The following is a 288,358-nucleotide window of genomic DNA, read 5'->3' as shown; positions in this document are numbered from 1 at the left end:
GTCACTTCCCATCCCTAAACCAACTATTATGGAACTCTGAAAAGCGCACAATGCATTAGGCTGCTCTGATTGTCCAGGCCTGATTCACATGTGACTCCTGAAGTACCCAGGGTGAAAATGACAAGAGTAGTTCCTCAGGTGAAAGTTGGGTGGCTGTTACCAGAAGAGGAGAAATGGATACTAAGCAGGGGAACCACAACAGTTCTCAACAGGGAATAGATGTGTATAGGCAGGAATCCTTGGGCCTGGGTCTATACAAGACATCAGGGGACTGATGCATAGCTCTAGGATACAATGAGAATATGAGATACCACCCACTTCCAAGAAAATGTTGGATTGCATCAGAAACCCCCAAATATTGTCCACTTCACTGGGACTAGGTACATCATAGTTAATCAGTGTATAATCTGGGCACCCTGAAATCCACAAGAGTTACCAGCCCCTGCCTGGAGCAGGGGTCATCTGGCCCATGCCTCCTTACTCCCTGATTGTACTGTGTTCTCTCTGAGGGCAGAGACCACAACTTTCTCCCTTCTGTATCTGCAGAAATATTTTTAGAATGAATCATAACTTTTAGCAGGTGTGTGGAGCTTGATACCTTTTCAAACCTCTTTAACATCTACTATCATATTTGATTCTTTGTTCTTCTTTTTGGCTACCCAGGATCTGAACCCTCTTCCTGTGATGGGGAATTCCCCTCATTCTGAGGCAGAGCCCACTTCCCACCAGAGCGGCTGAAAGTACCACGTGCATTTGTTTCCCAGCCTCCCTGTGGCTGGGCAAGGGCCCGTGACCTAGGCTCTGACAATCAGACACACAGGCTCCAGATTGTGACCCAGGAGCTGGAGGCCCAAAGAAGCACTTGGTTATCGTGAGTGCAACAGGTCCGCGTTCTGGGGTGGTGGAGATTGTGACACCCGAGGGCATGGACAGGATGCAGCCCAGCCTGCACATCCTAGTGCATGGTAGTAGTGGTGACAGTGATGGCAGCAAGGTCCTGACTGAGTACTGCACTGTGATCTGGGGCCCTGTTAGAAGTGGTGCAGTCTATGGAGCTGCTTCTTTGTTCTGCCCAGAGATTCTCGACTCTCTCAGCTGCTCAATATCCTTATTATTTTTTGGCTTAAATCAATTTAGCTTAAGTCAAGTAAGTTGACCTGCTTAAGTTAAGAGTCAATTTCTGTTGCTTGCAGCTAAAAAGTCTGACTGTTGTAATCCTTGAGATAAGACAACTGCATAATTCCCTTTTTCCAGATGGATAAATTGAGGCTCAGAGACTGGCCCAAGCTCATGCAATGTGCCAATTTCTGTGTTGAGACCAGAACCCTGGACTAAGTGGGAGAGACATACAACTGGCAGGTGGGAGCCAGGCAAGGAAGAAATTGCTAAGTAGAGCTGCCTCACCTGGTAGTAAGCCCCCTGTTACTGGAGGTATACAAGCAGACCTGGGGAGAGTGAGGGAGAGGCCAAGCAAAGTAACCCCAGTTCCCTTCTTCCTCAAGGGTTACACATGTTTTTATCTGCCCAACTTAGATTCCTCTTTGTGAACACAAACGTATTAAGGTGAAAACACAACTCCTGGTGCTGCAGCTTCAAATCCCCACAGTCTTTTTACCAACCCACCTGTTTCTGGCCCAAGACACAACAGCTGCTGCTAGTCCTATATCCCAGAGCAAAGTCATGGCATTTACTGGCCTCTGTCACTTTAATGAAAAAGCCCCTACACCAAACCAATACAAGCACAGACATTTGCAACTAATTATGGTATTGATGATCAGTCAAATTTCATTGCAAATTGCATGTTGAAATTGATAGTGGGCAAGTCATGAATAAACTGGTTGTCTGGAAAAGTGACACGGGCACACAGGACTAGATTAATAATTCAATTTAGACTCAGCCAGACACTCTGAAGAAGAGGAAGAAGTAGACTAGCATTGCCTCAAGATTGCTTGTTTACCCGGGTACCTCCTGCCAATGTGCCTTCTAAGGGAAGCTGATCCTCCTTTAGGATCCTCCCACTTTGGGAGACCACAGGGCATTGAGCATTGCAGCCTTTAATTCTTGGTTTGCAAAATTGCAGCCTTGAGTGGTGTGGGGAGGAGAAGACTGCCCTATGTCTCATCCGATGTTAAGAAGTCCACTCAGGAGGCTTCTTGGAAAATGGATGCCTCCTGCTGCAGTGAACAGCGCTCTCGGCCTCCCATCTGTGGGTACTGGTCTGGGAGGACCCGTAACCCACCTTGAAAGCCCAGGTGGGGGACTTCCCTGGTGGCGCAGTGGTTAAGAATCTGCCTGCCAATGCAGGGGACACGGGTTTGATCCCTGGTCCGGGAAGATCCCACATGCCTTGGAGCAACTAAGCCCATGCGTCACACTATTGAAGTCCGTGTGACCTAGAGCCTGCGTGCTGCAACTACTGAGCCCACATGCCACAACTACTGAAGCGTGTGCCCTCTAGGGCCTGTATGCCACAACTACTGAGCCCACGTGCTGCAACTACTGAAGCCCACGCACCTAGAGGCCGTGCTCTACAACAAGAGAAGCCACTGCAATGAGAAGGCCGTGCACCGCAACGAAGAGTAGCCCCTGCTCGCCACCACTAGAGAAAGCCTGTGTGCAGCAACAAAGACCCAACACAGCCAAAAATAATTTAAAAGAAAAATTAAATAAAAAAGAAAGCCCAGGTGGGTTCCCCAGGTTAGGTATGGCTCCAGAGGAGTAAGCCCAGAGAAGGTAGGAAAGGAGCCAGAGGGCTCTTACAGAGCTCCGCACTTGTCCTGGTCACCACGGGGTTCCGGAGAGCTAAGGAGTCCAGAGGTGAGACAATGCATCGAGGACACAGGGTAGATGGGCAGCGTCCTCAGGACTGGGCCTTCCTGGAAAGTCACTGTGTCCCTGCACCTGGGGAGGAAGGCCGGAAGGAGACGCAGAGCAGGCAGCGTGCACTGGTGTTGAGGGGCAGGCACCGGGACACATGTATGATGCAGCCACAGTGGCCACCTTGACCCACCCAGGAGTGCTTCCCCCGAGCTGCTCAGCCACTCCAACTGCCCTGGCTCCAAAGGCCCATGCAGAGGAAAAGTCTTAACTTTCATCCTCTAATGGGGTTTAAAACTCAAACGTCTACATGGGATGTGGGCGAGCTCTGGACCAGGCAGACTTGGTAAGCTTGGGCCTGATTGGAGGGGGGCAGCCATGATTCAGCTTCAGGAGACTGCCTAGAGACAATATGAGTGGGAATTCAGAAAAAGATTTAGGCCAGCGATATAAATTTGGAAGTTGTCAACAACCGAATTATATTTAAAGCCAGGACACTGGGGGAGATGAACAACAGAGTGAGTGGAGATAAGGGGTCTAGGGATTAAGCCTTAGAGATGAAGAAGTACCAGCAAAGGGGCTGGTGAAGGAGCAACCAGAGAGGCAGGAGGGGAACCAGGAGAGGGGGGTGATAATCCGGGCGCCAAGGAGGGACAGATGAACTCCCACATTCTATGAAGAGGCAAGGAAAGTGAGGCTTGAGATACAACGACATGGAGAACCCTTGACAGAGGCAGTCTTGCCGTAGCAGTGAGGGCTGATGGGAGCGGATGGGAGAAAGGAAGGGAGGAAAGGACTGGAAGGCGGCAAGGAGAGTCAGTTCCCTCCAGGAGTTGTGCCATAAATAGGAGCAGAGAAATAGGGTGACAGTTTGAGGGGGATATAAGGCCAAGAGAAGGTTTTTCTTTAAGGTAGAAAAATTACAGTATTTTTGTGCATTGATGGGAATAATGCTGGAGAGAGGGGAATTTTGATGATGCAGGTGAGAAGGGGGAATAAATGTTGGACTGAAGTCCTTGAGTAAACAGGTAGAGATGGCATCTGGTGCACAAAAAAGGGGGCTGTCCTTAAATAGGAGCACGGAAGGTTCACCCACATTAGCGAAATGGAAGGCAGAGTTGATGAGCACAGATGCAGGTGGGTGGAGGAAGTAGTGGTGGAGCCCATGGAACTTCTCTTCTATTTTCTTAAGCTAGGAAGAGGTTGTCAGCTGAGAGTGAGGTGGAGGAGGAGATCTGAGCAATCCGCTGGGAGAGAGGGTGTAAGGAGACTTGGGGATGAAGTATGATTGCTGGGAAGCTTTTAGGTCTCACTTAGGGAGGGTTGTGGCATTAATTTAAAGTGAGGCTGTGTAACAAAAAGGAAGCAGACTCACAGATATAGAGAACAAACTAGTGGTTACCAGTGGGGGGGAGGGGCAACATAGGGGTGAGGGAGGAAGAGGTACAAACTACTGGATGTAAGATAGGCTCAAGGATGTATTGTACAACACGGGGAATATAGCCAATATTTTGCAATAACTGTAAATGGAAAGTAACCCTTTAAAATTGTATACAAATCAAAAAATAATAATTAAAAAAGGTTCTAAACCACTTTAATAAATAAATAAATAAAGCGAGGCTGCTCAGCTCAGTTGTGGGTTTTTTCTTCAGTCCTGGGCAGCCTGTGGCTGCAGGTGGAGAGTAGCTAGAGGGTTGAGTTTAACCAGGGATGTGGTTTTGCCAGGTGACTATAGGGCAGTGAGGGGCAAGGGAGAGAGTATAATACTGCATCATGAACTCTGAGCTGGGTGAGGAGGGAAGTGGGGCAATGAACACTTGATTGGTTCCCCAAAGAACTGGTGGAGGGGGGTACTAGATGGAGTGAGCTGGAGAGAGAGGCAGTGTTTACTGGAGAACGGTATGCATGAAACTGAGGTGATGAAGGGAGTGCACTGACAGGTCACAACCAGTTTAAAGTCTGGGTATGGGAGTGAGAGGCTGAGGCACTGTGGAAGCCAAGATCATGAAGAGGAGGCCAAGGGGTCTGTTTATTTACATGAATGCTGAAATAAAAACCAAGGCAGGAGTGGCCTTGGAGAGGGTGACTGTGGGCCAGGAGCTATAATCTTGAAGGAATGATGGAGAGTGACAAGGAAGTCTATAAATGACTGCAAAAAGGGGGAGAAATGGGTGGTCTTCTCTGATGACATGGCTTCCAAACATGGGTGTTTCTAAGGAGGAGGGCAAACTGTCTAGAAGTGGCACTGAGGAGCAAAATGGGCACCGCCCACTCCTAGACTCAGGGACACAAGGACCATTAGAGGGAAAACAGCCACCACTTGAGAGGCTGTAGGGAGAATGGAGTCCTTACAGGAGAGGCAGTTTTTCATTAGAGCAAGAAAGCAAAAGGGACATTTCGAAATGAAGTTGAGGATATGGGGGAGTTTACTGTTGCCAGATCATGAGTTTCAGCGAGTCCAGTGAAAGGGTTTCTGGACATGGGGTAGGCTGGGCAATGGGGTCAAAGAGGGAAATACAGAGCCACGTGGGGCTTAGCGTCCTGGGGTAAGGGATGCCCTGAGAATTCTGGGCCTCTTGTGGCGACTGATACGAACGGGGATGAAGGGACTGATGAAAGCAGCCTGAGGGGTCCGAGGCAGAGGGTGGTGGCCAGGTTGGGTTTGTCGGGAGGTGGGAGGAGACAGTAAAGGTCAGGAGCCCTCTTCACTGCTGCTGACGGTGGTCTGGAGGTCTGAGGAGAGGCAGTCTTCCCAGAGCAGCTGGAGCTCTGGGCTCCCTCTTACTCCCAGGTAGGAATATTAGTCAAAACACTCTTCATAGAACTGAGAGTAAAACCACAGACATGTCAATGAAAGAGAATTGCCCAGAAATAGACTCATATAGGGTATAATCTGTATATAATGAACTCGGCCCTTAAAACAGTAGAGATGAAAGCATATTTTCCTCCCCAGGGACAACTGGTTAACTGTTTGAGAAAAAACAAATCCAGATTTTACCTTTAGATCTTATACTAAATGAATTCAGGTAAATTAAAAAGCTAGTGTAAAAAGTGTGATATTAGTGTAAAGACAGAAACAGACCCACACCATACCCGATCAATTGATTTTCAACGGTACCCAGGCAACCCAACGGGGAACAAACGATCTTTCCACCAAATCATGCTGGAACTATTGGATAGCCATGTGCAACATAATGAATCTTGATCCTTACTCACACCATAGACCATATACAAAAGTTAGGTTGATATGGATTGTAAGCCTATATGTATGAGCCATATACAAAATTACACATACAAAGATACAAAAATGATACACAACTCAATTTTAAAATGGGCAAAAGAACTGAATTGAAGAAGACTTTACCAAAGAAGATATTTAGATAACAAACACACGAGAAGATGCTAAACATCATTTGTCATTAGGGAAATACTCATTAAAACTACATGCTATGGGCTTCCCTGGTGGCGCAGTGGTTGAGAGTCCGCCTGCCGAAGCAGGTGACACGGGTTCGTGCCCCGGTCCGGGAGGATCCCACATGCCGCGGAGCGGCTGGGCCCGTGAGCCATGGTCGCTGAGCCTGCGCGTCCGGAGCCTGTGCTCCGCAACGGGAGAGGCCACAACAGTGAGAGGCCCACATACCGCAAAAAAAAAAAAAAAAAAAGCTGTACATATTTAATGTATACAACTGGATGAGTTTGAATTGCCCATTTTTCTATTAGGTTGTCTTTTATTATTAATTCTAATGAGTTCTGGATAAAACCCTTTGTTAATCTTATCTGTTGCAGTTATCTTCTGCTATTCTGTAGCTTGCCTTTTAACTCCCTTAATGTCTTTGATGAATGGTAATTCTTCATTTTATTCACCTTTCTTTTGTAGTATTGCTTTTTGTGCTTTAAGAAAACTTTCCTTACCCAAGATTATGAAGATATTCTTCTACATTATTAATTTGAAACTTTACAGGTTTCCCTTTTATATTTAAGTCCATATGCCCCTGGAGTTGATTTTGGTGTATGGTGTGAGATAGGGGTCCAGTTTCATTCTTTTCAAAATTAATTAATTAATTAATTAATTATTTTTGGCTGCATTGGGTCTTCGTTGCTGCGCGCGGGCTTTCTCTACTTGTGGCGAGCAGTGGCTACTCTTAGTTGCGGTGCACAGGCTTCTCATTGCAGTGGCTTCTCTTGCTGTGGAGCACGGGGTCTGCACGTGCAGGCTTCAGTAGTTGTGACACGTGGGCTCAGTAGCTGTTGCTCGAGGGCTCTAGAGCGCAGGCTCAGTAGTTCTGGCGCATGGGCTTACTTGCTCCTTGGCATGTGGGATGTTCCCAGATGAGGGCTCGGACCCACGTCTCCTGCACTGGCAGGTGGACTCTTAACCCCTGTGCCACCAGGGAAGTCCCTCCAATTTCATTCTTTTTTGATATGGATATCAAATTGTTCCAGCCAACTCCATTGAGAGTCTGTCTTTTTGTCACTGCTACACGTGCCATCTCTGTCACAAATCAAGCATCTGGATATGCAGGTCTGTTTGCATAACTTCCTCTCTAGTCCATTGAATTGTCTATCCCCCAATCAATGCCATACTCTCTTAATTACTATAAATATATAGTAATCTGGTACAGCAATTCATCTAGCCTTGTTCTTCCTCTAGAATGACTTAGCTATTCTTGGTCTTTTGCATGTCCATATAAATTTAAGAATCATCTCATCACGTTCCACAAAAAAATACTGATGAGTTTTTGAGTTTTTATTAGAAATAAAATTGAATCTGTAGATCACTTTGGGAAGAACGGACAATATTTGTAATATTGAGTCTTCCAATCCATGAACACCATATCTCCACTTATTGAGATCTTTAATTTCTGTCCATAATGCTTTCATTTTTTCTGCATTGGAGATTTACTCAACTTTTATTAGGTTTATTCCTAGTGATTTGGCATTTTTAATTGATATTACAAATGCTATCCTTTTAAAATTTTCTCTTTGTTGCTGCTATTAAGCACATTGATTTTTTTTAAGTCCAGGACACTTGCTGAACTCTCTTAATAGTTCTAATTATTGGTAGATTATTTTTTATTTCTTCTGTAAACTATCCTATCATCTATAAATAATGATAGTTTTGTTTCTTCCTTTTCCAGTCTTTATTCCTTTTCTTTCTTCGCTGTGCTGGCCATAAGCTCCAGTATAATGTTGAAAAAAAGTGGTAGTAATGGATATCTTTGTTTTGTTCCAATTCTCAAAGGGAAAACTTTCAGTGTTTCACCACTAAGTATGATGCTTGCATTAGTTATTTTTCAAAAGAAGCTTTTAGAAAATTAAGGACTTTTCTTTCCAGTTCCAGTTTGGCAAAATTTTTTTTGAATTATTCATCCATTTGATTCAGTGGATGTTGAGTTTTATCAAATGCTTTTTCTGCATCTATTGAGATAACCATAAGGTTTTTCTCCTTTAATCTGTTAACGTGATAAATTAATGTTTTCAAATATTAAACAAAACTTGCATTCATAAAATTAATTATAACTTGATCATAAGATCCTATTTTTTTTCCTTTGATTTTTGCAAAACACCTCAAATTTTACTCATGGTACAAAAGTATTTAATAAGCACCACGTTGGTACAGAAAAACACACAGCCTATAGTTCATCCTTTAAAACCAGAACAGCCAAGTGAAAAGTCAGTAGAGATTCTTACTTCTACTTGAAATAAAAAATAAAAAACAAAACAAAAAAAGCTAAGGTACACATTAGGAACTGAACCACTATAGTTTTTCTTTCTAGAGATGTGACATCCATGTTTTCTGGTCAGTAATGTTCTATCAAACACTGTACTAAATCCAAGCAGACAGATTGCCAGTAAAGCTGTTTGCTATCTCCTACGGAGCTAGACCAGTGGAACACTGTCTTGGTAGGATTATTTTGACAGCAAGCAGGAAGTGCAGAGCCCCAACCCCAACAGAAAACCTAAGGAGCTGATTTACAAAGAAAGGGTTTTAAGCAAACCTGCACAAATACTAACATGCTCTAAGAAAAGGAAACCTTTTAGACCATTTCCAGCATACATTCATTGGTGCCCAGTAAAATAGGAACACCAACATAGAAAGCATTTTTGCTTTCATAACACTAATAGCCAAAAAGCACACAGCATATAATACTTTGATCTTGAAGTGGGTAATCATGGAAGTTCTAAGATTATATACACTAGGTTAGCCTGAGTATTCGTCTATAAAAATATTTTTCCAAAAACATGTAAACGGGCTTCCCTGGTGGCGCAGTGGTTAAGAATCCGCCTGCCAATGCAGGAGACACGGGTTCAAGCCCTGGTCTGGGAAGATCCCAAATGCCGCGGAGCAACTAAGCTTGTGCGCCACACCTACTAAGCCTGTGCTCTAGAACCTGCGAGCCACAACTACTGAGCCCGTGCACCACAACTACTGAGCCTGTGTGCTGCAACTACTGAAGCCTGTGCTCCACAACAAGAGAAGCCACCGCAGTGAGAAGCACGTACACCACAACGAAGAGTAGCCCCCGCTTGCTGCAACTAGAGAAAGCCCGTGCACAGCAATGAAGACCCAACGCAGCCAAAAATAAATAAATAAATAAACTTATTTTTAAAAAAACCACGTAAACGAGAGTTATAGAAACTATGGAACTACATCAGGAGCAGCAGAAAGTGATACAAGGACTGTACATGTAAGACTAGGAATTGATTTTCACATGTACCTTCTAGGTAAAGGAAGTCTCTCTAAGTTGATTCCTACAGCCAAGATGAACTGTGATAGTAGGATTTTCAAAAATCTTGAGATGGTCAGCTAGCTTGAGTTAAACCCTAGATAAATACTCCCAGTCAAAAACCCCATTGAGACTGCAGGACTGAAACTCTGACCCATATAAAAAGCTGTGAGTCCACAAAAAGTCTCATGGGACATGCAAGGCCTGCTGGGCCAAGACAGTTGATGATGGTGGGTTCTTCCAACATGGACACACCAACATGTATGCTGGGGAAGTGTCCCCCAGGTGGAATGCTGGACTTGGGCTTAATGCAGGAGCCATACTCAGAAGCTCCTGAGAGACGTGTCTACTCGGGGAGGAGTACTAGGGTTACTGAAGACAAGAATGTGTCCCAGGAAAGTCAGCTAATTTTCTCCTGATCCATCAATACTTAACATTAACGAAGAGTTGCAGAACAGAGTCAGTCTTTCCAAGATGTATTCTTCTGACATCATTAGCCAAAGCCTCTCCCAGTCTATTGGGCTGGTGATGTCTAGAAAGATCCCATTACCTGGAGGTGGGACCTAGGGCCACAGATTGTTCTGGGAAGCTGGCATAGAAGATGATTTGCACAATGAAGTCACCACTAAACCGCTGCTTAAGTCCAGTCCCCAGCCTTCTTTTTCTGCTCAATAGTCCAGAAACATTTCTTTAAAAGCCAGAAGATCCGTAAACGTGAGCAGGATGTCGAAAATATCACCCGCCACTTCATCTATGGTGCTGTAAAGTTGTAATGAAAGCCGCCATGTTAAATCCAGGAATTTGCTCCAACAGCTGTTCTTCCATATACTTTTCTACCACAGAAATAGATTCTATAAAAATAGGTGTGTAGGTGAGCTTATTCTCTTGTGTCTTCAAACTCCTGGTAGTACCTGTCCATGAAATTCCTCTGTAATAACTGGAACTCATCATCCATGATAATGGCCTCTAAATATCCAACCACAGCATCAAATTCTGCATCAGAGGCGGAAAAGATGGACAGCGCGAAGCTCTCCTCCTCTAGGGCATGCATCACCGTGGCTGCATCCACCGCGCATGAGGGAGCGGGCCGCTGGCGGGCTACCCCGCCCACGCCCGCCCATGGCCCAGGCGCAGCCTCTGCTCTGCTCTGCAGAGCCCCAACCGGCATCCAGAAGATCTCGCTGCAGCTGCCGAGGCTGTGGCTTACGGCCCAGCCCAGTAGGGCCTGCGCATGACGCCCTGACCTCAGGCTCCCCGGCTGCAGCCAGCCGGGCCTCTAAGCCCTACCAGGCCTCACTAAGCTTGACGCTCCTAAATTTTTAAAATAATACTTTTCATATGATCTTAAATTTTGTTTAATAATAGGTCAGTTAGCATTTTTTATATCTGTGTTCATAAGTGAGATTGGCCTTTAGTTTTCCTATATTGATCCTGTCAGATTTGGGGGTTAGGGTCATATTAATTCCATGAAATGAGTTGAGGAGGATAGCTTTGGTTTTCTGGGAGTAGAAACTTCTAAACTTCTAGAATAGTTTGTGTATGAATGAAATTTTATTTTCTGTGAATGTTCACTATAATTCACAGGTAAAGCTATCTGGATTTGAAGTTTTCTTTGTGGGAAGATTTTAAATTACTGATTCAATAAAATATCTAGGAATAAACCTACATAAGGAGGTAAAAGGCCTGTACTTGGAAAACTATAAGATACTGATGAAAGAAATTGAAGATGACACAAACAGATGGAAAGACAGCTGTGTTCATGGATTGGAAGAATTAATATTGTTAAAATGACCATACTACCCAAGGCAATCTATAGATTCAATGCAATCTCTATCAAAATATCAAGGGCATTTTTCACAGAACTAGAACAAATAATTTTAAAATTTGTGTGGAAATGCAAAAGACCCCGAGCAACCAAAACAATCTTGAGAAAGAAGAATAGAGATGGAGGAATCATGCTCCCTAACTTCAGACAATGCTACAAAGCTACAGTAATCAAACAGTATGGTACTGGCACAAAAACAGACACATAGATCAGTGGAGCAGAATAGAGAGCCTAGAAATAAACCCATGTACTTATGGTCAGACAATCTATGACACAGGATGCCAGAACATACAATGGAGAAAAGACAGACTCTTCAATAAGTGGTGCTGGGGAAACTGGACATCTACATGTAAAACAATGAAATTAGAACATTCTCTAATACGATATACAAAAATAAACTCAAAATGGATTAAAGACCTAAATGTTAGGCCAGAAACCATAAAACTCCTAGGAGAAAACATAGGCAGAACACTCTTTGACATAAATCATAGCAATATTTTTTTGGATCAGTCTCCTAAAGCAAAGGCAATAAAAGCAAAAATAAACCAATGGAACCTAGTTAAACTGAAAAGCTTTTGCATAGCAAAGGAAACCATCGATAAGACAAAAAGACAGCCTACTGAATGGGAGAAAATATTTGCAAATGATATGACGGATAAGGTGTTGATATCCAAAATATATAAACAGTTCATACAACTCAACATCCAAAAAACAAACAACTTGATTAAAAAATGGGCAGAAGACCTGAATAGACATTTTTCTAAACAGGATATGCAGATGGCCAACTTGCGCATGAAAAGATGCTCAACATCATTAATCATCAGAGAAATGCAAATCAAAACCACAATGAGATATCACCTCACACCTGTCAGAATGGCTATCATCAAAAAGAACACAAATAACAATGTTGGTGAGGATATGGAGAAAAGGGAACCCTCCTACACTGTTGTGGGGGTGCAAATTAGTGCAGCCACTGTGTAAAACAGTATGGAGTCTTCTCAAAAAACTAAAAATAGAACTACCATATGACTTGGCAATTCCACTCCTGGGTATATATCCATAAAAAACAAAAACACTAAATCAAAAAGATATGTGCACCTCAACGTTCATAACAGCATTATTTACAATTGTCAAGATATGGTAGCAACCTAAATGTCCATCAACAGAAGAATGGATAAAGAAGATGTGAGATGTGTATATATTTACATATACATGTATATGTACACATATACACACAGTGAAATACCACTCAGTCATAAAAAAGGAATTAAATTTTGCCATTTGTAATAACATGGATGGACTTGGAGGATATTATGCTAAGTGAAATGTCAGACAGAGAAAGACAAATACTGTATGATATCTCTGATATGTGGAATCTAAAAAAATAAAACAAGCTAGTGAATATAACAAAAAAGAAACACACAGATATAGAGAATAAACTAGTGGTTACCAGTGGGAAGAGGGAAAGGGGGGGAGGGGCAATATAGGAGTAGGGGGTTAAGAGGTACAAAGTATTATGCATAAAATAAATAAGCTACAAGGATATATTGTACAATGCAAGGAATATAGTCAATATTTTGTAGTAACTATAAATGGAATATAACCTTTAAAAATTGTGAGTTGTGTAACTTATATAATATTGTGCATCAACTATACTTCAATTTAAAAAATAAATAGATAAATACTGATTCAATCTCTTTAATATTTATGAGACTATTCAGACTTTCCATTTCTTCATGAGCCACCTTGGATAAATTATTATTTCTAGGAATTTTTCCGTTTCACTTGAACTTTTTACATTTATTGGCATTGTTGTCCTTAATACCTTCTTAGTATCTTCTTTTTTTTTTTTGGCAGTACACGGGCCTCTCACTGTTGTGGCCTCTCCCGTTGCGGAGCACAGGCTCCGGACACACAGGCTCAGCAGCCATGGCTCACGGGCCTAGTTGCTCTGCGGCATGTGGGATCTTCCCAGACTGGGGCACGAACCCGTTTCCCCTGCATGGGCAGGCGGACTCTCAACCACTGCGCCAGGGAAGCCCCTTAGTATCTTCTAAATGTGTATTGATCTCTAGTAATATCCCCTTCTTCATTCTTACTATTATTTATTTATTCTCTCTTTTTTCTTTATTTTCTTTTTTTCTTCATAATAAAGAGTATTTCAATTTCCTTATTTTTTTGAAAAATAAATTTTAATATTAAAAATTTTTATTGTATGTTTGGTTTTTATTTCATTAATTTCTTCTCTTATGTTTATTATTTCATTCTTCTACTTTGAATATAACTTCCTGAAATGCATCCTTGGCTCATATTTTCAACAATTCTTTTCAAATATGTACATTTAATGCTATAGATTTTCCTCTAAATACTACCTTAGGTATACTCAAAAATTTTTATACATAGTACTTTTGCTATTACCCAGTTGTTTTTCTTATGAATTTATAGAAGTTCTTTATATACTCTGGATACAGCCATTTACTAATTATATGTTTTGCAGATATTTTCTCTGACTCTGTATCTTGCCAGTTAATTCTTGTAATATTTTAATGAACAGGAAATTTTAATTTGAGAATAATTCAATTTATGTATTAATTTTATGATTTTTTGAGTGTGTCTAGCTTAATAAAATCTTCTCTCTCCTGAAATTATGGAGATATTCTCCTATAGTATCTTATAAAACTTTATATTTTTGCCTTTTCTGGCAAAGATTTATTTAAAATATTATAATTGCTGAAGCTGTGTAAAAAAATTGGCAGTGAGGGACTTCCCTGGTGGCGCAGTGGTTAAGAATCTGCCTGCCAATGCGGGAGACACGGGTTTGAGCCCTGGCCCGGGAAGATCCCACATGCTGCAGAGCAGCTAAGCCTGTGTGCCACAACTGCTAAGCAACCCCCGCTCGCCACAACTAGAGAAAGCCCACACACAGCAACGAAGACCCAATGCAGCCAAAAATAAATAAATAAAAATAAAATTTAAAAAAAAAAAAAAAAAAAAAATTGGCAGTGAACTTGAAGAATCTTACACATGTTGATTCCTCCCTTTTGACCCAAACACTCACTTCTAGGAATCAATCCTAAGTAAATGACAACTCATTTAGGAACTAGTAACTTAGGAAATAATAACTCACTTCTAAAAAACAATTTTAAGGATATTCATTATAGCATAATATAATAATAATTTCAGATGACTTAGATATACAGTAAAACAAAGTATATCTGTAATGAAATATTTGTAGCTGCTGAGAAATCATTATGGGATTCTGGGATTTCCACATAAACCTTAACTATTACTTTACTTCATAACAACAAAATATGTACATATTGTAATTTTAAAAATCTAATAAAATATTTTAGAATCACACTTTTAAATAGCTTTAAATCACATACACTAATGCTCACAAATGTAATTTTTTTATTGGGGTCAAATTCACATAACATGAAGATAACCATTTTAAAATGAACGATTCAGTGGCATTTAGTATATTTACAATGTTGTGCAACCACCACCTCTAAATAGTTCTAAACATTATCCTCACCCCCAAAAGAAACCCTGTACTCACTAAGCATTCCATACTCTCCATTCCACATTCCCCCCACCTCCCAAACACACACGCTCTCTAGCCCTGGCAACCACCAATCTGCATTGTTTCTATGGATTTACCTTAATATATGGATATTTCCTATAAATGGAATCATACAATATATGACGTTTTGGGTTTGGCTTTTCACTTAGCATGATGTCTTTAAGGTTCATCTATGTTGCAGAATGTATCAGTACTTCATTCCTTTTTATGGGTGAATAATATTCCACTGTAGCTCACAAATGTTACTTTATTTTATTTATTTATTTATTTTGGCTGCGCCGGGTCTCAGTTGTGGCATGGGGGATCTTTAGTTGTGGCATGCGGATTTCTTAGTCGTGGCATGCATGCAGGGTCTAGTTCCCTGACCAGGGATCGAACATAGGCCCCTACACTGGGAGCATGGAGTCTTATCTACTGGACCACCAGGGAAGTCCCACATTTATTTTTTTAATAAATTTATTTATTCATTTTTGGCTGCATTGGGTCTTTGTTGCTGCACACAGGCTTTCTCCAGTTGTGGTGAGCGGGGGCTACTCTTCATGGCAGTGCGTGGGCTTCTCATTGTGGTGGCTTCTCTTTTTGTGGAGCACGGGCTCTAGGCACACAGGCTTCAGTAGTTGTGGCACATGGGTTCAGTAGTTGTGGCTCGTGGGCTCTAGAGCTCAGGCTCAGTAGTTGTGGCACACGGGCTTAGTTGCTCCATGGCATGTGGGATCTTCCCGGACCAGGGCTGGAACCCTTGTCCCCTGGATTGGCAGACGGATTCTTAACCACTGCACCACTAGGGTAGTCCCCACAAATGTAAGTTTAACATTTAAAAAAAAACAAAAAGCAAAACAGCATACCAAACTCCATATAGAGCATGATGCCAATTTTGTATTTTAACATGTATAAGCATAGGAAAAATGGGAAGGAAATGCACTTAAATATTAACAGTGGTTATCTCTACTTAGTGGGATTATAAGTAACTTTAATTTTAGTTGTACTTTTCTGTATTTTCTTATTTTTGCAATATGAAAACCAAGTCATTTAAAAATATAAACATGAGGGAACACTTCCCAACTCGTTCTATGAGGTCAGTATTACCCTGGTATCAAAACCAGAAAACTATAGACCAATATATTTAATGAATATAGATATAAAAATCCTCAACAAATACTAGAAAACCAAATCCAATAACATATAAAAAGTTTTATAAACCATGACCAAATGTGATTATTTCAAGAGCACAGGTTGGTTTAACATCTGAAAATCAATTAATGTATATATTATAGCAATAGAATAAAGGACAAAAACCACATGATAATCTCAACAACTTCTGACAAAATTCAAGAGCTCTTTATGCTAAAAGCACTCAACAAACTAGGAATAGACAGGAACTTCCTCAGCCTGATAAAGAACATCTACAAAAAACCCTAATATCCTATTTAATGAGGAGATGTTGAATGCTTTCCCCTGAAGATCAGAAATAAGACAAGAATGTCCACTCTCATCACTTCTATTCAACACTGTAATGGAATTTCTAATCAGGGCAATTAGGCAAGAAAAAGAAATAAAAGGTCACTGGACCAGAAAGAAGTGAAACCATCTTTATGCACAGATGACACAATCTTGTATATAGAAAATCCTAAGGAATCCACTAAACATCTATTAGAACTAATAAATAAGGTCAGCAAGTTTTCAGGATATAAGATTAATAACAGGGACTTCCCTGGTGGTCCAGTGGGTAAGACTCCGTGCTCCCAACGCAGGGGTCCGGGTTCAATCCCGGTCAGGGAACTAGATCCTGCATGTATGCTGCAACTAAGAAGTCCGCAGGCCACAACTAAGACCTGGCACAGCCTAAATAAATAAATATTTAGAAAATATTATCTTAAAAAAAAGATCAATATACAAAAGCCCATTGTATTTCTCTATACTAGCAACATAATCCAAAAATGAATTAAGAAAACAACACAAAGAATAAAATACTTAGTAATAAATTTAACCAAGGAAGTGTAAGATATATACTGAAAACTGCAAAGCATTTTTTAAAGAAATTAAAGATCTAAATAAGTGGAAACACATCCCATGTCCATGGATCAGAAGACTTAATGTTGTTGAGATGGTAATCTATAGACTGAATGCAATCCCCATCAAATTCCAATGGGCGTCTTTGCAGAAACTGACAAGCTGATTCTAAAATTCATGTGGTAATGCAATGGAGCAAGAACAACCAAAACAAGCTGGGGGAACAAAAAAGGAGGACTAACACGTCCTGCTTTCAAAACTTATTACAAAGCTACAGTAATCAAGACCGTATGATACTGGCATAAGGATGAGACATATAGATCAACAGAATAGAACTGAAAATTCAGAAATAAACTCTTACATTTAAGGTCAACTGATTTTTTTTTTTTTTTTTTTTTTTTTGGCCACACCACACAGCTTGCAGGACCTTAGTTCCCCCACCAGGGATTGAACCTGGGTCCTCAGCAGCAAAAGCACAGAGTCCTAACCACAGGACCACCAGAGAATTCCCTAAGGTCAACTGATTTTTGACAAGGGTATCAAGACAGTTCAACAGGGGAAGAACAGTCTTCAACAAATAGTGCTGGCACAACTGAATACTCACATGCAGAATGAAGTTGGATCCCTACCTCACACCATATAGAAAAATTAACTCAAAACAGATCAAAGACCTAAATGTAACAGGTAAAACTCTTAAAAAGAAAACATAAGAATAAATATTTATTACTTGGATTAGGCAATGGCTTCTTAGCTATGAAATCAAAAGCACAAGCAACCAAAGAAGAAAGAGATAAACTGGACTTCATCAAAATAAAAAAAATTGTGCTGCAGAGAGCATAATCAAGAAAGTAAAAAGAACAACCCAAATAATGGTAGAAAATTTTTACAAATCATGTATCTGACAAGAGACTTGTATCTAGGATATATAAAGGACTCTTACAACTCAATAATAGAAAGACAAATACTCAGTTTAAAAAAATGGGCAAAGGATGTGAATATACATTTCTTCAAAGAACACAGAGTGCAAATGGCCAATAAGCACATGAAAAAAACATTCAACATCATTAGCCATTAGGGAAAAGCAAATCAAACCATAATGAGATCCTCTGTCACATTACTTGGGTGACTCTAATCAAAAGGACATATGGAGTGAGAGTTTGGGGTTAGTAGATGCAAACTATTATATATAGAATGGACAAATAACAAGTCCTATTGTATAGCACAAGGAACTATATTCAATATCCTGTGACACACCATGATGGAAAAGACTATAAAAAATAATGTATATATATATATGTATAACTGAATCACTTTGCTGTACTGCAGAAATTAACACAACACTGTAAATCGACTATATCTCAATTAAAAGAAAAGGACAGATAATAATAAATGTTGGCAAGGATGTGGAGAAATTGGAACCCTCACGCACCGCTGATGTGAACGTAAAACAGTGCAGCTTCTTTGGAAAAACAATATGACAGGTCCTCAAAACATTATACATAGAGTTACCATATAAACTAGCAATTCTACTCCTAGCAATATACTCAAGGAAATGAAACTATATGCCCATACAAAAACTTGTATATGAATTCCATAGCAGCATTATTCATAATATCCAAAAAGTAGAAACAACCTAAATGGCCATGAACAGATGAATGGATAAACCAGATGAAATATATCCATACAATGGAATATTATCCAGCCATAAAAAGGAATGAAATTTTAATATATGCTACAACACGGGTGAACATTGAACACATATGTAAGTGAAAGAAGCCACGTACTGTGTGAGTCCATTTAAATGAAATATCCAGAACAGGCAACTCCATAAAGACAGAGAGTAGATTAGTGGTTATCTAGGTCTAGAAGGGGGGCGTGAGGGGAAAAGTAAAATGACTCCTAATGGGCATGGTTTTCTGAGGAGGAGGGTGATGAAGTGTTCTGAAATTGATTGTGGTGATCGTTGCACAATTCTGAATCCCCTAAAAACCACTGAATTGTATACTTTAAATAGGTGAATTGTATGGTGTGTGAATTAGATCTCAAGCAAGCTGTTTATTTTTTAAAACTTCAATGGATCTGGGACTTCCCCGGTGGTGAGTGGTTAAGAATCCGCTTGCCAATGCAGGGGACACGGGTTCGATCCCCAGTCTGGGAAGATCCCACATGCTGCTGAGCAACTAAGCCTGTGTGCCGCAACTACTAAGCCTGAGTGCCACAACTACTGAAGCCTGCGCACCTAGAGCCCGTGCTCCACAACAAGAGAAGCCACCGCAATAAGAAGCCCACGCACCATGACGAAGAATAGCCCCCGCTCACCACAACTAGAGAAAGCCCTTGCACAGCCAAGAAGACCCAACGCAGCCATAAATAAATAAATAAAAATTAGAAAAAAAAACCCCACAAAACTTCAATGGATCTGACAGTCAGGAGGACTCTGGTGACACCCAGCCAAAGCCATTCCAGTGCCATGTCGGGGTGCTGGAAAGTGACAGGCTGGGGAGTAACGTGAGCGAGGAAGAAAGGAAAATACTTGCAGAAGACTCAGGAGGCTCATCTGTCGACGAGCAGGAGTGAGGCCTGATGCAGGGGAGGGCTTAGGGGTTTGCAGGCCCCCATGAGACACATTCTATTCCTAAGCCTGAGATCCAGTTCCTCAGAGAAGATGGTGATTATGACTCTGTGGGCCTCTCCAGACTCTATCCTGATGCTGGCTGGACTGGCCAGGCCAGGCCAGTCCTCTCTTCTCTATACCACTAAAACTTAGCAACCTGGAAAGGCTTACCACACACCCTGCCTCATCTTGGAGCCCTTCCCTGGAGGTGCTAGCTCCCACTGACCTCTTGCTTCTCAGCATGCTCTCACACTACACACAAGATGTCCTCACCATACTATATCTTACAGTTTACTGAAGCAGCTTCCAAGTATGGGGAGGATGCAGGAACACACACACTGCTTCCCTAGCCTGTGAGGACAAGGGGACCCAGGCATGGTTCCAGCTTATATATCCCTGACTCTTAACTCCCACCTGCTCAAGCAGGGCTTCTGCAGCCCCCTGCTTGGTGCCCCAAGGATTTCTGGGAGCTCCAGGGAATGCTCTGGAATAGTCCAGGAAGGTCCCATGCAGGGTCTGCTGTCTCTTCCCTATGCTGTTCTTCTGGTCACTCTGTCTCCCAGTGAGGATGCAGCTCTTGTTGGTGTTGGTTATGCTTTGTCAGAGGGGTCCCTGAGCAGCATAGCTTGGATGTCACTACTTCACTAAAGCAGTGAGAAAGCCCAGTTTTTAAGGACTACTTTGCTCTTGTGCTTTCTATGGAGTCAGACATTCGGCCATATGAAGCTTAGCTCAGGGTATGTCCTAGTGGAGGAACTACATGGAGTGCAGCCTCAATCAGCCTTAATGCTACAGCTTATAACCTCGAAGTCAGTATGTTCTCTACATAGGCCATGGGATTCCCTAACGATGACCAGGTATCCCTGATTCACTGATGCTAACCTGGGGACCTGATTTGAGGAACAGGATATTGCTTGTAACCCAGAATCGTGAATCTGCTAAACTCATTCATAAAGATCTCTCTTATGACCATCGCCCCTTGCCTGGGCTTCTACAGGTTGACCTCCCTTTGAGGAGATGGTCATTGAATCTGGGTTTCTAGGAAAACCATGTTTTCCTTGGTGACTACATGTGCCATCCATTCCACCTGGACCAGAGCCAGCGAGTAAGATACACTTGGGCCCTAATGTTTTCAGAAGAGCACCAAGTCCCATGGGGCTGGGCTTAAGGTGGGAGAGGGCCTTCTGCATACCCTGTCCCCCTCTTGAAGAACAAAGATGCTTATTAATTAGCATATGAAAGAAAGGCTCTGATAAAGCCTACAGTAAATGGTATTTAAGTCTTTTGAATGCAGTGCTTCCCAAACATATTTTTCCATGGGACCCTTTTTTTTGTCCACCCCACCCACTATCATCCAGGGGCACATCACCCTAACCGTAAAGTCCAGAACTTATGACTGGCATTTGGGGCCCACCCTACAGATTTCACTGGTCAACCTCTCTCCTCTCCTGCCACCAGTCCTCTCCACATCTTGCATGTTCTCCTCCAAGACATAGCCCACAGCTGTCTCCACCTGCTGGAGCCACCTGTTCCCTTAAACACCCAAAGACCCCTTTTCCCACCTCATACCCACTGCTGGCTACTGCTTCCAACCTTGAGTATCCTTGAGTACCCCTGGATGCCTGTCCTCTCTCCCTCCTCCTTTCCAGGTCATTCCTTGCTGCGTCCTGAGTTGCCCTTGTGAGGTTATGGGCATGGGATACCACACCTGACAACAAACCAAGGGGTTAGGACTGGGTCTTGAAGAGTTCTCAGAACCTGAGCCCCCTCACTCAACTTCCTACCCCACAGGGACTCTGCCTCAGGCAGCAGAAGAGCAGAGGGTGGGATCGGAGGTGAGATGGGGGTGAGGTGACAACCCAGTACCAGCTTCTCCCCTGGGCAGGGGCCAGATGCTGTCCCCATGCCTGAATCTGACACTTGGTGAATGAACGATCAATGATGGTTCTTAGAGGGCAACCCCTACCCCCATTTCGGACACATTTCCCACGTGGGAACTGGCCAGCTTCCCCAAACTCAAGACACATCCTGGCTGGAGCTGGCTATGGGCCGGGCACCTCCGGGGTTAGCGGGTCAGGGCGGGGTGTCCTGGAGAGCCGCGGATGGGCCTCACACCCAGCCTGGGCCAGGACACCCAGTCCTTGGCGGAGGCCCAAACCAGCTCTGTTTACAGAATCTGTCAGCTCTGTTTCCCCCTCCCCCTCCCACCACTTCCCCTAGAGTCCAGGGGGCTGGGAGATGGCAGGCGGGGCCTGAGGGAGCCTAGGAGGCAGCCAAATCCCAGGCCGGCCTCTCAGTACTCCTCCCCTTCTTGGCTCCTAGGGTCTATCCGCCCCGTTCTCCCGTCTTCTGGTTTCCCCTTTAAAGCATTGAGTGGGAATGCGCATTTTAAAAGAGAAATCTGTAGAAGACAATGCTTACTCCCAAGGCAAGTTTAGCTAATGGTGGAAAGAAAGGAACAGTGCCTGTAGGCACAGGAGACTTTTCTAGGCAAGGGGCTTCCTGGATACCTCCAGACAGCCTGGAAGGAGGTTCCCTCCTTCCTCAGGACCCCAAACCTATGGGACCCTAGGAGTTTTTCCAGAACTGCCGGAGGGACTTGGTGCAAATTAGCTGTAGCCGGGCGGGTAGGCCGGGGGCTTTCGAGGGGCAGACACGTCTTGAGATAAGGCCAACGGCCGGCCGGGCCGCAGTGACTCAGCTGCGGCGGCTGCAAGGAAGCTCTGCGGGCCCCGAGGAACGGGACACAGGAGGCGGGGCCCAACCCGGGACGCCCCGCCCAGCCCCAGGGCTCCGGGAAGTTCCGGCCCACCACCCCCAGCTTCCCAGAGGCGCCCGGATTTCCCACGGGTTTCCCCATCTGCTGCAAATAGTAACAAAGGCTGGCACTTTCAGAGCGCTCACTAAGTGTTAGGCACTTTGCTGGCATCGTGTCTTGTTACCTCCATCAGGGCTCTGAAGCAGGCGCCACTATTACCTCCATTAAGAGACATGGAATCTGAGGTTAAGAGATGCCCAGCGACTTGCTCAAGGTCACACAGCTACTGAATGGTAAGGGCTACAGTTTCCAAACCCCCAGACACCTCTTGCCCCTTCCCAGCTCCCATGTCTCCTATGTCTTGCCCCTCCAGGTGCTAGCAGGTCCCCTGGGGGGTGCCTCCCTAGGCAAAACCAGAAACCTGGACATCCCCTGGCCTGGGGCTAACTCAGTTCAAATATTTATCATTTTGAGGCAATTGCAGTGGTCTTGATTACGTGTCTGCTGAACTCCCAGCCTGGTTTCAGGTGGCGGCAAAGTTTCCCAGCCCTAAGTTTCCCTTTGACCTCCACTTTGAGGGGAAACTCCTAGGAACAGGGCTATCCCCGGGGAACACTGCCCTGACAGCACCCAGCTCTGTCCTCTGGAGAGACACAGTCTCCAGAAAGCCCCTGCCTTGCTCACAGATTAGCTCCCCAAACCTGGGACCTTGCCAAGTGAGAAGCTGCTGGCTAGCCCCTGCCTGTGTGGGGTCAGGGCCAGGAGTGTGCCACAGAAAGCCAAGTCTGAGCCACAGAAAGCCAAGTCTGAGCCCCAGAAAGGGTGGAGGAACAAAGAGCACCCTGGGGCTGCCCTGGAAGGTAGTGAGCTCCCCGTTATCTAGGGTGGGGGAGCACCTGTGGAAGAAATGATTCAAAAAGAGGGTGGGATGAGATGACCTTTAAAACCCCGAATTTCTGTATTCTATGAGTCAGGCAGTGTCCAAGTGAATGGCTTGTTCTGACAGCTGCTTAATTGGAAACTTTCCCAGACTCTCCCACTTCCTTCCCCTTTGACCTCTTTCTGCTGCGCTCCATGATCTTCCTTCTGGAGACTCGGAGAATATTGGAAAGAAGATGACGCCCATGCATCCCTGCCTCAGTTTGCCACTCTGTCCCAGTGGCCATTGTGTGGGCTCTGGGAGGCTCTGATTCATGGGAGAAAGGAAGGAGGAAAGGAAGGAAGAAAGGATGGAAAGAAGGATGTATTTTAAGATGAATGACTGCCTCTGGTTGAGCTGGTTTGACCTGGGCCCTAGTCCCAGCTCCAACCTCTTCTCCCAGATATGTGACCTGAACAGTGTCACTTTACCTCCCAGGTCCTCTGCAAAATGAGTGTATTTTAACATCAACTAACCTTCCTGTGAGGGTAGTTGGTAGCAACAATGAGTGACCACCGTGGGTAAAGTCTTCCCAAGCACAATTGTGTGATGGCGCTCAGCGGGCAGCCCAGCTCTACAGGCAAACGTCATTCTTCGTGATTCTGCTTGAGGAGGTCAGTCCGCAAGGACAGGCAAGTTTTGGTGGGAGAGAAGGGAGAGAGAAGGGGGCCTGAGCAGGGGCTGCAGGGGATGGGTATCCTGCAGTGGGAAGAGCTGTCCTAAAGATACTACTGTGTATCACCTCTGCGTGCCAGGCATGGTGCTAGGGGCTTCACACACATTGTCACATTTAGTTCTATCTATATGGTAGGTACTAGTATTATCTCATTTTACAGATAGCAGTATCAAGGCTTAGAGAGGTTAAGACACTTGCCAGTGGAGAAGCCAGAATTCACAGCCAGGCTGGCTGACTTTGGAGCCCTGTCCTACCCAAGTCCTGACTTGGGTCCCTTGCCCCTTCCCCACAGTTGTCTTGGAGGCTGGTACCCAGTGGCCTGTCTGATTGTGCCTAGTCCTCCAAGATCCCTCCCCTTGCCTGGCACCCTCCTCTGCCAGCTGTCCTGTCCAGTCAGAGTGGCTTTGGTCAATGATGCCAGAGACAGTCTGGCATTATGGCTGTGTTGGACCTTGTACAGAGAGACAAGCGTTGATAGGGGCTAGGATCAAAGCCCCAAATTACAGGAGATAAATAAGATGTGAGGGATGGGTCCTGGCTGGTGCTGAATCTTGCATAGCAAAGGAAGAAAGGAAGACTGGGAGGCAGACAGCCACCTCCGCCTACCCTGCACCCAGGACTAAGAAGTGACCTTGGGCACCTGAAACCAGCTCTGGTTCCATAAGGGTTGAGGAAGGTTTTAGACAGTTATTTAGGAAAGCTGTAAGACTTGAGGCTGCCCTAACTATAAGATGATATTGGAGGACCCCAAGATCTTCCCCAAACACTCCCGCACACATATACACACACTCTCCTGTCAGAGTCAAGTCTGGCCTGGGGCATCCCCTGGTCAAAGCGCTGCACTGCAGTCCTCCTGGCCATCCTGGAAAATCTCTGTCCAGTGGCACAGAGCCCCCAAAGGGGGCCCCCTTCCCCTTTAGTAGAAGAGTCCCCTCCTTGCCCTCTCACCTCCACTCCCAGTCAACTCTTCATCTTTTCTTGGAAACAAATCGCTCCCAACTTCAAAGCATCATAATTCCCCCCAAAGAGCAACCTCAAGAATGTCAAGAGGAAATTATTGAATTATCCTGGTTAGCAGAAAAATCTAATTTATAGCAAAGCATTTCTCCTGAAATTTTAATAGATTTTTTTTTTCTTCCAATGGATTTTAATGCTCATTTGTTTCCCGGGCTTGGAAATTCAGTTTGAAGCACTGACATAGCTTTTCAGTTCTTGATTTATTGCCAGCTCCCTGCTTTTGAGCCTGATAGTAAACCCAACATCCTATTTTCTCTTAAATGTGAGAGGACTGCTCTCTCTGTTCAGCCTGCTGGACCAGACATCGTATGGCACTGCCACTTCATTAAGGGTGTGAGGGGGTCTGGAGACCTGGCTGAACCTTCCCTGCCCTCCTTGACTGACTCTCAGGGGCAAGTCCCCACCTTGAGGATTTTGCTAGCATGGAACTTCAGTGCCATGTGTATGAGGATACCAGTGGTCTCTGGGGACCAGTCGGGGCAATGGAATGGCTAACCTTCCTCTCTGCCCACTCCCTGCCTCCTAGCCTATCAAGGTGCCTGGCGCAAAATAAGGACTCAGCCAACAGGTGTCAGTTGAAATAGAGGGTGGCATGGCTGAGTGTCAGAGTCCTGCTTGGGCCAATGACAGCTCAGGCTCCCATTAGCAAAGGAATGTTGTGTTGACATCTTTGCCCAGGCTGCAGTCCATTAGATTGGAATCATCTGGGCATAGCACAGGGTGCTGGCAAGTGTGCCGCCTAGAGGTCTCAATTTATGGGGGCATGGCCAGCACTGGGGAAAGGGGCTAGAAGGCCCAATGGCATCAGAAAAATGCATCCTCCCCAAAAGATGAGAAACTCACTGTGCCCCCAACCACCTTTCAAGAGTATCTGACTAGAGCAATGCTTAACCAGAACTCGCTAATAAGGAGAGCGGGCTTTTGGAATGAATGATTGGCAGAGAAGGGAGACATTTAGGAACAAAGCCAACTTCTTTTGAGCCCTTGGAATGATAATATCGATTTTACAGATGCAGAAACTGAGGCTCTCAGAGAGGGGCGGAAGCTCACGAAGCTCTGGCAAGTAGCCAGAGTGACACTGAAGCCCAGATGTTTGACTCCCTGAGGGTTCATCTAACAGCGTGGGAGGCTGTACCAGGGTTAGTAGCCTGACACTACAGGACCTAGCAAAGATCAGGATCCTTTGGGAGGGCGGGGGTTCCTCAGGCCCCTATGGAGGCTGCCCCCCATCCAGTTTTAGAGCAAGCTGACAGGCCCATGAGGACTCCATCCTAGGTCATGGTTGTTCTCTGGAGGTTACTTCTAGCAGTCCTCCTGTCCCTGACCCCATCTTTCCAAATATCCAGAGACCCTAGAGACTTCAGCCTCTTTCCTCCCGGAGATTGCTGTGGTGGCAAGTGGGAGAATCACCTGGCCAGAGAAGGGTGGTGAACAAGGGGCAAGGAGAAGAGGGTCTGCACCTTTCTACTCACTCCTCTCGGTAATGTGCCCTTCTCCATCTCTCCCTGACTGCCTGACCTCCTATCCTCAGGGAATTTGGGTTTCCTTTCCCAGGGCATTGCCAGGAACAGAGAGACAAATGGCATGGCCCCTGAAAAGCTCTGAGGGGCTCCCTAGGCATGGAGGGCACACCCTGGCCAGGGTCTGGACATGGAAGTAGGGGGAGCACTAATGCCCCCAGGAGAGCCACAGGACACAATCTCATGGGCAGAAGGGGCCTGGCATGCGGGTTACGTTGTTTACCACACAGAGTAGGATGGCAAGCAGGGATGGGCACTTCTGTCCCATGCCCAGAACCTGAGGCAGAAGGGTGGCGGGAAGGGAGGGGGCAGTCCCGACTTCGCTAGCTCACCTACTGGCTCACCCTTGAGAGACCAGGGCTCTTGGTAGTGGCTGAGAATGGAGATGAAGGTGACAGTAGGATTTAGGGCAGCCCTTGGAGCCGTCAGAGGTGGCTGCTGGGAGAGCACATTGGCTGAGTCTCCCCTGATGGCCCACCCCTCTAGCCATCAGCCCCTCTCTTGGCACCTCTCACGGGTCCCGGGCCGGCCTCACCGCACAACACTTCTGCACACGGCCAGGCCCAGCCCCTGCCTGAAGTGGACCCTGGACACTTAGTGAGGCCCCTCCTACCCCGTCCAGCCCTCTGGAGCAAATCTAGGAGCCCAGCCAGGAGTGGGTGGTTTGAGGGAGCTCACAGGATTGTGGGGAGGAAGACTGGGGGCAGGCGTTTCTGTGTGGCTTCAGGGCAGAACCAGGCCTGGGGCTGAGCATCCTGGAGACCCTGCTCCCATGGGGAAGGCGTCCTCACCACTCAAGCTGTGAAAGCACAGAACAGGAGGCATCATGGGGAAAGAGCGCCCTGCCAAAGGGCTCCTCCCCTAGAGGCCTGCCTCTCAAGGCTACACCACACAAGCTTCTGCTCAGGAGAGGGGGAGCTACCACCCGGGTGAATCCACTCTGTTCCTCCAGATTTAATGACTCCCAAAATGTCATCTCTGCTGGGACAACTCCCTGGCTCTCTCCCAGCCAGGTGGAGCCCCGGTCACCTCTTCCCTCCCCAGTGCCCGTCCCTTTACCCTTTGGCAGGCCTTAACACCAGACATGGCTGTGAGCCAGGCCCAGGAGAGCTAAGCGGTGGGTGGGTGGACAGGAGAAGGAAACCTGAGTAGGCTGGTCATCTGATCCCAGCTCCTGGGAATGGGAAGCTCATGAGAGGCCAATGCTGGGACCCTTCCCTGAGGGTGTCAGGGAGCAGGCTTCCAGGATGGGGGCCGCTGCAGCACTGATAGACACTTTCCAGAAGGGCACGATAGGGATCGGGGATGAGGAAGCCACTGATGGGACCCCAAACACATGGCAAGTCAGTCTTGGGTAGGTCTGGGGGCTTTGAGGGTCCCAACTGGTCAGCTGGGGGGCAGATCCAAGGGGGCTTCTGCCTATGGCTCCCTGGTCGCAGTTGTAGTTTGGTAAGATGAGGTGTAGGGCAGCCCAGCTCTGGAAGGAGCTGTGCCCGGTCAGGGCCTTGGCCCCAACCTTGAAAGCCCCCTGTGCCACAGCCCCTGCTGACCAGCTATTCCGATCAGACTGTGGGGCAGGGCCCTTTTCCGGCGGTTCTGAAGCTTTGGACTCTGATGAGTAATTTCTTGGAGTTTGTCTGGCATCAAGATCAGAGGTTTTGCCCTCCACCTTCTACCTCTGAAGGAATCATGAAGAAGAGCCCTTCTTGAGGGCCCTGGGGGATGCTTCTGATCTGAGAGAGGGCTCCAGAGGCAGGATGAGGGGCATGTACGGACCTGAAGTGCTTGGGGCAGGAGGCTCCTGTACCGGGTCCTCCAGCCCACGCACCTTGGCATGGGCTCCCTGGGTCTGAGGCTGACAGGCACCACAGGTTGATATGCTTCATAGCGGTCATGCAAAAGGCACGCCTGCCACCCAAGCCCTTGGCCGCTAGCCCATGCCTCAGTCCCACCACTTCTCAGCACCGAGCAGACTCACCAAGGGCAACCTGGAATGGCTGGAGCTCCAGTTGCAGCTGGAAGGTCAGGGTTAGACTCGAAGAACTTTCTGAATATAAGAGCTGTGATGTGTAACCAGCAAAGGTGAACTGACCACTCATCTCTCAGCAACCAGGTGCCAGACTTGTCCCTTCAACCTGTCCCACCACTGGTTAGAGCTCAGTAAATGGTATTACCATCCACCCATCCACCCAAGACCCCTGGGCAGCAAGCCCCTCAGCCCCATGTCCAATCTAGCCACAGGCCTTGGCATCTCTTCCTCCCAACACCTCAAGGATCTGTCCATAGCCCTCCACCTCCACTACCACCACCCAGGCCAAGCCACCACCACCTCTCCTCTGGATGCCTGCAGCAGCCTCTCACTGTCTGCCTGCTCCTACCCATGCCCCCTGCTGTCCATTCTTCACCCAACAGCCAGGGTGAGCATCTCAAAATGTAAGTCAAATGGATCTCTTTCCTATTGCAAACCCTCCAGGGCGCTATGATCCCCTTGGGTAAATGTCCTGCCCAATCTGACTCCCGCCCCATCTCCTGCTACCTTGACCACAGAACTCAGCTACAGTGGCCTCATTCTGTGTGCCCCTAGCTTGACTATGACCCTCCCATCTCTGTGGCCTCTTAACTGTCACTTACTCCTCTTTTAAGACTGGGAAGACTTTTCAATCTGCCAACCCCCTCCAAGGCTCTGAGAATCCCTGCTGAACCTGAATCTATCCCCCCAACACCTGTCACCTCTTGCCGTCATATTTCTTTATTCTTGAGTCTACCTACTTGAGAATGACAGTCACAATCTAGACAACACACACAGAACAAGACATGTGATATGACCACAAGTTAGAGAGGCAGAAATAAAGGGAGGTTGGTGGTAGAGGTGGGGAACAGACAGCCCCCTTCCTTTGCTCCCATCCCTCCCACTATCTCCTAGGGTCATGAGTAAGCTCTCAGATGAGGACACTTACAGATTCAGGTGCCTACTCCCATTCAACTTTTTCTTTTTTTATTGTGGTAAAATATACATAACATAAAATTTACCACTTTAACTATTTTTAAGTGTATAGTTTAGTGGCATTAAGTAAATCCACATTGTTGTACAGCAATCGTCACCATCCATCTCCAGGAGTTTTTCATCATCCCAAAATGAAGCTCTGTACCCATTAAACAACAATTCCCCATACCTTTCTCCCCCTAGCCCACAACCACATTCTACTTTCTGTCTCTATGAACTCCACTCTAGATACCTCATACAAGTGGAATCGTACAGTATTTGTCTTTTTGTGTCTGGTTTATTTCACCTAGCATAATGTCTTCAAAGTTCATGTATAGTGTAGTATATGTGAGAATTTCCTTCCTTTTTAAGGCTGAATAATATTCCATTTTATGTATACACCTCATTTTGTTTGGCCATTCATCCACTGATGTACATTTGAGTTATTACCACTTTTTGCCTATTGTGAATTATGCTGCTATGAACACAAGTGTATAAACATCTGTTCAAGTCCTTACTTTCAGTTCTTTTAGGTATATACCCAGAACTAAAATCACTGGATCATATGGTAATTCTTTTTAATTTTTTGAAGAACTGCCATATCATTTCCCACAGCAGCTGCATCATTTTACATTCTCACTGGCAATGCACAAGTGTTCCAATTTCTCCACATCCTTACCAACACATGTTATTTTCTGTTTTTTAATAGTAGTCATACAAATGGGTGTGAATTAGTATCTCATAGTGATTTTAATTTTGAATTTCCTAATAATTAGTGATGTTGAACACCTTTTCATGTGTTTACTGGCCATCTGCCTATCTTCTTTGGAGAAGTGTCTGTTCAAGTCCTTTGTCCAATTTTAAATTCGGTTGTTTGTTTTTTGCTGTTGAGTTGTGGGAGTTCTTTATATATTCTGGATATTAACCCCTTATATGATTTGCAAATATTGCTCCCATTCCATGGGTTTCCTTTTCACTCTATTGGTATTGTCCTTTGATGCACAAAAGTTTTTAACTTTGATGAAGTCCAATTTATCTATTTTTCCTTTTGTCGCCTGTGCTTTTGGTGTCATTTGCAAGAAATCATTGCCAAATCCAATGACATGACATGGAGATTTTCCCTTATGTTCTCTTTTAAGAGTTTTATAGTTTAGCTCTTATGTTTAGGTCTTTGATCCATTTTGAGTTAATATTTGTATATGGTGTAAAGTAAAGATCCAACTTCATTCTTTTGCATGTAGATATCCAGTTTTCCCAATACTGTTTGTTGAAAAGACTGTTCTTTCCTCGCTAAATTGTCTTGGCACCCTTGTCAAAAACCATTGGACTAGGGGCTTCCCTGGTGGCACAGTGGTTGAGAGTCCGCCTGCCGATGCAGGGGACACGGGTTCGTGCCCCGGTCCGGGAAGATCCCACATGCCGCGGAGCGGCTGGGCCCGTGAGCCGTGGCTGCTGAGCCTGTGTGTCTGGAGCCTGTGCTCCGCGACGGGAGAGGCCACAACAGTGAGAGGCCCACGTACCGCAAAAAAAAAAAAAAAAAAAAAAAAAAAAAACCATTGGACTATACATGTGAGGATTTATTTTTTGTATTTCTTGTATTATATTTATATTATATTTCATTTGTCTATATGTCTATATGTCTGTCTCTATGTCAGTGCCACACTCTTTTGATTACTATAGCTTTGAAGTAAGTTTTGAAATCAGGTGATATGAGACCTCCAAGTTTGTTCTTTTTCAAGATCGTTTTGGCTATTCAGGGTCCCTTGAGATTCCATATGAACTTTAAGACGGATTTTTCTATATCTGAAAAAAACATTGTTGGGATTTTGATAGTGATTGTATTGACTCTTGTGAGTTTGTTTAAGGAGGGCCTGGGCCAGCTAGGGTGTCCCAAGGTGACCGGGAACCAGCAGTGCAGTAAGGATGAATGGTGGTCTGAGCAGAAGGAGAAGGCACAGAGCTAGCACATTGAAGGGGGCAAGGGGCTACCCTTCTTTAAAATACTGAAAGCTTTGGCTCTTCCCAGGTCTCCATCAGAGACAGGTCTCCATGGCAGGAGTTTACCCATTTGTATAATGTGTATTGCATTCCTAAGCCACTGAAAAGGCTCCTCCAGAATCAGATGCCTCCTCCTTTTCCTCGTTTAGGTTTTTCAGCTCTTGAAGAACCTTATTGACTTATTAGGACCTGGTACTCCCTATCCTGGCTAGGGATATTAGCGCAAATTTTGATGTGGCTGAGATTCTGTCTCACTCCAGACCCTGACCAGGTCATCCTTCCAGTCCAGCCAGCTACCCCTTCCAGGAGGAGCAAGTTCCCTCAAGACTGTGGGGAATAGGAATGTGTAGTTATGGGCCCTCAGGGAGAGGATGGCTGGGCAGAATCTCTTCGTGAAGATTATAAAGATGGTGTCCTCATCCTGGTGCATCTTATAAGCAGATCTGGACCTCAGCAGGTGAGGTCCACCTGCAGCAGTGAAAGCAGTGGTGGACACAGGCAGCCTTCTTGTGCAGCCTAGACTCTTGGGAGATGATTCACTGGGCCCTAAGCCATACCTCTGGCTTTGCCTCAGAAAAACTCCTACACTCAGTCCATCACTGAAGACAGACAGAAGGATAAATGAGTAGACTTTGAGCCCCTGGGGGCACCATTCCCAGTTCTGAGCTGTGACACTCATCCACCCTGCCTGCCGGGCCATGGGAACACAGGAGAGCCTTAACCGCCCTAACTCTAGGAGGCATGGCTGGGGCTTCTGGCCACTCATCCTTCTCTGGAAGGGGCTGTCTAACTCCAACTCTGACAGAGGGCCCTGGGGTTTCTGGCACAGCCTGAATTTCTCTCTCAATGTTCATATATATGTGACTAGGGGTCAGAAAATAAGGTCCTTGAGCCAAATAGGAACCTTTATCCCAGTTGTTTTTAAAGCATCCCAAACTTCATCAGACTAACTGGAGTCATTTTAGATACAGAAGTAAAGCAGCCAGCAGGGAACATTCTTCCTATTTCAGAGATGAAACGGTAGAGGCCTAGAAGGTTACGTCAGTGCTGGGAAGGGTCTCATCCAATTGAGCTTTTGTTTTACCAAGTGAAATCTATCCACCTGTTCATTCATGCATTCATTCAGTACCTACTACTGGACAGGTCCCTTGCCAGGGCCTGGGGATACAACAGTGAGTAGGACAGAACCTCTCTCTCATGGAAGTCTGCTGGGGGAGGCAGATGGTAGCAAACAAACAAATAAACAAAAACCCCTAATGAAGGGAAAGAAGTAATGGAACATGGGTCTATGGGAATATTTAACTAAAGAATCTGACCTGGATCAGGAAGTCAGTGAGATGCCGCAGAGCAACTAAGCCCGTGCGCTACAACTACTGAGCCTGCGCTCTAGAGCCCACGAACCACAACTACTGAGCCCTTGTGCCACAACTCCTGAAGCCCACATGCCTAGAGCCCGTGCTCCAAAACAAGAGAAGTCACCACGATGAGAAGCCCACGCACCGCAACGAAGAGTGGCCCCCACTCACTGCAACTAGAGAAAGCCCGCGCAGCAACGAAGAGCCAACACAGCCCAAAATAAATAAAACAAAAACATAAATTTATTAAAAAAAAAAAAAAAGGTGTTCCCTGAGAAAGCAGAGACCTGAAGGACGAGTCAAACAGACAAAGGGGAAGGGGAAGAGTATTCCAGGCAGAGGGAACAGCATGTGCAAAGGCCTGGGGGCTGGAGGGACGGGCCCAAAGAGGAAAGGTCACCTGGGGAGCTGGAGACCATAACCAAGGGTTTGGGATTCCTACCTGTATTCTTCCACCATACCCCACAGCCCAATGCCCCCATGTTTCATGGCCTCAGATAACACCCTCAGCCCCTATTGGGCTGCTCACTGCACCCGCAGGTGCCCAGGAGAGCTCAAAGAAGGACCACAGAGTATAGAATATCAGAATTGTGCAAAGAACATATAAGGTGTATCCAACGTTGTTGAAGCCCCTTCAGGCCCTGTGGCTGGTGGAGGCCTCTGGCTTGAGTTAAGACTAGAGGCCAAAGATTGAGTGCTGAGTAGAAAAGTTTTACTGCCAAACAAAACACTGTTCCAGCAGAGAGTCTAGGTTGGGGAAGGGGGAGAAATGGGGTTGGTCATGAACTATCTCTGTTCTGTATTCAAAAGACAAAGTTTCTGAGCGTTGCTGATTGACTAGGGATGTCTGGCTTATAGGTCAGGGGAGCACTGGGTTGGCTGAGAGTGGTCGGCTGTGGACCTGGGGTGTCTGCTTCAGGATTATGGTGGCTAGCAGCCTCTGTGTGTACATGATATGCCCGAATCAAGATTTGGGTGCCCAGTCAGGTCTGCCCTGATGTCAGCAGGCTAGATGGCCAGATTGGGGCTTATCACTGGCCACTGGCCTTCAATTCTTTACGTATGAAAGTATGTGGGGACCTCCAGATCCCTACACCCTGAGTCCAGTCCAGTTAATAATTGTTTGCTGAATGTGACTGTCGATCTGTGATCTATATCCTCAACACCTAAGCCAGGGTTGCCTTCCTCTTCCTCACCCCCTCATGCTGTGTTGAATTCTATTTCCTCTCGTCTTCCACTGTGCCTGCCCTAGTCTAGGCTACCATTATTGCTCACCCAAAGGCATTCATTTCCTCCAAACTTATCACCTCCAGCTCATGGTCTATGAGTCATCTGTCTGAAATGTCACTTATCTTCTTAAAACCTTTCCTTGACTCCCTTTAGCCACTGGGACAAAGCCCTGAGGTTTGCACACCCAAGCAGTCGACCTCTCCAAGCCCACCCCCTCCACGTCCCCCTCACACACTAGGCTCAGCCACAGTGAATTTCCAGTTTCTCCAAAGTCATGCTCCCTCTCACCGTTAGGCCTTTGCCAGTGGTGTTCCTTCTGTGTGGAATGCTGTTCTCACCTTCACCTGGCCACATCCTGCTTATTTTTTAAGTGTCAGTGTATATGCCAATACCTGGGAGCCTTCCCTGACATCTCTCAATTGGGGTTAGGTGTTCCCACCTTGGTGTACCGCAGTCCCTTCTCTTCCTTAAATATTTTATTTGAATTGGAGTGTGGGGGAGAGATGTGGTACCTTGGGTTATTTAGGGAAGACATCTATCCCCTGTTGCTCAAACTGCCTAGAAACGTGGGCTGGAACCTCTGGAGAAGGAGATGCCAGCACAGCCCCGCTTCTTCCTCTAGTTCCTACTCTAAGGAGGGTGAGTAGTCCCTTGGGCAGATTATTCTCCTGAGCCATGCTGTAAGGAGACTCACTGCTTCGCCAGCAGGGCACACGGCGAGTAGAGGGCTCCAGGCTGACCAGCCAGAACATTGGACCTACAGGGGCCAGGCAAGGGCCCAGGTTGGAGAAAGGCAGGCCAGCGTTCAAACTCTGCGTCTCTCCATCTGACCGAGTGACCGTGCCGTTAAAGCTGCCTGACTTTCCGCTCAGCTCAGCCCGGGCTTATAGTGGGGGTTGTGCTAGGCCAAGAGGATTCTCAAGCAGCCTGGCTGCCTTTTGAACTTGAGTTTCTGGCTCTTGGGTGAACAGAATGAATATCTTCCTGTGAACTAGAAATGCCTCCCTGGGGCTCTATTCTTTGAAAGGAATCAAGGGGTCCCACAGACTGACCTCGAGGCCAGTGATTTTTTTCCAAAGTCAACACAAGTCACCAACTCTGCTCCTCACCACCACCACCCTGCCACCGCCATGTCAAGTGGTGATGGAAAGTTCTCAAGGGTCCCCTCTCCTGTTGTGTAAAACGGGCACCCATGTGCATGCCTGACTGTTGACTGGGGTGAGTTCTAGGGAAAGGAGAGCTGGGATGACACAGTCATTTTACTGTGTATGCTTCTATAATGTGGGGATGTTTTTACAAGCATGTATCACTCCTATAATTAAAGATACAAATCTAGTAAAAAGTTCCCTCTTGTAGGCCATAGGGTCGGAGGGCAGAGGGTGACAAGGAAGACTTGATAGGTGAGACGGCACTGGAGCTGGGCCTGGTCAGGAGGGCAGCAGTGGCAAGGGGACCTTTGGGCCCCGTAAAGGCAAGATCCAGGGCTCAAAGATGAGAGAGCTTTAGGGGAAGAGGGCAAAAAGGATGGGCACACACTGGGCTGGAGGAGGAGTTTATGGAAGACTGGTGAGAGGTGAGTTAGTACTGTAGTGGGTAGGGCCTTGGACGCCAGACCAAGGAGTTTATATTAAGGGGTTTTTGAACCAGAGAGATGTGACCTGAGCTAGGCCTTGGGGCTGGAGCTGGCATAGGTGAGAGAAAGGCCAGGCCTGCCATGAGGCTGTTTGCATATCCCAGTGAGAAGAGCAACAGTCAGGGGAAAGGGGTTCCTGGATGAATGAGCTGGGCTGGCCAGGACCTCAGCACTGATGACCCACCCTCCACCTGCACCACAAATCCTCCCAAAGCCTCGCTGGGCACTGGCGGCTCTGCCTGAGGTTCCTGGTCCACCTGTAGCCAGAGACAAGGTGACATCCCAGTGTAACTCTGGTTCAGTCTGACTTGCCCACCTTGACCCAGAAAGGAGGTGGACCTCTTGGGGCCTCCAGCTCCTTTTGCCTTCACAGGAGAACTCCAGAGCAGCTGTTTGATTTGGGGTCACCTGGTGATTCATTTGCATATCACGTTTTCCTGGGCCCTAGAGGAAAAGCAAGCCTGTACACCACCAAAAAAGTTAGTAGGATGTGTCAGCATGAGCCAGATGACGATTCTCACACTGTAGGGCCACCTGCAAGATGCAGGACGGTGCTTTGGCAATGCTGGGTGTTCCCAAGGGTTCCAGAGAGGGCCAGATACCTCAACAGACTGGGTCTGACAGCAGGGAGGGTAGGTTAGAGTGCCCCACCCAGTGCACCTCCCAGCCCTGCCTCCTGCCCCACAGAGGCTGCTGGGGACAGTCATGCCTAAGGGGCCATCCAAGGTCACTTGAGGACCTACATAGAGATGGACTGGGCCTTGGGCAGGTTCTTCAAGATCAAAGAACCCTTCTCCTCTTCATAATTATGGTTCCCCCGCCCTGTTATGACCAGCTACCAAGGACTCAAAGTTGAAAGAAAACCCAGCGAGCAGGGAGGGAGCATCTTCTCCCCTCTCTGACTCCTCTGAGTTGTTTATTGGAAAGAGATCAAGGCTACTGCACCTTGAAAGGGCCCAGAAATTTCAGAGTCTAATGAACACATCAGGCAAGGAAAATCTCTTCCTGTACTGCTGGTGGTCTCACAGCTAAGAGCTCTGGGGCTTGCTGTTCCCTTTGCCTAGATTCCCTTCCTCACCTGGCCCCATCGTGGCTGAGGAACTCCTGTTCTTTCTTGCAGGTACCACCTCTTCTGTGAAGTGAAGCTTCCCTTTGCCACTCTACCAGCACATTCCCCTCCTCCATTGTTTCTGTGTCTTGTATTTAACCTATCACTGCATATTGCACCCTCTGCTGTTTTGCTTTACTTATGGTCTGGTGTGATGTCATATGAGCCTTCCTCTGCTCTGTGTACCCAGGGGGTAGCCAAGTGTCTGCCTCATTGAGCAGGTGCTCGCTAAGCATTGCTGCAACAGAGCCACAAAGCACAGTCCTGGATTTCCCAAGCCAATTCCAGGCCACTTTGGGACGCTCTACCCTTCCTAACTACCCCCTACCAGCCCACCCTTAGCTTCCAACACCCCCCTACCCCCACCTGAGGTTGGAGCCCGATGTCAGCCACACCTGGAGGTGTCTTTCTTGAAAGGGTCCTCAAACTAGCAGTCTGTAGAGGTCCCCCAAATTCTCGGTGACCTTGGCACTCGGGCCAAGGCAGAGTGAGGAAGGCTGGAGCTGTGGTGATCCCTTACTGCTCTGGAGGTGGACCCTTGTGCACAGCAATGTGGTGATGATTGACAACCCATGTACAATAAGGGTCATGGGTTGTGACCCGGGTGAGTGAGCATGCTGCCTACCCAGGGTGTCCTGATACCCCATCTGGAGATGGCCTGGTGTGGACTCAGGACCCAGGACGTTATCCAGCTTGGGCTATGGGCAGGGCACACGAGACTAGCCAGGCAGGTAGGAGACTGTAGTCACCCTCCATGAAGCGAGCACCTCTGAATCCTCAGTCCACCTCTTCCACCCTCAAGATAAGGATCCAAGGTCTAGGCAGGCCTTGGCAATGAAGAGGAAGCCAGCTCCTGCCACAGGGGCCTTGGCAGTACCAGCTGCCCCCTTGGATGCCCCAGCTGTAGGCCTCTCGCTCCAGACTTTGCATTCCTCTAGGATGACAGTGCCCTCTGTCACCAGCCACTCAGCCAAGTCAGAGCCTTGCCCTCCTTCTGCCAGGGCAGCTTTTCTGTGGGCTTCTCAAGCCTTAGAATTCTCTGGCTGGCTGATGGCTCATCTTCTGCTTAGCTAGGCTCCAATGTCGGGCTCACTCCCAGCTTGAGTCAGCACCCAGCTGGCTGCTCAAGCCTTGGCTCTGGTCTCTAACAGGTCTCTGGGCAAATCTGCAGCTCAGCTCTAAACACTTTTGCATTTGGTCTCTTTGGTTCATTGATCAGGAATCATGCAATCTTTTAAAAACACAGCTGGTAGAGTTGCCCGTCTGGGCTTCTGCATTGGGGTCATAAGTTGGGCTACCTAGAATTTATTTAAACTTGCATGTCTGGGTGCAGAGTGAGGCTGCTCTCACAGTGTCTCCTGTGATGGCCTTCTCATTTTCTGGATCATCTTAATTCTTGGGACCACTCTTGGCTGGGTTTCTAGGACTCAGTCTGTTTTTAATGTTCATTTGTCTCCTGAGTTCTTCTAAGGACTATTTTCTCTTGACACTGAGATTCACTAATTACAGGATAAAGCACTTATCTGCACTCCTCCCGTCCCTGCAACACACACACACACACACACACACACACACACACACACACACACACACACACACACACACGTTTCCCAGACAAGATGGGTCAGAAGTCCTTAGCCAGGTCAGTAACTCAAGACAGTGATGTCCTCTGTGCTCCCCTCCCCACACCATCCTTTGAAATATACACAGGAACATTGCTGATGTGTCAGAGACTGCCAAGTGTCCCCCAGTATCTGGTCTAGCTGAGTACATGGCATCCAAAATAAATACTAGATTTCCCAGCCTCCTTTCCAGCTATGTGACTGTTTTGGTCAATAAGCTATAAGTAGGATAGTGTATGCAACTTCTTGAAAGGCATGCCTTCTTCCTTTCTTCTTTTTTCATGCCAGCCAGAAAGTACCTTCTGTGATGTGACAGCTGGAGTTAAAGCAGCCATATTAGAATATTGGGATGAAGCCACTCTCTGAAGATGGCAGATATGGTAGCCCAACTTCCAAGATGGCCTCCAGTAATTCTCAACTACTGGAAGGTCCTTGTTTCATTCTCTCCCGTATTCAACAGGACTGACCCGTGTAACCGACAGGATATTGCAGAAATGATAGTGTGATTTCTGAGACTACTTCATAAAGGACACTGCAGCTTCTGCACTTGCTCTAGGCTAGTGGAAGCCAGCTGCCATGTTGTAAGCACACTCAAGCAACCCTATGGAGGATTATAGGTGGTGAGGAACTGAGGCTTCCTGCCATCAGCCAGAACCAATGTTGCAGTGCCCTTCAAGCCATCAAGTGACCACAGCTCCATTCTGACATCCTGACTGCAACCTTATGAGAGAGCTTAAGCCAGAATCACCTAGCAAAATTACTCCTGAATTCCTGACGCACAGAAAGTGTGAGGTAAGAAAAGCTTATTGTTGTTATAAGCCACTGAGTTTTGAGGTAATTTGTTACACAACAATAAAGGGAAAAAAACAAAATAGAAGGAGCCTTGACCCTCTGAAATTGTGGAGGGCCATAGCAGCCCTTACCTTTACATCAGACTTTTTTTTTTTTTTACATCAGACTCTTTTTTAAGAGACATAAACTTCTCTTATTTTCACAACTATTATTTTGCGTTTTCTGTCATTCCTATTCCTAGTCTTATTTTGGAACTGCTCATTCAGAAACTCTTTTAAGAATTGCTAGCTGGAAGTGCCTTTGGAGGCCATCCCCGTCATTCCTGCTGCCAGGGGTGTGTTAAGGCCTAAATCTTCCCAAGATGATGGGTAGTTAATGTCTAAAAATGTCTGTAAAAGGGATTTTATAATGAGGACCACTGGCCAAGGATCAGGAGACCTTGGCTCCACTCCCTTCTGAGTGCTATCATTTATTTAACACTTTGGTGACCTTACCTGGCACAGAGGGACACTGTCTTTAATATGGGATGTCCATGAGGCTCAAACAGACGTGTAAATAAGCAATTTGGAGAGTGCCAAGCTTCTCTACCAACTGAAGAAAGCACTCTTGCTGTGGGTCTGGCTGTTTCTGTGGCTGGATGCAGTTAGCCTGCCTCAGCATTTACAGGTGCTCCTTTTCATGGACCAGCTTTCGGGTGTGCATCTCTGTGGCCTAATGAACAAATCCTCACCAATGATGAGACACCCTGCTCAGATCCATTCAGCCATGGCAGCTGACAGGGCTTAGTGATGGCTAAGTCCTGATGGTTAGTCTAGTTTTTAACTAAAGCACTTCTTCCCATTGCCCTGGTTGCAAGACAGTGGCCAGACCTCTGACACTCTCTCTCCACCCCATGTCCTGCTTCGTCACAGACCACAATTTCCAAGTGGACTAACCATCCAACATGATTCCTGACCCCCAGCATCACAGTTCCCGGACCTGCTTAATGTTCCTTACCTTTTCCCATTGGCTCTTGCCACACTGCAGGATAGCCCCTCTCTGAAATGTTAGCCTCCTGAATTCTACCAGAGGCCTTGACCTCCTGCTTTCTAGATATTTTCAGTCTGCTCTCCACTCCTGCTCTTGCACCTCAAGAAAGACTTTCTGTCCCGAGAGGCTTCAATTGATTCTCCAGTCTGGCCGCATCAGAATCATCTGAACAACCAACAATTTTCTTAAACCCGGTATTAGTTAGGATAATGCTAGATGCTATAACAAACAAATCCCCAAATGTATATTGGCTCAGACAATATAGCTGATTTCTTGTTCACAAACAACTCACGTGGGTGTTCCTGATCAGTGGTGTGTGTCCTCCAAGTGATGATTTAGGGACCGGGATCCTTCCACCTTGTGGCTCTGCCATCTCCAACATGTGGTTTCCAAGGGGGCCTTAAACTAGAAGAGGAAAAGAAGGGTGGAGAAGGCACATCTGCTTCTTAACTATTTGGGGCTGGAAAATACATGTCATCCCTGATCAACATTCCATTGGCAAGAACGTGTCACTTGACTCCTCTCAGATGTAACAGATGTGAGAGGAGGGGTATATGCTGGGAAATGTAGCCTCTGCTGGGACGCCCCTTCCTAGCCTCAACTCTGTTCTATGGCAGGGCAAGGGATACACTTTTTTTTTTTGGTGAACAGTTAGCTGTCTCTGCTACACACTCAAAAGGAAATGAACCTTCTGCCACAATTGTCTTGTAAGACTGCAGCCCAAGTACTACAGGCCGACCAACCTTCCTGCCTTCTATGTCCTGGAGAAGACCCTGAGGAGGACAGGTCAGTGCTAATGCAGATTTATGACCTCCAAAGCCACCAGGGCCCCTGTACTGCTAGGCCTAGGTCAGATTCTCTGGTATTTCCCCTAACGGGTGTTCCGAGCATCCTCTCCTTGCCCTTAGCCCCTTCCCCACCCTCATTCTCAGCAGGTGAGAATTTTAGGGCCGAAGGGCATGATGCCCCTCCGCTTCTTCCCCTGCCCTCTCCTCCCCAACCACACTCATGTAAATTTGTCTGTGCCCACATTCCCTCCAGCTTCACAGCCTGAACTGCTCCCTAGATTTCACACCTGTGTGTCCATCTGCCTCAGAATGCTTCCACCTGCATGTGCATAGGTCCTTCATACTCACCATGTCTCAAACTGAACTCACCATTGTCCAGCCCATCCCCCTCCCCCAAACCTGCTTCTCCTCCTGGGGTTTCTTTCTCCTGTGATGGCGACACCCTAACCACATGGTTGTCCTTGCTTAAAATCTGACGGTCATCATTGTCTCGTTTCTCAGGTTAAATCCTGGCGAAAACATCTCTTGAATCAGTTCCCTCCACTTGTTTTACTAAGTTCAGGTCATCACTTCCTGCTCAGATGCCTGTAGCCACCTCCTAACAGGTCTTTATGCCTCTAGTCTGTTCCCCTCCAACCACTCTTCACGGGCAGCCAGAGTGACAGTTCTACAGTACAAAACTGACCACAGCACTCAGTTTCTTGAGTGAAGTATGGACTTTCTCCTGAGGCCCCCGAGTCCCCACATGACTGGCCCCACTGCAGCCAGCCCTTACTTTCCATGGCACTCCAGCAACACTAGACTTTCCTCTGGCCATGCCCTGAGGATCCTTGATGCCACACTGGGGTCATGGGTGAGTGCTGCTAGAATATCCTTTGTGTTCCTCTCTCTGTTCTTATCACCCTCCTTGGTAAAGCTCTTTTTGTACGTCTGCTTCCCAACACTGCAAGGGCAGGAGCTAACTCTTTGTCTCATGATTTCAGTGTCTGGGACAGTGCTCATCATACAGTAGGTGCTCAGTGAATGAATGAAGATGGTGGAAAGGAACCCGTTGAAGGTATGGCAAATCTTGATTTAGATACGCTTGCCTTATGCTGAATGAACATTTCCTTCTCAAGAGAGCCAAAGTGTGTGTGTGTGTATTTATCTGTGAAATCTGATCCTTTGCCTGAGAGCCTCCCATCAATTAATCATGACTGGCCATTCTGCACAAAACCTCTTCTCCCAAAGCACTTTGCACAGAGGGGCTGAGCTCTCCCACCCTGCCAGTGCTGTGGGCTTAGTTCCTACCACATGACTGGCCTGGGCAGTAGACTCATACCCATGCCTCCCACTGGACCTCCATGGGGACCAGGGAGGAAGCCAGAAAGGAGCACGGTGCCCCATTTTTAAGATAAGAAAACCTGTTCATAGGAGATGAGGTGATTGTACAAGGATGCAGATCACTCTACTGTATCATAGAGTGTACTATGCCCCTGCTCTCTGCAGCTGACATAATGCCCCGTGGTGCCAACACAGACCCTGGGCTCTGTGGGAAACTGCCTCAGACACCACCCCAGCTCCTTAGGTCATAATACATCTTGCATGTCAGCTACTCCCTTGGGTAAGGAATTATTGGAACAGACACCACCCAAGCTGACGCCAGCATAAAGAGGACTCTCACAGAATCCAAATGCACAAAGTCATCCCAGGAACTGGAAGCTCATTAGACAAACATTTTGTCTTTTGTGCTGGACTACAGGCCCTTTCCCCCTGCATTTCTAATTTCTTCCCTCTTTCACAAAACCCTTAACCATCTTTTACAAGGCCCAACATGACCGCCAGTCCTGAGTCACCATGACTCACAACTCCAGGGCCCACAACCAAAGAAGCAGAGCATCAGGGCCTTGGGAGCACTTGGCTGGCTCAGCCTGGGTGATTGTTGGTTCTCCCAGGCTAGGCTTTCAGCCCTGGCCCATCACCTGGAACATGTACAGCATGTCAACTGGTACAAACAGGGCAGCAGGGGTTGTCGGCAGGGGAATTCCATGGAGGGATGTAGGTAGGGAGCCAATTACAAGTGTAGGGAAAACTGTGAAAGATGTTGAAATTTAGTGGTTGTCCTGAATAACTTACCCACCTAGGTTCTTTCTGCCTTTTGTGTCTTTGACTAGGTATTTCTCAGCTCTAAAGATGGAAGTGAAGCTGTAACACCTTAATAGTAATGCAAATAATTCCTGTTCACAGTTACACAGATTGTGTCTAGTGGAAGGCAACTGACTATTGCTGTGTGGATTCTGACCAATTTTGCATCCATTTCTGAAATGATTTCAGCATTCCTTATCTGACTATCATGTGTGATAGTTTTGAGTTCTCCTTTGAATTGGTTGTAACGTTTTAGTGGTTCTCTCGTTAATTAATGAGTTAAACTAAATCTCTGACACATATTCATTTTATATCTTGGGACAGACATGATTATATCCTCTTTTAAAATTTATTGTTAAATACAGACAAATCTTGTGTGATCCCATACTCCAGAAATATTATTGATGCAGAGAAAAAAATTTAGGATACACAGGAAACTGTTAGTGTTCACCTGTGGGGAAGAGGGAGGGGGAGGTACTTCCTTTTCATTTTATATCTTTTTGTACTATTTTAATTTTTAAACTATGTTAAAAGAATGTCAGTGGAGGTTGGCCAGGCAAAGGTTTAAGGGCCGTCTGTTTTCTTTTTTTATACTTTTCTCTATAAAAAAATAATAACATTAACTTTATAATTATTTGTTATGTTGTACATATGGTTGTTTGGACTTTTCTGATTGTATATTATATTTAAAAAAACTGATACATGTTAAAATGTAAAGGAAAAAGCAAACCAAATAGGAAAAACTACATCTTGGCATATTGCTCCAAGCCAGCCCTGGGCAGCCAGTGGTGGTTACGATGTGCTGCCTGTCCTCAGGGAAGAGGATAAGGTTCAGGTTCCACCCACAGGCCAGAGGGTTCCAGGCACCCTCCCTCCACACACATCTTGTGTCAGGGGCTGTGCAGGTGAGGCACCTTCCTCACTGTTCAGTAGCTGTCGCATCCCCTCCCTTCTGCCTTCCTGGCAGCCCAACTCAGGGAACACTGATGGAAGATGATTCCAGAATGGGAACATTCCTTCCCCCTTCCCTTCCTCTCCTGACAGCTGAGAGGCATCCCTCCCTCCCTGGCTTGCAGCTGAAAGGGAATAATGACTGCCAAACCACTGCTTGCACAACAATGCACTTCTGAGCAGGGTACACACAATTTTTGTCAGTTGAATCCTGTCTTCCTCCTGACTTACATGATGGTCTAGATATGCTCTGGCTTCCATGCTCCTGGGTGGTTCAACCACTAGTAATAGCTCCCAACACTTCATATTCTCTGTCTTCATTAACCAACCTATGAACTGGCAGATTTTTAAGTTCATGAGGATAGAACCTTCCTTCTAGGGAATTTCCCCAAGCTTGGGTATTTGTCTCTGCTGTTTTCTTAGCATGTGTGTGGTGAGGGAGGCAACACCCACAGGCACTGGGACCATTTCTCAGCCCCAGGAGCCTCCCCTGACCTTTGGCATGAGTGTGTGCAGTCCCTTGCATTTGGCACATCTGCACACAGGTGCCTCATTAATGAACTCTGGCCTAGGAGGACCAAGGAATAAGGAAGGCATGAGCCTCCTCTCACGTGCTGAACACCTGCAGCTAGCCTGACTAGAGCTGACCCTTCCCACACTTACCCACTAAGCACAGAGTTAGTCACCCCTGAAATCCTGGGGCTGGTGCCCCATGTACTCCAGAACACCCTCCTACGCAGCACACCACTGCCGTGAGGAAGGGGGGTCTTTACGCCTAGTGCCACTACTTTGGATGTTAGAGCCCAGACACTCCATGTCGTATGACTACATCACTGTCTCCCTTAAGTCCTTCAGTGGCTCCCCATTACCTGCAGAATCAAGTCCGAGCTCCATGGCCCGGCCTTCAAGCCCCTTGCTTCACAATCTGGCCCTAGGTATACCTCTGGCACCATCTCCCTACACCATGTACCCCACTGTCTAACTACTCATTCAGCCCAGGCACACTGGAGTCCAACTTCTGTGTAAGTCTAAAGGCTGTTTTCCAAGCCCTTGTAGCTGCCCGAAATGCCTCATTTCAGAATTGCATTATGCAGATGCAGATGTAGGCGTGCCAGTGTCTGTTCTAATGCAGGGCCTTACCCTGGTGCTCACACCATCCCTAAGGCTGCACCTGGCTGAACATTGCACAGGTCACTTTCCAGAACGGCTCTCTCCATGGGAGCAGCTGCAGATTCCTCCCACCTCCCCAAAGCTCACTGCCATGGAGCAGAGGCAGTTGTACTAGGACACATCACAGCATCTTGCTGCCAAAGTGACAGCTACAATTATGTTTTGGCTGACAGCTAGAGATGAGAGAATGTACAAACAGCCGAGGCCTCGTGGGCCTTCATGATTCAGCAGTTTGTGCTGTATGCCCAGCTGGTAGGTGAGGTGGGCCCAACCTGTCTGCCGTCCAGGCCCCCCCCTTGGTGGGCAACCTGCTGGCTACAGACCTCAAGTTAATACCTGGGGCCCTCAGGTGAAGTCCTCCACTGGGCGGTGATAGTTAATGCCCCCAAGGGCCACCCCAGGCCCAGAGGAGTGGAAGAGTAGAGTGGCCAAGCCCAGGCAAGGCCCAACCCAAAAGATAGGCACTTGCTTCCTAGGCAAGCGCAGGGGCAGGCAGCGCAAAGGGCCAAGCTGCCCAGGGGTGGACTCCATCACGCTGGGCAGCCTGATGCGGGCTGTGCTTGTGAGGGACAGACGGTCTCTCTTGAGGCTCAGGGCACCACCTCCATGAGGAGCCTCAGGGCCACAGGCTATGGTGTCGGTGTAGGGGCCAAGCCGCTGCAGCGAGAACAAGCACGCAGCAGCGGCAGCTCCCACTTACTGAGTCCTCCCGTGTGCCAGGCACTGCGCTGACCGCTTCACATACATTCCTTCTTTTCATCTTCCCCACAACCCACTGAGGTAAGTTCTGTTATTGCCGCCACTTTACCAGGGAGGAAACTGGGTCTAAGAGAAGAATGTGATGGTGGCCACATGGCTGGCAAGTGTGGAGATGGAATTTGAGCCCAGACAGTCTGGCTCCAGAGCTCAGTTATGCCTCATTATCCTGGTTCGACCCTTTCAATCCAGTCTTGGTTGACAAAGCTAAGAGACCCCCCAGCACATTCCTCACAGGGTGTGAGTTGAGTTGAGGCCTCCAAGTATACTTTGGCCTGGAAGCCAAGATATTACCAAGGAAAATAAACAACAGCTATTTCAGGTGAAAGGTACTGAGCTATGGAATTGGGGGGGGGGGGTGGAATTTAAAAACTACCAGGATTTCCTCATTGTACATATTTGTATGTTCAGCAGAACAAGCGTCATCAGGACGCTGCTGTGTGGCCAGTGTTGCCCCTGGAGACAGAGGGCAGGAGCAGGAACAGTCCTTTCTCCCTGACCTGCAGGCCTCCTGAGCCCAGGGCTTGCCTCTTACTCAGCCCTGACCTGGGCTCTGGCTGAGGCCCTGGGAGGGGTGGGCTCAGGGTCTTGGGGTTCTCTGAGGAGCATTGCTGCCCTTCTTAGGTCCCTTGTGAGGCAGAACCTGCCTGTCCTCGCATCCTGTCCAAAGGCATGAAGATTGGAGACAGTAGGCTTCCAAAGTGGGCGTCTGAAAGGCCAGCAGGGCTGGGACGCAGGAGCGTTTGTACTTCAAGTGGCTGCTGCCCATGAATCACCAGTTTCATTCTGTGCTCTCAGCTCCACAGAGGCATCATTTCCACCCAGCCTCACATGGAGCTGGCGGCCAGAGCCTCTTAGTGGGGCTATAAATAGCATATCATCAACTCACCTCTCCTGAGCTCATCACAGGCTCCTAGGTTTACTGTGTGTCTTCCTGCTGCCTGCACGTCACCATCACTCAGATTTCCCAGGTGAGGCCTGGCTGAGAGACCCAGGGCACACTCTGGGGGCTGCAGGGTTTGGGTTCTCAGAGCTGTTCAGGGTGACAGCGAGGGCAAGGGCAGACTTTTGAAGAGCTCGGCATTTAACGTGTCATAATTATAATCTCGGGTCTCTGAGATCCTCTCCAATTAAACGCAGCAGCAAGGGACTGTCATTTCTCCAGGAGTCCTAGAAATAAAAGGCAAAGGACTCATCAAGACACACCCAGAGAAAGCCACCCGGAGTGGATAGCAACAAATGAGAGGTTTCATGCCTTCCCGTGGACTTGTCTCCTAACACTGAATGAAATACTTTATGACTCTCTGGCTTCAGAAGTGAGATACACTGAATGAAATACTTTATGGCTCCTTGGCTTCAGAAGTCAGATCACATTTTTTTTAGTATTACTCAGAGCTACCATTATGGAGTGTTCCCTGCGTGCCAGGCTCTGTGCCCAGACTTGGCATACAGCATCTCATCAAGTCATCACAACAACCATATTGAGTTAACTGCTAGCGTCATTGGCTTTCTGTCAGTGAGGAGGCTGAGGCTCCCAGAGTCACAGGGACAGGGCTGCTGGATTCCAGAGCCCAATCTCTGAACCACCACACTTTCTGCCTCCTGCCGAAGAAGACTGTCTGTGTGTCCATGTCCGTGTCCACATGTAGCCATGCGTGTGTCCATGTGCGTGTGCAACTGGAGGGATCTGAACCGTAGTCTCCTTTTCCCAGCTTCACATACCAAGTGGGAGCCAGATGCTTGCAGTCATCTTCCCCCAAGTCCCAGGCCCCTTTGGCATCCTAAATGTCCCCTGTCGCTGTCTTCTCCTACATCTGATCTTCTTCTAGGTTCTTCTGCAGGAGGGGCCCAGCCTCCATTTGGCTCTCCAGGCCCAACTTGATGGTCTTTCTCATGCCTCCCTCCCCTCAGGTCCTGAAACAGGCAGAGGTCAGGTGGGACTCCCTCTCTCCCCTTTGCCCTCCCCCCACTTCCCACCCTGAAGGCAGCCTGCCTCCAATCTGTGTCCTCCTTTGCCTCCCAGAGCCACAGTCCCGTGTTTGAGGTCTGGAGCCCTTTACTGGCATGTCTCAATAGCCTTCTAGGGCTTCCCTGGTGGCGCAGTGGTTGAGAATCCTCCTGCCAATGCAGGGGACACGGGTTCGATCCCTGGTCCGGGAAGATCCCACATGCCACAGAGCAACTAAGGCCCATGCGCCACAACTACTGAGCCTGTGCTCTAGAGCCCGTGAGCCACAACTACTGAGCCCACGTGCCACAACTACAGAAGCCCACACACCTGGAGCCCGTGCTCCACAACTAGAGAAGCCACCGCAATGAGAAGCCCGCACATTGCAACGGAGAGTAGCCCCTGCTCGCTGCAACTAGAGAAAGCCCGCATGCAGCAACAAAGACCCAATACAACCAAAACTAAATAAATTAAATAAATAAAAATTAAAAAAAAATAGCCGTCTAGCTCACTGCTGCACCTGATGAATGTATTAGAACACAGATTCTTGGTCCCCTCCCCAGAAACCTGAAACAATCTAGCAGGGCGGAGGCCAGGGTCTGGATTTTTAAAAAGGTCTCCCAGTGGTCTATGAAGTCAGGATTAAGAGCCACTTTGTCTAACTGGCCACCTAGACTCCAGCCTCTCCCTGTTCCAAACCCTCCCACCTACAGCTATCAGCTTAATTTTCTTAAAGCACAGTTTATCTCAGGTCACTGTCCTGCTCAAGATTCCTTGGTGGCTCCCCACTGCCTGTAGGCCAGTGCGAAGTCCTTAGTGTGGCATTCAAGGCCCTCTCCATCCTGATCTACTCATCCTGCTCACCCCTTGCCCCACCCACAGAGCCACGTTTCCCTGTGACAGCCTCCTGGCCCTGCTCTCTCTCCTTAGCTTGTCTGGACTTTAGATGTCAATTGAAACAGCAGTGATCCTTCCCTAAGACTTTGAGCCCTTCAATAAGAGGAATGAGGAATTATTGCTAAAATGCCCTCTTAATTCAAGAGCCATGTGTGCAGCTTTAAATGAAGAGGGCTTGTGTGGCTGCAGATGAAAGGAGATCCACCAGCAGATACAACACAATAGCAGTAATGTGTAAACACAGGATAGCAGGAGAGGTGGGGCTCATGATTAATTCAAAGAAGATGGTATTTCAGCATTCTCCCTGCTTTTATTCAAGCCCAAAAGACAGAGCAGGTCTGGTAAGCACTGGGGCCTGGGACCATGTTTCAAAGTGCCTCTCATGCTTTTCTGTCCCTGTTCCTAGACAAAAGCAGAGAAACCCATTTGGATCTTGTTCAAAAGGTCAGAAGTGTTTTACTAATATGATTAAACATATTAAACATATGTGTGTGTTTGGACTTTGCTCCATTTCCCACAAAGAAACACCTAGCCCAAAACACAATAAAAAGTGTGTTGATTGACAGCAGGAGTTATTTCAGAACGTGGCCTGGAAATTGTTCCCCTCAAGTACTTCAGAGTGAAAACGGACTCTAAAGAACTTCTGGCTAAATGTGACAAAAGAGCCTCTCATGAATCTCCATCTGCTCCCTCCCAAAGCCCTACTACAAACAACCATAAAGGAGTAAAAAGAGTTACAAATCCACAAGGTTTATGCAGATAAGGGAGGACATGGCAGCAGATGAAGTATGTCAGCACATTTTTGGAAGGCAGGAAGCAGAGGAAGGAGTGGCGAGTCACATGGCATCAAGGGGGAGGCTGAAGGCCTGATGCCTACAGAGGGCTTCTGGGTGAGAAGCGGGCAGACTGCTGGGACAGGGAGGACGGAGCTGCACATGGGGCGCAGAGCGGGGAACTGGTGGAGAGCGGGGAACTGGTGGAGAGCGGGGAACTGGTGGAGAGCACAGTCCCTGTGGGCAGTGGGGTCACCACACCTTGCTTGCTCCTGCAGGAGACTTCAAGTGCCCATGGGGGTTTTGGGTCAGCTCATCAGGCACTATGGAGGGTGAGTATGGAGTACAGAACTGAAAATATGGGGAATAAATGGAAACCCTGATACTAAGAGGTAAACTTGCAGCCCCTTTTCCTCACCCTGCTTCTAGGAAGCCTGGCAACCAGGCACACCGCAGGCTGAAGACTCAAGAACTCTTCTGAAGAAACCGAGCAGACTCAAGGGGAAGGCCTACAGATACAGACATGATCCCGTTACAGACGCCCAATAGAAGAGCCAGCTCACCTTCTACGGGGCAATCCACTGGTAGACAAGCTCTACCCAAGCATGCTGACCATCCAGTCATCTCTTCAGCACATGACTCTTAAATATGATCTGAGAGCCAAGATCCCCAGACATTTAAGGAAAGCCTCAGGCATGAGAGATAGGTGTTGGGGAGGGAGAAAGAATGTATAAGTTTAGAGAGGAGGAGAAAGCTTTACAAATGCTATGAAATCTTCAGGGAAAGAAAAGAAGATTTCTCTCTCAAGGTTCATTTTCATGAAATGTCAGAACACCAGGGATAAAGAAAAGACCCCAAAAGGACTCAGAAAGGAAATACAGGTCAATTGAGAGGATCAGAAAGACACCAGACTTCTCAGCAGCAACACTGGAAGCTGGAAGATAATGGAGTCAGGACTTCAGAATTCTGAGTGAGAATTATTTATAGCTTAGAAATCCAAACCTAAACCATTAAGAGAAAGGGTAGAATAAAAGACACTTGAAGACATGGGAGATCACAAGTAATTTGCCTCTCATGCTCCCTTTCTCAGGAAGCTCTCCACCCAAATAAGAGAACAATCCAAGAATGAGGAAGACATACCTAGGAGAGGGCATAGGGATTCCCAGGATGATGGTAAAGGAGACCTGGATGCCAGGGGGGCAGTAGGCCTAGGGATGTCCCCCTCTGAGCCAGAGAATAGAGGACTCAGGACAGAGATGGGCCAGATGGATTACCTAACGGGTGTGACTAGGTGGAAAATTATGTTGAGGGGCTATTAGATGGTTGTGAGAATTAGTTGTGAGAATAAGTTTGTGAGAAAAAGTTTACCAAAAACTGAGTCAATAAAAAATCTGAGGCAATTGCTACCTACAGAAAACCCCACAACACAAAAACTGTAAAAGAAGATAAAGGCAACACAAAAAAATTTACAGAGCCATAATAATGTTAACACAGATTATTGATTTAACCAAAAGCTGTGCTACAGTGATGGGAAGCTGGAGGAAAGGGAAGGAGGATGTAGGTGGAAGAAGGTAAAAGAAACCAATCCTCATCTCCCATGATTGCAAGAAAATGGGTAATGTTTAAAATTGACAAATCAACAAAAGAACACTATAAGTATATGATTTAGAAAGATGGGAGAGGAGGTTAAAACTGGGAGAAACAGCTGAAAGAGTTTAACTGGGTACCTCTGAGCATCAAACAGGGAGCTGGGGTTGGGTGGGATAAGAGACTGCTATTTTCACCATGTCTCTTTCAGTACTATTTAACCTTTTAATTTGGGGGGTATATATGTTATTTTTATGAAAATTTAAAAATTAAGAAAAATTAATAGAAAATATTTTAAATTGACAAAAACAAAAATTTTAAAAGTGTTAGACATGCATGAATTACACCTCTGTGATGTGTTTCTGTCCTATGGATCTTCCTCACCATTCATTCATTCATTTTTCTTTCTAAGTCTTAAATATTGATTGGAAAAATGTGGCAGATTGCCAGAGAAAACACATTCTGGATATACTTACACTAAAAAATTATTTGTTTATCTGAAATTCACATTTAAGCTATAGCTTCCAGTATTTTTTTGTGTGTACTAAATCTGGCACACTAAAATGTAGTTCTCTTTTCACTAGCCCCACAGGTTAATCCTATGGCTAAAGAGATGGCAGAAGCAGAAAGTTTGTCTGCAATTAATATTCACAGTGTGGGAGAGTATATAACAGGTGACAGAACTTCCTGGTTAGATGCTGAGAAGTGATCTGCTATCTAGTCGTGGTGTGGTGCCAGCCAGTCCCTGGCCAGTCTTGGTGAGTCCAAAAGTATTAGAAAAGTGCAGTTCTTGCCCTGTGACTGGCAGCAGTGTCCACCCCAGGGCCCAATGCCTGGCTGCTTCCCTCCATCTGTTCCTCAGAGCACAGGAGATGAGCCCAGGCCTCTTGCCAGTCATCACCATCCCTTTGCTGCATTTTCTTTCTTGAGAAGGGGAGGGGAATATAAAAAATAAACTTAGCTAAATTCAGGAGTGGAACCACATCCATATCACCTCTTCTTGCTTTTTTTTAAAACCCAAACCCCCAAAATTGCTAGTTTATTTTTTTTTGGCTGGGCTGTATGGCTTGCAGGATCTCAGTTCCCTGACCAGGGATTGAATTTGGGCCCAGCAGTGAAAGTGCTGAGTCCCAGCCACTGTACCACCAGGGAATTCCCCCTTCTTGCTTTTTATTGAAAAACTATCTCTCTCTCTTTTTTTTTTTAATTGAAGTATAGTTGATGTACAATATTGTGCTGGTTTCAGGTGTACAGCAAAGTGATCAAGTTATACATATATGTGTGTGTGTGTGTGTATATATATATATATTCTTTTCCATTATAGGTTATTACAAGATATTGAATATAGTTCCTTGTGCTATATGGTAGCTCCTTGTTGTTTATCTGTTTTATATACAGCAGTGTGTATCTGTTAATCCCAAACTCCTAATTTATCCCTCCCCCTCCCCTTCCCCTTTGGTAACCATAAGTTTGTTTTCTATATCTGTGAGTCTGTTTCTGTTTTGTAAATAAGTTCATTAGTATCATTTTTTTAGATTCCACATATGAGTGATGTCTTGTGATATTTGTCTTTCTCTGTCTGACTTAGTATGATAATCTCTAGGTCCATTCATGTTGCTGTAAATGGTATTATTTCATTCTTTTTTATGGCTGAGTAATATTCCATTGTACCATATTCCATATCTTTATCCATTCATCTGTCAGTGGACACTTAGGTTGCTTCCATGTCTTGGCTATTGTAAATAGTATTGCTATGAACATTGGGGTGCATATATTTTTTCGAATTAGAGTTTTCATCTTTTCTGAATATATGCCCAGTAGTGGGATTGCTGTATCATATGGTAACTCTATTTTTAGTTTTTTAAGGAACCTCCATACTGTTCTCCATAGTGGCTGTTCCAATTTACATTCCCACCAAAGGTGTAGGAGGGTTCCCTTTTCTCCACCCTCTCCAGCATTTAATATTTGTAGACTTTTTGATGATGGCCATTCTGACTGGTGTGAGGTGATACCTCACTGTAGTTTTGATTTGCATTTCTCTTATAATTAGTGATGTTGAGCATCTTTTCATGCCTGTTGGCCATCTGGATGTCTTCTTTGGAGAAATGTCTATTGAGGTCTTCTGCCCATTTTTTGATTGGGTTGTTTGGAAGAACTATCTCCCTAAGCAAATTTCTTACACAAAAAGTGTACTGTGTGCTTACTTAAGAGTTTCACTCTCAAAGAAGGATTTTGTTCTTGAACTGTGGGAAAATCCTCTACCATCAGTGACTAACAGTAGGAATGTAATAATTTTCTCCCTTTTGTGCTGGGGAAACTGTTCTTTGGGGTTAATAGAATTAATACAAAGGTTTGTGCTGGGGAAACTGTTCTTTGGGGTTAATAGAATTAATACAAAGGATATGTGAGTCCTACTGAAAGCTAAAATTATTTCTGGAATATATAAATACATAATTTGGAAATACATATACATAAATGTATATAGAGAAAGAGAAACAGCTAAAATTTAGATATTTAAAAATGAGGGAGGGGCTTCCCTGTTGGCGCAGTGGTTGAGAGTCCGCCTGCCGATGCAGGGGACGTGGGTTCGTGCTCCGGTCCGGGAAGATCCCACATGCCGCGGAGCGGCTGGGCCCGTGAGCCATGGCCGCTGAGCCTGCGCGTCCGGAGCCTGTGCTCCGCAACGGGAGAGCCCATAGCAGTGAGAGGCCTGCGTACCAAAAAAAAAAGAGGGAGAACACAAATATAAAGCATTTTTGTTGTTTTGCTATTAATTATTCCTTATGTGAGTAGATGTCAAAGGCAGCCAGGCAGGCAACAGGTTTCAGAACTCCAATTAGGATTAAGATGATCAGCCACAGGGTCCTATTCAGCAAAACTAATAGAAAAACAAAAGAGTCTGCTTTTCTTAAACATTTTCAGGTCTTCCTAAAAACAAATAGCTGTGCCATATTTTTTTTTTTTTTTTTTTTTTTTTTGCGGTACGCGGGCCTCTCACTTTTGTGACCTCTCCCGCTGCGGAGCACAGGCTCTGGACGCGCAGGCTTAGCGGCGATGGCTCACGGGCCCAACCGCTCCGCGGCATGTGGGATCTTCCCGGTCCAGGGCACAAACTCGTGTCCCCTGCATCGGCAGGCGGACTCTCAACCACTGAGCCACCAGGGAAGCCCCCATATTTTTTTAATCGTAAAATATTTAATTATGTATCTAGTTCAATCATGAATTTATTGTAGATGTGAGATGACTGGAAGCTCGGTTCAACCCAACGAAGCATTTTTCTGACATCTCTAATTGTTTAAAGTTCTTTTATTTAAAGATTAAATCTAATTGTATAGAGCTCTCACTCTTTGGCCTTATGCCTGCCTTGGAAAGCAACGAAGAATGAGCCGTATTCTACAAAACAGCCCTTCCAAGATCTGAAGACAGTCCTAGGGCCTCTCCACTGTGTCCTTTGCCCCCATGTAACCTGGTCTCTGATTCCCCTCCTCCATCTCCTTCCCTGTGAGCACTTCAGTTCATCAGTGCTGCGCTTAAAATAAGGCACTCAGACTCAACTCCTGGTATGGCCCGAGGCGTACAAAATAGCGAAGAACTAGAACTTTCTGTGATTTGAGCGCTGAATATCCATTCAGTTAGGTTAAAGCAGCCGCTCAACTGCTGTTATAAGAATATCAATTTTAACGCTTCTGGCAAAGAGAAGACTTGCCTAATTCAACAGAAAACACTTAAGCTTAACATTTACAACAGGTTAAAACATTCATGCATTTTGATACAAAACACCATCTTATATGAATATAAATGATGGATTAACAAACTTTTGCAAAACAGAGGCTAACCTAATTTTAATCTTTACTACCTTTGCAGTAAGGAGCAGGGTAACTTCCTGCAGTAGGAAGCCTCTGGGGAATGTAATTTCCACTGCCTTGTGATGTTAATTTGAGACAATTATCATAAGCAGACTAAAAAAAGTTGTGCATATTATTTGTCCCTGTGAGAGCCCTCTGCTGTTGGCTAGTCAGGATATGGGAGAAGCCCTAGGAGAGGAATATCTAGAATTTAGATACTTCTTTAATAGCCATGGATCCCAGGGTTTCAAAACTTTTAATGTTTCCCACCTTTGGCTGGGAAAACCTGTACAAAGGCTTGAGAAGCCGGATCCAAGAGCTCTCTCCACTTGGTATTTTTAATGCACCTGCATTTTCAACTTTTCCAAAGCAGGATGGGCAAGAATAAAACCGCTTCTCCAGTCCATTTGGCTATTTTGAAATAGTTTTGTCATGTATGGAGGGGAACTAGGTATTTTTTTCCCTTTGATACCTCCAGGACCGCTATGAATTTAGGTTATTTGCTGAGAAAAAGGAAACCCTGGGGGTCCATGGTTCAGTGCTCTCATCTGACCACCCACTAGGAGGCCTTCTTGAGCCATTTCCAGGAGTGTTTTCACCTGTTGGATTGACCCCCCTTTTCAAGACCAAGATCAGAAGAGAAGAGCTGAAAGTGCTGGAAGGTAAATAATGACAAGCTGTTTTTCCAGCCTCAGGCCTCCATGCCACAGCCTCTGGGTGGGGGACTTCTACAGAGTGTCAGCCACAAAGTAGGGGCCTGCACAAAGAGAAGGAAAGTTTTGCTCAAGACCGTCTGGAAATATTAGAGTGTTCGAGCAGTGATTGCAGTAACTGTTCACTGGCTTTAAAGAAGAAGCCTGTGGCTGGTAGATATGGAAACTTAGGTATAAACTTTCTAGGGGGTACTTTGGCAAAACATAGTAAAAGCTTTAAAAGTGTGCATGCCCTTCTGAACCAGGAATTTCACTTTTAGGAGTTTCTCAGAAGGAAAAAAAAAAGACCCTGATGTCCATTGAGGTTTAGTTGAAAGGATGTTTTAGTGGCATGAAGATTTTTTATTATAATTTTAAAATAGGAAAATGTTCCATTTCAGAAGGAACATGGCAGCAGTTTAGTTCTGAATTGTCTCACACTCAACAAGGACAACAACAAACCTGCCAACTACACATGTGGTGAAACCAGGAGAAAAATGCAACCTCCAAGGTGTTGTTCAGAGCAGCCAGAGGTGAAAATGAGCAGCAAAGCTGGTGAAAAACCTTGAGTGAGGAGGGGATGTAGAGCCTCAGAGGGCAGAAATCTCCAGCAGTGATTCCCTTCTGGAAGGGAATGACCCTATTCTGAAAGGGAACTATGAGAACAAGGTCATTTTGAACAAAGCAAGATTACTGGGGACAGTGGAAAGTCTCAGAAAGCACTGGAAAAAAAGAAAACGTTTAAAAGTGGGTCCATTTTCCTAGAGACAAAGGCTGTAAAGAAATCTGGGAAACAGAGAAGCTCTCCTCAACCAAGCTCTGAAATCCAGAGAACAGGTGACTTCTCAAGGAGTCCATGTCAGAAGCCCAAGACTGTGGCAACGGAGAGGTTTCCCCCCCAACCCCCCGCCCCACCTCTCCACCCTTCCACCACTTCTCCAGGGCAACAATCACTACCACAAACAGTGGAGCCACACCTCAAGGCCAAGAATTCTATCCAGCCAAACTGATCTTCAGGTTTAAAGCCTTCAGAAAAACATTTAAAAATCTGTAAGAAGTCAGGATATCATTCTCATGAGCCCTTTCAGAGGAACCTGCTAGAACCATGGGAGAGCAGTCTCAGCACCCCTAAGCAAGCCTGAGGAAATCAGGGTAAAAGGACCTTTCTTGAGCACTGAATCTATTAAACTGTAGAAATAAAACATATATAGAGATTAGGGTGACAGATCAGAATGCAGTTGTTACATGCCTTACTTAATATTGTAGACATTTCTCATTACTAATAAAAAATTGAAGAAGAAACAGAGAAGATAGGAATAAGAATGAGTTTACTGATCACCTCAAATTACTTGATTCGAAGGATAGTATTTAAAGTTTCCAAATCAAGTAGAAGCTTAATCATATGCAACATAAACACTAAGATTGTTAATTCTATTGACTAAATGATGGAGGAAGGGTGAGGCAGAGAGGATCAAATTAAAAGATAATTTTATTGTTGCTCATAGTAGGGAATCAAGATACAGTCCCCAAAAAGAGTGGATTGAGGATATTTTATAAAGGTAACTTTTAGACCAAAAATACAAACCTTCCTAAATATCAAAACTACATTAATAAAAAGGGCAAATTCAAAAATATATAATGAAAACACTACATAAAATAATATGACAGAGTTGAAACCAAATATATCTGTCAATTCAATAAATATAAGTGGGTTTAACTCATCTATTTTAAAAATGTTTTTCAGAGTAGATTGCAAAGCCTAATCCAACTCTAGGTTATATACACAAAATGATTCAGAAAGGTTAATAATGAAAGGATGGGCAAAGAAAAGCATACCAGAAAAATACAAACATTAAAAGTCTTAATATCTAACAACACAGAATTCAGGACAAAAAGCTTTAAACAAGGTAAAGAGAAGTACTTTTAAATGCTAAAGGCTATAATTCATCATGAAAATTTAAATTATGAATATCTATGTACCAAATAACACAGCAGGAACTTTCACATAATAGAACTATAGAGATACAAGGAGATTTAGACAAAGACACACTGTGGTAGGGCCCAGCGGTAAGGCTAGGTAAGAACACAGGACTGGAGATGTATGAAACACAGCCAATACTCAATGCATAATCACTTGGTCTACTGCACACAATTAATGCACAACACAGGTTAGTCAAAGTAGTGAAAATAAAAAAGGGGTAATGAACCACTCCAAGGGGAAGTCCTCAGAAGAAGGCATCTCAGCAGTGGTCCCCAGTCCCTCAACAGGTCTCACAACAAGCCTGAGTGAGAAGTTGCCCTCTGCTCTGACAGTCTCTGGCAGTGTCAGTCTAGAACAGCTCTCAGCAACCTGGAGTTGGGTCCTCCAGCAAAGAGCCTTCAAGTCACCTACTAAAGGGTCTTATTTTAAGGAGTCCAGGGTATAATGGTTACACTACAGGGAGTCTAGTCTCTATCTGATGTACCTTCTGTCCCAGTGAAGTCTTTCCTAAGATGTTACCAAACAAATGTCTTATCTAAAGTAACACTCTTAGTTTCTAACACTAAGACACTCACAATCCTACATCAGATGTTTCAAAACAACTAATATGGAAATTCACATTGGCCACTGTGACTCCATTTTGAACTACTTAACACAGCTTAAATTCTATGAGTTTCTCACAAGATGAGTAGGAGTCATAACACAAAAGAAATCCCATCACAACACACAATAATAATAGAAGGCTTTGATTTCACCTTTCTCAACCCAAAACACATCAAGTGGTCAAAATTAAATGAGGATCTAGAAGTCCAACAAACACAATAAAAAATGTAGATGTTATTGATATGCATCAAATATTGTGCCCTGAGAATAGAGAACATACTTTTTTCTCAAGTGCTCTGGGATATTCCTGCATACACACAAGATTATAAATAGGCCACAAACCAAACCTCATTAAATTCCCACAGTAAAAAGAATATAGATAGCATCCTATAATAGCAACTCAATAAACACTGACATGTATAACATATTCAGAAAACAAACAAAAAGTGCCCTTCTATTTGGGGGTGTGTGGGAGGTCTAAAATAATTCCATGATCAAAGGGAAAATACAAATTCAAAACTGTAGAATTTCTAGAAAACAATAATAATGAACATATCATATCGAAGAATCTATGAATATAGCTAAAGTAGTACTCAAAGGAAAATTAATAGCCTCCAATGTTTATATCAACATAAATGAAAGAAAATAAGTGAATTAAACAGCTGATTCAAAAATCTAGAAAAATAATTTAAAAGTAAACCAAAGGAAAGCAAAAGGAAAGTTAAGACAAATACAGAAATTAATTAGTTAATATAACAAAAATAAAGTAGAACTTATAAATAAATAAACTTGTTCTTAGAAAAAAACTCTGTAAATTAGGTCAGTCTCAAGTGAATTTAATCATTTAAATAAGGAGAGGAAATATACAAATACCTCAAGTAAGAAATCACAGGTGGGAAATAGTCAAACAAACATTAGAAAGTAAAAAACAAAACAAAAAACCATAACAGAATACATTATACAATTTTATGCAAATAAATTTGAAAACCTATATGAAATGTACCATTTTATCAGAAAACTAAAGATAGAAAACCAAAATACACCAATCCGCATAAAATAATTTGTCAAAACAATTTCAATGAAATAAATATAGTATGCATAAATATAAGTATACAGATGTAATATATAATTTATAATAAATAATTTATTAGATAATTTGTCAAAGTAAATTGATAAAACTTGTCAAATACTTACCCTTCACCCCCCCAAAAAAACCCCCAAGAAACACCAGGCTCATTGTTGCACAGGGGAATTCTAACAAACCTAATCTTTAAAGAACAAATGATTCCAATGGATTCTAAAACGCCCCACAGCCTAAAAAAAGAAGAAAAGCTTACAAATTATTTTCATAAAGCAAATATAAGTACATTAATACCCAAATATAAAGTTTATAAGAATAAAGAAAAAAAGGCCAATCTCACTCACAAATATTAATGAAAAACCCTAAATAAAATTTTAGCAAACAGAATCCAGAGAAACACACTGAAAGAATATATACAGCGGCCAAATGGAGTTTATTCTAGAAATGGAAATAAGGTTCAATATTAGAAAATCTATCAATATAAATCATCATATTAATGGTTCTAAATAGAAAATCATGTAATTACTTTATAAATACTGAAAATGCATTTGATAAAATCAAATATATATATATATATTTTTTTTTTTTTTTTTTTTTTTTTTTTGCGGCACGCGGGCCTGTCACTGCTGTGGCCCCTCCCGGTGCGGAGCACAGGCTCTGGACGCGCAGGCTCCGCGGCACGTGGGATCCTCCCGGACCAGGGCACGAACCCGCGTCCCCTGCATCGGCAGGCGGACTCTCAACCACTGCGCCACCAGGGAAGCCCCCAAATACTTATTCTTGATTAAAAATAAGACATTCAGTAAACTGGGAATCAACGGATACTTCCTCAAAATGGAAAAATAGGTTTTTCTTTCAGCAGAAAAGCAAAACTTTACTTAACAAGGAAATACTAGAGACACTAATATTTAGGTTCTGCTATACTTACTAACCAATGCAATGTAGACATGAGAAATAAATTTGTGGTAAAATAATTGAATAGAAGTATTCTAGAGTATTTTCTAAAGTATCTTCTAGAATTCTCTCAAGGTTTCCAGGCCCACGATTAAAAGAATTGGTGAGGAATGTTCTAGAACATCATCTTAGGAGGAGGAGGAAAGAGGAGGGGTAGAAAGAGGAAGAAGAGGAAGGAGGAGAAGAAAGAAGAGGTAAGAAGAGAAGAGAAAAAAATGTTTTAAATAAAAGAAGATGTGGTAGTTTAAAATCCATTCACAGGGCTTCCCTGGTGGCATAGTGGTTAAGAATCCGCCTGCCAATGCAGGGGACATGGGTTCGAGTCCTGGTCCAGGAAGATCCCACATGCCACGGAGCAACTAAGCCCGGGCACCACATCTACTGAGCCTGTGCTCTAGAGCCCGTGAGCCACAGCTACTGAGCCTGTGTGCCACAACTACTGAAGCCCGCTTGCCTAGAACCCATGCTCTGCAGCAAGAGAAGCCACTGCAGCAAGAAGCCTGTGCACCACAACGAAGAGTAGCCCCCACTCGCCGCAACTGGAGAGAGCCCGCGTGCAGCAATGAAGAACCAATGCAGCCAAAAATAAAATAAATAAATAAATTTATAAAATCCATTCACAAGTTCTTTGACACTCTATTTAAAAGGTGGAGCCTAAAACACCTTGCCCTCAAATGTGTACTGGACTCAGTGATTTACTTCTTTTTTTTTTTTTTTAAAGATTTTTTTGATGTGGACCATTTTTAAAGTCTTTATTAAATTTATTACAATATTGCTTCTGTTTTATGTTTTGGTCTTTTGGCCATGAGGCATATGGGATCTTAGTTCTCTGACCAGGGATTGAACCCGCACCCCTCCATTGGAAGGTGAAGTCTTAACCACCAGACCACCAGGGAAGTCCCTGGAGTTAGTGATTTACTTCTAATGAACAGAATAAGTTAGAGTGATGGTATGTTACCGATGAGTCCATGTCATACAAGATAATGTGGCTCTGCCTTACTCTTTCTTCGTTCACTTACTCTGAAGGAAGACTTCTGCCATGTGAGGACACTCAAGCAGCCCTGAGGAGAGGTCCATCTAGTAAGAAACTGAGAACTGAGACAAACAACCATGTAATTGAGCCATCTTGGAGGTGGCTCCTGTGGCCCTAAACAAGCCTTCACATAACTAAAGTACTCACCAGCAAATGTACTGAAACCTCAGCAGAGACCCTGAACCAGAACCACCCAGCTAAGCCATACCTGAATTCCTAATTCACAGAAACTGTGAGGGACTTTCCTGGTGGTCCAGTGGGCAAGACTCTGCACTCCCAATATAGGGGTCCTGGGTTTGATCCCTGGTCAGGGAACTAGATTGTGCTTGCTGCAACTATAGAGTCTGCATGCCACAACTAAAGATCCTGCATGCCACAACTAAGACCTGGAGCAGCTAAATAAATAATTTTTTTTTTTTTTTAAAAGGAGAAACTGTGAGATAATAAATGGTTACTGTTTTAAGACACTAAGCTTTGGGGTAGTTTGTTATGCAGTCATACAACTAATACAGAAGGCAAAATAAAGTCATTTTAAGTTTGACAAAAAGTGAGCTTGCCACTAACAGACCTGTACTAAAGGAAATGTTAACAAATTTTTCAGGTAGAAGAAAAATGAAACAGATGGAAAGTAAGAAGTAGAGAATGAAGGAAGAACAAATAAAGTGGCAAATGTGTTTTAAATCTAATATTTCATCGGATTTTAAAATATACCATAACAATAAGACCTAAATACATGGAGATATACCATGTTTATGAATTGGAAGATTCAATATTGTTAAGATGCTAATTCTCCCCCAGTTGATCTATAGATTCAATACAATCCCAGTTAAAATCCTAGCAGCTTTTGTTTTTCTAAAAATTGAAAAACTAATGCTAAAATTTGTATTGAAAAGCAATAAATTAAAATAGCCAAAACAATTTTGTGTAAGAACACAGCTGGAGAACTCAAATGATCTGATCTTTTTTTTTTTTATAAACTTATTTATTTATTCATTTATTTTTGGCTGTGTTGGGTCTTCATTGCTGCATGTGGGCTTTCTCTAGTTGTGGTGAGCAGGGGCTATTCTTCGTTGAAGTGTACAGTCTTCTCATTGTGGTGGCTTCTCTTGTTGCGGAGCATGGGCTCTAGGTGCCCAAGCTTCAGTAGTTGTGGCATGCAGGCTCAGTAGTTGTGGCTCGCGGGCTCTAGAGCACAGGCTCAGTAGTTGTGGTGCATGGGCCTTAGTTGCTCTGTGGCATGTGGGATCTTCCTGGACCAGGGATTGAACCCATGTCCCCCTGCATTGGCAGGAGGATTCTTTAAGGGAAGTCCTTAAACGACCTGATCTTAAGACTGTATAGGGACTTCCCTGGTGGTGCAGTGGATAAGACTCTGCACTCCCAATGCAGGGTGCCCGGGTTCAACATGCATGCCGCAAATGAGAGTTCACATACCACAACTAAGGAGCCCGCGTGCCGCAACTAAGACCTGGTGCAACCAAATAAATAATAAATAAATAAATATTTTTTAAAAAAAGAAAGACTATAAAGCTACAGCATGGGCCAAATTAGCCTGCAGCCTATTTTTGTAAGGCCCATAAGCTACAATGCTTTTTATGTTTTTAAATGGCTGAAAAAAGAAGCAAGGAAAGTATACACACTAATATGTATAAAATGGATAACTAATAAGAACCTGCTGTATAAAAAAATAAATAAAATTCTACAATTCAAAAAAAAAAAAGTATACAACAGGAATTATATGTAGCCCACCCTTAACAGAAGAAGCTTGCTAACTCTTGAGCTACAGTAATCAAGACACTATGGTATTGGTACAAAGACACATAGATCAATGAAGCAGAATAGAGAGTCCATAAATAGATTCACACATATATGGTCAATTAATTCTTGACAAAGGTATCAAAGTAATTGAATGGAAAAAAGATAATCTTTTCAACAAATTGTACTGGACCAGTTAGACAACCATATGCAGAAAAAAAAAAATCTCAACCTATGCTGGGAAATAATTTTCCATGGATTTCTCACGTATCTGCACATCTTAAGAGTTAGACACTAACTGCCCTTTTGTTCCAGACTGTCTTTTCAAGGATGTTTTGTCCATGAAGCAGCCTAGGGATAGTGTCTACCTTCAGAGCAAAGGGTAAATTTGTTTACCATCCACATAAAAAAGATAATGTATTGCTCTGGGGCAAAGGTTGAGCAGGTTTGCTTACAGTCCTTTATAAAAGACTGATGTTCCCTGGGACTTCCCTGGTGGTCCAGTGGCTAAGACCCCATGCTCCCAATGCAGGGGGCCCGGGTTCGATCCTTGGTCAGGGAACTAGATCCCACATGTCGCAACTGAAGATCCTGTAAGCCACAACTAAGACCCGGCGTAGCCAAATAAATTAAAAAAAAAAAGATTGATGTTCCTTAAACTTGGGGTTCCTCGGTGGTCATACAAACCCACTGTGTGTACCTGTTTGTACCTTATCTACCTGGGCCCTTTGGCATAGCCCCTGTGGGACTTACGGGACAAGGGGAACCAATACAAACATGAAACTCATGTTTGCTGTGCTCTGAGTCACAAAGTTCTTTGTCTCTGTTTTAAGAGTCTTAAGTATTTTGCCAGCACCCATTGAAACTGTGGAAGCGTAACCTATTAGCTTGTAAGTGGGATAAAATCTTATATTCTTTGTTGCTCTTGACAACTCATACCTTGCATCATATACAAAAATTAACTTGAAATGAATCACAGACCTAAAAGTATAATCACAGACCTATAACATAAAACTATAAAACTTCCAGAAGAAAACAGAAATTTTTAGGTCACTGAGTTAGACAAAGATTTCTTAGATAGGACAAAGATTTGTCCTTAGATAGGACAAAGATTTCTTAGATAGGACAAAAAAGCATGGCTCATAAAAAAAATAATAAATTTGATTTCATCAAAATTAAAAACTTTTGCTCTTCAGAAAACACTGATAGGATTTTTAGGGCAGTAAAACTATTCCGAATGTTAGTATGATGATGGATACATGTCATTATGCATTTGTCAAAACCCACAGAATGTACAACACCAAGTGTGAACTCTAACATAAACTGCGGACTTCGATGAGAATGATGTGTCAACGTAACAGATGTGTCTCTGGTGAGAGCAGTTGGTAGTGCAGGAGGCCGTGTGTGGTGGGGGTCAGGGGAGGATGGGATATATGGAAACTCTCTGTACTTTCCATTCAATTTTGTTGTAAACCAAAAACTGCTCTAAAAAATAAAGTCTATTTTTTTTTTTTTAAAAAAAGGGCAAGGGAACATTCCTGCACTGTTGGTGGGAATGTAAATTGATACAGCCACTATGGAGAAGAGTTCCTTAAAAAACTAAAAATAGAACTACCATATGACCCAGCAACCCCACTACTGGGCATATACCCTGAGAAAACCATAATTCAAAAAGAGTCATGTAGCACAATGTTCATTGCAGCACTATTTACAATAGCCAGGACATGGAAGCAACCCAAATGTCCATCGACAGATGAATGGATAAAGAAGATGTGGCACATATATACAATATATATATACAATATATATATTTTATGGCTGAATATATATATTCAGCCATAAAAAGGAACGAAATTGAGTTATTTGTAATGAGGTGGATGGACCTAGAGTCTGTCATACAGAGTGAAGTAAGTCAGAAAGAGAAAAACAAATACCATATGCTAACACATATATATGGAATCTTAAAAAAACGGTACTGATGAACCTAGCGGCAGGGCAGGTATAAAGACGCAGATGTAGAGAACGGACTTGAGGACACAGAGGGGAAGGGGAAGCTGCGATGAAGTGAGAGAGTAGCACTGACATATATACACTACCAAATGTAAAATGGATGGCTAGTGGGAAGCAGCCACATAGCACAGGGAGATCAGCTTGATGCTTTGTGTCCACCTCGAGGGGTGGGATAGGGAGGGTGGGAGGGAGGCTCAAGAGGGAGGGGATATGGGGATATATGTATACATATAGCTGATTCACTTTGTTGTACAGCAGAAACTAACACAACATTGTGAAACAATTATACTCCAATATATTAAAAAAAAAACAGGGGCAAGGGATCTCAATAGACATATCTACAAAGAAGATATACAAATGGCCAATAAACACATGAAAGATGCTCAACATCATACAAAACAAAACCACAATGTGATACAGCCTTGTACCCACTAAGATGGCTATAAACAAAAAAAGGGAAAATAATAAGAGTTGACAAGGATGTAGAAAAATCGGAACCCTCATACATTGCTGGTGGGAATGTAGAATGGTGCAGACACTGTGGAAAACAATCTGTTAGTTCCTCAAAAAGCTAAACATAGACCTAGCAATCCACTATATACCAAGAAAATTGAAAATATATGTCCACGTAAAAACTTGTACATGAATGTTCACAGCAGCATTATTCATAATAGCCAAGATATAGAAAAAACCCAAATGTCTAGCAACTGATGAAAAGATAAACAAAATGAGGTATATTCATACAATGGAAGGTTACTCAGCCATAAAAAAGGAATGAAGTACTGACACATGCTACAACATGGATGAATCTTGAAAACATTCTGTAAGTGAAAGAGCTAGTCACAAGAAACCATTACGTTAAACGTCCAGCATAGGAAATCCATAGAGATAAAAAGTTCATTAGTTGTTGCCAGGGGCTTGAGGGAGTGGGGAGCAATTGCTAATGGGTATGGAGTTTCTTTTTGGGGTAATGAAAATGTTCTATATTCGTGTTGATGGCTGCACAAATCTGTGAATATACTAGAACCATTGAGTATTTTAAATTGGTGGATTTTATAGTATGTGAGTTATATATCAATAATGATGTTTTAAAATGAAGATGAAGTAGGAAAACTGATCCTTGTCTATATAAGTAAGTAACTTTAAGAAAACCTGAATCACAGAAATGAGTTAGAAACAATAAACTGGGCAGTAATTGGACTTGCCGCAGGGGCTGGTAAAATGTTAATATTATCTAATCATTTTAGGCTACTTTACGTTTTGAAAGTATAATGTTAACAAGATCATATTATAAAAAAAGAATACCTATTTGTGTACTTTTGAGTTGTTATAACCTGCATGCATGTCTGAATATGTTTGTGTGTAGGTACACATATTCATATGTCTCATCATTGTCAAAGATGATGCTAAATGAGCCAGTTGCTGGATGACCTCTTAGCTTTTTCACACCCTGGGGGGCGGAGTTAGCTGTGTAGCTGCAGCTGTTGGTCACAAAGCCCAGGTTCCTATTTCTGGGTCAACCTCTCCACCATACAATCAGGTGACCCACAATTTGGTTCCAAGAACGCTCATCAACATTTTTCAAAGTTTGGCCAGCTGCAGATGGACTCAATTACCTGGAGCCTAGACTCAACATCCACTGATGGGCCTGGGAGTCCACTATTTTTTTTTTTTTTTTTGCCACATAATGCAGCTTGTGGAATCTCAGTTCCCCAACCAGGGACTGAACCTGGGCCACAGCAGTGAAAGCGCCGAATCCTAACCATTAGACCACCAGGAAACTCCCTGGGAATCTGCTATTTTAACAAGGCTCTCAGGAGATATAATCTGCACTCAGTTTTGGGAGCCCCAGCTCTGGGCACCTCTTCCTGGCTGATGTAGAGTAGCTGAGTTTGTCTTTGTTCACATTCTTCCTGTTCACCAGGGTGAGAGTAGTGTGCCTCCCTATTTTTAACCACACTGGGATGTCACTGAGCCTGTTGCTGGTTCTACAGGCACAGTCCACTCATAAGACTGCCTGATATTTCCATTCTATATGGGGTTTCTGCCTGTTGGAGGCCCTGATGTCTCATCAGAAGCTGCAGAAGCAGCAGACAACACATAGGTGGCTCTGCCCCTCGGCCTCATTCACAATATAGGACCTACACTGGAATCCTGGATCCTGGATTCTAGGCTCAGCTCTGTACTTTGTCCCACATTTGATGGGGGATGATGGGGAAGCCTATTAGGTCAATAATTTCCCAAGGTTGATGGAGGCTCAAGTGGTTTCCCAGTTATTGTACTTGAACGGGATGGGAAATGCACCTCTTATGAGGAAGCTCTTCTGTTTGTCGATGGGTCTCCCTGACCCTAGGACAGACAGCATTGTTAGGCCAACTCACCTGCTCATCTCCTCTTGACACATCCAGTTTGGCTCCTCCCAACATCTTTTGGATACACCTGGTTAAAATCCTTCAGTGGCTCCCCATTCCTTTTAGGGTCCAGACCACAACTCCTTCCATGACCTACTGTTCTTGGTGATCTTTGCAGCCTCATCTCCTCCACTGTCCCCCACTTTAGGATCTGTCATACAGATCTTGCAGTTCTCTCACCAGGCCAGGCTCTCTTGCAGTGCCCTACTCTTTTTCACGTAATTAACTCTTGTTCATCTCTCTGCTCTCCAGCATCATTTCCCTGACCTCCAAGTCTGGATCAGGTCTCTTGCTTATTCATGGTCCTAGCACTCAGGGCCTTTATTAAAAGTTGTCAACTTTGAAAAGTTACCCTTGAGCAATTAAGTATTCACGACTGTAAAGTTCATTAGAGCAGCGCTCTGAATTTGCTCTCACTGCATCTCCAGCACGTAGCAAAGGGTCTGGCAGGTATTCAGTTGGATGGATTACTGGCTCCAGGAAGGCGGGCCGCAACCTGGGTGGAGTGTCGAGACCTCTGGGAATCGATAAAAGTAGATCCAGAGCAGCTACACCTATACGTCCTCAGAACTGGGGGCATCGGTCTGCGGGCCGGGTGCCCGGGGAATTCCCAGGGCAAGGACACAGTACAGTCCTGGCTGGCATCCGGCTGCCGAATTGGAGAGGGCCGCCCTTACTCCGTGCTTGGGAGGGCCTCGGTTTCCCTACTGGTTCCCCGCGGGGTGGGCCGAGAACTGCCCCTGCGGCCCCGGGGTAGACCCACTCCGGGGGCCGCCGCAGCTGCAGAAGTCTGAGGGGCCGGGCCGGGTGAGGCCGCCGCGCCCGCCGAGGGCGCTCCAGACCAGTCTTCTTGAGCAGTCGCTCGCAGCTGCGGCCCCTCTAGCTGCGGGGAGGTGGCGCAGTGCGTGTACGGAAGGCGGTGGGCGGGTCCGGCCCTCAGCGGCGGAGGGCGCCATGGTGGGTGGTGAGGCGGCTGCAGCTGTGGAGGAGCTGGTTTCTGGTGTGCGGCAGGCGACCGACTTCGCTGAGCAGTTCCGCTCCTACTCGGAGAGCGAGAAGCAATGGAAGGCCCGCATGGAATTCATCCTGCGCCACCTGCCTGATTACCGCGACCCGCCAGACGGCGGCGGCCGCCTGGACCAGCTGCTGTCCCTCTCCATGGTCTGGGCCAATCACCTCTTCCTGGGCTGCAGGTGCGGACCCCTGGCGGCTGGCTGACCCTGTCCCGATCCGCAGCCCTCCCCCAGGGCTGACCCCTGCCCAAGGCTGACCCTGCCCCCAAACTCCAACTGTACTAGAAAGGCCTAAGGCAGGTTTCCATCCTAGCCAATCCTTTGGAAAGATACTTAATCTCTCCGAGCTTTAGTTTCCTCATCTGGAAAATTAGTTGTGATGACTACAGTCTTAAAGGGTGAAAAGCACTTAGCACAGGCTGTCATCTCTCAAGAGCTCTATACATGCTAGGCGTTCGATTTGCCATTGTTATTTATATTATTATTATTACTTCAAACTGTCACCTTTGCAGAGGGCATTTTAAGCTCATTAGCTCCTTTCTTCTACATGGCAAACGTGCAGGGACAGAAACTCAGACCTCCAGTTTACATCTTCGAAGCTGAGAGAGGGAAAGAGACATACCTAGGGTCATGCAGCATCTAGCAGGATTGGTGGATTTTACCATTTATGGCAGGATGTAGTCTGCGGCCCTTGTCTTTTTCTCCCCGTGTCCTAGTCTGCTGGACCCTGTAGCAAGAAGCAGTCTTTGCCTCTCTGCCTTTCCTTTTATCAAAATAACAAATGCCTTCAAGGGACTTTTTGAAGTGGCGCTCCCTCTGCCACTCCATGAAGCAGGTGGCAAATCTTGAGGCTCCCACATCCTTTTATTTAGCATTTCCTGAAATTGTGTTAGGATAACGAGATGACTTGGCTTAGTCCTGGTTTCTGTGCTCCTTATGGCTGTCTGGTCACATGGTCCCTCCAGCCCTAAGCTGCTTGGTGGTGTTTTCAGATTTGGGGAGTTATTAGAACTGGATATGGGGAAGCAGTGCCTGCTGTATCCCTCCCTTTTCTCTGACTTCCAGGTTCCTCTAGTAAATTCTGGTTAACAGGATCCAAGATTAGGCAAATGTCAGAAAATTGGACAAATGAACAAATAGTGTTATTCCGTTAGACCAATACTCCACATGTTCAAAAAAATAAAAAAGAATTTTGGCCCTCATATCATATCCGTGAGTATATACTGCCAGAGGTACACTGCCTCTATTTTTGTAAGTCTTGTTTGTTTTGTAAATCTTAAAACACCTGCTCCATTGGCATCCCTAGTGCTGCTTCTGTATCCACATGCGCAAGAACTATTTTCTGACTTGATGCTGAACATCTATCAGTTTCCCCAGTAGTATCAAATCGTTCCTCTGAGAGTTGAGTTTATAGTCCATCTACCTGCAATTTCTTTTTAGCCCACAGTGACAATAATTCTTCCACGGTTTTTATCTTACTACTTTTTATCGTGCAGTTACAACAAAGACCTTTTAGACAAGGTGATGGAAATGGCTGATGGGATTGAAGTGGAAGACCTGCCACAATTTACTAACAGAAGTGAATTAATGAAAAAGGTAAACAGGATTTCCAAGTGCATTTGAAATGGTATAGAGCTAACGGCCCCTGCCTTTATGATGATGTATTAGAGTATATTGTTTTCTGAATGCTCTTGTTTACTACCCCAATCTAAGCCCTTTCATTTTATTTCTCTGTAATTGGTATAAGCCTTTTCATAACTAGAGAACAACTCAGTAGATAAATTATGCATTGTTGGTAGAGTAACACATAAACTCAACCTCTTCAGTTCCTTTAGGAAAATTCTGTTTTGAGCTTTTTGCTTGAATTTTAAGAAAATGTTGGTTAGAGTGCTACAGTTTCCCACTTATTAAAAAATCTTGTTGGTAACATTAACTCAACCTTACCCCAGTCGTTGAGGACCCCACCAGACCTGTTTGGACCCTCTGACTTGCTGATGGAAATGTAGATGGAGTAATATCGTCATAGCTTTTCCCTATTCTGCCAGGCTTGTTCTGATCTTAGGCTGTGGGTTTTTTACATGGTGAGCTGCTGCCTGTCAAGCCTTGAATCTGGGTCCTTTGGCTGGGGCCATGGAGAGTGTGGCAGAAGGAAGCTCAGAGGATGGGGCTGGGCGTCCCAACTGCTTTTCACAATCTCCCAAGATATGGTTTTTCTCATTTGCCCTGGTCTCCTCAGGCAACAAAATTAATTGCTTCCTCATCTCCCATAGTTTATTTCTTTAGCACTTTACCCAGACCTTTTTAAGAGCAGATTGTAAGCTTCTTGAGGGAAGAGATGGTGCTTAAGATATTAGTCCTTCTAATTCCAAAACCTAGTATAGGCATAATCCAGAGAAGATGCTCAGAAAATGCTTACAAAATTGACCAAAGCAAAAGAGTAAAGACTGCTGGCCTCTCTTATAGTTCTATTGTCAGAAACATAGGTAAGCCCTTGCTTCACCCTAGTTGGTTCTTTTTTTTTTTGGGAAGCTGGGCATATAAAAAGGTTCCCTTTAGGGCTTCCCTGGTGGCGCAGTGGTTGAGAGTCCGCCTGCCGATGCAGGGGACACGGGTTCGTGCCCCGGTCCGGGAGGATCCCACATGCCGCGGAGCGGCTGGGCCCGCGAGCCATGGCCGCTGAGCCTGCGCGTCCAGAGCCTGTGCTCCGCAATGGGAGAGACCACAACAGTGAGAGGCCCGCGTACCGTAAAAAAAAAAAATAAAAAAAAAAAAGGTTCCCTTTAGTGTGAGTGTCAGGAGCTAATCAAATCCTCAGCTGCCCAGAAAGTACTTCAGCCCCAAACAGCACACCCCGCATGATTTCAGATATTTTTCTTTAAAAAAGTATTGTTTTTTAATTGAACCTGGAATCAAAAGTTCAGGTTGTGTTCAAGGGCCTATTTTGTTTTTAAAATCTGTTAACAAGGCTGTTGTTTGTAGCCTGGGAGCCGTTGTGAATTGGGAGTTTGTGACTTTTTGGATTCTCTTATATAATATTTTTAAAAAACCTCTAGGAAGTCCTTCAGTATCCTAGCGGTGAGGTTCCTGGGGCCCAGGCATGGGGCGTCTAGATAATTTCCAGCCACCTGATTGCCCCCCATTCGTCAGGGCAGGCAGGGAATAGGATGAGCCTTTACTTCCTGACTGCTCATGGCCGATTCTTTCCTTGGCCTTTTGGTCTTAAGAGGTATTCTGCTCTCCGTAAGATCCATTTTCACATAAATTTTGTTATACTTCTCTGTCTCTTTCCAGTCATACTGGGATATTAGAGGTCAGAACACTTCACGATATTTGGGCTTCAGACTCCAGAAGAGACTAAGGAGGTTTTGTAATTAATATGCATGTCCCTAACATTATCCATAGGCTAGTGTGAAGAAGCATATGTATGTGTGTTGAGTTTCTAAACTGTTATAAACATTGTAAAGGGGTCTTGAACCTCAGAAATATAGGGAGCCCTGTCCTGGGATGTTCATTTTTGACACTTTAATTGCACAGTGTCAGTCTCCAGAGAAGAGTCCTCAGAAATGAACTTTGGCATTCCTGAAACCAGTTCTGCCATCAGACTAATTAATGATTGGCACCTGGCTACCTGGAAGAAGCCTACAGGGAGCCTGTATTTCTATAGCGCTTGTTGATTATATATGTTTGAACTTCCTTCAAATAAGACTTATGTTTTCTTAGTAACCAAGTTTTAGACTGTTGATGTCACTGAAAATGAAGCTAAGTTGATCCTGAAAAGTGAGATACTTAGAGGATGTGTAGAGTTTTGCCAGTTGGTAAGAGTCTTTTAGATAAGCCTGTCCTGAGAACAAGTCATCTGATCTCTGTGCCGTGACAGAATTGTGTTGTGTTGAAGGCTGTCCCTTCTCTTTTGAAGGCTACCCTGAGAGCCCACTGGAAAGAGAGCCCTGGGAGCTTTGCAGCAGTTTTTTTTTGTCTTCTTGCCTGAGGTTTTTGCATGTAATAGATAGAGGCTGGCAAACATTAAGCAACATTGCCAGGCCAGAAACAAAAAACAAAAACAAAAAAACTTTGATGTTGAGCCATGCACCTGAAAAGGTCAGTTATAGTTCTTTGATCCTTAGCTCTAAAATTATTTTACTTGGGTTTTGAAGCTAGCTAGCAAGTGGAAATGAATCGCCTGGCATTATTGGTATCCTGAGACTGAATAGTGAAGATAACTTAGGGACATAAGTTCTTTAAAGTAAGATTTTAAAAATACTTTATGGTTATTCTGCAGTTTTAAGGCCAGTACACCTCTGTGGTCTGTCCAACTCTCTTTTTTTTGGCAGGGGAAGGGGGATGTGGAATCTGAGAAAAGAAATGAGCATTGGTCTCTGACAGGTGGTATTTGTCAGATATTTGCAGTGTGTGTTTTTTTTTGAAAAAGGGGGATTCAGACAAATATATTGAACAGTCTCAGTTATCTAACAGCCGTCCCTAGGTACCTACTAGCAGACTTTGTGATTAACCAACCAGCTTTACCCATTAATGAGCAATAATTAACAAAGAGCAGCAGCTCACTCAGGAATGATGTTATTACTGTCAGAGTTTATATTTCCAAGGCATTGTCTTAAGGAGAAAGAGGAGTGATTGACTAAGAAGTTATCATTATTGGCTCAAAAAATCTGTCCACTTAATTCCTTCATTTTTCCTAAAAACATTTTCTTTAATAAATTTATTTTTATTTATTTTTGGCTGCGTTGAGTCTTCGTTGCCGCGCGCAGGCTTTCTCTAGTTGCGGCAAGCAGAGGCTACTCTCCATTGTGGTGCGTGGGCTTCTAATTGCGGCGGCTTGTTTTGCAGAGCACGGGCTCTAGGCGCACAGGCTTCAGTAGTTGTGGCACACGGGCTCTAGACTGCAGCCTTAGTAGTTGTGGCGCATGGGCTTAGTTGTTCTGCAGCATGTGGGATCTTCCCAGACCAGGGCTGGAAGCTGGGTCCCCTGCATTGGCAGGCGGATTCTTAACCACTGTGCCACCACGGAAGTCCCCCCTAAGAACATTTTTGTCCAAGAGGGAAAGTGGCAGTATGGAAAGTGACTAAATATGAAATGTGAAAGAAGTTGGAAACACAAGTGTGCCTGCCTTTCAGGAGGTTTTTTGTGCATTATATACGGTCTTGGCAAGCTCTAAAGTAATGGAGCAGCCACTCCATTGGTGGAAAGAGATGTGATTCTAATAAGATGGCAACTATTTGTGAGTATTTAAAAAAATTTTTTTCAGCTTATCAGATTAGTTAAATCAGGTTTTGTCTTGTATCCTAAGATAAATGCTCCATGGAGCTACCTTTCTTTTCCCTTTATCCACAGAAATAGAAGAAGCCAGAAAAGCTCTGTCTGACCCCACAGGCCAGTCTGTTGCCTGGTGCCCAGGCTGAGTGAATCACCTGCCAGCACCTTGAGTCAAAGACCATACTTGCAGCAGCCAAAGCCAGTGGCAACTCTTCTGCTATAGCCTTGGTCTATCCTATTGGAAATTTGAGAGATGGCTTAGGGGATTCTCTTTCCTTTTGGACTAAAGATGGTTTCTTTAGGTGATACTGCATTCTCCTAAAAAGAGGAAGCCCTCTTATATTTTGCTTTTGCTGAGGAATTTCGCTTCACTTCTCAAAGACTGGAGTGACAGGCTTAAGCTAGGAAATAGGTCATACCTTGAAAACTCTGCTTACTAAAAAGAGTCTCAGACTGATTCACTTGCACTGCTAAATGTTAAGGAAATCCATTCAAATAGAAGGTGACAGACAAAATAATTTCTTTGCACCCTGCTTAAAAGTTGTCTAAAGCCAAGTTTAAATTTACCAATGGTGCTAGAGAGTACCCAGAAAGAATATATCTGCTTCAGTTCACCACTTTTAGAAGACATGCAGTTTCTGTAGTTTCTAACAGTGTGAAATCCAGAAACCTATAACCTTCACATCTCCTAAATATCCTGACTCAATGTGAAATGTGTAAATTACTATCTGGATTCAACTGATTTTAATTTAGAACAATAAGTGTTTATGTGATTCTGTTTTTAGAAGCCTTCACTGCAGAGCATGCCATGGAAAAAGTTATTTTTTAAGTATTTCTGTTATCACTTTAAATTGTGAACATTTATAGATCACAAGTGACAAGACAAAAAAATTAGACTCTGGCTTCCAAATGGATAGTATGGTCAGTGTTTTGCTGAATTTTCTCTATGTAAGACTACATGGTTAGACTACATGGTTACTAACTTTTTCTTTTTTTCCTAGCATCAAAGCTAAGGCAGAAGATTCATCACATTTTCATCATTAGTTACAGGCTTGGAAAGGAGGCTGGAATGAATATGACATTGACCTCAGCAGCTCTCTTAAGACTCTTGATATTAACAACATGTAGGAAAGAGGCAATTGGAATGAAAGGGAATCTTGTCTAGATTGGCGTTTTAAAAGTTCTCATTCTTCTAGTAGCCATCATTGTAAAAGTATGCATGGATATTTATGTATTTATAAATCATGCCCTCTTTTTTATTTTCAGGTTTTGAATGTTGGTCAAAATGCCTATTTTTTTTTTAATGTTGATGTAATAATGGCAGGTAGTGAATTTTACACTTTGGATTTTTCAACAATGTACCTTTATGTGTGATTCTGCTTTATGGTCTTTTTTCCCTGCCGACTGAGGTAAACCATATCCCTTATTTCTACCTGAAGTTTACACCATCCATGTACCCTATTGCCACACACACTTCATCTTTTTTTAAAGAGTTGAGTGAAAATCAAATCATAGGCTTCAGGTATCTACCAGCTCATGGGAAGAGGCAGCCTATAAAAAAGCCTTATTTTAAAACTCATTGACACAAGATTCCACAGCTTGTTCCAGGCAGCCAGTTGATTGTAGGTTCTCTACAAAGCCTTCCAGGCCGCTGAATAAAGCCTATATTCTCCTTTTCTGCAGGGAGCCTGAGGCTTCAGTATCCTAGGCTTGAGGAATTGCCTTGTACAAAGTCCCTCAAGAAATACTTGCTTATTAGTGCAGTGCTGCTTTGCTCTGAAATTCTGGTTTTATTAATTTCCCCCTTTCAGTTGATGTATGTTTCTTACCCCCTCCCTGTTCCTCTTTCTTATTTAGTACCCACTCTTAAGTACTTATCTCCAGGCATAAATACAGAGAGGGACTTCATTTGGGGGGCAACAATGTAACAGTCACAGCAGGATTCACTTATCACTGTACGGGACAGGGTGGCAGAATACAACAGTGGACCAGCCTTAGCTTAATCTACTGGTAAACTCAGGTCACTGAAGTGCTGAAGAGGAGAGCAACTGTGGGAGCGTGGTGTCTGGGAGCAGAGAAGTAGGATGACTCTCACCCATGGCTCAAGGTTAAGGCCAAACAGCATACCACATCTCTGTGCAGCTTCTAGCTCTAATCTGTAGTGACCACTAGGATGGGCCAAGTGAAGACCTCAGGACCTCTGACAGGCCACTTTTCTCCTGTGGCCTTCCCTGGAAAATTAAGATCATAGAAATACCTACCACAAAGACCTATGGCAAGGATTAAGATGTTAGAGGGCCAAGCACGGTGCTCAGTGAGACTTGGCCTCTCTATAAGATATAAAATAAAATGTCCTATCAGGAACATATCCATTGCAAAGTCTTTATATAGTTTTTGAAGACTTCTCTAGTTAATCAAATTTTCTGGTGCCATTTTCTAGTGGGTTTTCTCTATTTCCTCAGTTTAAGCTGCCCTTTTTTTAAAACTTTTTAAAAATAAGCTTTTATTTTAGAACAATTCTAGATTTACAGGAAGTCTGCAAAGATAGTTCAGAGTTCCCATATACTCTGCACAGTTTCCCCTATTACTAGTATCTTACATTAGTATGGTACATTTGTTATCATTAATGAACCAATATTGATACACTATTAACTAATGTCCACACTTCATTGAGACTCCCTTAGTTTTCACTTAATATCCTTTTTCTGTTTCAGGATCCCATTACTCTTCCCAGGATAAGCTGCCTGTTTTTCATCTTACCTTCACAACCTCTGTGGCTATCTCACCTATAAAATTAATCAGTATTTTAGAATTTTATCCTTTGTTTTTTTGGAGTGGAAAGTGGCATAGAAATCTAAAATTTGCATTGCAGCACTCCTTGTGCAAGTAAAATGGCCCTCTCTTAGATCTGAAACTGGAGCTCACACCAGATTTAAGCTGCAAGCTACTGGTCTCTTCATATATACAGCCCTCCCCAAGATGGGGTGAGGATCAAGTGAGATCACAGGAAGGGACGTGGTAAATAAAGTATTACTGCAAGTAATGACTAGGAGAGGATCTTATCTGTTAAAAGACATAAGTCTCAAGACCTTTTGAGAAGCAAGTACTGTTGATCCTTGAACAACCCAAGGATTCAACCAACTGCAGATCCTGTACATATTTATTGAAAACAATTTACATATAAATGGACCTGTGCATTTCAGACCTGTGTTTGGGTGACCTATACTAACAGTACAGTTTAGGGTTCTCAGTTAATAGTGATGCCCTTTCATGTTATCCAGAAAGTTGCTTTTTGAAACATTCCTCAGAGTCTGTGGCCCACCTGATCAATACTCTCTACCTTTGCAAAGGAAAGGATTCCCTCTGAACTTTTCCAGGATCCACTTGGACCTGTGGCTTACCTATTCTGTGGGCACTGGGAGGAATCACATTAACTATCACTGCCCATCCTCTGTTGCTTTGCTATCTGTAGTAAGTGGTAGTGAAAATACAAATTGTTGTATCTGACGTGAGATATATATACCCTAACCATCAGGTGACTTGTGTTTTCCAGCTGTCCAGCTCTAAAGTCTCTGCCTGGGTACCCTTATGTCTGGAAGGAGACTGTCAACTTCTGGGGTCTGAGGCCTGTCATCTAGTTATCTTGTCATCTAGTCCTGGCTCTCATTCTTGACTAGTTTAGGGATACCTTTCAGTTCTGTAGGAATAAGAGTAAACATAATCCTTAAGAGGAGAGAATTTTAGAACTTAAACAGGTTGGTGGTCGTATGGAAATTGCTTCCTTCAACAAATAAATGCATGCTCTCCCTCTCCCTCTTAAGAAAGAGAACCTCGCCTGGCTTTTCATTAAAATAAATAGCCAGAGACCCTATTTAAATGAAAAGCAAGCCTGCTAATTTCTTTCCCAAAGTTTACTCTGTCCCTTCTAAGTTATAACACCCAGGGCAAGGGGTGGTAGTATTGACTGCCTTTCTCATTTTGGTTTGGAAGGTTTTTTTTCACACCGCCAGCAGTAGAGGCACAGTCCTTTGCATGTGCTCCTATCAGAGATGGAGGTGGGCCTGAAGCCTTGCTCACAGACAAGAGTACCAGCTGAGGAGGTGGGGTAACAAAGACTTCATCACCTGAACAGATTCCCTCGGAAATCAAACAGAAAGTAAAAGTTGAGACTCTTAAGCTCCTATTAGAAAGGAGCTAATTCCTACCTGTTCTAGACCTGGGCATGTGAACCAGAGCTTTTTTCCTTGATAGTGCTGTCAGACAAGGATACCTCTTTAGAACATAATCCAGGTAGTCACAGCCCAAGTCCCATCCTCCTTTCCCAGCCTAGTGAAAAAAAAAAAAGCCAGTGAACCAAAAATACCCTTGAATATGGCCCTTCAACTTACTTGCCTAGGAGAAAGAAGCTGTTAGGGGCCTGAGGCGGGTCTGTTTTTTTTTTTAAAAAACATCTTATTTTTGGCTGTGTTGGGTCTTAGTTGCGGCACGCAAGCTTCTTTCTAGTTGCAGCACGCAAGCTCAATAGTTGCAGCGTGTAGGCTTAGCTGCCCTGCAGCATGTGGGATCTTGGTTCCCTGACCAGGGATCAATCCCGCGTCTCCTGCATTGCAAGGCGGATTCTTAACCGCTAGACCACCAGGCAAGTCCCCTGAGGCAGCTCTTGGTCCACCCCTGCTTTAGTGGAGGGGCAATTAACAGTAAGGTCAACCTTGAACTGCATGGGCCTAGTGATTAAAGCCCTTGCTTTGCTGTGAATGCTAGCACCAAAATCTCATGCTGTTAGGGCTGCATTTTTCCTTCCCTTCGGCATTTTCTCTTATTAAGAATGTTTAATTATCCCCAGTAGTTGTGAACTGGTAGTAATTCCTTCCTCTTGAGTTCCTCAGTGTAGGGATCTGCACTGTGTGGATGATTCCTACTTTATTGGAGGATTCCGTAGAAAAACCAATGTCTGTATAAGTACCTGGCACTTAGTGAATTGCTTCATTTCTGCCCTACTTTCCCTTTGAGGCCACGCTGGGAAGATATGAAATGTTTCAACTAAAATTTACATAAAATAAAAATGACCACCCATAATCACCCCACCGGACCAGTCTCCATTCCCAAAGCTGCAAAAGGGTGGACCTAACATGCAGCTTGGCACCCATTAGGTGCCAACGTATCAGTAGTTATGTTGACAGAACAAATGGCAGCAGGCACTGAACAATGCAGCACAAATTAAATGCCAGGCTGTTTTGGACAGGGGGCAGAAGCAGGATGGGGAAAGGGGTCAGCACGTGGCCAGCCTTGGAATCCCTACCTCTAGGGGTCTGGGGCTTGCAAAGGCTGTGGGTATGCTCCTTTCTCCATGAACAGCATAGCTGCCTGGCAGAAAGCTTGCCCAGGAGTCTCATACTGTAAACTGACTGGATTCTTTATCACTTTGGGTGTGAATTTTGGGCCCCAGACTATTGGAAACATTTGGGCTTGGACCAACACCTACAGTCCTCACTTCCCCTTAAACCAGCTGTTCTCAACTTCTCAGGTGGTGAGAATGACTCATGCTTCCTTCTGCCTTTGTGCTTACCAAATTTATTATGACTAGGTTCTACTTTTATAACAAAAAACAAAGCCGCTAATTAAAAAGTGTCCCCAGAGGATTCAGAGCTTGGACCCTTGGAGGTCCACTGCTGTCCTGTTGGCCTCCTCCCTACGCCTGTGCATATGCTGCCAGAGGTTATCTGGAAAGCAGTTCCCAGTGTTTGGCTCCAATCTTTGGTACTTATATTGTTGCTCTTACAGCCTGATCCCTCAAACTTAGGTCTTGAGAGGGTGCCATGGTGACTGTGGTCTGTTCTCAAGCTGCTCTGTGCACAATACCCAGCCCCTGCCAAAGAACCAATGTGTAAGGGCTAACGAAAGCTAGGAAGGAAACCTTCTCCCTAACAGATGGTATCATCAACTTACCACCAGGCCTCAGTACTGCCCTCGCTGATCTTTCTGGCTTGCGAGAGATCTCTTGTACCCACCTCTGGGATTGACAGTCTTCATTCTAAAGGCAGCTTTCCAGCGGATGTTCCAGGGAGTCTCCACCTGAAACCACAGTCTTATGTGTTCATGCAGGTACAGTCCTATAGCTGAGGCCCACTACAGTACAGCAAGGTCACTAATCTAGCTTTTCTTTGGAGGCGATATTCTAGGCCTTTAGCTGAAGCTGAAGCCATGAGCTAAAGTCTCTGGATTCTTTTCTATTCTCTGCTCAGGACGGTTATATGAACAAGAAGCTTCCTGTTCCTGTTGTCTTTCTACTAGCACCAACACAAAAACATAAAACATAAAAGCTCCCAACTCAAGTTTTGTAGAATGACTTTATGCAGATCCCAGCCAAAGAGCTGCAAACCTCTCGGCATTTGACATTCTTCTGTTCAAGAGTGCTGCTAGTCCAATTTAGCTGGTGGGCTACAGTATTCTTGGCACAAGGCCTTGTTTGTAAAGGGGGAAGGGAAGAGGGCTTCAGACAGGAAGCAGCATTAAGAGTTCTGCCTTAAGTGTGCTTACATTTGCACTTTGGCAGCCCTCAAGACACCACAAAAGCCCTCCTGCATTCCAGGAAGAATGACAACTAAATGATTCAGGTTGATGGTGCCTGAGGTCAGCTCTAATATCCCCCCAAAGGACTACAGAAGCATCACACTTGTAACCAAATGAAGACCATCACCACAAAAAGACCTAACCAGCTAAAAGCTTACTTGCTTTTACTCAGCAAAGTACACTCTATATTTAGAGTCTTTCCAAATATATGATTCCAGAAGTCAATGGTAAACAAAAGCATCTTGTGGCCAAGCTTCAGCACTAAGTCAACGGCAGAGTTCCTGACAGTCCATGCAGGCTTCTAGCCCAAGTCTGAGTCCTCCATATGCCAAAGGGGAAACTTGGAGCTTTTCCTTCCAGGGCTCTTGATTTCAACCAGCAAGGAACTAATGTTGCTGAACTAAGAGAGTTTTGTATAGGGTGCACCTCGTTCATCTTTTGGGCCCATCTAAAAGAAAGCCCTAGTCCATGCAATGAACAGAAAACTTAAAAAACCTCAGGTTATTATTGACAAAGTTGTTTTAAAAACCTGTAGTGATGGTGGGGAGAAATTACTGAAAAAACAGCACACACATCTGTGTGTGTGTTTCTAATATATCTTTGTGCTCTATATCATATATTAGAACAAGATAACTAGAATTTCCCCATATCAGACAAGTTTAGTTTTTCCCCAACTAGATGGGAACTGAAGTACCATCTTTGCACAAGGCCCCTGTCCTATGGACAATTTCATTTACCTTTAATAGCTTTCCACCTATGGACTTTTCTGTTTACATACATAATCCCCACATACCAGATTCCTTTGGGACTCTGCATTGCTGAATGCACTAGAAAGGAATTGTAATTAACACCAAGACCTAAAAACTTGATCTCTCTTAAAACCTGGGAGAATTGGTTACCTTAGACATAACTCTAAATTGTTTTTGAGCCCCAGGCTTCTGTCTTTTAAAAGAGTACTAAATGGGGCTTCCCTGGTGGCGCAGTGGTTGAGAGTCTGCCTGCCGATCGATGCAGGGGACACGGGTTCGTGCCCCGGTCCGGGAAGATCCCACATGCCGCAGAGCGGCTGGGCCCGTGAGCCATGGCCGCCGAGCCTGCGCGTCCGGTGCTCCGCAACGGGAGAGGCCACAACAGTGAGAGGCCCGTGTACCGCAATCAATCAATCAATGAATCAAGAGTACTAAATGAATAAATTAAGACAGGTACCTCGTTTACTGGGCACACAACAGACTTACTAAATAAGCCACCTTCAATAGCTTTCCTCTCCACTACCTTCCACTACATGAGGAAGAATTTTTAGATCAGTTTCAGAAGTTATTCATATTCATGGAACTTTTAAATTTTGCGGTGTGTGTGTGTGTCTGTACAGACTCAAGGATATTTCTAGGAAGGGGAAAAAAACTGGTGTATAAGTCAAGAGTGCTTTCTATCAGAGATCAGTGTTCCTATATCCAGACTTTACTTGTTTACATTACAAAAAAAAAGTGGAAAATGGTGAAAACCTCTTCACTGGATAGATACGAGTCTATATAAAACTCAATCAACATCATATTTTCACAAAGTGGGATGAATATTTAAGTTCAGTAGAATTTTAAAACTAAACTCAATCCCTTAACATCTCTTAAGGGATAGTATAGTTATTGGCTAAAAGACCAGACTGCCTGGGTTCAAATCCCAGCTCTATCAGATACTGGCTGGTTGACCTTGAGAAAGTTACTTGATCGGTACCTAGTTTCCTCATCTGTAATATGGTAGTACCCACCTCATAAGATTACTCTGAGTTTGAAATGTGATCATGTTAAAGTGCTTAGAATAGTGCCTCGCACAGAGTTATGTTAGAAGTACTGCTACAGAGGAATTGCACATCACAAATGCACTTAATCTTTAACATAAATCCAAATTTGTACCAAAATAAATTAGTTCTAGCCTCTTGCTGTACCATACATTTATAAAATTTATGTAGTAAATTTTAGAGTAAACATTCTTTGCATGACATGACTTTGTAAATTGAAGTGCATCTGGTATTCAACCAAAGAAACAGGAATCTGTTCCAAGGCTGAAGAAAAAAATTGTGAAGAGTCATTGAGAGATGGAACATTCCTAAGAATTTTCTCCAATAGGAATGGGGGCTAGATATGAGTTTTATGCATGTGTTGAATTTAGGAATTAGAGCTCATTAACTCCCTGCGAAGTAAGATGTAACTTCCTTATAATTATCTATCAATACTTGAAATATTTCAGTTTTAAATAGGGAAAACAGGTTAAGGATAAAAATAGATTTTGAAGTAGTATCCAAGTAACATTTAATGAAATAAGTGGGGAGACTATCATAGCTACTGTATATTTAATCTAAGAGACAGTCACTGGAGTACATGTCTAAAGAAACTGTTTTAGAGCTGAATATAGAAGTATCACACATTTGATATGACCAAAAAGTACCGTTAAATAAAGCATCTTTTTTTGGGGGGGTGGGGGTGTAATTCCAGTGAGTTAACTCTCAATTGTATCAAAAGTTCCCTAAGATCATACTTACCCCCAAATTTCCCAAGTATTAACTTTTAAAGGGAAACATCAGCACTTATCCTTTCTAAAATTTGCTTAATAAATAGAACCTATAGATATTGCCATCCTACAGTCTTCCAGTAGAGGAATCAGTCTTTCAATAGAAAAGCTGTTAGCTTACTAAGCTAGTATGAATGTGTAAGAAACTCTTGGGGTTAATGAAATAGCTCTTTTAACTACTAGAAAGACTACACAGGTGGTTCAACAGAATTTACTTGTAATATACATTTTCCATTTTCTATACTATTTGAAGGCATAGGATAGCTTTGTTATTAGCTTTCTTCAATATTGTGTTTTGTTTATCCAGTAAATGAAAATGCAGTACAAATTTTATACAACTTAGGAGATTAAAAAAAAAAAATCTCCACAAGAGAAAGCAACTCAGCAGGCCCTGGTGTTAAAACATTTTTCCAGAATAAAAAGATAGGCAATTGCATTAAAAGGCAGTTTTCAAATATTTAAATTACACCAAGATTCCTTCCAAATATCTGCCTTGTTCAAACCAATGCAACAAGTTCTTATTTATTGTTAATAGTGGGGCATGAGTTTTTGGTAAATGTTGACAGTTTACTTTTTTCCATTATCAAAAATCTTTTAAAGTGCTATCAAGCAGCAAAATAAGTTGCATCAGCTCTCTGCTCATGGTAGAGGTGCCAATTCCTCGTGGTGGAGGTGCAAATTGTGAAATCCCAAAAGGTAGAGTTTAACAGTAAGTAGTGCATGAAGAAACAGTAACAAGTGGCCTAAATACAGAGTTGGACAGAATCAAACCAGTTATGTCTATAATTGCTCAACTGAAACTAATATAGGTACATTCAAAATAAAGTTTGAGATTATAATTGGTGTTTAGAATCAAATTTGAAGAATTTCTTGATAAAATATAAATCTGTTCTTTTGAAATTAGAAATGAAACTATCAATTGATGGAGAGCTAGAGACTTATTAACCCCTCCTACTCAGATAAGGAAATAAGTGACAAAGTCTCTTGCACTGAAGTTATGTATTTTAACAGCTTTACATGTAATATTCATATATAAAAAACTTTAAGTGCTTTTCTCCAATTTAAAAATCTAAAGAATTCAAAAATAAGGCATTCAATATTTGAAAAAAGTACAGATTTACAAAATGTGTATATTCTGTCATGAAAACTCCACACCAACATTATACACTTGGAAAAAAATACAAACAGGATATATTACAAATTTATGTAAGCAATAACTTAGTTCACACCATGCAATAAAAAGTACATTAATCAAGATACACAAGCTTTTGTAGGTTCTAAACCGAAGGTTTTTTTTTCTGCAGAATCCTTAAAACCTGTGGCACTTAAAATTTGTTAGCCTTTCTACTGAGAGGTAAATTATACACAACAATGATGAAAAAGATTAACAGACCAGTTGTCTATTATGAATCATTCCAGCTTTGTTCAACAATGGCCGAAACTCTTTTCTCGTATTCTCGTTTGTTTTCCTGATAAAGCTGTGCTGCCTGGCTATTGGCTGGACTATTTGGATTTGGTTCATCCAGCAGAGACTAGAAGGAAAGACAGAGATAAAACATATTTGTAGAGTTATTCTTTATATTAACATGGGTCCGATATGGAGCACAGAAGTTGTATAAAACAGAAATTATTCTATGAAGAAAGACAGAAATTAGTACGTCTTACATATTTTTAGATCTAAGTACTTTCAGAAATGGTTTGATAAATACAGTAAGAAGTTTCCTGCTGCTAGAAAACTTAAGCTTTCAAAACAGATAGTTCTTAATTGCCTTAAGATCTCTCATCTCAAAGAAATTGGAAAAGAACAGTATTCTTCAGCATACTGAGACATTAACCAGGAAATAAACAACTTGATTTGGTTAATACACAATATCTATAAAATAGCTTAGCAACTAACATTTTCCAAAGTTAAACTCTATTACTGAGGTAAGTTTGCAAATTTCTGACAGTAAGTTGGGTGGTGTACCTTGTTTCCTTTAATCAACAAAACATATGCACCTAGCAGCAAGGGAATGAAACAGGAAAGCCGAAAACACTTTATAAGATGACCTGAATTAAAGCAGAAGTGTGACAGAAAAAACTTTAAAAAGGTCATAAACCAAAAACGTTACTTCTGCTCCTCTCAAATCCATATAACTAAAACATCACTCACCCCCCACCCCTCCCCCAAACTGTCATTCAAGGTCAACTCAAATATTCTGCCAGAGTACTTTGGCAAATAGTTATTTACTTTCGTTTAAAATAGAATTTCTTGGATGGGGCAACATACTCAATGCTTCTCTGCACTTCTGCAGTTTCTTGAGGTCCCTATGTGTTTTTCTAAACAATCATCTTTATCTCTCCCCAAGAAGACTCTTCTTTTTGGGCACGAATAATACTTGACCCGTGAGGGAATTCCCTGGTGGTCCAGTGGTTAGGACGCTGCACCTTCACTGCAGGGGGTATGGGTTCAATCCCTGGTCAGGGAACTAAGATTCCACAAGCCTTGTGGTGTGGCAAAAAAAAAAAAAAAAACCAAAAAACCCAAACGAAACAAAACAAACACCTGACCTGTGAGAACACTTTATACTTAAATTTGATCAGAATGATTGTGTATTTGATCCAATGTGGTCACAAATGAAAAAGCAGATCGGTTGTATAAAAATCATGAGGGTTTTGTCCAAGCTCTACCACTGGTTACCTTAGTGTTGGGAAGGTTAGTTTGCTCACTTGGCCTTTAAATTGATCCTAAAAGAGCCAATTATATCCCATAGAATCTTGAAGTTAAGATGCATCCTAACACATGCTTACCTGAATTGATGTTAAGATAGAAGATACATCGTATGTTGGACTCCATCTATTCTGAAGGATATCTAAACATATGCTACCATCAGCATACACTGCAAAGACAACACTAAAATTGGTTACATATTAACTTTGTCATTTCTAACAATTAAAGAGAAATTTTTACCACAAACCGAATGCTTGGCTCAGTCAGAAATCTTGAACATTAGTCAATAACTAAAACTTTTTGTCTCACAGGAAAATCAGTCTCAAACTAAGGACTCTTTACGCGCCTTTTGATCAGGAGGCTGAGTGAGAGTTAAATTTTTTCATTACATACCATATGGCAAATCTGTTTAAATTCCACATTTCCAAATATTCCTAAATAAAATTCTTGGGGGGATAAAAAAGCTGAATTTTTGACATAGCAATTCTACTCTAAAAGTAATAATCATGGACATGCAAAGTTTTATTTACAGGATGTTCACTATAATACTCTTTATAGAAGTGACAAACTGGAAACTACCTTTGGTCCACAGTGAGGGGACTGGCTAAATAATGGTACATTATTAACGGTACATACCAATACTGCCGCCAGAAATGATATACATCTACCATATGTTAATTAATGTAGAATGACACCCTCAATATATTACATTAATAAGCTTCCAATTACTTATTTAGGATAATTCCATTTTTTATAAAGAATTATTTATAAATATTTTCATCTGAAGTATATGCAGTCACAAAAACATTTGTAAGACTAAATGCCAAAATGTAAATATCTGTAAATAGTAGGATTATGAAGGGTATTATCTTCTTTACCTTTCCTTGTACTTTATGATCTGTTTTTCCAATAAGTATGCATTCCTTTCATAATAAAAATAAAAATCAAGGGATTACCGTTTTAAAAGTCTAACATTTGAGAGGCTTTTCCCCCCTCCTGAACTGATTATGTGAGAATACAATGAACATAAATTTTTATCCAGAACTTGCCAGATTATTTATCTCTACAATAAATTTCCAGAAGCAGAATTGCTGTGTTGACAAAGGATAAATATATTTAAATGTTATAGATACTGCCAAACTGTGGAATGCAGAACAAGCCAGACCACTCTGCATCAAACAGGAATAAGTGAGGCCTTTTTGGGGAGAGGAGGCAAATTACACTTAAGTACTGTCATTCCTCAGGGCTCTATCCTCGGTCCTCTTCCTTCTTACCCATTACACACCCTCTGGGCAATTTTATTCATGGCCTCAATTATTACTATCTATGTGCTAGGTACTTCCAATTGTTAGCGTTAGACCAGATTTAACTCTCAGCTTTAAAGCAGCATAATCAACCGCTTACTGTGTATCCCATAGGAACATCAAACTTAGCAAGTCCAAAGCAAAAATCATCACCTCTGTAAAACCCATAAAACTGTAAAATGATTTTAAAGTTTTGAACTAGTAACTATTTTTGAGAAGTAATCCAAAAGTAAACTAGAAACTGAACATCCATCAACTGATGAATGAACAAAATGTAGTCTATCCATACAATGGATTATCATTCAGCAATAAAAGGAAATGAAGTACAGGTATGTGTTACAACACAGATGAACCTGAAAACTGTGTCAGCTGAAAGAAATCAATCACAAAGGACCACATATATTAAATGATTCCATTTATATGAAATGTCCGGAATAAGCAAACCTGTAGAGTGAAAATACATCAGTGGTTGCCTATGGCTGGGAGGCGGGGGGGATGGGGATGGGGAGTGACTGCTAATAGGCATGGGATTTTGGGGGGAGGGTGATAAAAATGTTCTAAAATTGATAATGGTGATGGTCGCACAACTCAGTGAAGATACTAAAAACCACTGAATTGTACAACTTAAATGGGTGAGTAGCACAGTATGTGAATCTTTTAATAAAGATGTTTAAAAAAAGGCAAACTAGGAAGTTAACTAAATAAGGTACTGATAGTGGAAAAAAGGGAAACCATGTTATTAATATGAAGGGATAAAAATCAAATACGCTGTTTCCTTATAAATTTGTTAAGGCTGAAAATCTTAAGCCTATACACATATACTCCTTGCACATTCCAGTCTTTTCTACCTTGATTTACAGAGCTCCCTTACTACAGTTTGGGTCGATTCACTAACAAGTCTAAGCTAGTAAAGCTACAGTAGAATAAATGATAATAAGTGACTTGAAAATTTCCTCAGAACAGAAACAGAAAATAAAATTAAAGCTGCCTTGCCTCTGGGTGGGGGAAGACCTTGAAAGAAAAAGCAACTTCACAGCAATAAAGCACAAAGGCTAAATCTATGATCTAATCTATTATTGGGAAGTCACCTTGATTCCAGACACACAAACACACCTCTCTCCTATGAGTAGGGAGATCCCTATCTGCCTGCAGTTTTCTCACGTAGTCTGTAGTTCTAGACTAGATGCACAATCAAGAGGACCTCTGAAAATGTTCCTCCTGAAAGTAAGTTAACTGATGGAAACCACATTTAAATGTGCAAAGGATATAAAAGGGAAAGAGAACTTAAATATTCTGGAAAATAAGTCTTTCATACAGTAATTTATAATCCAGGAATACAAATTTATTAGAAGTAAAGAGCAATAAGTCAGGAAGAGCAAATTTAATTACAAAAGTCACTTAGCAATCATTTATGGAAAATAGTAATAAACTGCTAAAAGTAAAAATAGTAACAAGGAAGGAAAACTGTATTTAAAAAAAACCCTTAAAAACATACAAACCTTTGACCTAGTAATCCTACTTCTAAAAACTTATTCATGGGTATTTGAGAAGATTTATTTTCAAGAAAAATGTGCTGTTTAAAACTGTAAACAATTAAAAATCACCAACTGGACAATGATTAAATAAATAATGATAAACTCATATAACAGAACATTTTGCAGCCATTAAGAATGATATAGGGAATTCCCTGGTGGTCCAGTGGTTAGGACTCCATGCTCTCCCTGCCGGGGGCCCAGGTTCGATCCCTCGTTGGGGAACTAAGACCCCAAAGCCGCGTGGGGCGGCCAAAGGAGGAGAAAAAAAAAGATACAAAAGAATGTTTAATAAGTGAAAATGTTCATGTTATATATAAATTACTTAACCTTACATACAACATGATCTTAATTTTGTACATTTACCTGCAAGCTAAATTTTAAGCTATAAATCCTTAGTATCTTTCACATTTTGATAAATAAATAGATATTACTTTAAAATCAGAAGTTATTAAAACAAAACTTTATCTCAAATCTAGAACCTTGATAAGATTCCAGACTACAAAAGTATGGTTAATATTGACATAGAAGCAACATCTAGAAGTGGGCCCTAATAACGAGAAGTATGGGCAAGACCTAAAAGGATGAAACAACTCTTTTTTCCTCCTATCATTTGCAAAGGCTAATAAATTGCTACTTACCATTTGGATGAAACATTTTGGATAAAAACCTAACAGTTGGCGGTTTATTTGGATATTCTTCAGAAAATTCTATTACTAGTTTAAAAGTACCTAGATAGAAACAAACCAAAATAATTACAGTAAAGACAAGCATAACTTTTCTCTCTCTTCATCAATGAACTCCCAAGCCCATGCTGGCTTTTGCATGACCATACAAAAATTAATGTCAATTTTGGTTTAGCGCATAAAACATACTAAATATACTATTTAGGTACTGATAACATACAGCATTGGCAAGCACTTGGGGGGTACAGCACTTACATGTGCTACTGGTGGGAACATTAACTGTCATATTGTTGGAAAGCAATTTTGCCCTAGCTACCAAAATTTTAAATGCACATTTGAGGAACTACAAATAATTTATTGTAACTTAGAAGGGGGTGCCAAATGATTTTGAGATGGGCTCACCACCACATGACAAAGGACTCAGATTGGAGGCATGGCCACTAATGTGAAAAGTCTGCTCTGTCCCTATCACTTAAGTATGCCAAGAATCAGTTAAGCATTAGTGTAACTGCCTACTGTTGGTTATAGACCAATACAGTACATTTTGGTCAGTCTAAATCATTATCTTATGGTCAAAAGAGACAGGCGTTTAAAAAAATTATGCATTTATAATAAAGTCTATCTGTTCAGAGTGTACAAAGAAGAGCTCTTAACTCAAATTCCAAATCTATTTAGCAGAAACAACCACTGTTAATAGTTTCGTGTTTGTCTTTCTAGCCTCCTTTTGCATTTATTCACTATCCAGAGTCCTTTTGAGGAAATCTACCTGAAGGTTGGATACGTGCTCCAACCACAACACCTTGGGCATAGTAAGTTGAGGCTTATTCCTAATGAAGTCAATAAAAGTTTAAAACCATTCCAGATGTCTCCACAAGCTTCTTTCCTTATTTCATCAATGCAGTTTAAAAAAAACAAAACAAAAACCCTTTCTCACCCTAAATTCTAAACTCATGACTCCAGTATCAGAGGCATGTGTTCAGTAAAATATTTAATATTTTATTTTCATTAGTCATATATTCAGTATGTAACCTCTACCTCTTCACATGTTTTGTTTGGAAATTTGGGATTAGGGAGGCCAAAGATACAAACAAAATCAAAGATGATATTTAATTCACATTTTGATATATTAATAGAGATTCTATGAAATGTACAGTTCATTAGCAAAGATAGCCTTATACCTAATTCTATAATTTTAGTTTTAATTAAAAAAAGGTACAACATAAACACTTCAGACAAACACAAATATGAAACAGCTTTTTTTAACCTTTTAAAATTCACATTATGGGGTCTCAGGACCCCTTTATACTCTTACTCCCAACCACGCCAAGTTTCCAAAGTGAAGTCACTGAATGTGAAGTTGGGAAGAGATACATGCAACAGCATACCATTTTATGGTATTTCCACCAAAAATTGAAAATAATTTTAAAATATGGGCTCTTTAATAACCAACTTGCAAAAATTCCCCCAAATTTTTAAACAATCTATTCTCATAATCGGTATAAGCTGCCTCCAGCACATCACAGGCTCTATCTATATTTACTATATTAGAAACTATAACTCAAGGAAAACTTAACATATTTATTAACAACTGTATACACATTAACCTAAGTAACATTTAATGAAAATAACTATATTTCCCCCAACCAAGTTAGTGAGAAGTGTAACATTGTTTAACATATTGGCAAATCTCTTAAATGATTAGCTTAATAGAAGACAGCTGCATTCTCTTAGCTGCTTCTGCGTTCAATCTGTTGCAACGTGCTGTTTTGGTTGAGGTACAGGAAGAAAATCAGGCCTCACACAAATATGCAAATGAAAAAGGAAAAGACTATTTTCATAGCCTTTTCAGATAATTGTAGATATTCTTTGATATTACACCGAAGAAATGGTACGTTTTTAAAGGTTAGCTGCAATGTAGAATCTGAAACCACATAAACTTTCTGCATCAGTTACATTAACAACTGTTGCATACTGCATATATCTTTTATCCATCCATAATTTTCTAATACATTGGCCATTTGGAAAATATTGGTTCACTGAGTTATCCAAATCTTCTAAATGTAGCCATATTTCATTACATATACACTCCATCAAAAAAAAAAATCACAACAGGTAATACCACCTACTGATCTCATGAGAGAAGTCTTAAAAGTATTGGGAAGCCGTCATTTTATCAGCAGCTACAAATACTGTCAGTCACTTTGCTTGACCTAACAGCTTATTTTGGTAACTTTTAAGAATATGTCAACCAAATACATACTCGAGTCTAAATAACCGGAGTTTGTCTGTCAGTCATTCCTTCAAGTAAAAAATGTTCCACGAGAAAAGCAGTAATTGAAGTTGCAGCTCAAACGACTGCAGAACTGCTTTCCCTCTAGACGACCATCATAGTTTGGTATGCAAGAGAAGTGTTTCATGCATACTTCCAACTTCATCACGCAGAATGTTAAAAGGATGCATACTCAACGGTCAGAATTTAGTAATATTAATAAATTCCCACTTTTTCATGAAGACATTTTAAACTGAAACTGGCATCTTTTAAAATGCAAAAAATACAATGACTCCCAGCAGTTTGGTGCCACTGTCTTGATATATGCCAAGGTGCTAAACTGCTTAGGGCCAGTTTTAACCACTATCGCTTTTGTACCATCAGAGCTAATGTTAATACAATGAAAAAGGCAAATGTCTCACTACTGGTATGAAGACAGTTTTGATCCCATGGAACCCCTGAAAGGGTCACAGGGAACTTAAGGGGTTTATGGACCACCCTTAAGAATCCTCTGGTATAAAGTAAAAAGCTGAACTCCTTGAGTACCTCCCTTCAACTCCTTAACCCCCATTTAGAGGTAACCACTGGTAACAGTATGGTATATAACCCCCTTTAACCACACACACTTGCATGCATGTATTTAGTAAAAATGTGGTATTACAACATACATTCTGCAACTTTTTTGTCTCCTCAGATATATGTCCAGATCTACCTTATTCTTTAATAGGTACGTAATATTCTAGAGTCTAGATATAATTTGCTTAACCACTTCTCCTACTGAACATTCAGGTTATCTCCTTAAAAATACTTCTGCAATCATTATTTGTACAAATATCCTTGATGGGTTAATTCTGAAGCCACTGTGATAACTAAGACAAACCTGTTTAACAATTTTTAAAAATCCATGCTATAATTAGGGAAACTAAGTATCTGGTTAAAATCAATTTGAGAAGTTCAACTATAAAAACATGTTAGAAGGAGTTTTCCATTTTCCTGGCTCTTGGTGAAAATACTGAATTTAAGACGCAAAAGGTCCTGCAGAATGGTAACTATTTACGGGTGTCAAATGCTAGCTGTTACGTGAAGCTACTGGCCGCTGTGTATGATTAAGAACAATTTCAGCTCAGCACCTGATCAATATACATAAAGTTAAAAACGCATGATTACCCTTCTGATGTTTATCTCAGGGACACTTTTAGCATGATACAAAGCCATTTAAACTATTCTCAACATAGACCCCACCATCTAATCTAGGCTTAGAGTTCTACAGCCAATACCAAAGTAACAGGGAACTAGTAATGAAGGTGATCAAGCTGATTTGAGAAGACAGTCCTTTGTAAACTATAAATTCTCAGTAGCATTATTTAGTTACAATTTGACCTGTTAACAATAGAAACTAGTTAACTAGATAGGTTGGTGTTACAATTCCCTACTTAAAAGAAGCCTCTTAATAGAAAACATTGAGAATGACTTACCATCTTCAAAGGGTGTCCCTTCTGGTCTGAAAACAAGAAGATTTCTGATTAAAAGAAGTTTTTCATTCTGCTTTTTCCTGATTTTCACAAGTGGAAAGAATAAACTCAGAGAAAGAGGGGCTCATTCTGGTAATTTGTGGAGTATTTAAGTTATTATTAATTTAGTATCACCATAGCCCTGGATTTTTATTGATGTAGACATAAAGGGTAACTTTAATTTTCAAAGTTTTCCTTTTAGGGTGGCTTTTCAAAAAACAAAACAAAAAAAACTTGTCATAATTTTAGCACAAAAAGAATTCAGTTCATAAATACCAACGCTTTTGTAAATATCTGTATTCTTAAGAGGAAAAGTCTTACTTTCAATGTAAGATGGAAATCAATACCCTTTAGTTTAAGATAATTATGACACCATGGACTTCCCTGGTGACGCAGTGGTTAAGAATCCGCCTGCCAATGCAGGGAACAAATGTTCGAGCCCTGGTCCAGGAAGATCCCAACATGCCGCGGAGCAACTAAGCCTGCCTGCCACAACTACTGAAGCCTGCGCACCTAGAGCATGTGCTCTGCAACAAGAGAAGCCTCCGCAATGAGAAGCCTGGGCACTGCAACGAGTAGCCCCCACTCGCTGCAACTAGAGAAAGCCCATGCACAGCAATGCAACCAAAAATAAATAAATAAATTTATATTAAAAAAAGAAGGGCTTCCCTGGTGGCGCAGTGGTTGGGAGTCCGCCTGCCGATGCGGAGGACGCTGGTTTGTGGCCTGGTCCGGGAGGATCCCACATGCCGTGGAGTGGCTGGGCCCGTGAGCCATGGCCGCTGGGCCTGCGCGTCCGGAGCCTGTGCTCCGCAGCAGAAGAGGCCACAGCGGTGAGAGGCCCGCGTACCACAAGAAAAAAAAAAAAAAAAGATAATTATGACACCAAAGTGTCCTGCTTTTCAAAAGAGCAATAGCTCTTGTTCAAATCGACTGGATTTATCTGATGTCACCAAGAAAGCCAGTTTCTTTTGCCCAAATCTTTTTCTTGCTACCACATTCCAATTTCATCTTTCCTAAGCAGCAACATGAAGTTTAATTACCACTTGCAAGGCACACTCAGGATCTCAAAGAAGCATGCTAACAGCCTGAATTAGAAGTGTAAACTACCCTCATTTTTCCACTAGTGTTTAACGTAGACTCTCATAACTGATTCAAGAGCAATTCAGAATTCTGTTTACAAAAAGTAATCCTTTAAAGTTTTAGTGCAAAACCCTAGGTTAAAAAGAGTGAAAGAAAATACAATCCAGTTCTAGAAAACTAAAGAAAAACCATATGGAAAATTTAAATTAAAAAGCATATATAAAATATATACTATCTGTAAAAGGTAAGAATGCATCTCAAAAGGCTCCATTCAATTATTTCACACTGAGGTGTGAAACATTTTTCATTTAAATCCTTACCATGGTGGAAGTTCTAGTATTTTTGGTTCCTAGCCTTTTTACAGTTCTAGTAGAATGCAAGCATAAGAATTTGCTTGGCACATTTTCCACAAAATAATTTATCTTTCTCCTTTAGTCTCAAATGACATTTTTATCAAGTAAAGCCCAAAGTGATCATAAAATCGTAAATTTTATGTAACTGCCGAAACTCTTCTCAGAATTCTTTTTTACCTTGCAGTTTCTGTAAGATCCCTGATCCCTCAGCTTCCTTTCCTACTTGTTATACATTCACTTTTCTTAAAAGAATCACCACACCTACCATTTGTCATTTCTTTCAACTCACCCAAATATAACTGCATTCCACTGCATGATGTTGTTTTCAGATGGTGCGCCACTGACACCCACAGGTGGGTCCTCTTGCAATCTAGAAATCCAGAGTAGAAATTTTAAGAGTTGAACATTAAGGCCACTAAGAACGCCAAACAGAACACCTATGGACTGTACACCATCTACTTTGAGAAACAAAGTAAATCAATTTCCTTGCTCTTGTGCTGGGCTGGAATAAACCATGACTTAAAAGCGCCTTGGAGTCATCCCTCTTCAAATATCACCAAAGTTAAGATATCTGTTCAAGAACTGCCTTCAACAGTAACAACAAAGTAAAAACCTCAAATGAAAAAACAATTTTACTGTTGTGAACATGCAAAGACTTTGTGAGTCCTAACCACAGTTACTTGTGCAACATGGCCACCAAATATTCCTCCCCCCAAAACCAAAACCAAAACCAAAAGAAACCCACCTCAGTGTAAACACTAAATGACTGAAAACACACGTATATCCAATTTAATTAGGAAACTAGTTTTAGGCAGTAGAGTTACTTTATCCCATTTGCTTCAATTGGCAATAGGTTTTAAAGTAATCAAAGCTTTGGTTAGGTTTTCCCCTCAGTCCCTATTTTAAAAGCTCTGCACCAACACTAATCTACCTCTCAGATCATGCAACTCAATACAAAGCTACCTTCCAACATTTGTCATAATCAAATTCTTGCAACCGAAGACCCTTGGAAAACTACCAAAGATGCCAAGTATACAACTCAGAATTAAGCAGAGAATTGCAGTAAGAAACCAGGGTAACAATGGCCACGAACTGGGAAGTTTTAATATTTGAATTTCACTCATGGGAGTTAATCTGAAATGTACTGGTTTCAAGCTGTAGAAAGTGAGTTCTGCACCAAAATGAGCATCTCCTTTTAAAGACTGTCATCTCAGTAAAAAATAAATGCTACATTTTATATATATATATATATATATATATATACAGACTGCCATGTGGTATGATACTTGATATTAGTCACCCCCCAGAATGGCTCTTTTTAGTCAACCTCAAGCAGAATAGGCCACAACGAACAGAAGCGTTACAGGATATACTGCTTGAAGCCCGCCCACCAAAGATAAAGGCTAAGTTACGAATACACTCAATGATAAACTGGACAAAGCCCCAAACAATGGCTTCCAAGTGCCTCATTTAAGAGTTTATAATGAAGTTGAGAGGTTACTTCCCGAGCCGCCGTTCTAAGTTTTTACACTAGGTATTTTGCCTCAAGCAGGGCGGGTCTCCCTAGAAAAACACTTAAAAATGCGCAGAGGAGCGTAGCGCTAAGTTTTCTCGGTCATTTTTCTCCCCGTACCTCCAAGCATTCAATCAACGGGAAACAACTGTAAAAAAGTCACTTCCTCCTCACTAACCCCAACACCTCCTAACAAAACCCTACTTTACAAAAGGAGGCCCAGGGAGTATCAGGTTAGCGCCAGTCTCCAAGGCGGCATTTCCCCAGGCTTTGGAGGCTATAGATAGGGCTTTTTATACACCAGGCCGCAGAGCTGAGTTCCAGAAAGCACTGGCAGCTGGGGTTGCCAGCCCGAGTCCCAGCCCTCTAAGCCAGTTCTCAAGGTCCTTTCAAGAGGGCGGGGAGAGAGTCGGGTTTCGGAGGATCGGTTAACCCCCGGCCCCAGAGCATCAGACCCCACCCTCACTGCAGAAAGAATGGGGAGGGAGGGAAGGTTTGGCCCCAACCCTGGCCCTCGAAGGAGACCGCAAGGCCATCGAACAAAGCTAACTGGTGCAGCTAGCGAGAGGAAAGGCTTCTGCAAGGGCCTGCTTTTAAGGCAGAGAGAGGAGGTACGGCAAGGTGCAGGGGCGGAGGAGGAGGTTTGAACGCCAGGGCGAGACACCGGGCAACTGGGACAAGTGGGCAGCAGGGAATCCTAGGACAGCCCATGGCCATCTTTTTACTTTTTGAGGGGGAAGGGGTGGCGAGAAGGTATCGAAATTTCTTACGTCGGACGAATGAACAGGTAAGGACAAGAATGCTAACAGGGGCTAGGACTGGGCTTCCATCCGTCCCGCTGGGCCCACAGCGGCCCTCTTAGGGTCATGAGAGGAAGGTTCCCGGATCCCCGCCCTGCAGCCCCGTAGCTTTGGGGAGGAGCCGTCATCCAGACGAAGATGAAGGCCCTTACCGCTTGAAATCCCGCATAAGTCTCCTCCGGGCCGGGGTCGACATGCTCCCCAGCTGCCCCGCGGTCAGTCTGAAAAAAAAGAGTCCCGCGCAGCCCCCCCACCCCCCGGCGCGGCGGTCGAATCACTGTGGGTCACTGCCTCAGCCGAGGTTGCACAAACAACCCTGCAATGACGTCTCCCTCCGCCGCCTCCAGATCCCTCCGCCCTCCGCCAGTACCATGGAGTGAGGGATGGGGAGAAGGGGACGGGACGTAGGAGAGCTCGTTATGGGAGCCCTTTAGCAAGGACGCTATCCATTTTGGCTTCCTGAACGAATCGACCAATTATTTTTCTCTGTGCTCAGGCTGGAGATTGTGATTAAGAAATACCGAAACCGAAACACCAACCAGTTTCCCCCTCTTTTACTAGTTTAGGCTCAACCGGGTGGGGAGAGAGGGACGCATCCGGGGCCAGAGATATCAGGGAAAGGAGGTAGGATGACGTAAGATCACGTGACTGCCGGCGGTGTTGTCAACAATCCACGCCTGAGGGGGAGGGGACGAAGTATCTAGAACCACGTGTCCCTATGACGCGATTAGAATGGATCACGTGAGAGCGTCGCCTGGGTCCGAGTTTCTGCCAGGTCTTTGAACCGGGTAGTTAAATTTACGGGGCTGAGGGCGGGTATACACCTTTATTAGTTTTCCGTCCAGTTTGTCCAATGAACGGCAGTTGATGAGGTGGTGTCGGAAGCAATAGTTTGTTTTGCTTCTTAAATCTTTAAAATAGAGCCAAAAATAATTTGGACTTTAAATGCCCCGTAGTTGGCTCAATGGCTTATCAAATCTGGTATGTGGGGAACACTGATGGGACCTCCGTTTTCCCCAGCTCAATGCTGAGGCCCATACTAAGTAAAATCCCCTGAAATGCTTCCTTAGGGCCACCAAAAATCCTGCATGTGCATTGCAGTGGGTTTCCAGGGTTGGGAATTCTGGGCAGAGATAAAAGAACGCATGTATAGACTATCTAATATTTGTTTACAATCCCTACAGAATTACGGAATTGTTTTTCCTTTATGGGTCTCCTCTTATTTGAGGTTTTGTGTGAGTCCGTGGATTTGTGTACAATAGGGTACCGTCGTATTTGTCAGGAAATGGGTTGATCGCAAGAGAGTGTTATCAATAGGTGGTTGGTTGTCAGAGAAACCTAATATTGTGATTCAGATCTGGGGCAGAGAGCATGCAAACGTGGGTGGGGGTTATGTATCTAGCCTGAGTAACTTATTTCAGGTTTTCTACACTAGCAAGTAAATGACCTGAAATGTCCCCCCCACCGCCCCGCCTCTAGGGGGCTCAGGGATGTTGACCATTGGGATTCTGACATTACTTCTAGTCATTGAGTTCCTTTCCTCTATTGCCGCCAATTTCTGTTCTTCAGGGCTTTGCTGGTCTGAACTCTGAGCTCTTTTAACCCATTGGGGCAATTCCTCAGCCCAAGGTGTTACAGGAAGATAGAATGAGGAATTTAGTGTTGCCCATACTTTCATGGAACCAGAAAGGGTTAACGTTCTCTACTTTGCTGGTACCTCCCTTTCTTCAATCCCTGAATTCTTTCTCTTGTTTTTATAACTGCCTTGGTAATCAAGTTAGCCAGGCCTAACTCTTGATAGACACGCATTCACAAATGTAGTTCTCTAATAAGGTGAATATTCTTATTTTTTTTGCCTTCCTGCCACAGCAATCCTTATACTCCCTATAACTAAGGATGAAGACACACTGGTAGGGTTACCTACAGTGAAATGCCAAAGAGAAACTTTTTTTTTTAAATCCGTTATGTCATTTGTCTAGCAATTTATTATAATTGTTTTGGAAATCTACAGATTATGATTTTCCAAAATGAAGTAACGCTTTTGAGAAAATCAAGTGAGGAGATTTCATTTAAGTCCTAGAGCTTTACTGTATAAGAAAGAATCATAGGCTGTCCTGGTTACCAGGCCTGCTATAACCTGTTTGTAGAAAGAATAGTTTTAAAGCTATAAGTTTATACCGTAGAGACTGTAGCTTTAGATGGTGAGCTCACTGACAGCAGGTACTCTGATTCATGCTTTGTCCCTTGTCAATATTAAGCCAACAACAAATATTTAATAAATGTGCTTTACAACAAGTCTGGGTCCACTGTAAGATTTACTATGATATTCTTTTTTTTTTAAAGAATTCTATTCTTAATTTATTTATTTTTGGCTGTGTTGGGTCTTCGTTTCTGTGCAAGGGCTTTCTCTAGTTGTGGCAAGCGGGGGCCACTCTTCATCGGGGTGCGCGGGCCTCTCACTATTGCGGCCTCTCTTGTTGCGGAGCACAGGCTCCAGACGCGCAGGCTCGGTAGTTGTGGCTCACGGGCCTAGTTGTTCCGCGGCATGTGGGATCTTCCCAGACCAGGGCTCGAACCCGTGTCCCCTGCATTAGCAGGCAGATTCTCAACCACTGCGCCACCAGGGAAGCCCTACTATGATATTCTTATACATAGATAGAAAGTATTTTATAACATGGTTGAATAACTTTTCAAAAGGAAAGACAATTCTGAATATTTTGGTGGTGATAAGCAAAAAACCATGACCACCTCTCCTTCCCCACACGTCTCTCAGTATAAACCTTAGCAGCATAGAAAACACTTAGGAAGGTTTTAAAATACCAGTTCCTTTACCCTAACTCATTTAAATCAGGATCTCTGGGGATGGGACCTTTTAAAAAGCTCTGTAGGTGTGATTTTAACGTGCATGGTGGGGTGAGACCAACTGGATTAGCATTTATCGGATAGTAATAGTGCTTTATCTTATTTCCGAGCAGCACAGTGAGATTTGGCCTCTTACACTTAACTTCTTTTTACAGAAAAAAGAAATGAAAGCGCTAACAAAGACAGCACTCCTTGGGCGCTTCCAGTGATATTCAGTTTATTCATTGGAGGCTGGCACTCCAGCAGAACCTCATGTCTAGTTCTTAAGCAATTAGATTAAGGCCTCTTTTGCGGGGTGGCTGGAGCCCTCTGAATTATTTGCTTTTCAAGAGGGACTTTTAGAGTTTTGACATGTAGGAAGGGAGTTTTTTAAAAGGAGGATTACTATGAGTTCAAAAAAACGTTTTAAGCATATAAGAGGTGTTCAAGAAATGTTCTTGATTGATGAATCGTTTTATCCCTGTTTTAAGGATGAATGTCAACAACTGAGGTCGAAATCAGATCTATGGAATATTAACGTAACTAGGTAACTTAGAAAACTATAATTACACAAAACTTCCTTGGAAGTTTCGTTTTACAAGAAATCTCTGCCTGGTGACACCAGGCATCCTTTTAGGATCCGACACAAGTGGCAAGTGTTCACGGGCCTGGGGGCATCTAAGACGCAGGTCGGATAAACTTCCACGCCGGTTCCCCTTCCCTAGAGGATCTGCAGTCACTCAAGCTGCCGTCAAAATGCGACCCTCCCCCATCGCCGCTCAAAACCAACCTTGTGTAGTGGCCCCAGTTTGATCAACAGCAGCTCGTATTCGCCACTTACACCCTCAAGGAGGCTTCCAGTTAGTGCCCACCAGGAACTCTTTTCTGCTTGTTCCCTCTTTTTCCTTCCGGTTCGGGCCTGGCCGGTGTTCCGGTCTTGCGCCCCAGGCCCCGAGCGAGAGGCCCGGTGCACCGTTGCCATGGCAGCAGGCCGTTGGGAGCTGACTGGATAGGTAGGGTCGGTGTCTGGTTCCCGGCTGAGACTGCGCGGAGCCGGGCCGGCGGGACTGCAGAATGGGCTGAGGCTGAGGCGGCGGCGGCTGTCCGGACGAGGTCGACTGAGGGGCAAAGGGCGCGGCACTGGTCCAGGACCCTAAGACGCCTGGTTTGAGGAGCGGGTGGGACCGAGGTTTTCTTGGGCCCCAAGGCCTGACCTGTTGGCGACTGCAGCTTTGCGGGAACCTCATATTTGACGCGGGCATGACTGGACGTGTGGGGACCCCACTCATGATGAATAGGTGACATGTAGTGAGCGAATCTTAACTCTTGGTGGGAATGATCTTGACAGCAGGAAGCTCCCCAAGTTCTGGTGGGGGCCAGAGCCCCACAAGGACCCCTTACTGCCGAACTGGCAGAGTTCCCAAAGACAAACAGAATCTGTGAAAAGATTCCTACTTTTCCTGTTTCCGTATTTTTAAGTATAGGTTTATTGTGGAAATGCATTATCCGCCTTGAATAAATAAAGGTATAAATGTTTAACCTTCTCCCCCCCCCGCTTTCTTTTTATGAAGAAGAAGCTGGGCTTGAAAATGGAGATGTATGAAACCCTTGGAAAAGTGGGAGAGGGAAGTTATGGAACAGTCATGAAATGTAAACATAAGGATACTGGGCAGATAGTGGCCATTAAGGTATTTTATGAGAAACCAGAAAAGTCTGTCAACAAAATTGCAACGAGAGAAATAAAGTTGCTAAAGGTTTGCTTCTTTTGCCTTAATTGCTCTCTGTAAGTCAAAAGGGGAGTTGTTATGGAATAAAAAATTATATAATGAATATTTCAGTTAACATGTATTTGGACATATTAATAGAAAAACAAGTGTCATAGCTTACCTTACTGTGTACGTTTTGTAATTTTACAGTGATACTAGATATATGTTCTTATGTATAATGTAACAAAAGCTATGCCAAATATTGTGAAATAATTATTCAGAAATATCCAGGTATAATACTTAGTAGAAATGTCTGCTTTGTGCAGTGTTTTGTGCCAGATACTGTGACTATAATGATGTAAAAGACAGTACCTGCTCTTCAGGACTTTTATTAATTAGAAAGACAAGAGGGCATATACAAATAATACTGACTATTAAGTGGCTGATAATAAAAGCCAAGTGATTAACACAAAGTCCTGTTGGGCAGGGAATGTTTCTTGGAGGAAATGGAACATGAATTTGGCCTTAAAGGGTATGTAGAATTTAGGAAAGAGGGAGAGACTGTTGTATTCCAGGTTAGGGGAACGGCATAAGCTTAGAGAGGCTGAAGGCAGGACAAAGAGCAGAGCAGAAAGGACAAAGTGCATTTGCCTGTAGAGTTTCTTATATGGAAATAGAAGGAGGTGATTTTAGAGAAGTAAGCTGGAGGTAGGTTTTAAAGTCTTGTCTTTTAGGCTAAGGAATCAAAACTTGATTTTGTGAGAGGTGCGAGGTTTTGAATTCAGAGTAAAGAAACTGTAAATATTAATCTAGCATTACTTTTTAGAATAGATTGGAGGACTGAGAAAGTAAAAATAGGGAGATCTGTTGTGTTTTTAATTCAGGAATCCTGTTAAATGTGAGGGTCCTTGCTAGAATGCAGCAATTTGAATGGAAAGTAGAGTTAGAACATAATATATTACTAAAGAAGACATGAAAGTGTAGAAGGAAACAGAAGGGGAATCAAAGGTATCTTTGAGGTTCAGTGATTGCTACCATTGATGGAAATATGAAAGACCCAAAAGAGACATGGTTTGGGAACTAGTTCGGTTTTAGAAATGTTGAATTTGAGGTGACAGGAATACAGTGCAGTAAAGATGATAGGTAGGCGTTTAGAGGTGGAGAACAATAACAGGAGAGATCAGGGGACAAGATAGAATTTCATGTAGGTATGATTGGTCCACTTAGTGGAAAGACCTCAGGAGTGTAAAGAAAGGAGCATTAAGATTCATTGGCAATTGGGTACAAAACTAGTGATTTTAAAAATAAATATACATATGTATTTTGTTTATTGGCATTTATCTAGATGCTTTAAGGTTCATTGCCTAGATGTTTTTACATGTGATGAAGAAAACAGATACTGTTCTTGTTCTTTTTTATCTGATGCAAAAGTAATATTCTCTTCTTTCTTTGTAAGTCTATGTTAGATATGATGGATCAATTTACTTTCTAAATAGAAGAAATATATTAGGCATGTGTAGATTGTTGGAACTGCTCTATTTCTAGACAATGAAAAGGAAAGTTAAAGTCAGTAAAGATGTTATGATTTTGTGAGCGATACCTGTCCTTATCCTGATGACCTAAAGCATAAAAATACTGTAAGGCAATTTGTGCACTGTAAGTGAAAATCTGACTAGAAGGAGACATTTTCCCAGGCAATATCTTTTGCTCTTTCTTCATCTTTGTTTCATTTAAGCTAATTATTTTTTGCTTCTTAATTGTTTTGTAAAAATAACCAATATGTGGCAAGAACACAGAGATGAATTTGAAAATGTACTATTACAACTATTATGCAAACTATTTAGAGATAGCTTAACTATTTTTTCTCATTGGCTTATTTCTTGTAGAATTTTTTGTTTCATCAGATCTAATTCCACGAGAGATTTCTTGGATTAGTTAACATTCTTAGTCTAAAAACACTGCCATAATGACTTAATTAGAACTAAAGTTTTATCTGCTGGAATTTCATTAAATAAATTACAGTTAGAGTAATTAGTGAGAATATCTGTAGAAAAGTTTTCTATTTATAAAGGAAAACAAAAGTAAACAAGCTGAAAAAGGATAATGGAGTATTTCTAGTGGTTTTATGGTTTATCTGAGAAAGTCACTGATTCCTTACCCCTGGATGGATGTTCCTTAATGCTTATTAACTTGCATTCATCGTTATCTGCTTTTGCCTTTAAAATTAAGACTGGTCAAGACACCAGTAATTTTCCTTAGTTGAAGGATTAATATTATAGTGTCTAAAGGCAGTCTTTTTTTTTTTTTTGCTACTGCCAGCATGTTGTTGCTGCAGCACTCTGGCACCCCACCAACCAGGGAAATTGGATTGGGAGCAAAAATAGGAAAGGAGTCCGGCATTATATTTTGGCATGTTTTTCTATTAGTCCTGTCTTGAGGAATTTAGTCTATGTATTAGTACAGATAAGTAGAAAAATGGATGTTGTGCCATTGAAATAAAGGCAAACTTTTTTTCTTACAAGTAAAGCTTTTTGATGAATCCAACATCAAAAATATACCCCTTAATTTTTAGCCAAATGAATAAATATTTTTGGTAATTTGAGAAAGTTAAATATTTGAGAATTGATTATAATTAAGTCAGTGTGTTAAAAAATAGAATTAGCAGCATAAAATGATAAACCTCTTTTGTTTTCTAAGCTGATACATGCCATTTTTGACATTTTGAAATTATCTTGACAGTGAGTGCTTAGCATTCTAAAAATGTGTTTGGTTGCTTAATAGAATATTACAGACAATGAACAAAAATGTACCCACAAATAATTGTATATTTATGTAGAGTTCCTATGGATATAAATTGGTATCTCACATATATGAAAAGTTTCTGGATATTTTGATACCCTTTTGTTACAGTGTGGTGAATTTATAACGTCCACCTGGAACTTATATTTTACTCTTGAGAGTTCAGGACAAATCTCAGAGAGTAATTAACTTCTGTAAATTCAGATTACATGCTCAGTGGCACTGGAATCCATGCTCATTTGAAATCATAAGGACCTTTTAATCACAAACCAATTTAAAAGATAGGAAGATATCTCTTAGCAGAATACCAAGTTGCATTTTAGTACATTAACTCTGAATTGTTTTAGTAGGCAACCAAATGTCAACTTGAAGTAAAGCAATACATCTCCCTCTGTTCTATAAATATTAATTATTAAATAAATTAACATTTAAAAAATAGGAATGTAAGCAAACCAGTTGAGAAATTTTTATTGAAATGCATGGAGGAAAAGAAGCAGAGAATATTTCTTCTTTTAAAAATTATATGGGTCTTATATGTGCAAATTATGGTGCATGAAATACTAAAAATCCATTTCTCTTGTTAATAGCAATTTCGTCATGAAAACCTGGTCAATCTGATTGAAGTTTTTAGACAGAAAAAGAAAATTCATTTGGTGTTTGAATTTATTGACCACACAGTATTAGATGAGTTACAACATTATTGTCATGGACTAGAGAGTAAACGACTTAGAAAATACCTCTTCCAGATTCTTCGAGCAATTGAATATCTTCACAATAATAATGTAAGTGCTTCTGGGACGAAGTGAGAGAGTGGCATCGACATATATACACTACCAAATGTAAAATAGATAGCTAGTGGGAAGCAGCCGCATAGCACAGGGAGATCAGCTCTGTGCTTTGTGACCACCTAGAGGGGTGGGATAGGGAGGGTGGGAGAGAGACGCAAGAGGGAGGGGATATGGGGGTATATGTATACGTATAGCTGATTCACTTTATTATACAGCAGAAACTAACACAACAATGTAAAGCTATTATACTCCAATAAAGATGTTTAAAAAAATAATGTAAGTGCTTACAAATAAGCCAAACTGTAGGATGAATATGAATTGTAAGTGCCCTTTAAACATTGTTCTGTTTTTATGAAAGTTGTTAAAATTATTTTTCTGGACAATATTAATTGACATCCTGAAAATGGAGAGATCAAGGGAGTTACTACCTTATAATTCAGTTGCAGAACCAAAAAACGTATTGAACGCATAGTATAACTATAGGGCAGACCAACTATGGGATGCTAAAGGAGGTATAGAGGAATCAGCAGTCAACTGGGGCATCTTTTATTAATGAAAGTACATTAAAACATCGAAAGTCAAGCCAGCTCAGACGAAGGGAGGTTTGGAGGTAGGAACTGGAAACTAGACCAGGGGAATGGCAAGAGAAGGTGGATGCCTTTAGGGAAAGAACAGAGAGAAATAAAGTGGCTGAGGGGTGTAGAGCCTTGTCATTTAAGTCAAGAAAGGAAAGATCAACTGTTGATTTTTAGTGCTGCCTTTTAGCATTGTTTAGTTAATGTTTATCTCAGCAGGTTTTTATGGACATACTTTGTTCCCAACATGAGCTCTACTTTCTGTAAAGTTAGATGTATGTTTGTGAAATAACAGTACAAGCTTCAAAAATAGTTTTATTAGTAAGTGATATAGGCATAACATCTATATACCCTAGGCTTTTTCAGATACCTTAATTTCTAATTTGCTGTCTTGGTAATAGTGCATCTCATGTTGCAGCTTTGAAAAATGTGGTGGTGATAGCAACTGGAAATTCAGATTGTAATTTCCTTGCCAACTGGATCCATGGGGGGGCAGTATAATGTAATAGTTAAGAGCACACAGTCCTTGGAATCAGACTGTCCTGGATTTTCACCCACCAGCTTATGTATGGATAACCACACAACTTGTGGAGTTCACACTTGCACAATGAAAGATGGTAGCCCCATTACTCTGTGGCCCCAGGAAGTTATCTAACCTCTCTGAACTTCATTTTCCTCATCTGTAAAATGATACTATAGTACCTCACAGATTTATTATAAAGATCAAATTAGGTAGTAGGTAGTGTTTAACACTAGGTGTGTTTTAAGTGCTCATTAAATAGTGCAGATAAGGAGTCAGGAATAGTTATATGTTATCTGTATCCCTATAGTGTCTTGCCTGTAGTAGACTTTAAAAATATTTGTTGAATAATGGGAGACAGCAGTATGGTCTAGACTGAGAGTAGAAAACTTCAAAGAGGAGGTAAAACTAAAGTGACAGTTTTGAACTTATATGGGTGTTTAAGTTCAAGCACATAGGGAAACAACCCAAGTGTCTATCAACAGATGATAGGTTTAGACAGATGATATATCTATATCTAAATAGATATATATATATAATATTATTAAGCCATAAAAAGGATGAGGTATTGCCATTTGCAGCAACATGGATGGACCTAGAGAATATCATACTAAGTTAAATCAGAGAAAGACAAATATATCACTTGTGTGTGGGATCTAAAAAGTAATACTAATGAATCTATATACAAAACAGAAACAGGCTCACAGGCGTAGAAAACATACTATGGTTACCAAAGGGGAAAGGGAGGGAGGGATAAATTGGGAGTATGGGATTGACAGATAATAAACTACTATAAAATAGATAAACAACAAAGATTTACTGTATAGCACAGGGAACTATATTCAATATCTTGTAATAACCTATAATGGAAAATAATCTGAAAAAAAGTATGTAACTGAATCACTTTGCTGTACATCTGAAACTAACACAATATTGTAAGTCAACAATAGTTCACTAAAACAAACAAAAATGCCTTAATGGAATCCAAATGGAAAAAAATATAAATGATCTTAAAACTAACAAAGAAAGTGAATCAATAGTCAAAAAAATTGAAGGGGAATTCCCTGGTGGTCCAGTGGTTAGAACTCTGTGCTTTCACTGCCAAGGGCCAGGGTTCGATCCCTGGTCAGGGAACTAAGATGCCACAAGCTGCATGGTGCAGCGGAAAAAAAATTAAACAAAAATATTCAAGCATATGGAACAGAGTTATTATAAATCATTGTAATATGGAGTTCTATGTAGTTTTGGAGCATTTCACTACAAAATAAAGGAGAATTAAACTCACTGAATCCAAAGTCTGATAGTTCACACCATATACAAAAATTAAGTTGAAATGGATCAAAAACCTAAACATAAGAGCTAAAACTATAAAACTCAGAAGAAAACATAGGTGTAAATCTGTGTGTGATCATGTATTAATGCATCAAAAGCAATCAAAGAAAAAGACAAATTGGACTTCATGAAAATTAAAAACTTTGTGCATCAAAGGGCACCATCAAGAAAGTAAAAAGACAGTTCACACAATGGGAGAAAATATTTACAAATCATATATCTGTTAAGCAACTAGTATCCAGGATATATAAAATACAATTCAACATAAAAAGACAGCCCAATTTAAAAATGGGCAAAGGACTCAATAGACAGTTCTCCAAAGAAGATATAAAAATGGCTGATAGCACATGAAATGATGCTCAATATCCTGAGTCATTATGGTAATGCATATCAAAATCACAATGAGGTACCATTTCACACCCAGTAGTCTAGCTGTAATTTAAAAAACAGACAAGAATGAATGCTGGCAAGGAAGTAGAGAAATTGGAACCCTCATACACTGCTGGTGGTAATGTAAAATGGTGCAGCTGCTATGGAAAACAGCTTGGCAGTTCCTCGAAAAGTTAAACATAGAATTACCATATGACCCAGCACATTTACTCCTAGGTATCTACCCAAGAGAACTGATAACATATGTTCACATAGAAACCTGCCCAGGAATGTTCATAGCAGCATTATTCAAAGTAGCCAAAAAGTGGAAACAACTCAAATGTATATTAGCTGATGAATGGATAAACAAAATGCGGTACAACCCTACAGTGGGATTTATTCAAACACAAAAAGGAATGAAGTACTGATACGTGCTACAAAATGAGTGAACCTTGAGAACATTATGTTGAATGAAAAAAGTCAAAATGCAAAAGACGTAAGTATAAATTCCATTTAAATGAAAAATCCAAAATAGGCAAGTTTATATTTGTATATCTTCTTTGAAGAAATGTCTCTTCAAGTCCTTTGCCCATATTTAAATTGGATTATTTTTCTACTGTCGAGTTGTATTTTCTGTATTTTGGATACTAGATCCTTATCAGATACATGATTTGCAAATATTTTCTCCCGTTCTGTGGATTGCCTTTTTGCCTTTTCGATAGTGGTTTTTTTAAAAATCATTTCTTTCTCTTTATTGATATCCTTTATGTGGTAGGATGTGTTCATACTTTAGTTCTTTAGACATGGTTTCCTTTAACCTTGAACATATTTAAAATAGCCAATTATAGTCTTTGTCTAGTGGCTTCAATGTTTGGGCTTCTTCAGGGAAAGCTTCTTATTGACTGCTTTTTTTTTTTTTTCCAGTGCATGACCATATTTGTTTCTTTGCACACCTATTTGAGGGGATTTTTTTGGACATTTGTAATTTTTTGTTGAAAACTGGACATTTAAAATAATATGTGTTAACTCTGGAAGTCAGAATTTCCCATCTCTCAGGGTTTGTAGTTTTTGCTATTTGTTTAGTTACTTTGCTGAACTAATTCTGTGAAGTCTGAATTCTTTATCACGTGTGACCACTAAAATCTCTGCTCAGTTAGTTTAGTGGTCAGCTAAGGTTTGGACAGAAATTTCCTTCAATTCTTGAAACCAGTAAATCTCTCAGCCATATTTACTGAGGGCTCTTTATCTGTGTTGGGCCATGTCTTCAATGTTCGGGCAGGCAGTTTACAACTCTGCCTTAGCCTTACCTTCCTGCTTGTGTAGAACCTTAAAGTCTGCCAGTCTTGAGAGCTTAGGGACAATCTCAGGTCTTCCCTGGGTGTGTGCACAGCTGTGCATGTACCCTCCATGATTCTCAGGAATATGTTGGAACTTTTCAAACCCTTTACGGACATCTCACTCCCAGACTTTCTTTCTTTCTTTTCTCTTGTTTTACACACATATTTTGTTTTAACTTAACATTATATCTTGGAGGTCACACCATGTCAGAATACAGAGAATGTCTTCAATTCTTTTTTACAGAAGAATCATAATAGTAATCAACATTTTTATGGCAGCATGCATGAGGCGCTATTTTAAACATTTTCAGTGTTTTACAGATATTAAGGCATACGTACTATTCTTCAAAACCACACTAGGAAATATGTATTTATTTCACCCCCATTTATAGATGAAGAAGCCATGTTTATGAATCTTGCCCCACTCTCACAATATCAAGGGGTAAAGTAGGGATTTGAACCTGTTAGTCTCACCACAATTTGTGCTTAAACTTTATAATACCTTTCAATTCCAGCCTTTCTTTTGTTTTTTAATTGAAGTATAGTTGATTTACAATGTTGTGACAATCTCTGCTGTGCAGCAAAGTGACTCAGTTATACGCATAGAGACATGCTTTTTTATATTCTTTTCCATTATGGTTTATCATACAAGATATTGAATATAGTTCCCTGTGCTATACATTAGGACCTTGTTGTTTATCCATTCTAAACAGCCTTTCTTTTTAATTAAGTATTTTGGTCAGCTTGTTGTTTGTCCTGTTATAGCTTCCTCAGGTGGCTATCATGTTATATAGTGGCTGCTAAGAAGGCTGATTGCTTGGGCCAGCTCTGAGTTAGGTCAGTAAAGACAAGACTTCTAGTACGATTTTGCAGTGATCTGCCAGACATGTCAAATAATGACTATTACCTGGGAATGGCGCTTTGGAGGCGATACAGCCCTATTCTACTCCCTCTGGTGGCTGCTAGGCTGCTAGTTTTCACCATGATTTGGCGGGCTGTTGGTTTACAAAGCTACCAGAAGCTGGGGAGAGAGCAATAGAAATAGGACAAGCTAAGAATGCTACTGCATCACATGGTTAGTTTATGTTTCAACTTTTTAAAGAAACTACCAAACTTTTTCCAAAGTGGTTGTACCATTTTACATCCCCATCAACAATGTATTCCAGTTTTTCTGCATCCTCCTGTTATTGTCTTTTGATCATAGCTATTCCAGTGGGTGTGAAGTGGTATCTTTTTTTTTTTTTTTTGAGTAGTAAAACTGTCTTTACTCACAGATGACATGATCATCTATGTCGGAAATTCTATGGAATCTACAACAAAGTTAAGAGAACTAACTTGTAAGTTTATCAAGGTTGTAGGATACAAATCAATATACTGAAATTAATTGTATTTCTGTGTATTAGCAACAAACAATCAGAAATTGAAATTAAAAATACCATTGTAACAGCATCAAAAATATAAAATACTTAGAGAAAATCTGACAAAAGATATATAAGACCTATACATTGAAAACTATTAAACATTGATGAGAGAAATTAAAGAAGATCTAGACACATAGAAAGAAATACTGTGTTTATAGAGGTCTCAGTGATTGTGGAAGACCAAGGAGGATGTTGTCAAAACACAGAATTTTAAAAGTTGGGATTTAGAGAGTGCTTGATTCTCAAGGATAGAGTTCTGCATGTAGTCATGGTGTTAGTTGTTAAAACGAGTGAGAACATTAGGACATCAGCTGAGTGAATCTTTCTCCCCCATGTTTAGAGCACTGAGGAGGAGGGTGATGGATGTGTAGTAGGCAGAATGTGTGAAATGGTATCTTAACGTGCTTTTCCATGTCTATTTTTTCTCATGTTATATCCTCAGATCTTGGTATAGTGCCTGGCATATAGTAGTCACTCAATAAAAGTTGTAGAAGTAAAACAGGACTAATATAGTTTTATAGATGTCTCCTTTAAGGTGACTCATTACCCTAAATTAATTATTTGGCCATTTAGGAGGAAGAGTGAGGCAGAACAAGAGCCATCCCCAAAGGCTTATAGCAGCAAGTTGTATAAAAAAGGAAAGATCCCAGATTTCTGTCACCAAGATATTTTCACTCGTGTCATGATACTTTTCTGGTGATGAGAATATGCTTAATACATTTGATAAAGGTTTTAAATGCCTTCTTTGTTTTAGGCATTGTACTGGGCCCTGGGGATATAGCCTGAACAAAACAGACATACATCTTACCCTCATGGAACTTACAGTCTAACGGGAGTGACAAAAAAGTAAATAGGCAATTAATAATAAGCATGACAAATGCTGTGAAGGGGGAAGTGCAGAATAACGTGAGAACATATAGAAGGAACATCTAATAGAAACATCTCAGCTGAGACCTGAGGAAATAGTTGGCCAAGCAAAGTATTCTAGGAGGTTAGAACAGCATCAGCAAATGCAAAAAATAATGACACAAACCTGGAGAATTGGGAAGCTAATATTCAATAGGCTAGCGAAGGGACATTGAGAATGTGAGCAGAGACCAAATCCTATAAGGCCTTACCAGCCATTTCACGTAGCTTCAAATTTGTCCTGTCGGGTAGGGAATCCTTGAAGGAGTGACATAATCATACATGTGATTTTAAAATAGTACTGTGATTTCACTGTGGACAATGGATTGGAGGGGATTAGAGTGAATTCAGGGAGACCATTTGGTAAGCTAGTAATTTTGATGAGAGAACTGAGGGAACTTGAACTAGGGAGAGAAGTAGACAGGTTGAGAGAGTATGGAACCTGAGGGAGAAAAGTGCCTTGATTTCTGGCTTGAGCCATGGGATCTATGTTGGTTCCATTTGCTGAGCTAAAGGACTGTTGAGAACAAATGAGTTTGGGAGAAAAGATGATGCGTTTAGTTTTGGATTTGCTGAGTTTGTGGGATGTGTGGTTCAGCCCTGTGGGACTTCTTGTGGACTTCCATTCCTTGTGGAAACCAGGAAAGATAGAAATAGAAATAGGGAAGTCATCAGTTTATGGATAGTTACTAAGGCTGTGATAGTAGGTGAGATTGAGATGGAACAGCCAATAGATGGGAAGAAGCCCAAAAGAATATGGTGTTCCCATAACCAAGTGAAGAAAGTGCTAAAAAAAAAAAAAAAAAAGTAGTTGAGATTGTGCAGGAAACAAGATGTAAGAGAAGAGAAGCCTAAGACCAGAACCCTACATTTACGGACAGAGAGAGAAAAAGGAACTGCCATAGGAGGAGACTGGGGAATTTTAGGTCCCAGAAGTCAGGAATGGAAGACTGGTTGATATCTTTTACACTAAGATACCAAGTAAGATATGTATTGAGGGGTGTGTGTTGGATGTAGCAACAAGGATGTTGATGACTTTGGCTAGGGCAGTTTGAATGTGGGAGCAGAAGACAGATTGCATTACCTTGAGGAGTGAATGAGTGGTAAGACAGAAAGTGAAGACTGAGTAAAAATAATGTCTTCGAGAAGTTTAGCTGCGAAGGAAATGAGAGAAAGAGCAGTACTTGGAGTGTGACATGGGGTTAAAGGAAAGTTAAACTTTTTCCATTAAGTTCTTTTAATTACTTTTCCTTTTATGAATGTGATTTACCTTTTCAGTATTATGTCTGTTTTCTTGGCTTTGTTTGGAGATGATGGATGGGGCAAGAACTGAAAATATATAACTATTTAGCTTTTGCATTGTGTACTTAATCATTTGCATTTGGTAAGAAAGTAGCTTTCCTGTCTTAATTAGCTAGATTTTCTCTATGTAATTGTTGAGAGATTTTCTAGATAATGAAACCTCATTTTAATCTATTGCATCTTCTGTTTGTTTTTAGATCATTCATCGAGATATAAAACCTGAGAATATTTTAGTATCCCAGTCAGGAATTACTAAACTCTGTGATTTTGGTTTTGCACGAACGCTAGCAGCTCCTGGAGACATTTATACGGACTATGTGGCCACACGCTGGTATAGAGCTCCAGAATTAGTATTAAAAGATACATCTTATGGAAAGTAAGTATATTTGGGAATCCTGCTTGGCCTTTCCCTTGGTGTATCTGTCACCCATACTACTGACATCCTCTGCCTTCTGCATCTGGGTTTGGGCTAGAAAAGGGACACCCCAAAATAGAGCAGAGAGACCCTAGGCGCCTGCCCTGCTATTGACGTTACCACGCTTGCCCTCTGGGGCTGAGTGGCCCCAGCCCCGGAAGACCTATGCAGTCACCCCTCAGGCTGTATCCATGCTTGCTTTAAGCTGTGCCCCACTCTTAACAGAGTTGCCTCCTCTGCTTATCTGTAGGCTCTACATTTACTATACTCTGCCAGTGTTACCACAGGATCTGCCAGATTTCCTGCTTCTTGAATACGGCACAATCTTTGCAAAGACTGGCAAATAATTTTTAAATTGAACTGTTCTAGATGCCTTAAAAAGTAGAAAGGTCTCAGTCTATTGCGAAACAGTATAGGAAACAACAATCTAATAAACAAATAATGAATCTTGAAGAACAAAGGGACCAAGTTGTACAACTGAATACAAGAAATGGGAGTGGGGATAATTCTCACATGCTTTTCCTAGAAACCATTGTTCTGTTATTATAATAATGTCTAACATCGGGGCTTCCCTGGTGGTGCAGTGGTTAAGAATCCGCCTGCCAATACAGGGAACACGGGTTCAAGCCCTGGTCCGGGAAGATCCCACATGCCGCAGAGCAACTAAGCCTGTGCACCACAACTACTGAGCCTGTGCTCTAGAGCCTGTGAGCCACAACTACTGAGCCCACGTGCCACACTACTGAAGCCCACCCTAGAGCCTGTGCTCTGCAACAAGAGAAGCCACCGCCATGAGAAGCCCGTGCATGGCCATGAGGAGTAGCCCTCGCTCACTGCAACTAGAGAGAAAGCCCACGCGCAGCAACAAAGACCCAATGCAGCCATAAATAAGTAAATAAATAAATTTATTTTTTTAAAAATCTAATATCATTAAGTACTTATTTTAAAGCTAGAAACTGTTCTAAATGCTTTACATGCATTAAATTATCTAATTTTCACAACAACCCTCTGATGAAGGTGCTAGTATTTTATCCCCATTTCAAATAAGATGACACACTAAGGCAGGTAGTGAGTAAGACACTAAAAAAGTAAGAAAGTGAGTAAGTTTACTAAGAAAAGTAAACTAATTTACCCAAAGTCTATCCAGGGTATGTTTTCAACTGTACTTATCACTGATACCATATGCAGACCACCTCTGTGCCTCAGTTACTTTATCTGTATAATGGAAATAATAATGGAACCAGTTTCATAGGTTTATTGTGAGGATTAAATGATTTAATGAATGAGAAAAATGAAAAAACAGTAAATGCTCAATCAATGTAGCCTCTGTAAGATCTCTCCCAGTTTTACCCTGTTTGTGATATTTACTTAAATTCCTTTCCTGATGTACCCCCTTATTCCTATCCCTTGCTCCCCAAATCATATCCTTCTCTAAATCCTGTTGTACATTATATGTAGATTTTGTGCCAGTTAATATTTAATATGGCCTAGTTCTATCTACCTCTTTTTAAAATATTCTTCTTGCTGAAAGATAAATTCCTTGAGGATAGGTGTAATCTCTTGTATTCTAGAGAGCCAAAATTGATGCCTTGTATATAGTCAGTTTGGATTCTAATGCAAGGCTTCACATTGAGTTTGAAATAAATTTGCTAGTGAGTTTTTAAAACATGTTAAATTTTAACATCTTTACATTTTAAAACATGTAAAATAAAACACAGATACAAGAAAAGCTCACACAACAAATGTATACTTCCATCACCAGATGGAAAAATAGAGTTTTGCAGGCTACCCCAGAAAACCCTCTATGTGTCCTATTCCACTTACAATACTCTTTCTAACCTCAAAAGTAGCCATGATATTGACTTTAAAAAAAAATTTTATTTATTTATTTTTGGCTGTGTTGGGTCTTCATGGCTGCGCACGGGCTTTCTCTACTTGCAGTGAGCGGGCGCTACTCTTCATGGCAGTGCACGGGCTTCTCATTGCAGTGGCTTCTCTTGTTGCAGAGCACGGGCTCTAGGCGCATGGGCTCAGTAGTTGTGGCTCACAGGCTCTAGAGCGCAGGCTCAGTAGTTGTGGCGTACAGGCTTCACTGCTCCACGGCATGTGGGATCTTCCCGGACCAGGCTCGAACCTGTGTCCCCTGCCTTGGCAGGCAGATTCTTAACCACTGCGCCACCAGGAAAGTCCCTTGACTTTTATTATAATCAGTTTCTTGCATTTTTAATAGTTTTATTACACAAAAGTGTATCTACTTAGTTTAATCTAGCCTTTTTAACTGACAGCTCTTTTAAAGATATGATTCACATACCATACAATTGACAGATTTAAAGTGTACAATTCAGTGGTTTTTAGTATATTTAGAGTCATGCAACCATTACCACATTCAATTTTAGAACATTTTCGTCACCCCAAAAAGAAATCCTGTGCTCATTAGCAGTCACTCCCCATTTCCTCCCAACCCTTCCTGGCCTAGGCAAACACCAATCTACTTTCATTTTCTCTGGATTTGCCTGTTCTGGACATTTCATATAAGTGGAATTATGCAATATCTGGTCCTTTGGGACTGATTTATCTCACTTAACTATTTTCAAGATTCATCCGTGTTGCAGCATGTATCGGTACTTTATCTTTTTTGGCTGTATAATATCCATTTTATGGTTATTTACATTTTATTTACCCATTCATTAGTTGATAGACATTTTGATTGTTTCCACTTTTTGGCTATTATGAATAATACTGCTGTGAACATTTGTATACACATTTTACTGTGGACATGTGTCTTTATTTCTTTCGGGTATGTACCTAGGATTTGAAATTGTGGGTCATACGGTAACTCTATGTCGAATTTTTTTTTGTTTTTATTTTTTGCGGTACGCGGGTCTCTCACTGTCGTGGCCTCTCCCATTGCGGAGCACAGGCTCCGGACGCGCAGGCTCAGCGGCCATGGCTCACAGGCCCAGCCGCTCCACGGCATGTGGGATCTTCCCGGACCGGGGCACGAACCCGTGTCCCCTGCATCGGCAGGCGGACTCTCAACCACTGTGCCACCAGGGAAGCCCCATGTCGAGTTTTCTAAGGAAATGCCAGACTGTTTTTCAAAGTGTCTGCATCATTTTACTTTCCCACCAGCAGAGTATGAGGGTTACAAATTTCTCCACATCCTCACCAAGACTTGTTATTATCTGACTTTTGGATTCTGGTTATCCTAATGGGTGTGAAGTAGTATCTCATTATGGGTTTAATTTGCATTTCTTTGATGACTAATGATTGTTGAACTTCATTGTTGATCTTTTATGTGCTTATTGGACATTTATATATCTTCCTTGGAGAAATGTCTGTTCAGATCCATAGCCCATTTTTAAATTACATTGGCTTTTATTATTAAATTGGAAGAATTCTTCATACTCTAGATACAAATTCCTTATCAGGTATATATTTGCAAGTATTTTCTCTCACTCTGTAGTTGTCTCTTCATTTTCTTGATTGTGTCTTTTGTCACACAAATTTTTTTATTTTGATGAAGTCCATTCTATCTGTTTTTTCCATTTGTTGCCTATGCTTTTGGTGTCATATTTAAGAACCCTTTGCCAAATCCAAGGTTGTGAAAATTTACCCCTCTGTTTTGTTTTAAGAGGTTTATACTTCTAGTTCTTACATTTAAGTATTTCATCTGTTTTGAATTAATTTTTAATTAAATGTGAAGTTAATTTAATTAATTTAAATGAAGTTAATTTAATTAACCTCATTCTTTTGCATGTGTTTAGCCAGTTGTTCCAGCACCATTTGTTGGAGAGATGATTTTTTTCCCCTATTAAATGGTCATGGCACCCTTGATGAAAATCAGATGGTTTATTTATGGACTTCTGATTCTGTTCCATTGATCTGTATCTCTATCCTTGTTCTAGAACCACACTGTCTTGATTACCATTGCTTTGTAGCTAGTTTGAAATCAGGAAGTGTGAGTGCTGCAACTTTGTTCTTGTTTTTTAAGATTGTTTTGGCTGTTACGGGACCCTTGCAATTCCATGTGAATTTTAGGATCAGATTTATCAATTTTGTGGGGTTTTTGGCCGATAAGACAGCTAGGATTCTGATAGGGATTGCATATCTATAAATCAGTTTGGAGAATATTGCTGTCTTAATGTTAAGTCTGCTCATCTATGAACATAAGATGTTTTCAGATCTTTAATTTCTTTCAACAATGCTTTATAGCTTTTAGCACATACATTTTACATTTTTTCATGGTAAGGCATTTTATTTTAAATATAGCAGTGTGTACATGTCAATCCCAAACTCCCAATATATCCCTCCCCACCACCCTTCCACCTGGTAACCACAAGTTCCTTCTCTTAGCCTGTGAGTCTGTTTTGTAAATAAGGTCAATTGTACCATTTTTTTTAGATTCCACATATACGCGATATCATGATATTTGTCTTTCTCTGTCTGATTTACTTCACTTAGTATGATAATATTCAGGTCTATCCATGTTGCTGCAAATGGCATTATTTCATTCTTTTTAATGGCTGAGTAATATTCCACTATATATATGTACCATATCTTCTTTATCCATTCATCTGTTGATAGACATTTATGTCTTCCATGTCTTGGGTATTGTAAACAGTGCTGCAATGAACACTGGGGTGCATGTATCCTTTCAAACCATGTTTTTCTCTGGATGTATGCCCAAGAGTGGGATTGTTGGATCATATGGTAGCTCTATTTTTAGTTTTTTAAGGAACCTCCATACTGTTCTCCATAGTGGCTTTACCAATTTACATTCCCACTAATAGTGTAGGAGGGTTCCCTTTCCTCTACACCCTCTCCAGCATTTATGTTTGTCGACTTTTTGATGATGGCCATTCTGACTGGTGTGAGGTGATATCTCATTGTAGTTTTGATGTGCATTTCTCTAATAATTAATGATGTTGAGCATCTTTTCATGTGCCTGTTGGCTATCTGTATGTCTTCTTTGGAGAAATGTCTCTTTAGGTCTTCCACCCATTTTCTGATTGGGTTTTCTGTTTTTCTGGTATTGAGCTGCATGAGATGTTTATAAATTTTGGAGACTAATCCCTTGTCGGTTGCATCATTTGCAAATATTTTCTCTCATTCTGTGGGTTGTCTTTTTGTTTTGTTTATGGTTTTCTTTGCTAGGCGAAAGCTTTTGAGTTTAATTAGGCCCCATTTGTTACATTTTACATTATTTTGTTAAATTTATTCCTAAGTATTTTATTCTTTTATTTTTTATTTTCTTTTATTTCTTTTTTGCGGTACGCGGGCCTCTCCCTGCTGTGGCCTCTCCCGTTATGGAGCACAGGCTCTGGACGCGCAGGCTCAGTGGCCATGGCTCACGGGCCCAACCGCTCCGCGGCATGTGGGATCTTCCCGGACCGGGGCACGAACCCGTGTCCCCTGCATTGGCAGGCGGACTCTCAACCACTGCGCCACCAGGGAAGCCCTCTTTTATTTTTTTAATTAAAAAAATTTTTTTATTTTTGGCCACACAGCGTGGCATGTGTGATCTTAGTTCCCTGACCAGGGATCGAACCCACACCCCCTGCAGTGGAAGTGCAGAGTCTTAACCACTGGACCACCAGGAGAGTCCCAGTATTTTATTCTTTTTGATGCTAGTGTAAATCAAATTTTCTTAATTTCATTTTCAGATTGTTCATTGCAAGTGTAAAAGAATTCAAGGGATTTTTGTGTATTGATCTTGTATCTTGCAACCTTGCTGAACTTATTCGTTCTAATAATTGTTTAGTGGATTTATACTTTCTGTATAAAAGATCATTATCTTTGGGTAGAGATAATTTTACTTCTTTTCTGGTCTGGATGCCTTCCATTTCTTTTTCCTGCCTAATTTCTTTGACCAGAACCTCCAGCCCAATGTTGAATAGAAGTGGTAAGAGCAGACATCCTTGTCTTATTCCAAATCTTAGGAGAAAAACTCCCCATCTTTTCACTATTAAGTATGATGTTAGCTGTGGGTTTTTCATAGGTACCCTTTGTTGTGTTGACAAAGTTTCCTTTTAATTCCTAGTTTATTGAGGGTTTTTATCATGGAAGGGTATTGGTCAAATGCTTTTTCTGCACCTGCTGAGATGATCATGTGAATTTTTGTTTTTTAATCTATTGATATAATGTATTACATTAATTGATTTTTCCATGTTGAGCTAACCTGTGTTCCTGGGATAAATCCCACTTAATCATGGTGTATAATTCTTTTTATATGTTGCTAGATTCAATTTGCTAGTATTTTGTTGAGAATTTTTGTGTCCATATGTGTAAAAGATATTGGTGTGTAGTTTTCTTTTCTAGTGATGTTTTTGTCTGATTTTGGTATCACGATAATACTGGTTTCTAAAAAGGAGTTGGGAACTGTTCATACTTCTTCTATTTTTTGAAAAGTTTGTGAAGAGTTCACATGATCATCTTCTTTAAATGTTTTGTGGAATTCAGTAGTGAAGCCCTCTGGGCCTGTGCTTTCCTTTGTGTGTAGTTTTTTGATTACTAATTCAAAATTTTCACTTGCTATGGGTTTATTTAGATTGTCTTTTTATTTTATTTTTTCCTGACTGCACCGCACAGCATGTGGGATCTTAGTTCCCCAACCAGGGACCAAACTCGTGCCCCTTGCAGTGGAAGTGTGGAGTCTTAACCAATGGGCCACCAAGGAAGTACCTGTCGACTTCTTCCTGAACCAATTTCAGTAGTTTGTGTTTTTCTCAGAAACTATCCTTTAATCTGAATTCTCTAATTTGTTGGTATACAGTTATTCATTGTATTTTAAAAATATTTTATTCATTTATTTATTTGGTTGTGCCAGGTCTTAGTTGCAGCAGGCAGACCCCTTAGTTGAGGCTCACTGGCTCCTAAGTTGTGGCATGCGAACTCTTAGTTGGGGCATGCATGTGGGATATAGTTCCCTGACCAGGGATCAAACCCAGGCCCCCTTCATTGGGAGCTCAGAGTCTTAACCACTGCGCCACCAGGGAAGTCCCTGTTCATTGTATTTTTTGATAGTACTTTTTATGTTTGTAAGTTTGGTAGTCGTGTTACTTCTTTCATTTCTGATTCCAGTAATTTGAGTCTTCACTCTTTTTTTCTTAGTCATGCTAGCTAAATGTCGATTCTGTTGATTTTTACAGAGAACCAGCTTTTGGTTTCATTGATTTTCTCTATTTTAAAAAATTCTGTTACATTAGTTTTCACTCTAATCTAATCTAATAATGTTCCTTCCTTCTGGTTGCTGTAGTTTTAGTTTGCTCTGTTTTTTCCAGTGTCTTATAATGGAAGGTTAGGTTGTAGATTTGATATCTGTCTTAATTCTTTTTAAAAAAAATTAATTTTATTGAAGGGTATTTGATTTACAATGTTGTGTTAATTTCTGCTGTACAGCAAAGTGATTCAGTTATATTGATACATGGATATATATTCTTTTTCATATTGTTTTCTATTACGGTTTCTTACAGAATATTGAATATAGTTCCCTGGGCTATACAGTACCACCTTGTTGTGTATCCATTCTATATATAATAGTTTGCATCTGCTCATCCCAAACTCCCAATCCATCCCTCCCCCACCCCACCAGCCTCTTTGGCAGCCGCAAGTCTGTTCTCTATAACCTGTGAGTCTGTTTCTGTTTCTGTTTCATAGGTAAGTTGATTTATGTCATATTTTAGATTCCACATATAAGGGATGTCATGTGGTGTCTGTCTTTCTCTTTCTAACTTACTTCACTAGTGTGATAATCTCTAGGTCCATCTGTGTTGCTGCAAATGGCATTATTTCATTCTTTTTTATGGCTGAGTAGTATTCCATTGTATATGTGTACCACATGTCCATTCATCTGTCAATGGACATTTAAGTTGTTTCCATGTCTTGGCTATTGTATATAGTGCTGCTGTGTAGATAGGGATAGGTGTGTTGTCTGTCTTAATTCTTAATATAGGCATTTATAGTTGTAAATTTCTCTCTAAGCACTGCTTTACCTACATACCCTAAATTTTGTTTTGTTTCTTCATTTTCGTTCATCTCAAAGTATTTTCTGTTTTCCCTTTTGATTTCTTCTTTGATACATTTGTTATTTAGTAATGTGTCATTTCCCAAATTTTCCTACTACTTATATCTAATTGTATTCTATTGTGATAGGAGAATATACTTTATATCATTTCTGTCTTTTTAAATTTATTGAGGTTTGTTTATGGCCTACCATATAGTCTATCTTGGTGAATGTTCCATGTGACTTGAGAGAACGTGTATTCTGTTATTGGATGAAGTATTCGATAGATGTCTATTAGGTCTAACTGGTTTATAGTATTATTCAAGTCTTCTATTTCCTTGTTGATCTTCTGTCCAGTTGTTCTCAACATGTTTATATTGTTATAGCTTTCTGATGAATTGACACTTTTATCATTATAACATTATCTCTAGTAACATTTTCTGTTTGAAGTCTACTTTGTCCAGTTTTCTTGTGCTTGTTGTTTGCATGATGTAGCTTTTTCATTCCTTTTACTTTCAATCTGTTTGTATCTTTGAATAAATGTGTAAAATTTATTAAATGTGTCTCCTGTAAACAGCGTATAGTTGAATTATGTTTTTTTGAAATTCAGGCTGACAATCTCTGCCTTTTAAGTAGATTGTTGAATCTATTCACATTTAATGTTATTAGTGATATAGTTGGATTTACACCTGCTTTTTTTAATATATCCTTTTTTTAAAAAAAATAAATTTATTTATGTATTTATTTTATTTTTGGCTGTGTTGGGTCTTTGTTGCTGTGCACGGGCTTTCTCTAGTTGTGGCGAGCGGGGGCTACTCTTCATTGCGGTGCGCGGACTTCTCATTGCGGTGGATTCTCTTGTTGTGGAGCACAGGCTCTAGGCACGTGGGCTTCAGTAGTTGTGGCATGTGGGCTCAGTAGTTGTGGCTTGCGGGCTCTAGAGCACAGGCTCAGTAGTTGTGACACACAGGCTTAGTTGCTCCACGGCATGTGGGATGTTCCCAGACGAGGGCTCGAACCTGTGTCCCCTGCATTGGCAGGCAGATTCATAACCACTGCACAACCAGGGAAGCCCACACATCTGCTTTATTTCTTTATTTGTGTCTCATGTCCTTTTTGTTCCTCTGTTCCCATTTTACTGCTTTCCTTTTTCATTAAGTGAATATCTTGTAATGTATCAATTCAATTTCTTTTTTTCTTTTTTTTTTTTTTTGGCCACGCTGTGCGGCATGTGGGAATCTTAGCTCCCCTACCAGGGTTTGAACCTGTGCCCCCTGCATTGGAAGTGTGGAGTCTTACCCATTGGACAGCCAGGGAAGTCCCTCAATTCAATTTCTTTAATGATTTTTTTTTTTACTATAGGTTTTGGAGATTTGTTTAGTGGTGGCTCTAGTGTTTATTATGTGCACCTTAAATTATCATAATCAGCTTCAGATTTATATTAGCTTAATTCCAGTGATATATATACATAGAAAACTTACTCCTATATAGCTTTATTCCCTTTTCTGTCTTTTTGTGGTATTTTTGCTGTGTATAATAATTTATTAATGTTACAAACCCCAAAATACCTTGTTGTCATTATTACTTTATAATCTATAGTAATTTCCTTAGCCAAAACAGTTTTGCTCTCTCTTACCTCCTTTTTGCTGTTATTGGCAAATAATGTTACACATACATTACATTTCTATATGTTATAGGCCCAACAATATACTATATGCATAGTATTTTATACAATTGCTTTTAAAATAAATCAAGAGAATAAAAGAGGAAAATAGGAATTTATACTGTCTTTTTTTCTTCCGGTTTTATTGAGATGTAATCGACGTACAGCACTATATAAGTTTAAGGTATACAGCATAATGATTTGACTCACATACATCATGAAATGATTATCACAGTAAGTTTGGTAAACATCTATCATCTCACATAGATACAAAATTAAGGAAGTAGAAACTAATTTTTCTGTGTGATGAGAATTCTTAAGATTTACTCTCTTACAACTTTTATATGTAACATACAGCAGTGTTAATTATATTTATCATTATCCCTTGTACTTATTTATCTTATATCTGGAAGTTTATACTTTTTGACTACCTTTATCCATTTTACCCTCCCCCCACATCCCCCTGCCTCTGCTGTAACCACAAATCTAATCTCGTTTTCTATGAGTTTGTTTGTTTCTAAAGTATTGGGTTGGCCAAAAAGTTCGTTTGGGTTTTTCCATAACATCTTACAGAAAAACCCGAACGAACTTTTTGGCCAACCCAATGTAATTGACCTATAACCCTCTGTGATTTGATATTTCTATACATTTCAAATAATCACCATGATAAATTTAGTTATGATATGTCATCATACAAAAATATTACATAGTTACTATGTTCACCATACTGTATGTTTCATCCCTTTGGCGCATTTATTTTGTAACTGGAAGTTTGTACCTTTTAACTCCCCTCACCTAGTTCTCTTCTCCCACCCACTTCCCCTCTGGCAACCACATGTTTGTTCTCTATATCTATAATTCTGTTTCTGTTTTGTTATGTTTGTTCATTTGTCTTATTTTTAAAATTCCACATATAAGCGATATCATACAGTATTTGTCTTTCTCTGTCTGAATTATTTCACTTAGCATACCGTCTAGGTCCATCCATGTTGTCGCAAATGGCAAAATTTCATTCTTTTTTATGGTTAAGTAATGTACAGTCTTTTATAATAACATAAGTACCTTTACTTGGGCTCATTGTTTTTTGTGTGGACTTGAATTACTGTCTGGGGTCACTTGTTTTTAGCCTGAAAAACTTCCTTTAGTATTTCCTGTTACACAGGCATGCTGGTAACAGATTCTCTTAGTTTTTGTTTATCTGGGGAAGTCTTTATTTCACCTTCATTTTTAAAAGATAACTTTGCTGGATATAGGATTTTTAGTTAATAATTTTTTCTTCGAGCAGCTTGAATATGTTGTACCACTGCCTTCTGGCCTAGATTGGTTTTTTTTAATATTTATTTATTATTTATTTTTATTTATCTGTTTTGGCTGTGCTGGGTCTTAGTTGCAGCATGCGAGATCTCCTTAGTTGCGGCATGTGGACCCTTGGTTATATCGTATAAACTCTTAGTTGCAGCATGCATGCAGGGTCTAGTTCCCCGACCAGGGATCGAACCCAGGCCCCCTGCACTGAGAGTGTGGAGTCTTACCCAGTGGACCACCAGGGAAGTCCCCGGCCTAGATTGTTTTTAGTGGGAAGTCAACTGTTAATCTTAAGGAGATTCCTCTGTAAGTGATGAATTATTTTTCTCTTGCTGTTTTGAAGTTTTTCTCCATACTCACCCAGGATTTAGCCTCAGGAACAGGTAACTGGGGGAAATATGAGAAATACTGAAGTTTTCCTCTTGGGAATAAAGCCCTCTGACTGGGAGCTAGGGAAAAAGGAAGCCTGAAGTTCTTGGCTGGAACTGTGTAGGATAGTGTCTTTGCCTTACTGAGCTAGAGTGGAGGAGGGAGAGAGTGGTCTTGATTCAAATACCACAGACTCATCTTTTTAAACAAATTTTCATAGATTTTCTCTTTTTTAAAATAATTAATTAATTAATTAGGTTGCGCCAGGTTTTAGTTGCGACACTTGGGTTCCTTAATTGAGGCTTGCCAGCTCCTTAGTTGGGCATGTGAACTCTTAGTTGCAGCATGCATGTGGCATCTAGTTCCCTGACCAGGGATTGAACCTGGGCCCCCTGCATTGGGAGCTTGGAGTCTTAACCACTGTGCCACCAGGGAAGTCCCTTCATAGATTTTCTTGAATAGATTTTTCTTCATTTGCTATTTGCCCTTAGGACTATTTCTAGAGGTTTTAATTGTTGTGGGTTTTTTTTCATAATTTTCACCAGTTTCACTAGAGAGTAGGTCAGCAGATCTCCAAGTCCTTCCCCCACTGTTTGCCCTTAGGACTATTTCTAGAGGTTTTAATTATTGTGGGTTTTTTTTTCATAATTTTCAGCAGTTTCACTGGAGAGTAGGTCAGCAGATCTCCAAGTTCTTCCTCCATGTGATTCTTTTTAATCCTCCTCTTATTCCTGCATGTTATCCTAGGATTTATTCATACTTCAGATAATGGGGGAGCCCATTAAGATTAGCACTGCAGTGACAATCAACTATATGTATTTTGTCTCCTATTGCTCTTTGAAAGGCCTGCCTAGATAATTCTTTACAGTTCTGCAGATAATGCCTTACCTTACCAAACTGAACTGTGAAAGTTCAGAACAAGCTGGGAAAAAGTGAACTTATTTGTGTAGGAGTGTTTTTAGTGCCTCTGTTAGAAGTGGAGGAGGTGAGTAAGAATTTCATACTGTAGGGAGAGTGCCTAAAAATAATTTACTTAAAACTTTGAAGGCAATAAGTTGGTCTTAATTTTAGTGTTTCTCACTAAAACTTATAAATTTCTATTAAGTTCTTTTTTTTCTTTTCTTTTTTTCTTATTGGAGTATAACTGCTTTACAATGTTGTGTTAGTTTCTGCTGTAAGTTCTTAAAACTTGTGAAGTAAGCAAGCTTTTAAGTTCCTATTATCCAGTTTTTGTTGTAATGCGGGCTTAACAAATTGTATACACCACAGTTAAGTCATTTGTTCCTTAAAATCATTATCTAGCAATACACACAGACACACATCTTCCTTTTAAACAGAAATAGGAACATACTATATATATTGTATAGAATCTTGCTTTTTTTCTCCCTTGTAATTTTTTAAATTAATATACTTTACTTTTTTTTTTTTTTTTTTTTTTGCGGTACTTGGGCTTCTCACTGTTGTGGCCTCTCCCGTTGCGGAGCACAGACTCCGGACGTGCAGGCTCAGCGGCCATGGCTCACGGGCCCAGCCGCTCCGCGGCATGTGGGATCTTCCGGGACCGGGGCACAAACCCGCGTCCCCTGCATCGGCAGGCGGACTCTCAACCACTGCGCCACCAGGGAAGCCCAATATACTTTACTTTTTTAGAGCAGTTTTATGTTTATAGAAAAATTGAACAGAAAGTACAGGGTTTCCCTATATGTCCTTTACCCCTACCCACACAGCACAGTTTCCCTATTATTAACATCTAACATTAGTTTGGTACATTTGTTAGAATTGATAAACCAATATTTATACATTATCATTAATTAAAGTCCATAGTTTATATTAATATTCAGTCTTTGTATTGTGTTTCCTATGGGTCTTGACAAATGTATAATGTCATGTATCTACCATTATGGTATCATACAGAATAGGTTCACAGCCCCCAAAATCCTCTGTGCTCTACCATTTTATCTTTCCCTCCTTTTCCCTGGACCCCTGGCAACCACTGATCTTTTAAATCTCTCTATACACTTGCCTTTTCTGGACTGTCGTATAATTGGAGTCATACATTATGCAACCTTTTCAGACAGCTTCTTTCACTTAGCAATGTGTATTTAAGGTTCCTTGATATTTTTTATGGCTTGATAGCTCATTTCTTTGTAATCATTTAATATTCCATCGTATGTATGTCTGACAGTTTGTTTATCCATTCACCTGATGAAAGATATCTTACCTGCTTTCAAGTTTTGGCACTTATGGATAAAGCTGCTATGAGCATTCATCTGCAGGTTTTTTGTGGACATAAGTTTTTCAACTCATTTGGCTAAATACCAAGGAGTGCAATTTTTGCTGGATTGTATGGTAAGACTATGTTTGGCTTTGTTAGAAGCTGTCAAACTGTCTTCCAAAGTGGCTGTATCATTTTGCATTCTCAACAGCAATGAGTGAGAATTCTGTTGCTCCACATCCTTACCAGCATTTGGTATTGTCAGTGTTTTAGATTTTAGCCATTCTAATAGGTGTTTGGTGGTATCTATCTCACTGTTTTAATTTACAGTTCCCTGATGACATATGATGTTGAACATCTTTTCATATGCTTATTTGCCATGTGTATATCTTCTTTGGTGAGGTGTCTGTTCAGATATTTTGCCCAATTTTTAATTTGATTGTTTTCTTTCTTTATTTGGTTGCACAGGGTCTTAGTTGTGACCAGCGGGCTCCTTAGTTGCAGATCAGCAGCTCCTTAGTTGCGGCTCAGCAGCTCCTTAATTGCAGCACGTGGGCTCCTTAGCTGTACCATGCAAACTCTTAGTTGTGGCATGCATGTGGGATCTAGTTCCCTGACCAAGGATCGAACCCGGGCCCCCTGCATTGGGAGTGTGGAGTCTTATTCACTGTGCCACCAGGGAAGTCCCTGATTGTTTTCTTATTATTGAGTTTTAAGAGTGCTTTGTATATTTTGGATGCAGCTCATTTATCAGTTATGGGTTTTGCAAATATTTTCTCCAACTGTGTGGCTTCTCTTTTCAGTCTCTTAACAGTGTCTTTCACAGAGCAAAAGTTTTAAATTTTAATGATGTACTTCTTAGCCATTTTTTCTTTTGTGGATTATGCTTTTAGTATTGTATCTAAAAACTCATCACCAAACACAAGGTCATCTAGATTTTCTCCTATATTATTGTCTAGAAGTTTATAGTTTTGCATATTACATTTAGGTCTACGATCCATTTTGAGTTAATTTTTGTGAAAAGTGCAAGCTCTATGTCTAGGTTCATTTCTTCTTGCATATGGATTTCTAGTTGTTCCAGTATCACTTATCAGAAGGACTTTCTTTCCTGAATTGCCTTTGCTCCTTTGTCAAAGATCAGTTGAGGGGCTTCCCTGGTGGCACAGTGTTGAGAGTCCGCCTGCTGATGCAGGGGACATGGGTTCGTGCCCCGGTCCGGGAAGATCCCACATGCTGCGGAGCGGCTGGGCCCGTGAGCCATGGCCACTGAGCCTGCGCGTCCGGAGCCTGTGCTCCGCAACGGGAGAGGCCACAACAGTGAGAGGCCCGCATACCGCAAAAAAAAAAAAAAAAGAAAAAAAGATCAGTTGAGTATATTTCTGTGAGTCTATTTCTGGGCACTGTATACTGTTCTCTTGATCTTTTTGTCTATTTTTTCACCAATATCACACTGTCTCACATACTGTAGCTTTATAGTACATTTTGAAGTCAGATAGTGTCTTTCTTATGACTTTGTTCTTGTTCAACATCATGTTGGCTTTTCTGGTTCTATTGCCTTTCCATATAAACTTTAGAATCAATTTATTGATATCCAAATTGGATTTTTTAAAATAAATGTATTTATTTTTGGCTATGTTGGGTCTTCATTGCTGCGCGCAGGCTTTCTCTAGTTGCGGTGAGCGGGGGCTACTCTTTGTTGCAGTGCGTGGGCTTCTCACTGTCGTGGCTTCTCTTGTTGTGGAGCATGGGCTCCAGGCACGCAGGCTTCAGAAGTTGTGGCTTGCGTGCTGTAGAGCGCAGGCTCAGTAGTTGTGGTGCACGGGCTTAGTTGCTCCGCGGCATGTGGGATCTTCCCAGACCAGGGCTCGAACCCGTGTCCCCTGCATTGGCAGGTGGATTCTTAACCACTGCGCCACCAAGGAAGTCCTCTCCAAATTGGATTTTGATTGGGACTGCGTTGAATCTATAGATCAAGTTGGGAAGAACTGACATCTTGACAATATTGAGTTTTCGTATACATGAACATGGAATGTCTCTCCGTTTATTATATTTAGATCTCCTCTGATTTCTTTAATGAATCTTGCTTTTTTTTACTTGAGAGCTTATTTCAGAGATCACTTTATATTAACACATGCAGATAGACCTACCTTATTCTTTTTAACAACTAATATTTCATTGTGTGGTTGTACAAAAACTTACATAGCTATTCCCGTATTGATGGATGTCTAGGTTGTTCCCAATCTTTCTACTACAAACAGTGCTGCAGTGAAATTCTCTTATAATTTATCTTTGTGCACATGTGTGAGTAGATCTTTGGATAAGTTCTTAAGAATAAAGGTGTTTAGTCAAAAGTATGTACATTTAAAATTTTAGTAGCTTTTGCCAATTTTCCTCCAAAGAAGTTGTTTAAATTTATACTCCCAGAGCAGTACATGTGAGTATTCATTTTCCATAGCCTCACCAACATAGCAGTTATCAAATTTTATAATTTTTGTCAGTTGGATCAGTGAAAAATAGATCTCCTTATAGTGTTTATTTATAATTTCTTCTGAATGTAAGTTTGGGCATCTTTTTATCTATTTAAAAAACTGATTAGGGGCTTCCCTGGTGGCGCAGTGGTTGAGAATCTGCCTGCCAATGCAGGGGACACGGGTTCGAGCCCTGGTCTGGGAAGATCCCACATGCCATGGAGCAACTGGGCCCGTGAGCCACAATTACTGAGCCTGCACGTCTGGAGCCTGTGCTCCGCAACAACAGAGACCGCGATAGTGAGAGGCCCGTGCACCGCGATGAAGAGTGGCCCCCACTTGCCACAACTAGAGAAAGCCCTCACACAGAAATGAAGATCCAACACAGCCATAAATAAATAAATTAATTAAATTAAAAAAAAAACTGATTATGTGGGGAAAAAAAGCTTGAATTATGGATGACTCACAATGCGTTAAGATAAATAAAGTAAGTGGTAAAATATTTAAGATTTTTACTTTCTAAGTACAAGATGATTTTAGTATTCAGCTATTCTACGTCATAAACCATTTATCATAATGTCCTTATATAAGTATTTGAAACAGTTTTAGCATTATAATTAATTATTTTGGACTGCTACATGGCTTCTCATGCAACTTAAATATAAACTATTTAAGTTACTAATAAAACATGATAATATTTAATATATATCCTAAAGTTGCTATATGATATTGTAGTGAAAATTGATAAATGATACCACTTAACCATTCTGTTTTCTTTAGCCTTAAGTTTATTTTAAAAGTTCTTTTTTAGGGAATTCCCTGGTGATCCAGTGGTTAGGACTCTGTGCTTCCACTGCAGGGGGCATGGGTTCGATCCCTGGCTGGGGAACTAAGATCCCGCAAGCCCCACAGTGCAGCCAAAAAAAAAAAAAAAAAAAAGTTTTTTCAGAAAAGATTTTTCTATGAAAGTGATTTATTGTTGTCTGTTTCAGACCTGTGGATATCTGGGCCTTGGGCTGTATGATCATTGAGATGGCCACTGGAAATCCCTATCTTCCTAGCAGCTCTGATTTGGATTTACTTCATAAAATTGTTTTAAAAGTAGGTAGGTATTACTGAAATATACTGTTAAATGCCTCAAATAAGTGTTTCCAGATCAATTCTGCTTGATTTTCAAATTTAGTGTTTTCTTTATAAGAACAGGGAAGCATATTTTTTTGATAGATGGGAGTAGATGAATGCTGTGGGCTGATAAAAAAGGTAGAAAATTCTCCTCCTTTTTTTTTTCTTAATATAAATTTATTTATTTATTTATTTTTGGCTGCATTGGGTCTTTGTTGCTGCACGCAGGCTTTCCCTAGTTGTGGTGAGCGGGGCCTGCTCTTCATGGCGATGCTCGAGCTTCTCATTGCAGTGGCTTCTCTTGTTGTGGAGCATGGGCTCTAGATGCATGGGCTTCAGTAGTTGTGGTACACGGGCTCTAGAGCACAGGCTCAGTAGTTGTGGTACACTGGCTTAGTTGCTCCGTGGTGTGTGGGATCTTCCTGGACCAGGGATCGAACCCGTGTCCCCTGCATTGGCAGGCGGATTCTTAACCACTGCACCACCAGGGAAGTCCCTCTCCTCTGTTTTTGAAGATAATATTTTTCTTTGCCAGGAGGCAAATAGCTATGCCATGTTTTGATGGTTGATACTAAGAAAAATAGTAAAATAGGAACCTACTTCAATTTGTCTGAAAGTTGTTTTAAAATTTTGGCTTCTACAAATATTTGCTTCTTTCAGAGAGGACTTTTGAGTAATAGAGTTGATTTTGATGTTTTTTAAAAGTGCTTGGAGGACTTCCCTGTTGGCACAGTAGTTAAGAATCTGCCTGCCAATGCAGGGGACATGGGTTCGAGCCCTCATCTGGGACGATCCCACATGCCATAGAGCAACTAAGCCTGTGCACCACAACTACTGAGCCTGCGCTCTAGAGCCCACGAGCCACAACTACTGAGCCCTGACACCACAACTACTGAAGCCCATGCAACCAGGGCCCGTGCTCCACAAGAGAAGCCACCGCAATGAGAAGCCCGTGCACCGCAACAAAGAGTAGCCCCCACTCGCCACAACTAGAGAAAGCCCACGTACAGCAATGAAGACCCAATACAGCCAAAACAAATAAATAAATAAATTTATAATAAATAAATAAATAAAGTGCTTGGAAATAGAAAACCAATTATTTACTGAGAAAACTTTTTTTAAACCACAATAGATAAGCAGAGAACTCATCTGCTTTGATTACCAAAACATTTTCATGATTAGCATTGCTCATGGAGTTTCAAGGATTTTATATATATATACCTCTGAATGAGGAGCTTGAGGAGCCTTTTTTGTGGTGAGGAAGCTATACATAAACATGTAATTACAGGATCATGAGAAAGGTACTGTTAACAACTATAAAAACCGTGAATCTGGGTAAATATTGATTAAAGATACAGTTCAGAGCCTTAAAGCATCATACTTTTTTCTGTCATCTTTAAAGTTCTGGTTATGAGATTAATGTTAGAAGGACCTCTAGAGACGGTGGGATCAATTTTGTTATTTTACAAATGAGGAAACCAAGGCACAGAAAAGGAAGATTTGCCCAAGGTCACAGAATTAGTTATAGCAGAGCTAGTGCTAGAATTTAGCTCTCTCCACTCCTATTTATAGTTCTTTCCATTCTACTACTACTCTATAGCCTTGTTTCTTCTTTGCAGAATTCCTATTTATATATAATTTTAGTATTTTAGCTGTTTTGAGTAAGGGTTTGCTGATGAACACTTGCTAGTTAAACCATTTATATACCCTTATAGAAATATGTAAAAGTTTGAATGTGCCTTTTCTAATGGCATTATATGTCTTGTATTTTGGGAAAAGAATATGCACATGTGGTTTTATATTTTCTACTGCCTATGTACTATCAATAGATTACTGGGGAAACTCACATTTTTTTATGCTGTATTAAGATAGTTTCTTGTTCAACTTTAAAAAATTAAAAGAACTTAACTGTTATTCTCCCTTTTTAGTAATTTAATGCAGACTACATAACAATTTATTATTTTGATTGTAGAATAATTTCCTGGTTTTCTTATGTATATATTTTTTCTCTTTTCAGGCAATTTGACACCTCACTTGCAGAATATCTTTTCCAAGAATCCCATTTTTGCTGGGGTGGTCCTTCCTCAAGTTCAACACCCCAAAAATGCAAGAAAAAAATACCCAAAGCTAAATGGATTGTTGGCAGATATTGTTCATGTATGTTAAGAGATTAAGGACTTATACTGGGAAATTTGCATAAATTATAATACAGTTTTAGGATATTACTTTAATGAGATTCCAAAAGGATTCATGAAGTAATGTTATCTGTTAAAAGTTACTATATTCCTCTGTCTTTATGTCTTAAGTTCAGAGAAATTAAAAGTCACAGGCTGTTAGAAATGAAAGGCCCCTGGGGTAATCCTGTCTATTATTTTTTGTTTATCCCAATTTTATTGATAATTAGGGATAAACTGGAAAATTTTAAGGACTTACCATGTTTATCAACACCTCTTAACAGCCAGTCTTCCTAGCAGTCTACCCAAGGGATTTGTTCCTTGTACAGTGGTATTGTAAGGTACGCACAAGGCGTTCGCAGCTGCAGTTTTAATGTTGTTTCAGGATACACCAGTACCAAAATTCAGGTTGAATCAGAGGAAGCAAAACATTATATAGCACTTTTAAATTAGTTTAAAATTTAAATTTTATTTTGAACTACATAATAAATATACCAGCATACTTAGTACAAAATTCAAAATGTGAGAGAGTTACTTGCTTCTATTTATTTTCTCTTTCCAGCCAATTTCCTTTCCCAGGGTCAACTAAGGTATCTTGTTTCCAATGTACAGCCCTTAAAAAAGTGGTTACCTAAATTTCAAAGCAAGTATAGTGTGATGTTTATAAGAAGGGGCTCTGGATTCACATGAACTTTGTTTAAAACTCAGCTCTGTCACTAATTAGCTCTGTAAACTTGAGCAAGTCAGTCTCCGTGCCTCAGTTTACTGGGCTGTAAAACAACATTAACAATATTTATTTTCTGGAGCTGGAGGATTAAATGAGGTAATGGTAGAAATATTCTCAGCACAGAGCCTTGAAGAAGCTATCAACAAATGTTGTTAATGTTAACTGTTGTTGCTGTTATTTAGATAAAATTAAACATATGACATGTAACATCTAAAGACTATTATCAAAGGAAGAAAGTTGTTTCTTTGGTACTTGGAAAGAACTAGAGTTTATTAAAGGATAAGACTTGTTTACTACATTTTCACTTCAGTTTCTTTCTTTTTTCATGTCATAGTTTTGATCATACAAAGAATACCTAATGATCATAAGAAAAATAGGAATACTTGATAAACAAAGAGGAGAAGTTAAGATTTTCCCAACCCCACAATCCAGGAAAAATTACTATTAACATTTTGGTTTATATACTTCTGGGCTTTTCCCAACCAACTACAAGCATAGAAGTTTATGCTTTTTAAAAGGTATCATACTTTACACACTGCTATGTAATCTGTTTATTTTCACTTAGCAGTATATTTTAAGCATACTACCATGTCAGTAAGTATGGAGCTACATCATAATTTTAGGGCTTACATAGTGTTTCATTGTATGACTGTACTATAGTTTATTTAACTGATCTTGCAATTTGGACATTTGTTTTCAGGTTTTTTCTCTCACTATTGGTAAAGTTGCTACAGTGAACATCTTTTTGTTTTTGTTTTTTTTTTTTGTTTTATGGTACGCGGGCCTCTCACCACTGTGGCCTCTCCCGTTGCGGAGCACAGGCTCCGGACGCGCAGGCTCAGCGGCCATGGCTCACGGGCCCAGCCGCTCCGCGGCATGTGGGATCTTCCCAGACCGGGGCACGAACCCATGTCCCCTGCATCGGCAGGCAGACTCTCAACCACTGCGCCATCAGGGAAGCCCAGTAAACATCTTTTATATGTTTTTATGAACTTGTATTGTTGGGATAAATTCCTAGAAGTGTGACTAGTGGACCAAAGGGTTTACACTTTTTAGGACTTTTGATATATTTTGCTGTTTTTTTCTCCAGAAAGGTTTCATTAATTTATACTCAAGTAGCACTGGATATAAATCTCCATTCTCAATCTAACATTGATTATTATAATTTTTTTATTTTTAAATTTTATTTATTTATTTTTGGCAGCATTGGGTCTTCGTTGCTGTGTGCAGGCTTTTCTCTAGTTGTGGCAAGTGGGGCTACTCTTCATTGTTGTGCATGGGCTTCTCATTGTGGTGGCTTCTCTTGTTGAGGAGCACGGGCTCTAGGTGCGTGGGCTTCAGTAGTTGTGGTGCATGGGCTCAGTAGTTGTGGCTCTCGGGCTCTAGAGCACAGGCTCAGTAGTTGTGGCTCACAGGCTTAGTTGCTCCTCAGCATGTGGGATCTTCCTGGACCAGGGCTTGAACCTGTGTCGCCTGCATTGGCAGGCGGATTCTTAACCACTGCACCACTAAGGAAGTCCCAGAATATTATAATTTAAAAAATATTTGCCAACTTAATAAACTAGAAATAAAATACCTTTCTTAAAATTGCACTTAGGGCGTTACAGGAAAGTTGGATATTTTACTAATATTAATTGGTCATTTGTATTTCTTATTTTAAGAATCCTTAACCTATTTGTCATTTCAAGTATCTTTTTATATTGATTTGCAAAATAATAAACATATTAGTCTTTTGTTGTATATGTTGTAACTACTTTTTTTCAACTTGAATAATCTGATGATTTGGAATGCCACATTTATCGTAGACAAAATGCTTATACGTGCTTGGGTCTGTTTCTATTTTGTTGACTTCTCTCTTTATTCTAGTACAGATACAGTTTTGATTGATTAGTGTAACTTTAAAATACATCTTTTTGTTTTTTGGCTGCACCGCACGGCTTGTGGAATCTTAGTTCCCTGACCAGAGATTGAACCCAGGCCCTGGCAGTGAAAGCGCCTAGTCCTAACCACTGGACCACCAGGGAATTCCCTAAAATACATCTTAATACCTGGTGTAGAGCATGTATTTTTTTCCTAGATTTAAATTTTTTAAACAATTTTATTATGGTATAATTTCTGTACAGTAAACTATATGTACTTCAGATGTATAATTTGATGAGTTGATAGATGTATACACCTGTGAAACCACCACTACAACAAAGATACCTAACATTTCCATCACTCCCCAAAATGTTCTTGCGTCCTTTTGTAATCCATCTTTCCCTTCATTCCTATCCCCAGATAACCACTGATTTATTTGTAACTATAGTTTACATTTTCTAGAATAGTCTACAAATGGAATCAAACAGGATATACTGTTTTATGTCAGGCTTCTTTATCAGCATTGTAGTCTAGAGATTCAGTTCATGTTTTTGTGTGTATCGGTAGTTTGTTCCTTTTTATTGCTGAGTAGTATTACATTGTATGGATATATCACAATTTTTTATCTATTCTCCTGTTTTGGGTTGTTTCCTCTTTTTGGCTTTTACAAATAAAATTGCTATTAACATTCACTTATAAGTCTTTGTGTAGATGTGTATTTTTACTTTCAGGGGGAACTGCCAGTCTGTTTCTCAAAGTATGGTATTTTACATTTTCCAAACTAGGGCAAGTATTTAAATTTTGTGAATTATATTATTCACAGAAAGAATATCTATCTGCTTCTAATAGGCTATGACCTTTTAGCATTTTTCTTCCTAAATTTTGTTGTTGGATAACTATTATGTTCTAATATAAGCACGTATTTTTAGCTAGTTGCGGTCTTAAGGATCTGAATATTCCCACATCATAAAGATAATGGACTCAGTTTTACTTTGTGAGTCAACTTCTTTTAAATTGTGGTAAAAAACACATAACATATAATCTATCCTCTTACCAAATTTTAATATGTACAGTACAGTGTTGTTAACTATATTCACATTGTTGTATAGCAGATCTCTACGACTTTTTCTGTGAATCAATTTAAACGTACACCTTTTGAAATAAACGAAAGTGTAATAAATTGTATGCAGTTACTTTGGATATTCTGGACTTTAACTATCTTTTATATTTATGAGATCTTAGACAAATTACTTGTCCTCTCTGGGCCTTAGTCTTCTCATCTGTACAGTGAGGATAGTAATACTACCCACCTTGTAGGATTGTTGTTGGGATCAAGTAATAGGAAGAGGCTAGATAGAGTGTTGTATGGCACATAGTAAGCATAAATAAAAGTTAACTATTAGTAGTATGTTTTGCCGCTTTTTAGAGGAAGAATGAATATTATAAGGTAAATAGCTTTTATTCAAATTCTGTCTTTAATATTTTGATTAAAGAAATGTGTTCTATTTATAATTATTTAATTATATATAGATTCATTATGTGCATCTTATTATCCAAAACTCTTTTTTTAATAATTTAAATTTTTATATTTATTTTATTTATTTTTAAAGGCTGCATTGGGTCTTCGTTGCTGTGCGTGGGCCCTCTCTAGTTGCGGCGAGCGGGGGCCACTCCTCGCTGTGGTGCGCGGGCCTCTCACCGTGGTCGCCTCTCCTGCTGCGGAGCACAGGGTCTAGGTGCGCGGGCTTCAGTAGCTGTGGCATGCGGGCTTCAGTAGCTGTGGCACGCGGGCTTCAGTAGCTGTGGCATGCGGGCTTCAGTAGCTGTGGCACGCGGGCTTCAGTAGCTGTGGCACGTGGGTTCAGTTGCTCCGCAGCATGTGGGATATTCCTGGACCAGGTCTCGAACCCGCATCCCCTGCATTGGCAGGCAGACTGTTAACCACTGCGCCACCAGGGAAGCCCCTTATCCAAAACTCTTACTTCCATTGTCTCTTTTTGTTTTGTGGGGGTGTTTTTGGTTCTCTATTCAGTTGAAGTCCTCCCAAGTTAGGGAAACAGAAAAGAGCTGTTCTGATACTGCGTTATTGAAAGATTTGGGGGCTTGGATATTTGTGAAACTGTTTTATGCCGTAGAAAGAGCACTGGATTAGTAATCAGACAATATGAATTAAAATTCTAGTTTGGCAAATCACTAATCATGCTTCTAGTTCTGTAAAATGGAAATGATAATCCATGAACTTTCCACCTTACAGGGCTGATAAGAGGATCAAAATGAGCTAATTAATTCCTGCTAATTCCAGCAGAAATAGACCGACTTCTGTTTTGGCTAGAATCACAGACCATTTAACCTGTAATAATGCCTTACAAGTACAAATTTCTTAGGGAAATAAGTCGTCAGAACTCACTGTCAGAAATTCCTGAGGTCTAATTCCATCTTTTCAAGAACTATTTTAGCTCTGGGTAATTAATTACACCTACATTTGTGAAATAAATTTAACATTTACCTTTAGGAGCCCTGTTAAGAGTTTGTTTAACATAGAATCTTTTTTCATTTTCTAGGCTTGTTTACAAATTGATCCTGCTGAGCGGATATCATCTACTGATCTTTTGCATCATGAGTATTTTACTAGAGATGGATTTATTGAAAAGTAAGCATTTTGAGTGAGTGTGGACTTTTCCGTGTTTTATATTAGGATGTTTTGCTAGCATGAAAATTGCTATGTAGGTTAATGTTACACAACAGAAGAATTCAATTTATCAAAAGCTTACTGAGTTTCTCTATTGACTAAGTATATGGTAGACTTACAGGTGTCATGGTGAAAATTCTAATAATAAAAAAAAGTGTACATAACATTCATTACACAGTTACTATGTCCTAGGCAGTGTGCTAAGCTCTTCACATGCATTTTCAATTCTCATTATAGGCCAGAGATAACATTAAATAAACAATAAATACTTTGTAGCTTTGTTTCCATTTAGACCTCTGACTCAGAATAGTCCAGTTTTTCCTCTCTGATAGCATCTCTGATCTATATATTACAATTAGCATTCATTCCCCAGATGATTTTTTTTCTCTGCTTTACTTATTCTCTGTTGCAGTTCCTGTTGTTTTATTCTCCCCACCAAACTGGAAGTTCCTTGAAGACAGGGACCATGCCTCTTAAAGCCTGTCTCTGTCTCACATTGTATCTAAAATATATAATGACAATGTAGACTCATAAGTCAGCCATGCTTTTTAAAAAAACACACCATTTTCTATTTGGGCTTTGAAAGAAACAGGAAAGGTTTCCCATTAATTGCAAAATCATTCAGTTTGCCTTTGCATACGAGGTCACAAACATGAATATTAATTAAAAATGTGATGGAGTTAAGATCAGGCATAGAAAAGACTAGGACCTCCATTGAAGATAGACCAAAATAGAAAAAGGCAAAGAAAAGGGAATCTTTGAGAGTAACTAGAACTTCAGGCATTTCAGGAATTTTAATCTAAAAAAATGAGAAGATATATTAAAAGTGCCATTGAGGGCTTCCCTGGTGGCGCAGCGGTTGAGAGTCAGCCTGCCGATGCAGGGGACGCGGGTTCGTGCCCCAGTCCGGGAAGATCCCACATGCCGTGGAGCGGCTGGGCCCGTGAGCCATGGCCACTGAGCCTGCGCGTCCGGAGCCTGTGCTCCGCAACGGGAGAGGCCACAACAGTGAGAGGCCCGCATACCGCAAAAAAAAAAAAAAAAAAGTGCCATTGATAAGAAGTGTCAGTTACTGAATAAAAAAATTGTTTCCTATCAATTCTACATAGACTGATTTCTCTTGGGTATTTAGATATTAGGATTTTACTATTATGGGGTGAAAGTTCTTGAGTTCCAATAATAGGAGCCTCAGAAAATGTTTGGGGGAAGACCTTTTAATTGGATAAGAGGCCTCTGTTTTTCATGGACCTTCTGCAATGCAAGGAAGTTTTAACAGAAATGTGCATTTTCTTATTCAGCCAAACTAATGATACTGGTTATTTTCTTCATCTCCTCACACTACCCTTTACTATAATTCTAGGGAAGAATTCATTCATGGTAGAATTCATTCAGTCCCAAACTGATGGCAGTAGCTGCTTCAAGGAGGGAAACTGTGCAACTCCAGGAGAGGGGTGGAAAGGAGACTTTTCGGTATAACCTTTTGAGTTTTGAGCCATGTGAATGGATTTTCTATTAAAAAATAAATAACTTTAAAAAAGCCTAACTAAAACCAAAACAATCTCCCTTCAATGTTGATGTATTCTATTACATTTTGTTCTGAAAATATTTGTCTAGAGTAAGATTTTAGAAACTAGTTCATCTTTTAAGTCCTGTTACTTTGAAGAACCACAAAAGGGACAAAGTGGCCTGAGTCTTCCTTGAAAATAATAGTATATTTATCAAAATTAAAAACGATGCTTTTATTAAGTAAACATTGCATCACAAAAGGAATCTAATTCATATAAGTCTATCTTGTAAAATTTTATTAATAGTAGATTACCGCGGAAAAATTTTAGAAAGATGTATCTTTACCAGGACACAATTTGTATTAGGTAAATATTGTGCCATCTCTTGGCATGCATTACTGATAACTTATTTATGCTGTAGCTCAAATGCAAATTAATTGATTAGAAAGTCTTTTAAAGATAAAATACTCTATCAACATAAATAAAAGTATTTGATATTGCTTGTTTTATCAGATTCATACCGGAACTGAGAGCTAAATTGCTACAAGAAGGAAAAGTCAATTCATTCATAAAGCCAAAAGAGAATTCTAAAGAAAATGAATTTATGAAAGATGATAGAAAAACAGTTTATACCGATACACTGCTAAGTACTTCAGTTTTGGGAAAGGTAAAAATTGGTCTTCTTTTTAGCCAGTATAACTATTTTATAGTTAGTACTCTAATGATAAAAATAACTGTTCTCCTGACTCAGATTTTGGATGTATTTTTTCTAGGAAATGGAAAAAAAGAAAAAGCCCAAGGAGATCAAAGTCAGAGTTATTAAAGTTAAAGGAGGAAAAGGAGATATCTTAGAACCAAAAAAGATAGAGTGTGAAGGTGGACATTTTCAACAGGATGCAGTTGAAATTGCTCATACTGTGTCTCAAGATATAAAACCCGTAATCAGTGGACCACCAAACCCTGTCAATCCCAGCACTAACTCTATGGGCATGAAAGACGATCCACATGCTGGAAGTAGTATGGTGATGCCACCTATCAATCTAAGTAGCAGGAATTTGATGGCTTCAAATCTCTTCCACTACAATTCAAGGTGAGTTTTAACAGAAAAGAAACAGAAGGTAATGGACCTCAGTAATACAGTGTTTTTATATAATGGTATTTCAAAGAATCAACTTCGTAGTGTCTATATATAAACTGAATTTGAAGGTATATTGAAATTACAATCATATAATGGACCATTACTAAGTGATTCGTATGAATGCTACAGAAGGATTAACTTTTCTTGGCTCTCTAGGTGTTTAGTTTTTCACTAATGCTGTTTGGAAAAACCTCATTAAAAAAAAAAAGTCTCTCAGAAAAATTACTTCCCATTTGAAGAGAAAAATGTAGTGTGACCTCAGTTTTGGTATTGATGTGCCTTTGAATAATAAAGTAAGCTTTATATTCGTATCATAGCAAATTGTCTAAATGGAGAAAAGATAGTTGAAAATAATCGTGTGTAGTCAAGTAGCTTTTCAAGGTCAAATTTTGGGATAAAAACAGCATATTGGACCGATTTTAGATTTAACTACTAATACAGATTGAGAGACTGGTACCATAAGTCTGGTTAATCAAGGGCAGTGTAATGGATGACGAGGGTCTGCCTAGCAAGGCATCAGGGCCCATTCTAAATTTAGGGAAATTACTGTGGCTCTAGTTGGGGAAGCAGGCTTAGTTCAGTTATCCTAAGCCAATCCTAACAGACTGATTTGGGCTATAAGTTGTGAAGCTTAGTGGTCTGCAGAGGTGGCAAGTGGACATGTCTGTACAACAGAATATAGACAGCAGGCATCCAATCGTTCTTGAGGTGACTCCTAAACCATGGTTGCAATAACCATAGTTACAAACTAGCCTTGGTCAGAGAGCTCGGAAGGTCATGAACCCAGTAGTTAAGAGATCCAGGTTCAGAACAGACAGAAGGGACCAAGTAGGCCAGCTGGAGTAACCTGACAACATGGTTGTCACCACTGATGTTAGCCATGTGTGAGTTGTTCTCTGCACTGTTTTCACCTCTTTACTTAGAGCAATTGGTACTTAAGGACTAACAGTTGCATTTTCGCACTTATTGTTCAAATAGTAGACTACCATGGTATAACATCATTATTGAAGCTAAAACAGAAGCACTTCTGGGAAGTTCTAATAACTTCTCATTCTTTTTTAAATAATAGGTTAACTGAAAGAGCAAAAAAGAGACGTACTTCTTCACAATCTATTGGACAAGTTATATTTAATAGGCATGAGGATACAGGTCCCACTCAAGTAAGGCAAGAAGCTCGTCATTAAAATATGGCCTCTTTCAACTTATCCCCCCACCTTCTGTCATTTTCTCTATGTTTGGGGCTCTAACATTTTTTTTAACGTGCTTTTAGTTTCCTTTTTTTTTTTTTCCTGAAGTGAAAATAGGTCATCATTTCCTTAGTGCTTTCACAATTTTAATTTCTTATAACTTGATTTGTGTATTTAATGTGTGACTTGGGAAAAGAAGTTAAGATTTTCACCTTTAAAAGTCACAAGACTGAGTCGGAATCCGAAAGTCACAAGACTGGACTTCCCTGGTGGTCCAGTTGTTAAGACTCCACTCTCCCAGTGCAGGGGCCCGGGTTCGATCCCTGGCTAGGGAACTAGATCCTGCATGCCGCAACTGAAAAAAAAAAAAAAAAAAGATCCCGCATGCTTCAATGAAGACCTGGCACAGCCAAATAAATAAATAAATATTAAAAAAAAAGTCACAAGACTTTTTGGTTTTTCACTTCCAAGAAATGATTTTAATATCTTACTTTTTAGATTAAGAGCAATTACCAAATAGTTACATCTTTTCACAAGAAAACATAATCAATGTAGTTCATTTCCTCATTTTTCACATAGGAAAATAGTTCAATTAAAAATTGAAGCACACAGGCTTCCCTGGTGGCGCAGTGGTTGAGAGTCCGCCTGCCGATGCAGGGGACGCAGGTTCGTGCCCTGGTCCGGGAAGATCCCACATGCCGCGGAGCGGCTGGGTCCGTGAGCCATGGCCGCTGAGCCTGCGCGTCTGGAGCCCGAGCTCTGCAACGGGAGAGGCCGCAACAGTGTTATTTATAATAATAAAACATTGAAAACAACACAGATCCATCCAAGAGCAAGTGACTGGTTAAGTACGTTAAAGTACATCCACACAGTGGGATACTATGCATTACATTGTGGAAGAGTGTTCATTAACCTAGGAAATTTTCTATCATCTGTTGTCAAGTGAGCAAAAACAGGTAACACAAAAGTTTTTCCAGAATGCTGAGTTCACAAGTAATTTTTTCCTTTGGGTTTTCCCAGTGTCCAGAGCACATCATTTTGTAAATAGAAAAATAAGTTATTAATAAAACGAACTGAAGCAATTTGTCCAAAGTCAAAATGCAATGAATAGGATCAAAAATTAAAAGTTGAGACTGTGGTTCTCGTGGTCAAGACTATTCTTAGCATATTGAATATGCTAGAAAAAGTTTACTTTATAAAATTTTTATTGGAGTTTGATCTGTTTATATGTTTGATGGTATTCTCTTCTACTTCTTACTTATTAAAATAACCTTGCAAAGATAGTTATTTGTATGCCTATCTTATACCATCCAAATGGCTGGCATTTGTAGGCTTGTCATTCAATAAGTAGTTACATACCTTTCTTCAAATTAACGCTTGTTTATTTGGTTTTTTTAGAGCCAAATGGAGAAGGGTGTGTTTAATGAGCGAACAGGTCAAAGTGACCAAATGGCAAATGGAAACAAAAGGAAGCTGAATTTTTCCAGAACTAACAGGAAAGAATTCCATTTTCCAGAATTGCCTTTCACAATACAGTCAAAGGGGATGAAAGGAATGGAAGGTACACATTTGTTGCATAGCTTTGGAAATCTACAGACTTAATCTTTTACAAGACCTTTTTTGGTAATATAACTTAGATGTTATAATGTGATTTAGGTAGAAAGGAGTATATTGCTATGTAAAATATTTTCAACTGATGAAAAATTTTTTCCCATAGTCAAATAATGGGTAAGACTTAAAGGAGATAACTTTAAAACAGGGTTAAGAAAACTTTAAAAAGTAAAATTTTCATTAGCTCAATTTTGTTGGAATGTTAGAACAGTATTTGAGGAAGGTGTTTTTGGTTTAGTATATGACCTAGGGTAAATCAGTTTCCTCTGTTTCTCTGTGATAACTTGCGCATATAATAGGAGGAATGATATGTGTGCTTCAGGCATCCAAGGATTTAGTAGATTAAGATTTATAACATGTACTGAGCTCATAAAATGAAACTCATTTTTTTCAGTGTTATTATTATGTTTCTTTGAAGAACAGTGACACCTTGTGAAAAGATAATATAAGAGCAAGAAAATAGTACTTGCATAGCTCAAGAAGAATTATCTGATCCACTTAACAGTTATACTCAGAATTTTATAAATAAATGTCCTCTTTATTTAGAGGACAGACTGGTAGACTGTTAGTAAAATTATATAGCAAATCATTTATGTTTGGCACATAATACCATTACAACTCATGATTTGTTCAGTTCCTTTATAATAAACTCAGAAACTGACTTTAGTGTATATCAGAATTTCCATTTAAAACTCTTGAAAAGTAAAGTAAAATTTCAAGGTAGGAGTAAAAAGTTCTCATTGTTTTAGATATTTTTGCAAAAGTTAAACAGATAAAAGTGATGAAGAGGAAATCAAAGAAAACAGATTCATCTAAAATACCAACTTAATGCAGATCAATATCAAGAAAAACAAGAGGTAAGACTTTTTTATTTATAGCTTTTACTAAGTAATGCTGTTTAGAACCCTTGACTTATTATATAATTTTAGTTACTACTGTTGGAAAGTCAGATAAAAATTCATAATTCTGTAATCTTTGACCTCTAGAAACAGAACTAAAATTTCCTAGAATAACCAATTACAAAAGATTTTTAGAAGTTATTTTTTGAGGGTAGTAAATATGAACTCTCATTTGAATGTTGAGTGATTGAGTATATGGTACCCAGGGAAAATAGTATGTGTGTTATGTATACTACCTGGTGGTGGGTAAACCATGCCAGAGGAAAGGAATAATGGTATAAACATAGGATTATACTGGCCACAAGAACATATGTATTTTGTCTTTAGCCTTTTTCTTCCTGTTTTTTTTGTATAATTTACTCCCCCATCTCTGCTCTCCACCTCCTGTCCTATTTTCAAAGATTTGCTCTCAGCTATCAGATAATCTTGAATTTTATTTGCGAATCTTGAAGCCATCAACATCTAAATGAATACTCTTTAAAGGTACTCTTTTAAGGGAAAGGGATTATGCTGAGCACCCACTGAATTAAATTATATTGACAGTCTTCTATCCTGTACACCTGTGAGGTCATTAACTTTGTTATCTCAGTTTCTTATTTTCTAAATAAAATTGACTACATTTTTATTCATGATAAAATTAGTACATACTTCCTAAGGAAATCTGAAGAAATTAGAAGATAGAAACTTTGATCTGAAATTATGTAAGGATGTATTTTAACTAAGTCTATTGAATCTCTACAACATTCAGGTAAGAGTTATCAGACACTGTTAGATATATTTTCACAGTGACATTTATGCCTTATTCCTGGCCTAAAACTTGTTAACAAGTCCACAGTCAACTTTGCAGAAAAGAAATATTTTCTAGGTAGAACAAGAAAGGCATTAATGGTCATCTTTTAGTTTGTTATAAAAAGTAATAAGGTGGCTTTAAACTTTTAAACCTGGGTCACAGCATGTTGAACAGCACACCATTTGCAGATTTTTTGAATGATTGGGTGAGTTAGGGCTCTTGAGTTTGGGCAGACTAGTAATGTGCTACATGTGTTTATCCTACTGTCCTATGAGAGCCCCCAGAACTAAAATTACATTTTAATGCAGGAAGAAAGGAACTCTTAAGACAGTTCTGTCATTTTAAAAATACAAAAGTAAGTAGGAAAGGAAAACCCCTTTTTGTACATATGGTGTAGAACTCCTGAAAAGACGCTCTTTTTAAGAGTAACGTTGAGGGCTTCCCTGGTGGCTCAGTGGTTGAGAGTCCGCCTGCCGATGCAGGGGACATGGGTTTGTGCCCCGGTCCGGGAAGATCCCACATGCCGCGGAGCGGTTGGGCCCGTGAGCCGTGGCCGCTGAGCCTGCGCGTCCAGAGCCTGTGCTCCGCAACGGGAGAGGCCACAGCAGTGAGAGGCCCGCGTACCACTAAAAAAAAAAAAAAAAAAAAGTAACATTGAAACAGTTGTAGGTGTTAGAAATATCCAGAAGTCATCAATGATGGTTGTAGTTTATTTGTAGTAATCATTCAAATGCAGTTCTGACAAGCTACTGAAATTGCATATGACTGGTTCAAATGCTTTTAATAAATTAATGTGAGAATTAAGAAAATTTCCTAAATTTCGAGTTGGTAGTTTGCTAATTTAGAGCATGAGAGAATATGACGTGTTTTAAAAAACTAAGATAGGGAATGGCAACTTATTTGTTCTATTCATTGATTTCTTTTTGAATTACCAAATCACATCCAGGCACTTCCCAGGTAATAGTATATACATGAACTGAATAGACTCTGTGACCTAGAGAGAAATTCTAATTACTGCTGATGAGTGAGTTAGGCAAGAGAGAAGAGTCCATAGAAAAGCCACCTTCAGTTTTGTCTCATGGTGATAATAAGGAATACTTTGCTAAATAGTCTTCCTGTACCTTATAAAATAACCCCCAGGTGCAAATTACAAGTACTTATCTGTGGCTGTATTTCCTTAGCCAAAGACTCACCATTTCCTCAGTTAAGGTCCTGTTTCTATTTACTGTTTAGAATACAGGAAATGCACAAACTGAAAGGAAGAAGAACCTGCCAGATGTAGAGTAGAAAATGCAGCAGCTGAAAATTCAGGGAACCCCAGAATCACTATATGGTTAAAAAAAATCCTTTTTATTAATATTACATACACAAAAATGCTGACTAGAGAATTCTACAGATATATCGTAAATCCTGTGTAGTTATGTGTATACTCACCTAAATTTGTTTTAAAATTTATTAATCTGTAAATTATTTATGTTTTCTTAATTTGAACGTTAATTTATAAAAACTTCCTGACTGGTACATCCTAATACAACTACAGCTTACGTTAAGTCATATAATTTTATTTGATGACCTGTTATCTCAGTCATGTTTGATCAGTGGTCATTCTTAGCTTTGGTTCAGAACTTTATAATTATAGATGGAAGAGTTTCTAAATGTGTAATAAAGTGAGATCCCAATGTCTGGGAGCACCAAACATTTCTGAGCAAACAAATACACTTGATAAGCATGAAATGTGGGTTTGGTTTCACACTGGATGTTCTGGAGCAGTATTTAAACATCATGAAGGTTGTTTAAAAGGATGGAAATTGAGCAAAGCATTGAAGCAAATCTTTTGGCTTGACCAGCATGTTTATCATTTAATAGTTTATATAGAATATATTGTTACATATAATTTAACATTAATACAGGCGAGGTTTTGGCAACATGTATTTACATTCTTATCCCACTTTTTGGCTTGGTTTCTAATTTTAGGGTGGAGATGGCCATTGTAAGGGGAAGAATTTGAAGAGGAACAGATTTTTTTTTTTTTTTTGGTAGTGTCTTTTCTTTAAATCTTAAAAATACAAATTGGCAAGTCTCCTCCAGTCTGGGGTCTGGGAGGGCCCCTCCCACCTGCCTCTCCTGATCCCATCCCCCACCCCCCCACTTCCCCCTTCCCTCCTATGCCCCCAGGACCAATGCGGCGTGGGGGGGGGGGGGGCGCAGGGAGGGCTAAGGGCGGGTCTTGGAGGGCAGGGGACCCTCTCAGCAGGCTCCCTGGGCCCAAGTGGGTGGGGCAATCACCCTCCGCTCCTCTCCTGTTCTTCCTGGAGAGTCTCTCCCATCTGCCTCTCCTGATCTCCCCAGCCTCAGGGATGCTGAACTTGTGTGGCCTCCACTTCTCCTCCCCCCTTGGTCCCCCTACATCCTACCGGTTCACTCTGGGCTTCCTCCCATCTTCTTGGGGGTCAGAGTCCCCTACCAGCGGCCAGCAGGAGCCCTAGTTGTGGGGAGACACTAACTCTGTGTCTTCCCACACTGCCATCTTGACTCTTCCCCCTGCCTGAGTATTCTTAATAAAACACAAATCAGATGATGTCATTGCTCTGCTCAAAACCCCCCATGCTTCCCACTTCACACAAAGGAAAAGCGCAGACATTACAATAACCTCCACGACCCTACACAGTATGCCTCTACCCTCTCTTTGACACTATTTGCTACTTCTCTTCTCTATTGCTCATTCTGTTCCAGGCCCACTGGCCTCCTTGCTGTTCCTGACTATGCTTCTGCCTCAGAACCTTTGTTTTTACTGTTTCCTCTGCTGAGAAATATCTTTCCTCAGGTCACTGCATGGTTCCCTCCTTTACCTTCTTCTGTTGTTCAGGACAACCTCCTTTTACTCGTATATGAAGCTTTCTCTACCATGTTACTTAAAATGACAACTTTCCCCATTCCCATTTCTGTTTCCTGTTTTACTTCTTCATATAGCATTTCTCTATCTGACAAGCTTTATTTATTAATGGTGTCCCTCCAATAAACTGTGAACTACATGAGGGCAGGGAATTTAGTGTTTTGTTTGTTGCGGTATTCCCCAGCATAGAATAGTGCCTAGCATATATTGACACTCAATAGCATTTTCTTTGTGAATGAATGAATGAATTTATTAAGCACCTACATAGTAATCACTTGAAAAAACCAAAGAATAAAATATGAAATAATTTTATTGGTGTGGTAGAATGTGCTTCCTATAGCATGCTAATATTCATTGTTCAAGTAGCTGAACAAGGAATGAATAGCAGTCGTTCAGCACGGAGTTTAAAGGTGAAGTAGACAAGGTGAACTTACAGTTTGTTAGTGTTTTAATGGAGGAAGTGAAACTTAGTTACATTTATAGGTAAAACTGAAAGATGCTTTTTAGAAACAGAATTCAGAGGAATCTCAGATAAGTTAGAAAAATTGTATCTCAAAATTTATAAAGAGACAAGGAAATTCAGGTAAGACAAGTGAAAGGGTAAAAAAAAATAATGCTCTACTAAGTGAGTTACAGTATCTGGGTCAGAATTTTAGATTATCCACCGTAAGTCACCACATTTCTGTTTCTTTAGTGACTGCGTGTCAGGAGACCAGGCAAGTCCTAAATTAGTACCCTTAGTACTTGTCATAGAGTGAGAAATTATATGAGTATTGTCTCAGTGTTATGAAGGTCTCTCAGTTAACTCTCTTGGCTTAGAATAAGTGAAGTAATTTGCTTGCTTAATTGGATAGTATCGAAAGAATAAACGAAATATATAACTCAAAGAGGTAAATAAAATGAAGTTTGCTTCCGATTGACTTTCAGACTAACTTTGGGTTAAGGTGCTTGCTCTTCACAATTGGCTTTTCATTTAATGGATAACAGTATAGAGATTCCAGCTATCCAGGGGCTATTACATGGTCTCTGTGGCCCTCTTGCCAAAGAGTAAAGGTGATTCTGAAGTTCTCTTTGAAGTCACTTAGTCCTAATCTCCTCCAGAGGGAGCTCAATGTCCAGCATTTTCAGGACCTGGAGCTAGTGTCAGCTCTGATCTAACAGGACTAGCCATTCAGTTCCCTGTTGGACTGAACTAGTGTATGAAGATGGGATCCTAATGAGGCAGTGCTTTTTGCTCTAAATCAGTGGTTTTTACTCCCTGAGATGAGAAATGTAATAAAAATGCATGCTAGGATTTGGGTTTCCTCAGGTGAATGACTCCAAAGTCTTAGGACCTTTCAAACCAAGCCCTAGATTATTTACATAAATTTCAGGCAGCATCTCTTGGGCATCTCTGAGTAATTTCTTTGTGGCTACTAATTATTACATTGAACAGTATTATTAAAATGTTTAAAGCATCTGCTGCCTCATGAAAAACCTTAAAAACCAGATTTATAATGGAATAATCTGCTATCAATAGACTTCCTTGGATTGTTGTTTGATAGATTTGAGTTTAGAAAATTGGTTCCTTTTAATTGCTGTCCTTTAAACAGAATATCTAGTGGTATCAGAATATTTATTGAAACTATACCTATAAATTTCTGGGGCTTTTTTCTTTTTAAAAATATTTGTTGAATGAACATTCAATTTTTATTAAAAGCATTGTGGTATGGGACTTCCTTGGCTGCCCAGTGGTTGAGATTTCTCCTTCCAATGCAGGGGGTGAGGTGGTTTGATCCCTGGTCAGGGAGCTGGGATCCCACATGCCTCGGGGCCAAAAAGCCAAAATGCCAAAACGTAAAACAGAAGCAATATTGTAGCAAATTCAGTAAAGACTTTATAAATGGTCCACATGAAAAGAAATCTTAAAAAAAAAAGCCACATAGTATAACAGAGTCCAGATTATAATCAGATTGCTTAAATTAAAATCATGGCTTTTACCACTTCTTCACTGGGGAGTATGTGTGTGGTATTTTGTTGCCTCAGTTTTCCTCAGTTGGAAAATGGGGACAAGAATAGCTTATCTCGTAGAGATTTTGTGAGGACTTACTGAGATAAAGTTTAATACACACAGGACATAGTGAGTTTGTACTGTACTGATGAAATGTAGTTGTCTCCTTCAAAGATGCAGAATTATGGTTTTGTTTGTTTGGCCACGCACATGGCTTGTGGGATCTTAGTTGCCCGACCAGGGATTGAACCCAGGCCACAGCAGTGAAAGCACAGAGTCCTAACCATTGGACAACCAGGGAATTCCCCAGAATTATGGTCTTTAATCTTAGTTCTTTTGTCCAGGTTGTCCGAGTTTATCCTGACTTCCTTCACTTTGGTAATAAATTAGGTCTACGGGTGCCCTTTACTGTTGTTGTACACTGCCTGTGAAATTCTGAGGGAAACTGTGCCTTGGTCTCTATTTGTTTAGATGTGAAGTTGGCATGGATGACAAATACATGTCTGCTCTACATGTATAAAATGTTACATTACTTTTTTTTTAATAAATGTATTTATTTTTGGCTGCGTTCGGTCTTTGTTGCTGTGCTCAGGCTTTCTCTAGTTTTGGCGAGCGGGGGCTACTCTTTGTTGCAGTGCGCGGGCTTTTTGTGGTGGCTTCCCTTGTTGCAGAGCACGGGCTCTAGGCTTGCAGGCTTTGGTAGTTGTGGCTTGTGAGCTCTAGAGCGCAGGCTCAGTAGTTGTGGTGCACGGGCTTAGTTGCTCCGCGGCATGTGGGATCTTCCCGGACCGGGGCTGATGGGATTGCCATTACTTGGTTCTCTGTGGCTACCAAAAGTCATGCAGAGAAGTGGGAACAGCAGAGGCAGTGGCAGCTGAATTGGCAGTCAACCAGGTCAAGTTTTGAAATCTGTTGGGTAGATATTCATGTGATGATTAGGAGTCCTGGTTTCAATCCTTTGGCCAAGTGGAGTTGTTGTAAGTGGAAGGGGTTACAACTGGTAGCTCAGTAGGTTGCTGCTATGTGACACTCATTTCCTTTCCTTTGGAAGAAGGAACATAGAATATAGTCACAGTGATAGGAAGTACCCTGATGCATTTAACACCTTGAAGAATAAAATTAGACTACCGTTTTTTATTGTTTAATATAATACTGTATATTATATATAAACAAATTTATGTTTCACATCCTGCTTTATGATGCTAGTTACTTACCTCTTAATTTATATCTTTGTACTTTTACATCCTACCCCCAGTACCTTCATATAATTGTGTACCTTGATATGTATGGAACAAATAATTTAAATTCAGAATGACCTTAGTAGTTTGAAGACTTGCTGAAGAATCAGTGAATGATGTTAAAAATGATCAGTAAGAATCTGAGGCATGGATGTCACAGAGCAAGCTTCTCAGAAGAGATCTTGGGTTGGCAGTTAGTGGTGTCATGTTGCAGTTCTTTAAAACTTCAGAGCACTCACAATTCTGTGTGCCTTTAGGAGGGCTTAGTTGAAGTTTTTATCAAGTTTCAGCCTTCTCAGATCAAAAGCAATTCTACTTTTTCTTGGCAATACGTGTACTAGATATCTGACTGTGTGTGTTGGATATCCTGAAAAATTCCAATTATGAAACTTCTCATTAATGGCCAAAAGTTACTGGTGGTTTAGAGCATTGGAGATAAAGTCTAGGGCCTAAGCAAGGTAAGAAGTTGTATTGGAAACTACACATAAAGCTGAGTCCTTAAAAAGTGATACCCTTAGTAAAGAGTGAACTAGACAAAATATACTCCTCAAAGTGTGATTATAGAGAAATTTGTTTGTCTTGTCCTTGGCCCTGGATGGAAAAAAAAAAAAAAATCAAACCAACAACCTGAGAACTCATAACCATCCTTCATACAGGTTTGGTGTCACATTTCAACTACACGTGTGATCCAAAAAACCCAAGATTAGAATGTGGTTTAAAGTGCTAATGGGTAAATAGTGAATCCTCTTACCTGTCAGAATCAATCAAACACAAATACTCTCTGGAGGAATGCACTTTATTTTTTTAATTTTTAAAAAAATGTTATTTAGGGCTTCCCTGGTGGCGCAGTGGTTGAGAGTCCGCCTGCCGATGCAGGGGACACGGGTTCGTGCCCCGGTCCAGAAAGATCCCACATGCCGCGAAGCGGCTGGGCCTGTGAGCCATGGCCGCTGAGCCTGCGCGTCCGGAGCCTGTGCTTCACCACGAGAGAGGCCACAACAGTGAGAGGCCCGCGTACCGCAAAAAATAATAATACTAATAAATAAATAAAATAAAATAGATCTAAAGGAACTACCCAGAGTATAGCCTAGAAAGACAAAGAGGTAGAAAAGATAAAATAGAAGTTAAGAGACATGGATGAAGTATGAGAAGGTCTAACATAATACTAATCAGAATTCCAAAAGGAAGAAATAGAAAGAACGAGGAAATACAATATTCAAAGAAATAATAGCTGATAATTTTTCCAGAATTGTGTAAAAAAACCCAAGAATCCTCAAATTCAGGAATCCCAGTGAATCCAAGAATAACTAAAATGAAACCCACTCTCAGATACATCATCATGAAAGTGCAGAACACCAAAGAAGTGAAAAAAAGATTAAAAGTAGTCAAAGACTGATAACTACAAATGAATGATGGGTAATGACAGTAACTTTTCAACAGCACAATGAAAGTCAGAAGAAAGTTGGAATAATATTTTCTAAGGATGGAGCAAAAATAGCTGTAAACTTGGAATACTGAGGCAGGTTATTAATAGTCATCTCCAAATATCTGTTCTTTGCTTCTTCTTTTGTAATAAAATCCCGGATTTTTAACTGAGCACATGAATGCCTGGAATAAAATCTACTTTTCCCAGCTTTCCTTACAGTTAGCGCTATCAGAGAAGTAGTGAAAGTGGTGATTTGTATTAAACTCTAACAAGTCAAAGGTTTTGCTTTATTGCTGCCAATTTCTGAGATAATAGAAAAAAATATGAAACAACTGTCTTGGACACTGGGCAACAGGCAGCCCAGGACACTGATCTCTGAGAGAAGAAAAATGAGTTGAAGCAATCATTATGATCACACAGGCTTTCTTCAATTTCTGGATCACTAAACAGGGAGATGGTGATTCACCGATAGTCTGGCACATTTGGTGAGTTTATGCGGTAGGGATATAAGTTTGGGGAGGTCAAGGTGGCTAGAGTTTGCAAGGCAAAATACAAGAGAAGAGAAAGCTATGTAGGGAAGGAACTTAGAAATCTGCATGGCTTCTCCTCCAATCTTTGGTTGAGTAGTAATCTGTGCATGTGTTGCAGACATCAAAATGCACCTCCCAGAGCTCCAACTGCAGGGAGTGTAATTTAACTTAAACCAAAAGAATTAGAAAAATTATCTAGGGGCTTCCCTGGTGGCGCAGTGATTAAGAATCACCTGCCAGGGGCTTCCCTGGTGGCGCAGTGGTTGAGAGTCTGCCTGCTAATGCAGGGGACACGGGTTCGAGCCCTGGTCTGGGAGGATCCCACATGCCACAGAGCAGCTAGGCCCGTGAGCCACAACTACTGAGCCTGTGCGTCTGGAGCCTGTGCTCTGCAACAAGAGAGGCCGCGACAGTGAGAGGCCTGCGCACCGCGATGAAGAGTGGCCCCCGCTCACCACAACTAGAGAAAGCCCTCGCACAGAAACAAAGACCCAACGCAGCCAAAAGTAAATAATTAAAAAATTCCTACTCCCAACATCTTCTAAAAAAAAAGAATCACCTGCCAATGCAGGGGACACAGGTTCAAGCCCTGGTCCAGGAAGATCCCACATGCTGCAGAGCAACTAAGCCTGTGCACCACAACTCTGAGCCCGCGTGCCTAGAGCCCATGCTCCCCAACAAGAGAAGCCACCACAATGAGAAGCTTGAGCACCGCAACATAGAGTAGCCCCCGCTCGCCGCAACTAGAGAAAGTCTGTGTGCAGCAACAAAGACCCAATGCAGCCCAAAATAAATAAAACAAATAAATTTTGTTTTGTTTTTTGTTTTGTTTTGTTTTGCGGTGTGTGGGCCTCTCACTGTTGTGGCCTCTCCCGTTGCGGAGCACAGGCTCTGGACGCACAGGCTCAGCGGCCATGGCTCACGGGCCTAGCTGCTCCATGGCATGTGGGATCTTCCCGGACCGGGACACGAACCCGTGTCCCCTGCATCGGCAGGTGGACTCTCAACCACTGCGCCACCAGGGAAGCCCCCAACAAATAAATTTTTTAAACAAAGGACTTGATCTTTTAAAAAGAAGAAAAGAAACAAGAAAAATTAGCTAGCTTACTGGGAGGATTCAGGAAAATACCCCTGGAATTAGATTTTTGGGTGTTTGATCAAGGTGACTGGAATATAAGCCTAGATAAGCAAGAATTCATTGACTTGAGGGAACCTTCTCAGGACACGAGATTTAACACGCTAGCAAGGACCTTAGGGGGTATAGAAAATACACTGCTGTGCTTGCTCTTAAGCCCGGGGAAAACTGTGGCCAACGCTCACGGAAGTAGAAATGTCTGAATTGCCCTTACAGTGACAAAGGAAGAAATAAATAGACTGAAGGAAGTGGGCATGCTAGAATAAATGTATTATATAAGACCAGAAGACAACCAGACAATAATGTTCCATGGGAGGACCCAGGGGACCCGTCATTCACCAAGTCCATTAAGAATACCCTGGTGATAAGTCAACTATACTTCAATTTAAAAAAAAAAAAAGAATACCCTAGTGAAAGGAAGTGCAAGACTTATATACTGAAACCTACAGCAAAGAGACTAATGCTGAGCCCCTGGCATGGCATTATTTTTTGAGGAGACTAACTGGCTGCTTGGTGGCAAGTCAAATATATCAGGCTCTTTCCATCCTTGAAGAGCTAGGGTTTCATCCTCCCTGAGATAGATACCCATTCTGAATATGGCTATGCTTTCCTGCCTGCAGATTCTTGGTAGCCTGGAACTTACAGAAAACCTGATCCACAAGCATGGAAATACACACAGCGTAGCATCCAACCACTTCACATTGAAGGAGGTGTGGGTGTGGTCCCATAACCATCATAGAACACTGGATGCTTTATAAGGTGCAGTTGAAGTGACACCTCAGAGGCAATCTTATAAAAGGATGATATGCCACTCTTCAGGATGCAGAACATGTGTTAAATCAGAGGAATTTTGTAGAGTGCTGTATCCCTAGTAGGAATAATAGGGTGCTAGATCCCCATGGATTTGGGGACGAAGGAATAATAGGGTGCTAGATCCCCATGGATTTGGGGACGAAGGCATGGAAGGAGGATTAGTTCCATTTAACATCACTCCTAATGACCTACTTTGGGATGTTGTACTTTCCATCCCTGGCAACCCAGGGTTTTGGCAGAATTGGAGTTCCTGGTCTCCAGAAGGGGCACACTCTTGCTAGGGGCCACAGCAAGAGTCCCATTGAACTGAAAATTTGGGTTGTCACCATGGAATTCTGGATTCCTTGTGCCCATGGCAAGCAAGAAGAGGAGTCACCATATTGGTAGGGGTAATTGGCCCTGAGCAGCAGGAGGTAGGATTACTGCTACACGAAGAGGGCAAGGTGGGATATGTGTTAAACCCAAGATATCCATTTGAGTACCCCGTGTTACTCCCTCATACTACTGTAACTGTGAATGGACTCATGTAGCAACTTCTGACTGAGGACGGTATGATTACCAAGGGTTCAGACTGCCCAGGAATGTAGGTTTGGGTCACGCTACCAGGTAAACCACCAAGACGTGCTAAAATGATGACTTGTAGGTGAGGAAAATGCAAAATGAATCGTGGAGGAGGATAAGTACCAGTTGCAGCCCTGAGATCAGCTGCAGTGATGAGGGCTGTAATTTGTCTCATTGTTCTCCATCCTCTGAATTTCCTTTCAAGAAGGGTAACAGGAATCATGGAGGAACCTCTCTCCAAATTGTGAGAAGTAGATATATGTGGTGCAATGGGTGAATCTCTGGTGGCCACAAAAATGTACCTCTTAGATCTCTGACTGTGGAGAGCATAAGTGAGCCCCAGCTGCTGCACTCTGAAATCTGGCACCGCATTTGCACTAAAGCTACACTTCCCACATGTTAATCCCAGTTAATGACTGAGCTCATCAGGGATCTAAGGCAGGCCTGTTCCTGAGAAATGCAGTTTTCCTGATGGGAGACTAAAGCTTGAGGATTCCACATCAGCTTCCCAAACTTCCTTGGAGCTACAGTGCAGTGTAAATGTTTTCCACTCAGTCTTACTTTCATTCCTCTCCCCTTCACAAGGGTTAGACCTGCATTGCAATCTTATGACTCTCTTAGCTACCCCTGGCTCCCTTCCCATTTTTCCTTATAGGTGTTTACTTCCATAAATCTCTTTCATGTCAAATCCTCTTCTTGGCATCTGCTTCTTGGAGTAACCAGACTGACAAGGCATGCATAGAGGAAATTTATGAGGCCAGTCAAAGAATATCTGCCAGGGAGCTATAAGCTGAATACTTCTTAGAGATCACACCGAGCTAGCAGAAACTCAAGTTTCTGACAGCCAGTGTGGAATGATGTTGTTGAATAGCTGCATATTCAGTAGAGATCCCAGAAGAATCATACGTTAGCAGGATGAATAAAGGTCATAGAATAAAGGTCAATTTAGATCTTCTCTTAAAAGCAAGCTCTAACAGACGAGGCTGATCTGAAAGTAACTCGAATGACTGTCAAAACAAATTTCAACCTCTCTGAAGGAAAAAAAAATACTAATACTCAACCATGTAATGATCATAACACCTCCCATTCAAACTAATATTACTAGACTTGAAAACAACTCAAAAAAGTGACCCATAATGAAAATTAAAAATCAGTCAATAGAAAGAGATAAAGTAATGATGATGGGGGACTTCCCTGGTGGTCCAGTGGTTAAGACTCCGTGCTTCCACCGCAGGGGGCACAGGTTCAATCCCTGGTTGGGAAACTAAGAACCTGCATGCCATGTGGTGAGGCCAGGAAAAAAAAAAAAAGCTGATGGATTAGCAGACAAGGACTTGAGAACAGCTATTATAAAATGCTCAAATATTTAGAGGAAAACAGAAACATATTGAAGAAAGAAGTAGAATATTTTAAAAGATCCAAGTGGAACTTCTAGAGCTAAAAAATACATTATATGGGGGGCTTCCCTGGTGGCGCAGTGGTTGAGAGTCCGCCTGCCGATGCAGGGGATACAGGTTCGTGCCCCGGTCCGGGAAGATCCCACATGCCGCGGAGCGGCTGGGCCCGTAAGCCATGGCTGCTGAGCCTGCGCGTCCGGAGCCTGTGCTCCGCAACAGGAGAGGCCACAACAGTGAGAGGTCCGCGTACAGCAAAAAAGAAAAAAAAAAAAAAAATACATTATATGACGTGAAATGAAAATTCACTGAATTGAGTCCAAAGCAAATTAGATACTGTAAAAGAAAATATCAGTGTCTTTAAGACATAGCAATAGAAACCATCCAAATTGAAGCATAGAGGAAGATGGAAATAAAATGAAACAAAACTGAAATAAAAGCAAAATGACTCTGGTACAATATTAATCATTGTAACATACATGTAATTGTGTTCCTAGAAAAATAGAGGAAAGGGCAGAAAAAATATTTGAAAAAGAATAACCGAAATGTTTTCAAATGCATTGAAAACTATAAGTCCTCAGATCCAGGGAGGTAAATAAATCCCAAGCAGGATAAACACAAAATTTCAGCAAGGCACATAATAATCAAATTGCTAAAACTCAGGGTGTATTAAACACAGGTTTTATTATTATTCTGGTATGGTGAGGCCAACAGATCAGGAGAAAACTACCATTGAAAAGATTGTTGTTATACTCAACAGATCTCAAGAGAAGGAGGCACAACATGCCACAGAGGGCCACAAGGGGAAACATCAGCGTTGGTCAGGAGGCAGAGGGAATGAGGGGGAAACCTGGGAAAGAGCTTTTATTGTGGCTTCCACAGGGAAGAATGTGCTAAGCAGGTAAGCAATCTTAGGAATGGCTAGTTTGAATAATTTCAGCAGGCTCTGTGGGGTAGAGGCTGTCCTTAGTTGTCCTGTACCTGGCCCTGGGGTGATTAGGGCAGGGGAATAGTGGCCTGGAGTGTAAGAGCCTGATAAAAAAGTTAGTTGGCATATGGACACATATGGAGTGACTGCATATGAAAGACATGTTTACAGGTGAGTTCTATTTCTAGGCATTGACTAGCCCTAGGAGGAGGCAGTCGCTCAAGGGTCAGCAAGACTTCAAGATGCCAAAGTATAGAAATACAGAAAATTAAAACATATGATCAATATGCAGGGATATGGAGAAAATGTAAAAGTGGAGGACATGCAGGCTTCAGTAGTTGTGGCACACAGGCTCAGTAGCTGTGGCTTGTGGGCCTAAGCGCAGGCTCAGTAGTTGTGGCATACGAGCTTAGTTGTTCCACAGCATGTGGGATCTTCCCAGACCAGGGCTCGAACCCGTGTCCCCTGAATTGGCAGATGGATTTTTAACCACTGCACCACCAGGGAAGTCCTATTTATTTATTTTTGCTGCTGCTGCTTGTGTCAATTTTGTAAGTTATGTTTTTCTAGGAGTTTGTCCATTTCATTTAAAATTTCAAATTTGTCAGCATAAAGCTGTTTATAATATCCCTTATAAAAGTCTGTAGGATTTGTAGTGAAGTCTCAGTTTTCGTTATCAATGTTGGTCATTTGTGGTTTCTCTCATTTTTTTCTTGATAAGTTTTGACAGCAATTTATCAGTTTCAGAGTCTTTTCAATGAAGTTGATCCACTCTATGTATGTTTGTTTTCTGTGTCTGCTTCTGTATTATTTTTTTCCTTCTCCTTTCTTCAGGTTAAATTTTATGTTCATTTTCTAATTTAAGTCATTGATTATCAGCCATTATTCTTTTTCTAATAAGCAATTTTAAAGTTATAAATTTACCTCCAAGCACAGCTTTAACTGTACTGAAAGTTTCTATATGTAGTATTTTCATTATTATTCAGTAAAAGATATTTTCTAATTTCCTTTGTGATATCTGCTTTGACCCATGAGCTATGTAGAAATGTGCTTCTCAGTTTCCAAACATGTGAATATCTTTGAAGTTGGAATTTAGCTTAATTAGAGTGTGGTCAGAGAACACGCTGTATTATTTCGGCCCTTTGAAATGTAGTTACTTGTTTTACACACCAGCATATAGTAAATTTGGGTGCACTGTTCTATAGATGTCAATTAGGTCAAGAGCGTTAATTATAGTGCTTAAATCTTTATACCATTTCTGCTTCTTTGGCATGTGCCTATTCTAAAAGCTATTGAGGGGTGTGTGTTAAAATCTCTGACTATGATTGTGGATTTGTCTATTTGTTCTTTTTGATTCTATCAATTTTTTATTTATATACATTTAAGGCTATGTTTTTAGGTGCATAAAATTTAGATTTGTTATATTTTCCTGGTAAAGTGTACCATATTTCATTATGAAATATATCTTATCTCTAGTAATGCTTCTTGCCATAAAGTCTTCATCTGTTATCAGTACAGCTACGCTAGCTTTTTTGTATGGTACATATTTTTATTTCCTTTTACTTTCAGTATTGCTATATATTTCATATAAATAGTTTTTTTTTAAGCAGCATATGGTTGGTGCTGGCCATTTAAATTTTTTTTTTTTTTTTTGCGGTACGCGGGCCTCTCACTGTTGTGGCCTCTCCTGTTGCGGAGCACAGGCTCCGGACGCACAGGCTCAGCGGCCATGGCTCACGGGCCCAGCCGCTCAGCGGCATGTGGGATCCTCCCGGACCGGGTCACGAACCTGTGTCCCCTGCATCGGCAGGCGGACTCTCAACCACTGCGCCACCAGGGAAGCCCTGGAGTATCATTCTGATACATGCATAATGATCCCCCATGTACTCATCACCCAGATTTAACAATTATCAACTCATGGCCAATTCTGTTTCATCTATTCCGCCACTTATTTCCTCCCCTCTTGTATTAATTTGGAGCAAATCCTAGACATCAGTATAATTCTTTCCTAAATATTTCAATGTGTATATCTAAAAGCTAAGTCCTCTTTTTATAAAGACATAATTACATCTTTACAACAGTTATTAAGTTTTTTTTTTAATATATAAATTTATTTTATTTTTGGCTGTGTTTGGTCTTCATTGCTGCATGAGCTTTCTCTAGTTGTGGTGAGCAGGGGCAACTCTTCATTGTGGTGCACGGGCTTCTCATTGCAGTGGCTTCTCTTGTTGCGGAGCACGGGCTATAGGCACACGGGCTTCAGTAGTTGTGGCTCGTGGGCTCTAGAGCGCAGGCTCAGTAGTTGTGGCTCACAGGCCTAGTTGCTCCGCGGCATGTGGGATCTTCCCGGACTAGGGCTTGAATCCATGTCCCCTGCACTGGCAGGCGGACTGTTAACCACTGTGCCACCAGGGAAGCCCTATTAAATTTCTTAATGTTATCAATATCCAATCAGTGTTCACATTCCATATTTCTCCTGATTTTACATTTTGTTTGAATCAAGGCTCTCTTTTAATTTTTTAAACTGCTGATGGGCTACCCTGTGCAAGGGTAGCCCATCTTGAGTGAAGTTCTATTGAAAATGTGTGGGGCTGAAGATCTCACTCTGAGTGAAGGGCAGCTCACTCACTCCATTGATGGGCTCAGAATCTAGACTTCTTCAGGTGGCTTGTGGGAAACCAGCAGCCATTCCCACAGATGCCTGGTTTGTTCATCACTGATAATCATTTAACTCTGTGATAATGTTGTTTTTTGTCCTTTTTATAGACCTTGGGTAAAGAACTCCTGTAACATATCTTTCTTCTTAGCAGCCTATTAGATGGTTATGCAGTTACTCAATATTTACCATATCAAGGAAAGGTATAAATAATACTTTTCTGTTTACTAATAATCCATGCTAAACAAATACTTACTTCCATCATCCTACCATCCTTGTTCTTCCTTGAAACCGAAGGAAGGGTTGTGGGATGAGATGAAAGAGTGAGGTGATGGCCAAATGATAATGTACCTGGAAGTAGATTGTAACCCATCAGGTGCTATCTGTGCACATGTTGTGGGGTTTTTTTGTTTGTTTTCTTTTAATTTTTATAAATTTATTTATTATTTTTATTTATCTATTTTTGGTTGTGTTGGGTCTTCGTTGCTGGGCGTGGGCTTTCTCTACTTGCGGCGAGCAAGGGCTACTCTTCGTTGCAGTGCACGGGCTTCTCATTGCAGTGGCCTCTCTCGTTGCGGAGCACGGGCTCTAGGCACGTGGGCTTCAGTAGTTGCAGCACGTGGGCTCAGTAGTTGTGGCTCACGGGCTCTAGAGCACAGGCTCAGTAGTTGTGGCGCGCGGGCTCAGTTGCTCTGCGGCATATGGGATCTTCCCGGACCAGGGATCAAACCCCCATCTGCTGCATTGGCAGATGGATTCCCAACCACTGTGCCACCAGGGAAGCCCCACAGGTTGTTTTAACAGAACAAGCAGCCTCCTCTCTCAAACATTTTACTTTCGTACTCACTGTAATCCCAGCTTCTCCTTAGTTCACCTGTCTTATATTCAGGCTCTCATCCATCATTTGGGCTACTGCAGTCTAGTATCCTCTGCCAGGTCCATGGTGCAGTCTTGAAAGTGCTGCTCTCATTGTTGGCATAGTGGTGCTTATGTGACAATTTGAATATTTTACTTTTTTGGGGGGTAAAAATGAAAATTATTTGCAGTGGAAAAATGAGATTGCTGATGCTAGTGATTAGTAGCCTCACTCCTCACACACACACACACAAAAGAAGCCTCACTCTCATGAATGTGATCGCATTAAGACAAAGATGAGCTCCTTAGGGGTGCTAAGAGGGTGCTAATTAATCTTAAGCCTCATCTGGACTCTTACATGCCAGATGTCACATGTCAGATGACGTATTCAGTTGTGAAGGAAAGGAAAAAAAGAAAGAATATCTGTAAGTGCTGGAAATATATTGTTTGATTAAACTGTGAGACATAATTGGGGATTTTATAATGTTTTTTAAAATGTGAGATTAAAATGTGAGACATAATTGGGGATTTTATAATGTTTTTAGCTTTCTGGGAATGAACTGTCCTTAAAACATTTAAACAAAATGTATGTTTGACCATACACCTGACTTTTGAATATGTTTTCAGAAACACGAAACTGCCTGTAGTTGAATAGGCTTCCTTTCCCACAGTTACCCACAGAGCTAGAACTCTGGAGATAGAGGGAGAAAACCAGCCTAGCTCTGCTCCTGGTCATAGGACTCAGGCAGTCTAGGAAAAGGGGGAGGTGAGCTCTGCCTGGGACAAGAAGACACTCCTCTTTTTCTGGCAATCCAGAGCAATTACTTCATGAGATGCCATCGTGATGACATGTGCCCAGTTTAATGCCCCCAATATGCTGTCCAACTGCATTGTTTCCTGCTGTAGTAGGCGCTGTAGGAGTCATCTTCTGGTATTTGGGTGAGGCAGGGACCTGAGCGGGTCTCACTTCAAGTCATGTTGACACTGAGAACCTGGCACTGACATAAAGCATCATTTAGTACAAGGCAGAGGACTCTTTCTGCAGCTAAAACTCAATGGTAATCACTGACCTCATGGTCTTGACAATCTATAGGGTTAGAGGATGCAGCATGGATATGCAGCCTTCACCATCTGTTCTGCTCTCGAATTACAAACACACCACGAATACACATCACAACTGCATCATCAGGAAAAGGAGGCTAACAGTGCTTCTAGCCCTGTACCATATTTTAGGTCCAACACTTTGTGCATTTATTTTGGAAAAAGCTTTGGGTGCAGAGGAAGTCATAGTTTGATCATATCGTTTGAATCTGACAACATCACTGATAGAACTTTTCCCTTGATATTCCCCTAAACTCAGCTATGTTCAATTGTATTTCACTGTATTTGCTCTCAAGAGGTAAATTCTGCTTGGTAGTAGGGGAAATGGTCATGGTCCTTGGGTTAAAATCTAGCTTATACTTTGAGATTATTCTGTACAAGAGGACCTCAGGGAAACAGAGTATAACAGTAATGATAATGAGCCACAGCTTTATTCAACAATCATTGTATTTGAGTGAATTGCATTGAGTTACCAATGTCTGTTTACTAACTAGATTGTGAACAGTTGTATGGCAAAGAACCAAGTTTTCTTCATCCTTTCTTCCCTGTGGCACTTAGTACATGGCAGGGATTCAGTAAAGTAAAGCAGAGAAGATATGTATCTAAATAATATAATTATGTAAGGCAGAAAGTAGTTAGTGTGGAGAAAGAGGTATGAATGATCTATGGGATCCTAGAAGGAGAGATGAGACTGGGGGAACTAAAAATGCTTCAAGGGGTAGTGTTTCTTGACAGATAGATGGACCTTGATAGACTGAAATAAGGGCTATCATATATTGGATGTTTATTATGTGCTGGGCACTGTGCTAAGCATTTTGCTTGCATAATCCAACAGAATCCTCCAAGCAACTCTATGAGAAAAGCACTATCATTATCCCCATTTTAGAGATGAAGAAATTGTGGCTCAGGCAGATTAAGTGATTTTATCAAAGTCACACAGCTGGAAGGTGACAGAGTCAGGATTGGATCTAGTCTGACATGATGGGTATGCTCTTAAACACTGGGCTATACTGTTCTTTTTTTTTTAATTAAAAAAATTTTTTATTTATTTTTGGCTGCGACTGTTCCTTTTCCTAGGAAGTGAAATAAGTCTTTTAGGGTTTGGAAAAACATGGACCATGTTCTAAAAATATTTACTAGTTGATGTGGCTGGAGAATAGAATATGTGGAGATTGGAGAACAGTGGGAGATAAGGTTGTTCCAATAAGTCCGGGACACATCTCAGAGAACTTGGAATGCTATCCTAAGGAATCAGGGATTTTTGGAAGGTGATGGAAGTATTACATGCCTATTATTGAAGTGGCACGATTAGATATGTGCTTTAGGAAGACAACTCGATGTGAAGGGGCAGGATGAGAAGCAGAAAAACCAGTTAGGTGGCTCTTGTAGTAGTGATACAGGAGTGAAAAGGCATGCAGAGCCCCAAGAATATGTGATTTCCTCTTGCAAGCCTAGTTGAGATGGTTTCATTTTAAGAAAACCAAAAACATGTTTAAAAATCTAGGCTCAAAAAGAACATAGGGACTTCCCTGGTGGCACAGCGGTTAGGACTCGTGCTCCCAATGCAGGGGGCCGGGGTTCGACCCCTGGTCAGGCAACTAGATCCCACATGCATGCCGCAACCAAGAGTTCGCCTGCCACAACTAAGGAGCCCATGTGCCGCAACTAAAGGAGCCCATGAGCCACAACTAAGGAGCACGCCTGCTGTAACTAAGACCCAGCACAACCAAATAAATACATAAATAAAAATAAATAAATATTTAAAAAAAATAATAATAATAAAAAAGCCCTTAAAAAAAGAACATAATTTAGGAAATAATTTTTAGCTTTACAAAATGTGTTCCCTTTGAGAGCTTTTAAAATAGGATTTGTTTACAGAATTTTTTGCATATCTTGGGGAACTATGTAAACCAACCTGTATTTTTTTTTGAATTTCTGAATTTCATTTATTTTTTATATAGCAGGTTCTTATTAGTTATCTATTTTATACATATTACTGTATACATGTCAATCCCAATCTCCCAGTTCATCACACCACCACCAACCACCCTGCGACTTTCCCCCCTTGGTGTCCATACATTTGTTTTATATCTCTGTGTCTCTATTTCTGCCCTGCAAACCGGTTCATCTGTACCATTTTTCTAGATTCCACATATATGCGTTAATATATGGTACTTTTTTAAATTTATTTTTTTATACAGCAAGTCCTTTTTAGTTATCCATTTTATACATATTATTATACTACATTTGTTTTTCTCTTTCTGACTTACTTCACTCTGTATGACAGTCTCTAGATCCATCCACATCTCTACAAATGACCCAGTTTCGTTCCCTTTTATGGCTCAGTAATATTCCATTATATATATGTACCACATCTTCTTTATCCATTTGTCTGTTGATGGGCATTTAGGTTGCTTCCATGACCTGGCTATTGTAAATAGTGCTTCAATGAACATTGGGGTGCATGTGTTTTTTTGAATTATGGTTTTCTCAGGGTATATGCCCAGTAGTGGGATTGCTGGGTCATAAGGTAATTCTATTTTTAGTTTTTTAAGGAACCTCCATACTGATCTCCATAGTGGCTGTATCAATTTACATTCCCACAAACAGTGCAAGAGGGTTCCCTTTTCTCCACACCCTCTCGAGTATTTCTTGTTTGTAGATTTCCTGATGATGCCCGTTCTAACTGGTGTGAGGTGATACCTCACTGTAGTTTTGATTTGCATTTCTCTAATAATTAGTGACATTGAGTAGCTTTTCATGTGCTTCTTTGCCATCTGTATATCTTCTTTGGAGAAATGTCTATTTAGGTGTTCTGCCCATTTTTTGATTGGGTTGTTTGTTTTTTTAATATTGAGCTGCATGAGCTATTTATATATTTTGGAGACTAATCCTTTGTCCATTGATTCATTTGCAAATATTTTCTCCCATTCTGAGGGTTGTCTTTTCGTCTTGTTTGTAGTTTCCTTTGCTTTGCAAAAGCTTTTAAGTTTCATTAGATCCCATTTGTTTATTTTTGTTTTTATTTCCATTACTCTAGGAGGTGGATCAAAAAAGATCTTGCTGTGATTTATGTCAAAGAGTGTTCTTCCTATGTTTTCCTCTAAGAGTTTTATAGTGTCTGGTGTTATGTTTAGGTCTTTAATCCATTTTGAGTTTATTTTTGTGTATGGTGTTAGGGAGTGTTCTTATATCAATCTTTTACATGTAGCTGTCCAGTTTTCCCAGCACCACTTATTGAAGAGACCATCTTTTCTCCATTGTATATCCTTGCCTCCTTTGTCATAGATTAGTTGACCATAGGTGCATGGGTTTATTTCTGGGCTTTCTATCCTATTCCATTGATCTATATTTCTGTTTTTGTGCCAGTACCATATTGTCTTGATTACTGTAGCTTTGTCTTATAGTCTGAAGTCAGGGAGTCTGATTCCTCCACCTCCATTTTTTTCCCTCAAGATTGCTTTGGCTATTCGGGGTCTTTTGTGTCTGCTTACAAATTTTAAGATTTTTTGTTCTAGTTCTGTAAAAAATGTCACTGGTAATTTGATAGGGATTGCACTGAATCTGTAGATTGCTTTGGGTAGTATAGTTATTATCACAATATTGATTCTTCCAATCCAAGAACATGGTATATCTCTCCGTCTGTTTGTGTCATCTTTGATTTCTTTCATCAGTGTCTTATAGTTTTCTGAGTACAGGTCTTTTACCTCCTTAAGTAGGTTTATTCTCAGGTATTTTATTCTTTTTATTGCAATGATGGATGGGATTGTTTCCTTAATTTCTCTTTCTGATCTTTTGTTGTTAGTGTATAGGAATGCAAGAGATTTCTGTGCATTAATTTTGTATTCTGCAACTTTACCAAATTCACTGATCAGCTCTAGTAGTTTTCTGGTGGCATCTTTAGGGTTCTCTATGTATAGTATCATGTCATCTGCAAACAGTGACAGTTTTACTTCTTCTTTTCCAATTTGTATTCCTTTTATTTCTTTTCCTTCTCTGATTGCCGCGGCTGGGACTTGCAAAACTATGTTGAATGACAGTGGCGAGAGTGGACATCCTTGTCTTGTTCCTGATCTTAGAGGAAATGCTTTCAGTTTTTCACCATTGAGAATGATGTTTGCTGTGGGTTTATCATATATGGCCTTTATTATGTTGAGGTAGGTTCCCTCTTTGCCCACTTTCTAGAGAGTTTTTATCATAAATGGGTGTTGAATTTTGTCAAAAGGTTTTTCCACATCTATTGAGATGATCATATGGTTTTTATTCTTCAGTTTGTTAATATGGTGTATCACATTGATTGATTTGCATATATTGAAGAATCCCTGCATCCCTGGGATAAATTCCACTTGATCATGTTGTTTGGTCCTTTTAATGTATTGTTGGATTCTCTTTGCTAGTATTTTGTTGAAGATTTTTGCGTCTATTTTCATCGGTGATATTGGTCCGTCATTTCCTTTTTTGTAGTGTCTTTGGTTTTGGTATCAGGGTGATGGTGGCCTCATAGAATGAGTTTGAGAGTGTTCCTTCCTCTGCAATTTTTTGGAAGAGTTTGAGAAGGATGGGTGTTAGCTCGTCTCTAAATGTTTGATAGAATTCACCTGTGGAGCCATCTGGTCCTGGACTTTTGTTTGTTGGAAGATTTTTTTTTTTCATTTTAACATCTTTATTGGAGTATAATTGCTTTACAATGGTATGTTAGTTTCAGCTTCACAACAAAATGAATCAGTTATATATATACATATGTTCCCATATCTCTTCCCGCTGGCGTCTCCCTCCCTCCCACCCCTCCAGGCGGTCACAAAGCACCGAGCTAATCTCCCTGTGCTATGCGGCTGCTTTGTTGGAAGATTTTAATCACAGTTTCAATTTCATTACTTGTGATTGGTCTGTTCATATTTTCTATTTCTTCCTGGTTCAGTCTTGGAAGGTTACACCTTTCTAAGAATTTGTCCATTTCTTCCAGGTTGTCCATTTCATTGGCATAGTGTTGCTTGTAGTAGTCTCTTAGGATGCTTTGTATTTCTGTGGTGTCTGTTGTAACTTCTCCTTTTTCACTTATAATTTTATTGATTTGAGTCCTCTCCCTTTTTTTCTTGTTGATTCTGGCTAAAGGTTTATCCATTTTGTTTATCTTCTCAAAGAACCAGCTTTTAGTTTTATTGATCTTTGCTATTGTTTTCTTTGTTTCTATTTCATTTATTTCTGCTCTGATCTTTATGAGTTCTTTCCTTCTACTAACTTTGGGTTTTGTTTGCTCTTCTTTATCTAGTTCCTTTAGGTGTAAAGTTAGATTGTTTATTTGAGAATTTTCTTGTTTCTTTCTCTTTTTTTAACATCTTTATTGGAGTATAATTGCTTTACAATGGTGTGTTAGTTTCTGCTTTATAACAAAGTGAATCAGCTATACATATACATATATCCCCATATCTCCTCCCTCTTGCATCTCCCTCCCATCCTCCCTATCCCACCCATCTAGGTGGTCTCAGAGCACGGGTTGATCTCCCTGTGCTGTGTGGCTGCTTCCCACTAGCTATCTATTTTACATTTGGTAGTGTATATATGTCCATGGCACTCTCTCACTTTGTCCCAGCTTACCCTTCCCCCTCCCCATGTCCTCAAGCCCATTCTCTAGTCTGTGTCTTTATTCCTGTCCTGCCCCTAGGTTCTTCAGAACCTTTTTTTTTTTTTAGATTCCGTATATATATGTTTTAGCATACAATATTTGTTTTTCTCTTTCTGACTTAACTTCACTCTGTATGACAGACTCTAGGTCCATCCACCTCACTACAAATAACTCAATTTCGTTTCCTTTTATGGCTGAGTAATATTCCATTGTATATATATGCCACATCTTCTTTATCCATTCTTCTGTTGATGGACACTTAGGTTACTTTCATTTCCTGGCTATTGTAAATAGAGCTGCAATGAACTTTGTGCTACATGACTCTTTTTGAATTATGGTTCTCAGGGTATATGCCCAGTAGTGGGATTGCTGGGTCGTATGGTAGTTCTATTTTTAGTTTTTTAAGGAACCTCCATACTGTTCTCCATAGTGGCTGTATCAATTTACATTCCCACGAACAGTGCAAAAGGGTTCACTTTTCTCCACACCCTCTCCAGCATTTACTGTTTGTAGATTTTTTTGATGATGGCCATTCTGACTGGTGTGAGGTGATACCTCACTGTAGTTTTGATTTGCATTTCTCTAATGATTAGTGATGTTGAGCATCCTTTCATGTGTTTGTTGGCAAACTGTATATTTTCTTTGGAGAAATGTCTATTTAGGTCTTCTGCCCATTTTTGGATTGGATGGTTTGTTTTTTTGATATTGAGCTGCATGAGAGCTGCTTGTAAATTTTGGAGATTAATCCTTTGTCTGTTGCCTTATCCATTCTGAGGGTTGTCTTTTCGTCTTGTTTATGGTTTCCTTTGCTGTGCAAAAGCTTTGAAGTTTCATTAGGTCCCATTTGTTTATTTTTGTTTTTATTTGCATTTCTCTAGGAGGTGGGTCAAAAAGGATCTTGCTGTGATTTATGTCATAGTATGTTCTGCCTATGTTTTCCTCTAAGAGTTTGATAGTTTCTAGCCTTACGTTTAGGTCTTTAATCCATTTTGAGCTTATTTTTGTGTATGGTGTTAGGGAGTGTTCTAATCTCATACTTTTACATGTACCTGTCCAGTTTTCCCAGCACCACTTATTGAAGAGGCTATCTTTCTCCACTGTATATTCTTGTCTGCTTTATCAAAGATAAGGTGACCATATGTGCGTGGGTTTATCTCTGGGCTTTCTATCCTGTTCCATTGATCTATCTTTCTGTTTTTGTGCCAATACCATAGTGTCTTGATTAATGTAGCTTCGTAATATAGTCTGAAGTCAGGGAGCCTGCTCCTCCAGCTCTGTTTTTCTTTCTCAAGATTGCTTTGGCTATTCGGGGTTTTTTGTGTTTCCATACAAATTGTGAAATTTTTTGTTCTAGTTCTTTGAAAAATGCCATTGGTAGTTGGATAAGGATTGCACTGAATCTGTAGATTGCTTTAGGTAGTATAGTCATTTTCACAATATTTATTCTTCCAATCCAAGAACATGGTATATCTCTCCATCTGTTGGTATCATCTTTTATTTCTTTCATCAGTGTCTTATAGTTTTCTGCATACAGGTCTTTTGTCTCCTTAGGTAGGTTTATTCCTAGGTATTTTATTCTTTTTGTTGCAGTGGTAAATGGGAGTGTTTCCTTAATTTCTCTTTCAGATATTTCATCATTATTGTATAGGAATGCAAGAGATTTCTGTGCATTAATTTTGTATCCTGCTTCTTTACCAAATTGATTGAATAGCTCAAGTTGTCTTCTGGTCGAGTCTTTAGGATTCTCTATGTAAAGTATGATGTCATCTGCAAACAGTGACAGCTTTACTTCTTCTTTTCCGATTTGTATTCCTTTCATTTCTTTTTCTTCTCTGATTGCTGTGGGTAAAACTTCCAAAACTGTGTTGAATAATAGTGGTGACAGTGGACAACCTTGTCTTGTTCCTGATATTAGAGGAAATGGTTTCAGTTTTTCACCATTGAGAACGATGCTGGCTGGCTGTGGGTTTGTCATATATGGCCTTTATTATGTTGAGGAAAGTTCCCTCTATGCCTACTTTCTGGAGGGTTTTTATCATAAATGGGTGTTGAATTTTGTCAAAAGCTTTTTCTGCATCTGTTGAGATGATCATATGGTTTTTCTCCTTCAGTTTGTTAATATGGTGCATCACATTGATTGATTTGCATATATTGAAGAATCCTTGCATTCCTGGGATAAACCCCACTTATCATGGTGTATGATCCTTTTAATGTGCTGTTGGATTCTGTTTGCTAGTATTTGGCTGAGGATTTTTCCATCTGTGTTCATCAGTGATATTGGTCTGTAGTGTTCTCTCTTTGTGACATCTTTGTCTGGGTTTTGTATCAGGGTGATGTTAGCCTTGTAGAATGAGTTTGGGAGTGTTCCTCCCTCTGCTATATTTTGGAAGAGTTTGAGAAGGATAGGTGTTAGCTCTTCTCTAAATGTTTAATAGAATTCACCTGTGAAGCCATCTGGTCCTGGGCTTTTGTTTGTTTCGAAGATTTTTAATCACAGTCTGAATTTCAGTGCTTGTGATTGGTCTGTTTATATTTTCTATTTCTCCCTGGTTCAGTCTCTGAAGGTTGTGCTTTTCTAAGAATTTGTCCATTTCTTCCACGTTGTCTATTTTATTGGCATATAGTTGCTTGTAGTAATCTCTAATGAGATTTTATTTTATTTTTACTTCTGCAGTGTCAGTTGTTACTCCTCCTTTTTCATTTCTAATTCTATTGATTTGAGTCTTCTCCTTGTTTTTCTGATGAGTCTGGCTAATGGTTTATCCATTTTGTTTATCTTCTCAATGAGCCAGCTTTTAGTTTTATTGATCTTTGCTATTGTTTCCTTCATTTCTTTTTCATTTATTTCTGATCTGATCTTTCTGATTTCTTTCCTTCTACTAACTTTGGGGGGGTTTTGTTCTTTCTCTAATTGCTTTAGGTGTAAGTTTAGGTTGTTTATTTGAGATGTTTCTTGTTTCTTGAGGTAGGCTTGTATTGCTATAAACTTCCCTCTTAGAACTGCTTTTGGTGCATCCCATAGGTTTTGGATTGTTGTGTTTTCATTCTAATTTGTCTCTAGGTATTTTCTGATTTCCTCTTTGATTCCTTCAGTGATCTCTTGGTTATTTAGGAACGTATTGTTCAGCCTCCATGTGTTTGTTTTTTTTACGTTTTTTTCCCTGTAATTGATTTCTAATCTCATAGTGTTGTGGTCAGAAAAGATGCTTGATATGATTTCAGTCTTCTTAATATACTGAGGCTTGATTTGTGACCCAAGATTTGATCTATCCTGGAGAATGTTCCATGTGTACTTGAGGAGACAGTGTAATCTTCTGTTTTTGGATGGAATTTCCTATAAATATCAATTAAATCTATCTGGTCTATTATGTCATTTAAAGCTTGTGTTTCCTTATTAATTTTCTGTCTGGAGGATCTGTCCATTGGTGTAAGTGAGGTGTTAAAGTCCCCCACTATTATTGTGTTACTGTCGATTTCCTCTTGTACAGCTGTTAGCACTTGCCTTATGTATTGAGGTGCTCTTATGTTGGGTGCATATATATTTATAATTTTTATATCCTCTTCTTGGATTGATTCCTTGATCATCATGTAGTGTCCTTCCTTGTCTCTTGTAACATTCTTTATCTTAAAGTCTATTTTATCTGATATGAGTATTGCTACTCCAGCTTTCTTTTGATTTCCATTTGCATGGAATATCTTTCTCCATCCCCTCACTTTCAGTCTGTATGTGTCCCTAGGTCTGAAGTGGGTCTCTTGTAGACAGCATATATATGGGTCTTGTTCTTGCATCCATTCAGCGAGCCTGTGTCTTTTGGTTGGAGCATTTAATCCATTAATGTTTAAGTTAATTATCGATATGTATGTTCCTATTACTATTTTCTTAATTGTTATGGGTTTGTTTTTGTAGGTCCTTTTCTTCTCTTGCATTTCCCACTTAGAGAAGTTCCTTTAGCATTTGTTGTAGAGCTGGTTTGGTGATGCTGAATTCTCTTAGCTTTTGCTTCTCTGTAAAGCTTTTGATTTCTCCGTCAAATCTGAATGAGATCCTTGCCAGGTAGAGTAATCTTTGTTGTAGGTTTTTCCTTTTCATCACTTAAAATATGTTGTGCCACTCCCTTCTGGCCTGTAGAGTTTCTGCTGAGAAATCAGTTGTTAATCTTATGGGAGTTCCCTTATATGTTATTTGTTGTTTTTCCCTTGTTGCTTTCAATAATTTTTCTTTGTCTTTAATTTTTGTCAATTTGGTTACTACGTATCTCGGCGTTTATACTGTTGGGACTCTCTGTGCTTCCTGGACTTGGGTGGCTATTTCCTTTCCCATGTTAGGGAAGGTTTTGACTATAATCTCTTCTAATATTTACTTGGGTTCTCACTCTCTCTTCTCCTTCTGGGACCCCTATAATGTGAATGTTGTTACATTTAATGTCGTCCCAGAGGTCTCTTAGACTGTCTTCATTTCTTTTCATTCTTTTCTCTTTATTCTGTTCTGTGGCAGTGAATTCCACCATTCTGTCTGCCAGGTCACTTATCCGTTCTTCTGCCTCAGTTATTCTGCTATTGATTCCTTCTAGTGTATCTTTCATTTCAGTTATTGTATTGTTCATCTCTGTTTGTTTGTTCTTTAATTCTTCTAGGTGTTCTTTATTCTTCTAGGTCTTTGTTAAACATTTCTTGCATCTTCTCGATCTTTGCCTCCATTCTTTTTCTGAGGTCCTGGATCATCTTCACTATCATTATTCTGAAGTCTTTTTCTTGAAGGTTGCCTATCGCCACTTCATTTAATTGTTTTTCTGGGGTTCTATCTTGTTCCTTCATCTGGTACAAAGTCCTCTGCCTTTTCATTTTGTCTATCTTTCTGTGAATGTGTAAACCACCCTGTATTAATGTAACATTCTTAAAGGAACATTTGTGAATCAGTCATTACAAAGGAATATAGGGAATATGTATATATCTCTTAAAACAAACCCCCCTTTTTTACAGGACTCTGCTTTCTCTTCTAACCCTTATGAATGCCACTAAATGTTATTATATCTCCAATAAATTCCTGAAATATTTCCAAAGAAATAGAAACCAGTAGAATTAGGCATTGGAAAACTCTCTGACTGTTGCTTCTGGGCTGTGCTCTGGATCTACAAGTAATTCTGTGGCTTAAGATGCTTGCTCATGTTCCTGAGCTGTATGTGTAGTTCTGAGGCAATGTGTGACACAGTGACATGGGCTAATTACACAGCCTCAACTTGTCCAAAGGGAATCACGCATGAGAAGGCAGGCTCTCTCATCTTCCTTTCAGGAGGATTTCATCCCATGATTCCCCACCCAGAAGTGCAGAGTAAACAAATAACAACAATTAGGTTGACTGTGAGACCTCATAACCCACTTTCTGGGTCTTATCAGCAAAGCTAGAAGCATGTCCTATTTAACCACAGAGCCTGTGGCAATGACTAATTCACATCTCTATGGCTATGGGGATATTTCACCTCTCTCCACTGGTCAACATTTTTTACTTGCTCCCTAAAAGATAATCACCTGTATAGTATGGAATTATTAATTTCAAATGTGGGAACAATTATGTTAAAATGAGTTTTTGTCTTTTAGAGATACATAATGAATATTTATTGATGAAACTGTACGATGACTAGAATTTGCTTCAAAATGGCACAGGATGGGGGAAGTCAGTGGGGGGGTGTAGATAAAATAATAATGGCCATGAATTGATGATTGTCGAAGTTGGATACTGGGTGCATGGGGAATCATACTATTCACTATGTGTTAGTGAATAATTATTAGCTTTATAAAAGGTCTACTTTTTATATGTTTTAAATTATACATAACTTTAAAATGAGCACTCTTTAGGTAGAGGGCAGAATTAGCAATGTTTAGATTTTGGGTTGAGTATTGTAGTGAAAAAGGAGAAATACTGATGAATTGGTTCTAGAAAAATGTGCAAGTCCAGTAATTTCTCTTTGTAATGCATTATACACTATTCTGTCCATCACCTGCCTCCAAGGCTGCACTAACTCTGTAGAGCTATGATTAATGTCCTATGCATTTGCCTACCTTTTATCTGTATTCCTAGAGTTTTTTCACCTTTGCCTTCTCTCTTGGATTAGATAAGTAATCTCATCATGTCAGGACATTCCATGTAATCAGCCCTTCACTTCATAGCACTGAGTACTATGCCTTTCCAAGAATGATAAAATTTAAAAGGATAAAATAGGAGATCAAACAGTGTAAGCCAATATTTTTCAAAAGACTTGCAAAAGGATGGTGATTATCTAAATGTTGGTTTATGTGTCAGAAACAGCTGAGTTCACTTAGTCACCAACAGTGATTCTCTTTGAAACTAAGGGGAATATTTATACTTTTTCTTACTGTAAAACAGAAATAATCTAGTCTCAGAATGGGAAAGGGAGAGGAGGGGAAAAGGAGGGAAACAGGGGTGAGAATGGCAGCAATGTTCTCCAGTCACCCAGTGGTTGTTCCAAAATTCATTCCTAAGTGGTAGGGACAATGGACCTGTCCCCAGGTGGCTGTGCCCACAACCCTGGGTCTTGTTTCTTATTGGTATGTCTCCAACACAGCTTTAACTCTTCTGAGTAGGTGAAATTGCTTCCAGAAATCTTCTGTAGCAACTGCAGCCTCTTTTCCTCTTTTAGCATAGAGTTCTAGAAAATTTTACTGCTGTGAAAGGCCATAGCATTATTTTTGAGGTTATCCAAAGACCCTGAATGTGCAGGGTCTTGTGCCAGGTATATACAGCATGGCTGATACCAGAAGCCGGGTCTCAGTTCTACCAGCCAACCTAGGTCCTAGACATCTACCTTGGAGGTTTGTTTTGAAAATTTTAGTCTGATAGAATTCAAGGGATAGATTGAGTGCCCCATTTAAGAGCTATAATCTCTAGTTCTGGCTTTCAAAAGGAAGTTTGAGGAGGGTGACTTTCCTCTTAAGCAATGTGCTAAGATAACGGAGTGAGCTGCTGTGGGGAAGTGGTGATGTTGTCAGCCCTTTCTGGCTTCCACACTGAAACTGCTACTCTTGGTTAGGAAGTAAAGGAGGAAGTGAAGCAGATTCATCATTGCTTAAGGAGCCTGGTATGTGCAGCTAGGATTTCCTAGCTGTTGGCTGAAGCAACAGGGGGAAACTTTTTCATACACTTGCTGGGCCCCAGCTGAGAAGGGCTGGGGAGCCGCTGGCTCTTAGGATGGACCTGCTCATATGTGTTCTCCAAGGAACTCATTAGGAACTGCTGTGATCTCATTTTTTCTGTGTATGACATTGTTCAATACCTCCAGGAAGTTTTCTTTAGGAGAAACCTTTTATAGCAGCTCTACATGGATAATTGGTAAATATGGCTGTGATACAACAGGAAAGATTCGATTATTTGAAAGTTTCTTCCACTAAATGGACATTAACTTTTAAGATTCCCCTTCCCTTGGCCCTGTAAAAGTGGTTAAGAAAATGAATAGTGACTAGGCCCATGCTCCAGGGGTTCCAGAGAGCAGACAGAGCAGGTAGTCTGAGCTCTTGGACTCCTAGCCAGGCTCTCAGCCCTCCTTTATCCTCTAGGAATAGGTTCTTGGTCAGTTGTTAAGAATGAAAAATCCAGCTTGCTAGAGTATCTAGCCACTCTGCAGAAGTGTTAACAGATCTGAAAGGCACCTTGACCTTCCCCTGCTTGCAGACAGGCATGCCTCGAGTCTAGACTAGGCAAGGTCTCCTGCTCTTTCTGTTCCTTGAAGGACTCTGGAATGAGATGACATTTCCATCTTCCTGCCCATGGCCTAGTCCAGCCTGTGTTTCCTCTTTTGTGAAATACTTTATCAGGAGCCAAATTAAATCTCCCTTGCCTTAATTTGAGCCCATTTCTTCTTCTTTTTTAAAAAAATTAATTAATTTATTTGTTTATTTTTTGGCTGCATTGGGTCTTTGTTGCTGTGCGCGGGCTTTCTCTAGTTGCGGTGAGTGGGGGCTACTCTTCGATGCGGTGTATGGGCTTCTGATTGTGGTGGCTTCTCTTGTTATGGAGCACGGGCTCTAGGCACATGGGCTTCAGTAGTTGTGGCTCTCGGGCTCTAGAGCACAGGCTCAGTAGTTGTGGCGTGTGGGCTTATTTGCTCTGTGGTATGTGGGACCCTCCCGGACCAGGGCTCAAACCTGTGTCCCCTGCAATGGCAGGCAGATTCTTAACCACTGTGCTACCAGGGAAGTCCCCGGCCCATTTCTTCTTGATTAGTCATCTGAGATGACACAATAACTTCTTTTTTAAAAAAAGTTTATTTTATTGAAGTATAGTTGACTTACAGTGTTGTGTAGTTTCTGCTGTATAGCAAAGTGATTCAGTTATACACATGTGTATATTTTCATATTCTTTTCCATTATGATTTATCACAGGATATTGAATATAGTTCCCTGTGCTACACAGTAGGACTTTGTTGTTTATCCATTCTATATATAATAATTTGCATCTGCTAATTCCAAACTCCCAAGTCATTCCTCCCCTCCCCCTCCCCTTTGCCAACCACAAATCTGTTCTCTATGTCTGTGAGTCTGTTTCTGTTCCATGGAAGTTCATTTATGTCATATTTTAGATTCCACGTATAAGTGATATCATATATGTATAATATCTGTCTTTCTCTTTCTGACTTCATTTAGTATGATACTCTCTATGTCCATCGATGTTGCTGCAAATGGCATTGTTTCATTCTTTTTCGTGGCTGAGTAGTATTCCATTGTTTATATGTACCACATCTTTATCTATTCATCTGTCAATGGACATTTAGGTTGCTACCATGTCTTGGCTATTGTGAATAGTGCTGCTATGAACATAGGGATGCATGTATCTTTCCAAATTATAGTTTTGTCTGGATATATGTCCAGGAGTAGGATTGCTGGATCATATGGCAACTCTATTTTTAGTTTTTTGAGGAACCTCCATACAGTTTTCCATAGTGGCTGGACCAATTTACATTCCCACCAACAGTGTAGGAGGATTCTCTTTTCTCTATGCCCTCTTCAGCAATTGTTATTTGTAGACTTTTTAATGATGGCCATTCTGACCTATGTGAGGTGGTACCTTGTAGTTTTGACTTGCATTTTTCTAATAATTAGTGATGATGAGCATCTTTTCATGTGTCTATTGGCCATCTGTGTGTCTTCCTTGGAAAAATGTCTATTTAGGTCTTCTGCCCAGTTTTTGATTGGCTTTTCTTTCCTAATTAATTAATTAATTTTTGGCTGTGTTGGGTCTTCGTTGCTGTGCATGGGCTTTCTCTAGTTGTGGCGAGCGGGGGCTACTCTTCGATGCGGCGTGTGGGCTTCTCATTGTGGTGGCTTCTCTTGTTGCAGAGCACAGGCTCTAAGCATGCGGGCATCAGTAGTTGTGGCTCACAGGCTCTAGAGCACAGGCTCAGTAATTGTGGCGCATGGACTCAGTTGCTCTGCAGCATGTGAGATCTTCCCAGACCAGGGCTCGAACCCATATCCCTTGCATTGGCAGGCAGATTCTTAACCACTGTGCCACCAGGGAAGCCCTGACCCAGACCTCTTTAAAGGGAACATCAATAAGCCAAAGATATGAGTTAGTAACTCCTAGAATGTAAGGTTGGCAAGCTAACCAAGAGACACTGAGGCAAGAGGCAGGCTCCAGGGCACTGAGGTGGCAGTGTGTCACAGGTCTGAGGTATGGAAGGGGATGAAGCATGCTGGAACCATTTGAGAAGGATAACTGTGTACAGCCCAAGTATACAGTGCTTGAGCAATATGGCACTACTTGGTCACATGAAGTATACACATATCCTATGATGGGATTTCTGCAGTCTGTTAACACCCTCCCCTTCCTGCAACAATCAGGAGTGTTGTTCAAAAGAGTGGAAACCTGGTGGAAGTGAGGATGGGGGGAATGATTTTTGTCAGAGCCACCTCCTACAGTTGTGCAGATTGTGTCCTGAGCAAGGCTTCTACTGAGGGGGCCAGTAGGGGCTGAAACCAAACCTGAGCTCCACCTTGCCAAGCCTTGTGCAAGGGCTGTGTCCTCCAGGAGGAAGAGGTGCCTTTTCTGATGCATAAAAAGACACCACATGGATGAGAAATTGTCTAAAAAGATTGCCACATGGGTCCAAAATTGGACACACATGAGGCTGCTCATGGCAGCATTGTTTTGGGTGGCACCGGGAGTGCCCATTACTGGGGAGCAGAGAGACCACATGCCGTGTGTACCTGGTGGAGTCCTCTGCAGCCGTCAGGAATGGTGGACTGGAGTGCACATGGCAGTGTGGATTGGTCTTAAAAACAAAGTGCACAGTGGAAAAAGTAAGACACAGTGAGATCTATATCACAAGGCTATGGATGTAAATTAAAATGCATGCAAACCAGACAACAACACACACTCCCTTGAACACATACAAGCCAAAAAATGGAATTAAAGATTAAAACAGTTGCCTGGGATTTTCCTGGGGGTCCAGTGGTTAAGACTTCATGCTTCTACTGCAGGGGGCACGGGTTTGATCCCTGGTTGGGATCCTGCATGCCGCACAGTGCAGTAAATAAATAAATAAACAAACAAACAAATAAAATGGTTGCTTGTGGAAAGGACAGGAGTGAGGAGTGGGCATAAGAGGAAATACATGCGTACATACGTAAAAGCACAGCATGAACTGAAAAGTGATTAACACTCTGCACCTGAGGCCTAATAAGTAAAAAATAAATAAATTAAATTAAATTAAGTGCCCTGAGCCTTGCGGTTTGAGGCTTTCTGTGGACCACCAGCGTGGCTTGATCAGCATGATCACAGCTTTTTAATTATCTCATTTACAAAGATTTATATCTGGACTTGTGTGAGCTGCCTTATAACACACCTGCCTTTGTCAAACTCAGAGGTATCTGATACTGTCCTGGTCCTTAAAGTCCTTGGAAATTCCTTGTCTTACCTATATTATTTTATTTTCCTGTTAGCCATAAACAGAAATGAAAGCATCTACTTCCCTGGGGATTTAATCAAACTATAAAAACTATATGAATGAAGAATAGGGGCTGCAAAGAAGAAAAGAAAATCCTCAGTTCTTTTTGGCCTGGTTCCTTATAAATCCTGCATCCACTTTTTGCATCCAGCGAAGGCTGGCAGCTGATGGATCAGACTGGGCCCTCAGTCATTGGAATACAGTGTCTTGGCTTCTTCAAAGATAGGTCTAGATCATTCTAGACCAATGCAGTCATAAAGTACCTAGTGCTAAAAACTTTCACCATTTAAAAAATATAATTTTTATTTTTGAGATATTTCTTGGCCAAGTGTGTGTGCAACTTTAACCAAAAGAAGACCTAATATTCTCCAAGTTAGCATGTGTTCAATCAATAGGTACCCAATAAGCATAAGTTAGATTGAATGATCTTTCAAACTTGCACCCTCTGCAGTGAAAGTGCAGAGTCTTAACCACTGGACTGCCAGGGAATTCCTAGGTTGAGTGATCTTTTACCATCCATTCAGGGACACCTCTTCCCCATATGGAGTCTTATGTGTATTAGAAATATGCCTCTTCTTCCTGAAGACACAACCCCATAGTCAGGTACAGGTGTGGCAAGTGGAGCTGCGTTGCAGCCCCACTCACCCCCTCTGCTGTTCAGGGCACAATCCACACAATGGTAGGAAGTAGCCCTGCAAACAAATAAACTCCCCTCTTCTCTCTTCCACTAGGTTTCCACTGTTTGTAACATCTTTGCTTGTTGGTCCAGGAAAGGCAGGCCTTACTGACCATCCTAATTGCCAGGTGGAGCAACAGTATCTCCCATCCCACATGCTCTTGTGGAACTTTGCTCCTGCCTCTATAAAGGTGGAGACTAATTCCACTCTCCTTGAGTCTGGGTGAGCTTGTTGACTTACTCTCAACCAACGGGACACAGCAAAAGTTGACACTGTGATTTCTGAGGTTAGGTCATAAAGAGTGATACAGCATCCACCTTGTTGGCTGGAACACTTACTTGAACTTGAAGCCCTCAGCTGCCATGTAAGAAGTCTGACTATGCTGAGGAAAGCCAGGCTCTGAGGAAGCCATGCCATATGGCGAGGCCGCGTGTGGGTGCCCTGGTCAGCAGTCCTAGTTTTTGAGTGCTCCAGGCTCTGACATCAGACATGTGAGAAAACAATCCTTCGATGCTTCTAGCTCCCAGCTGTGAAGTCATCATCAGACTTTGAATCCTTCCAGCTGAGGCCCCAGGCAGCTAAGAGCAGAGAGAAGCCATCCCCACCGTGCCCTTTCTGAATTCCTGACACATAGAAGCCATGAGCACAGTAAATTGGTGGTGTTCTATGCCACTAGGTCTGGGGTGGTTTGTTACACAGCATTAGTAACTAAAATATCCATTATTTTCAACAACACCAAAATTCAGAGCAGTAAAAGAGGAAGGGAAACTGTTATAAATTAAATATTAAAAAATTATCAACTAAAAGAGACAGAAGAGACATATCAACAAAGACAAATGACATTGCTTGGCTCCTGATTAGAATAAAGTATTACAGAAAGATACTTGGGAAAATCAGGGCAGTTTGACATTTGACTGGATACTAGATGTATGAAGGAATTATTGATTTTTTAATAAAAGAAGGAATTATTGATAATTTTTAAAATGTGATACAGTGGTTATTGAAAAAAAGTCTTATTTGTTACAGATAAATACAGAAGTATTTAAATATGAAAATATCCATGATTTGCTTTAAATTGGTTTTAAAATAGAGATGGGAGGTACAGATGAAACGAGATCGCCATATGTTGATAATTGTCGAAGCCAGGTGATAGGTACATGGGGGTTTATTACATTATTATCTCTAGTTTTGTACATATTTGAAAACTCCCATAAGAAAAAGTTTGACAAAAGAGAGGATGGTAGGTCCTCTGTCCTATTCTTCCAGGCTGTGGTTTTGTGCTAACAGGTGCCTATGGTTTAAATAGATTGCTCCTCTTATAAACATGATCTCTGTGCACTTCTGGGGGCTTCTTGAGACCCAGGACCCTACACTAATGTGGAGGTTTCAGGCAGAGAAGCGGACTAGCAGAGGAAAGCATATTCTTAGGTAAATGTTTAGGCTCTCCTCAAATTAGTGTAATTTTTGGTGGCTAGAATTACCCTTAAAGGCAGAATTCTCTTCCCTGACGATACCCAGCGCAGCACTAGGTACACAGAGGAGATCCTATCAAATTGATTTGAATTAAGAAACCTGATTGTTCAGGCTTAATCCATCAGCTTACTCCAAAAGTTAGGTAGTGTTCAATTTTGAACCTTGAAATATATGTCAGCAGAAAAGCAGGCAACAAGGCTGCATGTTGCTATACAGATGACATATCTTGGAAGGTCCTTCTGTTTGCATGTGAGTTCTCTTCTTGAAGAAAGACTATTAACTCATGCTGCAGCCTGCTGCTCTCTGCTTGGTTTTGGCTATGTCACTAAGCCCAAAATAGAAAGTTCTTTTACTGCAAAGCAGGGAAAGAGGTTTAAATTTATCAATTCAAATAACAAAGGGCAGCATTATACTGGCTTTTCTTGGGTGGGGGTGGGGAGAGAGAATGCCTGCTTCATCAAGGAGAAAGAGTGATCTGACACTGGCAGAGGCCGGGACCAGGAGACAAGCATACACTGTGGTGAGTTGGGCTTGTTTCCCATCCTGGGCCCCCTCACTCTTTGCAACTGTGTCACCTCTTTTAGGACATGGGAAAGCAGCTGAGCCACTGGGGATTCAGTCCCAGAAATGTCACTGAAGTTATCAGACTGGAAACAGTTCTCTGAGCCAAACCCCTTCTCTCTCAGCTTTTAGTGGGGTCAGTACCTTGCCACAGAGTTAAACAGCAGGGAGATATTTTTTCTTGTCAAATGGTCAAACATTTTAAATGATCTCTAGGGTTGGAAAGAGTTTGGGGGAAATTGGCATTCTCATACGTTGCTGGAAGGAGGTAGATTGATCCACCCGTCTGGAAAGCAACCTGACAAGATGGATTCATGGTGTAGCAGAGAATATAGACCCAGAGGCTCTCCCACCTACAGCTGGTGGAAGTATAAACCGGCTCCATAGACAAACTCTTGTGCAAGTACAACAGGGGACATTTACAGTAATGTTCATAGCAGCAATGTGAACAAGAGCTAAATCCTAGAAACAATGCAGTTGCCCATGAGTGGAAGAGTGGATGGTAAACTGTGGTGTATTTACGCACTGGGGTATTTTACACCAGTCAAAATGAACTACAGTAAAATGTAATGATATGGATGAATTTTTAGCAAAGTAATATTAAGTGAAAAAAAAATCCTGAAAGATTACATGCAACATGATATCCTTTTTATAAAGCTAAGAACAATTTTAAAAAATTACTCTTTAGGAATATATACAAATACAGTAAAACCATATAAAAGGAAAAGCACAGAAATGAACATCTGATGCAGGTTCCCTTGGTTGGGGAGTGCAGGGAAATGAGGGGGAAGCCCTTATGGGTTAAATATTGGTTATTGTTGAAGTCCTAGCTTTTGTTTGAGGTTGTGGATTCACAGGTACTGGTTACATTATTGAAATGAATTTACCACCTAAATTAACAAAATCAGGCCATCCAGTAACAATTATGATAATGTCATGAACCAAAGATTGTGGTTAATTCAATTCTGAGAACCTGACATTAAAACAAAACAAAATAAAATAAAAACAGTCCCAGAAATGTCACTGAAGTTATTGATACTTGGCACAGTTATTCTATTTCTAAACATTTATCTTAAGGAATAAACAGAGATGCACACAAAAATTTATGAACAAGGACATTTATCACGGTATTTACAAATATAAAAATAGGAAACAATCTAACTACCAAACTAAGGGATTAGTTACCTAAGTTGGGTTACATCGATACGCTTGAAAAAAAGGTAGTCTTTTTAAAATATTCTAAGAGTATTTAAGTACCAATGTATGGAAAATACTATATATCAGTTGAATAAAATGGGTTACAGAACAGACGTACACAATATGAACCCAGTTTTTTTATTTCCTGTAAGTATATATATATACACACACAGAATAACTGGGAAGACTATACATCAGAATGATTATATCACTCTTGCCTAGATGTTATGATTATTTTTTCCTTAAACTCTTCAGTAGTTCACAAATTTTCTACAGTGATCATTAATTCTTTTACAATCAGAAATAATTTTATTATAAAATTAGATGTTAATAGTAGTAGCTAATGTAGATGCAGTATTTGTCATGTGCTAAGAGCTTTACTTGGGTTAATTTATTTAACGCTTAAAATAACCCAGTGAGGATGGTACTATTATGATCCCTATCTTACAGATGAAGATACTGAAGTTTAGCTTAAATAACTTGCATGAGGACACAGAAGTCCTAAGAAATGGTGCCTTGAATCAGGCTTCTAGGGGGCTCTTCAAAGAGTAGGCCTGATGGAAGGGTCTTGGTCTCCCTGGCTCAGGGATGGCTCCACCAGAGAGAATGAGCTTCTGAAAACAGCACTGGGAACTAAACAGCCTGATGTGGACCTGAAATCCACACAGAGAAAGAGACCCCAAGGGATGCCTGAGCCAGAGCCCATACAAGGGAGCCAAACATTGAACGTGGGGAGGGCAGACATGGGGGAACCAGGGCACCCAGCCCTGAGGATTTCTGATGAGCCCTTGTGGAAAAGGAGATCCCATTTATTGAAGAATTGACTGGAGAGCAGAGATGTTTTTACTCATGGTTCTGGCCAGCTCTAACTCCCACCAGCCATTGCACTAGGATTGGTATCCGGAGCCTTCGGTAGAGAGAAGAGGGTGCTCTAGGCATGGGACAGAGCCAGGGACTTGGCTGCGGTCTCTTCTCATCACTCATGCTTTAAATATAAGCTCTGATGTGATCAAGGCGTCAGAGATAAAATGCCTTTCTCAAGCTCAGTCAGCAGGATATGGTATCCAGTTTGGACAAGACAGTGGAAAGTAGACTCAGGGGGAAAAAATCCCTTGGTCTCAACACCAACACACGGGAGCTGAAGAATTTGACACCTTAACATTGTAGAATAAACAAATGTAGGCATGTTTTCTTCAAAACAGCTAGAATAGATATGATTTAAGAGGAATGAATTTTAACAGTTAGTTCTTCTCTTCTCAGCTGAAGAATTCTGGACTATCTTTCAAGATGTAGCTCAAGCATCAGCTTCTGTGGAAATACTTCCCAAGCTGCCTGAAGCAACAAGGCCATCCCTCTTCTATAAATGTTTAATAAATGACTTGTTTACCTGTCGGACTGTCTGTCTTCCCCTGCTGTAGCATAGCTCAGTGGACTGTGTTATACACCTCTAGGTTTTCCCTGCTTTCCCTGTATCTCTTTCCATCAACTCTCCCCGCCAAGCATCCCTGTGCATGCCATGTGCAATTTTTTGGGAATTTTTTTTTTTTTTAGGCCGCGCCATGCAGCATGCGGGATCTTAGTTCCCCACCAGGGATCGAACCCGTGCCCCTTGCATTGGGAGCTCAGAGTCTTAACCACTGGACCGCCAGGGAAGTCCCTGGTAAGTGCTAATTAAATATTGCTGTTGGAACAGAGAGCTGTAGAGGTTTGTGGTGTGGTCTTCTAGAATTCTCAGAGCTGGGATCCAATCCCCTTTTTGCATCTCTGATACTGGAGAGAATCTGATGAAGGCTAAGAACCCTTTCCCAGAAAACACATGCAAAAGAAAATTCCCAATTGTATAGCAGTAAATACACACACACACACACACACACACACACACACACACACACACACACACACACACACACACACACACACACACCCCCCAACAAATACACAAATGAGTGCGTGTAAAACTGGGGAAATCTGAATAAAATAGGTGGATTTTACCAATATCAGTATCCCAGTTGTGTACTGCTATAGTGCAAGATGTTACCACTGGGAAATTGGGATCTCTGTTATTTCTTACAACTGCATATGAATCTAAAATTATCTCAATAAAATTTTCAATAAAAAAGAAAAATCCTGTACATTATCCTTTAGGAATTGATATATCCCCTTGAATTCACCCATGGTTCCTAATTTGAGAGCTCCCCAATATAGTCTAATCTCTACATCGTTGGAGGGGAAACTGATGGGAAATGATGTGCTCAAAGTCATACAGATTGTTGGAGGCAGAAGAGGAAATGAGCCCAGCTTTCTTTTCCTTACACTACAGCTGGCTCCTGAGAGGAAGAGAGTGCTGTCCACATTGTGCTATTTTCTTGACTTAAAGGCAAGACAAACCAATCAGGGCAACTGATATTCCCTGACATGGGGGCAAGCTGGGTAATTCGTTTGCAGAATTATTTGGTCTTTTTCTTCTTCTCATTGCTTTTTAGGCTGCCTGTACTCAGCCTATGGATGGGAAGGATCTCATTCCCAAAGAAGGTGGCTTGGAAAGGTGTGGCTTAGGGACCAGCAGCCTTTTTGATTCTGAATGCCATAAGGGGAGCCAAACTGTGCCTATGGGTTATCCCAATAGGGTAGCAATGGAGGAGTAGGAGAGAAAAAAAGAGGGGACATCAGGAGGAAAGAGAGCAGAAAGGCATGGTAGGAGGAGAAGACAGTGGAGGAGGGGATGCGATAGGTGTATTTAGGGAGTAGGATTGATGGGGTGGGTTGGACCACAGGCCACTCATTAAGCTGCAGCCTTTAAGGACACCAGTTATTGCTCTATTCTTGGAGATTGCTAGGCATTGAAAGTGTCAGATGGTCGAGTGGTCAAGATATTCCTTTTATGAAAATCGCTTGTGATCTGATGCTAAAGGCTCTCCAGTAGTTAAGAGTTCAGGTACTCTGTACTAGTTATTTTACAAGTTACTTAATCCCTTTGTGCCTCAGTTTCATCATCTGTAAAAGGAGGATAATAATGGTACCTACCTCATGAGTGGTGAGGAATAAATTATATAAAAATGTAAAGCATTTAGAAGAGTACCTGACACATAGTAAGTACTTAATTAGTGCTGGCCTTATAATTGTTACTACTTGACAGAGGCTCATTTCCTCTTGCTTGTTCCTCCAAAGACAGAGACAGTGATTAGCATCTTTCCTCTAAGAAACAACCATCAACATGTAGGCACTAAATTATCCACCGGTTCTCTCTTTTCTACACACACTGTTCCTTCTTCTGTTTGTGGACCCAATTCCACTATCATCCACCACAATGAGAACTTAAAGAGGAGCACATAAGTACCTGGTAATCAAGGGGTCTCCCTGTCTGGTGTTCCCTCTAATGGCTTAGGGAACAAACACTCTGGTGAGGGGAAAGTTTGTTTCTTTCCATCTGACAGGAGTGCAGTATGGTCCTATCTTTCTATTTTTACAAATGAACTTCAAAGCACTGTTTAAATGCCTCTGTGCTTGCAAATTCACCTTCTTTGGGGGATCTGATTTTTAAATCTTTCCTAGCATCAAGTTAGAGCAGTGGTGAACTGATTAATCTGGAAAATAAAGAACAAAATATGAACAGATTTTTCACTCCCGCCTCCGGCAAAATGTCCCCCTCCTCAGCAGTGTTTCTGGGAGTCTTTAGGGAACACCTCCCATGGGTTCACCAATAAGTCCTCCATTCATAGCTCTCTGCTCTGACAAGTGCCAGGTCTCTCTGAGGTTCCACTAGATTCTGGGGCTAGGCGCTCCCAATCAGGAGAGAACTAGAGTCATCAGGGAAGACTGTTCAGAGGGTGTGGGGCTTGAATGACAAGTAGGGTTCATGTAGATACAAGGGGCTATCTGGGAAGCAGGGACAGGCTGAGCAAAGAGGTGAAAGTAGGAATGGAACGGATGAGGATAGCTTTGGTCTGGGAGATTTAGAGGCCCACTGAGCTGAGTGGAAGAGCTTTTAGTGAGAGGTAAGGCAGGAGAAAAGGCCATATTGAAATGCTTTGTGAGGAGACCGTTTGAGAAGACCACAGGAGAGGTGAGACTTCTTTTCTCAAGAAAGTGAGGGCCCTTGAGTAATATTCCAGGGCATGGTGGAATATTTACTAGAACTGTTGGCTACATGTTCTTTGGGCCTGTGACTCCCCTAAAATGTGCCGTGTCATATTTACTTAGGTATTCTGAAGATTTTTTTTCCCAATAATAAAAGCAGTCAATTATAAAAGCAATATGTTTTGTTACAGAAGTAAAAAGAAAATAAAAACAATCCCACTCACCAGAAGCAACTGCTGTCAACACCTCACTGTGTATCTTTCTAAAGTCTCTTATAAACATATATTTTATAATATATAATTAATAAAATTAGGGTTATATCATACATGCTGTTTTGTTTTGTTTTGTTTTGTTTGCAGTATGCGGGCCTCTCACTGTTGTGGCGTCTCCTGTTGCGGAGCACAGGCTCTGGACGCGCAGGCTCAGCGGCCATAGCTCACGGGCCCAGCCGCTCCGCGGCATCATACATGCTGTTTTTTAAGGCCTGTGGTAATTTTTACAATTACTTTATCACATAAATGATAACATTCCAAATTTCAGTTAATACAAGATCACCGAAGGAATTTTTGCCCAACTACTTAATATAGATGTTAGCTCATACATGTTTAAAACTTCCTATATAGTTCCACAGAGAACTTCCCATTGGTGGCACTGCGTTGAGCCTAGCACAAGCCCAGGAAGACAAGAAGAACAGAAAATTCCAGGTGTTTTGTTTGTCCAGGTGTTTTCATTGTTGGAACGTAGGACTCCCCTTACAATGCAAATGATTTTTTTTCCTTGTCTATAAATAATGTTTTATTGAAACACAGTTGTACTCCTTTATTTACATTTTACTGTGGCTGCTTTTTGGCTACAATGACTGAGCTGAGTAGATACAACAGAGATCATATGGCAAATATAAAATATTTACTCTCTGTCCCTTTACACAAGTTTGCCAACCCCAGTGCAAATGATTTTTTTAAACCCCATGTTATAATAAGATTCTGCTGCAATAAATTTATATCTCGATATACATAATATCTTTAAAACTGAAGGTAAAGTTTCTGTCTGTGCTCCCCATCACCGCTCCATACCCCAGCCACTACTATTGGCTCCCAACTTTCCTGTGTCATCTGCCCCATAAACTAGGAGTATCTCCAGCCTAACCACTGTACATTCATAGTTTGAATTACACTGGGATTAATGGAATATTTATATTCACTAAGAAGCCTCATTTGGAGAGCGTACAGTTAGGTGATGTATGCATGAGCTTGCTGCCACATGGTACAAGTTTATTATGTTAAAGTCATATCTAAATTGGAATAATTTGACCCAGTGAAGTTTGGATGGGGTAAAAGAGCCAACTTTCTGAAGTTGTAAAACCACTCTTAGATGATGCCAGCATTTAAATCGAATTAAAACTGTGGTTAAAGTTTGGGAACTTTTGACCTTATCTCTTTAACTGTGGTACGTAACTGAGTGATTCCAGTACCTAATTTCTATAAACACCTGCTCTCAGTTTTTAGTACTACTTCATACATGCTGTTTTATAAAGGTATTTTTTTCACTTAAAATATATTGCAAATAGGGCTTCCCTGGTGGCGCAGTGGTTGAGAGTCCGCCTGCCGATGCAGGGGACACGGGATCGTGCCCCGGTCTGGGAAGATCCCACATGCCGTGGAGCGGCTGGGCCTGTGAGCCATGGCCGCTGAGCCTGCGTGTCCGGAGCCTGTGCTCCGCAACGGGAGAGGCCACAGAGGTGAGAGGGCCGCATACTGCAAAAAAAACAAACAAAAAACACATACATATATATATATATATATATATATGTATATATATACGTTATATAATATATATTGCAAATAATGTTCTATGTCATAAACATATTTCTATGATAAGATTTTTAACAGCTGCACAGTTGGTGACAGTATTCTTAAGGTTTACCCAGCCTTCCCAAGTGATGAACTTTGCTTTCCATTTCAGATTTTTTTTTCCTTTAACAGAAAAGAATATGCCCTCTGTAACTGACAATGTCATGGACATTACTAGGGGACATGGTCATATTTTCTTTAGCCAAACTGCAGAGCTAAGGGAAAGGGCTGATTTATATCTGTGGCAAAGCTCCTGGTCACAAAATTTTGATCACATCTATAAAATTCTAATTTCAGGTGAAAGGGAAGTATAAGTTTATTTTTTCTGAAAACCACAAAGGAAAGGAACAGGGATAGACACCAATGAGTTGCAAGCATCATTGCGTATCGTCAGTGCAAAAATCTTCTGGGAGTTGGGCAGGCCCAGTTGATCAGAGCACGGCAGGCTTCTCATGGGCAGAGCCACTAAGATGTTGACTGCTCAGGTCTGTTTTTGGGTTTCTGGGGCATATACGGCCTTGCCGCAAAGAGTGTGTTATCAGATATGGCACCTTTTTCAGAGAGGAGACAGCGTAAGACTGACCAACTGAATTAATTTTTGGATTTATTGCTAAGTGACTTACTCTCTGTACAGCAAACCTTCTGAATGTTTGCTTGATGGCAAAGGAAGAGAGAGGGTGTTTTTTGTTCCATCTCTACTCTCTTTCCTTGAATATCCTCCCCCTTCCCCACTTGATCCAATGGCTTTATGTCTATAGGATGTTTTTTTTGCTGGGGGTGGAAATCTTAGTTCCCCAACCAGGGATCGAACCTGGGCCCCCTGCCGTGGAAGCGCAGAGTCCTAACCATTGGACCGCCAGGGAATTCCCTATATAATGTTTCTGATAGTTACGTTTTGTTTCCAAAGACCACTATGTATTTCATGGCAGACACTGAGGGGCTCCAACTGGCATTAAAGCATATTTAGAATCAGAGACCACTTAGAAATAATAATAATAATAATAATACTTACTGGACATTTATGATATACTCTTTGGTGTGTTACATTTATAATTTCATTTAATTCTCAGAAGAGCCCTTTTATTGGCTATTATAATGATCCTCACTTTATAGATGAGAAAACTCAGAAAAGTTAGGTAACTTGCCAAACCTCACACATCTAGGCAGTTGCAGAACTGGAATTCAAAGCTGGTCCATCTGACTCCAGATGCCATTTCTTACCTACACAGCCCTACTTTCTGTCTCAGTAAGTTTAGAAGTCAGGGAACTAGAAGAAACAACAAAATATACCTAACATAAGGCAAAGAGAATTGCTGACAAATAAAATACATCTCATTCCTTCTCCACGTTTAATGTCAGTTTTTATACCTTGGCTAAGAGTGCCCTTTATAAAGCTATTTGCTCAAGATTATCTTCCTCATACCCCGCCCCCATCATCAGATGATTTTTATTTATACCTATGTTTAAACATCATAGGCAACCCTCAGACTCACTGTATACTGAATTTGCCACCTGAGCAAAGATTCTTTTTCGAAGCATATTTCCTTTATTCATTCTCTGGTTTTTGCCAAGAAAAAAAAAGGACAATTCTCTCTTTTTTTTTTTTAATAAATTTATTTATTTATTTATTTTTGGCTGCATTGGGTTTTCATTGCTGTACACAGTCTTTCTCTAGTTGTGGTGAGCCGGGGCTACTTTTCCTTGTGGTGCACGGGCTTCTCATTGCAGTGGCTTGTCTTATTGCAGAGCACAGGCTCTAGGGGCACAGGCTTCAGTAGTTGTGGCATGCAGGCTCAGTAGTTGTGGCTCATGGGCTCTAGAGAGCAGGCTCAGTAGTTGTGGCACACGGGCTTAGTTGCTCCGCGGCATGGGGATCTTCCCGGACCAGGGCTCAAACCCGTGTCTCCTGCATTGGCAGGTGGATTCTTAACCACTGCGCCACCAGGGAAGCCCAAAAAAGAACAATTCTTTTTGGCTTGCTTTTAACTTTTTTTTTTTTTTTTTAATTTATCTATCTTTTTGGCTGCCTTGGGTGTTCACCGCTGCACGCAGGCCCTCTCCAGTTGCGGCGAGCAGGGGCCACTCTCCGCCATGGTGCGTGGGCCTCTCACTGCGGTGGCCTCTCCTGCTGTGGAGCACAGGCTCCAGGCACATAGGCTTCAGCAGTTGTGGCCCCCGGGCCCCAGAGCACAGGCTCAGCAGCTGCGGCGCACAGTCCTGTCCCCCGCATCGGCAGGCGAACTCACAACCACCCGCGCCACCAGGGAAGTCCCACTTTTAACTTTTTGTTCCAGGTATTCCTCAGCTCTAGAATTGAGACAGTCAGGTCTAATTAGCCAAGATCAGATAAATCAAACTGAATTTTCAGATCCGTTGGTTATTTTGGGTTCTACAGAGTAAAAAAAAAATTCTAGATTTCTTCTAAAGGAAACGATATTCTGATTTAGTTCTGTACTGTTTATAATCATATATGCTTTACTTCACGGCTTGAATGCTAATAAGAGCTTCCTAGAATTCATTCCTTAAGAAGTTAAGTCATGGCATCTAATTATTTGGCAGGATGTTTTAAGTATATATAATTATATCTTCCATTTTTGTGGTGGTGGAGAGCCAAGTCATCTGCATCAAGAGAAAATAATACCTGCATTAATGCTACCAGCTAGGATCTCACAGCATTTTGGAAAAACCCACTCATTATAATCTAGGAGTATACTGAGTACTCAATACTTTTTAATCTGCCAAACTAACATCACCCCCACCTTTTTAGATAAGAGAACTCAGGCAAAGGGAAATTATACTGAGCCTACTCCATATTTCAGTCCTTTGAGGTCAGTTGTGTGAGTATGGCTGAGACCTTGCACTTGCGAGTATGAAGTTTTAAATCCTGACTACTACCTTGGGCAACTCCCTTCTCTTTTCTGAGTGCCTGTCTGCTTCTTGCCTGATGAGAAAGGACCACTTCTCACAGGTACAGGGCAATGGTGAATAAGATAGCACACTGGGCATAGCTTTATTTGTTTTTGGTTTTTTTTTTTGCGGTACGCGGGCCTCTCACTGCCGTGGCTTCTTCCATTGCGGAGCACAGGCTCCAGACGCGCAGGCCCGGCGGCCATGGTTCATGGGCCCAGCCGCTCCGCGGCACGTGGGATCCTCCCGGACCGGGGCACGAACCCGTGTCCCCTGCATCGGCAGGCGGACTCTCAACCACTGCGCCACCAGGGAAGCCCTGGGCATAGCTCTATAATGACGGGCACCAAGTGATGATTTTCTTCCTCATTCATTCCACATAGTCTTAACTCTTATTCCTCTGTGTTTGGGGACGTTAACTGCAAAACATAGTCAGAAATTGAGAAAGTGGAATTGCAATTTCCAGCCCGGGTAGACCACGCCAGTCAGCCTCGTCAAGCAGGTTGTCTTGGATGAAGGAGAATTTTCAGTCCCACCATTGGCTTATTCTGGCCTCAGGGCCTTCTTCAGCCTGTTGGTCAGGATGATGTGGTCAAGGCTGCAGAGTGAGAGCTCTCCTCCAGCACACTACTGAGTAGTTGGGTTGGCTGCTATTGCGGGTAAGGAGTCTAGAAGACAGGGACCAGGTTCACCTCTTGCCTTGCCCTTTAAGGTTTAATGTCTTTTGTAAAGCTTCTATCTCTCAGGTCCTGTGGACATCATAATCGCTCTTCTGCCTACATATCCGCAGACCATCCTAGGAAGTACCGTTGGGAGAATACAAGCTCCACCAGGGAAGGGTACCGTGTCTGTTTGGATGACCCTTCTGTCTCCTAGTCGTGGATCTAGCACATAGTTGGCACTCTACGGAGCCAAATATTTCTGTGAAGGGAAGGACGACGAAATGTGAAAACAGTTCACAAATCTCAAAGAGATTCACAGCCAGACAGAGGTCCGATCCTAGGGTATCCGAGCTTTATTTAAAGCGCGGACCACTGCCGCTTCTAACACGACCGGGTCCCGGGCAGGACGGGTGCATCTATCTCCTTGCGGCCTTCCCTTGAGAAAGTAGGCCCGAGTGGGCAGGGGTTGGGGGAGGAAAGCGTTTCTCCCCAGGAGGAACCGGAGTAGGAGGAAGGCGCACACCTTGGGTACAAGGGGTGAGGCTGCGCAGGGCGTGCGGAAGCCAGGAGAGCTACGAGGCCCCAGCCATCGCGCCGGAAGAGACATCTAGGCCTGGGGACAGGTGTGTGCCGGGCGAGTCAGGTGAACTGCGCGGCCCTCCCCCGACAGGTACACCCTCCTCCGCCTACGAGTGACCTAATTACAAGGTGCCGGCCGCGCCCGGAGGCGAAGGTGGCCACTCCAACCAGGCTACCACTCGGCGCCCGTTCTTGCCCCCAAGATGCAGGAATCCCACGCAATTCCAGTGTTGTATCACAGAGGAGGCATGGGGTCGCATTTCTAATTTCCGTGATTTGATTTCAGTCGCCACGTGAAGAGCCGAAGCGTATCGCCTTAGAGAAAAAGTCTCCAGCAGCAAGGAGCCACCCTCCCACCCCGACTGCGCCTGCGCCACGTCCGCGCCTCAGCTGCGCAGGACGTACTGCTCTGGGATTAGCCTACTTCCCAGCTGCAAGCCTGGCCCCTGCTCGGTCTCGGTCTTCCCTTCCCCCTCGGCCTCTCCCTTCTGGAGGACAACGCCCTGAAGGCTAAGGTGTCTGTTACCAGCCTGCTACGTTGCGCCTGCGCCTCGGTCCCTAGCACTCCAGTCTGGCGGCTGATCCGGGCTGGCGCTGCAGTTGCGCAGCTCTGGTCCCGGCCCATCTACCCCGCCGCCTCCTGACGCCGGGCGTGACGTCACCACGCCGGCGGCCGCCATTACAGAGAGCAGAGCTTTGGGGCTAGAGTGAGCGGAGGACGGCCGCGGCCGGTGGCCGAGTACGGAGGGGCGAGCCAGCGGGCCAGCGCTAGTGCCGAGCAACCGCCAGTATCCGCACAAGTACCCCGGGAACCGGCAGCGGCGTGTGTGTGTGGCCCGTGTGCGGGCGGGGGCGCGGGAGGAGCGCGGAGCGGCAGCCGTTTCGGGCGGGTGGCATCATGGACGAGAAGGTGTTCACCAAGGAGCTGGACCAGTGGGTCGAGCAGCTGAACGAGTGCAAGCAGCTCTCCGAGTCCCAGGTCAAGAGCCTCTGCGAGAAGGTGAGCTGCACCTCGGATGCGGAAGCCGCGGCGGGCCGAGCCCGCAAAGAAGGCGGCGGCCATGGGGAGGGTGCAACATGGCGGAGGCCCCGGCCCCCCGAGCCTCCCAGACCGGCGCCCGGCGCGGCCCGGCGGCGGCTCCCGGGCGACCCGGCGCCCTCTGCCTCCCGCGCAGGGATTGGTTGTCGTTACCACCGCCGCCTAAAATGGCGCCGTTGCCCCAACTCCGGGGCTTCAGAGCTTCGCGGTCTTGGCGCGGGGCGAGGTGGCTGTGGGGAGCGGAGACCCTGTGGGTCAGGGTTGGGGACGGTTTTGAGATGTGGGTAAGAGGACTTGAGTTCTATGGCCTGGGAGTGGGGCCTGGGACTCAGGTGAGTAAGAGGCTTTTTACTTGTACTCAGACCTAATTCTTAGGTCCAAAGCTGTCCAGAAGCTCCCCGAACGGCCCTTGTAGACCAGATCTAGGACCTCTCTAAAGGTCACACAGCTTTAGCACTATCTTGGGTGGTTTGTGTTAAATTCACCGAGATATCTTTTCCAGAGACTTATTTGAAGCGTGTTTTTAAAGAATGTTAAAATCAATATCTAACCTAGTTTCTACGAATGTCATGGTGGTAGTCATAGGGAGGAGTATAACTTATTTTTCATAGTTGGAAGAATGGAGAATTTGGTGAGTCATACTACATAAGGAGCTTTGGGATTGGAAATCAAGTGTCGGTTTATGATTTATATGCCGACTCAAATTGTGTAGTGTGAAACGCTTCTCTAAGTCTAACGTACTTGGCATTTTGCCATTTCTTTTTAAAACGAGCAACAAACTGTAAGAGCAAATTTTGTATCCTGGCTTTTCCTTGGAAAAGTTGTTTGTATATTTGTGACTTTAAATAGTGGTAGTAATGATAAGAATAGCTGTCGATTGAGGTTTTACAGTATCCCAGATATTGTGCTTAGTGTTTAAATAATTTATCTCACAGGTGTTGAAAATGGAATGTTGTAGTCTATTTTAGTAAGGCCGTTTTAAATTACCTATTTCTGATTTGTTTTTTCCAAGGAGTTGGGGAAACAGATAGCCTGTTGGGTTTGTCTTATAATTCAGTTTCCTAAGTAGACAAAATGATGAGCTCCACCATGAATGTTTCAATTTACCTTTTCAAAATTAACTTTGCAGCATTTCTTTTTAGTTCCACAGAATTGTGGAATATCATATTAGCATTTTGTATTAGTGAAGAGTTATTAGAAAGCAATTATGCTGACTTGTTTGTGGCTTGATGTGAAAATTATGTTCATGAGTTTGATGTATATGCCCCTAAAACCGGCATTTTCAGAAACTATTCTGTGAATAATTGCAATTTAAGTGAGTCTAACTCAGATTTATTTATCCCATGCTTCGACAAAACTCTCCTATTAGTTGATGAGGTGGCACATAATCTCTTGGAGCTGAATTTTAATGGTAGCATTGTAGTCTTTTGTTGCTTCTTGATCCTTAATTTGCTTCCATCAAATGAGGATAATATTTGTTTTAAAGGTTTAGAAATAGGCTTTTAAAAATTATTTAATGTATAGTGTTATGTCTTAGTTTCTAGGTACTATAAGTGATGATTTTAATGACTTTTAAGGTTGAGTTTTTACTCTGTATAAGACTTTGAGTCAGTAGTTGGCTAGATGACTAGTCATTTGTGTAGAAAACATTGCAAGAGAGCAGTGATGTAATTGGAAGACCACTGGACTGTGAGTTAGAACGGGACACTAGTCCTCTTTCTGCCACTAACTAATTGTGATTGACCTTGAGGCAAACACTTCACTTGGTCCACATTTTCCTGTCTATAAACTAAAATTAAAATAGATGTTCCAAGTTTCCTTCTAATCTTAGATTATACAGTTCCATTTTAAATTAGTACTCTGTGTTTAAATATTGAATGCTTACTGGATATCCAAGATTGCTTACTTTTATGAGATGAATGAAAAGCAATGAAAAATAATCATGCTTATTCTCAAGGAGCTTGAATCTAGCTGGAAGTCAGTAGTAGATGGAACACAGAAGTAGAGGGTTTGTGTTGGAGACAATAGAAGATAATACTGGAGTTACAGTGGGGTGGCTGAAGCTTGATCCATCTGGTAAATGGTCGTTGTTTGCCACCTGTTTGTAAAACTGAGATGTAGTGAGGTTAATCAATTTATGCTTAAATCTCCCTTGCTCATCTACTGTGTCAAGATTTTAATTCTTAGAGCCAAAAAAAGGGAGAAAATATTTGAAGCTAGATTTCTAAAACATGAATCCTTTTGGGGGGCTATCACACAACCTTCAAACTTTTTAACTTGTAAGTATTCCAACATTTGGAGCATTATTAACCTTCCAGACTAAGTTAATTTGAAGGCAGCTCTTTAGGTTTATGGGATAAGATAGGGTGCATGACTTGAAACATCTTTTGTACAAATCTTTTTAGTGAAGCAAAAGTTCTCATTAGTATAATAGGTTTTTTTTCTTTCTTTTGTTCCTTTTAAAGAAATGATACTTGGTGGAGATAGCTATTTGATAATAGTTGATTATTTTTTGATTATAAGAAGGAAAGTGTGTTTATAGACAAGGGTGAATATGGTTTTTATGTTATTAATTAGTTAAGCTTTTTTCCCCCCAAGATGTGATGAAAGTCTATATCAAAGACAGGGTTGTTGTGTGTGCGATATATCTTGTCATTTTGGGGATCATAATTTGTTGGTTTAAAAATTTGCTGTGAGTGAAGCAGTTTTGCCTATAGTCACAGGTCTGTAGTCATTTACTACACCTGTATAACTGGACTGGTATGTTTCCATCTACCTACTGGAAGAAGTAAATAGTATCAGCTTGCTTTTGCTTTAACTATAGTAAACAGTCTTTTGTTATGTTCAGCAGTGGTTTCATTTAGGTATGATTTTTGGCTTTGTGCTTTCTTGTCTTACCAAACTTGTGGAGAATGTTGTTTGATAGCCAGGTTTTTTTTCCAAAGGAGTTCTTTGCCTAGGTATGCTGTTTTCCATTGCTGTACAAGCACTATAAATAAAATGCAGCATGAGTCTTCCTGCTAGTTGGATGACCTGCAAGTACTTGGCCAAGGTTAAATTCCTATATGAAATGGGTAATATATTTTTGTGAGTCTGTATGTGTGTTTAATTTAAAAGGTGGTTTGGCTTATTTCCATAAAGGTAATTTGAATATTGAGAACAAGCAGTTGTGGGGGGAGCATGATACAGAATATTGTTGTCATCATACTTTCACATACACAGTTCTCTTAACAGGTTTATGAGACAGTTATCCTCAGTTAGAGATGGAAACCACAGCTCAGAAAGATAAAGTGACTTGACTACAGGGGTTAAATTGAGATTGCCTAGGTTTATGGTTTGTAAGCCCAATGTTTTAGTCTTGCTTCACAGCCCCCTTCTCTTTTCTGAGGTAGTGTTAATAATGAAGACACAGATGAATTGGGGCCAGACTGAATTGTAGAATTAACAGCTCTGTAAAAGAAAGCATAATTTTTGTTCTTTAAAGCTTCCTATTCATGTCACATACTGTTGTCCCACTCTCTCCTGGAGGAGGAAACAGTAATTATTTTTCAATTTGGACGTGGCTAACTGCATTTGCCTCGCAGATAAGATTAGTGAGATGAAAACCCCAGATAATTTTCTATGTATTCTCAGATAGTGTAAATCATGATCCAGAGACCAAGCTCTAAAATACTCTAATAAAATGTAACTGATATTTAAATTTTTCATTAAGCTTGTTAAAATGCCTTTCTTTTTATCCTCATAGCTTCCACAGTCAAGGCTGTTTGCCTGTGTGTATTCTGTGTATTCTCCCAGGCATGAAGCGGTAGTGCAGTTGGTTTTGAGTTGACTTAATGAGGAAACACCAAAAAGGTGAACAGTTCTTCTCTTCAGACACACAAGTTCCCCCCACCCCCTGTCCCATTCTGCCTTTGTTTTCTCTATGAGAGCCAAGAGTTCTGTGTCTGCAAATATGGGCAGTAGGACTAAGGTGAAACTCATGCTATAGAAAGAATGATGGGCACTGGGACAGCATTTGAGTTAACAGTAGTTTGGTGTTCTTTTTTTCCCTATCTCATTGTAAGTCAGGTTTGTCAGTTACCTGTGGAGTATTGCTTGTTTAGTTTGGAGGAGATAAGCTAGGAAAACCAGGAGACATTGGGTTTGGGTTGACGCATGGTAGAGAGGGTTGGTGTTTTTTGTTTCTTTGTTTTTGTAAATTTATTTATTTATTTTTGGCTGCGTTGGGCCTTTGCTGCTACACGTGGGCTTTCTCTAGTTGCGGCGAGTGGGGGCTACTCTTTGTTGTGGTGCGTGGGCTTCTCATTGCGGTGGCTTCTCTTGTTGCAGAGCATGGGCTTTGGACGCGCGGGCTTCAGTAGTTGTGGCGCACTCACAGGCTTAGTTACTCCGCGGCATGTGGGATCTTCCCAGACCAGGGCTCGAACTTGTGTCCCCTGCAGTGGCAGGTGAATTCTTAACCACTGCGCCAGCAGAGAAGTCCCAGAGAGGGGTCTTTTTTGAGGGCGCTGAGGAGAGGTAGGAAAAGTTATGTGAGGCATAGAACCACCCCCCACCCCTTACCATTTTCTTTATACTTTGACCTGTTTCTCTTATTTTCACCTTTTTCCTTACCCATTTCACATTACCATCCTTTTCTGAAAAAACCCTCAACCTGCCCTCTCCTACACAAGTGAGATCTGAAATGGACTAGAACTGGGAAGGGGAAAGATTTTGTTTGTTGTTTAAAATAGGTTTTCTTTCAGCTTCTGGAGCAGAAGTTGTAGAAGAGGCTGACAGAGAGAGGTCTGGTTGCCAGTAAATGGCTGGGGGTGGGGGTGGGGTCTGAAAAAACTGTGAAGAGCAGTCTGGGATTAACAGCTTAATTTCTTCACAATACAAGGTTGCTATTGCCACTGATATATTGGTATTGTGGTTTGGAATGGATAGACAAAGCAGTGACAGAGACGTATGTATCTGCATCTGGGTGTTTTCTAAACTGTACATGACCAGCTGGCCAGTCACTCTGGCACACCCTCTCCCCACCTCTGCCTTAGTCATTTAGTTACTACCACCAATGGGAATTTTTACCTTTCTGTTGTTGAGGGGCCTGAAAGAAGGTTGAGAACCTTTGTTCTAGAGTGCACCTGGAAGACAAACATTACCTAGATAGTCATGCAAAGTGTAGTTCACACACAGGTTATGGAGTGTCAGTATTATTATTAACTGTGACAGTGTGCATTTGTTTTTGGAATACATTCAACCAAAAATTTTTTATATATATAAATTTATTTATTTTTGCAGTACGCGGGCTTCTCACTGTTGTGGCCTCTCCCATTGCGGAGCACAGGCTCTGGACGCGCAGGCTCAGCGGCCATGGCTCACGGGCCCAGCCGCTCCGCGGCATGTGGGATCTTCCCGGACCGGGGCACGAACCCGTGTCCCCTGCATCGGCAGGTGGACTCTCAACCACTGTGCCACCAGGGAAGCCCTAAATTTATTTTTTATTTATTTCTCTTTGGCTGTGTTGGGTCTTCGTTGCTGCGCACGGGCTTTCTCTAGTTGCGGCGAGCAGGGGCTACTCTTCGTTGCGGTGTGCGGGCTTCTCGTTGCGGGTCACGGGCTTCTCATTGCGGTGGCTTCTCTTGTTGTGGAGCATGGGCTCTAGGCACATGGGCTTCAGTAGTTGTGGCTCGCGGGCTCTAGAGCACAGGCTCGGTAGTTGTGGCACATGGGCTTAGTTGCTCCGTGGCATGTGGGATCTTCCCAGACCAGGGCTTGACCCCATGTCCCCTGCCTTGGCAGGCAGGTTCTTAATCACTGCGCCACCAGGGAAGTCCATTCAAGCAAAATTTATTATGCTTCCTTTATATGTACTATTTTCACTATTTGTTGAGCTTTGTCTAAATAGTATAATTGTAGGGATCTGTTAGTTGTTTTGCTCTAGTAGCAGGGTTTTGGATTAGTCAGGAGGTTGAACTTGTAGTAAACTCCAGATAGGAAAGATTTTAGAATTTTTGTGCTAGTGGTGATCAAGTTAATTGTCTTTCTCTGGTACCCATCATCTGTAAACTAGCAGTAATGCCTGCTATCTCTGTTGAGTGGCTTTGATTTTCATTAAAAAGGCTTAAGAAGTGAAGTGCTTTAGGATGTGTAGAATTTTAGTAATGAAAAAAACCTCAAAGATCCTCTAGGCCAAGTCACCTTTCACAGATGAGGGAGGAGACTGAGACCCAGAGTGGTTGAATCTCATTCAACATGGATTGTAATGGTGAAAATTTTTAAACAACTGTGTATATAGCAACATTTCTCAGTTCAGTAGATTAACATTTTTTCCCTATGCAGGAATGATTGAGACTGTTTAATTCATGCACATGGGTATGTTCGTTGGTAAAGATGGAGGCCAGTCTGTTGCATGTGAGACACACAGCTTTAAAGAAAGCAGTCATTCATTTTGGTCAGAGGTGAAGATGGTTGTTTTACAGAAACAGATGGGAAAACATCACCTTACATATTTTCTCTTAATATAAATTTAGAATTATCCCTCATCCCTGACCTTTTCTTTCCATTAGGCCCTAAACCAAATAGTAGATACTTGTTTGCAGAACATTATGTGGAGGGTTATGATACTTTGAAAGTATTATAATCATACAGATTTTAATCAAAGAAGACAAATATTTCATAAAATATTAGAGGCATCTGATCAGTATAATTAATGAAAGACAAGTGGTATGAAGAAAGATTTGATAGTTGAAGACAATTAACTAAAGATTCATTTGCTTCCAGGGCTAGTAATATGTCCCACCCTATGTATCACACCAAAATAAAAATCTAGCCACATACACTAATTTATCATGAACCTTAAATTTTTTTTCCACATTTATGAAAATCAAAGAAACCTACCATTGATTCATAAAAGCAGTATGAAGCAAAATGAAATTCTCTTAGGATATTGAAAAGCTTGATTCTTGCTTGCAAATTTAATTATTTTGCTTTTTATTTTCCATGCCTGATCAGGATGTGTGTCATGGTTGCTTGACCCTACAGGTATTTTATATTTTTTGGCTGTGCCATGCGGCATGTGGGATCTTAGTTCCCTGACCAGGGATCGAACCTGTGCCCCCTGAAGTGGAAGCACGGAGTCTTAACTCCTGGACTGCCAGGGAAGTCCCAATTATTTTGCTTTTTAAAAAAGTTTTCAAATGTCTTCAGTTTTTACTTGAACCGAGAAGTAAAATTCAAAGATTAATTATTGCTTTTTTTGTTTTTTGTTTCTCTTCTCTTAATGTCTTTATGGCTCTATTGGTAGAAGATGTATTCAACTGGGATTAGAGTATGAAATGTTAAATTTACTTAACTAGAGTTCTAATGAACATTATAATTAGTAATCAGATTTTTAATAGAAAAATATCTAAGAACATTTGGCTCCCTATGAATACTCAAAGAATGTGTGTGGACACGTTGTACAAGAGGAGAAATAACTGTTACTGTATAAACATGGAATAAAAAGTTCAAACCCTGAAATTAAAAGTTCCAGTTAAATTAGAAGATAACACTTTATATCTGAAATAGCTGAGAATGGATACAGTCTTACATTTATTACTGCACAAGTTAGGCATAGGTCCAGTGGTACATAGGGAACAAAAATTGTTAATATTGTTTTGCTCTGTAAGCCCACAATTGAAATTTTCCTGAAAGAAAATAATTCAAATAAACAGTAATACGTGTGTAGATCTGTTCAGGAGCATATTATATAGTGGTTTACAATGATCACTGTAATGCTGTAGGAAATTGGGTCAGTGAATATGAAAATTTAGGACACAGAATGAGATGTTGACCAGTTGTAAACTGTAAGGGAATACAAAGAAATAAGAATAGTTTTTGCTGGTGTGGCAGAATTGAGAAAGCATTCTTACAGTCTCACCGCTGAAATAAACAATCTGTTAAGACTTTATTGTTTTCCAGTCATTTTACACAAAGAATTTTTACCTTGTAATCATTTTGTATTTTAAAATTGTTCCTTGATTTAATAAAAATGCATAAATACGTTTTGTTTTTCTTTTAATAATTAAAAATGCATTGCGTGGCTTTTTCTACTGTGTAAGTTATGTAGGAATGATATCAATGTTGTATATCCTTAAGGAAATTAATAGATACATATAAGTGGTTGGTAAATCTGTTGTTGGTTCATGTTTTTTTCTTTTACTTGTCTTCCTTGAAAAATCTTGGATTGGATGATCTGTTGGTCTTTTGGTCTGTTTTAAATCTGATTTGTTTGTAATTTCATGTTATTATGGTGGTTAGGTATGGTCCATATCTAAGACTTACTTAAGTCTACAGGTCATTGGCCTTATTACCTGATGTTTTTATAGGAGGTTGAAAATAGAGTGAGATTTCTGACTCGGAACTCAGAATGCTGAGAGGATGTTTATAATAAATTAATGCTCCTGAAGGTTGCTGGTCTTTGGGTGAATCTAAATTTTTAAATTTCAGGAAGGTGTAAAAATTTTTAACTTTCCACAGTTACTTGTGATAAGCTCTCATTAATGGAATTGCTTGTTCCAGTTTTAACCTTGTTCTAGGAAGGTTCTTCCCTTGAATTCATTCATTTCAGTCTGTATCATTTGACTGAATTTCAGTAGGGTTCCAATAAATAAATCAGTATGGTGCTAGTTACACTGTTTCTTAAAACTTGATCTTAATTCTTTTTTCAAATATGAATTATATTAGCTGAGACATTTGAAGTCCCTGAAAAATGTTTTAGGGGAAACAAAAGTTTGAGGTGTGTGTGTTACTTTTGCTTCTCTGCATGGTTCAGGTGACATGAGGCTTTAAATTATGGGAGTCAGAATACCAGAGAGTGAAAAGGTAGTTATTAAAAATTTTTTAGTCTCTAATATTAACTAAGTTACCTTGAGAGTCTGGTTGTACCATTTACTTTGAGTATTAAACCAGAGATTTGAAGTTGTATAGCTGTTTTTGAAACTGATGGTTGGTGAAGGCCTGGAGGCACTAAAGGTGACTCATTAGAGGTCCCATTGGGTGACCCATAGAGGGGGGTTCTATTAGGTGCTTCTGGGATTTATAAGGCCTGACTCCTGTGATAGAAAAAGAGATGTCTGAGAGAAGCTATGCTATGATTAGTTTTCCTGACTAGAATAATCTTTAATAAGGACGTCTACAGTCTTCTTTGTTGTGGTGTTCTGGGACTAGTGTATTTTGTGTAGTGATCATCTGAGAGCTGATAAGTTGAGACAAAACCCCCAAAAGTACGTTTCTTAAAAAAAATTTTTTTTAATAAACTTATTTATTTTATTTTTACTTTTGGCTGTGTTGGGTCTTTGTTGCTACGTGCGGGCTCTCTCTAGTTGTGGCGAGCAGGGGCTACTCTTGGTTGCGGTGCGTGGGCTTCTCATTGCGGGGGCTTCTCTTGTTGTGGAGCACGGGCTTAGTTGCTCCACGGCATGTGGGATCTTCCTGGACCAGAGCTCGAACCCGTGTCCCCTGTATTGACAGGTGGATTCTTAACCACTGAGCCACCAGGGGAGTCCTGCAAATTTCTTTTAAGTAGGACCTATCATTTCATTCATAGCTGTTTTCATTAGTATGCACTAGGTGCTGAAAACATCAGTCCTGGTATTAATTCCAAACAGGTTTAGTAATGGAATATGCCTAGTGAACTTCCACTTTTTAGTAATAATAAATTGGGAAGTTGGAATTACTGTAGAGAGATGGATTATATGTATTTCTTAAGAAATATCTCTTTTTGAAACACAGTGGAAATTTTTTCTAAATTTAAAAATGTTAGATGAAATTAATAACTAACTTTGTGATGTCAATGGTTGGTAAATGTCCTGAAATAGGCTTCCCAAAATGTTTGGAGACTTGAAAATAGTGGTTCTTAAACTTGGCAGCACCTAAGAAAGCACTAGTGTAGGGTAGGGAGGGGAGACTTAAAAAAATTATTGACGCTTGGATCCCACAGACAAAGATTCTGACTTAATTGGGAGAGGAGTAGTTGGGCATCTGGATATTTTTAAAGAGCTTCCCAGGTCATTTTTTAATGTGCCGCTAAGGTTGCATACCACTACCTTAAAACCAGTCCTTGACATCCTTGGTTGTCACTCAAAATGTAATGAGCAATGGCTCATTAGCAACAATTCTCTTATGATATTTTCACCTGCATATTGCAGTGTGTTGCTTTCCCTTGACCCAGCCTCCCACTGTACATTCTGGGACACCATTCCATACTGCTGATCCCAAATAGAAGATGCTCAATAAATGTTGATTGGGTATATGAAGTAAAACACTTTAAACCCATTCTCAGAACAAATTACTTCTACCTTCTTGGCTTAACTGACTCTCCCTGAGGAAGTCTTGTACCTTCTCTAGTAGCCCTCCCAGGTGGATGGGTTCTGCATCCTTCTATTTGAGGATAAAATTCCCTGTGTTTTTCAGGCTTCTGTCCTCTACCTAGATACCTGGACATTTTTCCTTACAGTTATTACCTGCTATTTCTTCATTCTCCAGAGAACTTGGTACCACTTTCCAGGTTTGTACTTATGCTGTTGTCCTGGCAGACATCCATGGCTCTCCCTAAAGATGACCTGTCTCAGTTTAAGTTCTTGATTCCCTCAAAATATATATTAAGCGCGTGGGGCATTGTTCTAGCGAGGTGCTGTGTAGACAATGGTGGATAAAATGAATCTGGTGATAATTTTTTAAACTGTCACTTTGATTGTTGCATGGAAATTAAATTGGAGGCAGGAAGACTAGAAACAGGGAGTTTTTTGTGGAGGCTAGCACAGTAATCCAGGTTAGTTGATGGTGTCTTGGACCAGGATATTGGCAAAAAAGATAGAAGCATATGGATTGAGATGTTTTGGAAGGAGACTAGGCAAGCCTTGTCGGTGGGTTGGTCCCTGAATACTGGTGGGTGGCCTTTAAGCTCTACTACACCTCAGATATCCATATCCACAGCCCTACCTCTGAAATCCTTAATTCACTAATCAAATTTTCTGCCAGTGGATCTTTGTTTTAATACTACTTTGATTAGACTTGTTTTCAGTCCATATCCATGCTCCATTCTCCTCCTACATTTCCTAGCTGGGTGACCAACTGTCATCATGGTTTGCCTGGGTACAACTGAGGCGCTTCCTGGGAAGCAGGACTATCGGTGCTAAAAACCAGGGTAGTTTGTCAACCTGACCCCACCCCAGTCTGCTCTCTTCTCTACTCTTGCGTGCTATGCTTTAGCCATGTTAACCTTTTCTGCTTAACTCCTTGGACTTTATACGCATGATTGCATCTGCCGCTGTTTGATGTCCTCCAGTTTCCTATTCCCATCCTATTTCTGTACCTCCCGCCCATTATTTGCACCTCAGGCAGTTTTCATAGCTCTCAGTTTTTGTGAGCCCGGAACACTGCTGCTTACTCTAGCATGTCTTAGCACTTGGCCCTTTCTTTTGTAATGATCTTTTATTTATTGTCTGCCTCTCCTGCTCCACTGTGTGTGTTTATGGGCTGTCTTGTTTGTTGTGATATCTTAAAAAGTGGCCTCCACCAGTTACTCTCTCCCTTTCTTCCATGGCACTTAATACAGTCTGTACTTTGTTACTTGATTACTTGTTTGTGGTCGTTCCCCTATACCCCCTCCCCAGCCCTGGTGTGGGAATGATCTATCTTTATCTTGTTCACTATACCTCCAGGGGCTAGCACAGGGCCTGGCACAGAGTATCACTCATGGTTGAGCAAATGAATGATTATCTCCCAGTTCTCTTCACAGTTTTTGGCATACAATAAATGATCAATAAATGTGTGTTGAAATGAATAAAAGAGTTTCTACTGAGTGGAATATTATGTTGCTCTTAAAAGTGATGTTTGAATTTGTGGTTACATGGGGGAATGCATAGGATGCCAAACGGTTTTCTGAAAGCAGCATAAAAACCATGTATATTGAATAGTCACAGTTGTAAAATAAGTTTATGTTTTGATATAAAGAGGATAAAAAACCCAAAATACAGACAAAATTTTAATGTCTTCCAAAAGTCTTTTTTTTTAAGTAGGACTAAGAAACCTTTCCTCGTAGCCTGGAATCCTAGAGTGCATTGTAGTTAGAACTCTAAAGCTCAGGAACTAGGTACCTGAGTGTCTTGGTCCATTTTCATTGATTGTATATGGCTGCTAATCATGATCTCTTTAGCACTTAGATGGCAACTGATAGATCTAAAACTCATGATACTGATGAGAGGAATGGGACTATGTATCTTGATACATTTTTTTTTTCTAGGTATCAGAGGTGAGATAGCTGGTGGATAGGTTCCAGGCATGTCTTGCCCCCTTATTTTAATGGGATCGTAATTGTCTGCAGTTTCATCTTATGCTGAGTCTGCCCTTTAAAGCTATATTAAGGGTAACTTAAACATATCTTATGTGTAAGTAAACATATCTTTGTTAATGTTTTTTAATGTGAAATGTCTTGGTTTATTTTTCTCTATCTGTAGGCTAAAGAAATTCTGACAAAAGAATCCAATGTGCAAGAAGTTCGATGTCCAGTCACTGTCTGTGGAGATGTGCATGGGCAATTTCATGATCTCATGGAACTGTTTAGAATTGGTGGCAAATCACCAGATACAAATTACTTGTTTATGGGAGATTATGTTGACAGAGGATATTACTCAGTTGAAACAGTTACTCTGCTTGTAGCTCTTAAGGTAATTTCAATTCTATGTTTGAGCATTTTGAACTGGGTATGGCAGTCCTCTTGAATGTCCTTTTTTACCCAGTGATTTGTGGTTTTCTCCATCTGCATGTTAGCTTTTAGAATAAATCCCCACATTTAGGAATTTAGATATTCAGGTTTGGGACTTAATAAATCATAGATCTATCTTCATTCTGAATGAGGGAATGGTACAGAATAAAAACAAGAAGGTTATTTTCTAAGGAAGAAAATGCCTCATGATTTAAAAATGCTAGAAGGCTGATTAAATAGAAATTTTAGTTCAGTAGTTTGGGATATGAGAGGTAATATAATTACCTTTCTAGGTATTTTTGAAATATTTTAAAGGAGCAAAATATTTCAAATATTGGCATGTTTATATCCGTTGACACAGTAATCATATAATTAAAATTGTACAGAGGAAGAAGTTTAAGAGGAAAAGAGCTTTACTTACATGAAAACATAAATTGTAGCATCTTAAATGTCAGAAAGAATTGATATAAATATCTAATGGTAAGTGAATTTCTAAATTATGGCTTACCTCAATGGAATAGTTTGCAGCCATTAAACATGACATAATCTAGAACAATAGAAATGATAATTAAAGAAAGCATGTTGTTTTATACCAGTTGTAGCTTTGGGAAATATACAGAGGTCTGAAGGTGAAACACAAAATGGTAAAAAGCTTTTTTGAGATGACCTTTCTCCCTTAAAAGAAATTATTTGACTTTACTTTTGGGGAGATGATTTTATTTTAAAGAATATGTAGAATGGTAAGATGGCTGCCAGCGTCTTCTAGTACTGGAGAAGCAGTGAGATGTGGTTTTGGCAAGAGCTGAAGTTTAGGCAATTAACAAAGTGTAAGTGTTCATGAAGCTACAGGTCTGAATCATGTAAAGTGCTACAAAACATTTTTGGAGGTCATTATGTTCTGCATCTGTAAATTGAAGGAGTTGAATTAAATGATGGAAAGTTTCTGCAGTGACTCTAGATGCCATGAAAGTAGCCTTGCAAGCTAACCTGCACTTAAAGCCCAGGATGAATCCCAGTGCTCAGAGGAGGAATAAATATGCTACCTTTAAGAGTTCATGTTTGTGTTATGCGCTGAATTGTGCCACCACCACCCCTTCCCCAAATTCATATGTTGCAGTCCTAACTCCCAGTACCTCAGAATGTGACTGTATTGGAGGTAGGGCCTTTAAAGAGGTAATTAAGGTAAAATGAGGTCATACAGGTGACCCCTAATCCAATATGACTGGTGTCCTTATAAGAAGAGATTAGGACACATACAGAGAGAAGATGAGAAGACACATGGAGAAGATGGCCGTTATCTAGCCAAAGAAGAGAGGCCTTCAGAAGGAACCAACCCTGCTGACACCTTGATCTTGATCTTGGACTTCTAGCCTCTAGAACTGTGAGGAAATAAATTTCTGTTCTTTAAGCCTTCCATTCTGTGGTACCTCGTATGGTAGCCCTAGCAGACTTAATACAGGGGAAAGGAAACTTAAGCAAATAGTGCTGGAACAGTTGGGCATCCATATGCAAACAATGAACTTAGCTACCTCATACCTTACAAATGGATCAACGTCAGTCATAGATCTAAATATGAGTGCTAAAACTGTGAAACTTCTAAAATAAAACATAGAAAATCTTTGTAACCTTGGGTTTGGCAAAGATGTCTTAAATATGATACCAAAAACACAAGCCATTAAAAAACTGATAAATTGGACTTCATAAAAATTGATTTTTTGTTCTTCAAAAGACATCACTAAGAAAAAAGTACTTGTATTCATATATATATTTTTAAAACCTATAAGTTTTAAGTGGACAAAATATTTGAATAGATGTTTCACACAAGAAGATATATGAATGGTCATTAAGCACATGAAAAGATGCTCAAACCTTAGTCATCAGGGAAATGCAAATTAAAGTCAGAATCAGGCCCATTAGAATGGCTTTCATCAATAAGGCTAGTAATACCGTATGTTAGTGAGTTTGTTGGAGAGATTAGAAACTTAGGAATCTCTCCGAGAAAAATGAAAGCATATATGCGTACAGAAACTTCTTATATGTGGTATGATCATAAGAACATTATTCATAATAGCCCAAAACTGCAGACAATGCAAATGTTCAGTCTACTGGTGAATAAAAAACCAAAATATGGCTATATATGGTATAGCCATACAATGGAATACTGTGCAGAGCAGTAAAATGAGACAAACCACTGATCCATTCACAGATGAGTCTAAAAAATATTCCGCTAAGTGAAAGAAGCCAGACACACAAAAAAACTACATATTGTATTGATTCCATTTATATGAAATTTCTAGAGAAAGCAAATCTCAAGAGACAAAGTATCGGTAGTTGCTGAGAGTGGGAGTCGGGAGTGATTGCAGACAGGCACGAGGGATCTTTTTGGGTTAATGGAACGGTTCTAAAACTGGATTGCAATGGTGGTTGTATAATGTAATAAAAAAAACTCATGGATGGAGTTTTGCAGCTGGTGACTATGCGTGGGATAAAGTTAGTGGTAGTGAGAGTTTGATTTTAGTTGAAATGGGGTTGGCAGATACCCCATGGGATAAATGATCTGTAGGTGTGATTTCACTTTTGTGTGATGTAGGGGTGTGGGATGTTTTTTCCAGCAAAGTTGGAATTCTGTTTCCCTGTAGAATGTTTGCTGGATTTTTATTTGGTTTTTGAAGGAGCCAGCCATTCATGATTTCACATTTGTTGTTTCAGGTTCGTTACCGTGAACGCATCACCATTCTTCGAGGAAATCATGAGAGCAGACAGATCACACAAGTATATGGTTTCTATGATGAGTGTTTACGGAAGTATGGAAATGCAAATGTTTGGAAATATTTTACAGATCTTTTTGACTATCTTCCTCTCACTGCCTTGGTGGATGGGCAGGTATGTAGGTCTTCTTGAAACTTACATTGGTGATTATTTTCAAGAATCTGCTTTCTTACATTTAGGTGCCAGTAACTTGTTTTTCCATCCTCACATCCCTTTGGGATTCTTCTATGAAGTGCAGTCTTTGTGAGGGGCACTGAACTATATGTTGGGACCACAGGGGGATGGAAGATGTAGCCCGTCCATCCTTTTGGGCTGTTTCTGGACATGTCGGGGAGATGTAATTAGCTATTTACTGGTCCCAGTAGAGCAGCAGTGCACAGAAGAAACTGCAAGAAAATTCTGTGAGAAGGAAGATAATTGTCTATGATGGAGGGTAAGGTCCGAGAAATGTTTTCTTAGAAGAGCTGATTGGGGTTTGGGTGCAGTAGGGATGGTTTATCAGGAAGAAAGGGAGTGTATTCCATAGTTTAGAGTGGGAGGCAAGAAAGAAAGATCTGCAGAAACAAGCCTGGTTCTGGCAGAACACAGAAACACCAACAGGGCCAAGTGATGTGGGCTACAGCCTGCAGCTTAGTCCATAATGTTTGTAGTTTATTTTAAATGAGGGTAATGTTGTAAACCACTCTTTTCAGATCTTCTGTCTACATGGTGGCCTCTCACCATCCATAGATACACTGGATCACATCAGAGCACTTGATCGCCTACAAGAAGTTCCCCATGAGGTATTGACCTTATTTTTGGTAATAAAATCTTTTCAAAAAACTTTTTAGAGAGAGGAAATATTTAATTGTAACTTAGTTCATTGTATGTATTTTCTTGTTTAATTCTCAAAAATGATCATGTGGTATGAGCACTGTTGTTGACCCCATTCTTAAGAAGCTAAGGTTAAGAAACCTACCAAGATCACAACAGCTCTGGGACTGGGTTTAGGACCTAGGTGTTGGTTGTCTTAAGAGCTTCTGCCTTAGTTACTAAACTCTACTGCCTAACATTGAAATTAGCATACACTAGGCAGATTAATTAGTTAGGGCTTGTTGCTATTGGGACTCATTGATGTAGGCTCTGCCTCTTAAAGACACCTGGAAGTAGTTTATTTATTTGACTCTATCTGCAAAACCTTTTACCATTTTCAGCAAACACCATTCAAAAAGTGACGTAGTAGGTGCTGCTTCTGGTGAATTACTCAGATCACATATTAACCAATTTTGCAAAAGGCAATCTAAAATATAACTTGCTTTTTAGGGTCCAATGTGTGACTTGCTATGGTCAGATCCAGATGACCGTGGAGGTTGGGGTATATCTCCTCGAGGAGCTGGTTACACCTTTGGGCAAGATATTTCTGAGACATTTAATCATGCCAATGGCCTCACGTTGGTGTCTAGAGCTCATCAGCTGGTGATGGAGGTATGTTCTGTTCTTTGATTTGATTTTTAAGTAAACTTAATGAAGGAAGATCTTAGGAAATTTTAAATTATATGATATAGTGAGAACATGCCATGTATTCTTCTGATGAATTTGCCATTATAGCCTGAGCCTTTTCAGTAGATGCACACTAGAATTAAAATCTCAAACTTTTGATCCAAATGAAATTCATAGGTAAAATGTTTTCAGAGAATTCTTAATGACTGAGTAGTGCTTGGGGTTTAAGGCTGGGAAAGTAAGATGGGGGAGAGTGAAAAATAATATTTTATGGTCTCAGTTTTATTTCATGTATTTAACATGTGTATGTATGGAAGAGAGTTTGGGAAGAAATACACCAAAATGTTTAAGTGGTCCTTTGGATGATAGGATTACAGGTGATTTGAAAGAAGAAGCTAAAAGGGAAATGGGCTAAATTCTTAGCATAGGACATTGATTAGCATACTTATAAAATTAGGGTCCTATTTAGATTAATATTAATACAGCTGTATTGTGATTATCAATAAAGTCTGACTTTGCTAGAGATAGGGAAAGAAATTTGTGATTAATACTTGAAAAGTAACTCATGCGTTCAGATGGGCTTTGAGACAATGAGGCTGGAGTTCCTAGAGGCGCCTCTCCTTTATACCTTGGGCAGTACAGGTAATACCTGTACTGACTGAGGACAGAATAAGGTTCTGGTCTCCAGGAGTATGTGTCTGCCTCTACAAGGAATGGCCATATACTCATTCTTGTATCATGTTTAGGGCTACTGCATTAAGAGAGGCTGAAGAAATGCTGTTATTTACTGAAAGTCAGGTATATAAGAAGTAGCTTATCCTTTTCTGATCGGTGATTTTTTTTAGGGATTTTCTTTTTATAGTAGACAACTTTTATACTTTTGGGAAAAAATAAATACGTTTGGTTCTTTTTTAAGTTGGGCAGAAGGAGTTCCCTGGTGGTCTAGTGGTTAGGATTCGGTGCTTTCACTGCCATGGCCTGGGTTCATTCCCTGGTCGGGGAACTGAGATCTGAGATCCCACAAGCTGCACGGCACAGCAACAAGAAAAAAAAAAGTTGTGTGGAGAACAGAAAATTATTGAATCATCCAGAAACAAAGCAATACTTTTTAAAAAGCCTTTTGGGCAGAAGGAGAGATATTTTTTTCCCCTCTTGAGAGAAGTCACATTTAGTTGTGTAAATAAGGGAGTAAAATAGGGGATTATTTTCTGTTCTTTTCCTTGTAGGGATATAACTGGTGCCATGACCGAAATGTAGTAACGATTTTCAGTGCTCCAAACTATTGTTATCGTTGCGGTAACCAAGCTGCAATCATGGAACTTGATGATACTCTAAAATACTCTTTGTAAGTATATACACTTGAGTCGTTGGTTACCATTACTTGAATATATTAGTTTTAATGTGAAGTTGAACAGTTCAAGAGCTTATGCTAAATCCAGATTCCAACTGGATTTTTTTAAGTTTCCTTTGAAACACATCAACAGAAACCTAGATCCTAATATGAATTATTAGGGATTTAACTTTTAAATCCATGTTTTTATTGTAGAGTTAATAAAATATATCCTGAGGATGAGATAATAGATAACAGTACCTTAGGCTCTTTAAACTTTATTTATTTAGTAGAATCCTTCTTTCAAATGGTCTTAGAAGGAACTACAGATATACAGAAGCATATCCTCTAGCTGAAGTTGCCTTGGTTCTTTGAGGAGGCGTGCAGCCAGAAGACCCTTATTAAATGCATGATTAGGGTTCTCTTAATACATTAAGTTATTGGATGGGGGGAAAATGTGTAAAAATCTGCACGGGGATGAAATGTACAACATGGGGAATATAGTAATAACTGTATGGTGACAGGTGGTAACTAGACTTATCTAGATCATATAATTAATGTATAGAAATGTATAGAATTAATTGTATAGAATTAATGTATAGAATTAATGTATAGAAATGTATAGAAATTTCAAAACACTTGTACTTTTGGAACTAAAGCAGTGCTGTAAGTCAATTATACTTCAGTTTTTAAAAAAACAAACTATTAAAAAAATGTGTAGAGTCAAAGACTAATATTCTTGATTTTAATTGTCAGTACATTGATGTCTTGGAGTATGAACAACAAATATGTCTTGTTTTTCAGCTTGCAGTTTGACCCAGCACCTCGCAGAGGCGAGCCACATGTTACTCGTCGTACCCCAGACTACTTCCTGTAACGAAATTTTAAACTTGTACAGTATTGCCATGAACCATATATTGACCTAACGGAAATGGGAAGAGCAACAGTAACTCCACAAAGTGTCAGAGAATAGTTAACATTCAAAAAACTTGTTTTCACACGGACCAAAAAGATGTGCCATATAAAAATACAAAGCCTCTTGTCATCAACAGCCATGACCACTTTAGAATGAACCAGTTCATTGCATGCTGAAGCGACATTGTTGGTCAAGAAACCAGTTTCTGGCATAGCGCTATTTGTAGTTACTTTGCTTTCTCTGAGAGACTGCAGATAATAAGATGTAAACATTAACACCTCGTGAATACAATTTAACTTCCATTTAGCTATAGCTTTACTCAGCATGACTGTAGATAAGAATAGCAGCAAACAATCATTGGAGCTTAATGAACATTTTTAAAATTAAGTACCAAGGCCTCCCCTCTACTTGTGAGTTTTGAAATCGTTTTGTTTATTTTCAGGGATACTGTTTAATTTAATTGTATGATTTGTCTGCACTCAGTTTTTTTCCCCTTCTCAAATCTCAGCCTCATGTTGTTCTTTGTTACTGTCAGATCCTGGTGAGTTGTTTTGAACAGAACTGTTTTTTTTTCCTCCCTCCTGTAAGACGATGTTACTGCACAAGAGCACTGCAGTGTTTTTCATAATAAACTTGTGAACTAAGAACTGAGAAAGTCAAATTTTAATTGTATCAATGGGCAAGACTGGTGCTGTTTATTTAAAAGATACATCAATTGATAAATTTTAGAATTTGTAGAATTCTAGGTAAAGAAAAATAAAAATCAAGGCCACTACATAATCTCTCTCGTAACTCCTTGACATTCTTCAAATGAATTTCAGGACTTATTTGTAGTCCAGATAGTACAATATGTCAGATTGCCAGCATGCTCTTTGTGGGTTCTTCTTCCTGCATATTGTCTGCAAGAAAGGAAATGAAGTCTCTGCTGCTTCAGTAAGACCTGATTGTAAAACCATATAAATCGAGATTTATGTTTTTCGGGTTTTGTTTTTTAATGAAAAAAGCATGTTTTCAGGTAGAGGTTAACAAACTAAATAATGTATCTACTTATCAGTCACTGCAGTTTCTGGTTATAAATATTGCTATGTAATGTGGACACTGTAAGATGATTGACAGAGTGGTAAGTTCGTAACGAATATTTGTACATTACTTGTCACGTGATCTTAAAGTTAAATTTGTCTCAGATAAGATATAGCTGTTAAAGCATTATCCTGTATTATGCTCTTTAAATGATACTAGTTAAACCAAATAGAAAACTGTTGCTGGATCATGGCTTAGTGTTATGTACATTCACCCAAGGACAAAAATGGCATTTGAAATGAAGTGGCGGTGATAAGCACATACTGAGTTTTTCCCCTCCCTTTTATTCTTTGAATAGGATTAGAAAGTTAAAACAGGTTTTCTATGGAAACTAATACTTCATTGTCTTAAGCTACCAGGGTAGACTTCAAGACACTTAATCATTAATTGTGTGGGTATAGTAATAAAAGTTTCTTTGCTTTGTACTGTGTTGAACTTGGAACTGATGAGGAAATTTTTGCATTTCTCTTTCTAAGATGCTTGAAGAAAATACATACACAATATATATATTTTTTAAGTGGTCCACTTTCTGTTTTTTTGGTAGCTCGTGGAGTTGATTGTCCAAAAGCCCTTAGTTTTTCCGCATTTCTCCCTTTCAATTTTACTCTTTTATGCTTTCATAAGAAATACGTCCCTTTGTCTCTTTTTTGTTTTGTCAGTTTATGCGTTTTCTTTCTGACCGAACAAATAGTTTATTAATGTGCAGTACATAATCCAGTTTCGAACTGATCTATTGATACCAAGCAGTGATTTTTCAGGTCCTGTGATCAAAATTGACTCTAAAAGAACGAGTATCTTGTAATTGGTGTGTTATTGTCATCCAGGTACAACCTCTCTAAAGTAGACCTTGTGGTTAACGGAAAAGGGCTTGTCGGGACTTCCCTGGTGGTCCAGTGGTTAAGACTCTGAACTTCCACTGCAGGGGGTAGGGGTTCAGTCCCTGGTTGGGGAAGTAAGATAATGCATGCCATGTGGCATGACCAAAAAAAAAGGGGGTGGGGTGGGGCTTGTGGCCAGACTGTCTTGGGTTTAGAATGATTACCAGGGTTTAAATGAATTGGCTAATTGTAGAGAATAATTGGACTTTGGCCATCTAAGCTAGAAAGTGTTAGTAACCTACCTGACTATGAAATGGGTAAAGAAAATGCATTGGTGTAACATTGTAAATCAACTATACTTCAATAAAAAATAAATTTTTTTAAAAAGAAAGAAAGTGCATTGGTAAGTATAGTAATTTCCTTTAAAAATATATAATTGCTGTTGCTGATTTCTCAATTAGTAACAGATTAAAATAGAATTTTCAGTTTTACAAAGCTTGTTCAAAAAAATGAATGTTTTTGAGTGTTCTAGACTGAGGACTTGGTGAAATTTGCTTTGGAACTTAATTTTATAAGGATAAAATGAATTGATAAAATTATGTGCTCATTTCTTAGGTTGAATATCCTAAGCAAACGTAGATGACTCTTCCTTTTCTTGGTTGCAGTAGGTGTGTTTTAAATAGAAGTGTAGCGTGTCAGTATTGGATAATTTTTCAGAAAGACCTAGCTTTAGCTTAATAGGGAAAGGATTTTTTTTTACTGTGGTTAACGTTGATGCCCACAGCGGTTATGATTTAAATTATTTGGAGGAAGGCCCAGGCGTAAGTATTTTTAAGTTTCCCAAGTGGTTTTAATTTACGTCTAGATTTAAGAACCGCTGCTCAGTTTCCCAACTACAAATTTAAGAATATTGGCTTTTGTGCTAATTGATGGTTGTTGTGGATTTTAGTGAACAATTAAAATACACCACGTGATTATTTTCTTTCAGTAGTGACTTTTACCTGTCCTGTATAGTAAGTAGTCCCTTACTTTCAACTGTAATGTGTCACTAGAAATGGACCTTAAAGTTTAATAATAGGCTTGTTTGTTATGAGGTAGATTGTGTTCCCATGAGCTAAAACTTTTTTTCATTAAAGCCTTAATCTGTTCTCACATGTTCTTTGACATACTTCTAGCTTTTATGAACTTTTTGTGTGGGGGGAGGAGATGGGGGGAGCGCCTTGTAGCTTGTGGGATCTTAGTTCCCGACCAAGGATTGAACCGGAGTCCTAACCTCTGGACCGTCAGGGAATATGAACTTTTTTAAGTTAGGTTTTTTCCCCTTCACAGTTATATATTCTGTTGAATAACGTTATGCAGGTCATAGATGTATTATTTAGGACACACCTAATGTTCTCCATATTTGTTTCAATTATAGTTTAAGCCTTATGTCTTAGGGCTATAAGTACATTATACTTCTGTTTCTTATAATATATTTTTAATTGCACAGGCTACTGCCATGTAGACAGAAGTAGAATGTTGCAGAAACAGTAGTATTGGCTTGAAGTCCTAGTGCTATCCAGTTAATAGGTTACAGTGTTCACTTATCAGCTGGTATATAAATTTGAGGGAAGGAAATGGATTATGGATATTTATAATATACAAATTTGTTTGAAAGTTGAACATACAAAGATGATAACTAAGAGTAAGTGGACTGGATGACAAACCCCAGATTCAAGGTTCCTGTCATACCTGGATGAGAATTCCTCTCCCAGGAATTGATAAGGGAGCTCGTGATTGAATGCTGAAAAAAAGGCTGTGGTTGTGTTTTGGTTATTTTTGTTTCATTTTTTCATTTGTTGTTTTTATTTTTTCTTTAGGCAAAACACAGATTTTCATGGCTGCAATTTAATTGTAAGTAGTTTGTATGCTCAACAGGTTTGGGATAAGTGGGTGGGCTGTTAAGTTTTCTCTGCCTAAAATGCTGCTAATGGAGCAGACCACTTCATATGAATACTAGCCACCTTAGGAGTCACTTCAGATAGCCTCAGCCATCCAGATATTGTCATTGGGAAAGTCCATTTAGGCTTTAATGGACAATACCAGGTACGTTCTTCCAAGAGATGATATAGCAGACTTTTTTTTTTTTTTTTTTTTTTTTTTTTTTTGGCTGTGCTGAGCGGCTTGTGGAATCTTAGTTCCCCAACCAGGGATTGAATCTGCACCGCCTGCATTGAAACTGCAGAAGTCTTAACCACTGGTCCGCCAGGGAAGTTCTTAGCTGACTTATTAGTGTAGTGGTAGGTTATGGCCACCATCCAGTCTGTTGCCCATTGGTGGAAGTGAAAGACCAGAATTGTGTGATAGAAAAGGAAGTTAAGAGTGCTTGCTCTGCAGACGCTAGGAAGACCAAAGTGAAAGGTCTAATTAAAGCTTTTGGAAATGCCAGAGTCTGTTGAGCACTTCTGCTTCAAGGCTTAGCATGTCTTCTGAGCTGTAAGGAGATTCCATGGTCTATTATGGTTAAGGTTTTTGCAGTAGATCAAACAGCAGTGTTACCTCCAGGGCAGGGGCAAGGACTAGTAGTTAGGTTTTGTAAAGCCTGGTCAAGGGTGGGCCTCATAAGGTCAGGTATGTCCAAGAGTGTTTCAGGAAAGAGCCAGTTTACAAGGTGTGGTGAAATATGCCAGATGTAAAAATGTGTGTAGAATTACCCTTGCTGTTAGGTCCAGCTTTCGTTTCAAGGTAAGTCCCTTGCCAGCAGCAGTGAGGATCTGAGTGTGTGTTGAATGTAGCAAGCAAGAGGAATGGGAGGAGAAGCTATATGATGTATTTGGTCTTGAGCAATCTTTGTTTCCCATAATCACGTGCAAAAGAAGAGTGATCTCTGCATTGCTTCAAATAAAACTACCTCTTTAATTTTAATCCTTTCAATGACCTGTGATTAAAAGACCACAAAGACAATAAGCCCTAGCTCACTACTCCCTCCCCATAGCTACACCAGAGCTGGTTGTAGAGAAAAGGGCTGGAGGGACTTCCCTGGTGGCGCAGTGCTTAAGAATCTGCCTGCCAATGCAGGGGACATGGGTTTGAGCCCTGGTCTGCGAAGATCCCACATGCTGTGGAGCACCTAAGCCCGTACGCCACAACTACAGTAGCCCGCACACTCCAGGGCCCGAATGTAGGAACTACTGAAGCCCGCATCCCTAGATCCTGTGCTCCACAACAAGAGAAGTCACCGCAATGAGAAGCCCGTGTGCAGCAATGCAGACCCAATGCAGCCAAGGAAGGAAAGGGAAGGGGGAGGGGAGGGAAGGGATGGAGAGAGAGGATGATCAAATATGGACCAAGATCTTTGGGGTGGTAGTGCAGTAGCTCTCGTGTCCTCTGAAAAGCTCAAGGTGATAAGGGATCTGGTGATGGCCTCTTCTGGTGCCACTGCTGCATATTTTGTCCTTTGCTCTGGATTTTTTTTTAATTGATTTACAATATTGCATTAGTTTCAGGTGTTGGATTTCTTCAAAGCAGAATCTTAATGATTGCACTGTAGGCCTGTGGGTATTTCCAACTTCACCTCAGATCCTAGGGAAAATGCCCTACTGCAGTAATCAGGAGGCAGGATTTTAAAAGTAGGGCTGGGAACCTGGATAGATGACTTGGGTGAGAGTATCTGTTTAAGCCATCTCTTGGAAGCACTTTGATATTTCCGCTTTCAACCTGAAATGGCAGATGGCCTGCATCATTAGGTATGTTTGAAGAGTGCAGAGTAAGTAGTCTGTGGCTTCTGAAATACATAATTTTGATGCTGCAGTCCTCAGAGCAGTAGCTGTTGTTCTGAACTAAGTAAGGGTTCTGGTGTCATTTGTGAATAAGGAGAATAGAGTGCTGAAATGACCATTACTGTAAAGGGGTTAGTTGAATTCAGAGTGGTCAGGAGAGCATTAGGCATTGGACCTTCAGGCCTTAAAAATGGCAGAAATAGCTAATAGTGAATAATGTCTAACACAGCATTTCCCATGTGTCAGACATTTTACATGGATTATTTTATTGAGTTGTCTCAACAGTTTAGGAGGGGTGGGAAGGTAAAGCTATTCAGGCAGTGTTACCCCAGAGTCCCCGACTTTCAGAAAGTATTGCCAAAATCTTGGCTGTGCAACAATGCCAAACATAAAGAAGGAGACAGTTATGGAGAAAAAAGAAAAAGTGGCTTAGAGAGGGAACACAGTAGGCTAGCGCCCCACTAGTAGGCTAGCTGGAACTGTGCCCCACTCCCTGGGGAATAGGGAGAGGTTATATAATCAGGACTGTGGTCAGAGGTATGTAATAAAGGAATAGGCAGTAACAGTGTTGCATTCTCCTTCTGCAAAGTGTCAGAAGGGTGGGTTGCTGACAAGATTAGGGTGTGTGTGGGGGGGTCTCAGGTGGACCCTTTAATCTTGCCTCAGGTGGTTTCTGGCTGCTCCTCCCTTGATTAGCAACTGTTCAGATCTGCCCTTTGGAACTCAGGGAAGGTCCTTTGGAGGCTGGACTCTTGCCTACAAGAAATGGGCAAAAATCCTCCATGCCCAGGAGACCCACAGGGCCCTGCTCGGCATCAAAAGCATTAGAGTTCGCTTTCCTTTGCTGAAATTTGTATTTAGTGGCCTTTGAAGTGTGGGTAAGAGCCTACACAGCTTTTGGGTCTAGAGAAAGTGACGTGTGTGTGTGCCTGACCCTGCTTCAGGTAAGCCAAATATGTGGCAGGCCCTTTGGGAAGCATAGTCAAGGAGGTTTGGCCCTCTTGAGTGTTGGCCCAAGTCAAGTATCCTGGTCACTGTGCTCCTGAAGCTTATGGAATGACTTGACTGTGTGTCTCAAAGACACTTATATGGACTAGATTATGAAAGAGCTGAGTCTGATCAAGAAAATTATTTTTGACTCACCACCTGCCACCACAGCCTAATTGTTATTCCTGAGGATAAAGGAACTTTCACAGTGGACTTAGCTTGACAAATATATTAAAAATGAAAAGGAAAACCTATGGTTTATTTTAAGGAGGTATATATGGAGTGGGATATTCCATCCAATTTTTTTTTTTAAGATTTAAAAAACAAATTTTGGGGTTCACAGCAAAATTGAGAAAGTACAGAGGTTTCCTATATGTCCTTTACCCCCAAATATGCATAACCTCCCCCATTGTCAGCATGCCCTACCAGAGTGGTACATTTGTTAAAATTGATGAACCTACATTGAGATAATCATCTGGAGTCTACTTTAGGGTACACTCTTGGTGTCCATTCTGTGGTTTTGGACATGTATAATGACATGTATCCACCATTGTATACAGAGTATTCTCACTGCCCTAAAAATCCTCTGCTCCACCTATTCACCACTCCCTCACCCCACCCCAGTCTGTTGCATCTGAGTGAAATAATTCCTCCTTTTCTCCCTGATAGCCGGAAATGATTTTTGAGTATTTCTGTATGTGAGAAATGCCCCTGTTATTTTACTCTTTGATTAAACATCCGGTATTTTGTATAAGACTTGGAAACTAGTCAGTTGTTTAGGCTTTAACAACGAGAGTAAATGGAAGCTTCTGCTAGCTTTTCATCACCTGACAATCTCCCCACCTTTCTGAAGACCATTAATTTGTCATCTTTGGGAGGAGCCAGAAGCCAAGAGCAAATTACTTTCTTGTCTGGTCTCCTGGTGCCAGTTAACCATCTACAAATTCTGATAGGGAAGACCTGGCTCTACAAATGCTGCCCACCTCTGATCTGTATGGGTGCTCCGGCTTTTTTTTTAAATTGATCTTTTATTTTATTATAAAATAATATTTGTAGTAAAGTCAAGCAATAGAGATGTGTACAAAAAAATGATCTCCCCCACCTTATGCCTGTGAAGTTCTGTTAATGATTTGTGGATACTTCACAGTCATACATACCAGCACATAAAGCATGCCTTTGGTATGGTGGTCATGCTCTATCATACTTACCTCATGATGATCATGAAAAGTAAATTGCCTCCCTGGGAGCAACCTAGGTTAATTTTACATGTGTCAACACATAGGTACTCTGTGTGTGTGTTACTCCTGGCCCCTTTACAACAAATGATAGCGACACTGTTCTGTACATGGTTGGCACGGTATCCAGGCATCTTGGATACCGTGTCAACCAGTATGAGCTTTTAATTATTTTACAAATAACAGCAGTGAGTTGGCGAAAGTATGCTGGGCCCCTAAAGTAGCTAAATTTTAAACAGGGAGGCAAAACGAAGTTAGCTCACAGGGTTGTTTGAGCGCGGTCATAGTTGTGCACAGCTCCAACGTGGGGTGACGATCGTCTCGGCTCGCCAAGTACTTAAGGGTTTCCCAGGAAGCAGAGCTTTCAATTCTCAAACTGGGACAGTTAGTCCCCCCAGCATGGGGTTCTGTGCCTTCCTCTTGTAGGTACAGAAAGCCTTTCCCACCCTCTCCAACTTGGCAGAATCGAGACTCTGCTTTGGCTCTCATCTGAGTTTTTGGTGGAGGAGTGCCGGAGGTGGTAGCTGGATGAATCGATTCACACCTGAGTCCTAAGTCCTTCTGTTGCTTGGACTGGTCAGCAGGAACCAGTCTGCATTGAAAAGCCTATGACTCAGGACTTTCCTGGTGGCGCAGTGGTTAAGAATCCGCCTGCCAATGCAGGGGTCATGGGTTTGATCCCTGGTCCGGGAAGATCCCATATGCCGCGGAGCATCTAAGCCCATGCGCCACAACTACTGAGCCTGTGCTCTAGAGCCCGCGAGCCACAACTACTGAAGGCCGCGTACCTAGAGTCCGTGCTCTGCAACAAGAGAAGCCACCGCAGTGAGAAGCCTGCGCACTGCAATGAAGAGTAGTCCCTGCTCGCCCCAACTAGAGGAAGCCTGCGTGCAGCAACGAAGACCCAACACAGCCAAAAATAAATAAATTTATATATTTTTTAAAAGTTTAAAAAAAAAGCTTATAACTCTATTATTTGTAGTGAGAGGTGTTTGGACCTAGAATCTGTTGTACAGAGTGAAGTAAGAAAGAAAAACAAATACTGTATGCTAACGCATGTATATGGAATCTAAAAAAACGATACTGGTGAACCTAGTGGCAGGGCAGGGATAAAGATGCAGATGCGGAGAACGGACTTGAGGACACAGTGGGGGGAAGGGGAAGCTGGGACGAAGTGACAGAGTGGCATGGACATATATACACTACCAAATGTAAAATAGATAGTGGGAAGCAGCCACATAGCACAGGGAGATCAGCTAGGTGCTTTGTGACCACCTAGAGGGGTGGGATAGGGAAGGTGGGAGGGAGATGCAAGACCGAGGGGATATGGGGGTATATGTATGCATATAGCTGATTCACTTTGTTGTACAGCAGAAACTAACACAACATTGTAAAGCATTTATACTTCAATGAAGATGTGGGGGAAAAAAAAAGGCCTGTGACTCTAGGGCTTGCTGACTCCCCAACATTCCAAGCCTTGTGCTTTATTGATGCTCTTGTTTTATAAGAGAATTTCAAGGCTTTCCAAGTCTTGAGGCAAAGGACAGAGATATTTGTCTAAGGGGGAGATCAGAGGTAGGAATAAATCGACAAAAATGGGAAGAAAGGGGGAAAGCAAGGATGAGTGTGTGCTGTGGGGTGGAATAAGGTATATTGATTCTAGCAAGAGGATTTCGTTCTCTCAGAGTGTAGTAAGGGGTTGCTGCCATTTGGGGGAGCATAGCAATGGGGAGTGAAACAAAAAGAGATGTTGCCATAGTGTTTGAGTAAAGCTCACGGGGTAGGTAAGCCACTGCCAAACACTAGCTGAACTGAGTGGTCTGGTAGAGTGCGGCTAGTGGCTGGTTCAGGTGGTGTACCACAGGTACCTTGGGTGAGACAAGTGACAGGATGGCCTGGGCGGGCTTGGGAGCCATTTTGACTTTGTTGCAGCACTGGGCTGTGTCCTATCCTCATAAGACAACTGCATGGTGAAGGAAGTGGAAGGGTATAGTGAGGACCCCGATGCTAGGTGTGTTGTCTTGGGTAACTGCAGCTTTGAAGTTTCTTCATTAGATACTTCTCAGTGTTAGGAGCCTTTTAAAATGGAACAACATTTGAAAGGGCAAGCAGGAGGAAAGAGATTTAAACATTCAGTAATGAGTTCAGTAGTGCTTACATGCCAGGTGTTATTAGGCACTGGGAATAAATACAGTGGTGCACAACACCAAGTGTCTATCCTCGGAAGCTTACACTTAATGAGGGACAAATATCAAAGTCAGATAGGATGCGTGTGCTATGAAGAGAAATAAAGGGGACAGGAGGGTAAAAACAGGTGCCCTTTTAGCCAGAGCCTGCATATACTTTTGTGCAGGTTGTCTGTTGCATGACTCAAGTTTATGAATTATGACAGTTTTCCTTGTATTAAGACATTTTGATGTAATGGCTTTTAAATTTTTTGATGTAGATAAATTTTCATTAAATTTAACTGCACTGATTGGGCTAGTAATGAGGCTGGTGGTTTCTGAGGAAGTGACTTTGAGCTGAGACCTAAAGGATGGCAGGAACTATCCCTTCTTACCAGTCTGTATTAGACACTATCTCAAGATGACACTTATTTTAAATAAGAAAACTGCAGTGTGGTTTGTAGAGCAGCACTGCCCATGACCTGACAACATCCCCAGAAATTTCTCTCTTCACCTGCTGGGGTGGGGAGGTCGGGGGCAGCAGGAGGGAAGCTGCTGGATGGGAACCTGTTGTAGTCTAGCCTGGGATTTTCTGACCAGAGCCTGGGGCTGCACCTGAGCAGCAGGGCATGGTTAGAGAAATTGACACAACTGTACTGGTAGGGACCATAGTTGCCACCAGACAATCCCTTTCGCTTCCTGAGATTTTGTTCTCAGCCATCAAAAGGACTCATGCAGATTGCCAGCATCTCCCTTCCAGAACTCTGATGACCTTGCCTATTAACACTGCAGAGTCCAGTCAGACAAGATCTCTCTCTTCCTCCTGCTACCACCTCCATCAACCTCTCTGTCTCTCATGTTGATCTCCTCAATTGGATTATTCCCAGCAGCATAAACAAACATGGCTCTAGTATCTTCAATCCTAAAAACAAACTTCTTTGACCTCATAGCCCCCTTAAGTGTCTCCCCCTTTTCTATACTCTTCTTAGCAAAACTCCTTAAAAGGACTGTTCTCTATTCTGTCCACCTTTTCATATTACATTCCCTTCTCAGCACACCACTCCACTGAAATCATTGGCTTTATTAAGATTATTTTCATATTGCCAAGTATAGTAGATATTTTTTGAATATTAAATTCCAGTTTCTAGCATTTGAAGCAATTGACCAAAACAATTTCCTGGAAATAATTTATTCTTCCACCATTACTAGCATAGGGCAAATCTTGTGATTTGCTTGTTTTCCTCCTATCTTTTTGCTACTTCCCAGGTTCCTTTGCAATTTCTTCCTGTGCTCTAAACGTTAGGATGATTAAATGCCTAGGTTTCTGTTTCTCCTCTACCTAGGTGATCTTATCTAGTCCCATCTATATGCAGAAGAGCCCTAAATTTATATCCTTAGCCCAACTTCTCCCCTGAGCTCCAGAGTTACATTTCCAATCGCCTCCTTGATGTGACTCAATCTCTAACATACATCTCAAGCTGAATTCCTGATCTCCTCCCACACCAACTCTTGGTGTTCCCTTACCTCAGTAAACAGTACCACCATTCATGCAGCTATCCCTCACATGTACTTCATTAGCTATACCTGCAAATACATCTTTCTCCTCAACTCCATTGCCCCTGCGCTAGTTCAAGCCTGCTAAAAAATCTTACTACTTCCCTTCTTTCCCCCACTACAATCCATCCTCCATATAGTCACAAGAGTGATCTTTTTGGGGCTTCCCTGGTGGCGCAGTGGTTAAGAATCTGCCTGCCAATGCCGGGGACACGGGTTGGATCGCTGGTCTGGGAAGATCCCACATGCCGCGGAGCAACTGGGCCCGTGCGCCACAATTACTGAGCGTGCGCTCTAGAGCCCGCGAGCCACAGCTACTGAGCCCACGTGCCTAGAGCCCGTGCTCTGCAACAAGAGAAGCCGCTGCAATGAGAAGCCTGTGCACTGCAACGAAGAGTAGCCCCTGCTCCCTGCAGCTGGAGAAAGCCCGCGCACAGCAACGAAGACCCAACACAGCCAAAAAAAAAAGTGATCTTTGTAAACTGTAGATCCCATCATGCCACTTGCTGCTTACCCTCCCTCCCCTGAGGTTGCTAAATGCAAATAGAAGAAATCCAACTTTCTTATAATGTCTTCCCTGCAAAGCTCTTCATGTTCTGGCCCTTCTCTGCCTTCATCTCTTTGCACTCTCCCCCCATTCATTAAGCTCTAAGGATGCTGGCCTTGTTGTTCCTGGAATATGCCAAACTCAGTCTTACCTTAGAGCCTTTGCGCATGCTCTACTTGAACACTTCTCCCACTTTTTTCCATAGCTGGTACTTTCTTCAGCGGGTTTCTGCTTAAATGTATCGCTGCCCCCCCCCCCTCCCCAACTTCAACTCTTATTTTCTTCACAGTACTTGTCTATTTAACATTCCCTTAATTGTGCTGGTCACATCTAACCCATTAGAAGAGAAACTCCCTGAGGGCAGAAATCCTTTTATCTTTCTTGTTTACCACTGCCTGCTGATGACAGGGGGGTGGGGGGTGGTGGTTGAAGAGAGAGGGTACTAGATAAATACTCATTGATTAATTGACTGACACAGTCCACACACTGGTAGCTTTCTGGGCCAGTTAGTGAGTGGCTCAGTCATTGACTGAGTCAGAGATTCTCCTGGGGAAATCCTTGCTACTCAGTGGCCCCTTGGCTGACTGGCCTTCCTGCCTGGGCACTCAGTAGTCACAAACTGACACTTGCCTTGCAGGACATAATCAAGCTGCACTTGGCTTCACCTCACTGATGTCTCCCTGAGTCTGGCTCCTGGAATGTTCAGCATCTCAGGGCCTGGCCTGGAGCTCCACGGGCAGACAGCTGGCAGGCTAGGCTGCACACCTTTCGGACAGATTACCCTGCCTGGTGGTCTCTGCCCCGGTGTGCTGGCTCCAGATGTGCCACGTTGGTACTGGGGTCTTCTGATCTCCTACGGAGGCAGACAGTGGGAAGACACAGCTGGAGATTATAGGTCATACCTGTCATGGTTTTGTCGTCTGCAAAAGAGCCCTCGATGCACTGCCCTGCTCCTCACTGAGTCTACTTGACTCCTGCTGCCAGGACTTCCTGTGTGTGAATTCGATTTCACAGAAGGACGCTGTGGCCCACAGGGTTGGAGTCTGCAACCACGGTGTGTGTGAAAAATCTGCACTGGCATTCATTCTCTGATGGCCAGACCAGGGATCTGGACAGGATTCTGGGTCCTGGAGAGGAGAGAGGGCAGCTTCTGGAGGCATCTCAATGAGAGGGCAGGGCAAAGAGGGCAAACCTGGGAGGGGGAAGGCCTCCTTGGACAGCCATCTGGCCCTCTGGCACCATCTGCTGGCTGAAACTGATCAGTGTTGGTAGTTCTTGGGGATTGGCCAGGACCAGCCTGTAGGGCAACCCCATACCTGTGCCTGCCTTTGCTGGGTCGATCCTGGCCACTCTGAGCCCACAGGGGGCACCCATGTATCTCCATAGACTTTCCCTCTGGGAGAGGGGGTGGAACAGAGAATAGCCCAAGTTCTTCTGGGAAGCTTTGATTCTTCTGTTGGTGACTTTGAGTCGGTCAGATCTAGGTTCAAATCCCACCTCCCCACTTCCCTGCTATGTGGCTGGGGCAGGTTGCATAACCCATCTCCATCTCGTGGGCAGGTCACTCTGGCTTGACAACCCTCCAATCTAGCCTGGGCCCACAGCTGTCTGATGGTGCTGGGTACAGATATGGGTCAGGAAGTTTTCTCCTGCACCGTTTAGGTTGGATGCCCCTTCTGCCTAGAGCTTCCATGGCAGCTTTCAGAGGGTGGGTCCATAGCCCACCAGGGGTGGGGGGTGCAGTGCACTGGCTGGCTGTGATAGAAGCAAGGAAGCTGATGAGGGGCCCTTTCTGCAGTGTTGTCTAAGGCCTCAGTTAGACTCTTCTTCCCTGAGCAGATAAGGCTCAGGGGCCTTGCAACAATCCCCCGCCTTCCCTCCCAATGTCTTTGTTTACTCCTGCAGCCTTGGCTGTGGAGGGTTGGGCAGCCAAGTGGAGGAGAGGCTACAGGGGCTCAAAGTTCCTTCTGGAATTGACCCTGGAATCATGCTAATTAAGTAACATCCATTTTTACACTCCCTGCTTTTTTTTTTTTTTTTTTTGCGGTACGCGGGCCTCTCACTGTTGTGGCCTCTCCCGTTGCGGAGCACAGGCTCCGGACGCGCAGGCTCAGTGGCCATGGCTCACAGGCCTAGCCGCTCCGCGGCATGTGGGATCTTCCCGGACCGGGGCATGAACCCATGTCCCCTGCATCAGCAGGTGGACTCTCAACCACTGCGCCACCAGGGAAGCCCTACACTCCCTGCTTTTTAAACTGAGTTATGACTTGTAGGCAGTACACAAATATGATTATAGTTCAGTGAATTTTTATATGTGCATACACCCGTGAAACTACCACCTGGATCAAGATAGGGAATCGCCAGCATCCCCGAGCTTCCCTCTTTGATACCTGCCTCCCTGGCAAAGGAGATATTATTCTATCTTCTCTAACTTACACTAGTTTTTGGTCTTAATTTCAATGGACTCATAAGTACTCTTGTGTCTACCTTCTTTCACTCAACATTGTGAGATACATCCATGGTCATATCCGTAGCTTCCTTTTCATTGCTGTTTAGTATGCCATTGTATGAATATATGACAATTTATTTTTTCATTTTACATTTGATGGATTTGTTACTTCTAGTTTTTTTCTCTTATGAATAAAGTTACTGGGAACATTCTTAAACATATTTTATGGACATGAGGACTTATCCCTGTTGGGGATTAGTCCAGAGTTGGGATTACTGAGCCACTGGGTATATGCATGTTTAGTTTTAGTAAATACTGTCAATTTTCTGAAATATACCAATTTGTACTCCCACCAGCAACATGTGAGAGTTTCAGTTGTTCCACATCCTTGTCAACACTTGGTATTGTCACTCTTAAGTTTAGCCATTCTAGTGATTGAAATAATTTTCACAAAAATCCTGTGAGGTAGGTATTGCTATAAGCCCCATTCTACAGACAAGGAGACTGGGGTTAGAGAGGGGAAGCCACACATCCCACCCAGATCACACAGATGTGAGCAGCAAGTGGGCAGCAGCAGGTCTATATGATTCCTTTGCACCATGGCTGTATGAAATTTTGAAGTCAGAAAATTCGGGTGTGCGAAAATTATAGCTCTTTTACTTTCTATGGTACCTATTTCCAGATGATAGCAAAAATATAATCTGGTCACTTCAATCAAGTGGTTGTATGATCACTGTCATTTCAGGGGTACACTCAGTCAAGTTGAGGGTTTTGTCCCTCTTCAGACTGTAGGGTCAAAACTACAGTCTGAGCTTATATGATCATGGCATGGAGTGGGAGTTGAGGGGGCTGGAGATTGTCTGGCTCTTGGTCATCATCCATCTTCCTCTACTGCTCAGGAAGGCAGGTAGACTTGACCCCTGCCAGTTGTGAACTGTCATCCTTGATTTCTGCTGTGCCCACGGATGTCCGTGTTTGTGCCATAGTCTCTGGCTTGGACTGTCCAGATTCTTCTAGGTTCATTTGATTCCATTTATTACATCCCACAAGCCCCTTGCTGCTTATCTAGCCCCTCTTTGAGCAACTTCCATGCTGTTTTAGGGTCTCAGGACATACTTCAATGCTCCTCACCAGCCTGAGATGCTCCCAGGCCCACTTGCCTAGGCACACCCAGGTGCCATTTCTGCTTCACTGCTGCCATACTTTCTCATCATGGAAGACTTTAGACCTTACTCACAGACCAAGGCACAGATTCTCTTCACTCTCAGAGCTCCCAAACCTTTCTGGAGGTCCTAATCTCTCCCTATTCCTGGGTAGAGGGGATCGGGGGAGGGAGTGAGAGAGAGTCCCTTCTAAGAGGCCCACCGCAGTAGCTAACTGCAATGCTCACTTTGCCTTGATTTTTTCCCCACCCCCAGTGTTTTAGAAAACTAGCTCTGGTGTCATCATACCTTCTTCCTGACTATGCTGTTGCTGATGTAAAATTTAAGATATGAGTCCTTCAGCCTCTTGGACTTTCATTGCTCAAAAAAACTTCTTGCATTAAAAATCTTTGGGGGACCTCCCTGGTGGCGCAGTGGTTAAGAATCCGCCTGCCAATGCAGTGGACACGGGTTTGATCCCTGGTCTGGGAAGAGCCCACATGCCACGGAGCAACAAAGCCCGTGTGCCACAACTACTGAGCCTGCGCTCTAGAGCCCGCGAACCACAACTACTGAGCCTGTGTGCCACAACTACCAAAGCCCGCGCACCTAGAGCCTGTGCTCCCCAACAAGAGAAGCCACCGCAATGAGACGCCCATGCACCGCAACGAAGAGTAGCCCCCTCTCGCCACAACTAGAGAAAGTCCGCGTGCAGCAATGAAGACCCAATGCAGCCAAGATAAATAAAATAAATAAATTTATTTTAAAAAAAAGAAAGCTTTGGGTTTCAAGAGAGCATTTTGCTAATCAAGATCCAAGAATTTCACTCTTTTTTTCTTTGCATTCAGCACTCTCTCCTCTGGAGTAATAGGTAGCCTGATTTTAGATGGAAGGCTTAGAGTTTGACAAAAGGGAAGAAGGAGCGGCTAAGCAGAGGAACGTGAGGCTCAGAGAGGTGAAATAAGTTGCCCAAGATCATATAACAGTCACTGTGCTTACCACTGTATCAGGGGAGAAAGACTGAGAAAGTTGACACAGCAGGAGACTACAGCCAGGAGATCTCTGACCATGTAGACTGGATTACTTCTTAGCTTACATGCTGTCCTATGGGCTGGAACACACATCCAGAGCCTGAGGTCTTTTCCATGGGTAAGCGCCTGACAAACGGAGTGTGACTGAATTCTGGGCAGCAAAGTTTGATTTTAGATCCACCGAGAGGGCCGGTCCTCATAGGAATGCTCCTGTGAGCCCTTTACATCAGTGAAACTCTATTTACAAAGGGTGATCATCTCTGGAAATGAATTCACCATAAAAACCAGATTTTCCCACCTGGACTGCTTGAATCCCAGGAGTTTAGCTCCCCTGGAGGTAGTATGCTGGGAATAGTTAATCAGAAAATATTCCTGGCATTTGAGGGATGGGGCTAAAATTCAGTATCTGGGCTGTGGTTGCAGAAGCAGAGCTGGGGCTGGAACCTCAGCCCTGCTCTGCAATGGCTTTGTGACACTGGAAAAGTCCCTTCTCTTTGGTTTTATTTTCTTCCTCTATAGCACAAGGAGTTTGATCACATGGTGTGTGGAGTGACTGAAGTAAGGATGAGACCTCAGCCTTCTTAGGGCTAGCTCCAGGATCAGTAGAACCACCGCCTCCCCACCCCCTCAAAAAACACACCCACACCCACATACCAAGGGGACTCTGTCGGGGGCAGTCCTTTTTGACCTGGGCTGGTGATTACGGATAAATGAGTGGGGATGCATGTTCCCCAGGCCGCACCCTGCAGTCTTGCAACTGTCTTGTGTCTCCTGAGTGGAGGGTATGGTGGATTCAGAAAGTGTGAATCTAAATGAGTCACCTTTGACAGACACTGCTGGCCCCTTCTTGGCAGTGCTACTATAGTGGTTTCTCAACTTACCCTGGGTTTAAGAATCACTTGGGGGAACCTGTTCAAAGGCAGAAAAGCCTGCCCCCAGGGAGTCTGATTCATTACATCAAGAGCGGGCCCAGGAATCTGTATTTTTCTTGACCTGATGCCAAGTTTTTTGAAGTAAAGAAAATTTTGAATAGGTAATACATACATATGGATCAAAATCCAAAAGGTAGAAAGGGTATAAAGTGAAAAATCACCCCAACCCTCTTCTCCAGTCACCTAGTTCCCCTCCCCTGAGGCCAAAAATTACTTGTGTATCTTTCCTGAGATAATCTATGCGTACAATAGCTGCATGAGTAAATAAAATGTGCTTTTTGAAAACAAGAAGCTCTTGGTGACTCTAATATTGGGGGATCACAGACGTGTGGAAAAACATACACCTAGTTTATGCCAGGCCCCGTGCTAGACCCTCAGGCTAGATGTGCGATGTGGCACTGCTTACGATGCTCAGCAAGACTTTACAAGGTGCCACCTTGTATGCCACAGGCTGGGGAGCAAAGGGGCTCCAGTGGGTCTTGAGGAGGAGACCTGAAGCTTGAGCTGCTGAGGGCAGGGCGGTGTTGTGAGACCAAGTCTGAGAGCTGTAGGTCCTTTCATCTTCCTGTCATCAGCTGTGGCACCTGGCAGACACTGGATACCACAGCTAGTAGACAAAGACCTGGTAACCCAAGGAGCTGCTTGGCCTCCCTGCCCAGTCCCTTCCCAGAAGAGCTGTAGGCCTCTGATTTCTTTAGGGGGCCCTCTGTGGAAGTGTCTTTTGTTTCTTTGGCGTCAGGAATACCATCACGTGCCTGTTGGTTAGCTGAGCCTGGCGCCTTCGTCTCCTAGGGAGGGGTGGCGATGTTCCCTAAGCAGAGCAGGGTAGAGCTGGTCAGTCTCTGACTGGAGAAGATGGGGCGGGGGAGGGCGGGGGTCGGAATTTTCAGACTAACCCCTTTCCCTTAATGGTTGGCTTCATCCTAGGGAGACTATCACACAGCCCTCAGGAAGCATCCCATACAAGAGTTCTGTGCAGGCTGGATCCTGGCTGCCTGGTTCGCTGCAGGATCTCGCCCGGTGGCTCTTCACCGCCCCGCTCCCCTCCACGCCCCCACCCCACTTCTGCTGAATGAATGGATATTCACTGGCAGAGAGAGGCCTCCTCTATACACTTGGGGTTTCTCTGCAACAATTGTTACTTTGGACTGGAGGCCTCTTCAGAAGTCAACGATAGGCAATAGGGGTTAAGAGGATCAAAAAATCCTTGCTCTGCCACTGAACCGTTCTGAACCTGTTCCCTTACAAATAAAAAAGGGTAACGATACTTCACCGCACGGATTATTGTGGAGAGTGAGCTAACTCCTATTAGGTTCAGGGGAGGATACTGAGACCCTGAGCAGAATCTCACAGCGCTGACTGGAAAGGCCAACTCCCATTCTTTCTCGGAGTCCCAGTTTCCCCGTCCTGAAAGGGAGCCGTAGCCCCTCCCAAACACCATCCTCAACACACACGCGGGAGAACACCTCTCTCTCCCTCCCCCCTCCCCCTCCCTCCCCTTCCCTCCCCCTCCCTCCCCTTCCCTCCCCCTCCCTCCCCCTTCCTCCCCCTTCCTCCCCCTTCCTCCCCCTTCCTCCTCCTCCTCCTGCGCTCGCGGCTTCCAGGCTTTTCAGGTCTGGGGTCTTTAGTTCAGCTTAGGACAGCCCCCGCCTGAAGGACCCTCGCAGGCCGTGAAGTACCACAGCCAGTCCTCCGTTCCCGCTTTGAGGAGACCGAGCCTAGCTTTCGAGGGAGGGGGTGAAGATCAAGGCCCGCCGCGCCTCGCCTCGCCTCGCCCCGCCCTGCCGCGTCTCCGCCTGGCCCGCCCGGCCTGCCTCCGCCTGTCGTCAGGCGATCTCGGCGGCCAGCCCCGCCGGCTCTGTGACGTGACGGGCGCAAGGGTCCTCGGCGCCTGCGCCCGCTCATATATAGGTAGACGCCGCGCCGCTCCGCAGTGTTGGCCTTGTTCTCCGCTTTTCTGTGTTTTTTTTTTTGCAGACGCCGCCCTGCTCTCCTCAGCCTCTGGCCCGCCATCTCCTTGAATCCTAACACTGTGAGTAGCCGCCGACGGAGCTGGGAGGGGCGGTGGCGCCGCGGGTTGCGAGCTGGTGGCGGCACCGCTGGTGCTTTGGCCCTGCTGGAGGCGGGAGGCACCTGGGCCTGGCCTTCCCTCAGGCTCTTTGGAACCCGTTGTCGGCCTTGTTCTCCCACCCCGCCCCTCGACTCGGCGAGGCCTCCTCTAGCCTCGCGTCTTCACGGCGCCCCGTGGGTGCCCGGGCGGGCGGGCGGGAGGGAGAAGGTGCGAGCCGAACCCGAGATTAGGCCTTCTCTTCACGGGGCGACCGTCAGCCGTGGCGGAGCTCGACTGAGGGCCCAGGCTGGGGCCGGGGGCCTCGCTCGGCGTTGAGGCTGCCAGCCACTGGCACCCAGGGCGAGGGTGGCGGCGGGGCTTTTAATGGAGTTCCCGGGGCTGTCGTGAGCGTGGGCGTGTGTCCGTGTTTGTTGTTTTGGTGTCCGGAGGAAGCGTGGCGGTGGTAGTCCGGGAGCGCAGGATTCTTGGCACCCATGCTTTTCTCGCCCCTGTATCTAGCGTCGCTAGTCACCGGTCCTGGCTGACTGTGCTGGGTCCGAATCTTGGCAGAGAGCCGCCTGCTCCTTCGGAATATTTCTCTCCCATTACTTTGCCACAGCCTGGGCTTGCTGAAACCATTGTTGTAATAGCAGATGCCATCGTCATAGTGGTGTGGCTTTTAGGTGCTCTAAGTCCTAACTCGAGGTGCCTGGTTTTTGAAGGGGTAGGACGTTCACCTGCTTCGGTTTACTTTTTAATGGAGACTTCAGGTTTAGGTTTTGGGTCATGATTTTTTTCATCAGAGCGTTACAGTAGAATGTTTCTGTGTCATAGAGCAACGCAGATTTCACTCTACCCTCTAAAAAGAGGTGTCAGAATTTCGGGTCACTTAAAACAGGTTTTTTCCTTTATGGTGTTGATAGAACCCACTCAGAGTGATTTACAAGTACTGGAGTATAAGGAATTGAAGGAATGGTCTTGAAAGCATGTCAAACAAAATTTCGCCCATCATTATACGAAAAATTTGCTCTGAATTCCAGCTGTATAACACTAAAAAAGTTGTCTTTGAGTACCAAGTTTAGCGTTACAAAGTGCATCGAATTACAGATTAACCGATGGTTTCTCTGCTATTTATTAAGATCTCAGCTCCCGTAGGAGTAACCTAATAGACGAATTTGACTATGACTAAGCAGATCTTGCTGTTTATCAAAAGTTATTTGAAATATGAAATGTTCGTCTTGCTTAAAAGTAATTTTATCAACTGTGTTGCCAGACTCTTGATTCTATAATGTTCGCTCCAGTACTGTGGAACATAAAAAGATCATAGAATGTTTCGTAATTAAAAATTGAGCTCACGTTAAAATATTTCTTTTGGGGATACCTTTTGTTATTGCCTTGTCACAGAGAAGGTTCTCTGCTCTGGGTCTTTCTCCATGGAGCAGGACAACTGCATTATTGGCAAGTACTGAGCAACACGGAAAAGCAGACATATTTGTGAACTGTAAAATGAAATCTGATTCTCTCCACCCATGGATGGGTGAGAGCTGGATATTTAAATGGCTGCTTTTAAAACAGCTTTACCTTTTTGCTTCCTTGCCTTAACAACTTGTTGTTTGGGAAATGGAGACAGTTGTCTGGGGAAAGCAGAATGAATATTTTAGCTGATTTAATGGGTCTTAAGTCTTGGGACCTAAAAAGGTTCGATCAGTGTTTTAAATGCCAAATTCTATGTTTTTAAGTTATAACGACATCGCAGGATTATGATGGACCTTTAAAAAATCTATACTTGAAATTTAAAGAGGTTTTGAATTTTTACAGTCAGGTATTGTTGCCGTTCCCCCCTCCCCTGCGCCACTCCCCCAAGAATCTGAATATGGTAAGAAATTGCTGGCTTAGAAGCTTAGAACTTTTAATTTTAAAGAGGTGTTTTTTTGTTTTGGTTTTTTTGCCAAAACTCAAGTCTTTTGAAGTTAATTGCTTAATTAACTTTTATGTAAGAGGTGTCTTTTTCCTAATGACTCATAATTAATCTGAGTTAATAAATACATTTTTGGCGCAAGTAATAGGTTATTACTATGAGGACTTTGGCAGGAGATCTCAAACTTGGACACCTGGACAGTCAGTAATGAAAGGTAAAAAGGACTCTGAAATTTACTAGGTTTACAACATGTGTTTATCCTTAAAATATTTTATTCTTTTGTGTATGGTCTTGCATTGATCCAAACATAAATAAGTATATCCTGATCTACTCTTTGGATTTGAACTCATTTTTCACTGGTAAGTCTCACTGTGGGAAAATTACTATCTTATCTGGGTAGCTTTGTTTATTTTGGACTCACCTCCCTCAGGTTTGCAGGTGGAGTAGTCAGTGTTCAGTGAGAGCAGAAAGGTGGGCAAAGAATAAGTCCATTTTAGATACATTTTGCATCAAAAATATAAAGTGTTAATTCTAAAACTTACACTAGTAATGAATTCAGTAGGGCAGGCTTTAAAAGCTTCTGTTCCTAGGAGTTATACTTTCACAAAATTTTTATAGAAACACTTGTGTGCTAGCATGTGAATAATCACTTAGTGTTTTATAGGGTTATATACTATAGGTCCTTAGGGTTTTACGGTCAATAAGTTAGAAGGTGTCTAACAGACTGTAGTTTGAAATGTAGTTTGTATAGAAGTAATATCTCTTAAATTTCAAATTCAATATAATACCTTTTTTTAGATGCCTTCAATTAAGTTGCAGAGTTCTGATGGAGAGATATTTGAAGTTGATGTTGAAATTGCGAAACAATCTGTGACTATTAAGACCATGTTGGAAGGTAAGTTTATTAGAAAACGTGGGTCAGAGGAAAGGGAAAGAAATGAGTAGCTTGATATAATAACCTGTGAACATCAAATCTACAGAAGTAACAGTGTCAGAAAACTCTCAGGGGTATGAAGGGGTAAAGTTTACTTTTTTTCTTTAAAGTATTAACTGCATTGTTTTTGGTACAGGTCAGTTTTTTCTGCATTTTCTGAATTACTGAGTTTTTTCCCTTATTAGGTAGATAATACCATAAGCTAATACTGAAATGACTTCCAAACCTCAGACAATGGCCCATTTCTCTTTCAAGTAAATTTGCGTTCGTAATTTCTAATGACAAAAAGTAAAGCCTTTGGAAAAGAGATACCTTATATATGGTAGCTAAATAGAACACCTTGTTTCAACAGCCGGAGTAAGCTGAGTAGATTGTAAACTGAGTAGATGTCTGTTTCTTTCTTTTTTTTTTTTTAACCAAGTCTTCCCTTTTGTCTGTTTTGTCATTCCTCTGAAACTGCTGCAAAGCATGTATGCAGTGCATCAAAGAAGGAAGGCAAGAAAACAGGTCCTGAAACGTTTTGAAACTTTTACTAGTTAACATGGATCTCTCTCTTCTTTTTTTTAAATTAATTAATTACTTTTTGGCTCAGTTGGGTCTTCGTTACTGCGCGCGGGCTTTCTCTAGTTGCGGCGAGTGGGGGCTACTTTTCCTTGTGGTGCGCGGGCTTCTCATTGCGGTGGCTTCTCTTGTTGCAGAGCACAGACTCTCGGCGCACAGGCTTCAGAAGTTGTGGTTCGTGGGCTCTAGAGCGCAGGCTCAGTGGTTGTGGCGCACGGGCTTAGTTGCTCCGCGGCATGTGGGATCTTTCTGGACCAGGGCTCAAACCCACGTCCCCTGCGTTGGCAGGTGGATTCTTAACCACTGCACCACCAGGGAAGCCCTGGATCTCTAATTAGTATTATCAGTGGGTTGGTAGACATTAACAGTATATGGAGACTTACAAATCAGTTTCTAGAATTGGTGGAAAAAAAACAGTAGTAATAAGAATGTTCTTCAGTACATTTGTCTCCATATCTGCAGGGGATTGGTTCCAGGACCCCCTATGGATACCAAAATCCATGGATACTCAAATAACATAAAATGGGGTGGTATTTGCATATAACCTACATACATTCTCCCTTATACTTTAAATTATCTCTAGATTTTTGTACCTAATAACACCATAAATGCTATGTAAATTCAAATTTTAGCTTTTTGGAACTTTCTGGAATTTAAAAATTTTTATTTTTTAATACTTTCTATCCACGGTTTGAATCCAAGGATGTGGGACCTGCAGATACGGAGGGCTGAGTGCATTCAAATATCAAAAGTTTTTGTTTATCTGTAGCTTATAGATATTTAATTAAAGAGTTGTATGCCAAGCATTAGCAGGAGATATAGTAGTCAGTGTTCAGTGAGAGCAGAAAGGCAGGCAAAGAATAAGTCCTGGTGCCGGTGAAAAGAAGGTAAGTGAGAAGTGGTCTTTGCTCTTGAAGGATTTATAAACTAGGCAGGGAGATAGACACCAAACAAGGCTAATGGTCACATGGTATAATTAGTGCATTAATAAAATTGTGCCGAGTGGTGCTATGGGAACTTGTTGGCTGATGTTATTCTTTAGGCTTGTGGAGAGTGCAGTGTGTAGTACTAGTGAGGTGATATTTCAAATCTAGTGAAATTAAGATGTTTTGGGAGATCATTCTGAGGTAAAGTAGACAGGATGTGTTTAAAAGAAATTGAGGTTTTTAATTGGGGTTGTGATTGTGATACTTGTAGTTGATAGAGCTGAGCAACAAGTTTGAGGGGAATGGAAAGAAAATGACTTTGAGCTTGAACATGTTGTGTATGTTAGAGATTCTCTCAAAAGATCTTTGTAATAAGCTACTAGTCAGTTGAGTATGTGGATCTTGGTCCCTGAGTTGTAGGCTGCTGGGGATAGACTGACTTTGTATGGTGGGTTATAGGAGTGTATATATATATATATATATATATATATATATATATATATATGGAAGTAAATGAGCTTGGCAGGTGGCCATGTTGGGGCAGGATGGGCTGTTACGAGTGAAGTCAGAAGTAGAGAATATGTGGAGTAGGAAGCCAAGGGAAAAGGGAGGCATTTTGAAGTGACCAGAGTGATTATCAGATTCATATACTGCAGACTGGTCACTTAGGATTTCAGGGATAATAAGTTAGAAGACTTCTAACAGCAAGTATTAGGTGTGGTAGAGGCAGAAGCTGAGCTGCAGGTTTGTCTTCTGTTTTCTAATAGAAAATAAAAGCTGAACATATTCTTTTCGGTTTTCTTTTTAGTTATTTTCCTGGTTTCTAATAGAAAATAAAAGCTGAACATAAAGTTGTTTTGGGTAATTGACACCAGTTATGTGGCACTTACAGTCCTGCACCCTGGTGACTTACATAGATTACTTTTATTAAGTTGTAAACCCCTTGGTACAACCCACAGTCACTGTTCATCAAGTATGTGTTGAATGAAGAACTATAGTATGGTCACTGATAAAAGAGTGTGAAAGTTATCCAGGTGTCCCTAAAGGCAGGTGAGTAAGGCTTTATCTAGAAGATGTAGAAACTGATAACAAAATTGCTGCCTGAATACTTGCTTTATTTCATCTTAGTTGGTGCCTGGCACACTAATCTCTCCTGTGCTGCTTCAAAGAAGCATTTGCCAGTGTAGGAACATAGGGCTGCTTGAAGGTTTTCTGCCAACTTTGATCACTGAAGCAAGTGGATGATAGATAGCAACAATTAAAATGCTTCTTTCCTTTCATAGCTTTGGGCATCAGAGGTGAATGGCTTTATCTTAAGTACCAGTGGTTTATATAGAATTCTAGCCTCTTGAAGACTGGAATGTATTGAAATAAAATCTTCTAATCAGTGGACAATCAGAAGTGAAAATCTTGGCATGTGTACACATGGATTGACTCATTTCTTCAGGTCCAGGTTGTGGTATCAGGATACAAGTGTCTTTCAGAAGTCCTTGAAACTAAATAGCTTAAAGGAATGACTGTTGGTACTTGTGCATTTAGTCTAAAAGCAAAAACCATTTCAAATCCTCGGTTTAAATGCTGGAGAAGTGATCCTTTACAACTGTAAGGCCCTTATTTTTAATGTGACTTAAGCCTTCTTCCAAATAACATTTGTATCTAAACAAGCTGGTCTTCTGTATTTCATTTCCTCTAATCTGTTGATTTCCCCAAACACATGTATTTTCCATAGTATAACTTCTTTTTCTGCCCTCTGAGTTAAAAGTACTTCATACTAGTTCAAGAAAAGCATAAGTGGCTTGATCCAAATTGAAATATTGTCATTTTATAGTTTTACTCTCAGCAAAGATGGGATCAGGTAAAGGCATTGGTGGGGAGGAATAGAGGGGAGATGAGTGAATGTACCCATACAGGAAAATAGAATACTTTTTGAATATACTCTCATCTTTACCACTTCACTGGAGAAGCTTGTTAAACTCATTGATCTCCATGTTGTCAAGTGCATTGTTTCATTTCTCATCTAGACTTACTGATAAACTTTGACAGTAGATCAGTCCCTTCTACATTTGGCTTTCAGGATACTTGATACTTAGCTCACTGACAACCTGTCTCCCTATCTTTAAAGCCTTCTCCCCATCTTTAAAGCCTTCAGTTCCCGGGAGTTTGCTTAATCATTGTACCTCTTCACTGTATCAATACTCAGTCAGTCCCTCAGCTAGAATCATAGTGTTATAAATCATTTATACATGATTTCCCAAACTTACCTACAGTTCTAATCTCTTCTTTTGATTTTTAGACTTGCATATTTAACTTCTTGGTCAACCATTGAATATCTAATAGATATCTCAAACTTATTAAACTAGAATTGTTTTCTTTTTTAAATTTATTTTTGGCTGCGTTGGGTCTTCGTTGCTGCGTGCGAGCTTTCTCTAGTTGCAGCGAGCGGGGGCTACTCTTCTTTGTGGTGCACAGGCTTCTCATTGCAGTGGCTTCTCGTTGCAGAGCACGGGCTCTAGGTGCGTGGGCTTCAGTAGTTGGGGCGCGCGGGCTCAGTAGTTGTGGCGCATGGGCTTAGTTGCTCCACGGCATGTGGGATCTTCCTGGACCAGGGCTTGAACCTGTGTTCCCTGCACTGGCAGGTGGATTCTTAACCACTGTGCCACTAAGGAAGTCCCCAAACTAGAATTCTTGATTCCCTGCCCTCTAAAACAAGTTCTCTGTCAACTTTCCCCATATCAATTAGTGGCAACTCCAATGGCAGCTCCATCCGTCTGGTTCCTCATGTTATAAGCCTTAGCCGTTGCTAACTCCTTTCACATTCTGCTTTCCATCTGTTGGCAAATCCTGTTGCCTCTCACTTCAAAATGCATACAGAATTGGACTATTTCTTCTTCCATAGCTATATACCTTGTACAAGCCACTTGTACTTGCCTGGGTCATTGCTAGCCTCATAATTGGTTTCCCTCTTTCCCCTCCTGCTTTACCAATATAGTAGCCAAATTGCAGAAGGCCCTATTAGGGCCCTGTCTTCTCCTTTCAACCTGGCTAACTCTGCTCTTGTAACACTAGATTCCTTAGTGTTTTTAGGACACTATCAGAAGGCCTTTGCATTTGTCATTTCCTCTGCTTAGGTGTTCTCTCCTTTAGAATTTTAATTAAAATGTCATCTTCTCTGTGAGGCATCCTGAGCAACTCTATCTAAAGTTGCAACAGTTCCTCCCATCCTCCTGTATTCATTGCTGATTCTTCCCTGCCTAGCACAGCTATATATTAGGGACTCAAATGTATGCCTCAGCACTTAACCATGTCAATGTAACTGGTGCTGTGCTACAACCAGTATAGCAATGCAGTACTTTTGACCCCTGATCTTGGTACTTCTGTTACATAAGTGTCTTTGGCAGCTCTTTTTTAGTCCTGTAGAAACTGAAGGATGGACCCATTTGGTTTGAAAAATACTCTTATTTAGAATCTTTAAGTAACATGCGGATTTTAAGTTTTCTCTTTGGAGCTCAGCAACCACTTTGATAGTCTAAAAGTTAGGACTTTTTATTAGAGAAACCTATATATTCAAAATTATAAGTAGTATGTATGTGATGAATAACACTAAAGGGTATATGTTGAAACTACGTCTCTCAACCCATGTTCTCATTAACTACCTTGGACATAATATTAACAATTCCTTGTATATCCTTTTGAAGATATTTTAAATATAAATATAAGTATATTCCCATTTTTATTCAGGTAACACTTATCTTTTATACTTGGCTTTTAAAAACTTTAATCTTGAAATCATACCAGTATGTATGGAGCTGCCTGCCTTGTTTTTTGTCAGTGGCTGCATGATCTGTTGTGTGTGTCTGTGTGTGTATATATACATTTTTGGGCTTCAAATTTTAATAGATTGAGATTCTGTTACTTCTGCAATACCTCACATTGTTTTATTTTCCTGAGTGCAGTCCATTTAGAGTTTGGTATAAAGAGTAAGGGTAAGCGTCTAGCTTTAATTTTTTCCCAGGTGGTTGCCCAGTTATCTCAATCCCACTTATTAAATCACTTTTCCTCCTAATTAAGAAAACTCTTTTTATATAATCCTGTATTTGTCTTCGCACACATTTTTATATAGTTTTGGGTGGTTCATGGAGCTGTTGCTAGGAACTGCCGGTTTTAAATACTTTCAAGAGAACTATTCTTAGTAAAGTACTTTTTATAGTCTTTCAGATAACATGTCTTACAAGTTACTTGTTTGAAACAGCCTGGTTGTTATAATGGGGCTAGAAAATAATGGCAACTCTCTTCTGGTTTACTTAGATTTGGGAATGGATGATGAAGGAGATGATGATCCAGTCCCCTTGCCAAATGTTAATGCAGCAATATTAAAAAAGGTAAGGTAGCAACTATACCCTTATATGTATATATATATATATGTATATATCCTTTTTCTCATTAACAATATCCTGGTGATATTTCTAATTGATATATAGATAGCTTCCTTAAAAACAAAACAAAACAAAAACAGTAACTATATAGTAAGATTATGACTAAGATATTTATTTTAGTTTAACCAGGCCCTGTGAATATTTAAGTTGTCTAGTCTTTTTCATTAACACATTTAAATTATTGAAATATAATGGTATGTGCTTAGCAAAAAGGGGAGTTTTTTTGTATTGCTTGTCTACTGAATGGTATGCCTCAAAAGGAGTTTGAGGGACTCCCCTGGTGGTCAGTGGTTAAGAATCCGCCTGCCAATGCAGGGGACACGGGTTCGAGCCCTGGTCCAGGAAGATCCCACATGCCACGGAGCAACTAAGCCCATGCACCACAACTACTGAGACTGTGCTCTAGAGCTCGCGAGCCACAACTACTGAGCTCACGCGCCTAGAGCCCGTGCTCCACAACAAGAGAAGCCACCATAATGAGAAGCCCGCGCACCACAACGAAGAGTAGCCCCTGCTCGCCGCAAGTAGAGAAAGCCCACACACAGCGACGAAGACCCAATGCAGCCAAAAATGAAAATGATGTAAAAAAAAGGAGTTTGAGAACAAGATATGTGCTTTTTTTGGTTTGTTTCTTTTTTTTTTAGTTGATCACCTTACCCTGTGTCTAAGCATAAACAGCCCTCTACATATTATTATTTTTTTGGCTGCACTGTGCGCGGCTTGCAGGGATCTTAGTTCCCCGACCAGGGATTGAACCTGGGCCCATGGCAGTGAAAGCACCGAGTCCTAACCATTGGACCACCTGGGAATTCCCCAGCCCTCTACATTGAATAGGATTTTAGTGTTTCAGAGCATATGGCTCCTTAATAGAGCCAGCTGTTTAACTGAATGCTCTTCTGAAGAAACAGCAGCCAGTTTCCACATTGTGGGGAAGACTGGCTAGGCTTAGAGATGGGAATGGTCGTTTCCAGTTGGCCCCTTCCTGAGGAATTTTCAGAGTCATTGACCATATGCAGTTGCATTTTATGCTTTCTCTTGACCCTGGCATGAGATACAGCTGCATTGCATATTTTTCCATATTCTTACCATGATTGGCTATTACCAGTCTTTTTAATATCCCTAGTCCGGGTAAAAAGCCCCTTGTAACCACTATTCTGTATTCTGTCTCTGTGACTTTGACTATACTGGGCTATCTTATAAAAAATGGGATCATAGGATATTCTTTTGTGTCTGGCTTATTTCGCTTAGCGTAATGTTTTCAAGGTTCATCCATTTTGTAGTCTTAATAGGCTTTTTATACGAGTTCTTTATGTAGTTTTTACCACTTTGCTTGTCTTAGGTCAATTCACAGCTTTATATTTTTATCTAGTTAGATCTCCTTTTTTTATTACTATTTTTTATTTATTTTTGGCTTCGTTGGGTCTTCGTTGCTGCACGCGGGCTTTCTCTAGTTGTGACGAGCAGGGGCTACTCTTCCTTGCGGTGCACGGGCTTCTCATTGCGGTGGCTTCTCTTGTTGCAGAGCACGGGCTCCAGGCAGGCAGGCTTCGGTAGTTGTGGCTCACGGGCTCAGTAGTTGTGGCTCGCGGGCTTCAGTAGGTGTGGCACACGGGCTCAGTAGTTGTGGCATGTGGGCTCTCTAGGTGTATGGGCTCAGTAGTTGTGGCACACCAGCTTAGTTGCTCCGCGGCATGTGGGATCTTCCTGGACCAGGGCTCTAGCCCATGTCCCGTGCATTGGCAGGCGGATTCTTAACCACTGCACCACCAGGGAAACCCTATATAGCCTTTTAAGACTTTTTAAATGCCATATGTTACTCATAGGTTTCTTTTTTTCTTTTTTTTTTTTTTGTGGTACGCGGGCCTCTCACTGTTGTGGCCTCTCCCGTTGCGGAGCACAGGCTCCAGACGCGCAGGCTCAGCAGCCATGGCTCACAGGCCAAGCCGCTCTGCGGCATGTGGGATCTTCCTGGACCAGGGCACAAACCCGTGTCCACCGCATCGGCAGGCGGACTCTCAACCACTGGGCCACCAGGGAAGCCCTGGTTTCTTTCTTATACTACTGGAATACTACTTCTTTTTTTTTTTGCGGTACGCGGGCCTCTCACTGATGTGGCTTCTCTGGTTGCGGAGCACAGGCTCCAGACGTGCAGGCCTAGCGACCATGGCTTACGGGCCTATCCACTCCGCGACATGTGGGATCTTCCCGGACCAGGGTACGAACCCGTGTCCCCTGCATCGGCAGGCGAACTCTCAACCACTGCACCACCAGGGAAGCCCTGGAATACTTCTTAAAAAGCTATTTAATTAAAGCCCTTTATGCTTGGCTTTTTCTTCTAGAAGTAGTTCTTTCCCTTTTTTGTATCCTTATAGTATGATTTCTCAGTTCTCCCATTTTCTCTCAGCATTGTTTATTCCCCCAACATTGTAATATTAAAAAAAAAAGTTAATCATACAGAAAAGTTAAATTATACAGCAAACACCCATTTTCCTACCACCTAGATTCTGTAACTTAACACTTTCAGTGTAGATTGTGGTCTATATGATGGTGCACAGTCTAGCTAATCAGCTTCTAGAAACTTTAATGTGTTCATTCCATTACTAAGGGAACTTTGGGCTTTGCCTGCATTGTTCTTATACTGGATGGTGTTGTGCATGTGTCTAGGGTGTTTAGAATTGCTTGGTGATAGTGTATGCACATATTCAGCTTCCCTAGGTACTCCTAGGTTACTTTTCAAAGGGATTATACCAGTTTACACTCTATAGTAGAAAAGTTCATGTTATCCTCACACTGTTGCCAATGATTAGTATCGACATCTTGATTTTTATTTATCTTTTGGGGGTACAGTCTAAAGTAGTATCTGTAGTGTTAATTTTGCATTTAATGAGGCTGAGTATTTCCTCCTTTTAGACTATTCATATTCAGATATATTTTGTAAATTGCCTGTTCATATCTTTAGCCCATTTCTGTGTAGAGATTGTTAAGATTTTATATTTTATAAGGTAATCCATTGCTGGCATGTACATGTTGCAGGTATTTCCCAGTCATTGTCCTGTCTGACTTAATGTGTTTTTTTGCACAGGAGCTTTATTAGTATGGTCAAGTATAGTAATCTGTCTTCATGGTTCGCTGTTATCTAAGATCTTCCATGAACTCTAGGGTTGTGCTTTTCAAGCTGGGCTACTAACTTTACTATTCAAGTTGACTTACAGTTAGTTCTTAGCCCCGTGTAGGAATAACCTTGCCCCAGCAGTGGAACGAAGTACCTTGTTATAAAATGCCATATAGGAATGAACTTTTGTTGTTGTAGGTCATTCAGTGGTGCACCCACCACAAGGATGATCCTCCTCCTCCTGAGGATGATGAGAACAAAGAAAAGCGAACAGATGATATCCCTGTTTGGGATCAAGAATTCCTGAAAGTTGACCAAGGAACACTTTTTGAGCTTATACTGGTATGTTTTTAATGCATAGTATAAGATATTTCTAGTCCATACCTTTAGCACTTTTCATAGAGTTAAATTTGTTAAATTCATTGATACTGAATTTTAACTCTAAACTCTGCGATGCTATATTTAAATCCATGTATCAATAACCACGTTAAATGTAAACAGTCTATAAACACCACAATTAAAGGTTAGAGGTCATCACATTGGATAGAAAAGAGTTAGCTATTCTGTCTACAAAAAACTCACTTTAAATATAAAGACACAATTAGGTTTAAAGGGTGGAATAAGATAATATTATGCTAACAATAATAACCAAAAGAAAACTGGAGTGACTATATTAAAGTACATTTCAGAGTGAAGAATATTATCAGGATTAAAGAGGGTCATTGCATAATGATAAAGTGGTCTGTTCATTATTACGAGGACATAAGAATCCTAAATGTTTTTCTACCTAAAAGCAGAACTTCCAGAAAGTGAAACAAAAACCAATAGAACTCTAAAGGTTAAGTAGGCAAATCCACAATCATAGTTAGAGATTTCAAAACCTGTCTCTAAATAATTGATAAAACAAGTAGACAGAGAATCATAAGGATGTAGAAGACGAATGACAGAAAAATTCATATTCTTTTCAAGTGTATACTTCCAAGATAGACATGCTGTGGGCCTTAAAACAAGTCACAGGGGAACTTCCCTGGTGGTCCAGTGGTTAAGATTCCTGCGCTTCCATTGCAGGGGGTGTGGGTTCAATATCTGGTTGGGGAACTAAGATCCCACATGCTGCGTGGCACGGCCAAAACAAAACAAACAAAAAAGTCTCATTTGAAAGGATTCAGGTCACACAAAATATGTTTTCTAATCACAGTGGAATGAAATGAGAAATCAGTAACAGAAAGCTATCTGGAAAATCTGCAAATATTTGAAAACTAAGTAACACATTTCTTAGTAATCAAGAATGATTACTGAAGAATGAGTCAATGAAGAAATCACAAGAGAAGTTAGTATTTTAAACTGAATGGAAATGAAACACAACATACGAAAATCTGTGAGATTAAGCTAAAGTAGCATTTAGAGGGAAATTGATAGCCCTAAACACCTATATTAGAAAAGAAAGGGGCTTCCCTGGTGGCACAGTGGTTAAGAATCCGCCTGCCAATGCAGGGAACACGGGTTCGATCCCTGGTCCGGGAAGATCCCACATGCCGCAGAGCAACTAAGCCCATGCACCACAACTACTGAGCCTGTGCTCTGCAGCCCGTGAGCCACAACTACTGAGCACTCATGCCACAGCTACTGAAGCCCACGTGCCTAGAGCCTGTGCTTGGTAACAAGCCACCACAATGAGAAGCCCATGCACTGCAACGAAGAGTAGCTCCCACTTGCCGCAACTAGAGAAAGCCCACGTGTAGCAGCAAAGACCCAATGCAGCCAAAAATAAAATAAATAAATAAATATATTTTAAGAAAAAAGAAAAGTTTCAAATCAGCAGTCTAAGCTTTTTTTTTTTTTTTTTTTTGTGGCACGCGGGCCTCTCACTGCTGCGGCCTCTCCTGCCACGGAGCACGCGCGGGCCCAGCGGCCCCGGCCCATGGGCCCAGCCGCTGCCGTGGAATCCTCCCGGACCGGGGCACAAACCCACGTCCCCTGCATTGGCAGGCGGACTCCTAACCACTGCGCCACCAGGGAAGCCCAGCAGTCTAAGCTTTTACTTTAAGAAACTAATGAAAGATGAATTTCATCCCAAAGAAAGGGAGTAGTAAAGGTAAGAGCAGAAATCAGTAAAATAGAAAACAGGTAAACAATAGAGAAAATCAAAGAAACCAAAAGTTGAATCAGAAGGTCAGTAAAATGTAATGCTATAACTACTTATGGGATCTTAGTTGCCCGACCAGGGATTGAACCTGGGCCCTTGGCAGTGAGATCGTAGAGTCCTAACCACTGGACCACCAGGAAAATCACTGAATTCTTTAAATATTTTTGTCAAACACAAACTTGTGTTTGTGTGTGTGCACGCGTACACAACTGCCAGTAGTGGCCATTCTTTGACGTTTGAGGTAGTGTAGTTTGCTGAATGTAGCGCAAGGACTCAGTATTACAGAGGTATAACAAAGAATGGGACATACAATAATCTTTCACAGAAGAATTTGATTTATTTATTCATTTAATTTCTTAAAATTAACTAGTATTTTAAGCTAAGTTAGATATGGATTGTTAGTCACTGATTCTGGATTTAATTTAAAGCATCAACTATACTTTAATGAAAACAACAATTACTTTACAGGCAGCAAACTACTTAGACATCAAAGGTCTGCTTGATGTTACCTGCAAGACTGTTGCCAATATGATCAAGGGGAAAACTCCTGAGGAGATTCGAAAGACATTCAATATCAAAAATGATTTTACTGAAGAAGAGGAAGCCCAGGTAGGTGGCTAACAGCTTGTTCTTGATCAAATGCTTTTCAAGAGAGACTGAAACCCATAGCATGCTAGGAAAAGAGGTATTTATATCAAGGAGTCTTGACTTGACTTGAGGGAAAATAGGTACCTTCTGTATGCTAAAAATATTCTGGTCTGTCTCTTAGTCTAAGCACTTAGATGATACTGTTCTTTTATAAGCATAAGAACAATTAGTTTTCATCCAAAGGTGCTGTTTGATATTTGTTCCTTAGCAGTTACTAGTTTTGGCACCTGGGACCTTACATGTAAGCCATCAATATTTGACTTCAGAAGAGCAGGCCCTATGGATTATGTGCCAGGATACTTCAGAGCAACTTAGTGAATGGGGAAGAAATGAATAGATCAGAATGATTTTGTTGATGCAGGTTGTCTCTGGTGACTAAAGCTGTAATTGCCCATTGTCTTTGCTTTTCTTGATAATTTCAGCAGGGCACAATAAAAAACTGGGGAGGGAAAGAATGGTAACCTGGAAGCGTACTGTTAACTGGGTTTTTCCGGTTTTCCATCTATTTCCTTCTGACCCACCTCACAGGCTATTGATGAATCATTAGATAGTAGTCTTAGAAAAGACTACTTAAGGTACTTCCTTATATCTGTCTCTTCTTCTAGGTACGCAAAGAGAACCAGTGGTGTGAGGAGAAGTGAAATTTTGTGTCTGATGCTGTAACACTGTAAGGATTGTTCCAAATACTAGTTGCACTGCTTTGTTTATAATTGTTAATATTAGAAAAACAGTCCACAAATGCAGCAGCAAATCAGTTGTATTAGCAGAATGTTGTCCTCATTGCATGTGTAGTTTCAGTACAGATTCCAAACTTATGGCTCAGTTTCTTCTAGTATGATCAAAAGTTCTTTATTCTTTGCTCTGAATAAAATTAAACTGTGGGTTCTCTATAGAAAGTGGCATTTTGGGCTTTCCCTCTTTTTGTAAAGCAATTTATGCCTAGTTTATTGTCCAGTTAACTTTAGTTTAGTGACTTTTAAAAGTTGGCATTGTAAATAAAACAACTTGCAAAAAATTTTCTGAAATAGAATTAACAACGTATTATCTTTTATTCATGAGTTGGAAACTGGAAAAAGGCTAATTGAGGTAAATGTTATCAGAGTGGGGTTATCAGAATGTCTTCCAGCTTCCTGGAGTCCACTGGTATTGATTAACCTGTATGTAGCAGGGCTCCCTTAATTGGATCTGAGGACTTATTTTTGCATTTTTAATCCTCTCAGCTTTGAATATGTTGGCTAGAGGCTCATTTACCACTCAGTTTGTGGTTTGGGAGGAAACAGAATTAGACAGTTTGCTGGCTTTTCTATTAAAAGAGACACTTAACCCCATGTGGTGTGTCATCTTTTTATAATCAGTAATCCTATGTGGGGAAAACCATAAACACTACTTGCATGTAAAAAATAATTTAACCTTTAATGTTAAAATGTATGGCGTTACCCAGAAAGCATCAGTCACAAATGCAAGATACTTCCAATAAAAAGTAAGTTACGTAGTAGGTAGTAAATGGTTTGCTTTTTGTGTATTTAAATGTTTCTCTTCACTTAATATTAAAAGTTAAGTTTACGTATGGTTGTTCAGTTGGAAAAGACTTGCAGGCAGTTCATGTCCTAGCTCACTGGAGGCTGCGACATAACAATAAGGTTCTGGTAGACTCTGTTCTAATTGTCTTCTAATTTTTTTTCTTTCCTCCTTGTGTTCCCTTTTTACTTACTTTCCCAGTTAGAATTAACTATATTCACATGTAGTCTTAATGTGTTCTCTTCATGTTTACTGTGAGCTCTTCTGGCTCAGATTATTACTTGACAGTAGTTTGCTTTTACTTCAACTCTTATTTGTCCCAAATCTACCTTTATAATAAAGTTTCATGTGCTGTCTCACATAAATCCCCATTTGTTGTCTGTACCAGAGATAGCAAACTACAGCCTGTGTGTGGGTGAAATCTAGCCTACAACCTGTTTTTGCAGTCTGTGAGTTAAAAATGGTTTTTACATTTTTAAAGGATTGTTAAAAAATAGACACACAAAGAGTGTATTTGACCAAAAACCCTAAAATATTTACTCTGGCTCTTCACAGAAAAAGATTGCAAACCCTTCGACTACTTCTGAATCCCTGATTCCCTTTACTCAGGAAGTAAGCTTGTTTTTCCATTTGTTCTGGTTTTAGTGGGGAAGGTAGCAGCATTCACTCCTAGCTGGAGTGTCTCTTTTCTGCTATTTCCCAATGGTCAACTCTTGCCAAAAGTTTAACTACCTCAAGTATATCCCTCGCAATATCATAACAAACAAATCTTTCCTAAAAGTTCAGGATTGTTAGCATATGCTCTATTTAGTTTGGAAAGGAAGTATCAGCTTATAGGAAGCGGGAGCCTATTATTATTAGCTGTTGATCTGTAACCCCCAAGAATTGTTACAATTATAGGACTAAATATCATCACTACCCATATTTAAAGGATACTGGGATCTTTCTGAATATGTAAGATTGAGTGGACAGACAATATAGTAGTTTAAAATTTTGTTCTCTTCTTGACTTTCTGTAGACCTTGGACCTTGTCTTTAAACAAACAAAAATTCCTGATAATCTGAAACTCTCATGTTTAATAGAAATCTGACAGCTCATCCAAGAGAAAATAGGCAATTTGTGGACATTATATACCCAAATAAATCATAGGCATATTAAGAGGCCCTTCAAACTGGCTGTAACACTTTCCTACCCTTTTCCCTCTTCCCTGTTATATTCTATTTCTTTAATATGTCTACCAAGAGTTTTCAGGTTCTCACCTTGTCCAAGGAAGGTGAGTGGCCCTTTCCCATTATCCATAATAGCAAACCTGTCTTCAAAGACACACTCTCTCCTGTCTGCCCTCTCATTTCCCAGTTATTCTGAGCTAATGCTGTAGCATGAAGTCAAACTGAGGCTGGAGTCCTGCCTCTGCCTCTTAGTGCCTACCTCGTCTTGGGTAAGTTGGAAATTGTAGCTACCTGCAGTGTGGTGCTCTTGGTGGTGAAGACTCCTCTGTGACAGTCCTTTGGCTTCTCAGCTTTTCATTGATTCTCTGGGTCACTTGTGATCGAAAGTAAACCAGCCGCCTTCTGAATGTTAGCTTATTACTTTCTCCCTAACATTGTCACGGATTAAGGATGTGTGCTCTCAGTTTCTAATAATTCTTAACCTCTTTCGAGGTGCTGTTATATTTTATTAGCTCACCTTCTACTTTTAATATACAAAGTAGGTATTGCTTTACAGTTTTTATATTTTTCCAAAGATTCACAGGCATCCCTTTAGGTTACAGATCCCTGAAGTGGCATTATAGCTGTGATTTATTCTACAACTGTTTGAACACATCAGCTGCTGGAATTGATCAAGCAAGATCTATATTGTAATTTGGTAGACTGCTAGGACTGCAGCTCTGTAACATGGTGCCATGGTAATTCTGAGCTTAGTCTGGAACTAGCTGGAGAAGGAGGAGAGTAGCAGTGAGTCGCTATAGGCACATGACTCAGGGCAGGCAGATACTCCAAACCACGTGATTTTTTTTTTTTTTTTTTTTCTGGCTGCGTTGGGTCTTCGTTGCATTGTGCGGGCTTTCTCTGGTTGCAGCTTGCGGGGGCTACTCCTTGTTGTGGTGCGTGGGCTTCTCCTTGTGGTGGCTTCTCTTGTTGCGGAGCATGGGCTCTAGGCACGCGGGCTTCAGTAGTTGTGGCGCGTGGGCTTAGTAGTTGTGGTGCATGGGCTTAGTTGCTCCACGGCATGTGGGATCTTCCCGGACCAGGGATTGAACCCGTTTCCTCTGCACTGGCAGGCGGATTCTTATCCACTGTGCCACCGGGGAAGTCCTGCCCAGGCTCTTAATACGGCAGTTTGAACAGGGAGACAAAGTGGTTTCACCAGGGAAAGAGAGCAGCAGACCCTTTGATCTGAGCACAGCCTTTACCTTATCCACATCCATCAGAATCTCATCTTTCAAAGCTTAACTTTTGGTTGCCACCAATTCCATTTGAAGATGTTTCTGATTATTTTTATAAAGCTCAGTATACATTGAAATGGGAAGGTACCAAATAAATGTTCTCCTATGAGTTGCTTATGCTTTAAAAAGGTGATAATCTTCAATTGTCTGGATTTGTATGAAAACCAGGAGGGAATAAGGGAGAAGATTGCAAGTAAAGGGTAAGCACATGAAATGGTTAAATCCCTGAAGTGTAGCTCCTGGCTTCTTTGTAGGAAGTATAAGACATGGTTGCCTTCTTAGGAGATTTTGGTGTAGCTTAGGAGGCAGAGATAAATACTGCTGGGAGGAAATGAATAATAAAAATGTTCTGAGACAGAAAATTAGTGAGCGAATTGGGGCTGCAGAGCTGGAAGGGTCTAGGAAAGGTTCTATGAAGAACTTGGTTTCAAAGGTCAAGTTGGATTTGGTTGGGGTGGAGGGATGCCAAGGTGAGGGAGAAAGCAGTGTGCTCAGTCTGGAACTAGTAGCAGAAGTTGGGTGTCATTAGGCCTGCTAGAGAATATAGTCTGGAAAGAGATATTAAAGCTGGATTGGTGAAAGAATTTTGGTGACATTGTAGGAAGAGTATTCATCAGATTCATGTTAGGCAGTGCAGTTCTTGAGTGAACCAGAATGTTTTTATTATTATTAAAGTATTCTGAATATTGAGGACTTCACAACTAGAGTCTTGATGCCTTTTTCTTGGTTACTATTGTTAAAAGTCACTAACTTCAAAAAACAGAATGAGTAAGAACTGTATGTGTACACAAGATGAAGAATGATGTAAGTTTATAATATGTCCCTTAGCCCAAGATTTAGCCATTTGAACACCTAAGCAGGTAGGCTGAATGCTACCCTTCCTGTTGAGTTGTCAGTGGATATCAGCATTGTTGGTGGCATAACGGTGTTGGTGAAGGGGCTCTTGTTTGAGCGATTTCCAGTGTGGGACTTCTTTTGAGTGACAGTTTAACTTATGGATAACATACTTGCTTCCTTGCAGTATTTTGCACTGTTGGCTATATCTGGTCTGTGTGCCAATACTGAGAGGCATTTTGTAGGAGGAATATAGTTGCTCACAACAATACCTGCTTCCATGTCTCTAGTTCTCATGACCTTCTGACACTGCTGAACTTGACATGTTCAGGAGTCATTTGCTCAACTTACTAACCTGCTATATGCCGGCCTCTTCTTTCACTCTGAGGATCAGCCTATTCCATAAAAGTACTCTCACCTTCAGAACCTTCCACCTGTATATGTTGCAAATTGGTATTTTTCCTTTGAGTGCTGAATGTGCCACTTCACATCCTCTAACTTTTACCTGCTTCAGATGCTTTGCAGATATTTCTGTCATAGGAGGCTTATAGGAAGGGTGGGGATACAGAAGAAACTCAGATATATATATATATTCAAGAGGAGTTTTCACTGTGTGTGTGTGTGTGGCTAGAACCTAATTTCTACTCCTCCATTCCCCCCCCCCCCCGCCATTGACTGCACATGCCTGAAAGAACAAGACTTCAGATAAAGGAATGTGAGAACACCTGAATAAAAAAGGAACATCTGGTCCAGAGCCCCGGCTGAACTTTAAAGAAGTGTCAGCCTGAACTAGTAACTATCTCCCTTATAATTCATAGCTGCTGAAATATCCCTTACTTTAGGTTGCTAGTGACCTAACTCATGGGGACTGCTAGGGATAGGATAGTTCCTACCCCTACCCTAGGACAGAATTATGCCCTTTCCAGTTAACTCTTTGTCCAGTCCCATAACTGTTCTTACCAACTTCAAAATGTCTCTTGATCTAAGGTGGGCTTTTATTCGAGGGAATTGACTATGGGAATATCCCCATCTATATTCTCTGTTGTAAAACTCCCTGCTGTACTCCCTGAGTACATTCAGTTATAGCTCCTCTCAGACCCCCACTGCCCAGTGTGGACAAGCAGACCAGTACAGACTTTGGGAGCCTGAGTTAAAAAGAAGCCCATGGTGACTTGAGATCTGAAACAGAAGGTGATCGCAGTAGTTGGGATTGGGGGAGTTGACACAACCTGGGAACCAGGTTCTGCTTTGGTTGCCAGCTCTGTTTCAAGGACCCTTGGTGAACTCTTAAACTCTCAAGAGACCTGAGAAACAGGCATGCTAAAGCAGCTTTTCTAACCTCATAGAAAAGCCAACTCTGCTTTAATATAATGAATTAGTTTTTGGTCTCAAATCTTATAGGCCTGGCAAGTCTGTGTTACCCTTGTTCCTTCAACGCTGTTTTTTTTTTTTTCCCCCCCGTAGAAATGCATGCAGGAACTGATTCCTTTCTTATTCTTTGGAACAATGTAAAGAACCATTCTGCTTCACTGCACATGTGGCCTTCCTAGCCAGGCTTATGGTACACTGAATAGAGCTGGGCAGCTTCTGGGCCATCCAGAATGTAGTTACAGTTCAGAAGAGAGTCTAGCCACAGAGCTTCCTGTAAAGGGGGAAACACCCTCAAATTGGGAGACCTGGGAATGCGCTGCTAGCTTGTTGGGCTGAGCCCTCACCATGTCTTCTGACTTGAGGGCAGGGGGAGCAGCCGTAACAGGGGAGGGATCAAGATCTGTATTTCAAGCAAATCTGCCAGTTGTCTAGGAATGTGTAAGGGAGGTTGGGATGTCTTGTCTTATGTCTCAGAAAACAGCATGTTTTTGGCTGGAAATGAGGTGGGACTGCTGTGGTATTTGAAGTTGAATTTGGGGCTACACTCTCAAGTCACCCCATGCCCTCACAGGAATGTGCTGGTATGATCTAGGAAGATTTGAGTTTCCTCTTTGAAGTCAGTTTCTTTTAAAAGGCTGGTTTGATTTTAACAAAGTTGCCAAGGCCCCCCTCTTTACCCTCACATACACAAAGAGTGCATTGTTCATGTACCCCCTGTGCTGTAAATAAGACACCAGATCAGATGCAGCAACCCAGTCTTGCATAAGCCTTGGTTAAAATGTTTTTTGAAACAACTAGGCCAGTAGCCAGAGCGGAATTCTTTAAATGGGACAGATGTCAAGAGAATGGCTGGTCTCCTCTAGCACCCTTGCAGAAAAAGGCAAGTCTAGGATTACAACTTTCAGTGGCCTACTTTAAATAGACACTACTCTGGAAGATGACTTTCTTTATATTTTTAAACGTAAAATCCAAAAAACTAACTCTGTTAAGTGAAAATTACAATACATTATGGTGACCCAGCAGCTGGCTGTTGTAATACTTCTTGCCCACCATTTGTACCTAATGGTTGACTGACCTTTTGAGGTGGCTTTGTGACACCTTTTATATTCGTGATGGGTCTCAAGAAGTTTATACTTAAACATGATGGAAACTGCTGTGGAAAAAGATTGTAGATTTATCAGTCTTCAGTTTTGTATAAGAATATGACTACCTCAAGAAATATTTCATGTACCTTACAGTCTTTGGGAGGAAAGGGTGCTCTTAAAATACCCATCTTTTGGATTTTATGATGATACCAGGTTATAAAAGATTCCTGTGTGTTCATGTTTTCCTCAAAATAGGCTATGTACTTCTGTCTTTTCTCTCTGCCTTCAGAGGAAAATGGAGCCCAGTGATGATACGTGCCTATTTCTGGTTGGGTTTTCTTAGGGGCTGTGGCGGCAGTTTCCAGTCCATTCTCATATGAGCAGTGGGGTAGGTTGGCCTGTGCCTGCATCAGGGGTGAGCTCAGAGGACTGGGGGGTTAAGATCAAGGCTTGCAATGGGAACTTATACCTAGCATGAGCCCCGCTCTCTGGGTTGGAGCAGGGCCCAAGCCCCTTAAGGAGAGATGACAAGTCAATCCCTGGCTTGTGTAGGTTCAACGTCTTGAGAACATGTGTACCATAATAGAGAATAAACTTTGTGGCTGTGGAAAAGAAAAGGAAAGAGTGTTATACTCTGTCACTGAAACAGCTTATTCCTCAGAGTCAAGCTTTGAAAAAGAAACCCAGTAAAAAGTATCTTTATTCTCATATCAGAAAAGTTTTTCTGTAATATGCATTAACAATACAAAAATATTTTGAATACTACAATGGTCCTTTTTTCTCTCAAGACTTCTTGCAACACTACACCAGAACATACGATCTTTGGATTCTGAGAAGCCAGTGGCTAAAGTAGGAACTAAAGGCTTTTGTTGAGGGGGTGTGTGGGTACGGGGGTATAGCCCTTTCTCTTTGGACTCAGGCTATGTACAGTGAAGAGGAGGCAAAAAACCCAACTAAGTTAAATTAAAGATTTGTTTTTTAAGGCTCAGGGTTGAAGCTTGGCTCAGAAGTGGGTTAAAGTAGGCTGTGGTGCAAACCCGATGTCCACCACTAGAGGTTTTCTGGGCTCCTTGCTTTGGCTGTAATAGTCTTTCTTCCTGCAGCCCCATAGGGAAACTGAAGCTGGCCTACTTTCACGCTGGAAGATAGACACTGGTTGTCCTGAGGTTTGGCTTGCCCTCTTACAACTGTCTGAGAGCTGGCTAGAATGGTGTGGATAGGCTGGAACTGGATCTGTGAAAAAGGCTCTCAAGAGCAGGTAGGGATGCACACTGGATTTTGAGCCATGACTTACTTGAACTGTTGACTGCAGCCACTAGTGACTGAGGCATTTGGTATCAGGGCTTCTTAGGTGGTTGAGTTCCTTAGGAAACATTTCTGAGTAATTTGAACTAGAGCCACATACCCTCACCACCCACACTTGCCTTTAAGGTGGTGTCAGGTTATTCCTGTTGGCTAGGGTGATAGGCCTAAATTTAACCTATTCCATTCACTCCTCTTCTTGTAAGCTCCAAAGAACGTGGCAAGAAGCTTCCTTTGGTCCAGCTTACAGATAGCAGCTGGTTTTCTGTAAACAGGGCTTCTCCAGGCCCTTAAGAGAGAAACACTGTTGTCTTAAGCTTTGTGGTTGTGACCATGCTTACATATTGTTTGGTAAACCAGCTTGTTCTTGGTCCATGAAGTATCTTGTATGGGGAGGGTGTGGCAGTGGTGGGGTTGGGTGGGGGAAGTAGGGAAAGCAGTTGGGGTCAGTCCAGTCCATCTATGACCTATAGCAGAAAAGCAAGGGAGGCAGGGAGGGGCATCTGCCTAGCAAGACAGATGGTAAAAAGAATAGATCCAGTCTGCCATAGGCATGAGGGGATGCCCTTAATCAAATGACACAACGCAGATCTAATTCCCACCACTTGGAGCAGTTTGAATTGATGGCCCCATGTTCAGGCAGAAGATGTGCAGCCTCTGAAATCTCCAGGGCCTGGACTCTGAGAGGGAGCCAACAGGGCCCCTGGCCGGTTTCCACGTGCTTTGGGGCTCTGTCGTCTCCTCTCAGAGGGTGGGCCCCTGGAGGAAGCCATGTGTCCTGTGCATGCTAGGCTGCCTGTCTCTGAGATTCCTGTTGCTGTACCTGTGTACTCTGCAGGTTGCTGTGAGGAGCCTGAGGGGGCCCAGGGGGCTGGGAGGCTGAGAGTGGCCGAGAGACCTGGTGATGTAGGCGCCGGTTCCGCAGGGCTAGCAAGCAGTTCTGTGGGGAAGTGGGGCAGCAGGAGGTACGAGGGTGAGTCCTGGGGAGCTGGGGACCCGGGGCAGCCTAGAGCACTGTCATCGGAAGGAACGGGGCTGGGGCAGCGGCCTTCTCCGGGTAAGTACCGAATGCATTTCTTTTTCCTCCTAGGAATAGTGAAGAGAGTTATCTGTAAACAGAGGGTGAATTCATAGTCATACTCCACAACCAAAAAATGCTGTCCTTGCATAGGCCTAGCTCCCCATGACTTAGGTGATATTGTCTGTGCCTTCATGCTTAGCGCTACAACTGCTGAGCCTGGCCCAGACCTAGGGACAGGTGCAGCTCCCAGCAGAACCACAAGGTGGCACAGGGACCTTTTGTAGCTTGGCCTGTGGGCTGCCTGCTATCTTCCAGGGCAGCTATCTCCTAGTCCAGGCTGTTGAGGCTCTGCTTCACAGTTGTGGGACTCAGATCTGATTAAGGAAGCGGCGGGGGGGTGGGGGGGCTGCAATGGGCTTGTGGCTTCTAGGGCTGAGCAATCCAAATGCTCAGAGCTAGGCTAGGGGCAGAGAAGGGAAAGAATTGGACAGTGACTTGTCTACCATCTTATTCTCTGGACAACACTTTGTTTCTGAGTAGCGTGGAATGGATGGAATAGGGCCTCCTCTGAGAACAGGGTTGCCTGCCATCATGTGTACACACACACACATACTTATTTCCCCCAAATTCCTCTTTGCCCTTGGACAGGGAGTATGGTGGGCACTCATAGGGGCTGGACAAGTATTCCCTAGAGTCAGTGAACTTACTGCCTGGAGCAGCCTGAGCCTTGGCTCTAGCAGGCCTGGCCTGAACCTCAACTAGGCAACTTTAGCCATTTGGTAGGTATACTTTCTTTTCCCATACACAAATACTTCTCTGTTGTATAGTGAAACATACAGGTTTAATGCCACAGGGTCTGAGTATGGCTACCAGGGGTACCTCTGTTCATCTCCCTACCTCTCTGAGCCCGCTGGTCTCAGCAGGTACGTGATATAAGTCACATGGCCACTGGGCATTTAGGTTATTCAGGTTTTTCTCTACTACAGTCACTTCGTTATTCTTAGGGCTCGGTATGGTACAGCAGGGATCCCAACTGGAAGAAGTGGGGGAGCTGGTGGACCATGATGACTTTGAGGCCTGGGAACAGGGGCTCAGGCCATTTAAATGCTGTGTGTGTGATTTGTCTGCTGAGGACCTGCTAGGCCTGATAAGCACCAGACCAACATTACCAGGGAACCCTGGGCACCACGTACCAGAAATACCTTCTAAGTCTGCCTTTCCTTTCCTCCTAGAGCATTGTCTCTCCTCCTTCCTCTTAGACCCAAGCAGTCTTCCCCGCGAGCTGTTGTGTTCACTCCCATTCTTAGGAGGCATGGGCTCCCCAGTCTGCGGGTATGTTGGGGGCTAGGGGCCAGAGGAGGGCAGCAGGCCCAGCAGAACATGTGCAGAGAGTAAGGGAAGCAGCTTGAAGCAAAGGGAGGACAGTGGTGGGGACAAACCCACCTGCACGGACCACACCAATCCGTCTGCTGGTTGAGGCCAAAGCGAGCACGGCATTTCTTAGGCGAGCCAGGGTCTGCTCACAGCCATGCCAGAGGGGCAGAGCAGGGCAGAGGGCGAGCAGGCAGGCAGCAGGGCAGAGCAGGGCCCAGAAAGAAGAGGTAACATCAGTGTTAGCCAGTCACAGATACCCCACAGTCCCTACAGGCAAGGGCTTCTCCACGGCACAGCCAGCCCTAGTGGGAGCCCCAGGGCCCAAAGCCAAGGTATCAGGAAAGGGTGGCACCCAGCTGGCAGTGTAAAGGCAGTGGGAAGAACGGTGGGGGTGGGGAGGGAGGGGACCCTATCAGACTGGCTCCTCTCTGTGGCTTGTGGGGCCCCTTGCAGCAAGGGAGCTCAGAGAAGAACCTGGGGGGCCCGTGGGGATCAAGCCTCTTCTGCCTTAGGGCCCCACCCCACCCCGCCAACTCCCTGCCCATTTTATCCAGTTTTTCTTCATCTTTGCCAGTGTGCAATCTGCCTGACCCATATCCCCTGCGGCTGTAGCTTAAGCCTATGCTACATACTTTTCCAGAAGGAAAGTAAAGCCCATTCTTCAACCTTAGAAAAAGGACTGAGGACTCTCCCGTGCCCCAGTCCTAGCTTCCAGCTTCCCTGTGTGGGGCAGCACAGCTGAGAAAGTCGCTTGTGGATGCGGAGTGTGAAGTATCAGAGTTGGGACAGGAATTCACCCAGAGGAAGACTTGAGGCAGGGTGCGGCCTCCCGAGTCCTCTATACAGAGCACTTTGCGCCTCCGTGAGAACTGGGGGTGGGGCGATAGAGAAATTGCTAGGCAGCAGCCAACAGGCTGTGTGACTGCTGGGCTCAAGCATGGGGCCTGGCTCAGCCTTCACCCAGACAGCCTGCTGCTCACCTCCGCAGAGCTAACCAGGATGCAGTATTTGGGTTTAGTCTTGAATCAAACAGTTCCTCACTAGCTTCTCTGGCAGAGGCTGGCCACTAGCAGGGCTTGCAAGGGTGTGTGTGTGGTGGGTCACAAAGCACTGCTCTAAGAATTGGCTTCTGCAGGTCTTCCCTGGGACTTAGTGTAGCTGTTCCTCCTGTGGGGGGTTGACTTGTGAGATGCAGGCCTTGTTTCCAGAGGGCCCAGGCCCTAAAGGTTCATGGCTCAGTACTCTGCCCCTCTCTTGGGCCAGAGCAGGGCCGCTCGTGAGCTGGGGACCCGAGAGGAGCCTCCACTGCTGCTGAGGGAAGGCCTCACCTGTGTTGGATTCTTGGTGCTTTTCCCGTGACCGCCTCTTCTTCTTCCCCTGCAGGGAGCAAAGTGGAGGATGCTCAGAGAATGCTGGGAGGTGGACACTGTAACCCCAGTGAGCGAGTGGTTGGGACACCTGCAGCCTGCTGCCTAGTCTGGCTGCCGCTGGGATTCCAGGTCCACAGTTCCCTCTGACTTGGGGGCCCTGGTGTTTCTTGATTGCACTTTTTGCTAGGTTACCACGGAGCAGTTGGGGCCTCCTCCCTTTCCCACACTGGTCTCCTTTCTGAATGCAGGAGGTGACTTCCGGGCCCCTTCCTCCGCTTGTGCTGATGTAGCCCAGTCAAGTACTGGACAACAGCCCTGTGTGGAAGTACATCCTGGGGAGAATGAGCCTGCCTTTAGGGGCAGCTCCCCTCATCTGATCCTCTTCTGAGCTAGCCATGGGAGGCCTTGGACCCTCTATTCTACCACCTCCCCTCCTCCTCTGTGCCTTCAGGACAGTAGTCCCAACTTCCCTGGTGAGACTGTGGCCTGGCATCTTGAAGGTTCCCCTACTGCGTGTTGGCCACTCACGTAGTTGTCCCGTGCCGACCAGCCTGGGTAGAGCTGCATGTGCAGCTGCCTCTCCTTGCGGGCCAGCTCATAATACTTGGCTTGCTCTTCCCGGGACAGTGCGTGCCACTGCAGAGGGGAAGGGGAGCAGATGGAGGTGCATCAGGGAGTCAGCAGGCTGCACCGGGGTGAAGGTAGTCAGGGCCCACCCCTACCAGCCCACCTGCCCCGTGGCCTCACCCTACGGCCCAGGATCTGGTTGATGGCAGCGCTCTCCTTGAGTGTGCATTCTGCAATGACCTTTGCTCTCATCTCCTTCATGTACAGCATGAAGGCGTTGAGAGGCTTCTTGATGGTTGGCTTCTTGGCTTCCTTCTCTGCCTTGGATTCTGCCTGTGTCTTCCTGAAGGACACATGAACAGATCACTCAGGGGCCCCCACGGTGTCCTGATGCTACCACTCTCCTCTAGTGTGTCCAGTGTATGTGTAAGTGCCTGGATACTAGGGTTTTTTAAATGGGATCTTTTTTTTAGCTGCCCCAAAGTAGGTGAGCAGAGCTAAGTAACTTATAGTTCCTTATAGGAATTTTGCAGCTAAGTAAGGAGAGCCCCTCCCCTCTTGGCTCAAACTAAATCCACCCACTCCCTTCCTGCTTCTGAGGATCAAAAAACTGGTCAGTGGCAATTGCCAAAGGACGGCTTGGCCAGAGGCCTCCTGGCAGTCCCTGGAGCTTCCAGGCAGCAGGCTTGGGCCTGGGGGGAGGAATGTGTATATCTTGAGGTCTGCTTACCTGTCCCACCCCCAGTCCCCATTGAGTGTCTTTTCACTCACAGGCTGCGGTCATAGGGCTGCAGCTCCTGCTTCCCTGAAGGGGGCACAATGGCTGGGTGGGGGATGGCTGCGGGGTGACCAGGTACACCGGAACCTAGCATCAGGGGTGGATGGGTGAACCTAAAGGCAGAAGAAGAGTTAACACTGAGCCAGGTATGTACGGGCCAGATCTCTGGACACAGAGAGGCCCCTGCACAGTACAAGAGGGTGAACAGATACCCACCTCCACTGACCTGCATACAAGTACACAGAAATACATACAAATACCTGCTCCCAACACACTGCACAGACACGATGCAAAAATCTACATGTATGTCAAATTCAGGTGGTTACTGAAGCTCTGAATAGCTTTTGAATCTGTCCCCTTCTTACCTCCTGCCCTCACCAGCTCAGCCTCAGCCTGTGGCTGCCCTTATTTTCCTCCTTGACCCCTCAAGGCCTCTCTCTATATAACAGCCAGAGTGACCTTTTAAAAACACCTGAATGCTCTTGGCCACTTCTGTTGAAATTCCCCCACTGCCCACAGAATAAAACCCAGGCTCCTCCCTAGGGCTTGCACAGCCCTGTATGGCCATCTCTGCTGACATTTCTAGCCCCACCCCCCCACCCCATTTCCCATCACTTCCCACCCCCAGCCATCTCCAGTTACTGATGTTCCCTTTGTTTCCCTCACTCAAGAGATGTTATCCTCTTCATGAAGCCTTCTCTGACCCATCAGACATGGCTGGGGTCTCCTCGGGGCTTCCCCATCACCCAGCTAGCCCATTCAACTGCTGCTGCTGTGTCTATACCTCCCACCCTGGGCTGTGGGCTACAGATGTCTGTTGAATTCCTTGTTCCATACCTGCGCACAAGCCTGTCACTGAGGGAGTGAGCCAAGTGAAAGGACACACATATACACATAGCTCCCACTTTACTTTCTTGATGTTCTATGGATACCAATCTGTCCCTTACTGCTTGCACAGGTATGGAATAACTGAGCAGGTGGCCCCTAAGGGCCAGAGGTTGGAGATGCATGTAAAAGGTTCTGCCTCAGCTTGGGCAGAGCTCAGGGGTTGCTGTCCTGACTCATCCTTTGCTCAGCAGGATGCACAACAGAGGTGAGTGCACACACACCTGCACACGTGTACATGCACTGTCTCTGGCTGCTCTGTTGTGCTTTGCACTGTATGGCCTGGGCTTAGGCCTCCTGCACTCCCACTGGCTTCATTCTCAGGTATAGGGCAGCGTGGGGCTGGAGAATGACAGACGGACGGATGGACAGACGATTGACACAGGGCAAGCACTGGCCTGGGCGTGGCCTCTTGTGGGCACTGAAGCCTGGGCAACAGGAAGCAGGAGCCTAGCTGCAGGGTAGGGGACTCACCTGGGGTAGGGGGCGCCAGGGGCTGCGGTGGGGGCGGGGAAGTGCTGTCTATATCCGCAGGAAGGGGACAGGGGGTAGAGAGGAGGGCTGGGCCTGTGGTTGGGAGAGATAGCTGTTAGCAGTCTGGCTACTTGCCAAATGTGGGGAACGACTTCCCCACCTTGCTTGGGCCTGACCCCTAGTGTAATAAGGCAAATTGGCTTCTGCTTGGACCACTCTAGTGTATATTTTAAACACGTGCCACCAGAGGGCAACCTTTCCCTCTACAGCAGCGGTCCCCAACCTTTCTGGCACCAGGGGCCGGTTTTGTGGAAGACAGTTTTTCCACGGACTGGGGCTCGCCCTGCCGCTCACCTCCTGCTGTGCGGCCCGGTTCCTAACCCCTGCTCTACAGGCTTACCTTCCCTCTACTCGTGTATAAGGGGTAGAAATGGCAGCATTCTCCTGGGACCCAGGTTAGTAGGTCCCTGGGCTCCCTCCAGCCTCACCTCCTGAAATTCGGGCTTGATACCTGCATACCTGCCTTAAGACCTTTGCACTCACTGTTGACACTGTTAGGACTGTTCTTCTGTCCCACTTTGTTTCAAACTCCTGGTCATCTGTCAAGGTCTTGCTTGGCCAAAACACCCTTTCTCCTGAAAGCCCTTGAGATCCCAAACTGGATGAGGTGTCCCTCCAGGCTTCTACAGTCCTCAAAGCACTGCTAACAGTGCTCTGTAATTGGCCTCTTGCCTGACGTGTGCACTAGGTGGACTGAGTTCTGAGAGGGCAGGGACCGGAGGATCAACCAGCTTCAGCAGTGCTGCTCTGGTTCCCAGAACCTGCCCGGTGCACTTAAATCCTGCGGGGACTCGTAAGGGTAGTCCTGATTTGTATTCAAGGTGGAGCTTTATCCAGAGACAATCTGGACAGGGAAGAGTGAGTTGAACGTGGATAAAGGGCAAGTAGGAAGGGGCAGGTGGGCCCCAGGTTGGGCTTCTGGCCTGCTCTGCCTTCCTGGGAAGCCAGGCTTTCCTGCCTTTGGGTAATTGCCCCAACCTAGAGAGGCTAGAGACCTGCCTAGGTCAAACTGCGCACGATGAACAAAGGGTCACGTACTCTGCCAAGGCCCAGCTCCAGCTGAAGACGGGCCCTTTGGCTCACAGTTGGGCCTGCCGAATGAGATCCAGGCTGTCTTTCCCTGGCCCAGCCTTAGCAGAGTCTCCAAGCAGAATGCCAGGGGCTTGGACTGAAGCAGGCACCATAGGGGCAAGAAGGACCCCGCCCTTCAAGCAGCTCAGCCAAGGAAGGGACCAGCCAGCAGTAGACACTGAGGCAAGTGGGAAGTATCCCTCTGTCCACCAGGCCACTGAGAAGCAACAGCTTCTCTTGTGGCCATGCATGCTGCCACGTCCCCGGTCAGGCCTACTTTTTCTTCCTCACATACTCATATGGCCCTGAACAGCCCAGGGTTCTCCCGTCCAAGTCTTAGACGTTACGGCAGAGTGTGATAGGGCTAGGACCAGGAGCTAGGTCTCCTGCCTTCCCAAAGGGAGTATGTCTGGCTAGCTGAGGCATGGATAGAGCTGCTGGCCAGCCCCTGGTACCTGTACAGAGCTGGCATCTGTACAGAGCTGGCATCTGGGTGCTCAGCACAGAAGGGTGGAGGAGGAAGATGGAAGGGCAAGTATGGGTCCAACCAGCACAAGGTGCCCCTTTCCCACTGGGCCCTCACTCACCAGCTTACAGTGTGCGGGAGCTGTCCCATGCTGCCTGAGGTCAGAGAGTAGAAGCCAGAGAGGTCAGGGGTCTGCAGAGGCCTGTGAACTCCTGCAGTGGAGAGGGGCCGAGTAAGTGAGCCAGCCTGACCTGGAGGCCACTTCAGCTAGTTACTGCATCCTGGAGCCTCCTGTGGGGCCCTCCTAGGATCCCATCTCTGTGTGCTAGAGGGAGGACCAGACATACTGGTTTGTTCAGGACTATCCCAGTGTGATAACAGTGCCCCATTTACAGGCTAGGGAAATCAAGGGCAGAGGGTTTGGGTGACTTGCCTACGGGACAGTGGCTGGACAGTGGCAGAGCTGGAGTCATTCAGGAGTGGGAGGCCAGACCTTGCCACACCCTGGTCCAATGCTGGTCTGTAACTGGGGCCTCTCTGCTGGGGGCTCTAGCCTGACTTTCTGGGCAGGAGGCAGACCCCCTGGCCTGGGGAGCCAGGGCTCCACCCATCCCCCCGTGCCCCCTCCTCCCCAGGGTTGAGTCAGCAGGTTTCCCACAGCCGACAATGGCTGATTTCAGAATGACTCTGCCCGAGGCTGAGGTGAATCAGCCATCACAACCACCACTTTCCATTTTCTCACTGGGGGAGGGAAAGACTACAAGTTTTATATTTATCAGTTTTACACAGAGGCCTACTCCCATACTGGTATTGGGTAGTCACGCAGGATTTAGGCTCCTACCTCAACCTGAAGCCTTCAGATTTTGACCAGGTACCACCTTCCCCAACCTTTGGTGCCCTCAGGCTCCTCAATCTGTTGGGCATGTTCGAGGGGCCCTGAGTTTGCACAGCCCCAGGTTCTCCACTTACAAAAAGGGTCTAGCCACCTGGTCTCAGAAGGCTGGGACTTGATCTCCCCACTCCCCGGCTCTGGGTCTTGTTGGGCCATTCCCATCCAGGATCCATACCTTGCTTCTGGCTGATGTCGGCTGGAGCAGGTGTGGGGTGTGGGCTGCTGAAATGGTCATAGAGAGGAGAGAGTTGGGGAACGCCGTGGGAAGGCTGACTGGCCTTGTTGTGCTGAAAAACGAGGAGGGTGGGTGAATGTGGGGGACCTGAGAGAGGAAGGCACGAGACCGGGGTGCACATACGGGAAGAGCCCCAATTAGCTGTGTGGCGGCAGCCCAACCACCAGAGAAAAGTGGAGGTGATCAAAACCACAGGCTTCACTGGACAGGACCCCACTCAGGCCACCTGGTGTCCAGGGGCCCTGCCCCCCCACCCAACTTTGCCCAAGCAGTCCAGTCTCCTACTAGAGAGCCTCTCGGTCTTTCTTGGCCCTCAGTTCTAGGAGGCGTTTCCCCTGCCCAGGAAATTCTTCCTGCCTCCTGGTTTCAGAGATCTCCCCGTTTCTCTGAGGCCCTATGGCCTGTCTGGGGAGCTGCTCACAAGCCTCCAGCCCTAAGCCTGGAGCTTGCTGTCCCCCTCCTCTAGCCCCCAGACTGAGGGGCTTGAGTCTGACCCTCTGGAACCACCTCAGGCTTAAGAGGATTTGTTGACATAGGGAAGGGGCCCCCTCAGCTCTCTAACTCAGGGGAGGTGGGGCAAGGTCGTGCCAGCTGTGGCCAGGCTCCCCCCAGGGCCAACCCACCCAGCCTCCACACTTCCTGTTTCCTCAGCACCGCAGGACTCTTACTTTTCACGCTAGTCACATGGATTTGTCATGAGTTGACTCATATTCAGACTGGGACGGGGGCTCCCCTGAGACCCAACCACAGGGAGTTTGCGGCTCAGGGCCAAGGCCTAGCTCTGCATATCCTCGGTGCACACCTTTGCAGGCCAGGGCCCTGGAGACATCATCTAAAACTGAAGGTCAGCTTCCACTTGGAAAAGTCCACCTGTGGGGATGCTGCTGGCTGGGAGCACAGATGAGTGACTTCTAACCCACGACACAGAAGAAATGGGACATCTCTGGGGCAACAGTCATGAGAGATGGTAGTCTGGGCTCCTTCCCACCCTGTAGGTGAAATTTCTCACTGGCTGAATTTAGCCAGACTCCTTAACATCTCTGGGCTTCCTCTCCTGTGTAGTGGATGGGATTCATGATCCCTTCATCACCAGGTTGGAGGAAGGTGAAGGTAGCTCTTGGTGAGGAGGCCTGGCGCCGGTCCTTCGGCACTGGCTGTTGGGGGTCCAGAGTGAGGCTAGAGGGAAGGGCAGGTATGAGCCACACTGTAGCCATGGCATGAGGCTCCCGGGTGGGCACAGGATCCCACACCTCCCAGCAACAGCCCTGGCCACCACCTTTCCCACATTCCTGCCTCCAGGGGAGCTTCAGGCTGGGCTACACGCTGTACCCTTCCCCTCAGGGCTTGGTAAATTGCTCACACTGCCAGCTGTCAGTCCCTTGCTCATCCATCTGCCCACCAGGAGGAGTCCTGGATCCCAGGGATGATGAGCCTGCCTCCTGTCCTCAGGCAGACAGGAGTTAATGCTCTAATAGTGGTGGCTCCTTCTTTGCGGCTGGCGTGGATCTGGCATCACAGCCATTTCCTGAGGCCGATGCCTCACCTTTGACCAGAGGCCTCTCCTGGCCTCCTGGGGCAGCGCAGGAGAGCTTCCGAGGACTCGCCACTGTGGGCTTGAGGAAGAGTCTGCCAACCACGTTCAGTTCCTGGATCTAATTTACTACAATACCTGAGCACCTATTACCTTGTCTCAAATGGCTCCTGTGAGGATAAAGCCAGGAGCTCAAGTAGTCAGGTGTCAGGTAATGAGGAAGGGACATGTAAGAAGCCCTTCATTCACCCTGAAGAGTGAGGAGGAAACGTTACTTAGAGTGCTTCCCTAGCCCCCTGGTGCCAGGCCTCACATGGGCCAGACACTTTGATCTTATTATGCCAAAGGAGGTCTGCCTGGAGATGGCAGACACGCCTGGCAGCCCACTGGCAGCATCACTTGTGAAGAGTGAAGACAGGGCCATGCTGTTCAAAGCTTTGGTTGCTGGGACCTTCCTGTTGCTGTGTGAAGGCTGGGCTTCCTGAGCAAGCTGGGGGAAGCTCCTGTCATTCCCAGGCCTTCTTTTATCCCCAGCACGGACCCAGACTCACCTGTGACAGGTTGGGATCGTGCAGGGGAATGGAAGGTGGAAAACAGGACCCTCAGGCCTGCAGGTGACCGGCAACAGAGAGAGGAGTAGACTGGGATAGTAGGTGTGGGGTACGGGGTATGGGGGAATGTGACCCCTTCATGTACTGAGTACTTGCCACATGCCAGGCACTGTGCCCAGCACTTTGCAAGCCCAGTCTTATTCCCACCAGGGTACCAGCAGGTTGCTATTTCTCGCATCTGTAAGTCCTCCAGCTGCCACCTCATATCTTGCTCCCCTTTATTGCAGACCTCAGCAAAGCTGTCCCCATTTGCTGCCTCTAGTCTTCAGCTCTCATTATCCCTTCATCCAGGCCAGTCTCTTGCCCCATCACTTCCCTAGGTGACTCGTCAAGGTCCCTAGGGACTTCCATGTTGCTGAACTCAGCGGTCAATTCTCAGTCTGCATTTTACCTGACTTCTCAGCACACTGAACACAACTGATCTCTCCCTCCTCCTTGTGGTAGTTTCTTCACTTCGATTCCAGAATGCCACACTTCCCTGATTTTCCTCTAACCTCAGAGACCACTCCTTCTCAGCCTTGTTTCTGGCTCTTTATCTTCTTCCTGACCTGACCCAAGCTTGGCCCTCAGTTCTCTATCAATCCTCCCCTCCCAGGCTGCTCTCATCCAGGCTTACGGCTTTAAACGTCTTCATCTGATGACTCCACATCTCCAGCCCCCACTTCTAGGAACTCCACTCTCCAAATGCTCCCCAAATTCAACATGTCCAAAGTAGAACCTTTGACTCCCTGCCCCAGACATTCCTCTCCATCTTCCTCAGTTAATGGTAACTCCCTCCTTCCAGTGGCTGAGACCAAACAGCTTGGAGTCACCTTTGACGCTCCTTTTTCTCACACTCCACCTCCAATTTGTCAGCAAATCCTAATGGCTCTACTTTCAAAATATAACAGAATCCAGCCACTTCTTTCTTTCTCCCTTTCCCCACCCAGTCCAAGCCACAGTCACGTCTCACCTGGCGACTGCAGCAGCCTCCTGCTTCCTCAGTCCTCCATCCAGCAGCCATAGAAATCAGATCACGTCGCTCCTCAGCCCAGGCCTATGGAGCTCCAGGATCAGGCCCCCAACTACCTCTCTAACCCCAGTACCGTCCTCGCTCCTTGCTCACTATGCCCAGCACTTCTCATGGTTGTTTCAGCCTCCAGCCTCTTCCTCCAGTTACTCCAGTGGTCATTTTTAACTGTGCCAGGATGGGAAGTGGGTTGGGAAGTACAGCTCTAGGCTTGCTGACCTTTTTCATTGACCTTTCCTCTATAGGACCCTGGGCCAGTATGCCCCTTGTAAAATGAGCATGATCATATCAACCCTGCCTACCTCATTGGTCATGGATGCAAAGAACCCTGCTTTATCCTAGAATTTTTGGGAGCAGAAGCCAAGGGCCTATGAAGGTGGAAAGCTTTCTGGAAACCTCGGGGGCCTTTTTACCCTGATAAGTTCCTAGGACAGGGATTAGCCAGATCCCAGGCCTTGTGGCACACATGGAGATGAGCCTCAGGGCCCACTCCCTCAGGAACCTGGGACCCTGGTGGAAGGCATTCCACTATTCGCCATCTAAGGGCACAAACGCCTGGAGCCCTGGTGCAATGGGTGGAATGAACACCCTCCACAGGGTGCCGCAGACCACAGAGCTTTCAAATCTAAACTTCTGCTTCAGAGAAGGCCCTGCCATTCAGCCTTGGCTCTGGCTTTTCAGCTCTCAGAGTTATAAGCCTGGCTGGTGGAATAGGCAGCTCTGACCCTGGGGAATCTTAGGAGCAGAGCCTGGGGTCCAAGGTGCCAGCTCTAGGAAGACAGTCCCGGAGTCCCACTCTGCCCAGGGCAGGGAGAGGGTGGCTCCACAGCAGGTTTCGCAGCACACCACCTTCCCCGGGGAAGGCTCGTTTGGGCCAGGAAGCCCTGTCACCTGAGGGACAGCTAGAGCTGACCCTCCTTGGCCAGGTTGTTTAAGCTCCATGTTGTAACACAGCTCATTCTAGGTCTAGGAAACCTCAGAATCCAGCTCAGCCTACAGCCTCTGGCCTGGTTATGTATGTGTGTGACAGGAGCAGATGGACAGAGCGCTCATCCTGTCCCCCAGCCTTCCCTGGGAACTGGGGAAAAGCCTCATTAGACGGGGGTCTGTAGCCAGGCCACAGGAGAAGTGCCAGGTGGGTGGAGGTGGGGCTGAGAACCTGCCAGCAGGTGGAGGCCCTGAGGTGCCAGGGCTCCAGGGCAGAGCACTGAGGGCCTGGCCAGTCGTCCCACGTTCGTGCAGGCTGCCTCTCAGCCTCACTCCCCAGCCCCCTGCATGCCCGGTGGTGGCAGCCAGGGGAAACTGTCTGGCGCAGGACCTGGTGCCCCACGCCCCTCTCAGCCAAATGGAACGTCCCGCTCCACGGCCTCAGCACAAGGCTGTCCCAGGGCTAGGCTGCCCAGCCAGCAGGGTGGAGTTGCCTGGGGCCTGGCCTGTGTCTGGGGAGCCCAGTGACTGGAGCTCTGCTCCTCTCCTCCCCTGATGGTGACTGTGCCCTGCCTCCGAGGGAAGGAGGCAGGCCTGGGTTGATCGTCCCCACCGGCCCCTGAGTATCTCGACGACACAACCTCATCTCTTAACCTCTGAGGGCAGAGTGCCAGGCATAGCGCTGGGCACTCAGTAAGCGCTCCCAGCATGGTGGGATGTATAAACAAATGAAAGACCTAACAGCAGACCATACTCCTTGATCAGCACACTCCCAAGACCCCTGTTCTTGGCCTTTGCATACAGCCCCTTTCCCCTCTCCCCCTCCAGACTGCAGCACTCCAGGACGAGTCTAGACTCTGAGACCCTTGGACTGGGAACAGCCTTAGCAGAGGCGGTCCTTCCTGCCACAGCATTGCTCTTACTGTTCTTCCCCATGCCGGTTCAAAACCTATCGTCCCGAAGGCGGTCCTCATCCTTTTGGGATCTTTTCATTGGCCCATGGCTGGAAATTCCTCACTCTGGTGCCCCAGCATGCCCTCCTCTTGCTGAGCAGGCTGGAGCCAAGAAGGGGCCCTAGGGCAGGGCCAGGCAGGAGGAGGTGGAAATGAGGGACTCCTGCGGTCGGTCTCCTCTGCTCTGAAGTCGGGCTTGGGCCTGGCCGGGCTGCTCCCGCCTCCCTCTTCCCCAACCCCCAACTTCCTGCAGGCTCAGGTGAAAAATAAACACGGTCGGCATTTTCCCTGCAGACCGCAGAGGTCGGCTTACAGGCTGTGTGCACCCTGAGAGCCCTTGCCACTGCCAGCAGAGAAGCTCCCTCGCCTCTAACGGTTGACTCTGAAAACCCCCAAACGCTTAAGAAGCCGCACAACACTTTCTCAGAGAAGAAAGCTTCTGCTTCCTCTGGTCTCAAGCCTGGAGGGTGGAAGCGTGTGAGGCTGACAAGGCCCTCCCAAGAAGGCCTCCCCTTGGCAGGGACTGTGCCAGGAGGAGCACCACCCCACAACACACACATACACACACTGCACCAGAATTCGCAGTTGACCACTATCAGCAGACACAGTCAGTCAGGATGTATTTACTAAGCTCCTACAATGTATCAGGCAGAAGAATGTTTCAGGCCAGGAGATCAGCATCTGCTAATGACAGCTGATGGTTTATACCCTGTGCGAGGCATAATTCTGAGCACCTTATAGAGTTTAACTCATGTACTCCTAAAACCTATGAAATAGGTACAATTATTATCCCCATTTAATAAACGAGGAAACTGAGATGGAGACATTACATAGCTTGCCCAAGGTCACACAGCTTGTAAGTGGCAGAGCTGAGATTCCACCAACTGTACTGCAAAGGCCCTACGGTTGTCAAGGACAGAACAAGGGGGAACAGGGGAAGGAGTCCCAGTCCTAAACTCAGTCTCTCCCTTCTTCAGCCTAGTTGGTCAGAGTCACCTAAGCCAGTGCTCCCCTGACCCTAAAGATGCTCCAGTAAGTTCTGGGACCCTGGGATTGGGGTTCTAGCTATACCCCATGCCTGCTTGCCTGCCAGGGCTGTCGGCACAGGGAGCTTGCCTGATGGCAATAGTTGGGACATGACCCCAGGTCCCCAGCCCACATCTCCCCGACTCACTCTCGCACAGCCACACCCCAGCCATACCCAACCACGCAGGCCTGCCTCTCTCTTACCCAGGTGTCCAGCTCTTCGCCTCTGCACCTTTATCCACCCCTTACACCCTCCCCTCCCAGCTTTCCACACTTCCTCCTACTCTTTGCCATACTGATTCCTTCTCATCCTGACCTCAGTCTAAGGGCCACTTCCTTAGGACTGTGACCTGGGTGGGGTTCCACCAGCCCAGCAGGCAGAGCTGCCCACTTGCTGCAGGGGTTGTTGGCCTAGGGGTCCTGGAGGGCAGAATCGGCTTGTTAGTCATCTCTGCCTCTCCAGGGTCTGTGCTTGGCATGTTCATTAAGACTTGCTGAATGAAGGCCTCTAGAATACCTGATGCCCCAGAACCCGTGCATGCCTACCCACTCATCCAACCATGGACCTGACTTCAGTCTCTTGGCTCCTAGAAGAGGGGGGGCGTATTCCTGATGCCCGCTCTGGAGCTGCGGAACGGCCCTTGGGATGAGTCCACAGAAGGAGGGCAGATCCACACCTCGAACTAGACAGAAGGGTGGGCTATTGATAGAGTTATTGTTTTCTCTGCCAAGTGCACAGATGTGAAATTCAGTATTGTAAATGCCACATGTGACAACTGATTTAAGGCAGGCATTATCCTTCCTGTTTTACTCATGAGGGTCGTGAGGCTCAGTGACGCTGAGAAAATTGCAAGTCAGTGCTGGGGACCCCTTTAAGGTCTCTCAGGGTCTTCAGGCAACACCAGACAGCCACATTCTCATCTCTCACCTGCTCTCCCTCTGTGCTCCAGCCACTTTGGCTTCAAGGGCCATGCTGTTGCCTCTGCCTGGAGAGCTCTCCCACCACTTGTTGGGCTCTCAAGTTAGGTCTCTAGCAGTACGTGTAGGTAGGGCCCAGTGTGAGCCAGTGTTTAGGGAGCATGTGGCAGCACTGGACAAAGCACCCTGGCTGGGGCTGGGCATGGTCACAGCAGTACACAGGAGGCTGGGAGGAACTGGGGCCACTGCTGGGAGTCAGGGACATCCTGCCTGGCAACTGAGACCCTGTGCCTCCTTCTACCCCATCTCCTCCTTCCTGCAACACCTTGGGAGTCAGAATTCACCAGACAGTCAAAGCCAGGGCTACCACTAGTTCATATGGTGCCTTTGTGCTACTAGAAAAAGTACCCTTTCCTCTGGAGAGACAGCCAGGCCCACACCAGGGCAAGTGGCTTGTGGAGCATAGTGCAGGCTAGATTTCAGCTCCTTGGCCCGGATTCCCTGCATAACCCCACACAGTGGCCCTGCTCAAAAGGTCCTCTCCAGTTCTCACTTCTCTTCCCTGCATTGCCAGAAACCAGGCCACGCTCCATCCAGGGTCTGCCACTCAACTTCTGCTCTGGCCTTGATCAGTTCCTCTGGACTCCTCTCCCAGCTCCAGGGCCCACTAGTGCCCACCACACACAGCTCCCCCAGTCCTCTAGGTCTGGAGCTGGGGATCCACTGTCCAGCACCCACGGTGCTTAAGCACCAAGGAGTCTGGCCAGTTTCTGAGTGGGAAGCTGCCCCACGGCCTGGGACCACGAGAATGAACTTCCCAGAAGGAAGCAGGTCCTCCAAAGGAGGTTCGCCTGCATATCAGCCAAGCCGTGATGTGCAGGCTCCCCAGACCCCATGTCTGCAGATATCCCCTGGCTGGGCTCATGCCCTTTTATTGCCAGCCCCCGCTGCCCAGGACATGGTGCTCTCCAGAGGACGGCCCTCAAGCACCCCGCCCACAGCGTGCTGGACGCCTTGTGCTAGACGCCCACCGCAGAGCATGGAGCCGCGGCCGTGTGGCCAGCTGAGCTGGAGGGCTAGGGTATGGCTGGGCTACACCCTTGCGGACCAGGAGGCTTTAGTCCCGCCTGCCAGCACAGGACTGTGGCCAGGGATGCACAGAGCCCTCCCAGGTCCACGTGGCCAGTCCACCAGCTGCCTGGCCTTGACATCAGATAGGGGGTCCTGCCACAGCAGAGGCAAGGACTTGAGTCCCTGCCTACAGGCTTGGCAAACCACAGGCCTACTCTAGACCCAGCCTGGCCCCGAGGCACCCCCGGAGCTAGCGGAACCTCACTTAGCTGAGTGGCCTGGCCCACAGCCTCCAGCGGTTTCTATGCATTCGTTTACTTTTGTTTTCCTTCTTCCTCTCTGAGGTAAACGCCCCTCAGGACAGGATGTTTTCAGAGGAAAATATAAGCTTCCGGGAGCTGCTGCAGCCGAGCTGCTAGTTGATGCTACCGACACACTGTCTGGGGACTCTGCAGCAGCCTGGGGGCTGGGCATCCCCTGTCCAGGCAGTCGCCCTCCCAGCTCCTCAAGGCCCAGCCCTCCGGGAGCCCATGTGCCTGAGGCAGAGGCCAGGGCACAACCTCGGCTCAGGCTGTCTTTGGCAGTAGGGAAAGCCAGGCTCTGGGAAGAAGGCATTTGAGGAGTTCAGAGGTTTTGTTCCCTTGGGAGCAAAACAAAAACGCTTTGTAGAAAAGGCATGAAGAAAGCAGTGGAGGTGCAGATTTAGACACGGCAGCCGCCACCAGGGGCAGCCTCCTGTGTGCCTAGCACCCTGCAGGGTTCGCCCCCCGCCCCCCGAATCCCACCAGTCTTCCCAACCACTTTGTGACGTGTGTACAGATTGTGCGGATGAGGAAAGGGTAGCCGGGAGAGGTTAAATGACTTGCCTAAGGTCTCAGAGCAAGTAATGACAGATCGGGATTTGAATCCAGCCCTTTGGGGTTCCTGGCCAGAGATCTTTACCACTCGGTGAGAGGCCTCCCAGGCCAGCTGGTAGCGCACAGCAATGGAGACCACACGTGTGAGGCGCAGGAGCCGAGTGGTTGCCAGGTTCTCCCCCCACACTGGGTCTCCTCACTAAGACCTCCACCTGCCCGGGACCCGCTGGATTTTGCCAGCAACACCCTGCCCTCACAGGAGGTGATGTGGGTCCTCAGTTGTAAATGACTAAAGGAACCGTGAGAAGTCATTCTTCCCACCAGGTCTGGCCTCTTTTCCCAGTCCACGTGCATGCGGGGTGGATGGCCACCGCAGAAGAGTTAGTGTGCTGCCTAGGAGCGAGAGCTAGGGCGGCCTGGCGCAGGGCCCAGAGAGGCGGAGGCTGATGGTCAGCGACGGCTCAAGGGTGGGAGGCAGAGGAGACTTGGAGATCTCATCCCAAGCCTTGGCACTGCATTCCTGCCCCGATTAATTCCAGCCAGCTTCTGAGGAGCAAAGATAAGATGGGGGTCTCTGAGTTACCTGGTCTGTTCAGCTGCCTGTACCAGCCCAGAGGACAGTTCTGCCCTGGGGCCACAGTCAGGAAGCTCACTTGGGTCTAACCCTTGCAGCTACTGCCAGTTAAGGAAGGCCCTTGGGGCTCTGCCTGGACTCAGTCCAGCGGTTTATCCCAAGTGAACAAGGCAAGGAGTGGAAACGAGTTGCTGGAGGCTTCAGGCCCCAGGATGCTCCCACCCAAGCCCCTCACGCCAAGTGTAAGCAGACGGAGGAGGGCAGGGCTGCTGCAACTGTCACAGGGGCCCTCTTGGGGTGGAGCCCTCTAATGAGGTTGAGTTAGGGGGTTCCAAAAACCACACCAAACAGCTTTTACAGATACACACCTGGGTCTAACACTATAAAAATACAGGGAGAGGGTGAAACACTAAATTCCTGGCGGGGGTGAGGAGTGGGGATGGATGGGATGGGGGAGCCAAGGCGACCCAGCTGTAGCTATAAAACCCAACTTTTCAAAAATGAGTGGATAGATATGTTGTCTGAGAGGCAAGGTAGCAGGTGGTAAGGGCAGGGAACACAGAGGTAGATGCCTGAATTCACGTCTCTCCTCCAGCACTTGCAAAGTGTGTCTCTCTGTGCTTCAGGTTCCCCATCTGTACAATATCCATATCTCATAGGGATTAAATGAAGTAATATTTGTGTCTGCTAATATTTTTTAAAATTAACGAAGAAGAAAACAAAAGACAAAGGCGAGCATGTTCCTAGACCAAGGCTTTTCAGGAAAGCCGGCTTTTGTGCCAGGCCAGGGCTGCTGGCCCTCGATTTCCTTTGGACTACGGCCAGATTGCTGTTGGGCCAGACTCCTGAGCTCCTGACTAGCCCTCAGTGACCAGAGCCAGGGCAGGGGCGGGGGGAGGCGTGGGGGGTGGCACGGGAGGAGCAGAGGAGGGCAGTGGTAGAAGAAGAAACCCTCAAAATGCCGCAGCAGGGTTGGGAGGTGGATCTGGTTTCCGAGGGGTTTGGGGAGGGGACACCCATGTGCAGGGATGCCCTCAGATTCCTCAGTCCAGCCATTCCCATTGTCTCCGAGCCTAGGACACCCTCTAGCCCATCCCTGGACCACACAGAGGAGGGCACCTGGGCCAGAGAAGTCCAACAGTGAGCTCCAAGCTAAGCCAGGACCAGGACCAAAGTTAGAAAGGAGGAATCAACCTATACACAGTTCTTAACTGTCCTTGCATCATGCATCAAACCTGATGTAATCTTTTTTTAAAAATTTAACTTAATTTTTGGCTGCGCCGGGAGGCTTGCGGGATCTTAGTTCCCCAACCAGGGATTGAACCCATGCCCTCGGCAGTGAAAGTGCAGAGTCCTAACCACTGGACCACCAGGGAATTCCCAAACCTGATGTCATCTTAAATGTCATTTATAAACACTTTTCCAGGTAATATTTATTCTGAAAGCCCTGAGGTCCTGCTTTTAACCAAGAAACAACCCTTTTGGCCCCCGATAGCATGTGGTCCAGCCCTGACCCAGGTCCAGAGCTCTGAGGTCACGCCCAGGAGGGGCAGTAAGGGCCAAGTCTTTCCTTGAGGCCAGAGGAATTCAGCTCATAAACTCAACTCAAGGGTTCAGCTTTGCAGCCTGCAATGCTCCCAATGAGCTCCACACAATCGAGACCAAAGGGACAGAGCAGAGCCTGGGCTTTGGGGTAAAACAGACCTGAGTCCAAGTCCTGACTCTGACAGGTACTAGCAAGTTCTTAACCTCTCTGAGCCTCAGTTTCCCCATCTGTAAAATGACAGCGATAACAGTATCTACTTTCTTGGCTTCTTGTAAGGATCTTGCTATTAGGATTAAGTCCCCAGCACAGGTCTGGCACTTGGGAAGTTCTTGACACATGCACTATTACTGTGGCTGTTGTTATTCTTGCAACAGTTTACGAGCACCTACTATGGGTCATGCGCTATGCTGGCCGCTAAGATTCTAGCAGTGAAGAAGACAGATGTGGCCTTGGCCCTGTAGATCCTCTCCAGCCCTTTTGATCCCAACCACCATCCCTTAAACCCCACCTCAACACGGCCATCAACGCTTGTGGCCTCTGCAATCCCAGCTTCATCTGGCCCCACACCCTTTGGTCTATGTTCACCCCCCAGCCCCACCCATGGGGTTGCCCACCACAGCTGGGGGGCTCCCAGGCTGTAGCCTGCTTCAAAGCCTGTCGGCAAGCTCTGGGGCGGCTGCTGCAGCCCGGCGCACACTTGGGGCCGCCCCGCCTGGACCCTGGCTATAGCCGCAGAGACCTCACTGCCGCTGCTGCAGAGCTCTCCACAGGCTGCTTCTCAGCGTCCCTAAGTGCCCACCCACCCCCTGCCTGCCTGGCCACCGGGCCAGCCACAGAGCCATCTGATTTGAATGAAACTTCAAACTTAATGACTTTCATGCTGGTTATTTAAAACGCAATGTAATTTTCTTAAACACCCTATTATTTCCTTTGATAGCTACAAAGCTTCCCCCAATCCCATAAGCATGTTTATTTTTAGGGAAAAGAGTGGTTTTGCAGTTGGTCATAGAGACTATAGGGAAAAGGAGCCTGCAGAAAGTAGGGCAAAGAGTCAACCGTAGCAGCCTGGAGACCCACAGCTGCCTTGCCTTCGTGCTGGGGCACACTCCACCGACACCATGGGGTCCAGGGCAGGACCCTGCCCTTCTCATACCAGCACATCCACCAGCGGCCCTCCTGTCTGCCATCTGACAGTGGCCAAGTCCCCCTTCCTGTGATTCCCCTCCACAGGGCCCCAGTGTCCTCATCTGTAAGATGGTTCCACTGGCTTCCCACAGACATGCCAGGCAACTATGGTCTGGGGAAGGGGTCCTGTGGCCACTGACATGCTCTCAGCTGCCTCCTCCAGACATTCTGCCCTAGTTAAGGCCTTGAGGCCTGCAGCTTTGAGCAGCTGGACGAGATCTGTGCCCAGATAAAGTGGCCTCCGGCAGTGGCTGCCCACACTGGGAGGGTGGGTGGGTGTGGCCCTGCCAGTCGGGGGCCCCCTGGCAAGGGAGGTGGCCTAGTGGTGGGTGTGCGTGCAGAGGTCAGCTGAGCCCCGCCAATGCGGGGTGTCCTCTGGGAATGGCTATTTTTAGATCCCAGGCTTTCATGTGGCCGAATGATGTGCAGTTTACAAAGCATTGGTAATGCGTTTCAGATGGCGGCCCAGCGGACCGGGAGGCTGGGCCTCCTGCCACCAGAGCCAGGTCAGAGTTAGTCAGAATACCCTCAACTGGACTTCTGTCACCTGTCTCTCCCTCCCTACAATTTCTTCTTGCCTGACAGGGAGACCAGGCCTGGAGCAGTCCTTGCAATACCCACCAAAGACCCCCTGAGGCCCACCCGAGCAGCAGGCCTCCCCAGCTGACCCTCGTCTGAACTTCAGAAATCCTCATGTCCGGAGCTCCCCACCCCCGTTTACAGAAGGAAATTGAGACCCAGAGAGGTTAACAGATTTGCTTGAGGTCACACACCCAGGGGAGGAGGTGGCCTTGGTCCCTGGCTTCCTTACCCATCATAGCCCCCTCCCATCATGGGCAAATTGGGCTTCCTGGGAGGGGTGACCGGCCAGCCCTGGCTAGGCCACCCAGACACGGTGGGCTGGGGCAGCTGTAACCATGCACCCCCAGAACGCACTGTTCCCTGGGGCCTGCCTATCCACGCCTGCAGCCCCAGCCGCATACTCGCCATCAGCTGAAAGCAGAGAGTGTGGAGCCCAGACACCTCTCCGGTTCGTGGAGAGAGAGAGAGAGAGATGGTTGTTTTAACGGGAGGGGTAAAGGGGTTGGCAAAGCATCTGCTTCCTCTGATCTCCAAGGAGCTTTGGCTGTGGAGCTGGCTGTGACATGAAGGCTGTGTGTCACCATCTCCCTCTGGGCTCTAAAGCCATATCTGCTAGCACAGCCCAGGCAGGCAGGCAGGCTCCATGGGTGGGACAGGCTGCATGGCTGCCTCCCCACAAGAGAGGGCCAAACTCACCAAACTACTACCTTGGGCCAGGGACCCTATCCAGCAGGGGACAGTCCCTCTACCCACCAGGGGACTGAGCCAACGGGAGCCCCATGTTCTGCAGGACCAGAAGGGGCCAAACCCTCTGACCAGGACAAACCCTCCCGGGCTGCAGCTCAAAGACTACACATGCCAAGGCTGATGTGGGCCACACCTCTTTAAGGGAGGGAGGCGGCACCCACGTCCAAACCCCAAGCATCAAAGGTCTGCGAGCTGAGACAGCAAACTGCCTGAAGGAAGAAGCTAACAATGTCCTGGGGTCTCAGAGACCCTCCATTGACTCCTGGGGCCTTGGAGTCCTGCTAGAGACAGTGCTGAGGAGACGTGTTCTCCACACCCTGGCTAAAGCACCAATGGGCTGCACACCCTGACCTCTGGGGTTCAGCTCCCCTCAGGAAACAGCGGACAAGACCCTGGACTCATGACCCTGGAGTGAGACTGACAGTCAAAAGAAATAACACAAAACTTCCACCTCTGAGGCACTCCTGCCTTGCATGTGCCAGTCCGCTCGGGTCTGCCCTGCCCAAAGCCCACCCCCTCCCTTGCATCCCAGCATCCACCTGCCCCAGCTGCCGGCTCTGCCCGCCTCACCCTCTATGTTCAACTCAAACCATCTCCCGTGGGCACCACACTGCCCTTCATGCTGCCAACACACTGCAGGTACCCACCAGCCACTCCTGGGCTCTGGAACCAGCACCCCCGGGTATTAAGGTCACGTGCTGGGCCTTCAGTGCTGGCCCTTCTCCAGCCTCACAGACCCTGGGCTTCGGGTGGCTCTTCCAATGACCAAGAACATACTAATTTCTGCCTCTCCTCCTCTGCTTGAGCTGTGCCCCCGACCTCGAGCATTCTCCCACTCTCACCTTCGCAGGTTCTGGGCCAGCCAGAACTCTCCCCTGTCAGGAAGCCTTCCTGGCTGCCCCCACTGGCCTCCCTCCCTCCTCAGTGCCCTTTATCCAACACGGCCGACTCTGAGCCCCAAGGAGAGTCTCTTTGCCTTGCCAGAGCTGAGCTCTGCGGGGTGGGGCAGAGGCAGCCGTCCCCTCTGAGCTGAGCCAAGGCCAAGTGGGGCTCAGTAAATACCGGTTAAGAGTCTGGATCAGGATTCTAGGTACAGCTGGCACTATGTCGTCGACCAGCTGAGGGCCCGAGGGCTGGCTGGGCCGGACAGCTGTCCTCTTTGCTCTGCCCCAGGGGAACTGGCTGCTGAGCTGAGGACAGAGAGCATCAGGGGCTTCAGTCCAGCCGCACCTTCAGGAGCACTGCACCTACTGGACCGGCGTCCTTTACAAGGGCCATTCCCACACAGTGTTAACAATCCCTCCCACAGTGGCTTCCACTCAGGAAGCACCTACTATGTGCCGGGAACTCCACATCCACTATCTCGCTCCACTCCACAGTAACCCAAGGAGGTAGGAACCTTCGCTATCCTCATGTTTAGATGAGAAAGCTAAGGCCCACAGGAGTTAACTTACCCAAGGCCACCCGGCCAAGGAGTGGAAGATACGGTATTTGAGGGCGGAGCTTCCCGACTCAGGCCTTCCCCCTTCACTACTCTAAGGGGCCTTGGATAAGTCCCTTCCCTGACCTGGCCTTACTGTCCCCACCTGCAGAGGAGGGCTGTTACCCAAGGATCTGTGCACTGTACCGTTCGGGGAGGGGGAGCCCTGTGACCTGATAAAACACCTGTTTCCTCCAACAGAGTCTTGTTTGTACACAGTGGCAGGAAGCAGCCAGTCACAAGGTATGAGGGAGTGTGACTGTATGGCTTCGGAACCGCAGCTGCCCGAGGAGGCTCAGAGGGAGGCTGCGGCTCCCCTCATCCCCTCCATGTGGCTCTGTGCCCACCCTGATCCAGCCTGACCTCAGCAGTTATGCGACTTGAAACCAGTGCCCCTGCAGCCCATTCTTGCAGCTCCGCTAAACCTCCCTTCATGCAGGAACGGGGGTTGGGTGTGATCTTAGGAGACCCAGGAGGGCATGGTCTGCCAACTGGCCATGAGAGGGGACCACCAAGGCCCCCCCTTTTCAACTCCACTCACGCCTAAGTCTTGGAGCACTTGGGGAAGTAGGCAGAACTGGTATGGATATCCCTGTTTGCGGGCTATGGAAGCTGGCTCGTGAAACCCTGCTGGGGCCGGGGGAGAATACCTGGGTCCTGGTGACCAACTCAGGGCTCTCTGTCAGCCCCTCCACCCTGCTAAGCTGGAGGAGTGGATGGCAGCCCTAAAACAGCAGCCCCTGGTGACAGGGGGGGGCAGGGGTCTGCAGGATAGGCCTCCTTCAGGGTGCTTTCCTGGCCCTGAAATGCATCAGGGAAGCCCCGAAAACGAAGTTTCACCTTGGGAGCAGCTGGCGGTGAGGGGGTTGCTGCAGATTTTCCAAATACCACACAGCCTTCCAAGTCAGGAAGGAATGCAAGTCAAAGTTACTTTTAAGTCTCACTGCCCACCACGAACCTATAAAATGAACAACAAAAAAGGGGAAACTCCACGTCAGCTATGCTTGGGCACCGCAAGGAACCCTCGGTGAACTGGGGCCTTGATTCTTCCTACCTCTTGAACCCACAATTCTCTTTGAACATTATGCTCCAGGAAAATAATCAAAATGGAAACCAAGCAGTGATTTGTATAGAGCATCATTCCCGCTGGTAAAGAAGGCAAGCTGCGAGCAAACCAGAAGCCACACGAGGGAGAGATGAATAATAAACATGAGGGAAAACAAGCAAAGAAGCTGTGCATGGGCACTGCCTGGGGGCCTGCACACCAGGGAAGCGTCGGAGCAAGACACAGGGGTGTTGCACACGGTGCACCATGTGAGAAAATCTCTGGGAGTGGTTCAGAGGCTAATGGCCATGAAGGTCTTTTCCCTTTTTTTCTTACAAAATAGCTTAAGCCCCTAACATCCTGTGTAAAGGGCTTCTATATGGCTGGGGAAGGGGAGCCTCTTTCCGAAAAATCTCCGGGCGGTGGGAGAGGATTCTCAGGATGGAATGAGTGGCTATGGCTCCCAGTCTGGCCCCAGGAATAACACTTTTCCTCCCAAGAATGCCTGGGTGAGGCAGGCGTTGAGGAGGGGGCCTGTACACCTGAGGGCTGGTCCCCAGGGTTCAAACCCCCAAACCCCGTGGCCCAAAGTGGAGATACAGTCCTCCAGACAGAAGTGCACATGGCGCCTACCACTGAGCCACCCCTGGTCCCAGAGGAGCCAGGACAGCAAGGGAGAGGGATCAATTGTGGCCAAACCCCGACCCCCAAGCCCAGGCCACGCTGGCACCTTCCTGGGCACGTCCCTGGTACTGCTGCCTCCAGTCCTCAGTCCAACTCTGGGAGGAGGGCTTGCCACTCCCATTGTGCAGATGAGGAAACTAAGGCTCAGACATACTTCTGACACATGGGCTGTCTCTGGACTAAGCATGGCAAGTGCATCATAAACCAGTGCCAACCACCTTGGCCTGAAGAGCTGCTGGGGTGGGCAAGGCAGCCGAGGCCCGGTGGGGGATGACGGAAGGCCCCACTTGGATGGTCAGAGCAAGTCTCTCTGAGGAGGTGACATCTGAATAAGCCCTGAGTGAGGAATGAGAAGTGGCAGCTAGGGGAAGAGCTAGAGAAGAGAATGCCGAACTGCGGGAACGAGCGCAAAGGTCTTGAGATGGAAAGAACTTGGTGGTTGTAAAACCTATCAGGCCACTGAGGTGGCTGCTTTTTAGGGAGAAAGGAAGAGTATGGTGCAGACGAGGAGGGGCGGTCAGCAGGGGCTGGCCACCCAGGCCTTCAGGCCGTGGTGAGTGGCTTAGATTTTACTTCAAGAGCAATGGGAGCCTCTACAGGGCTTCATCAGGCGAGAGGTGGCATCTGACTTATGTTTGGCTGCTCTGTGGATCCTGGATTGAGGGTTAGGGTAGGGTTGTGGGGAGGGACCCAGGTCCACTGCAGGGACCCTAGTGGAGGCTGCCTTCCTGGGGGAGGGATGGTGATGGTTGGGGCTTGGAGGTAGCGAATGAAGTAGAGACGTGGAAGATTTGGGATGTCTGGAGGGAGCCCAGATGCCTGCCAGCCCCCTATTTGTCTTCATCTGGCAGACAACTCTACTCCTTCAGGAAGCTGCTCAGCAGACCCTCCTCACAGCCTAGGCAGGGGCCAGGTCTTCCCAGGACACGCCAGCAGGACCTTTTGTGACAGTACTCCTCTGGCCAGGGATTCAGGTCTATTCATCTGTCTCCTCCACTCAGTTGGGCACTCCAGGGGCAAAGGCTGGTTCTGCTCTGTCTGGTGGCCAGCCTGGTGCCAAACTCTCTCCTAACAGGCTTCATCCCAACCAGGGCTGGTGACCAACCATCACTACCCCTCCTCCGTGAGGCCCCACTGCTCACCCTCTGAGGGGTGTGGAGGGTTGGGTGGGTGCATCTCTGCAGAGCCCCCCCGGACCGGCTAGCCACCCGTCAGCAGCACTTCCTTCCTCTGCTCAAGTCTTGCTCATACCCTCACCTCCTGCTCCCCCAGGGCTCGCTCCCCTCACCTGTACCTCAGACCTTGGAGTCAGAGAACATGAGCCCGATGGCCAGAAGCCCACTACTTCAAGTGGGCTCCTTCACATCAGATGTCTCCGGGCATGCCCAGACACCAGGACGGCACAGGGAAACAGCCCCAAGTCCCTGCAAGAGCCAAAAGGCTCAGCTCAGCTATTTATTTTTTAAATTGAGATGTAATTCACATACCTTAAAATTGACCATTTTAAAGTATACAATTCAGCGGCTTTTAATATATTCACAAGATTGTGCAACCATCACCACTATCTAATTCCAGAACATATTCATCACCCAAAAAAAGAAACCCCGTACCCATGAGCAGTCACTACCCATTCTCCTCCTCCCTCAGCCCTCGGCAACCACTCCTCTACTTTCTGTCTCTATGGATTTGCCTGTTCTGGGCATTTCAACTAAATGGCAAAAGGCTCAGCAGCCTTCCAGGCCACAGATACCAAGCAGAGCCCATAGAAGGGGTCAGAAGACTGACATGGCCTCATATCCTTTTTGAGATGGGGATTTGCACCAGACTGTCAGTTCTGCACTAAGACTCTGAGTTTCCCTAAGGAGTGATGCCTTACTCATCCCAGAAATCCCTCAAAGTCTGGCACAGGACCAGTCATTGCCCCTCCCCACCTCGATCCCAGAGCGGAGCAAACAAAACAAAACAATAGTGGCTACTGGTCTAGGCCAGTAACTGTCTGCAAGCCTACATTAGATGCCTCAAAGACATCAGCTATGAAATTAACTTTGACCTAATTTCCACTTCCAAAAACAGAGTTTGCAAGAAACCAAGTACCAAAAAGAAGGAACCTTTTGGGAAAAAAATCCCTCTGCCCCCCTGGCAGTTGTCTGTGAGGTGGTCATTTGGCCCATTGCTCCTGACAACGTCCAAGTCTGCCTGCTTTAAGGTGTCCAGTGTAGCAGCCGCGTGGGTATTCCACCTATACACAAGGGCAGATGAGGTCCCTGGCATGGGTTTTCCCCACTGTCAGGGGAGGTCAAGCGTTCGGCCCTGAGCTCCCCCGCACAACTGTTGACCACTTGGATTCTCTCAGAGAGTGCAAAGAGCAAGAGGGGCCAAGTTCTAAGGCTCACGGGGAGGGGCTGGCCAGTGTGTCATCTGTCCCCTGAAGAGGGGCTCAGGAAAGCAGAGCTTTGGAAAAAAACTTCCAAAGGTGATTTTCCTCAGGTCCCCTACAAGGGACTCCTAACCCATTGTAAGAGTTTCTTTTCTCATTCCAGACACATGAACCTTGGATCACATGATAAATGTGCTCCCAAAACATGGGGTCAATTAATTTTGCTTTTTAAGTCCTCACCATATTTTATATGTCCACACAACTCTGAGTAACACAAAGAACTACTACTCTTATTTGCTATTTGGTTGTAAGTATCAGATTTGCTTAAAGGAGGCTCCCCTATATTCAGGTACATCTTCCTCACCCGGCATCTCCCTACCTTAGGCCCTTGCCTCTGTCCTTGTCCCCGGCCCCACAGAGCAGCCGATGCCAGGGCACAGAAAGTCAGCTCCAGAGCCTGCCCTCCTCCTGTGTTCCCATAAGCCAGGCTGAGGGAGGCTATCGCTGTGTGGGGAGGAGGACAAAGGGATCTGCCCCTATAAGAGAGGGTGCGACACATAGAAATGCGTCTGCTGTACCTTGAGAAAGAGCCCAAAGTTGAAAAAATGAATGATCCAGGCCAGGGGAGTGATGGTGTGCCTGCCCGAGTTCCTACTCCCCCCACAATCCTGACTGCTAGAGGCAGCCATTCATCTGCCTACACTTTGACCAGTGTAAGCTAAAGGACACCAAATGGTCCCATCACCACACCCTTACGAAGAATGAGGCACTCCCACTCTGGGCACTCTCCTACCACTTGCCCAGGCTGTGAAAGAAACTCAGAAACACCGCCTTTTCCCTGCCCCTCTGTGTAATCATAAGATGCCGGAGGGAATCTGCCTGCTAGGTCTGCTTTGGGTCCTAGACCTTTTGTTTAGTCATGATTATCAGGGACGCCAGCCCCCTGTCAGCAGCTCACGTGCCTGTGGTTTGGCAGTGGTGGGTCAGGTCCCACCACTTGGCCCCAAATCTAAGGGTTTACACCTTGTAGGGGGCCCCCAAAGCATCCTTCAGTATCAGCTCATGGAGGGTAGAGGTCTCTGGGGAGAGCTGCTGCATCAGGTGGCAAGGTCAGAAGGTGAGCCCCTTGCCCCACAGACTTGGAAGGAAGCGAGTACCTCACAGATGGAGCCACCCCAGAGCAGAAAGCCAGACCACTCAACCAACATGTTCCTTCACAGATGAAGGAATGGGGGTCCAAAGGGCAAGGAGCTTATTTCTAGTCAGCTGCCTACTACCAGGTTTTCCATCCTGGGTTTCTGGAGAGAAGGCTCAATCTACTTTCTCATGTCCCACCAGCTTCAGCATGAAACAGCTTTCAGAACCAACCCTCCTCACTCCTGATCTGACACAGCCTGGCAGTCACTCTCCGCCCTCTGAGTGACCCCCACCACTAGCCATGTGAGCCTCCTACTGCTGGCCTGACCTGCCCTGGGTCTATCTGCACCCAACACCCACCCACCACAAACCCCAAACCCTTACATGAACTCTAGAAGCTCTCCTCTCACCCCTGACTTCGGCCAGCTGAGCACACTCGGAAACACTAATCTGAATTTTTCGTAAGTGCAGCTTTACCGCTGCTCTACAGCACTCAGAAGAGGCTCTTCACACCTTAGGTCATCTGCACCAGTGGGCAAAAAGCATGGTTTGTAATGATCATGGAATCTTCTCAAAGCACTGGGGACTTAAATTTAATTTGCAAATTCATTAAACAGGCCGCTTACTGACACTACTGATTTGAAACACCTTTGCAAACCCTTCCTGGTGCATCTGAGACCAAGCCAGCTTCATAAAAACCCACTTTCCACACATCGTGTTCGGGTTGTTTCTCTGGTAAGGCCACATTCATGCCAATAAGGACAGAGCGAGTAGAGCATGTTTCTCCCGTACAACCAGGAGACCTGAAGCAGACCAGCTTTTCTGCCCGTTCCTCCGAACACTGAGGATTGGGGCTTAGTGGGAGAAGGCTAACAGCCAAGCTCACAACTCTGAGCACACCACATGCACCACCGTCAGGAGGGGTGGGTGGTCTCAGCTTAACCATTCTCCAAGCCGACTCCATCCCAGCACCACCTAGCACCAGGACAGGGCCCACGCCTGCTCGTGAGCAAGCTGGAAGACAAAAGCCAACCGCTGGAGGCAGGTGGGGTGCCTAGGGCAGCCCTCCTTACTTCAGGAAAGTTCTCCTGGTTCAGATCCCGCTGGGTGTGGATGGGGAAAGAGACAAGAACAGAGTTCTGTATCCATTTTGTTCTAGGCAAAAGTCACTTCTTGCCCATGCCTCACATACCTGATCAAGAAGGTAGCAGGCACAAGGCGGGCTGGGCTGCTGGGGCCACTTACCAGCGAGGGCTGCGGCTGGGGGTGCTGCCCTGCTCCCGAGGGGGGTGGGTAGTGCATGAGCAGATTGAAGGCGGAGTAGACGGTGTCTTTGTACATGCCGCTGGCGCACTCCGGGGTCTTCAGGCCTGGAAAAACCACAGCTGGTCAGAAGCGCCAGCCCGGGCGTCTCGGGCTGAAGGCTGTCTGCTCGCTCGAGAGAAAATCGGAATTGCCAATGGGTCCCCTTCAAGTTCGTGACTTGAAGGGCTGGGGGTGCCCGCAGTGCCAAGTTTCGACGAAGGACCCCGAGTTCGGGCCTCCCTTTCTCGGCCCCCACTCCGCCCTCCCGCCAAGGAACCTTGGCCAACGTTTTCTCAAGTCGGGGGATTAGTCAGTCACCTGGGCAGGAGGGGAGGCGGAGATGGCGGGGGTCTGTTTACTCCTATAAAGGTCAGGGCACCGGAAGTGACTCGAGCCCGGCGGCGCCCGGGAAACCCGCCCCCCACTCCCCCACCTCCTCGGTTTTACCGCCTCCTCGAGCTGCAGTTGGGGGGAGGCACCCCATCGGCTCCCTCCCGTCCTCAAAAGCCCCGCTCTCCCACCGAGGCCGGGCCTTAGCGGGAGGAGGGGAGCCAGGCCGGCAGAAACTCACCGTCTTCCAGAGACTCTGGAAGTTTGTCGGGGAAAAGTCTCTGCGAAGGGTGTTCCCGCCCGAGAGCCTGCGGGGAGATCCAGAGGGGCCTTGAGAGGGCTGGGAAAGCTGGGGGCTCGGGGCCCGGGGCAGGAGGGGTCTGAGGGATGCGGACCCCCGAGGGCCGCGGGAGGGAGGGGCGGGGTAGCGCGAGCCGAGCGCCGGGGCCGGCGGAGCGTGGCGGCTGCGGGGGAGAAGCGGGGCGCGGGCCGGCGCTCACCTCGGCCCCGACCTCGGCCTCGCCGCGGGCACCGGCGCCCGCCCCCGGGACCCCCGCGTCGCCGGCCGCGCCCTCGGACTCATTGACGAGCGACGACTTGAGCTCGGCCAGGTCGCGCTCGGGGCCCGCGGCGCTGTCGCGGCTCTTGTCGTCCTGCTCCTCGCCCTCGTCCTGGAAGGCCAGCAGCTCGTCGGGCGCGCCGAGGTCGTCGCCGCCGCCCGCGCCGCCCCCGCCCGAGTCCAGCTGAGGCATGGTGCGCTCCTCCCTCGGGGGCGCGGGGCGCGGGGGTGCGGGGCGCGGAGCCGGCCCGGGAGGCAGCGAGCCCGGAGTCCGGACCTCCGAGCCCGGAGCGCGGCGGGCGGAGCGCGGGCTGACTCCGCCTGGGCGGGCTGCGGGCGCGGGGCGCGGACGCAGGGCTGAGAGGCTCGGGGAGCTGGCGGGTCCGAACATCAAAGGCGCCGCCGGCTGAGTGCCGGGGGCGGGGCGGGGACGCCGGGGGCGGGCCCTGTCGATGGGCGGAGCCATATCGCCCCGCCCCTCCTCTCCCGGGAGAGGCCGGGACGTGCCCAGTGGGTAGAGACTTAAAGGGCTCGCTCTCCCAGGCATAACCTGAGTGAGGCGTCGGAGGAGCCTGAAAAGCATTACACTT

The 288,358-nt window shown here is 43.0% G+C and overlaps 6 protein-coding genes, 2 long non-coding RNA genes and 1 pseudogene across 15 annotated transcripts; 5 read left to right on the top strand and 4 right to left on the bottom strand.

The window, feature by feature from the left end:
• Positions 1-9,465: 9,465 nt before the first annotated feature.
• On the bottom strand, positions 9,466-10,596 carry LOC101334662 (ADP-ribosylation factor-like protein 2-binding protein pseudogene; annotated as a pseudogene).
• An 11,881-nt stretch (positions 10,597-22,477) lies between these two features.
• On the top strand, positions 22,478-43,885 carry LOC117311605 (uncharacterized). 3 transcript variants are annotated; one of them, XR_004525874.2, is made up of 5 exons: positions 22,478-22,628; positions 38,685-39,188; positions 40,835-41,003; positions 41,989-42,062; positions 43,159-43,885. It is a non-coding gene; the product is annotated as an uncharacterized lncRNA (long non-coding RNA). The 3 variants fall into 3 exon arrangements; XR_012330856.1 differs by having other exon boundaries at positions 40,869-41,003; positions 43,159-43,884; XR_012330857.1 differs by having other exon boundaries at positions 38,857-39,188; positions 40,869-41,003; positions 43,159-43,883.
• On the bottom strand, positions 23,841-68,494 carry LOC117311606 (uncharacterized). The gene is made up of 4 exons (XR_004525875.2): positions 67,547-68,494; positions 46,896-47,176; positions 40,510-40,622; positions 23,841-23,856 (listed from the first exon to the last, which is right to left on the bottom strand). It is a non-coding gene; the product is annotated as an uncharacterized lncRNA (long non-coding RNA).
• A 3-nt stretch (positions 68,495-68,497) lies between these two features.
• CDKN2AIPNL (CDKN2A interacting protein N-terminal like) lies at positions 68,498-75,235 on the top strand. 2 transcript variants are annotated; one of them, XR_012330854.1, is made up of 4 exons: positions 68,498-68,769; positions 70,086-70,185; positions 73,940-74,163; positions 74,863-75,235. XR_012330854.1 is itself a non-coding variant. In XM_004326502.4 (3 exons), exons 1-3 carry the CDS (start codon positions 68,531-68,533, stop codon positions 74,872-74,874), a joined length of 351 nt encoding a protein of 116 aa, XP_004326550.1. In that variant the 5' UTR covers positions 68,501-68,530; the 3' UTR covers positions 74,875-75,235. The 2 variants fall into 2 exon arrangements, 1 of the variants encoding a protein (XP_004326550.1); XM_004326502.4 differs by lacking the exon at positions 73,940-74,163 and having other exon boundaries at positions 68,501-68,769.
• Positions 75,236-83,977: 8,742 nt separating this feature from the next.
• Positions 83,978-97,252, bottom strand: UBE2B (ubiquitin conjugating enzyme E2 B). Of its 3 annotated transcripts, XR_002174172.3 has the most exons (7): positions 96,907-97,252; positions 94,731-94,811; positions 92,970-92,995; positions 89,181-89,270; positions 85,784-85,872; positions 84,960-85,042; positions 84,307-84,525 (listed from the first exon to the last, which is right to left on the bottom strand). XR_002174172.3 is itself a non-coding variant. In XM_004326503.3 (6 exons), the coding sequence occupies exons 1-6, from the start codon at positions 96,948-96,950 to the stop codon at positions 84,397-84,399; spliced, it is 459 nt and encodes a 152-aa protein (XP_004326551.1). In that variant the 5' UTR covers positions 96,951-97,065; the 3' UTR covers positions 83,978-84,396. The 3 variants fall into 3 exon arrangements, 2 of the variants coding, with proteins under 2 accessions (XP_004326551.1, XP_004326552.1); XM_004326503.3 differs by lacking the exon at positions 84,960-85,042 and having other exon boundaries at positions 83,978-84,525; positions 96,907-97,065; XM_004326504.4 differs by lacking the exons at positions 84,960-85,042; positions 89,181-89,270 and having other exon boundaries at positions 83,978-84,525; positions 96,907-97,193.
• CDKL3 (cyclin dependent kinase like 3) lies at positions 96,725-184,706 on the top strand. The gene is given in 14 exon segments (XM_073802535.1): positions 96,725-96,741; positions 101,167-101,349; positions 104,688-104,882; positions 112,848-113,026; positions 130,083-130,195; positions 132,230-132,369; positions 137,535-137,623; positions 139,681-139,834; positions 139,941-140,257; positions 141,375-141,465; positions 142,891-143,053; positions 143,868-143,928; positions 143,930-143,960; positions 184,353-184,706. Coding segments are annotated over 13 exon segments (1,818 nt in total). The 5' UTR covers positions 96,725-96,741; positions 101,167-101,184; the 3' UTR covers positions 184,473-184,706.
• An 8,788-nt stretch (positions 184,707-193,494) lies between these two features.
• PPP2CA (protein phosphatase 2 catalytic subunit alpha) lies at positions 193,495-214,644 on the top strand. The gene is made up of 7 exons (XM_004315582.4): positions 193,495-193,876; positions 206,398-206,607; positions 209,355-209,528; positions 210,107-210,196; positions 210,717-210,878; positions 212,120-212,238; positions 213,028-214,644. Exons 1-7 carry the CDS (start codon positions 193,775-193,777, stop codon positions 213,098-213,100), a joined length of 930 nt encoding a protein of 309 aa, XP_004315630.1. The 5' UTR covers positions 193,495-193,774; the 3' UTR covers positions 213,101-214,644.
• Positions 214,645-232,710: 18,066 nt separating this feature from the next.
• Positions 232,711-249,057, top strand: SKP1 (S-phase kinase associated protein 1). Of its 3 annotated transcripts, none has more exons than XM_019924428.3 (7): positions 232,729-232,869; positions 234,948-235,019; positions 235,604-235,700; positions 241,532-241,605; positions 244,970-245,113; positions 247,386-247,526; positions 248,171-249,057. In XM_019924428.3, the coding sequence occupies exons 3-7, from the start codon at positions 235,604-235,606 to the stop codon at positions 248,204-248,206; spliced, it is 492 nt and encodes a 163-aa protein (XP_019779987.1). In that variant the 5' UTR covers positions 232,729-232,869; positions 234,948-235,019; the 3' UTR covers positions 248,207-249,057. The 3 variants fall into 3 exon arrangements, with proteins under 3 accessions (XP_004315628.1, XP_019779987.1, XP_019779988.1); XM_019924429.3 differs by having other exon boundaries at positions 232,739-232,869; positions 234,954-235,019; XM_004315580.4 differs by lacking the exon at positions 234,948-235,019 and having other exon boundaries at positions 232,711-232,869.
• Positions 249,058-255,501: 6,444 nt separating this feature from the next.
• TCF7 (transcription factor 7) lies at positions 255,502-288,145 on the bottom strand. The gene is given in 13 exon segments (XM_073802536.1): positions 255,502-256,967; positions 256,969-257,037; positions 257,039-257,207; positions 258,586-258,658; positions 259,845-259,893; positions 260,415-260,522; positions 260,634-260,796; positions 261,225-261,344; positions 264,309-264,399; positions 265,255-265,366; positions 286,820-286,944; positions 287,451-287,517; positions 287,710-288,145. Coding segments are annotated over 13 exon segments (1,500 nt in total). The 5' UTR covers positions 287,962-288,145; the 3' UTR covers positions 255,502-256,865.
• Positions 288,146-288,358: the final 213 nt, after the last annotated feature.

The sequence above is a fragment of the Tursiops truncatus genome, chromosome 3 (genome assembly GCF_011762595.2).
Source record: "Tursiops truncatus isolate mTurTru1 chromosome 3, mTurTru1.mat.Y, whole genome shotgun sequence".
NCBI classification, from domain to species: domain Eukaryota; kingdom Metazoa; phylum Chordata; class Mammalia; order Artiodactyla; family Delphinidae; genus Tursiops; species Tursiops truncatus.
This window is presented reverse-complemented; position numbering and strand designations above follow the sequence as displayed.

Excerpts from the sequence above, each read along its gene's own strand:
- CDKN2AIPNL (XM_004326502.4), top strand. The coding sequence starts at position 68,531 with ATGGTGGGTGGTGAGGCGGCTGCAGCTGTGGAGGAGCTGGTTTCTGGT. Across the intron at positions 68,770-70,085 it reads CACCTCTTCCTGGGCTGCAG|TTACAACAAAGACCTTTTAG; the intron begins GTGCGGACCCCT and ends TTTATCGTGCAG.
- UBE2B (XM_004326503.3), bottom strand. The coding sequence starts at position 96,950 with ATGTCGACCCCGGCCCGGAGGAGACTTATGCGGGATTTCAAGCG. Across the intron at positions 94,812-96,906 it reads CTTATGCGGGATTTCAAGCG|ATTGCAAGAGGACCCACCTG; the intron begins GTAAGGGCCTTC and ends CTGGATTTCTAG. Across the intron at positions 84,526-85,783 it reads CTATCTTAACATCAATTCAG|TCTCTGCTGGATGAACCAAA; the intron begins GTAAGCATGTGT and ends CTTTCCTTCTAG.
- PPP2CA (XM_004315582.4), top strand. The coding sequence starts at position 193,775 with ATGGACGAGAAGGTGTTCACCAAGGAGCTGGACCAGTGGGTCGAGCAG. Across the intron at positions 193,877-206,397 it reads TCAAGAGCCTCTGCGAGAAG|GCTAAAGAAATTCTGACAAA; the intron begins GTGAGCTGCACC and ends CTCTATCTGTAG. Across the intron at positions 206,608-209,354 it reads CTCTGCTTGTAGCTCTTAAG|GTTCGTTACCGTGAACGCAT; the intron begins GTAATTTCAATT and ends TTGTTGTTTCAG.
- SKP1 (XM_004315580.4), top strand. The coding sequence starts at position 235,604 with ATGCCTTCAATTAAGTTGCAGAGTTCTGATGGAGAGATATTTGAAGTT. Across the intron at positions 241,606-244,969 it reads ATGCAGCAATATTAAAAAAG|GTCATTCAGTGGTGCACCCA; the intron begins GTAAGGTAGCAA and ends TTGTTGTTGTAG. Across the intron at positions 245,114-247,385 it reads CACTTTTTGAGCTTATACTG|GCAGCAAACTACTTAGACAT; the intron begins GTATGTTTTTAA and ends ATTACTTTACAG.